This window comes from Arvicanthis niloticus, chromosome 14, assembly GCF_011762505.2.
Source record: "Arvicanthis niloticus isolate mArvNil1 chromosome 14, mArvNil1.pat.X, whole genome shotgun sequence".
Taxonomy (NCBI): domain Eukaryota; kingdom Metazoa; phylum Chordata; class Mammalia; order Rodentia; family Muridae; genus Arvicanthis; species Arvicanthis niloticus.
In genome coordinates this window covers 54203788-54492145 of record NC_047671.1, presented here as the reverse complement: position 1 = coordinate 54492145, position 288358 = coordinate 54203788, and the positions used below count along the sequence as shown (strand labels likewise).

General features: G+C 40.1%; 1 protein-coding gene across 2 annotated transcripts; it reads left to right on the top strand.

Moving 5' to 3' along the window:
• The first annotated feature begins 52779 nt into the window (after nt 1–52779).
• On the top strand, nt 52780–276804 carry Camk4 (calcium/calmodulin dependent protein kinase IV). Of its 2 annotated transcripts, none has more exons than XM_034518596.2 (12): nt 52780–52978; nt 53658–53866; nt 168866–168944; nt 205064–205126; nt 207074–207156; nt 222544–222616; nt 248659–248749; nt 250634–250708; nt 268764–268839; nt 273216–273342; nt 275609–275761; nt 276230–276804. In XM_034518596.2, the coding sequence occupies exons 2-12, from the start codon at nt 53718–53720 to the stop codon at nt 276656–276658; spliced, it is 1398 nt and encodes a 465-aa protein (XP_034374487.1). In that variant the 5' UTR covers nt 52780–52978; nt 53658–53717; the 3' UTR covers nt 276659–276804. The 2 variants fall into 2 exon arrangements, with proteins under 2 accessions (XP_034374487.1, XP_076768975.1); XM_076912860.1 differs by lacking the exon at nt 52780–52978 and adding an exon at nt 53138–53212.
• Nucleotides 276805–288358: the final 11554 nt, after the last annotated feature.

The following is a 288358-nucleotide window of genomic DNA, read 5'->3' as shown; positions in this document are numbered from 1 at the left end:
CAAAGCACCCATATGCCATTTCTGTTATTTTAACAAGGAGTTTGATGATGTGGAAATACACAGTGCATGTGAGGATGGGGAGGAAGGAAAGGATCCCGACTTTCTTTGGAAAAGACCACTTCTCTGTTCTCTGGGTAGTAATAGATGGCCAGATTTGGACAAGAGGTCAGACATCAGCCTTGCTGATTGTCAAACATGGCTTCTGGAGTGGAGGGCCACTCCCTGACAGTCTCAGTACAGTATTAGTTCCCAGCTGTTTGGGTAGAAAGGTGGAGATGGTACAGAGATGGGTAGCTCCTGGCTGTTGCTGTGATACCATGTGAGGTGGAGACACTTCATAGCAGGCACTCAGACATGAGGAAATAGCCATGGATGGAACTCTGTTCTTTCCCTCTCTTCCCCACCTTGGCATTTACTCAGCTGGGATGAAAGGACAGTGTGGCAAGATCCTCAGAATCCCAAAGCAAAAGAGACAAGCCCTTTGATGTGTCCGGCTTCAGAAGGTGAGCAGGATAGGAAGGGTAGCATGTATTCATCTCCACAGAGACATGGGAGGACCAGAAGTCATATGCTCTGGGCCCTGAGTGAAGGGAGTGACAAGAGAGGAGTGCAGACAGGACTTAATAGGAGGGGAATAAGGATGCAAGGTGACCAAATTCAAGATCACTGTCATCTCCAGGGCACGGAGAGGCAGATGGTCCTCAACCGGGCACAAAGGAGACTTGAACTGCATACAGTATACCATGTACTTTTTTCAGGATACAGTATTTATCCAGGTATTATTGCATATAGTTTTACTATTTTTTAGATTATTCTAACTCTGTGTTTAGTTTTTCAAATAGATTTTTTACATTTGTTATCATTTCTATTTATATAATTTAGTTCATCCATCCTGTTACAAAGATAAATCCTACGCGATTGGCTCTATTTCATTTTCTCCAAGAAAAGTACATTAAGAAGCTGCAGCCATGTTTGTTGCTTGAGTCATTGGAGCTTCCCCAAAACTCCAGGCTCCTTCTTCACCTGACGGCAGTCATTTGGATGTGAGTTTCTGGCTCTGACTCTTTGGGAGCGGTGGGTGGTCTCCAGGTCGCCTCTGGCAGGAACAGAAAGGAGACACAGGCAAGTAGCCATGAGTCACAGTGTGACTGCTGAGCCAGGCAGCTCTCCAGGAAGTGGTGGGAAGTACAGCCCTTGTCAGAGTTGCTCCTCACCCAACTGCGTTCAGGCCCCTTGTTTCCCAGGAAGTGGGCGTAATCTGCTGTAGAGTTTCACTTTCCTTCAGCAATAAACAAAAATAGCCTGCCTGACTCCAAGCAAACAAAATGAAGAGGCATTATCTCATATTAGCTTATCTCTGTGACCTTTGTGAGCACTCAGATGAGGAAATAACCATGCTCCTTCCTGCTAAGAAGTCACAGTCACTGTGTACGTATGCCACACCTTATATTACCTGAAACAAATTTTATTTTTAAAATCACTGATCTTGGGCCAAAGGCATAATTCAATGATAGAGTATGAAACCTGGGTTCAATCCCTAAACCCACAGAGACACAGACAGACAGACAGACAGACAGACAGACAGACAGACATGAGTCTCATCTTAGCTGCCAATGTGATCTTGTATTCTGGCCTGCTGTCTTCTCATCTGGGTATCAGCTCGCTCCATCTTCTCATCTTGTGTCCACATGGTAATCTATTCCTAGTGTTCTGCCTTTGCTTCTGTCTTAGCTGAATTTCTATATTTCCTACAGAATTTATTTCAGTGCTTTGTACACAACAGGTATTCAACAAGGACTTCATTTCGTGTCTTGTCAACATGTAGTCCACAGTTCCCTGGGGCTCCCCGAGCCTCTTTCAGGAGGTCAGCAAAATATCATGAGAAACTGTTCTTGTAGTCACAGTATTACCTGATTTTCTCACTTTCAGTAGATCAAAGACAGCAAAAACCAACAGAATCTCATGGAGCTAAACCAGAGCTTACAAGGGCCCTCAATTTTCAAGACTGAGAGAGCCCTAAGGTAACAACACCACAAAGCTGAGGGCCACTGCCCTACTTGATTGATTGAAGGATTGTGGCCTCACCAGGAAATGTTAACATGCATTGTATAAAAACCAAGACTCATCCCCAAAATGCTTTGCATCTGATACCTACGATGTAGAGTGTACCTTGCTGCTACTGTTACGTCCTTTGAGAGGGCCAGAGGGGCCAGGAAGCTCTCATTAAAACCCCGCTGAACCTTAGATTTAGATGGTGTCAATGAGTTGTTAGTTGTTCCTAGGTGGAAATTCTTAATGAAATAAACAATAAATCCAGTTGTATAACTGCTGATACAGCGAAATACGCCAGTGTTGGTGATCAGGTTCAGTGTCAGACATTTCAGCATAGTATTTTTAAAGACTATTAGGTGCCTCTCTAAATCTTTGTTACCTTCTGTGGCTGAGAACAACAATCAGATCATCTCAAAGGTATTCTGTCACAGCGGATACTGATTTAAGTGTTGGGACCTCGGTTTCTGATGCCTCTGTACACTGGAAGCCATGGCTGCCACCCACCCTGGGTAGGTTCCACAAAGCCCTTGCTTCACACCACTCAGCTCGTGTTGTTGCCAGCTGAGAAACAGGTTCGGGATTCTACAGTTCCTGAGGCACAGAAAAGGTATTCACAAGGTCTCCATCCCCAAAAGCAGAACAGTTCTCTCTTGAGCTGCCCAACCCCCAGCCCTTTTCATTCAATAGAAACTTCTCTTAGCAACAACAGGCAGTCCTACCCTTCATGCTGATAATGGAGAACAAGTCCCAGTGCAAGTGAGTAGGAATCTTTCTCATGTACCAGGGACTAGGAGGCAGGTTACTCACCACCAGCTCTGTCATTCGGTGACATGATGAAAAACACAGGTACAGATGACAAAGTCCTTTTGTTTTTCAAAGCTGACATTTTGTGGTCTCAAAATGGCAGTCTTGGCTCTAATCGTCAGTCTTCCCAAGCAAAAACCCCAAGGGAAATGGGGAAGGGCTTTCTGTCCACAGGGAAGAGACTTCAGGAGTCCATTGGAAGAAAGGAAGCCACCGAGCTTGCTACATTGGCTGGCAGTGGCCTCTGCCCATGGCTCACTGTGTATTATGGATGCTTAAATGTAAGTTATGGATAAATCCTGATTTCAAGTAGTGAAATCTGGTCTATACATTACCAAAGGTAAACCTACTTAATAGGAAATGAAATTATATGGCTATTACAAGGTGAAAAACTGGCCCAAATCTTTAGTCTTTAGTGGTCAATGGATGCAGTTCATTCTCTGAGTATCCACAAGTGATGAGCAATGCTTCCAGAATTGAAAGGAATGTGGCTCGTACTGGAGGACTCAGCAGATGGTGCTTGTGGCAAAGCCTAAGTAGTCTCGCGTTGAGTTCATTTGCTCTTAAACAGCTGCCCGAGTTCCAGGCTTCCTTCTGCTTAACAGTTGGCAGCAAGAGGTCTCCTGCTCTTAACCTGACACCTCCCCAAGGCCCTCCAGGCTGCTGCTGCAGGTTTAAGTCAGCTTTGAGCACAGCAGACGCTGGAATACTAAAGGAAGGAAAGGAAGGACCACATGCTGACTGCTTTCATGCCATTTGACTTGGGGGGAGGTCACAATACTCTCTGTATCCCACACCCATTCAACCTAAAGAATCTAAGTCAACTTCAGACGCACCCCAAGATGTCTGCAGAAAGTTCTGGAGAGTCTAGTCTGTTTTCTTACCACCTCATCTGTATAAACCTGTATAAATCAAGGACAACCTGTATAAATGGTGACAACCTGTATAAATCAAGGTTGAAAGACATTTCAACCTAGGAATGCCAAATGAGGTGCTTGCTCTCTCTCTCTCTCTCTCTCTCTCTTTCTCTCTCTCTCACACACACACACACACACACACACATTTATGTATGTTAAATGAACTCACATTAGGAGGACGTTTGGGAAATTTTTAGAACATATTTCAGACTGTATAACTTTAGCTGTCACACCAATAATACCTTCAAGAAAACATGCTGCATTGGTTGCTTTTAACAATAGACATATCTGTAAGTGCCAGTTTTATTAAGCAATAACAAAAAAGACCATGACATTTTAATGAGGAAGAAAAAATGTCATGCCACTTTCCGGGACAAATAATGCTGTGTTTTCAATGTTGCATGTGTTTCTTGTTAAACTTACCACAGCAACTTAAAATATATCCCCCCTCTCCCTTCCTCAATGTGGTAACCAGTAAACTGTCTCAGAGAAAACCCGTATCCTTTGGCACCTCATTTACTTGTCATAGTTCAGGAACCTTACGTTTTTAGTTATCATACCTAATATAATGCAAATGTAATGTGAATGTTGTTATACTAGATTGTTCAGGGAAGAATGGCAAGCAAGAGTCTGTACTTAGTCATTATATATTTAGACTTAGTTATTATATTTAGACTTCTTATTTTTCAAGACAAGGTCTCATGTTGCTCATGCTGGCCTCAAACTTACTATATAAGTAAAGGTGACTTTGAGCTCTTGATTTTCTTGCCTCTACCTCCTGGGTGGTGCGGATTGCAAGCCTAAACCTTCTGCTTATGTAGTTCTGAGGATCAAAACCAGGGCATTAATGCATGCCAGGCAAGCACTCTACCAACTGGTACATTTCCAGCCCTCTAGGAACACTTTTTTCAAATATTTGTTATGTGGTTGGTTGAATCCATGAATTCAGAACTATAGATTCTCCAAGCCTGACACAGAATGTACACACAGACACTACACACCGGGGCAAGGTGAGCTATGTATCTGCATTTGTATTGAGCTTGATTCTTTAGGGCAGGTGTATTCATAGAAAAATGTAGAGTTGGGAGTTTACAAACACTCTCCTGCTGTAAATGCACACAACCTCTCCTGTCATTCATAATCACCATCCTGAGTGCATATTTCTTACAACTGATGAATCTGTGCATCATTACCCAAAGATTCACACACTGAAGATTCTGACCTTTATCCTTAATCCTTGAAACACTAGGGAACAATGCACAAGAAAGGGTTGTCTTTTTAAAATTTTGAGGGGTTCAGCAGCTACAAAATAGAGACCATATTAGCAGGTATCCTGTATCACCTGGCAGAATAGAGGTCAAGAAAGCTGGAAACATTCATAATAGATTTAAGAATTAAACTACAAAGGTTTTCAATAGACCTCTGCTCCAGCCACAACAGGGACACCTGGGAGTTTTATTGTAAATAACTAAATATAAATTTAACGCGGTATACTTTTAAACCTTCAAACGTGGCAGAAGCGTAGAGGATGACAAGAGCCTCCATGATCAATGAAGACCAATGGTCATTACTTCAGAACGGATGCTAAGAGAGGTTTGAGCCAGCAGAGGCTGGCAGCTAATCTTGGGTAAAATGAAATGAGAGAAGTTTCCAACTATGGTGTGTGGGGTGGTGAGATCTCTTAGAATCCAGAGGCATTTTTGTAGGCATAAGTTTTTTTCAATCTACTTTATTAGGGTTCAACCTCTCCTCTATGTAACCCATCACCCACCAGAGATAGTGGAAAAGGAGAAGTAGACCTGTTTATAAATAGTTCTTTTTTTAAAGATTTATTTTTATATATTTGAATACACTGTAGCTATCTTCACACACACTAGAAGAAGATACCAGATCCCATTACAGATGGTTGTGAGCCACTATGTGGTTGCTTGGGAATTGAACTCCGGACCTCTGGAAGAGCAGACATTGTTCTTAACTGCTGAGCCATCTCTCCAGCCCTAGGAATAGTTCTTTGGTGGTGAGTTCAGTCTTCATTGTCAAAATCCCAACTCTAAATTTTTCTATGAATATACCTGCTCCAAAGAATCAAGCTCAATATAAATGCAGATACATAACTCACGTTGCACCCTGTGTGTAGTGTCTGTGTGTACACTCATTGTCAACAGTTCAGTCTAGTAGCAAACACCACACAGGAATCAGCAGCTGCAGTCCAGTCCACTTGGCAGTCACCACGCACAAACTAACAAGGGCAGTTCAATCCAGAAGAAACAGCAAGGTTCGCCAACCAGTCTGAGGCTTCACAAGCAGCAAGAAGCTACAGGAACCTCAAGAGAAGCTTTTGGTGAGTTTCTTTCTACGGTGTCACCACACAGAGCTCAGCTATGCAACGTAAAGCAAACCAATATATGCCTGTGGTTATTGAAGAATAGTGAAGTAAAGCAAAGCAAACCAATGCTCGCACTTCCACTGTATGTGGGGTCATATTTACAGTCCTTCTGAACATCATGTGTCCTTTCACATGTTTGCTATAGTAAAAATCTGCGTCTGCGTTAGCAAGACAACCTTTCACCTGTGTGCCCCAGCAAAACATCATTTGACATAACTGACTTTCCAAAGAAATCAGACGTTTCACTTCACATTTTGATGTTAAATTTGTTTCTCCAGCCCACAATCTCCTTCTTGGTGTGTGTGTGTGTGTGTGTGTGTGTGTGTGTCTCCAAGCAGGAGCAGTGGGAGACTTGCTAAGCTCATGGCCTGTCAGAGGGACAGACCTGCACTATACACTACTCTAATCTAGCCCTGAACATATTTGAAATCTGTAAGTAAGAATGTGTTGACAGAAGTATGAGAAGAAAATGGATGAGAAGTTTGAGAATATTTATAGAAAAAAAATGAAATTCTGAAAATTGACCAAAATAATTCCTTTAAAAATTGTAGGTAACAATTCATTTGTGTGTGTGTGTGTGTGTGTGTGTGTGTGTGTGTGTGTGTGTGTGTGAAAGTCCCTAATCTCCAGGTGTACATTTACTGACCTCAACTGGTAACTTAGATAATCATCTCATCTGACCTTTCTGTTGCTTCCCTCCTGACTCAGAAGTAGTTTCCAAGCTGAAATTATGTATGTGCCTTTCTGGCTCCAAGTGTTCTATTAAGGAAATCAGTGCAGTACCAGTAACAAGAGCAGAGATTCATGAAGTGCCTATGAAGACTGGCGTGTCCTGGCTGGAATTGATTAGCACAGCAAGCTCTTGTTCTGCACCCTGGGGGAAGATCTGGATGTGAGTAGAAAAACAAGGTGATGGGGTAATTTGCTCATCCATTGGAGAAGCTTCTTCTCACCTGGTGCCTGGAAGGGGAGTTGTGAAGAGTTCCCACCTAGTTGTTCCTGGTCCTGTTTGTTTGTCTAGGAACTGCATTGAAAAATGACCTGGCTATCTATCGCCCAGCAGGATGCATCAGTCCTGGCTTTGTTTGCCTTCTCTGCCCATCTCTGCATGGTCACTGTTCCAGTGGCCTTCACTATGCCTGGTGGAGAGAGAATCCACTATTCACAATCCTTGATTTAGGGAACTTCTTTTGAGGCTGTGGGTGGTGACTGTGATAGTCCTTTATTTTCTTCTTTTGAAGGTTGCATTTGCATATTTAGCCACACAGATAGTAAGTATTCAGGTTAACAAGTTTTGGCAACTGTCAACATCCATTAAACTATCCAACAAGATATAAACCATTCCCTTCACTCTCGACATCCATTCTTGATCCTTTCCAGTCAGATAACCTCTCTTCCACTCCATCTAACTGGTGTCACCCTAGATTAGCGTTGCCATTCTTGGATTTTATGCACATGAGGTTAGACAGCTTGTGGGGTTTGTGTGTATAGCTTCATTCATTCATTTATTGCATGCTAGAGTTTGCTCAGTCACACTCCCGTCTACTACATGCCAGAGTTACACTCTGAGCTATGCCATAGGTTGAAATTGAATGAAATTGAATGAGAGTGTGTGAACAGCTGAAGGGGCCCCATTCGAAAGTGTCCTGTCATATCAGTTGGCATACACTTGAGATGCTGAGCATCTAGGTGTATACATTTAAGACAAATCTGCCCTGTGTGTTCTCAGGCTTGAGACCCTCCGCCCCACATGGGATAGCGTGGTCATATCTGCTTGGAAGAAGGGATTGGGTAAGGTCAGCTCAACTCCTTTTTCTGCTCCTCACTTGGGATCTGTTTTAGTTACTTTTCTGTTGCCAATAAAACACTGACTAAAAACAGCATGGGACGAAAGGGCTTGTTTTAGTTATGCTTTCTGGTCTTTCACTGAGAGAAGCAGAGAGTCAAGAACTTGGGAGCAGAGACCACGAAGGAACATTGCTTAAATGGTTTGCTCTTCGTGACTTGCACAGCTTCCTTTTATATTTGAAATTAAAATAGAAATTAAACCATTTCCCTCTTTCCTCCTTCCAACCCCTCCAGGGGCTCCTTGCTTTTCCTCATTGCTTCTAGGTCTTTAATTGTTAATACAATCCAGGACTACCTGCATAACGGTGGCACCACACATAGTGGGATGAGCCCACCTACATTAGCCATCAATCAAAAAATGCACCACAGACATGCCCAAAGGCCAATCTGATGGAGGCAATTCCTCAGTTCCTTCTTCTCAGGTGATCCTAGTTTTCATCAAATTGACCCAAGCTAACCAGCCCATCTGCCTGCCTCTAGAGAGCACCGCCATCCACAGCCACAGAAAGTGAGAAGGGGCTCAGCCGTGGATGGTAGAGACAGTTGTGGGCTGAACTGTTCTAATTATGCCAGAAACTGGATGAGCAAGTAAATTCCAAGACCGAGGTGCTGGGGAAACCACTTGGCTCCGTCTCGATTTCTGTGCACGCCACACAAAATTTCCAATAAAGACAGAGGTTAAGTAGATTGTCTCCAAGGCTCATCCATGTTTAACTTTGTTTGTACTAAGAAAATCAAGTGTGACAAAATAGTTTCAAAAGACAGAAAACAGTCACAGATAAACATATGATGAATACCTGTGCACGGAGTATCTGACTTATTATTGATGGAGCTATCAGGAATGGTCTTTAGTATAATGCTAAAAAATACAAAACAATAACACTCCCATAAAGAAGAAAGTGGAACCCTCCACCCCCACCCCCACCCCGCCACAGTAATCCAGAACATGAGCAAGAGAGAGCAGCTGGCACCACGGAGACCACCTTCTCAAGAGGAATCCACTCCGAAGCATTTTTGCGCCAGTTGCTTTTGGATGCAGGTCTTTATACGTACAGTAATTGATCTGTTTGTTCAGTGATATTTACTGTCTGGCCCACAGCTTGTGTTTGGGTAGGTGTTTGCCTATACAGAGATTTCCCACATAAACACTGAGGCAGAGACTGGAAACAAACCTTGGTGTTATCGAGAATCATCGATGTTTGGCTCTTCTATCAACAATGCATTTTAAAAGAGTTCTATTGCTCCTTGCACAACACTTGGGGTGTGGTGCTGGTCTACTGTTAGCACTGTATTGTCTATCTCATGGCCGAATTTGCTTTAAAAAATTAACTATAGCTGATTGAATTGAGTAGATTTGTAAGGAAATCTATTTAAAAAAATCATTTTTGACCTTTTGGAAAGAAGAGAATTGTTGCATAATAAAATATATGCTTGAGAAACATAGTTAAGGCATGATCATACCGCAGCCCAGCATATCCCTCTATGGTAGGGTTTTGGTTCAGTCGCTTTATACATGTATTTTAGTGAGATGAATTGGACTAAATTGCAAGCTTGGTTTTTTTTTTTTCTTCTTTTGTAGAAAAATATAGCAGTGTTTAAAATCAGCTTCGTTAAGTTGAAAGATGACAGAAGCTGAGTCTATGACTGGACACGCCCATCTTTATTAAGCAGAACTTCATAAATGTATCCACATATAGTGGGAAGGCTGCAGAAGGTGCAATTTGGAGTAGTTTGCAATGAGAAAAAAATGTATTGACTTTATTATTTATTCTGGAGTCTGGGACATCCTTGACTGAGCAGCTGGTACTTGAGGGACTTGCCCTTCTTGCTGTATTATCCTGTAGCTGAAGGGCAAAGAGACAAGAGAAAGCCAAAAGAAGGGTAAACTCATCCTTTCCTAAGGAACACATGCCAGCGGCTGAAAACTGGCTCTTAGGACAGCAGGTTTAGCCTGATCTGAGTGCAGCACCCGCATACCCACATGACCTAATAGCCTTCTAAAGATCCCCACTTTAGAGCAAAGCACAGTAGTGCATTCCTGTAATCCTAGCATCCAGGAGGAAAAGACATAAGGATTGATGCACATTCAAAGACAGCCTAGAGCTAGTTCCAGGACAGCAGAGCTATATAGCAAGATACTGTCTCTGAAGATCCAGCCAAAGGGCTGGGCAGTGGTGGCGCACGCCTTTAATCCCAGCACTTGGAAGACAGAGGTAGGTGGATCCCTGAGTTCAAGGCCAGCCTGGTCTACACAGTGAGTTCCAGGACTGCCAGGGCTACATAGAGAAAAATCTGTCCTGAAAAATGAAAACAAAAGTAAAAACAAACACAAACAAGCAAAAGCAACCAAACAACAGCAAAATTCCACATCTTAATACCATCACAATAAAATTTTAGTTCAGGAAGAATCAGACATTGAAACCACAACAGTTGGAAACCTGTTAGACAAAACACAGATGAGGTGAAAACAGAAAATGTCAAAGGGACCAAGTAGACACTGAACATTTATTCTTTACTTAACTATTCAATGTCTCTGAGTCTTTCAACCAGATACACATTCTGACACCTACAAGATTAAAAGATACACCTTTCCCCTGGTTAATTAGTGAGCTTCCCCATGGCCAAGGGACTTGCCCCTGAGATAGCTTGCCAATAGTGTACTGGTAGGTGGCCACACACTAGGGTATTTCCTATTTGAAACCAGACATTGGGAGAAATTGTATTTCAAGTGTTTGGAGCTATAACCACACATCATAGGCAATTAGTGCCATCTTTGTTTCTGTGTGGTTTCTTCAACCATCCTTCAGGCTTTCTCCAAAAATCAAATGGGTTAGGACTGCAAGGGTCTCCATGGCTTAACTGTATGTCTTATGACTTTTGTCTCCATCCTCCCTGTCCCTTTATTCTTCCTTCTCTGTACTGTTTCTCTTTCTTTCTTTGATCATTCCCCTCTTCCTTCCCCATCCCTTCTCTTCTTCCTTCTTTCCTTTCTTCCTCTCTCCTCCCTCATTTTCCTTCCCCTTGTTTTGTTTTTTTGGTTGGAAGACAAGATTGTAACATGTTTTAATGGGACGACTGCAGCAAAAATGGTATTTGTAGAAATGACACACTAGTTTACAATGAATCCTCTTTCCTTTTAGCTTAGAACAACATTCTCTACGTGTTCCTTTGTCTAGCAGAGAAGATGAAGGAAGGACTAGAAGCTCCAAGATGGCACCTACTGAGGCTGCTGCCTTTGGCTCTGGTTGGAAAGACTTCAGTGTGGGTCGGGCAAGCTGTAGGCTTTTTTTTCTTAGAGCTAGAGCTCTTTCTGACACCTTGGGTTGTTGGCCACAGATAGAGAGCTGATCTCTTAGGTATCAGAATGACATCCTTGAGTGTAAGTTCATCTCTCTCAAGGATGGCTTTATAAAACCCAGCATTAAGGAACACACACAGTATGAATTTTCCTGTCCTTCTCCGAGGCTGAAGATGAAGTAGGCACATTTCCTACATGACGTAAAGGTTTCAGGTTGAAACAGATGGGACTAAACTGTCTATTTCTCAATCTTCTTTATAAACTCATGCTGTGTGGATTTGTATAGAACTGACCCTGTGACACATGAAGCATTCTATTTATAGGTTCTGCGTTAGGCATTATTGAGCTTGCCACACTGCATTAAATCATTTTTCTTAGACACCTACAGTTAACTACTATAGACTTTAAACAAACAAGTCAAAACCAAAACCAAAGCAACAACAACAACAACAACACCCCAGAATTTATTTCTCACAGCTCCAACGCTGAGAAATCCAATATCAGAGATTCTAAGGAAAAGAAAAAAAAAACTTTTGAGATCTCATTTTATAATTAATCCTACCAGGCCATTAATCCTACCAGGTTATGGCCCTATTCAAATGACTTATTTATCTTTAATTACTTCCTAAAGGCCCCGTGCTAAAAGCTGTATGCGGTCATTAGAGCTTTGAACTGCAATTCTGGTAAAAAGATAACTCAGAAATGGCAGGGTTACATATGAATATCTAGAAGTTTGCTCAAGGTTGATCCTGCAGCTCCATGAAGGTTCCCCTGTCCCAGGCTCTGCCAGCCTGCTTGCCTCGGCTTTAGCATATGGCTTTTCTGTTCCCAAGGATACAGGATGCCTAGTTCACATCTGCTCACCTTACTTGCAGAAAGCATGAAAAATAAGTGTGTCCTGTTTTTTAAGAAGCAAACATTCTGCCAGAAATCCTTGAATATCAGTAGTAATTAATGATGATAATTTTACCATACAGAGAACATTATCATCCTTAATGGAAGGGACGGGATGCCAGACATTGAGTTTTGTAGACCAAGATAATTTTGCTTTAATCAGACTGGTATCCTGCTAGTTAGAGAGATAGAGATAACATGTTTGAGAAGTGCTTGTTACTATTCCCTCTGAGAGCTAATAACAAAGAGATATGTAATTTGATAAAAAAACAATAAATTAAGATTTCTAATATTCGAGACCTATAACTTTGACGTGTTCCTTTAACCTACACACATCTTAGTTTTCTCTGTGCATATGTTTTCTGTATTTATCCTCATTTCCTGTGTTCTTTTTGTGTTAAAACACAGTTTGATCCAACACTGGCATCATATTGAGGCCCAGAGCCAGGTGTAGTCTCCACTACTGGGCTCTAATTTAAATCTCTTGGAAGCGAAAAGAACCCATGTACCAGAATAGGAAAGGCATGCTTTTCTCAGGCACATCACAGCCCCTGCTGGTCACAGCTTTCCTATTAACCCCCTTCCCAGAAGGTGGAGACAAAGCTTCATTGTCAGAGGATGGAGATCTCACAAGGCCCCACCCCTACCAGTAGAGGTGCAAGCAATTAATGGACTGGAGAATCATCAGTCTTCTTCAGGGACAAGGCCCCGCCCTCTATTACCTCCATTGGGTTATCCAATCCTGAGTGGTCTGTTCTAAATACATATTCATATAAGCAACACAAAATGGAGTCAGCTGTGTATATGTGTGCATTTATCTGCGTGTGTGTGTGTGTGTGTGTGTGTGTGTGTGTGTGTGTGTGTGTGTTTGTAATCATAATAAAGACAAAAACGAGGCAAAGAAGCCATGAATTTCAGATGGAGTAGGGGGAACATGGGAGGAGCTGAAGCAGGGAGAGAGTGGGATGGAAATAAATACAGCACCCCTGCATGAAATTCTCAAAAATAAAATAAATGTTCAAAATAAATAAACAAGGAAATCAACTAATATTTTTAAAGAAAAAGGAGAGAAAAGGTCTGTGCTGCAGTGATCTCATTTGACCACTAGAGGACACCACCACCTAACACTTGAGAACTTGTTTGGCCTCACCCTTTAATGAGCTCCATCGGCAGTTATGGTACTTTGGCTTTCTACCAGTTGATTCTATTTAGCATGAGAAACGCGTGTTTAAAAAGTTACACAAGTGTTCAGTTACTTATTCACCTTTTAATTAGTGCTAATTACTGCCCTAAGAAAACCCCATTCAAGACAATGTCAATGACACAACACAGTATGGTAACTTTCCAGGTGTACACACTGTGATATAAATGAGCCAGAAGAAAACTATTCAGATGAGTTTACCTGTGAAGCTGCAAAGCTTTAGGATGCTGTTTCAATCTTGGCTGCATATTGGAATCATCTGGAGAGTTGACAAAAATGCTAATACCTCCTCATGTAAAAATTCTGATTTAATTGATCTGGGGTGTGGCATTTAGAGAATCAACTATTGAGAGTTGGCTCAATAGTTCAGGGCACTTGCTGCTCTTCTAGGTGATCCAATGCCTCCGGCCTCCGACGGCACACCTGAAGACATCCATGTGCAAACACACACCCACAACTTAAAACAATAAGAATAAACAAATAATGATTCAATTTTTAAAAACCAATTTGGATGATTAGGTTGTGAAGCGGGGATTAAGGACAGTGGGCCACAGTTACACTCCTATTTTTTCATGTCTCAGTACTTTACAGGGGCCAAGCCCACCCCAAAATAGGCTGTGGCTGACTACCTAGCGGACATGATCTGTGGGGACTAGAAAGGGCACCCTTCTTCCTGAGTGAGAGTACAGGTTCTGTATATCCACTCTCATGGTGCACATCGTCACTGAAAAAATAAAGTAAAAGAGATTGCGTACAGTCATACTGTGTGTTATCAACAGAGCAAATGCACTTTGCGCTTTCAGTGCGCACTATTCCTGTTACAGGGACATCCAGACTATTTTGGAGCTTGACCTCATTGAGGGAGCACAAGCACACAACCTTTCGTAAGGATCAGAGAAGGGGGTTATGGGATATGTCCAGTAGAGACAGAGCTATGGATGTCGGGGGGGGGGGGGGTTAGACTAAAACTATCTCCTCACTTCTTACTCAAAACACCCTTCTTGAAGATACTCTAGTTATTTCTACATCACATGTCATGGCCAAGGTCAAGCAGTGAGAGACAAAATCTTTTGGGTTCAGACTCCATCTTAGAGAACCTGACCTAAGGTTGAACTCAAGTTAACTAGCAGGCCTGTACCTAGCACCAGTTTCCAGGTTATTCCCCAACAAATCTGCACCTCCAGGTTACAAGCTTCTGACACTTCACTTCCTAACAACCACTAATCAGGAGAAAAGCAGAAGTTTATGGTTTGACTCCCAGTGCCAACCAGTTATGTTAAAGGCCATAATGATTCCCTAATCTGATGTGTACCAGGCTAGATACCCACTTCTTGCCTCTATAAATGCTCGCCTAAAACTAGGCTCAGGGCTCCACCTTCCTGCTGTGTCAGGGTTGGTGGGGAGCCCAAGCTTGAGCTTGAACAAAGAGACCCTAATGTGATTACACTGGATTCGGCTCCTTGGTGGTCTTTTTGGGTTCATGAACATTTCCTGACACAACATCAGCGAGTGTGTGAACACTTTGGGGGACCCCATCAATGTATAACCACACTCATCCATGTCCAAGTGCCTTAGGAGTGGAGCGCTATAATGCGCGCCTCCCGTGTTGCCCCACGCCCGTGGAAGAGAAACACGAGAGGCAGAATTTGGGTAGTTACTGCAAAACGAGGCTTTACTCTGTAACACAGACGAGGAAAACGCGGAAGGGCTGAGATCCGGAAGGGGCCTAGCTTAAATACACCCTAGAGTGACGTATTCACTTCTGATTGGCTGTTCGCTCACCACCCAATATTACGCCTCAGGATTGGCCAGTGACTTGGCGGTCTTTCTGCCTTAGCAGCTGCGCAGTTAATTGTTTACTTCTGGAGAAGACACGAGGCCAGCGCCATCTTGGGATGGCAGATTATACTACCGTTAACAGCGGCTTCCTACAGAGCACCTGCCTACGAATCAACAGCTTCGACTTTCATAATCTTGTTTACTACCTGGAGATGTGAGCACCCCTGTCTCTTAGCCACAGTACAGAGGAAAACAACACATAGCATGGACATCGGAGAGGACAGATGAAGTCTTCACAGTTTAGATCCCAGTGCAACCCATCATGGATGACATTTCTGGCATGTCTGCCTGTCTAGCCCTATGGCTGGGCCCCTGGGCCCCATTAGTATGTTGATATTTTAATTTCCAATATGATACCATTTGGAGGTAAGTCCTTTGGATGGCAGTAGGTTATGAGAGCTCCTCCTCCATGTACTGTGTTGTGCCTCTATAAAAGAGGCCCTCAAGAGCTTCACTGACCTGTCATTGTATGACGACAGCTGGAAGTTGACATCCATGAACCCAGAAAGTCTGTGCCAAACATCAGATCTTCTGGTGCCTTGATCTCATGTTTTCCAGTCTCCAGAATTGTAAGAAATTAGTTTCGGTTGTTGAAAAGTCACTTTTGAATGCTATTTCATTATAGCTGTCAAGTGGATTATGACACCCAAACACTGAAAATTTAGCGCATGCCTGAATAATTAAAGTCCTTAAACAGACCGAGTACGGCATTGAACCTGAACAGTCACCTGCATTCATTCATAAGGCAGACATGAGAAACACAGGCCATGTGCCGCGTCACCAAGGAAACAGTCGATGAGTCATAGACCCCTCCCCGAAGAAACTCTTAGTCTGTCACCTAGACAAGGTGAACTGTCATTGCACAATGGCACAATGTAAAACAAATAGTTCACAACTATTAGCCGGAGCTAATCAAGTACTGATTGCTCGTTAGGCGGTGAGCTCAGTGAATAGAGAGTTTAAAAGAGTGCTTACAGCTGGGTGGTGGTGGCAGCTGATTTAATCCCAAACCTCAGGGGCAGAGGCAGGAGGATCTCTTTGAGTTCCAAGACAGCCAGAACTATAGAGAGACTTTTAAAAACCAGAAACCAAGTCAAGCAGAGTGGTGTATGCCATTAATCCCAGCACTCTGGAGGCAGAGGCAGGCAGATCTCTGCCAGTTTGAGAACAGCCTAATCTACAAAGCGAGTCCAGGACATCCAGGGCTACACGGAGATACCTTGTCTTGAAAAAAAAAAAAAAAAAAAACCACAAAACAAAAAGCAAACAAACAAGAAACTGAACCAAATAAACAAACAAAACGAATCATAAATTTCGTATGGTGTGGAAAGTAGTAATCTACATACACAGAGATGGGGAAACAAAGGGAGACAGTTAACTTGATTACAGTTCTACAACAAGAGTAGACTTTAATCTACACCTAAACCCTTGCACTCTACAGCCTGAAGCAAAGCAGCTAAGCAATCCTTGGGAAGGTCCATGAGCGCCCCCTAGTGAGCCCTGAACACTTGTACACTCTCACTTTCAGAATCTCCCAAGGAATGTATTGAAGTCACATGACAAGTATTTGCCATCTTTATTTTACTAGCTTTGATTCCCACTGATTGAGATCTAGGTTTGAGAAACGACAAAGTCAGACTGGCACCCGATCAGGCAGATTATTTATACCACAAACAGGATGGATTGCTTATGTGTAACACAGACCTCAGTGCAAAGTAGGAGGGTCACACTTAGGGAGGTCTTAGGCACTGAATGGAGATTCAGCACGTGGGACAGTGGTGAGTTCCCACATGCACTTTACACACACACTCACTCATGCACGCATGCACACACACACACACACACACACAACCAACCTCACATTTGACTCCAAATGTGTGCATGGCACTTAATGGTGATTGGTGGATCTGAGAGGTTTTTAAAGTCCCCAAATGCAAGATATTTTGATAAGTCTCACTCAGCTTGGAACGTCGATGTTAATGCCTTTGTTGGTCCAAAGGACCATGCCTATCAAGAAACGCTAACAAAAGAATGTGACTAGGCCAGCTCCTTCAGCTCTCTAATCTGCCCCTTCCGACTTAGCTAAGTGGAAGGCATACAGGAGAGAAAGGACTGTGACGTGCAGGTGCTGGTGGGGATTGAGGAGATGACACAATGAAGCCATGAAAGATGCTGAGGCCAGAAGGAAGCTGCAGGATGCTGCCCTGACCACCAGCAGTCTTTGGTCCTCAGGACCAGCTTCATTAAGGAATTTTCTTTCATTAACGAAGTGACTAAACAGGAAGACGTAGGTGTCTTTCTACAATTCCTTCCCCATGTGTATTTGCTATCCAGCAAGCAGAATTTAAAGAAGTGTAAATAGATTGTGTCTATAGACAGTGAATGCTTCCATTTTCTCTGGACATCATAATTAATCATAAGTAGGCTTCTTTTCTGTTACCTACAAGGCCTCACTTGATTTTCTTCTGTTTTTTAAATCCTCTCTCTGTTCCGGTAGTCTCTTAGAGTAAGTTCCCAATAGGCAGCTTTTAGAGTCTCATTTATTCCTCTTTGTGTAGTTTTCTCCCTCTGCTCCTGGTTTGCAGGATGCATCACTCTGCCTGGCCTCCCTCCCGCTGGTGTATCTAAACTCACCTGCTTTTCCTGGGCATTTACAGTCTGACCTTGCTTGTCTTTCATGCTGGAAAGCACAAGCAGAGTCAACAGACCCAACTCCCAGCCCCAGCTTCTGCAAATGGGGTCTGGGAGTTTTAAATTAAGAAATGGGGAAGGGACCTGGTTTACAAGGAGTTGTGAGAATGATGTCGCGTGTGAAAGAGCAGGAAACTTAGCATGGAGAAAGGTTCTATGTAGGTTGAACTGTTCCGCACTCTGTACTAGAGCACCCAACGCTTCAACATTAGTTTGGGGGACCCAGAGACAAGGGTCAACAGTTAAGAGCATTTGTTCTTTTACTGTTCTAGGATTCCCTTCCCAGCAATTGCTTTGGGCATCTCACAACCACCTAGACCCTAGTCTCAGGGGATTTGATGACTCTTTTGGCCTCTTAAGGCACCCTTACACACACACACACACACACACACACACACACACACACACACACATACACACACACACACGAAAAATACAATATATATGTTTAAAAAGCCATTCTTGAGGGACTCCCTGTTTCTCCCCAGGTATCTGTCTTCTGCAGGCTTGGTAAGTGTTGTGTAACAGTTTCCTTAGAGTTTGAAACATTCTATCGGAAAGCTCCTTAAACAGAGGGTAAACTCAAAATAGCTTCAGGAAGTCCCTGAAATTGATCATATTCACTAGGCCTCTCCCTGTCAGAGTAAACAATAAAAGCCAAGAGTCACTCTTAGATGAAGCCACTCTGCTCAGAAGACTCTCAGGTATAAAGAAAATCCTGAAAGGGCACCACATGCCCAAGGCAAGCAAAATCCAGCTGAGCTTCTTGGAGGAGGTCTAGACCAACTGAGGTATGTAGAAAGGATACCTTTTAGCCTGTTGAGCTGCTGAGATTGTGCAGTGTGCTCAGGGTGTGATGGCCAACTTTATGTTTAAAAGTTCAAATTTCCTGTGCTTAAGAGAACTATAAAGCAAAATTGGGCTTTCAAATGTTAAGGCTGTCAAGGGTTGATTTTTTAAATTGCCTGGTTGTATTAGTCAGGGTTCTCTTCTCTCGAGTCACAGAACTTATGGATAGTCTCTACTCCCAAACAATGGTCAGCTATGAATGGGAAGTCCAAGGATCTAGTAGTTGCTCAGTCCCACAAGGCTGGTAGATTCCAACAGATGTGCTGGCAAGTAAATGCAAGCAGGCAAAGAAGAGTGAATCTTCCTTCTTCCAATGTCCTTATGTAGGTCTCCAGAAGAAGGTGTGGCCCAGACTAAAGGTGTGGGCCACCATACCTGGATCTGGAACTTGTTTTGTAGAAGGCTGATCTTGAACTCAGAGATCTCCTTGCCTTAGTCTCCTGGGATTCATAGGCACTATGCCTCAAGATCTCCAGGCCAAGATCCAGGTCAGAAACTTGTATGTCCCAGCCTCAAGATCTGGATCACAGGTGAGCCTTCCAATTCTGGATTGTAGTTCATCCCAGATACAGTCAAGTTGACAACCAGAAATTACACTGGTCTTGTACATCTTTAGCAAATGTATTGTTTATGTAAGATAATAGGTCACAAGGTTAACTGTTCTTTCTGCTTCTGTAAACAAGAAGAGAGAAGCAAGATACCCGAAAGACATTTGTTTACAAAATAGAATGCAATCTTCTGATTGCAAGATATGTGTTTGCTTGTAAACACAATGTTGTAGGCTTAGATTTTTTTTTTAAACCTACTTTAATTAGGGTTCTTAAACACTTTAATCTACGTTCTAACCCACCAACCAGAGGTAGTGGAGAAAGAAGGTTAAAAGGAGAAGGAGGGTTGTAGACCTGTTTAGAAGTAGTTCTTTGGGGAGATTCCCCTCTTTGTTATCAGGATATCAGCAGTATAGCCCAATAGCAAACACCAAATATGAATCAATAGCAGCCAGAAGAAATGGAAAGACTGGGGCAAATTGGCACAAGTCGGTGGAAGCTGCAAGAATCAGTTGGAATACCACAAGTTCTTTGGTGTGTTACTTTCTACGAAGACCACTGAAGTGTTGCTTGGCTGGCTCAGCTGGTAGAACATGATACTCTTAATTTCAGGATTGTAGGTTCAAGCCCTATGTTAGGCGCCACCTATAGGTTTTCGTATTTGTGAGCTGTCACTTGTCCTGGAGTGGGCTTTGGTGGTGCAGCTGTCTTTGAGTCATTTCGGTTCCTGAAAGTAACCCCTCACTCAAATGACTGTAACTAACTTCAGTAAAATTATGGTTCACCAAGTGGTATCTGTATTTTTGTCTGTGGGTAGATCCCTATCTGGGATGAGTAGCTGTGTGTGTTGCATCTCCCCAGGAAAAATTTTGTCTCACCCAACATAATTGGTATCTGAACAGAGACATAACAGAACCAAGACAAGCTGGAGAGGGGTGAATGCATGGCCCCGGCTGTGCACACAGCTGAGGCTGAACATCCTGGGTGGGGGGGAGCATCAGTGGAGAAAGTTCTGAAATAGTTACCCTTTTCTGTATAGTGTATGTTAGTGTGTCTTTGTGCCACGCCAGCAGATGTATGGTTTATGCTGTGGGTAGAGAGACAAGCAACCAAGTCTGAGTCCTCAGAATAGGAGTGTCCTGTGGTTGGAGGGAGTCTGGGGTGATTGTCTTCATTTGTGTGGTATGGGATGCCTGCTGGGTGAGCCGTATCCACCATGTGAATACAGAGCTGACCGGAAAACAGCTAAAGTTTTAGAGGAAAGTTTGCAGTCTTTGAGATTAGTGCACAAGAGTTGGGACTATCAGCAGCAGTGGCAGAGGCTGCCTGGCCTCTGTTGTGTGTAGTTAGAAACACATCTGGAGCAGAGATGGCGACCCGACAGAAAGCTGTTTGTGTAAAGGAGCAATTGTAATAAAACAATTTTTACTAAAGGAGTTAACACCGAGGGAGATAACATCTTTGGTGTTAGCCTCTGGGTTAGCAACTAAATTAGATAAAAAGAGGGAGAGAGGGGCATGGAGAGGAGAAAAGTAATAAAAATATACTCACGCCCAACTTGTAGAAACAAAAGAGAGAAAAGCTATAATCCAGCACACAGGTGGGGACAATAACTACAAACAAACAAAACAAACAAACAGCAGTAATCAGAAGTATCAGTGCTTTAATTACCTTGACATATGGCTGCCAATCACATAACTTCCATGAGTTAGAGTCCAAGTTTTCTGGCTTTTTGATATGAAATTAATAGCATTAATAAATCTAAGGAAGAATTTACCTCTCCTTCATTGCTTGCTATTCTGGTGTACCAAGAGAGTGGGTAATAGAAAATAGAAAGAGGTTACACCTAACTTATAATATACTAGGGAAATTAGAACTACATTTGGTGGAAACTTTCTTGATAAATAGTTTACCCCTGAGTGCCTGGGAAAGCAAGGCAATTAGAGACTAGTTGAGACTTTGAAGTGTGGAATTTAGGTAACTACTGACTCTCTCTCTGTCTCTCTCTCGCTCTCTCTCTCTCTCTCTCTCTCTCTCTGTCTCTCTCTCTCTCTTCCCCCCTGCCCCCCTGCACGTGTGTGTGTGTGTGTGTGTGTGTGTGTGTGTGTGTGTGTCCTGAAGCAGAGCTGTGATTGGTTGGTGGGAGCAGGTTTAATCAGGGATGTGCTTACTTGTTTGTAACTCCCAAGTAGAAATAAGAGCCATTACCTTTGGAATGTCAAGACTCCCTTGTTTGTGTTCTGATCTCTTACCTGTCAGGCTTCAACCCAATCAGACACAAATTTTTTTTTTTTTTTTTTTTTTTTTATAGTAGCCCAAAGTCTCAGAGCTCTCTATCTATTAACATTTCGTTAGTTGACTTTTTTTAAAAAACAGTAATGAAGCAAGATAAATATGATGGTTAATCTTTATTGACTTGATGAGTTTAATATGTCCATTGAAACAAATCCCTGGGTATGCTGTGTGGTAGTTTCTAGATTACACTAATAGAGGTGTGAAGACTCCTCCTGAACATGGTGGTGCCATACCATGGGCTGAGGTCCTGAACTGGAGAAAAAGGAGAAGGCAAGATCAGCATGGTCATGAGCCTGCTTGTTAACTGAGGACCCCAGGTGGCCAGCTGCCTCAAGCTGCCATTACCATAAATGGAGTTTACCTTCCAAGTGTGAGCCCTAACAGACCCTCTGAGCCATAATAGGTCCCTCCTTCCTGAAATTGTTTTTGTTAGGTATTTTGTTAGGTATTTTGTCAGACAAGTGAGAAAAGTCTCTAATAGGAATAATGTAACTTAAATTCATTCTTTACTATCAACTTAGCGATCACTACTCTGCCATATTGGTTCTAGGGAGAGTGGGTGGAGAGACTCTGGCCAGCTTGAGTGTGGTGAGCATGGCTCTGTTGGGCCTTGCCCACCCTTCTTCCCCTTTCCCTCTGCCATACATACATACATACATACATACATACATACATACATACATACGTCAGATTACATTCCTGAGGCTAGCCCCCAAGGTCTATTCCCTTATTTGGCCAATTCCTCCTCCCAAGGCTGACTACCAAGGTCCAGCTATCAAAGTATTGAAGTCCAGCTATCAAAAACTCCTTTGGCTCACCTAATTAGCATGCCCAATTAAAATTAAACACTTCATCCTAACACTGGGTTTCCCCTTGTACCTTTATAAACTGCCATCTGCCTATGGACCACATTGGTCTCCTCTCTCTCCAGAGGCAGTCCCTTGTCCCACTCCCATCCTGGACAAATGCCCCGACCCCTTCTTCCTGCACCCTTTCCCTTCCCTCTCATCCTCTATCTCCTGTATTTGTCTCTTATTCCCTGTCCTCTGTCACTCTGGGGCAAGTAAATCTCCTTTGTACTTTGAACTTGGTCTTGGGGGTCCTGAGCAGAAGCCAGTTTCTCACAATGGGCCGAATTAAGCATTATTAAATCCTTTAGGCTCCACAAAGCCCCTATTTTGTAACCCCTGTATACCAATTCTATTAATAGACAAGTGTTTACAAAAGGAAGAGTGAAGTTACCCGGGTACCTCTGCCTCCAGGTGTTACACTAGTGTTTTTGTTTGTTTTCTGAAGCAGGGTTTCTCTGTGTAGCTTTGTCTGTCCTAGAACTCACTCTGTAGACCAGGCTGGCCTTGAACCTGGGAGATCCACCTGCCTCTGCCTCCCCAGTACTGGGATCAAAGGATCGCACCACCCCAGACTGTGTTTTTACATAAATAAGCAGCTTGCTGTCCTGCAGACCATATGCAACCACTGCAGTATTTTAATAGAGTTAATTCTTTTTACTTGAAGAAACCAAGTTAAACCTAAAACAAGTATCTGTAAAGGAGGGAGGGCGAACTTGAGCTCTGTCTCCCGTACTGCAGCACTGCAGTTCTGACGGATCCGAGCCTTCTCATACCTGCTGAGCAGCACGGGGCTGGAGCCGCTGCTTGCTACTTAACTCCACAATTCACAGTTGGTCCACCCGAGGCACATCTTAAAGTTCTCTGGCTATGACTTTTTCCATTTGCTCTATCTTTTTGTGTCCACTTATCACTTTAAACTTTCTATATAGTTTTAGTTTATCCACTACTGTCATTTGGGAATGAACAAAATACATGTGTCCACACCTCCTTTTCAACCAGAAAATTTCTTATCCTATTGCAATTGCAATTTTACCCATCTGTCTCCTTGACTAATTCAATATCCTTTGAGAAAATACCCAGGGAATTCTATTTTTAAAAGGATAGAATAAGAGTTTGTTGTAAGCACATCAGTTCTCAAGAGGTAATTATTTTAATTAATTTGAAAACAACACCCAGGTAAAACTGAGTTGGGGATAGGTGGAGAATCTTCATCAGAGTATACCACATTCTAACCGGCACTCTTTGCATCTGCCAACGGGTGCGAGATTTTCTATTCAGTTCTCATTATCTATTTTAATCCATTTATCCTAATATAAGCTACTTTCTTAGATTTGAAATAAGATTAAACCCAACCCAGAGAAAAACAGAACAGGGCAGCAGAGCAAATAGTTGTCATTTTATGTCAAGAGCAATAAATCTTATCTGATGATGAGCGGTACACTGTGATGAATTCTCAGCTGCTGTTTCCCAGAAAACATGTAAACATTGCACTTCAGGAATTGCTTTTGATGTGCATAAACTTGCCCAGAAAATGATTCGTTCCCTTTCCTCAGAATCACTGGATTGATGCCCTTTCTGTGTGAAATCCCCGTATTCATTTATTGCAGTGTATTGTACATTGGTTTAGATTTAATATAGAATGTGGGAGAATCGAAGTCAGTTCTAACCGGAACAGACCGCTTACATGCGTACCGATGCACATTGACTTTGAGAGACCAAGTCCGAGTATATTTTAAGAGTGAAAGACTGGGTTGGACTTTAATTTTGTCACTTGGTTTAAAAGCTGTATTGAGTGACACTGACAAAACTGTACAGCTGTCGAAGATGCAAATGTTGTGTTGACTCTTAAATAAAACATTAAAATCACCACTTCTTCATCTACCTGCCCTTTCTATTTTCCGTCCCCACTCCTTTGACCGGGTTATAGTTAATAAGTGGAAGAACAAGAACAGAGTACACAGATAGAAAATAAAAGCAAACCCATGATCTATCATGCACTTCCTGTTGCGCTCTGTGTCAGGACCAATGGGCACACGGGGATTTATTGCGTTGTTATAGACACACCATATCCTCTCTGTATATGTACATGTGCAGTTATTAATGTTTAAATTTTTCTCAGATATTTCTATATCATATATAGCCTTAATTCCTTTTCACTTGATATTACACATGGAATTCCATGTTTAGAAATAGTCACACAGCTGTGACTGCTGGTATATGGCTGCATTTAATATACACCCTAGGGAAAGCTTAATACCCTGTGTTATCACAAGCAATGCAGTAAACATCACAGTACACAGCTCCTCAGACATGAATAGTAAATATCTAATCAAGTTCTCAAATATATTATTTCTGGAACACATCCATGGATATTCAATATTTTGGTAGACATTTCTAACACTAGTTTATACTCACACAGTGGGATGGTTTGTGTATGCTCGGCCCAGGGAATGGCATTGTTTTGGAGTAGGTGTGGCCTTGTTAGAGTAGGTGTGGCCTTGTTGGAGAAGGTGTGTCACTGTGGGAGTGGGCTTTAAAACCCTAGTCCTAGCTGCCTGGCAGTCAGTCTTCTAACTCTCCATGCCTACACCATGCCTGCCTGGATGCTGCCATGCTCCCACCTCGATAATGGACTGAATCTCTGAACCTGTAAGCCAGCCCCAATTAAATGTTGTCTTTATAAGAGTTGCCTTGGTCATGGTGTCTCTTCGAGCAGTAAAACCCTAACTAAGACACACTGGCAATGCATAAATTCTCACAGGTTTCTACTTTGTAAGGATTATAAAATTTTTAAAATCTTACTTCTGCGATTGTAAGATAAAACTTTTCTCATTTTGTTCCGTTCTCTTATAAATTACAGCATCTCTCACGTGTTTAAGATCCATTTATATTTACCTTTCTATAATTTGCCTTCTCATATTCTGTACCAACTTTCTGTTGTAAAAGCTAGTGTTAAGGGCATTAATTCTTGTCATGTAAATGTTTCCTGGAATTTTTGTTTTTTTTTGAAGTAGTTTATTATAGAATGTACATTTGAAGCAAAATATATTTTGTCTATTTTCTTAGACATTGTTTTTTTTATTTATGCACATGCTTGTGAGCCAGAATGAGTATGTGAGCCCTGTATGAAGTGTTCACAGGAGCCCACTGAGGCCTGAAAGAGGGGTCGGATTCCTGAACCTGGAGTTAATGGCTACTATGAGCTGCTACAGTGGGTGCTGGGAGCCTAGCCTGGGGCCTCTGAGAGAGCTGCAAAGGATCTTAACTGCTGCATCATCTCTCCAGCTTGCTTCACTCTTGATTCCTGAGGGTGTGTGACGGGGAGAGAAAGAGAGAGAGGAGGAAAACTGTACAAAATGTATCCCACGATTTTTGTTTTGTTTTGTTTTTTTAGTTCTCTTACCTGCCTTGTAGTCTATGTAAAAATGCTAGCGGGGAGATACTGTGCTTTAAATGTGACATGTGACTCCACCTGCCACAACATTGCTATTTTACTTTGGAAACGCCTTGCATTTATAATGTGGCAAACTTGTGACTTGGGTTACTATGCAGGTCAGTTAGCTTCATACCAGAAAGCTAATTCTCCAGGAGACCAGCTCCACGTACTTCTGTAATTCTGACTTTTATCTTGTCCTAGTCTCTGAGTTCTAAAAACAATATTCTTTGAGAATTTTTACCTATTAGTTTGCTGAATATTAGAAAGGAAACCCACTGATGAAAGATAGGTATTTAAGATATTTATTATAATATGTATAAATGTAATATACATACACATATATGGGGATACACATGTATGTAATATATACACACATACATGGAAATAAATGTATATATGTACTATATATGAATTAAATTTTATACAGACACTTTACACACATGCACAAATAGTGTTTGATTAAATTGAGATAACAGCATGCATACTTAGGGAAGATCCTGAGTCTTGAATCCTTACATAGTTCTGGATCAAGACACTGCTTTTTACAAGATCGAATGATGCTGAAGTGGGTACTAAAAACAGGGAAAAAAGACTCTTTTCAGGGATGTTATCAAGGCTGCACCACAGGAAGCTCTTCTATACTTTAAAGTTTTGTCAAGGTACTGTTCTGCAGCCTTAAGTTTATACAACAGGGTAGGAGTAGATTTCTCTGTGCTTCTTGGCATTGATTTGAAACATATATGCTTTGTATGTGTGTTGGTGTATATGAGTTTCTTTGGAAGTTTTCTTGATATATGTGAATATCTGACTTTGTTCACCTCCTCACGGGTTTTCACTGGTGACTGTTTTATACTTAAACTGTGTTAGATATACACCAGTAGGTGTTGGCTAGCTTGCAACTATTTTCGCTGAGGTTCACTTTTGTAATCACATATGTTAAGTAAGTCAGTATTTACCCGTGGTACTTGTAGTAAATTTGAAATGGTACTTGTAGTAAATTCTCATATATATATATCTGGGTGCATTTCTGAATTGGTTTATTTATTCTATATTAGCCTCAAACTTTTAATTAATGTGGGTTATTTTAAACAGGTTTTCTGGATTACGTCATATAAATTTATTTTTATCAGGTAATAATTGTTTCTCCTTATCTCCAACATATGAATCAACAGGTGTCCTGTCTATCATATCTATCTATCTATCTATCTATCTATCTATCTATGTATCTATCTATGTATCTATCTATGTATGTATCTATCTATGTATCTATCTATGTATCTATCTATGTATCTATGTATCTATGTATGTATGTATCTATCTATCTATCTATCTATCTATCTATCTATCTATCTATCTATCATCTACTTACCTACCTATTATCTATGCATCTCTGTACCTATGTATCTATTCATCTGTTGTCTATTATCGACTTATCTTTGCACAGTGCTTAGTAGACGCTTTCCTCAAATACGTTACTTTTTCACACTGACTAAGCATACGTTCCCTTTCTGCTCCTGTGGTGGTACCATACCAGTTGTTCTTCATCCAGGCACCAATGATTTACTTCCCACTCTCTCACATCCAGCCTCCTGTGCCCCCTTAGACACACCAGGAGCCTCTCTCAGGGGTTCTCAATGAATCCTTAGATTCTGAGCTCAGATACACAGGGCCTGTCCCCTAAGTCCCTGAGAAACCAGCACTAGCTGGTTGGATTTCTAACCACAGGCTTTGTCTCTGCTGATGCAGCCCTAGAATGACGCTGTGACTATATAACGTCAGTATTTCCCTGTAGTCTCTTCATTGTCTGATAACTCTTAAACTTACATTCTTTCTGTTAAAAATAACAATGGATTCTGTTTACATAAATAAAGCATGATTACTAGATTCATTATGGGCTTGTTTGCCTGTGTGTGCATGCAGGCATGTGCTGCATACATGCACATGTATACAGTCAGATGTCAACCTCAGGCATCATGCCTGGGCACTGTCCACTTGGTTTATTGAGACAGGATCTCTCATTGGCCTAGACCTCAGCAAGTAGGGTAGACCAGCTGGTTAGTAGGGTCCAGGGGTTTGCGTGTCTCTGCCTGTCAGTGTAAGAATACAGGTGGGAGGTGTTACTTTCAGCTTATATTTAAAACGAGTGTTCTGGGGTCACAATCTGGTCCTTAGGCTTCTAAGGTGAGCCTGTCACTGGTTGAGCCATGAGCACAGCCCAGATTAAGAACTTTTCTAAGACAAGGTCCACACACCTCATAAGTTATCCAAGTGAAAACAGCAAACTATCCGAAATGGGAAAAAAAAAAAAAAAAACAAAAAAAAACAAATTGTAGTTCTGATTTTGGAGAATAGAAAGAGAAACTTACATATGAAGGAGTATTAGCACAAACACTGAAATGTGAAATGACAAAAGTCTTGTTGTCGTGTGAACTTTCATTAAGGTGTAAGAGCTGGGAAGTTGGTACTTGTTCATTTTTTTAGGCCAGCTACAGGCGTCCTTCATTGAGAATTTTCTCAGTTGCTCTCAGGGGATGCTCTTAGTTGCCAGCGCTCAGGCTGAACTGTGCCTCTCTCTGGAGTGCTTCTGTGGCCACTCCCATTCTCCAGGTCTTTCTGGCTGTGCTCCTGCTCCTCTTGCTGCTGCTGCTGCTGCTGCTGCTGCATGAACCTGGGATATGCAATCTAAGGGTTTCAGTTAACTCCACTTTTCTCTAATGAGTTTTCTCTTATTTAACAAAACTCCCAAATTCAAGAAATAAAGGAATCAGAAGACAACAAAATCACTGAAATCTGCAGTGAGAGGTTTGCTCTCATAGATTCGTCTGCATTGAAGTACAGTTGTTACAGCATACTGCCAAAGAAAGAACTGAACGGGATGCTTCCACCTACCCATTAATCCAAATAGCATCTTCTTTTGTGAAGCACCCGTGTTCTCTGCTCTCCATGTGCTTTCTCAGATAGTAATAGGACCTCCTTTTTCCTACTGGACACATTCTGCAGAAACTTGAACTATACTTAAATTTCAGTAAAAAATTTTATTAGGAGACCCATATATTTCTATATAAAACGTTGTTTTCTCTTTGAAATTTTTAAAAGATTTTCTGTAATATGTGTATCTCTGTGGGTGCCTGGGTACCAGTGTGCATGTGCAGTCAGAGGAAGGCCCCTGGTATTAGTACTCACCACTTCCGTTGTTGGATATAGGGTTGCTTAATGTTCTTTTTCCACTGTCTATGCCAGGCTAGCTGGCCAGAAAGCTTCTGAAGACTTTCCTCCACATTCCCCTCTCATCTCCAGCTAGGAATTCTGGAATCATAGGAATGTACATTACCATGTCTGGCTTCCCTTGTGTTCAGGGAATTTAAACCCATGTTTTCATCGTGTTACAGTTCTGAAAGGAAAGGTATCCTGGCAGTCGGGAGCTGGGAAATACCACAAATTCATATTGCACAACAAACTTTACATAAAAGATTATTTGGGAAAGACAGAGGAGGGTGGCTGCCCCTGCCCCCATAAGAAGCAGCAAAGAACTGAGTCCAAGGCAAGTTTATTTATGTGGGGTTTCTTGGGGACAGAGTTTTCCAGAATAGTTGAATTTCAAAGATTTCCAGGATGAAGATTGGTGGGATTTTCAAGACTTGAGCTTCGGATGAGTGAGATTTCAAACCCCAAAACTGAACTTGGATTTTTTAACCCTCCATTTGAATTTGTCAGGCAAGTGCTTTATCTACTGAGCCACTTCCCTATTCCCAAATAACAGTTATTTAATATCCAAAGTAGTCAGAAATATAGGCTGAAAGGACCTGCGTCAGCACAGAACACAGTGACACCAAGTTCTCAGCACAAAGTAGATTTATTTGCCCCAGATGGACAAAGAGCAGGGATAAAAGAGGCAAAAACAGAAGGGGAGGGTTAGAGAGATGGCTCAGAGGTTAAGAGCACTGACTGCTCTTCCAGAGGTCCTGAGTTCAATTCCCAGCAACCACATGGTGGCTCACAACCATATGTAATGAGATCTGATGCCCTCTTCTGGTGTGTCTGAAGACAGTTGACAGTGTATTCATATACAATAAATAAACAAACAAACAGAAAAACACCCCTCTCTTGGTAAAACTGACTCCTCCTCCTTCTCTGTTAAAAAAAAAAAACAAAAACAAAAAACAAACAGAAGGGGAAGGGAACAATGGAGAGGGAGGAGGGGTATTTGTCCCTAGGGAACAAAAGACTATCTCTGGATAGAGAGGAAACAGGCATGGCCTGAAGGTAAAGGGTGGATTATAGAAAGAAAGAAAAAATAGAAATTGTGTATTAGGATGAAATATTTATTTTTGATTAGGCAGATTTATTAGGTGAGCTCAATAGCTTTTGATTGCTAGGCTTCAATACTTGGAGAGCTGTATCTTAGCAGTCAGCTCAGGAAGAGGAAATGAACAAATAAGGGAATAGACCTCGGGGCTATGTAATAGGAATGAAATCTGAGAGGGAATGGGGGAGAGGGGCAACGCTTGCTGTCGGTGCCCTGTTAGCTGAGGTTAGGCCTATTAGAGCCCTTTATGGGCTTCTTGACTTCTCATTGGATTAAGCAAGCATATGATGGGGTAGTATAAATTAAAGGATGAATAACTTTTATTTTTATTAATTGAATTGCTTATCTTTAATCGATAAGTAAGAACATTAATATTGTACATGTTAATGAGGTACCATTTCCATGCATGTATATAATACATTACTATGATGTTTGCTGGGTTATATGTATTCATTTCCTAAACTGTTTTCCATTCAAAAAACATTAAAATGTTCTATTGTAACTTTTAAAATGTACATAGCATGTAATTATTACCTATAGTCCTCTTACCATGCACTAGACAGTGTGAACTTCTTGTTCCTATGTAACTATAATTTAGCATCAGTTAGCCAACCTTTCCCCATCCTTCTGTCCCATATGTCCCTCTTACCACTGATAATCACCATCCCATGCTCACTCTGAGGAGATCTTCTTTAGGGTTGAGTAATACAGTATGGTACTTGTCTTTCTGTCTTTCTGTGCCTAGCCTAGTCCACTAATGCCATTTAACATAACGAGTCCTAGTTCCAACCATGTTATTACAAATAAAATTATTCCATTCTCTTTATGGCAGAAGAGTTAGCATTTGCCTTAGCATTCATGTGGACCAACCTGGTCTCAGATGACCTAGTAATCCTGACAGGCTCCTGGGTCCACACCTCCTCACCCAGTGACAACATGGGTTTGTCAGCTGAAAGTAGCCACCAACATTGTTACTGAGTGTTTTGCTTTTACAGGTATGTCAAATACTGTCATTATACTTTCATAAACTTTCTAAATAATAATGATGTGTAGATGATACAGCAGGAGTGGTCAAGGCAGGGAGGGTGATGCAAGTGTTACAAAGTTTCCGTTTCCTCCCAGATTGACACATTCCACCTCCCAGGGAAGCTCCTTTACACAGAAAGTAAATAACTCAAAAGAGCTTCAGGAAATCCCTGAAACTAAGCAGACTCACAAAACTCCTCCCTCTCAAGAGTAGACATTAAAGACTGCCTAGAGTCACTCTCAGAAAAGACAACCTGAAAAAGAAGACTGAAATTGGACCAGCTGCCTGGGAGAAGCAGAAGCCTGCTGAGCTGTCTGGAAGAGGTTTGCACATGTGTGATGTGCATCTCCTCAGGAAAAGTCTTGTCACACAACAAATAGGAGATTATTAAGTGGGCTTTAAGCTTAGGGTATATCATGAATTTTTCAACATCTATTGTTTGATAATAGTATTTAGTGTAGGCAATGTAGTCTTGTGCAGTTCAAAATTTTTTAAAAGGTAGATCTCACATTATATATTCGTACTGTGTACAACAAACTTGAAAAACTAAAATATATGAAACTAGATATTGGTTCTGTTATATTGATTGTTCTGATTGGATCTTGTATTTGCATGCTACCAAATTTATCCAGATGAGTACATTTGATATGTGGAATTGTTTACCTGTCAATGCAACTGCCCTAACAACAAACAAACCAACAAATGTAATTAGCACTCCCTGGTCACTGAGATAACCCAAAATGTTCCTTTTAAGTGATAGGATCCTTCTAGGAATGTGGTGAATTGATTCTTTAAAGGATGCATTAGTGATTTTAAATTCCCAGGTTCATCAGCAATTTCACACGTAATATTTAAAATGATTTTGTATATAGTTGCAGTATATATTTCATTAGAAACATTGTGTTGGCATTTTGCTACCACACTGTTTCAAATCATAACTAGACTGTACAATTCACAGCTCCATTTTCTGTAAGAGTCAGGGTCTTTAAATGTGACCACTATATATTCAACTTACATGTGAGAACTGGTTCAATAAACAGACAGGGATGAGTTCAGGAGGAAATGGATACAAAACTTCATCAATTCAGGGGAGACTGCATAGGCTGGCCAAGAGGTTAATGGTTTTTGTTTTCAGAAATTCAGGGATCAGAGAGTGACCAAAGTCACTTCTGTGGCCAAGCACCTGTCAGCCAAGCAGACTGCTCACAGCAAGGGCACTATGTCCTCATCCTGGAACAACGATTTAAAGGACCTGTGAACACTTGTATACAGTCTTATAATGAGGAAAAAATTAATTAGTTCAGTTTTCTTGGGACATTTACTTCATTAAATGTATTTGATGAATGATATCAATGAGCCAAAAAAATCATGATATTTTTTGTAATGAAAACATGTCTATTTAATAAAGCAATTTCCTTATGTGTTAGTAAAGATACTTTAGCACTTGGTAGAAGCTGGGGTATTTCCTGAAATGAGAAGAATTTTCAGGAATAGAGAGTTTTGACCTTCCAATATGTCCCGGAATTGAACCGTCTGCCCTAATCATGAACTACTGAAGGCGGAATCCAGTGTTGTTAACCTACTTTGTAACTGAAGTTCTGGTGGGAAAGAAAGTGGGTCAGGAATGCCCTGCACTCATTTCAGGCTTGGCAGCTACTTCTGGGAATGTAACTGCCTGCCTGCCTGCCTGGTGCTCCACTCCTTCACACCTTGCAACTCTACTAGAAAATAAGTGGTTTGTTTGCAGGCTGATATAACTCTTCAATGACAGAGAAGGCTCCTCTGCTGTTTCCAACTGTCTCTTGAGTTACAACTGTTATCACCTAGCTTTAGTCTCCTGTAGCTTCAAAACCTGTGTCTGTCATCAGTATGTGCTGGATATTCTCTTGTGGGAAGTGATTGGGTTTGTACAGTGTATAAAAATGCACCTTGTCCAATAGGAACATTTTAGCTTATCACTTTAAGAATATTTTTTATTAACAGAACTGAGTCACTTTGTCTTCCTCCTGCTGTCCCTTCTTCCCTCCCTCCCTCTTTCCTTCCTTCCCTTCTCTCTCCCTTCCTTTCTTTCTTCCTTTCTTCCTTTCTTTCTTTCTTTCTTTCTTTCTTTCTTTCTTTCTTTCTTTCTTTCTTTCTTTTCTTCTTTTTTTCTTTCCTCCTCCTCCTCTTCCTCCTCCTCCTCTTCCTTCTCCTCCTCTTCCTCCTCCTCCCCTCTCTCTCTGTCTCTTATAAAATTGGAGTGCATTGGTCTACTCCTATTTAAAGCAAGAACTTACAAATATCCTTCAATATTACTTAATATTTGCCATAAATTTTACTTTATCCCTCCTTTCCTGTTGTTTTTCTTGATGTGATCAAGTTCCCTTTCTCTTTTTTCCGTGTGCGTGTGTGCGTGTGTGTGTGTGTGTGTGTGTGTGTGTGTGTGTGTGAGTGTGCGTGTATGTGTGTGTGTATGTGTGTGTGCGTGTGTGTGTGCGTGTGCGTGTGCGTGCGTGTGTTACTGTGTGGAAGGGTTGTAGCCTCAGCATACTCGTGTGCTCACAGGATGCTCTCCAGAGCTGTCCTTCACTTTCTGTTTGAGTCAGGTGGAACAACTGTCATTTTCCATTGCAGACGCCAGGCTCGCTCGCTGGCTGATGATCTCCCAGGATTTCGCCTGTCTGCATCTTACTGTACAAGAGCTGGGATTATGAGTATACTACAGCATGTAGCCTTATGTGCGTTCTGAACATCTGAACCCAGGTCTTCATGCTTGTACTGTGGTTTGTGCTTTCCCCATGCACTCTCTCCCCACAGCACCTCCATTTATTATTTATTTATTTATTTATTTATTTATTTATTTTTAATTCTTCAGTTAGATTCTCTATTTTCCAAGCTTGGGCTGAACTGGTGCTCTCACCTCTGGCTGCACAGTAGCAGGGACTGTACATAGGTTTACATGCCCTTGTCTGGCTTCAATTACTTTTAATTTTTTTCCCATTTGATTGTTTGAAAATTCAACTTAGTTGAAATTTATTCATTCTGCTATAAGTTAGCCTGCTATTTGAAACTCAAGTTCCCACACAGAACACAAAAATAAAACATAAACCGCTTTTTTTAACCACTTCTAGTGTCTGTCTGGTTCTTCTCCCCTCTGCATGAAACAGAATGCGGATCTCGGAGGAAGAGAAGGTGTGTGTAAGTATGACTGCTTATGTTTTCTTTGATGAGTCACTTTCTAATGACAACCAGGAAAACACTTATTGACTGAACCTCTAGGAAAATGGCACTGTACTCAGTCAACCTGTGTTGTCTGACCTTCCTCTTCATCCTGCCAAAGATGCCTGGAGGTTGAACGGCCATGTTGAGATTGTGATATCAAAATCCACAAGAAAGGGGACAGAGCAGAATAGAGCGGTGTAGGTCCCAGTTGGCACTCTGGAGCTGGGTTGGATTCCTGGCTTTCAGAGTCTCATAACAAAACCCCACAAGCCCCTGTGTGGTTAGAATTCTCCTTTGTGTAGGTAGATACAATCATGAAGGAAGTACCAGACTCAGTAGCCCAGGACACACCCAGCTACTCCCCATCATTAGACAGTGTTACGGATTGTGCCCGTCCATCATTAGACAATGTTGCGGAGTGTGTCAGTTCCTTTCTCTTGCTAAATGCTAATGAGACTCTGTTTGGCTCCTCTTCCTCTTATTGACTGCTCGGAACTTTGGTGAAGATTATTCTTTTATCTTATTTCAAAGAATAATTTTATCTCAGAGCCCTTTATTGCTTCAGATCGCGCTAGCTTCCTGCATTCAGATATAGACGGCAAAGCTCGTCTCTCTCCATCTTCCCTGTTCTCTGCCCTCCTTTATGTTAAGATTTCAATTCGGACACTTTTATTTGGATAACGTTCCGTTTTGAATATTCTGCTCAGGTAAGATCTGAGCTGATAGCGCCTGTGGATTCCCGCTGTTCGGGTCGTAGCTCTTTTCTGTGAGTAGCCTGCAGATGGTGTTTAGATGTCATCTCATTCCCAGCATTGCAGAAAAGTAATCTGATGTCAGTTCCTTTTTTTTTTCCTGCACAGCTAATTCTGTTTTGAGACGTTTGTTGATGAGGATGCAGGTGTTGTCTTTTACACGTCCTGTGCACTCTGTGTCAGCTTGCAGTTTTTCATTTGCAGCACCACATTTTTTTTGAATCTAGAGAATTTCCCTCTAGTGTACAATTATTGCCTGTCATTTCTCTCCTCTGTTCTCCTATCATTTGATTATTCAGACTTTGTGTTTTCTAAATTGCTTTTGTCTTCCCTTAAGATTTCTATCTTTTTATTTTCGGGCCCCATGATTTGAAACATTTCTATGGAGATCCCATGACAATATTGCAATTATCAATGGTGCTTGTTATTCATCTAGTTCTCTCTCTCTCTCTCTCTCTCTCTCTCTCTCTCTCTCTCTCTCTCTCTCTCTCTCTCTCATTAAAAAAGCCTGTCTTTCATTCCCAGAAAGTGCCTTCTATTACTAGATACTGTTCAGCACCCTTAGTGTTTTCTTATTTTTTGTTTTCCTCCATGACCTGACATCGCCAACATCAGCCTGTACCTTATATTAGACGCCACTTACTGCTCTTTCTTCATCTGCCAGTGGGCTACTGGGAATGATGGATTTTCTTGGGCACTATGACTGTCATACAACCAAAACATGGTAGACACATGACATCTTGTGTTGTTGGGAGTTAGGGAAAGACAAATATAGTTCCATTTAAAGGAAGTCTTTCTCTTTCCCGTTTTGAACTACTAAGGCAGTTTTGAATCAATAGAACAGAAAATGAAACTTTTGTGAGCATCCATTTCAGTACCTAGTCTATGTAACTTATACAAATTTTAGTTGATATAAATACCATTATCTCTATTTTATGAAAGTGGAATTAATAAAATTGCCTAAGCTTCCATTAGGAAGTAACAGAAATAACATGTAAAATCAGGCAGGATTTTCCCATGGTGGAAGTGCTCAGACAATATGCTATTTATCACACATAGGATGAGTAACCTATACATACAAAGAGATGAAGAGTAAGCTTCTCATCCTGAATTTCAGGGCTGGGGTCATCCTCTGAGGCCTGTCCTTTCCAATCATCAGGATCTGTAAACAAGAGGAGAAAAACATCTTACATCCATCATTTCATACAGGCAGAGTGGAGGGTTTTGTTCATATTTGCACACATGAAGTTGCCTCAATATCCAGCCATCAGCTGGACCAGGATAAAATATTTTGAATAGTCAAGACAAGGACATGAATTCCAGAGAGCCCTTTGAATATCATCTTCTTGATGGTGAAGACCATTGTATTCACAATATTCAAAATGTGGCAGAGAATATCTTAGCATCTCAGTTGATAGTGAATAAAGCATCTCAGTTGATAGTGAATAAATTAAAGTAGACATTGGGTACCTAAAAGTCATCAACAGAAAGCACTAAGACTCAAGATGCCATCTTCGAACTCCAATCCTAAGAGCTAGCCATCCCTAGGTTGCTGCCCACTTAGAAGAGGACCAATGCAATAATTAAAACACAACACTTTAATTTCTTACAGAATTATTGAGGGGAACACTGCATCCATAGAAGAATTAGAAATCTGTATGAGCATGTAAGAGTAATTGTGATCAGGAGAAAACGAAGAGAGACAAAGACCGTGAGGAGTGAGTGTGGAGTGGCAGCCATGCTCCACAGAGAAGGAAGTGTTGCTTAGCAACTAGAAGTTTCAGGAAGGAAAATTCTCAATTCCATTGGGGAAAAGTGCAAAGGTAGGTAACTGTGCATCTACTGTGGTGGATTTTGAGACGGTTGCTGTGATGAATGATCTGCTTTGCAAATATGTCCCTGCTTTTCTTCTACATTCACTGATAACGTGGTCATATCTCAAGCCACAGGTAATGAGACAGAAACCAATGGGTTGGTCAATCTGAGGACCAACTTGTCCATCACAAAATGGGTCTAAGGATCCAAAAGGGAAAATTCTTCCACCACTGTTGCACCTTTCTGTTCTGACGAGCCTTACTGATAGACGGATGTGTTCTCCGTTAAGGACTTTGAACATATATAACTACTAAGCTAAATACTGAAAGTACACCTTTCTACCTCCCCTTACCAATGGTACCATTTCCACCTGGACTGATGTTCCTCATGCATTTGCACTTAGCTCTGTAATGTCGAGATTTTAGTTTTTAATATGAGCGGTATCCTATTGTGCTATTTGATGTAGCAAAACATGTACTGGAACTTTCCAATGTGCTATGTGTAGGTAGATCTCAGTCATTTAAATACCCCGTGGATTATATTCTACCCACACTGTGCACCAATGAACATGTCTATGTCGTAAGTTGCACTATTATGGGTGATAGCTGTAAATGACCTCGAACATTTGTGAATGTATTTTTGAAAATATGCTGCTAGAAGCAAAATTGCTAGGCCAAGGAAATTTGAGATTTAAAATGTCTACTTCCTCAGTGCCTTTCCCAAATACTTCATCAAAAAGACTCTCGTCTGCTGGCTGTGAATGCGGTGGTTTCCCTATTATCATTCTTAATTAAGACAGTTTACATCGCGGGCGGTGGTGGCTCACGCCTTTAATCCCAGCACTTGGGAGGCAGAGGCAGGCGGATTTCTGAGTTCGAGGCCAGCCTGGTCTACAGAGTGAGTTCCAGGACAGCCAGGGCTACACAGAGAAACCCTGTCTCGAAAAAAACCAAAAAAAAAAAAAAAAAAAAAAAAAAAAAAAAAAAAAAAAGACAGTTTACATCATCTAGAAGTGGAAATACATACAAAGACAGACAGATACAGATGCAGACAGACCAACACAGACACACACACAAACACATACAGAGGCAGACAGACGCACACACATACAGACTGACAGATAACACAGAGGCAGGAGGGCAGACAGACACATACACACGAGTGTGCACGTGCTTACATACACATGCAATTACTGCTATGAATGAATGTCCTTCCCGTGTTTTATTGACCAATTTGATTCTCTTTTGAGAATTGCCATCTGACATTTTTTACTCATTTTTACATCAAGTTCTTTGTCTTTGCCAAATCATAGTGGGCTTTATACATTTTAGTTATTAATACCGTGCCTGCTGGATGTGTTGCAGCAATTTATCTCTGCCACAATTTATGTTTTATCCTTTCTGTTCTCCCAAATATACAGAAGCTTTAAAGTTACTTAGGTGAAATCTATTATTTGCAATGAACAATTTATTACAAATCGTCTAGCATTCAGTGGTCTAGCCTTGAATTGTTTACTTAAGGTCCTTAGCCCATGGCTTTGGAAGGCAGCCTAATGCTTCATGCTTCAAAATCACCAAACTTGTCCTAGTAAATGATATGAGATATAGATACTTTATTGCTCTTTAAATATTGATAACTGTTTTTCTTATAGTTTAATGATTATCCCTTTTTTCCTACTTGTTAGACCAAATCAATATAAAGTCTTACATACACATGAGTCCCTTACGTATTCTATTCAGTTTTACAGATTTGTTTCCCTATTAAAACTCAATAGGGTTAATTGCATAGATCTCATAGCATGTATACACATATAATTGAAAATTCCTTTTTCATTGATTTTTTAAGATTATTTTTTACTGTTGTGGTGCCTTCTTATTTACAAATAAGAAGCTATTAAACATAAGCATGTAAGTAGGTAGGTATAGAATTTCATTCTCTGGGTATCTTATATTTTTACAATCTCCATTTTCTCACTGGATGTTGTTTAGAGAAAGAACATTACCATTGTCGCTTTGTTTTTCGTGTGCTTTCTCTGTGGCTTCATACAACATCTTAACCGCGTGGCAGGCATATTTTGTGTGCTTTTGTCTTAATTAGAATGCTTGCCAGACTTTGCCATTAATTATGATGTTTTCTGTAGATTTTATGCAAACACCTTTTATTGGATTAAAACTGTTTCTTTTTGGTCTTTGCTGGCTAATTACTTTTGACTCATTACAAAACCACTAACTATAATCGAATGGGTTTTCTCCTCATTTTACTGACAATGATATTTTGTTTATTTTCTTAAGTATAATCAAGTGTTCTTTGAAAGCTTCAGTTAGATGATTTTTTTTTAACTCTGTATTTCAAGACTTTCCCCCCTTTTATGCAAACATCAGGGAGGAACTTATTATATAACTGGAGTGAAAAAATAAAGGTGCCATAAGAATCATTGAGGACACAGTGGTGAATTGACTGCCCATTAATGAAGGATGGAGACCAATATTAATTTAGATATACGGTGGGTGAACAAAATATCATAAAGCAAGGATTAAACCAGTGTGGTGATGTATGACTATGACTTGTCTAGTGTTGGAACTTCTTAGTGCAACAACACTCTGTTTTTAAAAGTTTTTGTGTAATTAGCATATGAATATTTTCTTGCATATATACATATATAAAATGTCCCACATTTTTGCCAGGTGTTAACAAAGGCCAGAAGAAGGTTGTAGTTTTAGATTTCTGTTAACCTTCATTGTGGGGGCTGGGAACTGAACCCTGGTACTCTGCAAGAGCAATGAGTGCTTTTAACTACTGATCGATCCATCTCTTCAGACATAAAGATATCCTATATTTAGTCTCTTAATATCCTGACACGTTTGCCTCTTGATCAAACATAAGGAAATCACATCTGATTTTTTTGCAAATGTTGTTGATGAAAATAGCTCCTATTTGATTATTGTAGTAGCCTCATTAATTTTCTGTTGGCTTTGGTGTGTTTATATTTACTTTAGGATTTTAACGTTAATGTTCAAGTAATTATGTATCAGTTCAATTATGCCTTTCTTGTACAGCTTGTGTTCTGTTAACAGAGTTATTTTATTCTCATCAAGTGATTTAAAAAGCTTCTCATATTTTTCTCTGTTCTGGAATAGCTTACATATGTCTAGCATTGGAAATATCCACTGCTTGAAGTTTGATTGAAATTACTAGGACTTAGGGTATTTTGAAAGAACATGTTTTAATTGATTGTCATCATTTCAACATTAGTTGTCATAATCGATGCTTCTCTGTGAAGTACACTTCATCTATTATTTTAAATTTTCAACATAAAGGCAACCACAAAATTTTAAAATAATCTCTCCATATAGCTTCATACAGTATTTTCATTCAGTATTTTTTTTCCTCGTGAGTATGGCCCATGCTTTAGGTTGCTTGGAACAGCAGAACAGGATGTGAGCAAGGCTGTACTCGGGGAGGTGCCGGTTTTTAAAGAGCTCTTGCTCTGGAATGTCCCTCTTGGAATCCAGCCACCATGCTGTGAACAGCCCACTCACTGACAACCTAGTGATCTTGAAACTGAACTCAGCCTCAGCTTCTATCCACATGAATGAGCCCAATTAAGGTCCCAGATGATTGTAACTGCAGCCAAGTTCATTGATGCTCGGAGAAGTGCCCCACTGAGCCCAATCATGAGAGACAACAGTTATTTTAGGCCCTGAGGCAGTGGAGTAACTTGTTATGCAATGAAAGTGTAACCATAACATGTTGTCACAATATTCCAGGAGCCACCAAACTCCACTTATTCAATTGGATAGTTATGGTTAACCAAGTGGTGGGTGATACAGTTCTAAAGTTACAGCTTCAGAGCCTGTTTCCCCCCGGGGTCACTTTCTGTTAACTGTTCATAATGAAGTCCCCTGAAAAGCATTTGTCTTGTCGAGATAGAGAAGACAGAATACACATGAGAAAAGATTCTCGAGTCTCAATAAGGACCAGTGACTGTGATCTGTGTAGAGAGTGAACAAGGCAGGGAGAATCCATCCCAAGGTCTCACTGAACCTTCCTGAGAGCTGTGGGAATGGAGTCTTCCTATAGAGTTGTGTGGAATTGAGGCGGAGTCTCTAAGTCCAGTCATTGGATGCAAGAAGTTCCCAGTGAGAGGGTTAACTCTGACAGTCATCCAGTCAGTCAATCTGGGCATCCCATGAGCTGCATTGTCAATGATTGTTAAGAATTTTTGACACTCTTGGTTATCAAGTTTTCTTTGTGCTGTTTCTGAGAAAATACAGGAATGTTAAACTTTTGAATACTGTATTTTACATCCCTGTAAATGTTAGCTTGAATATAATATAAAATATACGTTTCCTTTAAGTCTTGAAAGTGATCAAATACTTTGTTGAGGATAAGAAATGTTACTGAGTTCTGCTTATTTATTTTTTTATACGTATCCTAGCTCTCTCCTGAAAATATTCAGTATCTTAAAAAAATACTATTTTTTTTGAAATTGTAATGCAATTACAATATTTCCCTTTCCTCCCTCCAAACCCTCCCATATATACCTCCTCACTCTCCTTTAGTATCCTTTTTTTGTTTTGTTTTGTTTTTTGTTTTTTTTTTGTTTTGTTTTGTTTTTTTGTTTTTTTGTGACAGGGTTTCTCTGTGTAGCCCTGGCTGTCCTGGAACTCACTCTGTAGACCAGGCTGGCCTTGAACTCAGAAATCCACCTGCCTTTGCCTCCCTCCTTTAGTATTCTTAAATGGCCTCAAGACACATCTCAGTACTGTGCAGGTTTCTCTAGTTTACTTTGCTCTTGTAGAATGCAATGCAAATAGAATCACGTAGCCTGGACACTTTGTGGCAGAGGCTGTGTAGGAAGCACTGCAGTAGGTAAGTGAGCTTCCTGGAAATGCCTCACCATCTTTCTCAGCCGCAGTGGGTGTAGCCCAGAGAGGCTTGGCTCCAGGGTCTTCATCCCAGATTTCCTTCTTGCTATTACCGTGCCTTCTCATCTTTGCCATTGCTATATCCCTCATATACATGACATGGTGTGACATGGGAAGACCCTCACTGCCTGTAGCCTGGTGTGATTACTTCCTGGGTGATAGCCCACTCTGTTGGGCAAGTCTCCTGTAGATCAACATGAAGATGGACAGTCTTGAGATAATGCTGTTTAGATAAAATAATGATTTCATGGAATTCCTGACTTAAGTAGTTTTTAGGAAGTTAGTTTGATTTAAATAATTTTGATAACTTAGGGTAGTTGATAAAGTTTAAAGTTTGAATCAAGAATAGAATGTGCTCCTTCCTCATTGAATAGCAAGGGCTGCATAGGTTAGAGAGAGGAGTTCAGTGAACACTCATGCCTTGCAGGAACATAATTATAGTAGTAATAAGAAAAATAGGCTTGGAAAAAGTTAATAATCGAAGAAAACTTTCATTCTAGGTTGGTCCTGAGTTCCTGGATGTTGTGATCTAGGGATATTGCCACAGGTTTTGGTGTGAGACAAGGTTATAAATAAAGAATAAATAATGTTATTATGAGTATAAGAATAGAAAATAGATGATTCACCAATTTATCTGAACAAGACTTCAAAAATAAGACATAAGTAGATGATGGTCTGTTTCTTAGTAACTACAAATTGTCAGCTATGTATAGGGAAAAGCTTGTTACTATAGACTTGGCTTGTTTAAATTTTGTTAATCTATGATATAAAATTTATTGCTTTTGGGTTACAACGAACTTGTGAAGAGAAAGATGAGGAATGTAGAGTTCAGTATAAGTTTCAAAAGAATATTTAATCAATAGTTCTGATGTAATTTCCTTTTGTGTAATGTTTTTAATCTATTTTTGAAGAATATGGTTTTGAGGTGATTGTTTTTAGAGACTATGTAACTTGTGGCTATGAGCTAACCTATTCTTACATACAAAACTCTGTCTTAAGTAGTATAAAAAGGCTAAGAGACAAAATAAAGTTGTTAGAGGCAGGTCGTTGGAGTTTGCTCCATCCAAATGTGTGTATATGTATATGTATATGTATATGTATATGTATATGTATATGTATATGTATATGTGTAAAAAGTTTGGAGCCTGCTTGTTGTCGTTTTGCTCCATCCACTGAATATATCTGTCTGTCTGTCTGTCTGTCTGTCTGTCTGTCTGTCTGTGTATGTGTAAAGTTGTTGGAGTTTGCCTTGCTTCATCCACTCAGTGTGTGTGTGTGTGTGTGTGTGTGTGTGTGTGTGTGTGTGTGCACACGCGATTTATGCCTCTTTCTTTTCTTTAGTTGCTAGCTGCCAATAGCAACAGCCCATCAGTTGTCATCTGAAATGATCTCTGCCAGCTCTATCAGTGCTGGTCCTCCATGACTATTAGCACAGACCCCAATGGCTAAAGCCACACTCAGCCCTCCTGGGTTAACCCTTTGTTGTTGGAGCTGGCCTTCAACAGTTTCGGGTCTGTGTAATGTATTTCAGATTCAGCATGTTTTGGTTGACAACAGTAGTTTACTGTGCTTGTCTTTTCTGCTGAGTGGTGTGGTACACAGGTGTGTGAGTGTGTGTGTGTGTGTGTGTGTGTGTGTGTGTGTGTAGGTTTACAATTAGAGCTTCAGTTTCTTTAGGAGGGATAGAGCTCTCTAGACTTTCTGTAGCTTTTCTTTTTATATCTGATTTGATAGGCAATATTTCTCTAGAAACATACCCATTTTATTCAAATTGTTATAATGTCCTCTTGCAATTTAAACAATTTTAGGATTTATTTTTATATTTTATGCATATAAATATAGATATGTATGTAAATATAAATATATATGTGCACCACTTGTGTGAGGGTGCCTGCCAATGACAAAGGGGGGTGGCCTCAGCCATCTTAGAGCTGGAGTTACAGATGGATAAACTGTACTTGGGCCCTTTAGAAGAGCTTCAAGTGCTCCTAACTGTTGAGTCATGTCTCTAGTCCCAAGATTTTTTGCTTACTGTTGGTTTGGTTTTTTAAGACAGTATCACCTGTAGGCTAGGCTAGCATTAGACTCTTCATGTAGCTGAAGCCAGCTTTGAATCCTGACCCCCACCCTGGAAAATGTTTGAAATTTTGAGAGATTTAGAAAATGTGGGATTCACTCTTTTCTCTGAGAAATGAAAACTGAAAATAGAAATAAACAAGGCACAGTGTTAAGCCTGGAAATTCTGCAGAATAGTCAGGATACATATGAGACATTTCTATATTGATTTTTTTAAAAAATAATATTAATGCAGTATAGAACTGTAATCCTATTTACATAAACCCTAGAAAATTATCTATGGACAGCAGGTTAGTAGCTGCTTGAAGTGAGGGGTGGTAAGGAGAACTTATATACATACAGTGTGAAAAGGTCATACCCCCAAGGGCTGAGGACCACTGCCTTTGAGTGATTCTCTTACTGTTCAGAAGGTTCACAGCAGCTTTCTGAAGCTGTGCCATATTTACTCACGGGTGGGTTGACAACATTCTTCTTTTACCTCTGCTGGGGTTTTGCTTCTTGAAATTATATTGGTTTTCCTCATTCTCCTTTCTTTGCTGAAATCTCCCACTAATCTCAGGTTTTCATTTCTTCATTAGAATTTTTAGCACCATAGTTATTTTTATATTACAGTCAGCAGAGTCTAAAGTCTCTGTCATATCAGAGTCTGGTTCAGTTTGTAGCTTTCTTACCATTTTTTTTTAATTGGAGGAAGTGTTTATTTTGGCTTACAGTTGTAGAGAGACACAGTCTATCAAGACAAAGATGATGTTACTTACAGTGGGAAGGGAAGACAAAGATGGTGACTGGTCATAGTAAGTGCATCTGTACTCAGGTTGCAGAGAAGCTTCTTAGCACCTTGTGTGTGTTGATTCTGTATATCTTGTGTTGGTCAGCAGAGACGATATATGAGTTGCACGTCATGTTCCAATAGGTACCTGTCTTGGATTTTAGACTAGTTTATTGTCCTTATTTTTCTGAAGAGTTCAAGAAAACCTTAACCCGGAATTTTGTTACTCTTTTTATTTTTATTTTTTTTTAGGTTTATTTGTATTTTATGTGTATGGGTGTTAGGTGCATGCATGTCGGTGTACCACATGCCGGCTGGTACACACAGAAGGCAGACAATGCAGGCTCCCTTGTGGCTGGCATCACACCTGTTTTCTCACCAGTATGTGAGCACTGTGAGGTGTAACCCAGGTGCTCTGGAGGACATCTAGTGCTCTAAACCACAGAGTCATCGCTCTAGCCCCTGTTACTTTTTGAACAGCACTGTAATTTTTCTAGTATCCTTTGTTGTTAAGTATTTTTGTTTTCTTCTTAATGATTTACCAAAGTGCTTTACATATTCTGGATGCATAGTCTTCATCAAGTATTTTTCTTGAAAATATTATCTCCCGGTTTGTGGCTTTGTTTCACTTTCTTCATATCTCTTTCTGTAAAGAAATTTTAAAATTGGTTGTACTCTAACTTTTAAGTATTTCTCTTTTAGAGAAGAGGGACCTCATTAAGTCGTGTCTGAGATATCTCAGTCTTCAGGTAGTTCTGGGAGGACACATCTGTATGTTTTAGAACTATTTTCTTTTGCTAAGCTGTTTTCTGCCTTTAGATCTTTTCATTTCTGTAGCTTCACAGTAAGTTTTAAGTTAAATTGAAATTTACAACTTTGTTCTTTTACAATATTGTTTTATAGGATTTTAAAAACATATTTTAGAAAAGGCTTGATTTTATGCAGAAAAAGCTTGTTAAAATCAGCCCCTAACAGTAAGGTGGGGGGGGGGGGCAATTTGCTACCAATATCAAATCTTCTCATCAATGATACTACATCAGCTTTTATTTGTATCTTGTGTTATTTCTGTCAGAAGCACCTTCATGAACAGAGGATTTGAAAACTTGAAGTTTTTGATAAGCATGTTCTGATGCTATTTTATTCTACTGTATATGGAACATTTATATCATGTTGTCATTGCTTTAGTATGCAGAAATACAATCGATTTTTGAATTTTTATTTTTACTTATTTGTATATGTGTATGTGTGTGGTGTGTATGTGTGCATGCTCTCTGTGTTTGTATCTTTGTGTGCCATTTGTGTGTAGATGCCTAAGAATTTCAGATTAGGACATCAGGTCTCCTGGAACTGTATGGTTACAGGTGGCGGTGAGCATCTTGGTGTGGATGCTGGGAACAGAAGCGTGGTGTTTTAGAAGAGCACTTAACCACTGAGTCATCTCTTCAGTTCCTAATGAACTTTTTTATACAGGTTTGTGTGCTGTGACTTTGCCACAGTCAGTGATAAATATTAGGATTTTGAATTAATTCAACATCTGGAAGAATTAAAGTTTTTCTTTCTGATATTTGTTGTTCTTTGAATTTTCCTAAGTTAGAGCTTTGGCTGTTTTCCAACTGCTACTGTTGGTGTTTGACAGATTAAATGGTATTATTTATATACGATTTGCATATAACAAAGTTAATAGATTTTTAAAGGTGTATTTCAGTTTCAAAAAATCTGCAAAGTCCTCCTGTAATCATCACAGTAATCTCACCTTCCACAAGTCCCCTTCAGCCCCCTTTCCGCTTGATCCCTCCCCCACCATGGCCCCCAGGCACAGATCTGCATTCTGTGGTATTAGCTTAGATCTTACTCAAATATTATGCATGGGGGATTGTATCTAGTATTTTATGCCATATCATACTCCTATGTATACTATAAATCATAAAATTCAATGTTATAATTCTTTTTAACTACATGTCATCTCTAAATCAACTGTATCGCCTTTCATACTTACATTACTGCTCAATTCTGCTCTCCCTTCTTTTTTTTAAAAATATCCTGGCTTTAATATAGTTTATTTACTTTTATTAAGACCATATTTCTTTATCATGATAATCATAAGCTCTTTCATACATAGTTGACCCATATTTGAAATTCAATCTTGAAAGACATTTTGTGGGGTATGTCTAATGTAGTTAAACATTTTCTAAGTTAAATTACATTGGAAAATTCATTAGTTTTTTGGTCATATTTTTATTAGTTCTTTGAGGCTTTTGCATAATGTGTGTTGAATATTCACCAATTCCCCACCTTCCTATTCAGCTTTCCTTCCCTATTCACCGGATTTTGGCTGCAATAGTGGCACAAACTACATGTGAGCAACCATCCGCTTTCTGCTTTGTCTCACTCCACAGATGAACCCACACCTGGCACCATTATCAGGCTAAGAACCTGCTCCTAGATACATGATAAGGGAGACTTGCTGCTATTTTTTGGCTAAATGGATACAGTATTAAATCAACTCCCCATGACCTACTCATATCCTTACATCTCAAACTTCATTAGAGAAGTTTCTGTTCTGTGATTAACACAGACACTCACAACTGGCCAAGATTCAGAGAATAAGGGACTGTGGCAAGCTTAACCCTAAAGGGGCATCTGTGTCACATGTCACTCTCTGAAGGCTCTGTTAGGGTTGGGTCTGTTGCTGTGTGTTGTAATGTTAAGTTCTCTACCTGAAGGTCTAGTTGTCTATGAAAGATTTCTTACGTTTACCAGCTTTTACTGTGCAAACCTTGTTCCTTAATTTAAAACTATCTGATAATTAAAATTGGCTATAGCCAATTCCTGGAGGGATTAGGGGTAGGTGGGCTTTGAGTTACCTGTTTGGGGGGGGTTGAAGGGGGAGGAGAGAATAAAGGACTAGGAGAGGAGGAAGCCACCATGAGTCTGTGGCCAAGAAAGGCAGCAAGTATTTGAGGTACTCTGTTGGGGAGGCAACCAGGCCAGCAATTAGAAAAGTAGATCAGGGGTTATCCCCCAGTAATTGTCAAAACTAAATAAAATAACCATAGTCTGAGTCTCATTCATTCATAAGGTAGGTAGGGATAAGTTTGAATTGGATAAACTACAAGGATCAAGAATCATTGCAGAAGTAGTAGGAAGGTAAAGACACTATCGCCAGAGGCAGTGGAGGTCTACAAGGAAGTGTGTTTTGGCAGCAGAACTGAATATACAAACATTCAGTAGTGTGACATATGCAAGACCTGTATAAACTCAAGAAAGATCCGATTCTACCATGAAGCACTATTGGTCATTGATAGCTGCTCTGAGAAGGAGAGTCTGTTTTAATAGTAGCTCTTCACAACCGAGAGATGACTGGGTGGTCAACCGAACTTGCTGTTCTTCCAGAGGACCAGATTTCAGGTCCTGGTACTCCATGTCAGCTCACAACTATCTAAAGCTCTAGTCCCAGGGGATCCAATGTCCTTTAATGGCCTCCGTAGACACTGTACTAATGCAGTGCTTAGATATAACATGCAGACAAAACATCCATACACATAAAATAAAAAGACTTTTTTTGTTGTTCAAAAAAACATGTAGCCCCTGGTAAACTGACCACACTCCAGTGGAAGCCGACACATCTGACCGTATGCAGGCAGAACAACTGGGTTTTTAAAGGTTCTGTTATTTTTGATGAGCATCAACATGTTTTCCTATCATTACTTCCCTAAAAGTCTAGTATGGATACATTCAAAACTTAACAGAAACATCTCCTGGTTTCAAAAGCTTGACGCAGATGCCGTTATTTCTGCTGTTTAGTTTGTTGAGCTTCTTGGATTTATAGCTAATGTCATTTCAATAAATCTGATGGAAATTTCAGGCTCTAGTTTTTCCAGATGAGTGTCTCACCCTGGTCTCTCGTCTTCACGGGTCTCATTTGTAAGTAAGAAATCACAGTGTTGTCCCACCAACCAGGTTCTTGCATATTCTTTCAGCATCTTCTCTTTCCTTTTCCTGGGTTAGGTAATGACCATTTTTTATTAGTTCTTTATTGTTGAATAAAAGTTACTCCAAATCTACTGACTTGAAGCTGCCATATTCATTTGTCTCTCATGATTTCTGTGTACAGAGAATTATCTCGAGTGATCAACTATCGCATTGAATTATTTGGCTCAGTTCTCCCATGAATTTGTAGCCAGATGTCTGCCATGGCTGCCGTCACCTACGGTTTGCCGTGAGTTTGGAATCTAATCCAGGTGTAGCTCACTTGCTCAGCTAAACAGGCAGCTCCTCTTTCTAGGAGTTTGCATGTGTCTGCTTGTAAGTGTCCTTTCTTCAGAATGAGCAAACAAAGGGGGGAAGACATCATCTGCTGGGCCTTTGTGACCTGTGCTTCCACCACGTTCTGTTTCTTAAGTAGGCCAGCCACAGCTCAGTGTGGGAGGGGAACTCAGACATGCATATGAGGAGGTGAAGTTTTCTGAGCTCCATCTTAGTCCCTGGGCACTAGACTCTGGTTATGTCCGCCCAGCCTTTTTTTCTGTAAACTGCAAGTCTTCCTTAGGCCCCTTTCATGAAACTTCTAAAATTCAGATGATTTATTATCAGTTCTAAAATTTCCAATAATTCTTTTGAATATTTTCCATTTCTCTGGTGGGAATCTCCAGCTTTATTCTCATTGCAACTATTTTCATTTTAATTATTTAAACATTTATGTTTTCTGTTTTAAATCTTTCTTAAGATCAGGCTATGAATCATCTTAGAATTAATTTGTGTAATTTTACCATCACCTCCAATTCACATTTTTCTATGGTTTTTGTGTCTAGCAATTTTGAAAAATTATATGCTAGATGTTATCGATGGTCATCTGCAGATTCAAATTCTGTTATATTTATATAAAATTATTTCTTAATTCCTTTTACTCACACATTTAATTTGTTGTATTTACGTGCATTGATGTTTTGCCTGGAGGTATGTCTGTGTGAGGGTGTCGGATCCTCTGGAACTGGAGTAAGACAGTTGTGAGCTCCCATGTGGGTGCTGGGAATTGAGCCCAGGTTCTCTGGAAGAGCAGCCAGGGCTCTTAACCTCTGAACTATCTCTCTAGCCCATATTAGTGTAACTTAACTCCAAACCATGCACTGTTTTTCTTAGCTTTTTTTTTTTTTTTTTTTTTTTGCTTGTCTAGTTATTGCTTTATCCTGGTTTTATTGAAATTTAGCACCCATTCCCACACTGTAAGAGTTTAGCTTATTCTTTTAGTACAGATTATGTGTAGATTGTGAATTTCTCCACGGTGGTCCGTCCTCTCTGCAATTTTCTTTTCTTTCTACTACCTGGCTAGTGCAGAATTGTCTTTTGTCTGATATTTTAAGATATGAAGACTGAAATTCACTCAGAAGATGTCTTCTGTGGATGACATTGTTTCCATTTCATCCCGATTTGCTCTTACTCTGAACATTTTAATAACGGTTATACATAGTCCAGGAAAGGAGAGTTATACAACCTACTCTGTCATTATCAGAATGAGAAATTGTCCATTTGTGTGTTAGAGACAGTAAATAGCCCCCTTGTGTGGCTGATGAATCTATTTAATAGTAGACAATTCACGGAAATCGCAGGAATCAGCCATGTAGCTCAGTGGTAGACATGCACTACTCACGGTGTGCAAGGCCCTTAGTCTGATTTCTCGTGTTGTAAGAAGACAGAAAATCAGAGCGCTCTCTCTCTCTCTCTCTCTCTCTCTCTCTCTCTCTCTCTCTCTCTCTCTCCAGCACACCAGCTATTGGTTTATTCCCCCAGTGATGCCAGCTTGTTCTATTTTTCCATTGAAGAACTGTCCAGTGTCTATATGGATGGGACTGTGATGGATATAAGACAATAAATTGTCAGCATATGTTGAGAGTACAGATATCATACTGCTGATTTTCCAGAATTTCACTTAATTTCTGTTTTGAATATGGCATCAGCTGTAGCATCTGACCTAAAACAAAATTTCAACAAACAAATGTTCAACATTTGACCTAAAACAAAATGTTCAACATTTACAGAGTTTACGACATTTACCATTGCATTCTTTTAGGCTTTGGGGATGGTGTGTTTGGAATGGCTAAGAATGTCAGGGCCATAGAATGCCTTTAGACACTTCCATCCAATGTCTTGTTTTCTGTTTCTTTCTCTAAAACATTTCTTGATCTCCTGGGTAAGAATTAGATGTTTCTTATGAGTTTTTCCTACTCCAAGTCTGGATTTCAGGTCTTCCAAATCTTCCGAGTCTGTTACTGTTTGTTCATATGCTCAAGATTGAGTTAACATTGGTTTTGTTTCCAATGCATTTGTATTTCTGTTTATTTTTTGTTTTAGTCAAGACTTAGTCAAAATGATAAATTTCAGGCATTTAATCCTTGTTTTACTTGCTTTAAAATAACATCTAGTATTTTATATTCATCTGTTTAATATGAGAAAGAAGGCTTCATGGATTAAGCAAAATACATCACCTCCCCCTTACTTTCCACAAGACATACATCCCAAGACTTGCAGTGGATGCGTGAAACTACAGGTAGCTCTACACTCTGCATAAACTCTCCCTTTCCCATACAACATACTATAATGTTCTGTGATGGCTTGTAACAGACTCAGGAGAGTAGTATATACAGGCGGGATGCATCAGTCAGAAGAGTGACTTGTATCTTGTTTAGGCCAGAATAGGCTATCAAAGTTCACTGTGCCATCTAACAGAGCAGGGAGCTGCTCATTTCTGGAATTTTCCAACTAATACTTCCACTCAAGTTTACTGCAGCTAATTGAAAACATTGGTATCGAAACTACAAACATGAGGATGATGATGATGTATCTTGTTAAACCTTCATTTGTTGCATTTCCTAGAAGTCCTTTGTGAAGTGAATACTTATCAAATGACCAATCTTGTACCAAAAGTCAGCATAATTTCTATGGTCACCTCTGTACTACACCTGGGCTCTTTCCCCAACCATTGTCTTTGAAAATGGCAAGAAAACGATGGGGTTACCATCTCTCCAATTGTGTGTGCTTGCTGTAGACCCAGGCTGTTAAATAATATACAGCAGACACGTTGACAGCCATCGCTGCTTCTGAGGAGCTTGCTTCAAAGAGCTGTGATTTCGAATAGCCTGACAGCTACTTTATGACTCTCTTCCCAACCAGCGCTGCCAGCTAAGGGAAACTTACTTTGTGAGAGCAGGATTTAGACAACATTAGAGTTTTGCTTTGTTTATGAGCTTGATATTTTAACGCGAAGATTAGCGAATGTATCCACTGCAAAGCCATGTATTTTTCGTCTCTCATCAAATATCCATCATACATAGGACTTGAGAGAATCTTACATACCTTTGGCACTTGTAGAGCACTGTATTTTGAGCACTTGCTCACCATCGTCACCTTCAAGGAATAGCTTTATTATTATTATTAAAATGTATATTCTCACTTCCGATGGCAAGCAGATTGTTTCATCTTGGTGGCGGAGAGTTCACCAGTATTATAATAAGTACTATCGCAACAAATGAGAGGGAAATATTGGAACTGATGCTTTCAGGAATGGAGATTTGCTGGGAATAGTTCAGTGCATATTGGAGAAAAGGTAGAAAAAACACCCTAAAATCTCTGTAATGTTAAATGAATACATGGTCTAGTCATTTAGCTGAATGTAATACAGCAACTATCTTTATGCTTTATACTATGATGTAGTAACTGTCGCACGAGCACACACACACACACACACACACACACAACACACACACAGAGAGAGAGAGAGAGAGAGAGAGAGAGAGAGAGAGAGAGAGAGAGAGAGGCTTTACAATGTAATGACTAATTGTTTATCTTTGCTGAAATCCTAGAAGAAATAATGCCCAAAGGTATCTTATTCAGCCAGTACTTAGAATCGCCTTGGCAGTTGATGAGTGGACATTAGAACGCTTATGATGGGGTACAGCTCATGGGAAGAAAAGGCTTAACTGTAGCAACCTTCTCTGTCAAGAATAGTGACAGGTCCTGCTTGAGGCAGGTTTGCCTAGTTGGCTTCTTTGGAGTCTTTCTCTGAGCCCTCTCAGCTGCTGGCCTTCAGATACTGAAATTGAACCAGACACAGCCAAGTGTGTGCCCTTTTAGGAGCTCCAGCAGAGCCAGAGGCGACAGGGCCACCAGCAGCGGTGACAAATTGAAGACTTCAATCAAAGGTGAGTCAGGTCAGCATGGACCTAGGCCCTTTCCTCTCCTCCCGTGTGCACTGAGTTCCAGCAGAAGGCAGACTGCCAGGAGCTGGCAGCCACAGGACACCCTCCTCTATCATCCATATAAGCTTTGACATAGGAACCAACAAGGGGTGACTGGTTAGCTGGTGCAAGGTGGAAGGGACTCGCCTGCTTCGAGCTTCGCTCCGGGGAAACATGAGTTGCGCCAACAATGACCAGGTCTCTTTCTCACCACGCACTTGGTGCCTTCCACTCCCGGAGCTCCGACTGAGAGGTCTCCTTTTAGGCTGCAGGCTCCTGCCGAGGGCGAGGAGGAAGATGCACGCCCGGATCCTAGTGGCTTCCCCAGGCTCCTGTATTGGCAAACGCTTTAGGTGGCCCTGCAGCAGCCTCAGCCTGGAAGGGAGAGGAGCACAGGGAGAGGGCTGGCAGGGCAGGCGGGAGGGAGGCGCGGAGGTGGGGCGGCGGGAGAGAGGGGGAGGGCGCCTGAGCTCTGCGGCTCCCAGCTTGGTCTCTGCCGGCTGGCGGTGGCTCCGGGTTCTCCTGCTCACGGTCTCAGCATCTCCGCCCGCCCTCGCTCCCGAGCGCGGAGGCGAGCCACAGCCCGGCGCGGCGGTGGGCGTGTGCGCGCTGAAGGACGCCTCCTCTCGCTCCCGTGTTGCAGGCGGCGGCCGGCGGCTCCAGTTTGGGCAGCGGCGGCGGCTTCTGGAGTCCCGCGGCGAAGATGCTCAAAGTCACAGTGCCCTCCTGTCCCTCCTCGTCCCGCTCCTCGGTCACCTCCAGTACTGAGAACCTCGTCCCGGATTACTGGATCGACGGCTCTAACCGGGATCCCCTGAGCGATTTCTTCGAGGTGGAGTCAGAGCTGGGACGGTAAGGCGAGGGGTGCTGGACCAGGCGGAGCGTGGAGACGCGGGCTGGGGCTGGGAACGCCTGCAACGTGCACGCTAGTTGCCCCTCTCTGAGACACCTCCCGAGGGTGAGGATGTCGGACTAGCCCTTCTGCCTTTAATCTTTCCCCAGCCTAGTCAATGTCTGGGCAAGAGCTAAGCTCCAGACGGAGGCAACCAGGCTCTCCCCGGAGCGCCTAGGCCGGTGCAGCTGCAAGCATCCACCAGACTATCCCGCCCTCCCTGCGTGGAACCGGCTGCCACTTGGGTGATACCTCTTACCACACGTGGACTCTGCTTTCCTAATTAATGGCTTTGCTCAGATTATAGTTTGTCAGAGGGACTTGTGTGTCTAGTTAGTTTTGGATTGGGGGCTGCAGTGTGCCTTTCTATATCGCGGTGGATTTATTAAATTAGATCCCTCCTGCCTCCCCTCATCAAGCTCTCCAAAGCAAGTGGCACTAGAAATTTAACCTAAATACTAGCTTCCCTGCAGCGTGTGCTCAGGAGAAGGCGAGAATGAATCATTTAGAGAGTTAAAGGCAGAGTAATGAAGTAGTGAGGTTTTAAAGAGAAAGCAGCTCCTGGGGGCCAGGCAGGGCTCATTATTGAGAAGAGGTCTGCTGCTCTTCGTTCCGGTGCTGAAGTGGTTTATTTAAATCGCGTATGCAAAAAGCCATCTCCTTGGGAAGCAGACAGCCCCTCATTCCCGGCTCTGAAGATCTAAACGGGTAGCAGCAGTATTACCTTGGGATTGATTCTATATGTTCCCAGATCTTTAGCCACTGCACATTATTTTAATTTGCTTAGGTTTTTCTTCTTTTCTGTTGTCTGCACACACATAAGAAAACATGTTTTCAGTATTGTTTAAATGCAAAGCTTTCATCACAGGAAATCTGAACACGATTTCAACTTGTCAAGTTGTAACTTTTTTTCAATTTAATTTGCATCCTGTTTTTGCTGATAGTATATCTAACAGCTTTTAATTTAATGTTGCTAAAGACGATGGTCCTGGATTCTGGGTGCTTGTACTTAATGGGAAGGATTTGCTCACTCTGATTTGCCTTTACTTGAGGACTAGTGGTGTGTAAGAAGGTAAAACTTTTGAAAGAAATTTATTTTTGTTACTGTTTTTAAGATTCTCATAAAAATAAATTTTAAATTTTAAACTCATAAAGCACTCTATTTGAGCGTAGGGTACTGTGTATGTCCACACTCAATTTTAGTTGTGCTTCTGGGTGTTCATCTGAGGCTGTCGCCGCATATTGAAATGAGAGAGTAATTCATATCTTTGAAAAGGTTCAAGAATCTCTCATCCTGTGTTTTATGCTGCAGCCTTGTGGTACAAACTTCTGATGAAAGATATCGCGTACTTAAAACTGGTTACTCGGTGCTTTAGAAGTTGCAAGACATGCAGGAAGTACAGCCTGATGCTGCTGTGGCAGCGGTGGTCCCACAGCATATCCGAGCCCCAGAAGCCCCAACAGGTTTTGACTTATTAATTCACAAATAAGCCTCTCCATCATGCCAAATACTTGCGATATGGGAAAATTTACAGGAAAAAAAAATGGATTTCAGAGTGTACACATGCATGGGCAAGGAGATCTCACAGGGAAGAAGTTTGAAGTTTGCTTGTTTTTAATTTGGCCCCACAGTTTGCCATTCATGACTCACCCTGATTATATATATATATATATATATATATATATATATATATGTGTGTGTGTGTGTGTGTGTGTGTGTGTGTGTGTGTGTGTTACCCTACAATCACGAAATTAAAATATTTTAAGAAGAAAAACAGAACCGCTGAAAGCTGTACTTCTGCTCCATTCTCCAGCAGGGCCTTGTGTTACTGGGTGAACTCTTTGTAGATGATGGCATTGGTGAGCAACGAAGTTGTGCTATTTGGTTAAGATGGAGAAATATTTTCACCTCATAATCTAAGTTAGCTTTTCAATGAAATAAACCTAAAACATGAACCAATTGGTATTCCAGCTGTCATTGCTTTAAAAAAAAAATCCATAGAACCAGAAAGCACCAAAACTTATGTACACGCTGACTGAGTCACGAAGGTCCATTTGCTTTGTGCACTAGTGATCAATTTGAACTCATTTTGATTGATCTCAAGATTTTTCTTTCTGTTTTGGGCCAGACCCAGGTGAGGGAAGGGGCAATGGTGACTTAAAGCTAAAGCACATGTTCCCTCAGGCACAGTTGTCAGTAATGCTCAGACAGTAGCAGTCTCCTGCTGTGAGGGGCAAGGTGGTGTCACAGTGCAGACAATCCCCCTCAGATGAGCTGATCCACAGTGCAGACAGTCCCCTTCAGATGAGCTGTGTCACAGTGCAGACAGTCCCCTTTAGATGAGCTGTGTCACAGTGCAGACAGTCCCCTTTAGATGAGCTGTGTCACAGTGCAGACAGTCCCCTTTAGATGAGCTGTGTCACAGTGCAGACAGTCCCCTTCAGATGAGCTGTGTCACAGTGCAGACAGTCCCCTTTAGATGAATTAGAGACTTGTTTCATCTACTAAAATTGTTATAAATGGGTGACTCCTGAATTCAAGAAAATTAGTTTCCAGGCCACACAGATAGTAGACCCTAAGATTGTTTCTGGAAAGTGAAGTTTCTGAAGCTCTCATGACCTGAAGCCCCTGGTCCAGGCGTCTCAACCTCCCTAATGCTGTGTCTCTTTATTACAGTTCCTCATGAGGTGGTAACCCCCAACTGTAAAATTATTTTCATCGCTACTTCATAACTATACCTTTGCTACTGTTATGAATGCTAATGTAAATATTTTTGGAGACAGAGGTTTGCCAAAGGGGTCGTGACTCACAGGTAGAGCGCTGGCCCGGACAGGGCTTATAGAAGGCTGGCTTTGATAGAACTAACCTACTTGCAGCCATCCATCACAAGGCAGAGACAACTTTGTTTTGGAGGACATGTACACATACAAATGGGATACTCAAAAGTGTCAAGCAAGTAATTTTTTTCTAAAAGCATAATTAAAAATATTTTTCATATTTATAGAGCTTGTTAAGTTTACAAAAGTTGCAATATACCAACAACACTACTTAAAATATCAACTAGCTACCATGTATGCAGGGATCTATGCCTAGAGAGCGTTTGGTCTTCTGCCCGGTGACTGGAGAGAATGGTGTGCTGAAAGCCTTTCTAACGGAGCAGAGAACTTACCTTTGGCTCAGGTTCCTCCCAGTGGTTTGGTGAATGGAAAGACGAGCCTTGGCTTGCCCTGCTCTGTGGTGACGGCTTGGCCTTATGTATCCAAACCCACATCCTGATTTCAGTTCAGACCTATCTTTTCGTTAGATTTGTACCATATTGAAAGGGTGTTTCTAATGGACTTAGCTGTGTTCCCAAACACCCAAATCCAGACAACCAAATGTTAGACCACTTGCTTCAAATAAAATATGTTAAATTATTCTGGAATTTTACTATAGTTGCTTTGGGTTGGTGACCTTTAGGACCCCACCAGACTAAATTCATTATAAAAAAATGCATTTATGTGGTAACTCAGTTACTTATTATCTATCTGTCTGTCTGTCTGTCTATCTATCTATCTATCTATCATCTATCTATCTATCTATCTATCTATCTATCTTTATCTATTGTTGTTTGGGATCCAAATTGGCTTTTAATAATGAGATGTATGGTCATATGTATAGAATAGAAACAATTTCACCAAAGTAAAAGCTTACTTTTATGTCAACAACATATTGTGGTATTTTATGTTTTATGATGTTTCATTGTATTCTGTTTCATTCCAAATACTTGCTGAACTCGTGTAACCTAACATCCTACTAATAAGTTGCAGCTCAGATAGAAAATGTTGGTTTTGGACATAAATGTGGGTATACCAGACTCAAGTATGAGACATAGTCCTTTAACTCGGTGTCTTGCAGACCATTTGGCAACACTGGTGTGAGTAGTGTATATCTGGCACAGGTCTGTGGAGAAACCTTCTTCTCCTCCTCCTCCTCCCATCTTCCTCCCCTCCTCCTCCTCCTCCTCCTCCTCCTCCTCCTCCTCCTCCTCCTCCTCCTCCTCCTCCTCCTTCTTTTTCCTCCTCCTCTTCTTCTTCTTCCTCCTCTTCCTCCTTCTCCCCCTTTCCTCTTCCTCTTCTTTTGCCTCCAAGTCCTTATTGGATTTTCCCTTCTAGATAGAAGATCCACTGGGTACCCAGAAATCTGAACTAATGGATGGGGATGTGTGTGGCTCTGCCAGGGGAAGCTTAAGTGTGGAGAGAGAAGACTTGGAGAGTGAAGGAGCTATGTCCTAACAGTGAGTTTACCTCCGGCCCAGATGTGCTTCCTGTATGGAACCATGAGTGTGTCTCTTCTGGCAGGGCTTCAGCCAGTGCTCTTGGTCTATCTTAGCCTCGTTTGCTTGGATTCCAGCAACAGGATCCCTGCGTGGCCTATACCACAAGCACTTGTTTCCCTAGGTCTGGAGGATAGGCGATCAAAACCAAGAGGCTGGCTGGCTCAGTGACTTCCCCAGTGAGAGCTTTTCTTCCTGGCTTTAGACGTGGCCACCTTCTGCTATCTTCTCAGAAGATAGGAAGGAAGAGGGCTAGAGAGAGGGAGCTATATAGAACAGAAACAATTTCTCTAAGCTCTTTGATGTCTCTTCTCCTATGATCATTCATCTTGTCTTGAGAGCCCCATCTTCAGGATTTTATCCTGAACATAACAACTTCCCAAAGATCATGTTACTGCTGCCACCCCAGAGGATGGGTTTCAGCATTTGTGCATGTCACCGTGTGATGTATGAAGCATGAAAATATATGCATATGTATTTTACATCGAACGTGTCCTCTATATCCTTCTCCCTCTCCTTTCTCAACCCACACTCCCTTTAGTTTTCTTTGTCCCCTAGAAAGTTTCATTGTCACTTGCCCGATGTATACACTTATGATTTTATCACCATGTAAATTTTAAGAGGATAATTCCATTTATGCCATGGCTAGTGAGGACTCAGATTCTGTCTTTTTTTTTTCCTTCTTCCTTCTTTCTCTGCTGATAACTACCTTTGTGTGTTGTTCCACACTGCCTTTTAGGTTCCACAGCTTATCTGTTGCATACTGCTGGCAACTGCTCTGCCTCACACTTTACCCTGATGCCTTTTCGATTCTTTGCTGATCACATGTTTTCTGTTCAATTTGGGTTTTGAGTGTGATCATGAATTTCTCCATGAAGTTGACCCTTTTTGTGGAGAGTGGACTCACGAGTGAGGTGGGACTCCTAATGAGAGAGAGTAGAGCTTGAGCTTCATAGGTTTCATACAAGAATACAGTCTTGTTTTTACAGGACAGAATCCACAAGTTTGGCCTTAGCACTATTACGTGTTCATGGTCCAGCACAGTGTGTAGCACTTAGTAGGTGCTCAGCAAATGGTTTTTTTTTTTTTTTTAAAGAGAATGACTCAGGGGACCCAGGAGGTGCTCAGTAAGTAAAGGTCCTTGCTGCAAAACCTGGTAGTCTGAGTCTTAAACCTGGAAAGTTCATGATGGAAGAAGAGAGCTGACTTCCAAAAGTTGCCTTTTAGTCTCCCCGAGCTTGCTGTGACAGACATGCCTGCCTCTGTTATATAAACAAATCGAATTAACAAACTTAAAGAAGAGACTGACTTGATGTACTGAAGCAGATCAGACACCACATATCTTTTCTTTTATTCGTTATTTCTTTTTAAACCTTGGTTCTTCTTGGTATATGTTTGTAAAACAAGTCAAAGCTGGTGTTCAAGACCCTCCTGCATGGTCTCTTGAGTATAGGGGTTATAGATACGTGCCATAGCCTTTTGGTTATGATCTGGCTTTAATTTAGTGCCTTGAGGAAAAGAAAAAGGAAAATATTGTAACTGGTCTTTCCTCTAAAATGTACGTGATGGGGACCCCAATCCCACCCAGGGTTAGCTTCCCTTCTCCACAGTAGAAGTGCTGGTGAGTACTACCCTGTAGCCAGCAGCAAGGCTATGCTTCTGTGAGCAATGCTCTGTGGTTCTGAAGTGAAGAGGATTCAGTTTCATCTTCAAGATCGCTTACCACAGGAAGATAGGTGTTAAGTCAAGATGACTTTCAGGGCATTGAACTACTTTCTGGGCTATTCCAGCCTCTGAAGTATTTGGAAATAAACTCCGTGTACAGAGCCGTAAGTCAGTTGAAGGCCGTGATAGGATCTCTGCCCTTAAGTACACTATGAACATATGAACACTGTTATTGTAGGAGGTTGGAAAACGGACACAGGTGTTCTATGTGTTCTCTGCCTTTAACCCTTTCTGCAGATGAGAAGCAGCGAGGGGAGAGGAGAGGAGGGGAACCACAAAACGGCTTCAAAGGATTTTCTTATAAACGGTTTACCCTCAGACATACTTGTGGGTTTAGTGTTTGCAGTAATGCATTTGAAAACCAAGTATTATGTGTTAGCCACATAAATTGTTTCAACCCCTATTTGTTAATTTTTTATGCTTTTTTTCTCTTTTTCCTTGTTATTTATTAACTTTATTTTCACTGACTGAGAAACATGTTTTGATTAAAAAAAAAAAAAACTCCCAAAGAAGCTTTGTATTAAAAAGAAATTTGTTTATTTTTTAAATTCTAAGGTTAGATTTATTATGAAAAATATGGCATTTTTACTAAGTCATGTAACCATATCTAGATCAGCTTTGCTGGAAACCTGAAGAGTGAAATTTCTGCTGTTGTTTCTATTAATGTTTACCTTAGCTGTCTTGGAATATTTATGTTATTAGGGCATCTGCAGATTTATGGCTCCAATGGTTCAATTAGGAGGTGGAATCAAGGTATTAATGGCATCGAACTGATGCACAGAGAATGCAGATCCTTTGGCACTGCCCACTGTCTTCATTCTGACTGCAAATGGACCCGTAGTTGGAGGTGGTGTAGAACAGAGACAGGCAGAGATCAGCATTGCCTTCTGTCATCAGGGCCAGAGATCAAATGAGCAAGGGATTTATAATGATTTATAATGATGGCTAAGGAAGAATGCACAGCAAGGGGCTCTCACCGTGGGCTCGATGCTATTTCTGGGTCAGATAGATCATTCTGTGCTGTAAGGCCACACTGTACCTTGGAGGATGTTTCGCTGTGTTTCCAGCCTCTACCCACCGGCAGAAATCTTCCTCCCTTGTGATAACCAAAAACGTATCTTCATGTTGTTTGTGGCCTCCTTCCTATGCAGACAGTACTGTCTAAGAAGCTGGAAGCTAGTCTTTTGCACAACTTTTGTTTAGTTGTCTAGACAATTAAAAGCGACAAGGAGCGTGTGTTGCAGCCAACCGTCCCTCCCTTTGCTGTGTGATACCATTAAGGCTCCTGTTGTCAGCGCCCACTGTCTGGACCTTACTTAATGTTTTGTTTAAATAATCTTTGTTTTTTGCTTGCAATATTTCCTTGCAAGAATGCTTATTTTCACCACATTAAAATAATAAATCAAATCATTTATGAGACATAATTATAAAAACAAATTGAAAGAAAAGCAGAGCATTAATAAGTAGTTGCAGTTAGCAGTGTTTGTAGCCCACTAGCTGAAGACCACAGGCTCACAGATTGTTTCCTTCATTAGAAGAGAGATTAGCAGAAATTATTAAGGGGGGAGCACAGGGGTAGGGGGTAAAATCATAGAACACCGATAGAGGTTTTTCTTCCTGAGGTAATCAGAATGACTGAACACTTAAAAGAAGTGTACTGTGATTTATTTTGTGCGCCTGGCTCTTTAAAGGATCCTTTAGAAATTCTTAAGTGGCCTGGTGTGGTGGTGCATGCCTTTAATCCCTGCACTCAAGGGAGGCAGAGGGGCAGAGGGGCAGAGGGGCAGAGGGGCAGAGGGGCAGAGGGGCAGAGGGGCAGAGGGGCAGAGGGGCAGAGGGGCAGAGGGGCAGAGGGGCAGAGGGGCAGAGGGGCAGAGGGGCAGAGGGGCAGAGGGGCAGAGGGGCAGAGGGGCAGAGGGGCAGAGGGGCAGAGGGGCAGAGAGGGGCAGAGAGAGAGAGGCAGAGGGGCAGAGAGAGAGAGGCAGAGGGGCAGAGAGGCAGAGAGGCAGAGAGACAGAGAGATAGAGGGGCAGAGGGGCAGAGAGAGGGGCAGAGAGGGGCAGAGAGGGGCAGAAAGGGGCAGAAAGGGGCAGAGAGAGAGGCAGAGGCCGAGGCAGAAGCAGGTGGATCTCTGTGAGTTGGAGGCCAGCCTGGTCTACAAAGCTAGTCCAAGACAGCCAGGGCTCTGTTACACAGAGCAACCTTGTTTTTACCCTGTCCCCACCTCCAATCCCCAACCCTGCTGGCGGGGGTGGGGGGATTCTTAGCTGTTAGAACTGTTTGACCCTATGACCTTCAGTTTGGTTGCCTCTTGGATTTCTGGGAATAGGATAGGAGATAAAAAAGTCAGCTGAGGTGGGGTGGGTAGGGGCTGGTGGGAGATAGAGTGGGGGTGGAGGACAGGGGCTAGCATGGTGAGAAGAGAAGGCAGTTGGTGGAGAAGATATGGTTAAAAGACAGTTGAGCCAGGAGAAGCTGAGTTGAGCAGAAGAGCAGAGGAGCTGCTAGTACTGGGGAATAGGGAGAGGGGACTGTTGAGGACAGGCTGGAGAACCATTTGAAGAGGCTGGGCTGGAAATTGGGAGGAGGGCCGGCGAGAACTGGCTACTGTTCTGAACTAGCAAGCCATTTTACAGAGAAGGGTACTCGTGTGTTTTCATTGTTCACGGTTTAATTCCACCTCTTTATGCCTCCTACCATGACTTTGGTTAGAAATCTGACCTTTGAACAATGACTTCCCAGGTAATGTTTGCTGGCCATGTGTGCGGTCATAGTCAAAGGCTTTCATGTATAGACTTTACGATGATAAGACAGCAGCAATGAATCTAATTCAATATAAACAGATAAACCAAAGAAATGAATAAATAAATACATTTGTTTTTACATAACCTGCTACATATGCTAGTAAGTATACTAGAATTGTGCTGGAGAGAGATGTTGAAATTTACATTAGATGTATCATTCATTTGGTTCTTGTCTTGTACAAAGTCCAAGCTTCCTTTTTGCTACTGGTTTCATAGGCTCCCTGCCTAAGAAGAAGGAACATGGTCCAACTAATTGTTTTCATATGTATAGGCGCATGGTATTAGTATGTTGGCCTTTGTTGCTTCTGCTACATAATTTTAGCTTGAGACCTGTTTTGGTTTTTTTTTTTTTTTTTTGAAATAGAAAGAAACAATTCATCTTTATTTTATATACTCCACTCCTAAGGTAAAATTGGCTTTTACTTTTTGGAAACATTCAATAGTTAGAGTCAATGAAGTTACAACTTTGAGCTTAGTATCGATTTTGCGAAAATGAATTTGGTGTTGACTTTATATTTCCTAATGTTCTTATTTAACAAATGAATAATTAAGGAGTTATGTGCCATAAGCAAAGGCTCTTAATTAAACACCACTTATAGGTTTACTGTTTCTCCTTGAACATTGGACGTATTGCGACTACAGGGCTTATTAAACATTCTGCTGACAATTCTTTTTGTGGTTCCACAGTGCAGACCCTGTTTTTATAGAAGGATCCATAGATCTGAGGCACACCTTACCTTGTACTGTTTACTGCTCCTACCCATAAGAATTATCAATATGAGAATATTGCAGCCATCTTAGGGAAGAAATTGAAAGAGAAAGACGAATACAAGATGGATATAAGATGGATATATAACAACCATATGCCCTGGGACTCACTCTGTAGACTAGGATGGCCTTGAACTCAGAGATCCATCTGCCCCTGCCTACTGAGTGCTGGGATCAAAGGTGTGTATAGTACCACAACGATCTTTCCAACAGTGATCTGTCTTACTGAACGCCTGGGATGTCTTCATGAGAGTGTAGTGAACCTTGAATTTTTCTAGGAATTTACCAAGTGTATCTGTAGCAAAGAGCATGCCAGGCACAAAGTGTGCACCCCACAAAAGGTAGAAAAATCTCAACAGGTATATCCTGTTTAGTCTTTTTCTCCTCAACATGACACAAGCTAGAGTAATTTGAGAAGGAACCTTAATTGAGAAAATTCCTTCATAGATTGGCCTGTAAGCAATTGATGAGAGTGGGGCCATCCCATGAGGTAGTAGAGCCCCTCCTGCTAAGTGGTCTTGAATGCTATAAGAAAGCAGGCTGAGCCTTTAATCCCAGCACTTGGGAGGCAGAGGCAGGTTGATTTCTGAGTTCGAGGCCAGCCTGGTCTACAGAGTGAGTTCCAGGACAGCCAGGGCTACACAGAGAAACCCTGTCTCAAACCTCCCACTGCCCCCTAAAAAGAAAGCCAGGCTGAGCAAGCCATGAGGAGCAAGCCAATAAGCAGTACCCTTCCATGGCCTCTTCGTCAGTTCCTGCTTCAGGGTTCCTACCTTGAGTTCTTGCCCTGACTTCCCTCAGTGATGGAGTATGTAGGATAAGTTGTAAGATAAAGTAAACTCTTTCCTTCCTAGCCTATGTTTGGTCATGGTGTTTTATTACAGCGTTAACTAAGACAATGCATATTTTATTTGCAAAATTACAAAGCCTGCATATCACAATGCCAGATGAAGCATGGGGAGAGAAAGTTGTGTTAGACCAAACAGGGTGTTTGGCAATTGAAAGGAAAAATTGTAGAGAAAGAGGAAAAAGGTGTCCATCGAAACAGTTGGGTCTTGGCAAAGTTTATGGATCTCAGAATCTGTCACTAACCCATGATAAGGCTAAAATATGGGAGTGTGTAAGACAGATAATACCAGGACAGTTTAATATTAAAAGCAAAGCAAGAAACAAACATGATAAAAGATCGTCCACAGTCTATAACTAGGTACGAAAGGGGTCAGTATTGGATTGAGATCTACTAGCTGGACCACGAGGAGCCAGGACAGAGAAACACAGTGTGCAGGTTGGCTGTTGGAAGTCTGAACTCTGCATTGCTGAGCAGGTGCACACAACAGGGGTGTGCATGTCTCTGATTCCAAGGAAGCTTTATACTGCAATGAATCACATGCAATGCCCACAGCACAAACTAGTCTTTATTATTAAAAACAAAACAAAACAAAACAAAAACTATTTCAAAATGTAAAGGCCATGCTCCAAGAAGTCAACAAGTTGCTAGCCCCCAGCTGTAGTCTGTTGGCAGGCTCTAGCCAAGTCCCACCGTTTTCCTTCCATGAGAATTTGGTATTAAAATGGCACCAATCTCTCATCTGTTCAAGGGACCACGGTGAATCTCTCTTCCACCTCAACAACCACCAACATAATGTTGGTTTTCCATGTGTAAACAGACGTTTGAAGGCACACATGCTCTGTTTCTGATCTGACGGAGCTGTACAGAGGTATAGCTCTTACCTATGTAGCTGGTACCACCCAACCATTTTTTTTCAAAACGCTTTATTTATCATATTTGTATAAACATATATACATATACATGTATACATATATAAACAATAATTAAGCAATAAGATGTATTCAAAAGTATGGGGTGTTGGGAAAAGTGGGAGGAAGGAGAGAAAGGGGAAAATTATGTAAATACAGTGTTCATATATGAAATTCTCAAAAAGGAATCCAGTTTTTGAAAATGTTCAACAGATTAACATTTTACAATATGAAAATAAATATGACCTATAATTATGTTAAAGGACATTTTAACTCACTACAAACTTTGGTGTTTAAAATGAGATCAATAAAGATTATTTTACTCAGCATACTATCAAAAACCACAATAACGTTCTATAATTCAAAGTATTTCTGAGAACAAGAAAATAGATTGTCAGGAGCTAAGTCAGCTGAAACAGGGAACAATGTGTGTGTGTGTGTTTTATCAAATCATAATTTTTACTTTTTAACCTGGGGGTTATAAACACAAAAATACAAGATGTGGGAAAGGGGATGACACAGGAGCATAGGTGTTCAAGGGGAGTACAGATATATTTTAGAACAGAGTATCAGCTGGGTGAAGGTTCAGGGGTCAGGTCACTATGACTCTGCCTATGATTCACTTGTCCTTATCTAATTTGGTACTATCTGCCAAAGGCTGCCTATTTACCATGTCTATGACTACTCAGGCTGGTAGATTTCAACAAAAGCTGCCTGTTTACAATAATTTATAGCCCTCTGTTTCAGTGTTTTTTCCATAGAGACCCAAGACTTTGTGTTAGCAGGCATGTAAGTCAGGCCTATTGCTGATTTTAGGCTTATGGCTGATTTTAGGCCTTCAGTATATAAGCAGGGCTGCCCTTGACATCTCCTCCCTTCTCCAAGTATAGAAGGGCTATGGCGATTCTAATCTTGCCAAGGCGGGGATAGAGGCACCCAACCATTTTTGTCTGTCCCAGTTCTTCTATTTGATTTCGACACCAAAGCTACCTTACTGCCTGGTCTACAGAGCAAGTTCCACTACAGCCAGAGCTATCTATGTAGGGAAACCCTGACCTAAAGAGCTAGCTAACTAACTAACTAACTAACTAACTAACTAAGAAAAGAAGAGTTTGTTTTGTAGGAAATAAGCAAGTAAGTATGAAGCTCATTCTCTTCTGTCATGTTTGATGTGATAATTAATAAAATGCTAAACAAACAATTGATAAAATACTCTAACATTTTTTAATTAAAAAATTATCTTATGTATGTAAGTTTTTGTCAGCATGTATGTATATGTATCAACTATGTATCTGATGCCTGTGGAGGCCAGAAGAGAGCATGGGATGCTATGGAACTGGAGTTATAGATGGGCGTGAGCCACGTGGGTGCTGGGGAATTGAATACAGGTCCTCCAGTTAGGAGCAGCCATTGCTCTTACCTACTGAGCCCTCTCCCCAACCACCACCTTAACTGTTTCTTAATATATATCTTAACTGTTTCTGTTTACAAAGTCTACTAATTAGGGATTAAACAATTCTCTATACAATGGGTACATCTCAGGAGGGCTTATTTAAGATCTTTCAATTGGGACCCTATTTAAATAACTAATCTTTTAAAAAAAGTGTATGTGCGTGCATGCATGTGTGAACCTTCACATGTGTGCATGTGTACATACTAGGTATCTTCCTTCATTATTCTGTACCCTGTCTTTTAAAGGTCTATCACTGACCTTAGAACTCACCAGTTAGCTAGATTTGGTGGCCAGCAAGCTCAAGGAATCAGACTGTCCTCACTTCCCCAGAGGTGGAATTACAAACTTGGTTGACTACACCTGGCTTTTCCATTTAAATGCAGGAGATTCAAACTGGGGTTCTCATGCTTGTCAGACAGATACTTCACCAACTGAGGTATCTCCACAGGCCCTGAATAAGTAATCTTTTGTAAAAAATAGAATCAATTAACTTATTTTCAATAGACTTGGTCTTATTTAGTTGTATCAAATACGATAACATTAAGTAAAGCAGAGGTCTCTAAATTGGAATATGCATGTGTTAGGATGTGTGATAAAAATAAGCTATTGTAATAAAATATTAGTGGGTGTATTTGCTTCTTTTTTCTAAGTTTTGCTTTTGTTTTTAACATTTAGATATTTTGAAAAGCAAATTAAATTTGAGTTGTGCATATATGACAATTGTAGGTAGAAAATATATTGTAATTTGGGAACCTATGTCCCAAAATATTTTATTGGAAAAATGAATTACAGATAAATTACTGTTGTAAGTGGATAGTGAATATTTTTTAATTTGCATTTAAAAAAAAAACACTGCACTTTAGGAGAGTGGGTTTAAAGTAGATCAACAGACCAAAACATGAACAAAAGTAAATAATATTTTGCAAGGTGTGTTTTTGTACAGAAAGAGGAAGTGGGTGCCTGTGAGTGCTTGTTCTGCATTTTTTATCTGATGAAGGGATTTGATAAGAACTTACTGCCATTGTAATTAAAAGTTCCAGAGAAGAAAACAAAAAAGGGAGTGTAGGAATACAGTTTATGCATCAGATGGTGAGTTAACATAATTCAATAAGGATGGCAGTCAGACTTGGAGGGGGAAATCCTAGGAGAAAGAAGTTCTTTTGTTTGTTTGCAAGAGCCTCAATGTTGATTAGGCAACTTGATTCATGAAAAGTTTTGCTCTCACAAGGCTTCAGCAGTATGTTCCCAAGAGCAGAGCTTAGAGAATTACAGGCATTAGCCTCAGGGTGTAGAGCTTAATGCTGTGAATGGGAAGCGCTGTCATCCCCGCAGTCTGTTACGCTCACCTCAAGGCTTTCTGGCTGAAAACTTCAGCAGATATAGAAGTGGTTCTCTGAGAAATAAAAAGGAATAGAGCAGACCGGCTTCTGTCATGACCACAGACATGTTTGACTGTTGAAAACCAGAGCACAGAGGGAAGGAGACAGCAAACTTAGAGTCATGTTGACACATGTGTTGTCGCCTCTCAGGCAGATGGCATTGTAGTGATTTCTCCTTATGTTAAGTCCTCTGTATTGTTCAACAGAGACATTTGATCAGAATCTTGACATTGTTAGCTTGGTCCACCTTACCTGTTGTATGGTATCAAAAGGACAGTTGTCACTGAGTCAATCTGTGGTATTTGGGACTTTAACAGATATACACAGCCATTCTTTATAATTATGACATTTTGTTCAAGTTAACTGTTTAAATATCTTCTTTTTATTTATTCTTGGCTGATTTCATAAACAACGTGTTTTGATTATTTCTACCTTATTTCTCTCTCAACTCCTCCCAGACTGCTCCCTGAGTTCCTACTTCAAGTTTATTCTTGATGAGGATATAAGTATATTTCTACTCACTCGTTCTAGTGACTAATGTATTCTTTCCAAAGCGCTGTCAGGAAAATGGCCAAGAAAATAGGCTATTACAAAATTCAAATCATACAATACAATAAATCAGTCTGGTCTGGAGTGTTTGGTCATACATAGCATATCTCTAGAGATTTCTTTTATAGAGGAAACAGTTTTAGTGGCTCTCGGGGAGTTCTGGACCCTCTTGTCTTTTCTCTTTAATGTGATATTTAATGAGATAAAATCATGAGCTTACCTGAGTGCAACTTGGAGCCATAGGTGGACTGAAAACACCAAAGAGAGCTTTACCTTTGAATGTATGCCATGTGAGGGAGGTGGACTCTGAGGAGCCCATCAGGCCATTTCCAGAAAACCAATACTATTCTGTAAAACACAGATGCAGGGAGTGGTGGAGTGGCGGGCGGGTTTGGCTGGAGGGAGTGTGGTTCTCATCTCAGGCTGGCGGAAGTGAAGGAAGTGATCCTCAAAGCAGATGTTTGCACAAGCAGCTACTCAGGATGGCTCCTACAGTGCAGTGAAGAGAGGATCTGACTGTTGAGTAGGTGAGGTGGAGACAGACTGCTTATAGGAACAAAGATGGCGACAGGAAGGATAAAATCACTACCTGACCTGATGGTTATGCTTCTGTGGACATAAAACTGTTCCTTAGTGTCACCTTGTGAAAGGAGGGTGGTAGGGCCTTCAGAGATGCTCCAATGGTTAACTCAGGTTGTATGTGCAAAACACAGAACTCTGAGGACTAAGTATCATTCCCTAGATGGGTGGTAGATAAGAAATATGGAATAATGTTTCCAAAGTGAGTGTGGGCAGGATCTGTATTTTACTGGGTCCAGTCTTTAGTTTTTTCAGTGATTGGATTTCAGCTTGCCTGCCAGCTGCCTTTACCACCACTTCCCTTCCTCATCTCCGCCATGAAAACCTTTACATAATCCTCCTGTCTTTCATACACTCCTGATATAACTACAGAATGTTTGCCACAGGCGCCATCTTACAAATGAGGAGCTTGAGGTTCAGAACTGTGAAGCAGTTCATTTAAACTTCCACTGAATGGCTCTGTCATGAGTTTTGTATGTGTGGTATGTGCATAAAACTGGGCCTGACATGTACTTCTCCTGACTGGTCCTCCACAGCGGTTGCCAAAGCTTCTCCCACTTCTGCGCTGTCACGATTTTCTATGCTCTTGCATGTAATGCTTGGGGGGGGGATGGTTTACAGTAAATGCCCTGTTGTCTTGTCACCAAAGTGTCTGCTCCCTGGGCAGAGAACCTCCACAGTTTACATATCTGTCATTCACACTACCAAGTCTGTCCTTCAGATCAATTCCTGCTCCATTTAAGCACTTAGGGGATGTTTCTGGAGTATCATATTATCATATGAAATACACATGTTAGAAGAATGAGAGAATTTCAAGAAAAAGACCAGGATTTGAATCTCTTTTCTTTTAGAAGAATGTCCTTGTAGCAGCCTCTTGCTAGTCCAGCACATAGCAAAATTCACACACACACACACACACACACACACACACACACACACACACATGAATTTTATATATAAACATATATACATATGTTTATATATAAAACATTTTTCATACAATATATTCTGATTGTAGTTTCCTTTCTCCAAGCTTCTCCCAGATGCCCTTTCAACACTCATTTGCCCATCTCCCTCTCAGAAATGTAGGCTGCTAAGCGTCTAGCCTGAAGGGTCTAGCCTGTACCCTATTTCTTCAACTCCTTGCTCTGTGTCTAGCACCTGGTACAGTACACATCACATAGAAAATACTTGTTAAAGATTTAGAGACTCGTGAACCACATTCACCTATAGGATTTCCACAGGTAAATCCCCTTGAACCAAAGGGACTCTGATCATATGAGCCAACCCTATTGTACAGGACCCCCTCTTTGAAATGTCAAGCTAACCATGGCCTTCTATGGGTGATCTTTGCTATATAGAATACTTGTGTTGGGAGGCAGAGCAGCTTGGCCTACTGTGTCCTGCAGGGCCCCATCTTTGAAATGTCAGGTAACTGTGGTGTTCTATATGGTGACCTTGCTTGTTTTCTTGGGTTGGGAAACAGTGACTCTGTTTACAGTAAGTGAATCTGGAAGCTCCAAAGTCTTACAAATAGGTTGGGGCATCTCAAGTAGTTTTATTCTAATTTTGTGCATTTTGACTGTCTCATCCTTTGAAAACAACAGGTACTTATTGTTACGTTTGCCCATTTTTGTGCTTTTTAGTGAACTATACAAACACCTGCAATGGTGGATTTCCAGGGTGAGTTTAGCAAGAAGGTACATTTCCCTGCATTCTCTGTCCCTCTTAGGTTTGTATTTAAAGTGGATTCTTAAAAAAGGTTGGCTTACACTGGTTTATGACTATTACCAGCTAGCAATCCCCTACAACACATGTTCTTGTGACACATCTTCCAGTCACACAGTAGGAGGAAGCCCAGCCTGTGAGAGGGCCATGAACAAGAAAAGAACATAGACAGTCTATTCTGTGTCTACAGTGATTTGGGGATATTGTTTAAAAGCCGTTGAGTTGGTGCTTTTTTTTTTTTAATTCAAAGAATTAAGTCATTCCTTGACTTTATGTTCAAATAGAATTATTAGCTCTATCTTCATGATTTTTATACAGTTTAAAATTATTTTGGAAAACTCAGGTGTTCCCACTTTTATTTTGACAGCTAGAAGCTGGTGAAGGAAATTGTGGGCAGGATGGATAGGATCCCAAGGCACGGAAGTAGGCCACACTTGCCTAGGCATGCTTCTTGTTTATTCAATCCAGCTACACCTAATCCCATTGGTACCTCACTGCCCCCCTCTGATTCCTTTCCATCTTCTTCACTCCACCAGAGTCCAAGTTCCTTTCATTATGTGTCTTCCCATGTTGCAGAATGGATTTTTTATTTCCCCACACATGTTAAGTCCTAGCCCTCAGGGTTTGTACACCCAGATCTGTGCCTGTGACAGATAATTCATGTTGTGTAGTATTGAGAATAGGCCCTCATAAGAAGTGGAACAAGAGAACTCGCTTGCCCTTTCCTCTCTGTCATACGAGGACACAGTGACAAGACTGACATCTGCAAGCCAAGCCTCTCCAGAGCCAGGATGGCACTCGGTATCAGACTCCTCTTTCCAGAACCAAGAGAAGAAAATGCCTGTTGTTTATGTCACCCCATCTGTGATACTTGTAATGGCAGCTTGAGGCAGACTGAGACTCTCTGCATCCCTCCTCCCTCCCAAACCTGCTTGCCTTCAGAGTCTGAGGAAAGTGTTCTCCCTTTGCAGATACTCATTATTGTCCTGTCCTTAGATGTCAGGGAATGTGTGCCTGAAACCCACTTCCTCCAGGGCTACAGTCTCCTTTTATGTTGTATCTAGGGTAATTGAGTTAATTTCTTTATTATGTTTATTTTATTTTTACAAGAGGAGACCTTTCTAGCACACTGCCACCTCTGAGGACCCTAGATGAGAAGAATTTTGTGGTCACATTCTTCCCCCCTCATCCTCTCTTTTCTCTTAGTGCCATCACTTCGGTACCACACTGTGCATCCATACCTGTTGGCTTTGCCAGTGCGGTTGCCTGCCAGCTCCTGGTACTTTACTTCCTCGGCAGCTGGCACGGGATTTTTCTGGTGCCAACTGAAAGCTCAGCTATTAAAAAAAATAAAACTTGGCCCATCTTGACTCTCATATGTTCCCATCAGGACTTGGATCCAACATTCTGGTGCCGATCACGTGATCATTTTGGATGCCTCTCTCAGAGCTGAGAACCCTGTGTTCCCTGGTCTTCAACCACATTTTCAGCCATCTATTCCACAGGCAGTTTCCAGCCATCCAAAACCTGGGCTGCTTTTGGTCGGCTGAGGGCTTGCTACCAATGATCTTTGGAAATTTTTAACCTGTTGGGGTTTTTTTGTTTGTTTGTTTTTGTTTTGTTTTGTTTTTCTGTAGGTTGCTTTCTCTGCCTGTTGCTGTTGGTTTTATATCTTATATTGAAAATTGCCACGAATAAGATTCACATCTCTTATGTTAATGAATAGCTAACACACAGCACTGCAGCGTATATTTCTGCTTCTGATAAGGCTTTGCAAGAGCATGAGTTGAGTCAAGGAAACAGATGTATGTCAGTTGTGAGGCTGATGGGATTCTGAAGTAAATAAAAACAACAGTCTTCAGCATTAGAAAGACCTGCAGCAGGCTTCTAGTCCCTCCACTCAGGGACAGTGCCATTTCAGGCAAGTCTACATGGAGCCTCAACATCTGTTAACGGGAGATGATAACTGAATGAAGTTGACGTTCTAACTATGCACCACCCAGCATGCATTGCTGTTATTGGTATTAATTTGGGGCTGTGTCTTTGTTTACAGACATTTTTAGACGTTTTTAGACATGTTTAGAGACATTGAGGGATGATTGGCTGCACGATTTCTCAACTATGTCTAAAGATTCCAAAGGTCTTAAACATGATGGAGATTTTCTGCCCTTGCAGCTTCCAAATGAGCTGTTTGAGAGTGCTAGCTCTCTGAGGTTCTCAGCTCCTGGTCTCCCAGTGGAGGGTGTTCATTATTCAGTATTTCCGAGTGGGTGACCCCTGCTCTTTGTATTTCACAAATGGAAAAGAATATGCAGTATAACCTTAAGGCTTTCCATTTCTGCAGGAAAAAAAAAAGAATTGTTGGAACAGTTTAAAATAACTGTTGTAGGTGGTTCTTTATATATGATTTTTATAGCTTTCTTGACTTCTCAGAAGGTTGTTAAAATTAGAAAATATTAATCTCTTTTTTGAGATCTTATTTGCACTAATACTTTATTAAAGATTCATTAATTTTTCTTATTCAGAACAATGAATTCTTCACTGGAAATTTAAGTAGATAGACCCAGAATAGACACAACTTGCCTTTAATTAAAAAATGAGAATGAGAGCCTTGGAAAACACCGTGGAAAGGATACGTTAGGCAGTTTTGCGGCTCTTTGCATGTTGACAAAGATAAGTAACATAAAGGCGAGGTCTTATACTTAAGTAATCCTGTAGATTAGTAGCTGGACTCAGGAATTGTTTTTCTCTAACTTAATACTTAAGGAGGGAGGGGATCCAGCTTGATTTCCAATCTCATCAGATATTTCTTCAGATGCTGCGTTTAATTGTCTTTGTTTTCTGATGGAGGGCTTTCCTTGTAGCACAGAAGAAAACAAATGAACAAATTTCAAAACTATCTTAACAAGATAACCTGACTAGGAAAAGTGTAGGCAAAACAAGGCCTGGAGAGCAAGGAGCTGCTGTCCTTCCTGATGTACTTCTGAATCACTGCTGGTAGAGCAGAGACTGCAGGGATCACAATGCATTGGAGATAGAAACTCCTGTGAGTTTATGACTGTTGGCTACCGAGCAGTCGCAAGACTAAAGAGTGAGACTTCAGGCCTCACAAAATAAACAAAGAACTCTAATAGATGTTAACAGACTTCCTGGGGGAATTTTAACAGTGTAAAAATACATCTAGCTCTGATACCTACTAACTGTCTGTTGTTAGTGAATCTCAAATTGTATATTTATATATATATGTATATATACACATATATACACATATATACACATACATGTATATATATATGTACATATATATACATATATATACATATATACATGTATGTGTATATATACACATGTATACACATATAGAAGACATATATACATGTATGTATATATACACATATATAGTGTATGTGTATTGAAAAAATGTAAATATTCATGCTTTTTTTTTTACAACATTGTGAATTTTGAAAGATAAATTATGAGCTGTATTTGCTAAGGAAAAATTTTTGTGAATCCTGTACATCTTTTTGAATAATAATAATAATAATAATAATAATAATAATAATAATAATATCTTTCTTTACAACTAAGTAAACTACAGAGGTTTGTATTTCCACCCCCCTCCCATTTTCCCACTAATACCTCCTTTATCTCCAAAAGTTCGGTCTAGTCAACCTCATTAAGGTTTGTTGCCATGGCTTCCTTGTTCAATGAAGTATTATTTTCTTATAAAATCGTAAGTCTCAAGCAATGCTGGAGAAACTCCTCTACAGCAGCTCCAAATCTGGACGTGTCTGTTGCTTTTCCCAATCAACTGGGGTTCTTTGGAAAGAACACCACAGAACTGAAGTACTCTTCTTGTGGGCTTTCTCTCAGGAGACATGGTATCTCCAGTCATAGTAACAACCTGCCCAGCCTGCTGGATTTGCCTAATGTGTGGCCACTATTTATCCCTGTCTTTATTTGTATAACATTTAGAGTGGAAGGGGAGTTCAGTAACTTTTAAACCACTCGCCTCTGCCGTCTGCTCACGAGCTGTTTTGGTTCAGTTATTTGGAGCTCCTTCCTAGACAGTGAGACTCCCCACTCAGCTTGCAGGATGATGGTCCTGAGGTCACGTTTGATCACGTCACCCCCTCAGCTTCAGATTCCTTAAGATTCTTGATCCCGTTTGGTCTGTGGATCTCCTTTGCACACACTAGCCTCTCTGCTCTTCCAGGCTCTCTCACTGCCTTTGCATTCTCAGCCTGGGGTTCAGCTCTACCAGCTATTTTTGTATTCAGGATAGGTCATGCTACCTCATGATAAAGTACAGTGTTTTTTTTTTTTAAATTTTTTTTTATTTTTATTTTTTTATTATACCATCCCTCCAAGCTACACACACACACACACACACACACACACACATACACACACACACGGGATCATGCGTGTGAGAGAGAGAGAGACATAGAAAGACAGACAGACAGACAGACAAACTGACTCAAAACCTTACTTTATAAATGCCTTTTCTGGGTTTGGAGAGATGGCTCAGCTGTTAAAGGGTAGGCTGGCAACCAAAAATATAAATACCTTTCCCTTTCCCAGGCTAAGATGTATGGTATCTAATCATCTTGGGGAAGCTCTGTTTGACTTTGAGGCAGGCAACCTTACATAGATATTTCCGCTACCATCTGCTGCCAGAGTCAGCTTCCACATTTGGACCCCTCTGAGAGTTTTAGTTCCTGTATGCTTCCACAGTCCCTAGTATATGTTAAATAAAAATAAATATTTAATAATGCTTGTTAAACTGTGGTAAGACAGACTTTTCTAGACCCACTGGGTTGGATACAGATATCACTATGGATTCTGGTAGCCGAGTAGAGAGGAAATAGACTCAACACTGAATGTAGCATGAGCAAGTGGAAATTTATTCCCACTGAGCATGGACAGTGACTGGCAAGTGCCCAAGCTATCAGAAGTAAGCTGCATCCCGGCTACTGCACTTGGACTTGGCACTCTAGTTTCTTCACAGATGCCATTTTCAGAAACTGGGATTTAAACCATTCCTGCCTTTTTCCTCCTACAGCTTTCCTAAATTATTTCAGAATACAAAATTGCTTATCTACCAGAAGCTGCCACAGATACGGAAGTTAAAAGTGCACTGTTTGCTCCTTATGTATTGCATTCATTTTGGGGAAAGCAAAAGATGACATCTTAATGACTACACTGCAGTAAATATCACTGAATGCAGGGCAACAGTTTGAGCTTGACCTCACTCCATTCTGGTGGTGTTCCCACTGGAGAAAACCCTGTTACCCAGCTGTTCTGACCTTGCAGCTCAGAGTCCTGGTGTGCCTGATATCTTTCTCTGGTCTGGAGTTATTTGCACAGAGATACTAAATTTATACAATCCAACTGAAGAAACTAGTCAAATACATGAGTGGTCCACCAATTTTAAAAAGGATATCTACATTAAAATATAGGATAAAGTAAATCCATTCTTGAATTTTTCTTGACTTTAGCAAATCGAACATTTAAGCAGATGTAGTAATAAAATTAGTCAACATTTCCAGGTTATGGCAGCTAATACTTTTATGGGGCTTGTATGTGTCATGAAGCTTCTTTTCTTTTAGTTGAGGACAGTATTGATTCTCCAACTATAATTATATTTATAATATGTTATATACACATACTTATATAACATAATTATAATTTGATTGCAAATATAATCAAATATATTATTTGAATTTATTCTCTAGGTCTGTTAGGGCTATTGTCCCTTGGTTTGCTTTAAATATATTGCAAATATAGTTTCCCTTCTGTTGCCATGATGAAACACATTGAAAAAGAGCAACTTATGGGAAGTGTATTAATTTCTTTTTTGTTTCTGAGATAAAATACCATGATCAAAGCAACTCATGAAAGAAAGCCATTGATGGACATATGGCTTCAGAATGTTGGCGCCCAGGATGACAAGCAAAGGCGTGATGGCAGGGACAGCTGAGAGCTCACATCTGGATTCACAAGCCGGAAGCAGAGATGACCTTACAGTCTACCGCCAAGGCCACACCTCCACCAACAAGGAACCACCTCCTTTTAATCCTTTCCAAATGCTTCACCAACTGCATAAAAAATGGCCAAATATACAAGCCTATGCAGTGTGTTCTCATTCAAACCACACAGGAGGCAAGGGGTTCAGTTTAGAGACCGTGCTCATCAATGAAGGAAGTCGGGGCAGGCACTTGAAGTAGACATCTTCGAGTGGAGTCCTTAATGCTCTTCAATACAGTTCCTCATGTTATGATGACCCCCAACCATAAAACCATTTTCATTGTTTTAACTAATTTTGCTCTTGCTATGAGCCGTAATGTGAATGTCTGATATGCAGCATATCTGTTATGCTACCCCTGTGAAAGGGTTGCTCAGCCCCCAAAGGGGTCTCGACCCTTAGGTTGAGAACCACTGCCTTAGAGAGTGTTGTTCGACGGTTGGATGCACTTGGATGCATGGCTAGCCTTTTTATGTAACCCAGGGCAACCTGTCAAGAGAATGGTGCTGCCCACAGTGGGCTAGACCTTACAGTGCCAATTAACAAACAAGATAGTACCTCACAGGCCAGCCTGATCCAGGGGTTCCTCAGTAGAGATTCTCTTCTCAGGTAACTAGGGTATGAAATGTTGACTGTTGAAGCTAATAGGATGTGCATATTCTGGTCCTTCTTAACTCCAGTGTTCTCACCGTTTATGGGGGATATGTTGGCAAGTTTAAACTACTTTAGTTGATAAGACAGTTTGCTTGTTTGTTTGTTTGCTTGTTTTGTTTTGTTTTTTAGGTTTTTGAGATAGGATTTCTCTGTGTAGCTATGACTGTCCTGGAACTCACTATGTCCGTCAGGTTGCCCTCAAGCTCAGAGATCTGCCTACTCCTGCCTCCTGAGTGCTGGGATTAAAGGCGTGTGCCATTGTGTCTGGTTCAAGACAGATATTTTTATTTAATGTTGTCAGTAACAGAAAAGAGGCAGCAGCGTGCTTTTCATTTTGTGACCATGCCTGTGAGGAATGGGTGCATCTCTGTGCGGCTTGCTTTTGCTCCCCTGGCGCCTGGCCATGCTCTTGCTGCCTCTCATTTCTGACTTTACCCACTTCTAGATCATTCATTCCACCACAAAGTGAAAGACTTGTCCCACCTTATTCCCGAATACCAACTTCTCTGACTTGGTTGTTTTTTTTTAACCTTTCAATTGTCTGTCTCTTCCTGCCTTAGCTTACTTCTTAGATAATATACTTGAATACCTATAATTTACTCAGGTAGGTGGAACTTACATAAACCCCTGATGGTTGTGCTTATCCAAATCATGTGAAAGAAGTTTCCCTTCTTACAAATGGCTGAAATTCATTGAAACCTGCCACGATGTAGACCAGGGGGTTTCTTGCTGTGATCTATATATTCTATAGATCTTTATACCTATATGTGCAGTTAGAATTTCTTGTAATTAGAAGATAAACTGGCTGTCTGGAAGTGTCTTCAGACCAGCAAACATAGCACTCATCAGATCCTCTAGGGTGTTTAAAGAGCATTGGTACCAGGGTTAGTCTGCATAGACATCACCTGTGTACTCACAAGAGCTGGGGGAGGCAAGACTGTCTCTGACTCCTCACTCAGCAAACTGCTGCCATGGTGCCCGGTCCATCTCCCTGAGAAGGACTTTCTACATTAGTACACACCCAGATTCTGCTCTTCTGTGTTACCTCTTACCAGCTAGGATGTGAATAGTTTAACAGCCATATGCTGAACCCTCAAGAGAAGCCCATCTTAGATCATCTCACACAATGCTGTTGGTTTATTGACTGAGCACAGAGATGGTTCGAGTTTGGCATGGTGTTTGAAAGGATGCAGGTTTACTTTTCTACATTGTTTCACTTTCAGAAAGTAATGGGCTAGGTGTATGGGCTATTTCCTTATTCTAGCGTCTCCCAGAGCAAAATAAAGCAGATTAAACCCTAATACTGGCATCTATCCATCATTATCCAGGGCAATAGGGATTTATTTTACCCACCATCTTAGCCTGGGCAGGGGAGCTGGACTCTGCGCTGATTGACATACCCAACAAATCCAATAGAGAACCAGGGCTGGATATCATTTTGGACTCGTAACCAGTCAGTGTCTACTTTTAGGATATTAGCAGTTTTTGAATGTGTAAGATGGTAACAAAGAGTCTGAACATAACTACAAGTAACACTGCATATCATAGCCCTTAAATAGTCAAGTGTGGGCACATAGCTCCATATATTATTATATAGAGGACTATAGAAGATAATATTCCCTTGTTGTAGAAGATAGGAATTCATGGCACTTCCCATAGAAGGTTATATAAATACTAGTGCATTTGTAAGTATTAGAGTTTTATCAGAGAAAAACTCTGGTAATACATATATGGATCACATTCTGCACCTTCATTCAGTAGAAATGTAATAAATGTTGGCTGAGAAACATTTTTAGTAGATACACACATATATAATGTATGTATCTAAGATACATATATGTAAATGTATATACACCTCCATACTTATCCATTTATTAATTTAAAATATAATTATGTTGAATATGAATTTTGTTTTTATAGTTATACTTGATTTCTAAAAGCATTGATGAAACTTAACTTTATACATTTATTATGCATATGTTATAGATATCATTTTATATTTATAGGCAAATGGATATATCATGTATGTCCAAGTATTGTCTATGTACTCATAGTCTGAAAGCCTACATTCTGTGGGACAGGCAGCATTCTTAGTGAGCAGGAACTCAGGCTTAGATCCTGAGGTGAAACTGCTTCCTCCTTAGGCAGACCCAAGGTTTGCTAGTCAGGATTTTCAAGTGATTGCACAAGACCTGCTCAGGTAATGGAGGACATTAGTGCCGCCTTCTCTATCTCTTACTGTATTTACAAATACCTTTGCAGCAACATGAGGACTAATGTTTAATCAGATGACATGACATTTAGTACAGCTAAGTAGATGTCACAGATATTAATAACTACAAGAGCAAAGAAGAATATGAAGCTAGATAAATTTGAAAAAATACTACATAAATACAGCTCCAGCATTTTTTTCTATCTTTTAGGTGCTCAACTGTCTATTTATTTATTTATTTATTTATTTATTTATTGGCTCTTAGCTATCTCTCAGAGAGATTTGGTTGGGGATATTTTATTGCCTTTCTTAGGATATCTCATTAGTTTTTTTCCTGAGCACACCTGGGATGCCCTGGATTAAACTGCATTTGAGCAGAATGGATTGATTATAATCATGTACCAGTCTGTTTGCCTCTATGCGTCTGTGTTTGTGTCTTGTATGTAGCCCGTTTTCTTTTCCTCAAAATCGTAAGCCTTTAGGGATCACATTCTACATATTTATTCAGTAGATATTTAATAAATGTTTATTGAGAAACACTGTTTAGAAAAATAAATGGTTATTAAGTCTTAGTCTCATTATCTTCATATTTGCTTGGAGCCATCACATTTGGGGGAGGGGAAAAAATGGAATGCTTGGAGATTTGAACCCTGGGCTTCTCTTTGGAGATGTTCTTGGGGAGGAAGAAGCTGGTAAAATGGAACAGGAGCAGCATTTTACAATCTTGTGTTACTTTTGCTTTTTATTATGACAGGCTATAACTTTGTCGTGTTTAAGAGATTATTGAGTTTCTGGGAGAAGAAATGAAAAAGAACAGGATAGAGTAAGTTCCTGGAAGTGCATGTGCCTTTGTTTTAGTCTGGCTTTCTCTCGCACTGTCCAACACTCAGCCTTGGTCTCAGTGGGGCTTGGTGATAGGTTGTGCCTTCCTCAGGAGTGAGAGCTACTTATAAACCTTTTTATTGTCATGCACATTATTAGATCAAGCAAGGCTGATCTCTCTCTCTCTTGATCCGGCAGTGGTATCTTGTGTTCTAGAATACAGATGTGGTCAGGGACTATGCCCTGGATCAAGTCACACTGTGCACAGATACATTTTCCTGAAAGGGAGCGGAACATTAGAGACTTGGGTGCCCATCACCTGCAGGTCTGTCAGCTGTATCTTTGTATCTCTGTACAATCCCTAAAGCTGCCTCTCTTTTCCAGGGCCACCCTAATCACTAGGTATGGGTGATATGACTATATAAAACAGGTATGGGAAACAGAATCAGTTTCAAACCTTGACCCTGTTACTGGTTGCATTTGAAGGTATTACTTTAAAATAACTCTTTCAATTGAATTTAGCTAGATCACCTAAACTCCATTTGTGTATATAGTCATGAAAAAGTAGATCAATTAGTTAGGTTCTTATTGTTTTTCTCATTGAACATAACATTAAAGCCTAGAAGGTGACCTTGGCCAGTGACTTGGAATAAAGGCCAATCTTGTACAGCTTAAAGGTTTTTAAAACCAGAGATGACCACAAAATTATTAGTTTGACTTAAGATGATGTATTAAAAAAGCAAACCAACTCAGTGGTTATGAACACTTGTTGCTCTTGCAGAGGATCTGACTTCAGGTCCCAGCACCCACATGGTGGCTCATAACATCTGTAACTCCAATTCAGGGGATCTGGTGTTCCGGTCTCGCCTCCTTGGGCACCAAGCATACATGCTGTGAACATGTGTACATAGAGGCAAACACAAACTAAAACACATGAAGAACACATAAATAAAAATAAGATAAAACATTTCCCTTAGCATATGTAAGATTAATAATCTAAATATTTTAAATTATGTCCTATATTTTACATATAGTGTGATATATTAATATCTGAATTTACTTTAAATAGATGTGATTGTATAAATATATTAAGTATATCTAAATAGCCTGTATAATTATAAAACAATAAGTTCTTTTTGAGGGAAGAAAATTTGGAACAATAGGCAAGTGAAAACGAACAACAGAAATTAATTTTAGTTCTGTTACCCAAAAATTACTCTCATTATTTTGCTTTGATTTATTTATGGTTGCTTATCCATGTATTAAATTTCATTTACTCACTTCTGTCAACATTTTTTCCTATTTGTAATGTTTACTTCTTACAACTTTAATATAGTAATAGTTGTTTATAAAATAAGCTTTTAGTAACTCATGTGAAACAAAAACATTACACATACTCTTTCACTGAGAATTCAAAATCACACACAATTGCAGCGGACACTTAACAGAGAGATAGGTAGCCAGGGATAGAACACATTTTAGAAGTTGTCTTTGACTTTCATAATACCTTTCAAGGTGGATGCTATGAACAGGAGAAAGCTGACGGCTGGGCAGAACAGTGGTCTGACTGTGTTACACTTACAGAAAGTACCTGAGTCTGGACTGCAGGTTCTCAGACTCAGAACTGTCAACTGTCATATTGCCTTGTCTGATGTGACTTTGTCAAATTTACTAGATCCCTCATAAAAGGCATAAAATATAATGACATTAGATACTAGCAAACCGAGTATGCACATAAATCTGATGCCCTTGGTTTGACAGGGTTGTTTTGAAATGTTTTCACTTGTTGAAGAGAGGCATCTGGCAAGAGTCCGGGACAGAGTATTTGCTATTGATGGGCTTTAGGCACCTAAGCCATGGTGCATTAATTTAAAGAAGAAAGATTTTAGTCACAGTGGTTTTTTTTTTTTTTTTTTTTAGATGTCCAGTTGTTTTTAATGGGATCAGAATAGTACTAGAATACACAGACTGGGCACTTGGAATCCAGCCGGTACACATGTTTCAACTCATTATGTGAAGTCTGCATCTCCTGAAGAACACTTATGCATTGAGGGCTCTGCTCTGCTCTGCTCTGCTCTGCTGCTCACTGAATGGATTCTGTCTCATATTCTGTTGCCATTCTTTAGATACTCATGTTCTTTACTCATAATTAATTTACATCTTTTCTTCCTGGTGGAGGCCTTTCTTATTTTTCAGATTGTTCGTTATATGGGCAACCAGGATAGTTCTAAAATCATAGAAATCTGTGGTATTTGTTGGAAAAGTTCAGAACTGACCCTCAAGAGGGACTGTTGCTATACAAGGTATAGGCAGTGTGTTTGCGGTGACCACTGTCTTAGAATCCTGGAAGGGAAGAGGGGTTGGACCCAGTTACAACCTTCATACTGTGAAGAATCAATCTGAGGGTGATTTAGTACTTTTTTTGTGAGTCTTCTGATGTCTCTATTTTTCCTTAATCCTTTCCCTTTGCTCTTAATTTTCTTTATTTCATCTTCCCGTCTCTTTAAATGTTTCTAAAATATCAAATCTAACTATGTAAAGATGTGATAATGAGCCATGATAGAAAGGACATGGAAATAGGAATCCAGTAATGAAGGTTTACTGTTACATAAGCACATCGAGGGAGGAAGGAAGTCTGTGCTTGGTCTTGCTGGGTGAGCATGTGGGGTATGTGACTCTGGTATTGACCTTAGAGTTCCCTGAGCAACACTTAACCGATCTCCAGCATTCCTGTCTTTTTTCCTCTTCTTTTAATTAACACAGCAGATCTGATGCAAAGGCACCGAGTCCAAACGAAGGCATCTGTGTACATTTTTTTTTTCAGATTTATGCTTGCAATATATCTTGAGTGACGAGAGCACAACAGAAGGCGTCTGAGTTGGGGCAGAGGCATGGGATGCCAAGATGCATTCAAAGTTATAGTCTGCCAAGACACTGCCATATCCACAGCCACTCTGGGGATCACCCTCAAGTCTGAAGTCACATACTTTCTAAGGAAGGAGCTATTTGGAGAGGTGTGGGAAACCTTGCCAGACCTCATTGGTCTTGGCTGCTTTAGCTGATTTATGTTAGAGACTCTATGGTTGGCTGCTTTGGTGTAACTCGTGTATGGAGGTGTGGGACTCATGCTGAAGTAATCCCGAGTGCTGTGAACCATGATGGGTGGGTTCTTTCTTAGGCATTTTGCCTATTATGAAAACATGTGGAATAACAGAAATGAATCTGCCTTCTATTGTTAGTCTTCACGATGCATTTAAGATCACCGTTTTCTTATTTATTATGTGTGGATCTCTCCATTCAACCAGTTGAATTGAAACTGCCTTTAGGCCCATTTTCCAGAGTTTATTTATTCATTTGTTTGCCTGTTTATGTGTGTGTGTGTGTGCATGCACATGGATGTATACACATGTGCATTCTGTAGCTGGGGTATGGAGGTCAGAGCACAAGTTGAAGGAGTTGGTTCTCTCTTTCAACATTGTGGGTTCCAGGAATTGAATTTGGATTGTCAGACTTGTGAACAAGTGCCTTTGCCCATTGAGCATCCGACCGGCCCGTCTTCTTTGTTGCTTTGGTAGTTTTTGTTTTGTTTGGATCACTGATCCTTCTCATCATTCAGCTTAAGAATGGAATCAGAAACATGTCACAATGTAATAATAGTTATTATTATAACACTGTAGGAAAGTGAATTCAATAGCGTGCACAATTTCACCAAGATGGCAGTTACAGCAATAATAAGTGATATTACTTCTGTTGATGACAGCTCTGAATGGACCAGGCTTACAGGAATATAGATGCAGGCTGCATTTGTCCAAGATATTTTGCTTTTGTCCAGTATGATTTTCTGTCTCTAAAGATGTTTTAGGTCATTTGACCTTTGATGGTTTTTGACACAATGCACCTGAGCATCTGCATATCCACGTGCTCCCCCAACCCCTGCTTTCATTTTCCTTGGTAGTATCCCAGTTTTTGTCATTCTAGAGGATAGTTAGTTCCTGCGTGGGTGACAATTCAGTATTCCTCTCCTGGCCCCTGTTTCTGAGTTTCCTCTTGTGGGGAAGCACCGTTGTGTGCTGGCAGTTACACACGGAAGCCTTGGAGCTGTGCTGACTCTCCTTTCCTCGGCAGACGTCCCAAACCAACAGCAGGTGCTGCCCGTTCTTGTCCCTGGAGCATGAGGGAGGAGTCAGTTCCAGTTCTGGGCAGAGCTGGGCTGTGCTACTGTGGCAGATGGCCCCCCATCCTGTCACCTTGGAAACTCCAATGTTGTCTTATGATTGGTGATTTACTTGTCATTAAAAAAAAAAAGTGGAATGGACAATGGCGCACGACATCAACGGCCAGCTCCTGTGTTGATAGAGGGAGAGAATGATAATATTTCTAGGGAGAAAATTAACAAAGAGAGGAGTGTGGTACACTTGCTAAGATGCTTGAGTATAATTCTGTGGTCCTGATTTTGTTCTACTTTGCAAGCAATCAAGATTTAGCTATTGGTGGCCTTTTATTGGCTGTTTGTTCACACAAATCTTCATTAATTGACAGTGTGACCGATTCTTATATCATCCTGTCTTCTTTCTTCTTATTCTTTTTAGACGGGACCTTAAGAGCTTTGGCTGACCTCATGCTTGTCAGTCACAGCTGGCTCTGAGCTGCTCCTTCTTCCACCCCCTCCCCCACCACGTGCCGAAAAGACAGGCATGTGCCAGCATGCCCGGCATCAATATTTGAAATCTGTATCTTGCATTCCATATTTCTTTTTCTGAGATATGACTTTGTCACGATCAGATCTATGTAGTGATGACAAACCAACTTACACACAACCTTTCCAATAAATTTCTGTCATCTAAATTATAAATTGGTTTTTATGTCATAAGCAAGCATTTCTTTTGTCATCTAGACTGTATTTCAGGAGTCTAATCTTGTTCAGATTTAGAACTACAGTGAAACTATCACATCTAAGGTCTTGAAAATTGAGCTCATGGGGCAAAAGAAAAAAATATACAGCCTAACAAATGGTTTTCCCTCTAGATTAAGGATAGCCAAGGTCTGCCTGGAAGTTGAAGCCAAGGGCCCGAGATGAGTACCCAGGAAACTAGCTGGGCTGCCTGTTGCTTCTTCACTGTCTGAGAACATGGCAGGAAATGTGAGTGTTTGAGAAAGAGAACATGACAGGAAATATGGTTAGGGTTAGAGCAAAGAGGCTCCAAGAAAGGTCACGGTGGCAGCCCTCATAGAAGAGAGGAGGTTTTTCCAGCATTGCAGTGTGGACTGTGATGTCAAGACTCAGTATAGGACCCGGATAAGGACAGAGCTGACACCCAATAAAACAAAGGGAAGAGGCCAGTTAGCCCCACTTAGCTACTTTATACTGTGTTATGACAAGAACTGACATTAATTTCAAGGGACAGATTTTAAAGAAGGGCATAGTGTCTCATGTAAAATGGAAATAGATGAACAGAACAGGAAAGTAACCAAAGAACTAGATTCTTCATAAATCTGTCTGTTCGTCCCATCTACTACTGAATGCGGAGATCTTTTAACTATGGTTTCCAGCCCCTCACAGCTGAGAAGTTGCCTATGTTAAACTCTTGTCTGCATCTTCACAGAGTCATGTGTCACTGACCATCTGTGTCATTTCAGGGACGAGGCAAGTAAAAATGAAACTAACCAAGTGTGTTGATCATTGAATAATGATGACTTTGCTGTTGAGCGTCAGGGTTTCCCCGTGGTTGCTGTGGCTTGGCAAGGGACTGTTCTGTGCTCTCTGTGACAACTGTGTTGGCCTTGATGATAATGGTCTCAGGAGTGCCGGGAAAGCACCAAGCACTGCGTGCAACAGTGTTGCAGGGAGCTCACTGACTGCAAAAGGATGACACAAAGTTTCAGCAGCCTTTGGGCTGAAGTTCACATAGCCATTGCTTCCAATTTAAAAACAAAAGAGGTGGTTTATGTAGCTTTTAGAATGTTTAAAACAATCTAACCTCTGATATTCCTTGCTTTGACTCAAATACATGTTCGAAGAATGTCCTTTGCAGGTCTGAAGCCACATCTGCATGTGATCTGCATGCAGCCACTGCTGCACACTTCTGACAGCCATGCAGCCCTCCCTCCAGTCTTACCTGTGACTGGTTTGTCTCCTCTCCGCCATCATTCCCCATTGAATCTGCCCACTTTGCTGAGCTGAATGGGAAAGGTCTTCCCACACAGCGAGCAATTACATTTCTGTTCACAAGTAGAAAATGTTTGCAACTATCTTTATTGTATGCGGAGTGGGTTTTCTTGGATTCATGCCCAGAAAGTTTATTTTTGTGTGGAGTAGGCTGGTTTTCTAATTTTCTGCACATTTCTTCATAGCATTTCCCAAACTATTTATTGTTTCTGGCAACTCAGGCTAGGTCAGTGGCCGTGAAAATGCAGAGGAGCCTGAAAACAACCATTATCTGAAATTCTCTAGTATCTTTATTACTTACTTTTAGAGCAATGATTCCCATACCACCTTCACTGAGATTGTCTTGAGAGTAGTGGTTTGAATTCCCAAACCCACAAATGGTTCTGGAAAATTCTATTATTTGTTCTTGTAGTTTAGGAGCTTTACATTTCTGACTTTGTTATGTCATCATCTTAGGATAATTTGGAGCCTTGGTGGCACTCCAATTAAATGCCAGTTTCCTTCTTACTAAATAGTGTTCCATACTGCTTCACATGTTCACCTCCCCTTGTGCATTGTGGGTAATGGACTGGAATCGGCCTTATGGGAGGAGATAAGCTATTTTAGGGCTAATAGTATAAATATTAAGATACTTTCCCAAGGCAAGTTGGTAAATTTCTTCATTTTAAGAACACACACATACACACATGCAGGCACACACACACATATGCACACACGCATGCGCACACACAACATAAACTATACATTATTTTTTATAGCCAGTTGATTACAGAATCCAGCTGTATGTCTCATAAAAATAGCAATAAACACTAACGGGCTAGGGCTACTGATGCCTAAACTAAATTAGGCATATCTCAAAGGCCACAAGAAAACAAAAGCCATCTCAAAAGCTCTGATGTCATACACCCAGGTGTTTAATGACACATTCTAGATGTAGAGATAAGATTAATAGCTATCAGAGGTTAGAGGTAATCATGGTAGCATGGTGTGGGTTTGTGTGTGGTCATAGAGGGGGTATGGATAATATCTTCATGGTGAAATAATACATTTGGATCTTGATTGTGGTGGTACACATGATAAAGTGATATAGAACTGAAATACATACTATAATGATGCCAATTGTATGGCTTTTGTATTGTAATAAAGGTATGCAAAAATATAACCACTGAAGGAAATGGATGAAGAGTGTGTGAATATACTATTTTTTCCCTTCATATGGATCTATAATTATTTCAATACTTTTCCTCAAATGAACCAGTGCTTAGAAAGAACCCTAAAAAAAGTAAATCGAGCCTTACAAATGTTGGTAATAAATTCAGGAATTGATTTTCAGGCATGGAAAAGAGGTAATAATGTTCATACATAAATGCCAGAATAATATTGCTGCCCAATCCTTCTAAAAAGGCTGTTTCTAGCTTTTATCCTTGGTAGCAGTCTCACTATTTTCAAACATTCATTAGTTACCAGTGGCACACTTGAAGCAGTATGTATGGTCTTCCAAATTCCAGAAGTCTTTTTTTTCTTTCCGCATGTTTTTTTTTTTTAAATTGGATATTTTATTTACATTTCAGATGCCATCCCCTTTCCCCTCCCTAAAAAACCCCTATCCCATACCCTCTTCTCCTTTTTGCTTTTATACAACTTTTTATAATGTTAACCAATGGTTTTATAAATTTGGTAATGCTCAATATCAATCAGAAGTGTAACCTAATACCCAACCTAGATATATCAACTATCTTTGACTGGCGGAGACATGTGAACATCTGCCTCCATGTCTGGCCCCCCTCTCTCTTCCTCTCTCATCACCTAGCTCCTCCTCTCATCCTCATCCTCTCCTTACTCCTCCTCTCCTTACTCGTCCCACCTTAGCTCCTCCTACATATCACCCTTCTTGTTAAAATAAAACTTTTCTCTCAAAATACAGTTAGAGCATAACTATACCAATTTATGTTAGTAAGGTGCAAGATAGACCTAATACCCAGTCTATCATTTTGTTGACCAAGCAGAACCACTGCCATCTCTCCTAAATAAAAGACTTAGTTCTGAACCTGGCTTTTCTTTCTTTCTTTCTTTCTTTCTTTCTTTCTTTCTTTCTTTCTTTCTTTCTTTCTTTTTTTTTCTTGGCTTTAGAATGAATGTCAGCTGAAAACCATCCTCTCAAATCTTTTCTCTCAAAGTATATAGCAAGGATTGGCTATGAGACTATAAGTTTTCAACCCCATCAGAAATCCAGAATGACTGAGTTAACTGAAATTATGGGAAGCACAAAGCATAGCTTCTAAAACTTAGCCAATTTATAGAGACCTCTGAACACCTGGACAGTCCCTATACTACAGAACATTGGAGCATCTGATCTTCAGCCTTCTGGCCCAGGATCATCTGACAGACCTAGTGATGCAGAATTATTAAGGGCTGATTACTCTGTCTTGGTAGATATAATCAGTTGACTATCCCGCAAGTGTGTCCTTTTCTGGACAGTGATTTGTCTGTAGATGAAAAGAGGCAATTCTTGTCTAGTGGCTGACTCACCACAACTGGAGTAACTCCAAAGATGCTCAGTTTCTTTTTAGATTCCAAGACCGGAAGCTGTCAGAAGCAGACAGGTCTCTAATCAAAATGAACATTAATACAGAAATGTTTGTAACGTCAATTCTGTGGATTTCTGATGTTTTGAAAACCAACTATTTATGTAAGGCAATCTGGACTGTTGTCTGTTAACTCCACTCAGCTATTTCTAAAGAAAATATAGAAAACACCCGAACAATAAACTCAAAGCCATGAATTTGCTATAGGTCCATAACTCACAGGCTAACCATCTCAAATAAGTTAAAAAAGTTAAAGAAGGACTGGGTCTAAGCCTTGTATTCCTAAATGTGTTATACAGGCGCAATGCCTATGATAGTAACAATATTAGTCTCACCTTTATATTAATAAGAGGCTCATACCAATGAAAACCTTAAGTTTGAAATCAAAGTAAATTTTGTAGCATTTAAGAAATTATAACTTCATCTTAATAACAATTATACATGTTTCTACCAGTAGGTTATGGCTATGCAATAAATCCTAGCTAATCCTCCCTGTTCCACCAAAACTACTACTTTTCCCTAGAAAGACCTCAGTCCCCAAGCCCAGGGAGTAGGGGTGCCAACTCTCCATTAACTTCTTCAAGCTGATTATGGGTGTTGAGATATTAGAAGAGGGGTTGGGGGAAGAGTAAATTGATAAGCCTCTGACACTGCATCCAGCTGAAATTCTAGGACATCAGAGGTTCGAGCAGGTCTGCTCAGTTTGCCTGATGAGTAGATACACCAAGGCTATGTATTCTGCAATATACAATTCTTAAAACAAATTTTAGTATCAAGATAATTGTTTGTTTGAATTCTGGAATCTAGTCTTTTGGCGGCCTGCCTCTGTCATGTCTAATCCATATAATTCTGGGAGTTTCTATGAGGGTGTGCTCCCACCATCCTCCCATTTTTGCCTTCCTGCTCTCAAATTTCCCAACATCAGGGAATCCAAACTTTCAGGTACCAAGGTTGTCCACTTCCACTGATGCCTGGCAAGGCCACCCTCAACTACCTATATGGGTGGAGCCATGAGTCCCCCACTTTGTGTTCTCGGGCTGGAGATTTTAGAATGGCTACTTCAGCTTGTTTCTTAGGACCATTTGCTTGAAAAATTGTTCTCCAGCCTTTTACTCTAAGGTAGAGACTGTCTTTGCACTGAGGTGGGTTTCCTGTATGCAGCAAAATGTTGGGTCCCGTTTATGTATCCAGTACATTAGTCTATGTCTTTTAATTGGGGAACTGAGTCCATTGATGTTAAGAGATATTAAGGAACAGTGATTGTTGTCTCCTGTTATTTTTGTTATTAGAGGTGAAGTTATCTTTGTGTGACTATCTTCTTTTGGATTTGTTGAAAGAGGGCGACTTTCTTGCTCTTTCTAGGGTATAATTTCCCTCCTTGTATTGGAGCTTTCCTGCTATTATCCTTTGTAATGCTGGCTTTGTGGAAAGATATTGTGTAAATTTGATTTTGTCATGGAATATCTTGATTTCTCTATCTATGGTAATTGAGAGTTTTGCTGGGTATAGTAGCCTGGGCTGGCATTTGTGTTCTCTTAGGGTCTGTATGACATCTGTCCAGCATCTTCTAGCTTTTATATTATCTGGTGAGAAGTCTGGTGTAATTCTGATAGGTCTGCCTTTATATGTTACTTGGCCTTTCTCCCTTACTACTGCATTTAATATTCTTTCTTTGTTTTGTGCACTTGGTGTTTTGATTATTATGTGATGGGAGGTATTTCTTTTCTGGTCTAGTTTATTTGGCATTCTATAGGCTTCTTGTATGTTTATGGGCATCTCTTTCTTTAGATTAGGGAAGTTTTCTTCTATAATTTTGTTGAAGATATTTATTGGCCCTTTAAGTTGGGAATCTTCACTCTCATCTATACCTATTATCTTTAGGTTTGGTCTCCTCATTGTGTCCTGGATTTCCTGGATATTTTGTGTTAAGAACTTTTTGCATTTTTCATTTTCTTTGACAGTTGTGTCAATATTTTCTATGGTATCTTGTGCACCTGAGATTCTCTCTTCTATCTCTTGTATTCCGTTGGTGATTCTTGTGTCTATGACTCCTGATTTCTTTCCTGGGTTTTCTATCTCCAGGGGTAGTCTCCCTTTGTAATTCCTTGATTGTTTCTACTTCCATTTTTATGTCCTGATTGGTTTTGTTCAATTCCTGCACCTGTTTGGTTGTGTTCTCTTGTAATTCTTTAAAGGGATTTTTGTGTTTCCTCTTTAAGGGCTTCTACCTGTTTACCTGTGTTCTCCTCAAATTCTTTGAGAGTGTTATTTATGTCCTTTTTAAAGTCCTCTATCATCATCATTAGAAGTGATTTTAAATCTGAATTTTGCTTTCCTGGTGATATGGGGATTTCAGGACTTTCTTGTGTGGGAGAACTAGGTTTTAATGATGCCAAGTACCCTGGGTTACTGATGCTTATGTTCTTGTGCTTGCCTTTTGCCATCTGTATCTCCTTAGTGCTACCTGCCCTGTTTCTGACTGGAGCCTGTCTTTCCTATTATCTTGGTTTTATCAGAATTTTGTGAGGTGGGTGTAACTACTGGTTAAGTGCTGGGGCCTAAAATCTGCTCAGGGCTCAAGCCCAGACAGGATGCTGCCCAGGTTAGAGCTCTGGGAGCCCAGTTTCTTCTGGGTTCTTAGAGATTGGGGGCCGAGCTGCCACCCAAGATCTGCTCAGTGCTCTGGCCCAGACTGGAAGGAACCAGTGCTCCGGGCAGGGAGAGACTTCCTGGGTCCTTGTGGGTCCCAGTTACTCCCTGTTTGGGGCGGGCCTTGCTGTCTGCTTACCTAAGATACTGCCCAGGTTAGAGTTCCTGGGAGCCCTGCTTCCTCTGGGTTCTGTGTGATTGGGGGCAGAGCTGCTGTCTTGGATCTGCTCAGTTCCTGGGCCCAGACCGGAAGGAACCAGTGCTCTGGGCTGCCAGAAGTCTTTACCATGTAAAGAGATCTGTGCCTGATCTGTGCCAGCAGTACCTCAGTAGCCCATAAAACAAGTACATTTCACTTGAACCAATGTCCTTTTTACTGGAAATATCAGTAGTGTTGACTTAGAATGGGCTTAAAACTGCTTTAAACAGCTTTCTTAACATACCATTGATCTAAAATAAATGTATCTTTGACATGTAAAAGCTGATGTTTATATTGGTGTGCACCAGAAGCAATCACTGAATTAAGCTAATTAACATAACCATTATCCATCCACAGTTGACGTTTTGTGTACATGCGTGCATGGTTTTAACCTTTTTGCTCTAAGATGCTATTATCATAATAAAACTTGTTTATTTACTACTTAATACTTTATTAAAAATCCAAAAGTGGAAGCAGGCCTGGAGACTAGCTAAGAGATGTTATTCACGCCAATCTATGGATGTCAAAGGACCTTAGAAAACCTTAGAGAAATATACCTAAACTTATTTTGTGAGACGTAAAGTGCTCACCCACAAATTCAGAGTGAAAGAAGAGATTTATGCTTTATCGACCATCCCAACTTGTCAAATGACAGCTCATTTAGGGAACATAGTATTTACACACATTCTAGCTATTGTCATCTCATCCCCCTAGCTCTGTTAAAGAGGACAGAATCAGAACAAGAGGTTAAAGAAGGAAGAATAAATGGTGTTTTCTTTATCCTCCTTAGATGGAGCCTGTAAGATCCTTAAAGGGATGCCACATCTGTGTATTAATTTCTGTGGCTCTCACTCCCTTAGAGTGCAGTATTTACTTCTAACAACTCAATGGGTTTTCAAACAACTGGAAACTGAAAATTCCAGACTTAGTAGAAACAGGGACAAACAGCACCAATAAAAAGGGTAGATTCTCTGAATGTAATTTGATTTCAAGAACAGCAAGGAAGGAGAAAACATGACTTTAGCCCAAATGATCTAGAAAAATTTCTCACCAAACTCATGATATTCAATAGTAAGATCATTGGGAAGTTGGGCATGCTCTCATAGTCTCTTGGAAATGAGAAGGGTCACTTGTCTCTAGTGGGGGTAGAGCTGGGGGATGGAGCTGGGTGAGGGTGGAGTTGGGAGGTGAAGCTGGGGTAGTAGGAAGTGAGACATTATGTGCTGCTCTGAATTCTCCTTTCCAGGAAATGTTAGTGGCAACATTTAAGAAAATTTTGTACCTATGTGTGTGATCTCCTGGGTGCTGCAGTTTGAATTAAAAAGTGGTTAGGTAAGAAATTCACTGTATAAAATCAAATATATTACAAGGTAACTTTTCATATTAATAAAGTGTTTCACATAGAGTTCATCTAAAAGTGAACTCATTTTGGGCATGAAAGTAGATTTTCATACATCATTAGCAACTGACAGATTCTAGAAATAGAAAAATATAAAACTGACGTGTCAGGAAGCAATACAGTTGAAGATCCATCAAAAGTCACATGAGTTTTCCAGGAAGCTTTAGATGAATTGAGCAGAAAATAACTCAATTTATAAGCCATTTAGCCACAACATGTCATTTATATATACTTGCACAATATCTGTAAATTCTTTTTCTGTCATTGAACAAAATGGCTGGAAAGAACTTTGCAAGAGAAAACAAATGTCTCTCTTTCCTATTCTAGCTAAAATTCCTGAAACATTAGTCAGCCCACTTTCTTTCCTGTATCTTTGGGTTTTGAGACTGGCTCTTTTAAAAAATACTTTTCAGTGTGCCTTTCATTTATTCTTTGATGATTTCATACTCGTATACAAAGCATCTTGATTATATCTACCTGCAATTTCCTACTCCCATTCTCTCTGGAGACCATCTCCCCAATGCATCCTCCTCCCACATTTCTTGTCATCTTGTTTCCCTGTAAATCCCTGAGTCTAATTTTAGCTGTCTGCTAGAATGTTGACTGATACTGTTGCTTGACTTTGTGCAGGTAACCATATGAACGGTTGAATTCGTTAGTACATGGCCATGTTATATCTAAGGGAAACTATTTCACAGCACTCTCTCCCTTCTTCAGCTCTTAGATTCTTTCTACCATCTCCTCTGCAGTGTTTCCTGGGCTTTGGGGTAGGGGGCTTGGTGTAAGGATCTGCACTCAGCAAGTCACTTGTTTTGACTAGCTGTAAGTTGATGGAAAGTCTCACTATGTGGCCCAGGATTGCTGCAGACTCCAGATATTCCTCCTTTAGCCTCCAGAGTGCTAGAATAACTGGTGTGTGCCACCATGCCTGGCTTTTCCCACATGTTGATCTGTTTTGGTCTTCTCTGTCTAGATTAGTTAAAGCTACAAAGGAGAATTTCCTTTCATAAGCAAATTCAGTAGGAATGTTTTTCAACCCTTGCGTTACCTGACTTTTGTCTAAAAGCTCATAGTCTTATCCGTACAGATAAAGTCTAGACACTTGAGACTTTGTCTAAAGTCTTAGCCATAAAGCCATTTTTAACCTTTCCCCTCTTGACTCCACTGACACCATGTCTCCTCGGGAGCTTTGCTCCAAACCTAGCATCATTTATTTTATTTTATTTTATTTTTTTGCCAATGGCTCCTCTTTTTGGTCTTTCACAAAAGTTCCACCCCATTCTCTATCTTTTCCTATATCTTTAAATTATAATCTAATATCCTCATCTCAATATGTCTCTGCGGCACTCATGCTTCTTCAAGTGTAGGCTTGATTTTCTAATCTGGATATTTGATCTTCCCCAACAGTCTGTTTTTCTCTCTATTTACCTTTTTTTATACCACAGTTCTTTCAAGGAGATGGCCATAATCAGTCTTTATCTCCCATTCCCAACATGACAAATAAAAACATTATTTCTGTCCCTCTTGATATTGTCTTTGTCAAAGCACTCAAACTTTCCCCTTTGCTCACCTGTAACTTAATATATATATTAGTTCCTCATTTCTTTTCCTTAATCTTTAAAAATAGACAATCTATCATATTGGCATTTCTTTAAAGGATAGTGAGAAGGTTCCAATAACGCAAAGAGACCTCTACTTTGACAAAAATGAATGTATTTGTGTGCCCTCCTTAGAAAAGTTCCCATGTAAGATCATGGAGATGTAGTGATGGACAGGTTTAGAATTCATCTCCTTGCCCTTGCTTCTCTAGGGGACTTTAGTCCACATCTCCTTCATGTTTTCTGATATCATATTGCATTGCCTGTTGAAGGCCTTCATACAGCCCAGGATGCTCTTCTTGAGACAGGTGATGGATACTTGGGTGTTGTCCTTGACCATGTATGTTAGCACTGAAAGTGAACCTCTGTTAAATGCATCCTCCTGCTCAGGGTGGTCTCACTCTCAGGTTTGTCAAATCCCCTGGTAGAAGCTTCTTTGCACATCACTGTGTCCCCACTGGGTTTCTTTGATCTTAGAGTCTCTTCTCCTTAGTTTTATCTTCCTTCTCAATGTTAGAATTTATTTTTTTAAATCTCTCCTCTAATTTATATTTTGTAAAATGCTTTATGTTGTGATACCACCATATGTCTGAACACATAAATATTCAATTTCAACATTCACTTGCATTTTTGAGACTTTCGTCCTAAAAGGTACTGTCACACACCCAGATTTCCCTCTTCCTGATCTCATCCATCTAACTGTATCTTGGAGATACAATAAAATGTTCCATGATTATTCCCCAACCCAATTACTGCTTTTTATCAGAAGTAGTTTTATACTCTTGTTATTATTGATCACCTTGTTTGTTTGCAGAATTATGGATCCTGCGAAGATGCTGAAACTGTTCCCATTTTAGCCCCTTTGATGACATAGTATTTATGTGTAATAGGCACTTGGTTGTTTTTAAGTATAGTTCACATTATCAGCTATACCTGTCTTACTGTGGTTTCTGTTGATATCAATATAAAATAGACTGGGTAAGTTATAGGGTTTATTTGTCTTGAGTTTTACTCCTAGGTCAAGTTACTGAATCTATTGATGGCCTCCTTGCTGGCAAAGTCCTGAGGTGGCATGGGTGGGGGGTGTTGGTAATCACATAGTGAAAGATAAGGGAAGAGACTCATACTCTAGATAATTCATTAAACTGACACCTGAATGGACTAATCAGTTCGCAAAATTGGGACTTTAGTCACCTCTTAAAGAGGCTACTTGGTCCCACACTTTAAAATGGACAGGGAATTTCAACAGGAGATTTGAATGGAGCAAAATGTGCTCAAATAATAGTAGCAGCATCATTGTCTCTGGAATCATCTTCTTCTCCAGGGTGTTTCCTTTCTGGTCCATTGGGGTTTTAAGGACAGAATCATGTAATCACAGTCAAATAACTGTCTCAGTTGTCCTGACCTTGTCATCCCTATGATGTCCTCTTTTCTTTCTAATAATCGCCTTTATATCACCACAACATAGTTGCTTGAGTATGTGCAATATTAAAAGGTAGGCACTCTCCACTGAATACCACAGTTATGGGATGCTGTTTCTATCGTGTCACACAAGGTAGGTAGGTTCTTTTTGTGTAACTCTGATATGTTTTAAGGAAAATTCCATCAACCAAGTTAAGCAGGTAGGTCTGAATTTAAGGGTATTGTACTGGGAGATAGAGTTGGAAGTTAACCCTACTGAAAAGAAGACCAGAGAGTTTTAAGCACTGAGAACTGGTATACTAGCATTGGAAGACCTAAGTGGAAGGTGTCATTAGCTCATCTGTTTTTGCCAGTTGGTATGTATTAAAGTTAAGTTTGCATCCTCCTTCTGAGTCTGGGAGGTAGACACTCTTATTTTTTATGATTATATTTCAGGAAAGATGAGTGCCTGGTCCTTGAGAAAGATATTTTTGAGTTATAGAAGATTTACATCTCGAAGAGGCAGAGAATGAATTTTTATAAAGGCAACATTTCTAAAGTAAACCACTGGGAAAGGAACGGAGGTCAGAGGCTTTGGGAAAAAACCATCTGTTCCGTCATGCTGAGGGAATTTGTGGCTAAGTTACTTAGCTTACTTTCACATGTCTTTTAATTCTATCAAAGCAACGAAATGGGTCATGTAATAGGACTGCCATCATTTTTCATGAAATTTACTCATATGGAGATTTTATGGAGATTTTAATAACATGTTGTAGTTGTAAACAATTTTCCTCTAAGGTTACGTCAGTTTGAAGAAAAATTAAGAAGTCTTTGTACCCCCCCCACCCCCCCACTTCTGAGGCACTATTAAAGGTTAAGGTACATACCACAGAGAGAGAGATACTTTGGTTTGACTGATTCATCCTATTGCTTTCTCTTTACTGTAGAAGTATCCACTAGGTTGAGTGTTTCCAGAACAGGAAACAATCATCAAATACCTTAGCTGAGCTGTTTTTAATATAAGTGACTCATAAGAAGCTAGAATGTAGAGGGATTAGAGAGAAAACTAAACAGTTTGTGTAACAGCACGAAGAGATGTTCATCCCACCATCTTGCTGAGACCTCTGCAGTGGGTGTGATCTTAACTCCATCAAGTGATTTGCTCCCCTTCGTTACACCATGAAAGATGGTTGATTAATTTTCAATACCCATTATAAAGGTAGATTTTATCTATAGACCCCAAACACTACTGATCCTTTTATTATGCACTGTACATCCTGACTGATGTTGTGATCTACACTTTTAGATAGAGCTGCATAGAATAAAAAAAAAAAAAAAAAAAAAAACAAACAAAAAAAAAAAACAAAGAAAAGAGAGTGTTTGAACCTGAATACTAACAGGGTAGCCAGTGTATGGTGCAACAGACACCAATAACTTCAGTATGTGGAAGTCCTGGTGTCTCTACTTTCATGTTTATTGCATCCCTCCATGTCCTTTGGGGACTATGTTACTTTCCTGTTTTCCTAACCTTCAGTATTCTGCTTTGGAAATTAACAATCATGGCCATATTTATCCCTGTCTATCCTAATTCTAGTCAGCATCTCTATTTCAAACAGACTACTGAAACCATCCATTGATTACTGTACTACAAGCCTTTCTTTATTTAAACATGCAAGACAGACCAGACTGCTCTGCTCAGTAGCCATAGAGCCCGCCCACAGCTTCCCAGGGTACGCAGGACATATTCCAAGCTTCTGAGGTCTCAACTACTTCTTCTTAACAATTTTACATCTTACCATGTCCCCACCCTCATATTAGCTATTTTTTTTTCTGTTGTTGTGATAAAATACCATGACCAAAACCAACTTCTGGAAGAACATTTATTTTGGTTTCATGTTTTGGAGGGCCAGTGTCATTAATGATGCTGGTAGCAGGCAGCCATGATGGCAGGAGCAGGAAGCTGAGAGCCCAGGCAGGAAGTAGTGGCAAGGCTATAAACCCTCAAAGCCTACCTCCAGTGGCTTATTTCGCCAACAAGGATGTACCTCCTAAATGTTCCATAACCTTCCCAGACAGTACCACTAACTAAAGATCAAGTGCTTAAATACATGAGCCTCAGAGGGGACATTTCTCATTTTCACCTCAACAGTCCCCTCCCCCAACACCCCCTCCCCCAGTTCTTGAAACTGTTCTGCTTTGACTTCTTTGTTTTTGCTGTTCATTTCCTGTCATTTTATGACCTCTGATCTGAGCACAAATGTCGCTTTTTAAAGGAACATTTCCATGATTATGCAGTATCTTACTGTCTAGCTTCTTGTTTTCTTTGTGATATTTATAATTCCATACAAGTATCCTGTTTGTTCATTTGTATTTGTGTTATATGAACGCTGTTGGGAGTGTGAACCCCGGAGACCACAGAGCTTTCTTTTTATTCCCCTGGAACCTATGCACAAGAACACTCTGTGGAAGACTGATAAGCCTAGCAAATATTTCACTGAAATAATTAACGGATTCAACTGAGATTGTTTTTTCTCTGTTATTTGGTGTATATTTCCTAGGAACACCCTACGATTAGCACCTAGTGTTTTATACCTGTTATTACTTTAATAAGACCTTATTCAGCAAGTGCCAGGCTCAAGCTTTTTGCTGCTCATTAAGAGGCAAACACAGAGGATGTGGGGTTAAGGTAGTGGGGGTCCTGTGTCTGACTTGCCACGGGGCTAGGGCCGCTCGGGAAGGCAAAGGACAGGGAAGTTTGACTGTGCTCACCCCACGCCAGTGCTGGGTGGGAGTCAGGCTATGTGAAGTGGCGGGACCCCACTCTGGGTGTCAGGGAACACAGTCTGAGGTCCCAAGGGGAGTGGGAACTAGCTGGGGGTGTGGGTGTCCCTGGATCTGCAGGATGGCCAGGGACCGACTGGTTCTCAGGCTCTAGAGCACCCAGGCGCCACTGGAAGCCGTGGAAGAGCCAAGAACGTAGTGGGGGCCCACGGGCTGAATTGGCCTGCTGCCAAAGGGGAGAGGGCGAGAGAAACTCTGGCTGCGCTCCGCGGGGATAGTGCTTGGTTCGTCGCGGTGATCGGTTTGCTTGGATTGGTGTTCATTGTGGCTGAGAATGCAGAGAGGTCTTCTGTGGGAGATTAGAGAGCAGCTCTGTAGGTGAAGGCCTCGCTCCCCACAGCCGAACCGGATGAAAGAGAAACAGTCCATGGTTTTAAGATGTTTCTTGTCATGGCGGAAATTAGATGAAAAACTGTACCTCGGTTTCTCAGGGCTAGCCTGAGGTTAAATACTTTTTGTAAGGAGGAGGTCAGGAAGGAAAGTTTAATTGGCTATGCCCTCTGGCCTTTAGGTATCTCATTAATACGGAGATCTGTCTTGAGGCTACCTGACTGAAAGACACAGATCTATGGAGGGCATTGGCCTCCTGTGAGGAGCCTGGAGTCTGGGGGTGTGGCAAAACGTCCCCTGCAGGGGTCACCTGCAGGGTCACCGGAGTTTAAAACCTAGCTCAACCGGAAATCAGGCTACCTTTCAATGTCCTACAAGAGGACATGGTATTCACCATCTCTTCAAGGATTGAATGCAGTAGAGAGGAAATTTCTATATTCTGTTAAACAGGCTGTGTCTTGTGAATTCCATGAAGGGAACAGGGTGCATAGTAGGATTCACGGAAGGGAGTTATCACCAAGAGGTGGCTGAACAGGAGATAGTTTGATCTGAGCTGTATCTTGGACTTCAAAATCGCCAAGATTTTGACAGGAGATGCCATATACAGAGGAAATTACAAGGAAAGGAAATGAGTTTTTTGGTTAAGCAACAGCATCTGCATAGTTTGAGAAAAAGGCATCTATAATGGATGATTTCAACCTTCTTTAGTAGGTGGAAGGACCTTAGGAGTTTTTTCAGTAGGATTCATGTTAGCACAGTAATGCTTTAGAAGGAGAAATTTAGACATTTTTGGCAGACTTTGAGTGAGAGCTAACTGGGGTAAACAGGGAAACTAATTCCTTAGCAATGTCTGCAATGCCACTGTTGGGACAGAGTAAGAGTTTGAAGAGTAGGGTGGGAATGTCCCCAGTAAAACTTATTCAAAGCTCTTGCATATAAACAAACTGGATCTCCAGCTGTTCCCTCACAATAAGCATCTGTATTGCTACATTTGTCCCGAATCTATTACTTCTCAGGTTCTTACATTTATAACCATGAACTATCTCTATCTACTCTGCTATGTACTCAGGATTTTGTGTGTTCTTTTTTTCTTTCTTCTTTTTTGGCACATGTGGGTGTAGGGGTGAGAGGGTGTTTCAGACAAAGTGTCTCTGTGTTGCCTGTCCTGGAACTCATTTTGCAGAACACACCAGGCTGGCCTTGAGTTTACAGAGGTCTATTTGCTCTGCCTCCCAGGTGCTGCTATTAGAGGCATGCTCCACCCATGAACAGCTGGATGCTCTTTTCGACTCTCAGGCATTTTAAAACACATTTTTAAAATCTATGAGCTATGAGTGCTTACAATGTCAACATTTCTACCACAGGTAAAACATTCAAATCTGAGGGTGAGCATCAGTCATCTCTCCACTCTGGTGGAGCCCACCTTGTTAGTGCTGTTAGGCTTGCTCAACGGGAGAGTGTAGCTGACCACATCTTAGTAAGTGCTTTGATTCCTGGTCTGTCTCTGTCTATCTCTGTCTCTGTCACACACACACACACACACACACACACACACACACACACACACACACCAGGTTAAATTAGACATTTCAGCTATGTACTTGCAGATTTTATGTCTAACACATATTGGGTTTGTGTATCTTGATCAGGCTCTTTCGTGGACATATGCTGTGTCTCTGGCTGGAGGACATCTAGAGCCATTGCATTAGTCCTTACATTATTTGAATTCTCTGCAGTAATTACTTTTAGTGTCCATTCCTTTTTTGAAACACTCTTTCCTATGATTCCCTCCTCTCTGCTGATCTTTCTTTACTGTTATGTTCTCAGACTAGTAATTAGGTATGGCCGTTCCCAAGTCCAAGGTCCTCTTTCTTTCTACTTCTCTATGCATTCCCAGCTGTTGACCTCACTTCGTATAGCCAGCCAGTATGGTGCTCTTTGCTTCCTGAATCCTTGCTGTGACCCCGTGGTCTTTGATAGCTTTCTTGCTACTTGACTTATGTGTCTGAAGTTTATCTGTATATTTTCTGCCTCAGACCTGGGGTTAGTCCTTTTGCTAAGATGTTTTGGGTTATTTATTAGGAAGTGGTATTCCATTGCTATAATTTGGGCCTTAGATATGTTTAGTATTGCAAGGTTTATATTGTACTCAGGTGTTTATATTACGTATACATAAATTAGAATTAACATGTGCAATTATAATTCAAGATGATTTAGTTCGTGTATCAACTCTGTGTGTTCCCTCTACATTAAAATTCTTGATTCTGAAAGACATGGGGTGATATCAAAATTAAAATATTAAAACACAAACAGAACAAAATAAAAACTATCAATGATATTGCTGCTGAACACATACATGCATTCTAATTGATTAGAGACTATGACCTTTATACTATTTATTTGTCTGTGTGGTAAATGCTTCTGACAAGCAGGGATGGCTTTCCTAGTCATGCTGTTCTCTGGAAATGAGGTTATCAGGTTATCTATAGTTTCTAAGAGAAGCCTTCAGAGAATTCCACTCTATAGGACGCTTGTCATAATTAAACCCAGGGCAATTCACTGCAAGAGGTGCTTGGTGGGGGTGGAGGAGTGGAGGGGTGGAGGGGTGGAAGGGTGGAGGGGTGGAGGGGTGGAGGGGTAGAGGTGCATACTCATGCTCAGTATTTTATTTATTTATTTATTTATTTATTTATTTATTTGCATTGTTTTTGCAGTAAAAAAAAAGAGTTTCTAGGTTTAGGAAACAATAAAGCCACTAGGACCCAGTAATTATTCCCCATGTCTGTTTCTAATGAACGCAGATGATTTTCTGTTTTCTGTCAATGTAATGGTCACTTTCTCAAAAACCATTTTAAAACCTCCTGCATAAGAGAGAGGTGCTTTATGACAGAACTGGAGCAGAAAGAGGGGTAGTAGGCTTTCTATTCCCACAACAGAGTACCCCAGAAATTCAGTATCCTAAAAGATTGCATGTGGGCTAGCTTTATAATCCTCTGTCCATGGACTCTGTTTCTGTGTTGGGTCAGAACATCATAGGAAAGAACATTGGTGAAAAAACGTGCTCACCTCACAGCATCTAGGAAACAAAAAGAGACAGAGAAAGGGGCTGGGGTTAAAGGATACCCTTCAAGGCCTGTCCCCAGGGATGTACTTTCTCCAAAAGGCCACACCTCTTCCTGTTTCCATGATCTTTCAATAGCCCATTATGTTGTATCCACAGCTTGCATCAGGGACCAAGCCTCCAACACATGAGCTTTTGGAGGGCATTGTAAGACTGTTTGGGGGATAAAGTCAGGCTGAAATACATTCCAGTGGAGGTGATGGGACCCCAAGAACTTGGACTTGAATGGGAAGCACCTTGACATCCTAGCCCTAGAATGTTCTCCATTGTGTTAGCATGTACTGTTAAACTGTACAAAGAAATCTTAATATTTTCAAGAAGATAATGGGAATATTTAAATTAAATGAATGGTCTTCTGAAATTCTGCATTGGGTTTAAAAACAATTAAACTCAAATCTGACCATGAAAGAATTATTGAATAAGAGATTAATGAAAATGGAAATAAATGTTATATGCATTTATGATATGATTAATAGCTGAGAAAACCTATTTATGGTAAAAAAAAAAAAAGCAGGTCAAAGATCAGTCATTTCTGCTTAATTTTAAGAAAATAGAGCTAAGCCATGATTGTTTCTAGCCTCTTCTATTCTGGAAAAGTGTTAATATAATTCAAGTAGTTCTGCAAAAAAAAAAAAAAAAAAATGGATTAAGTGAATATGGAGATTTAGTGAAAAGATTTTGGAAGCCAAGTTCATACAGCTTGAATTTCATGACTGTAAGGGAGAGTGTGATCTGCAAAGACTGAGAAATGGGAGGGACCACTGACTGACGCAGGGAGACTGTTCAATGAAGTAGGGGCATGTATCTAGAAGGAATAAACAAAACAAGGGTGTGGAAATTTGGTTGTAAAGTACTTCAGTATTTCAGTGTATGCATTGGAATTGTAAATTTGAACATTTGTCAAGAAAAATAAGAAAATGAAGGTAGTTGGTAGTTCTCGTACCTTCTGCAGTGAGGGATAGGATTCGGGATGGGTTTGAGTCCGAGAAATTGAGAAGGCAAACCTTAAATGTGACAGTTTGCAGTACCATAATGTTCCAACTTTAGTGCCTTATTTACATGGCAGGCCCCTTTAAATTAAGTATTTAATCTAGTGTTTTTTCTACCTTCTTTCATCTCTGAGCAACATCTGCTTCTCTGACAGGACACATAAATCCTTATAAGGAAAAAGAAGAATCATGTGGCCAGTCCACATCTTCCAGGCTCCTTGACACCACATCTGTAAGGCTTTTAGTGTCTTTCACCTTCTCCTTGGGCCATAAAGGCATCTCTAGACTGTAGCCATAATTTGGGCTACAGTGCTTTGTGCTCTGGGCAGGTTGCACGCTTCCAGCTACCTACCCAGAAACTATTTGTATCTACAAATTAGACACACACACACACACACACACACACACACACACACACACACACTCACCAGTTAATTTTAAAATGCCTTGGCCAGGTCAAAGGCTAGGCACTCCTAAACCTTCCCATGCTACCCCAGTCCCAATTGGGGAAGTAGCCAGTGGCCACCCACCGGAATTCTCACATGGCCGGATGGCCTTCTCCCTTGCAGCTTCTACATCCCATCCTTCTCCCCACCCCACCCCCAACTGAGTCATAACAATTCCCTGTCTCCTTTTTCCTAGTTCCTAGCCTGTGCAAATAAGGTCCCACCTCATCTCCCTTTGCCCAGCCATTAGCTAGCCATTAGCCATTACCTTCAGTGTTTGGACACACAGATTCCCAATTAAATTAAAGCATTAGAACCAAGAACCAATCCCCAACACTGGACCCCAACCCATCCCCCCAAGGCCGGATAGAGAGTATGAGGAGCCTGGAATTCTTCCTCAGCTTACCCATTGAGCTGCTATCTCCTTCTGTGCCTCTGACATGGATGGGCATGTGGAGTAGTGCCTTAGACAACACAAGGATTAGTCTGTCACTAATCAGATTCTAGAGCAGTGGTTCTCGGCCTGTGGATTGCAATCCTTTTGGGAGGCCCTTCCACAGGGGTCACCTAAGATCATCAGAAAACACAGATTTTATATGATGATTCATAGCAGTAGCAAAATTATAGTTATAAAGTTACATCAAAAATAGTCTTATGGTTTGGGGTGACCACACATGAGGGACTGTAAAAAAGGCGGTGGCATTAGGAAGGGTGAGAACCACTGCTCTAGAAGTTTTCGAGTTTCTTCTATCTGTATGGATATGTTCCTAATGGTCCTACTCCCTCCCTAAGTGGGAGGATAAGGACCTGTGCATTTGGTATTTCCAAGTTGCTAGCGTCTTTTATCTATTCCTCCAGTCCTGCAAGGGTATCCGTACATTGTGGATTTTTCATCTTCTCTTCTGTAATGCTGTATAGTCAGAATGTCTGCTGGAAATTTTAGCTTTCCATGAGAGGAAGTAAAAATACATCTTGACATTATTTAAAATGACAGATTTTGCTCCTGTCTTTTTTTTTGCCCATCTCTTTCTTCACTGTTACTTATTCTCACACACTGAGCAGCTGAACACCAGGCCATTCTTTCTCCCTATGGTTTGGCCTCTGGGTTCTTCATCTTCCTAGTGATAGTCTAGTTCCATAGCCAAAGCTATGACCTCCTGATGGTACATCACAGACTTTCCTTTCAGCTTCTGGACACCATCACTGTCAACATCCCCTCCTTTCTTTTGTATTTAAGCCCTCTGCTCCTTCAGGCTCTGTGCCTGCTTGCTGCCTCCTCTTTGCTTCCTTTCTCACTCCTTACATTCTGTGAACCATACCTTCTTCCCCCTCACCAATCTCCATGTCACCCACTTGACAGCATCTTGTTTGGACCATTCGTGTCTCCATGGAGCAACCTAAATCCCCCCTTTATTAAAAATAGATTTTTTTTTTTTATAAAATACATCCTAATAATGATTCCCCCTCATTCTGTTCCTCCCAGTTTCTATCCACCTCTCCTCCAATCTGGATTCATCTGCTTTCTGTCTTTCATTAGATAGCAAACATGCTTCTAAGGGATGATATTAAAATAAAATAATGTATCAGTTGACACCAAGAACCTGAGACTAGAGACCCAGAGACCTAGGGTAAAACTGAATACTATTGTTTTACAAAAAGAGCATAGCAGTAAAATGACTCCTAATGACATTTTTGCTATACTCGTAGATTGATGATTTGCTCAGAGTTTATCAGAGAAGCTTACTCCTGCAGCAAACAGAAAGAAATACAGAGAGATTTACAGCTAGACTAGACAATATGAAGAGAGGGAGATCTTGGGACACTCATACCTAAATGGGATGCCTACATCAAATCCCTACGCCCCAGGGCTCAGGTAACCCCGAGGAAGGGGAGGTGGAAAGAGTATAAGAGCAGAAAGGATGGACAGCAAGGAAACAAAACCCTCTAACTCAACAGGATCAGTGTGTACATGAACCCACAGAGGCTGAGGCAGCATGCACAGGGCCTCCGTGAGTCAGCACCAGCTGGAGCCCTACAGCTGAAAGGAGAAGGGGGCACATGCCCCTGTTCCTAACAATCTATCTCCAATTGATAACCATTTGCAAATGAAAATTTATTTTTTTTCTGCAAGGAAATTTCACTGGGGAAACAAACTTCTCCTAAGGGTAGAGTACATGCCCAGAAATAGATGGCCAACAAAAAAATGACCTCAATGGCATCTCTGGAGGTTTCTTGTCTCATAATATCATGTCATGACTTTTAATTTTTTTCTTTTATTTGTATACTTTATCTTATTTATTATTATTTATTATTTTCTTTTATTTTTTTTACCTTTTTACCATATATGTGTTTTGTGCATATATTATGGGTATGTGTTTCGTATCATAGAATGAGCCTTAAGTCAAATAAGACATTGGTTGATCACTTCCACAAGTTTTATGCCAGCACTGGACTTGTATATCTTGCAGGCAGGACACCACTGTAGATCGAAGGGCTTGTGGTTGGGTTGTTTACATTTCTCCTTTGGTAGTGTGAAGAGTATTTCCTGTACCAAAGGCGCTAGCGTGTCATGTGTCCCTAGGAAGGCTCTATGTAGACACCACCTTGACTTCTGTGTGTTCAGCGAGTTGCTTGGATGCTGTCTACAGCAATAAGACCCTGTCTTCAGTTTGTGAAGAGCAGCTTATAGTCTTGGTATAAGTCTGGGTTGTTTGGGGATTCCTATGGTACCTCTTTGGTCCCAGGGTTTTTAAGTTTTATTTGGTGACAAGAGATGTCCAGCTGGGGCTCAGTCTCCCCTATTATTTTGCAGTTTCATTTAAATTGCCTTCATTTTACAATCTATTTTAGGAATATATCTACTGTATTAAATTTTCATACTCCTCCTCAAATGGCCCTGAATTGAAGGATTCTCTCACTGTATTCCCTCCCTTGTCTTCCTCTCGTTGCCCCAGTCCCTACTTGATCCTCCTGTTCTAGTCAACCCTCATCCACACTTGGCTAGCTATTCTATTTCCCTTTCCTAGGGAGATCTATTTGTTAACCCTCACCCCCAGTCTCAATCTATAGCTGGCATCTGTGGTTCTACAGATTGTAGCTTGGTTATCATTGATTTAATAGGTAACATCCACATATAAGTGAATACACACCACATTTGTCTTTCTGTGTCTTGGTTACTTCACTCAGGACTATTTTTTTCTAGCTCTATTCATTTACCTGTGAATTTCATGATTTCATGCTTTTAATGGCTGAGCAATACTCCATTGTGTAAGTACACCACATTTTCTTTATCCATTCTTCTGTTTAGGGACCTCAGGGTTGTTTTCAACTTCTGGATATTATAAATAAAGAAGCAACGAACATGGGAACCCAGATTTCTGAGAGTCTGGCATCTATCCTAGAATGCAGTGACTAAATATTTTTTAAATGAATATTTCAATGGAATACAGGTTTTAATGTCTGCTATCACTGAGTTTGGATCATGCACACACATCTTATAAACTATGGGTCCTTAGGGACATTAATAGGACATATGGTTTGGGTTTCTTCTTAATTCAGTTTGAGAGCATGTGAGAAAAAGTCCTCCTGGCAAGAAGGTGGAATGTGGTCTCCTTCAAGGCCTCTTACAACATGTGTCCAGCAAAGGAGAATACCAGGCACCTACATGCCCACAGCCATTTGTCTGAGTTCCTGACGCATTGTTTCATAGTTCAGGTAGCTGACCTTGAGCTGGGTGGCTGAAGCATGAATCTGGGATTCGTTATGACTGTGTTTCTCGTTCATTGTCTAGCTTTGTATATAGATTTTGATTTCCTTGTTGTATATGTGAATCAGCAGACAAGTATAGAGTTACCACAGTCTTTGAGAAGAATACATTTAAAAATTTACAGGTGCTTATACTTTGTCTTTGCTTCAATTTTCCCCTTTCTCTTAGTCATCATTTTCTTCTTGGTTTTGTGCTCATTTTTTCTTTCTAGGAAACAGGTATTCTAAAAGTAACATAAAAGTTATTATATACCCCATATTCAAGGTCCAATAAAGACACAGAACAAAGTGCACACTGTCATCTTTTGTTTTCTTGAATAGGATATCATTACTATCTTTCCTTCTAGGTTTGCTTTTGTTTGATTCATTTTTTTGTTTTTTTATTTTAGTTTATTATTTTTGTTCATTTTAAGATAGGCTTTTACTATGCAGTCCTGAATGGCCTGGAATGTTCTGTGTAGACCACTGGTCTTGAATTAATTTTGAACCACCAGCCCCTTCTTCCTATGTCCTGGAACTCTGCGTGTACACTACCATGCCCAGCCCCTCTCCCAGACTTCAGTAGTCTTCTCAGATGTAGGGAGCCTTCTCTGCTTATTAACCAGACAAAACACCCTCGATGAACCTGCGGTGAATCTTCTCCTCTCTTTGATACAGTTTCTAGTCATGATGCTTAGCTCATAGGGAGCCCTTGGAAATGCATTTGTGTGGTGTTTTATGTGTGTGTGTACACAATTTTGAATAAACTTGGAACTGAGATAATTAGACATGAAGGTCATATATTCTGGGAATTCCGATGAAAATCTCGATTTCTGGATTTTCATAACACTGAAGAGCTCACTAGCCAATCCTTACATTGAGTTTTTAGAGGTGATAGTTTATGGACCAGTGTAGCTTAATCAATTCTATTCTACCTGCTTTCCATCTGTATTTTCCTCTAGAGATGATAAACAACTGGTAAATGCCAATAGTGATGCTAAATATTTCCCAAATATGAAATTATTTGAATACTATTGAAATTACTAAGAGTAGATTTTACCATCCCAATTTTTAGTGAGGAAACTGCTTACAAAATACTTAACAAAATTTTCCAGTGATGTATACCTAATCTGTGCTAGGAATCTAGGTGTAAATTTAGACTGGAGCATTATATTTTAGAAGTATAATCTAGACACCATAATTTACATTAAAACTCACAAAAAACTTAAAGTTGCCTTAATATATTCATGACATGTACTATGGTTGTAACTGCAAATCAGCAATTAGGCAATGTTACATATTTCACTTTTGTAACTAAGATAATTACTTGGAAGTGTTATAAGTAAAATTATTCAAGTATCTCAACAAATTTTTTAAAATGTCTTAGGTTCCAGTTGGAGGGAAGTAAAATCAATTACTCTAGTAGGAGTCTGTTAGAAAGAGGACATCATAAATATGTTCAGTCTGTAGGAAACTTTAAAGAGAGGATTTATTTTTATTAGTTTTAATTATGTGTAGGTGTGTGTGTCCATGCGCTTAGGTATGTACACATGAGTGCAGGTACCTGTGGAAGCCAAAGACATTAGAGCCCCAAGAGTTGGCATCATAGGCAGTTGTGAGCCACCCAAAGTGGGTGCTGGAAGCCAAAATTAGGTCTTTAGCAAGAGTAGTACATGTTCTTAACCACTGAGCCATCTCTTCATCCCAAGAGTCTGTAGGAGACTTTAAAAGAAAGGATCCATGTTTTTTTTTTTTTTTTTAATATTTAGCATTACTTCTTCATATATACTTGTATCTAAATGTAGTATATTAATACTTGGAATTAAGAAAATTCACTTACCAGGTCTATCAGCTACTTTTCTATTGGTGTGATAAAGCACAATGGTCAAGCCTACTTATATAAGAGAGAGTTTAATCTGACTTATGGTCCAGAGGGTCAGGGTCTGTGATTGTGGAGTAAAGGCATGGTACCAAGACAAGTAATTGGAGCTACCGCTCAAAGCTCACATTCTTGAGAGCTTACGTCTCAATCTGGAAGCAGAGAAGGCACACTGGAAATAGCATGGATTTTCTGAAACCTCAAAGCCTAACCCAATGACACAACCTCTGCAACAAGGCACACCTAATCCTTCTCTATTAATTTCACTGACTGGAGACCAAGTATTCAGACATAAGAGCCTATGGGACCACTCTCATTCAAAGCACCACACAGAGCTATGAATATTCAGTCATTATTTGCCATGACCTACATGGCTTTGTACTTGACCTGACTGGAATGACAAGGGAATGACAGAAGGAGAGATATAGTGAAGAAAAGCTGGGATCTGGTGGGTGTGTTCTGTGATGGAGAAGCACATCTACCTGGAAACTCAGCACATCTATTATATATGACTGGGTGGGGAGTTAGGTTTGCTGTCAGCTGGATGAGGAGGAAGCAGGCTGGTTAATTTCAGTAGGGGAGCTATGTAGAGGAGCAGTTTCAGGCTGCAGTCAGTCATCTGGAAGGAAGAACCTGTGGTTGGTTGTTTCTGCATTTACTGGTGTTGACTAAATGTCAGTTGTTCATAACATCTGTACTTGAAACAGAGGGAGACTTTTCTGTTCTCCTGAGTCTGATGCAGGGGAGGCTTTGCCATTCCCATGGGTCTGTGACATTGGGGACCTTGACAAGGTTATGTTCATGTCAACTTTACTCAATCACTCAGAACTTCATCCACACCCCACAATAGCTGATGCCAATCTGGTAGACAGCCTAGCTCTGGACACCATGATTTTAACTTAGTCATCTGTGTGTATCTCCTGGATTGACTTTCTAGGAAGGCAAGTGTGAGCACCACATCTAAATGTGCACGTCCCTGAGTCAGAGATCCTAGAAATGGCTGCCTGACTGTGACTCACTCTTCTGACGGTCTAGACAACTCCTATGGTGTTGTGTCTAACAATATACTATTGTGTATATAAATCATGAAGATGCTGTCTTGTAAACAGTCTCAGTTCTAACTATGACACCTCATTAGAGAGTTACCATCTTGTACTAATGGCCTATTCACAAGCACATTTTATATTTACATGGAAGTGGTTCAGAACTGGCTGCTTTTATAGCATTCGTATATGGCATTTACAGAGACTTATGCTCCTAAGATTTCAAAGATCTCTGACCCTTGTCCCAGGAAGAGGAACTCTTCAGGTTCACGAAAGTTTCTTGATAGCAAAATATAATTTTTATTTCATATATCTCATTTTAAATTTAAAAACACATAGCCATTCTCATCATAAATACTTTTAAAAGCACATAGAGTTGCCAAAATCCTTTTGGACACTTTTCTCCACTCTAGAAAAATTAGCATTTCTTCTTTAGAATTTATCTTCTGATTTTCACAAATGTGTTTTTATGAAGAGATGAGCACATAGAACATCTAAACTTTGTCTTTTGTGTGTTTAACACAACGAAAGTGTTAACAGACACAGCATATTTATTAACCTCTGTGTCCTATAAATGCTGTGTGCCAGGGCATGCATTCTCAGTTTTAACAGTGTTGTGGTATCAAACATTTAGAAGGAAACCCCTCCCCTGATGGGAGCCACGAGGGGTGGGCTCATGAGCCCTCACTCTTTCCTTTCCTGACGTGGACATTCTGAGAACACATTGACTACAGCCTCACCTCCCCCGTCTGTGCTCTCTGCTCCTAGATGTTTTCTTGCTTTATCCCCCAGGGTCATTCAAGTCTCCATCTAAAAAAAACCCAAAAAAACAAAAAACCGACCCCATCCAAAGCCCCTGATGTTTCTCTCCATCCCCCCATCCTTCCAGTCAGTGCCCAGTTCTGGTTGCATCTGTTTACCTTAACTGATTTAATTTACTTCTCTTCTTAATGTTTGCACCAGCTAGGCAGCAGGAAATGTGTTGCTTTTCTCTCTGCTTTCTTGCCCTGGAACTTGGTTTTATAACTTTTATATTTTAGTATTACTATAGTAGTTTATCTATTTTATTTTTATTCACAACAATTTATTTATATTTACAACTTATATTTTGTTTTATTTATATCTATGCCATTTTATTTATATTTACAATATATTTTTATAAATTTCATAGAATTTGTTTTCAGAATTTGTTTGCTAACACGTCCTTAGAGTGTAAGAGAGTGGCTTGTACAGAGCAAACCTCTGTGAAAACCTGTGTGACTCATATAAAACTTAATTTAGGGACCAACAAGAAGGCATAGCAAGAATAGGTGCTTGTTGGCAAGCCTGAAAGTTTGAGTTTGAGTCCCACATGATAGGAGAGAATGAGCTCTCTCAAGCTGTCTTCTGCTGCTTATATTCTTGCCGTGGCAAGTGTACCCTGCTGTCCGCCCCAATTAAATGAATAAGTGCTTTTTTAAAAAAGAAAAGAAAATCATATTTAGCCAATTTAAATTCTCTTTCTGGTGAACATTTATGCCATTCCAATGCCACACTATGACAGGGAATATTCTGACACTTGTGTTCATTTGAACACCTCCCCCCTCCCACCAACACACACTGATCTGTACAGAGTAAATACTTTGATAATAGAAATCCTTGCAGTATTGCCTTACATGAATAGTTGGTTTTCAAAACGTCAGAAGTCCACAGAATTGACGTTACAAACATTTCTATATTAATGTTCATTTTGATTAGAGACCTGTCTGCTCCTGACAGCTTCCTGTCTTGGATTCTAAGAAGAAATTGAGCATCTTTGGAGTTAACTCCAGTTGTGGTGAGACAGCCACTAGGCAAGAATTGCCTCTTTTCATTTACAGACAAATCACTGTCCAGAAAAGGACACACTTGCGGAATAGTCAACTGATTATATCTGCCAAGACAGAGTAATCAGCCCTTAATAATTCTGCAGCACTAGGTCTGTCAGATGATCCTGGGCCAGAAGGCTGAAGATCAGATGCTCCAATGTTTTGTAGTATAGGGACTGTCCAGGTGTTCAGCGGTCTCTATAAATTGGCTAAGTTTTAGAAGCTATGCTTTGTGCTTCCCATAATTTCAGTTAACTCAGTCATTCTGGATTTCTGACCGGGTTGAAAATTTATAGTCTTATAGCCAATCCTGGCTATTTACTTTGAGAGAAAAGATCTGAGTGGATGGTTTTCAGCTGACATTCATTCTAAAGCCAAGAAAAAAAAAGGAAGGTTCAGAACTAAGTCTTTTAGTTAGGAGGAATGACAGAAGTTCTGGTTAGTCAACAAAATGATGGACTGGGTTTTAGGTCTATCTTGTACCTTACTGACACAAATTGGTACAGTTATGCTCTAATTGTATTTTAAGAGAAAAGTTTTATTTTAACAGGAAGGGTGATATGTAGGAGAAGCTAAGGTGGGAGGAGTAAGGAGAGGAGGAGGAGAAGGAGAGGAGAAGCTAGGTGACAAAAGGGGCGGGGGAAACATGGAGGCAGATGTTCGAGTGTCTCCACCAGTCAAAGGTAGTTGGTATATCTAGGTTGGGTATTGGGTTACACTTCTGATTGTATGGGCATCTTGTTATTGAGCATTACCAAACTTATAAAGCCTTTGGTTAACATTAAAAAAAATAGTATAAAAGCAAAAAGGAAAAGCAGGAATGGGATAGGGATTTTCTAGGGAGGGGAAATGGGGGAAGGGGATGGCATCTGAAATGTAAATAAAATATGCAATAAAGATTTTTACATCTCCTTACCCCCCCCAAAAAAAAGAAAGAAAGAAAAGAAAAAAGAAAAAAGGAAAAAATAGAATAAAAGAAAAAGAAAGAAAGAAAAAAGAAATCCTTGCAGTAATATGTACCCTCATTTACAATTCCAATATAAAGGGAAAAATAAATAGCCTTTTGTGATGGTTTGAATATGCTTGACCCATAGGAAGTAGCACTTGTTGGAGGATGTCACTCTGGGGGTAAGCTTTGAGAGACCATTCTCCTAGCTGTCTGGAAGCCAGTTTTTTTGTTTGTTTGTTTGTTTTCTTTTGTTTTAGTGTATTTAGAAATTTTTTTAAATTTATTTTTTATTGGATATTATAATACACAAATGTTTGTAACGTCAATTCTGTGGACTTCTGAAGTTTTGAAAACCAACATTCCATGTAAGGCAATCTGGACTGTTGTCTGTTAACTCCTCTCAGCTATTTCTAAAGAAAATATAGAAAACACCCTAACAATAAACTCAAAGCTAAGAATTTGCTATAGGCCCTTAACTCACAAGCTAACCATCTCAAATCAGTTAAAAAAGTTAAAGGACTGGGTCTAAGCCTTGTATTCTTAAATGTGTTATACAGGCACAATGCCTATGAGAGTAATGATATTCATCTCACTTTTATATCAATAAGAAGCTCATGCCAATGAAAACCTTAAATTTGAAATCAAAGTAAATTTTGTACCATTGAAGAAATTATAACTTCATCTTAATAACAACTATACATATTTCTACCAATAGGTTATGGCTATGCAATAAATCCTAGCTAATCCTCTCTGTTCCACCAAAACCACTACTTTTCCCTAGAAAGACAGCCCAATATTAACCACCTCAGTCCCCAAGCCCAGGGAATAGGGGCGCTGACTCTTCGTTAACTTCTAGAAGCCATTTTTTTTTCCTATCAGCCTTCAGATCAAGATGTTGAACTCTCAGCTCCTCCTGGACCACGCTTGTCTGAATGCTGCCATGCATCTGCCTTGATAATGAACTGAACTTCTGAACCTGTAAGCCAGCCTCAATTAAATGTTGTCCTTATAAGAGTTGCCATGGTTACAGTGTCTCTTCACAGTAGTGAAAACCTTAACTAAGCCACCATCCAAATGGTGTGTGTCAGTTTGTACTGCCCACCATGGGAGTGCATCTTCTCCTGAATTCTCAGAAGCGTTATGTGAGTGAAGGAACTTGTTCATATTTTTCTGTATTTTTGAGAAACTGATGTGTGTGGTTCCAGGAAAGAAAAGAAGATATGATAAAGTAGTAGTAAGTCATTAATTTCTTCCTTAAGTTTATTTATTCTCTTTATAAAGGTCACTCACCTTTCTCTTAAGTTACAGGCCAGCTTGGGAAAGCCCAACACAGTGCTGAATGAACAGAAGATAGTGTGTGTCTGTCTATATGTGGCTTCAGCTTTCACCAGTAAGAACAATTGTAGCTCTTCACTGTTTCCTTTATTGTTGACAAGCAATCATTGTCTATATTTATAGGACAGGATACGATGTTACGACACTCATACACATCGTGGAATGATTTTATGGGTAATTAGCATATCTGTCATTCACATTCTGTTCGGCTACTTTGAAATACATGATGCATCTTTATGAATCACCGTCTCAGTTGTATATCTTCCGCTACCGAGTCTACAACATCTCCAGCTTTGCTGTCAGTACACTGCCTGCTTTGTTTAAATGGGAAATGACTGTTAAGCCTTTATTACCTGATGACATTCTATCAATATATCATCTCCTTTTATCAATTATGGTGGTAAATGAGGTTGAGGTAAGTTTTAATATTTCAGAAATCATTGCATTTCTGAATTGATTTTTGTCTTCTTATGACTCCTGTCCCTGATAGTTGAATTATTTATGTATTTATAAGGGGATTTAGTAACCTTTCATTGTTTCTGGAGTGTTGATTTGTCCTTGAAGAGGTGTAACTATTAACTGTTAAAGTATATTTTCTATCGTGTGTGTGTGTGTGTGCATTTCTGTGTGTGCATGTATGCATGTGTGTGCATTCCTGTGTGTGCATTTCTGTGTGTGCATGTATGCATGTGTGTGCATTCCTGTGTGTGCATTCCTGTGTGTGCATGTATAGAGACAGGAGAACAACCTTAGGTGTTGGTCATCATCTTCCAACTTGTTTGGGAATGTTTTAATGTATCTAATGTATCTAACATATTTTGTGTCAATTTTAATAATATCTTTTCCTAAACAGATTGAACATTTTATTTAATTTTTATACAATATATTTTGATCATATTCTTCCCCCACCTCAAGTCCTCCCAGATACTCCTCACTTTCCTAATCAGTCAACATTATGTTCTCTTCTTCTCTATAAAAAATTAGCGAAACAAAATAAAAACAAAAAGAAATAAAATCAATAAGGCAATAAAATAAAACAAAAATGCACACAAACACACACACACACACACACACACACACACACGCATGCATGCATGTGCATGCATACACAATGGAATCTACTTGTGTTGACCAATTAAGTCTGGGCATGGGGGCTGGCCTACAGGATTGTTGGCATACTCAGTGACATCCCTTTTGAGAAAACTGATTTTTCCTTGCCCATCAATTGATTGCAAATAGTTTCCTGGTTATGGGTGGGACCTTGTGTATATTTCCATTTTACATCGCTGAGAGTTTTGTCTTGTTTGAACATGGGTAGGTCTTATGAGCGCTGTCACAGCCTCTGTAAGCTCGTATGTGCATCAGTCTCATTGTGTCTCTACCACATCATATGCTTACAGACATTTACAGTTTTACAATTTTTCCATCTCCTCCTCTTTCTTCTCTTCTTCTTCTTCTTCCTTCTCCTCCTCCTCCTCTTTTTCTCCCACCAACCCCCTCTCAATAGGGATTTTCTTTTAACCCTGGCTATCCTGGAACTTGCTCTGTAGACCAGGCTGGTCTTAAACTCAGAGATATGCCTGACTCTGCTTCTCAAGTACTGGCATTAAAGATATGCACTGCCATGTCCAGTCTTTGTACTGACCCTTGCAGGGGACGGGTTTGATGAAGACATCCATTTTGGGTTGAGTGCTTCAACCTTCATTACTTTCTTTACACTGTCTTTGTTAATTACCACTTACAACAAGAAGCTTCTCTGATAAGGGCTGAGTGATGCTCTGATCCATAGATACAGCTGTATGTCAGTAGGAGTTGTTTTATTCCTATGTTCCTTTGGCAGAATAGTAGGTTTCCCCTCAATCTACTTATGACCTGACGAGTTTAGTTTGCTGGCCACTTTAACAGTGTCAGCAATGGATTCCATGTCATGGAGTAGGCTTTCAATTCAATAAAGTGTGACTGGTTACTCTTGTAATATCTGTGCCACTATTGTACCAGTCTGTCTTATAGACAGGTCTCTGTTGTAGGTGGCAGGGTTTGTAGCTGAGATATTGATGATTACTGCCCCCAACTCCTGCTGTAGCAGCCAAAGTACCTTTTAGCACCATGAACACAGGTCAGTAGGGGTAAAGCTTCTTGTGGGCACCTGCTTAGTGTCTCCATTATTGGTAGCATAAGTTAATGGTGTCTTTAGCAATAGGGCCTTGCCATCAGGTAATGAACCAGTAGCACGTGATGTTTGGAAGGGTCTTTTATGGGACTCCCTTTGTTGAAGTTTCAACAAGATGTAACCTATTCCTGGCTCTGAAGGTTTAATTTGGTGGCATAAGATATCTAGTTGAGGCATTCTCTCCTCCATTATATGATGATGTGGTTTAAAGTCCTTTCATATATGTGTATATTTTAGGAAACGTCTATAGTAGTGGACTTCCATACAGCGTTTCCAAAGGCTTAAGTGTTAGCTGTCCTGCTCCATATTCTCTAGATGCTAAAATGTATCATGTAAAGCTTTTTAGGGTTATCCTAATTTTTTACAAAACAGTTTTCCTGATTTTTTTTTTTTTTTTACCAACATAGCTTTTATTCCTTATTTGCATCCCTTTCCTTTTTAAAATGTAGACTTTCCAAACCATCTGGATTTTATGTAAATACTCCTATTTTTGTGTTGGCAAATAACCTAATTTTTTAAAAAAATACCAATCTGGCTGGAAAAACACTGACATTGACCAAATGTGAATTTATTTTGGTTGCAAACACTTATTGTTTCTATTCTTCTAGTGGAAGGCTTCCAACTTTAACACACATTTAAACCTATATTTTACTTTCTTTGATAACAGGTATCCATTCAGTAACTATAGTCTCCCTCTTGCAGACCATAATTTTGACACCATTTTTATTTTCTTTTCTCTGTATTTCCTCGATATTTCTTCTGTTCTTCTCACTTCTGATTTAACTGCTGAATTGTTGCTACATTTTTTTAAAGCTGCAACTAATGCTTATTTAAGGTAACCTTGTATTTGGCCGATTTTTTTTTTTTTTTTGGTCCATCACTATACACATTCTGTTTCCCCCTTGCATTCTGGTTTTATTTTATTTTTAATTACTCCTGTAGTGATTCCCCCCCCCCCCGGATGATAACTTAGAATCTTTTATACCTGTCAATGCAATTTTGCTTAAATCTACACTGTACATTGAAGTTGAATTTTGGTTTCAGAGTAGTATATTTCACTCCTTTAAATACATGTTTTCACTGCCTACTTCTCTCAGATGTTATTAATGATGCCATTTAGTTCTAGTGTTAGCTGATCTGTGCTGCTCCTTTCTCTATGGCCTCTCTCACCTCTTGGATGGTGATGGTCAGCGCTCACATTTGTGTTTAAGACATGTTCTGTCATAGATTATTCAAAGATGTCCTCCACTCTGCTCAAACGATTCCTTGTTGCAGACACTGTTCGGACAAAAATGTTTAAATAGGTCTTTATTTTCTTTTAAGACATTTTGGAATTTAGTTTTTCATTTTTGTTTGCTTGTTTGCATTTTAATGCATTCTGGAATACAACCACCTGTGACCCTTGGCCCATTTGCCCTCCGCTGGTTGGTAGTGTGCCCTCTAAAAGCTCTTCTGTTCCTGTGTAGCTGCCTTTCCCTTTATATTTTGCATTCTGTTATTTAAATGTTCCCTTGGGATGGTTTTGGGAGGAATGGAAACATCAGTGAGTTTTCTTTGTCATTTTGATTCCATGCCTTCTTCAGTACCTTAAGACATATTGCTTTCTTTTTTTTTTTTTTTTTTCTTTCATAAGTATAGGTCAGTATCAGTGATGTTAAAGCCTGAAGCTTATTTTCTGGGAGAAAAACAGCTTTATAAGATTGGTCCTTAGCTATCTTAAGGGTTTAGTTTCTTTTAATCTTCAGAGTCTATAAGCAACTCCATCTTAAAACTAAGCATATGATTTGTTATTACTTTTCCATGGACAGCAATTTGAGGACTGATCATTTTAAATGAAAACCTTCACTGACTGAATTCTCTTCTCCCTCACACCCACACAGTCATGTTGTGCTTTTTAGAAAAGTTACATTTATTTAATTTTCAGTAAGATATCGGCACAGGGCAGATAAATCCTGAGAAACTAGATTATATACACAAAAAGGATTGAAGTTCTTGAATGGTAAAGGTATATGAATTCTAGTGATGTTGATTGTGAATATGGTTTCTGAGGCCACAGGCACATAACCCCTCAAGATGGAGTCCAGTAGAAAGTAGAATATGTCCTTGGCTTGATCTTGTAGCAGTTGGCTGAAAAACTATCCACTGAATCAAACACTGCTGTGCAGTTATCCTGTGTCATAAAGCACCAGGGTCGTCATCCATCACTGAGAACCCCACAGCAGATTTTCTGGGATTACAAGTGACGTTAAACCCAGCCAATTGCTTGTTGCAGTTTCAACAGACTCGTAGACATTTTATTCTTACTTCCTTTGGGAACTTCTGTGAAAGTTTCTCTTAATAAAGGATAACGTTTACACAGCTCTGAGAGTGAAGAGAGCCGGTATCACCTAGGCAGCTGATCTAGATGTAATGACAGAGTACACGTTCTGATAGCTGGTCATGAATCAGTCACTCTTCCCCTCTGCTTATAAATGATAACTTTCTGTGTGCTGGAACTCTGGCTCCTACACTGCATGGACCATTCCAAACATCTCATATCATTGATGCTTAACGGATCACGTGACTGTAGATCATTTCTTAGCAGTGAGGGCATCAAATCTGCTGAAAGCATAATTGGCATACAAATATAAAAGTTGTGACCTTGGAAAATTTTAAATAAAGTATTAGCAGGTGCAATGCTTGGTTATTTCTCAGGCATGGTGAATGATTATTTGATCATCTTAGTACGTGGTGTAACTTGGAAAAAGAAAAGCTAGTACATGGTAAATTTCTCTTTTTAGAACTTAAAGAATTAAGTTATTCTATTAGTTCTATTGCAGTAACTGTAACAGTATTTTAATGTATTCTTCAATATGCTTTATTGCTACCAAGATTTTAATATTCTGAAAGGGAGGATTTTTCCTTCTGCCTACAGTCTAAAGTAATGAATCTAGTCCTTTGTGATTGTTCAGAGGAAACTTATGAGGTCACAGTGAAGTCACTACAGACCACGGGACAGCTTCACATACCTGCCTTTTCTTTCAAATGAACACTGGAATCCATTTCATGGTGGTATTTTATAGATTTACACAATAAAGTGTTTCACTATAAAATAAAGAAAAACTATTTTAACTGTTTTTATGGTGAGGTTTAAATAATTCTGAATAATTTTGGGGGAAGCTATTCATAAATATAAAAGATTAAAATATGCACAAAATGATACCTTTTATAACATTGAGTTATACATACACATATATAAAGCACATATCTACTATATGTATATGAATTCATATATGTGTTCATGTACATCATAGATACACACAAACATGTGCACACATAGAATTGTTATGTCTATGTAAATAAGCAAGTAGCTGAAAGAGCTAAGTGTGTAGCACCTGTGCAGTGCACCAGACAATTCATGTTGCTCATGAGTATTGAAGTGAAAACTCTGTGCACAGCTGAGTGTACACATTTTTATTTAGCAATTCAGTTTGTTACCGGGAGTCTCGAGGAGAAGGAATTTTATAAATGTTTCTTTCTTAGCAAGGCTTACTGGGTATCTCTAGTGAATCCTGGTCTCATTCGAGGCCAAACAGAAAATTCCTTCTCGGTTCTTTTCTTTCATAGAAACAGGTGAAGAAAAAATAAGTGGCTTAAATGATCGTTGAAAAGTTCCAAGATAATCATATAAAATGATTGCTTCCTTCTGTATGCAAGGGGTTTCTGAGATACCTGACTGTGCTGTAAGTTTGGCTGACACCAATGGTAGTATGGGATTGTTCTTGTATTTTCACCCCCAAATCATTGCCTTAGTATAAACGGCACCCCTCAGAGTCTACAATACAAAGACCCATTCAGACAGGAGCATTTGTGCTATTTATCTGAATGAGATCTGGTTTATACCATACATTTTCTTTGAATTAGATTCAGTCATGGTTTGAAGTGATTGAATCTTGACCTAAGAACTTCAGGTTAAATCAGAAGCTGCTGAGATAAAAGACTGAAGCCAGGTAGGGTTAAGGGCTGTCTGGGTTCCAGACCCAGGAGCTATAGTTCATTATGAGAAACCATGACTGAGCCACTTAGAAAGATGAGCTCTGTCACCATAGCAACACTAGGACCACTTCTGCAGATCTTAGTGGTTCCTGCCAATCAGCTTCAGCCCTGAACCATCAAATCCACTTACAATGATGCCAGATGCTCCATACTCAAGGATATATTTTTTTAAAAAATGTCCAGATGTGCCACAGGCAGAGGAAGTGTAATTTTTTTCTTTGAAAATTCTCTTTTCCTTCCTTTATATGATAGAAAATAATTGCAAAATCTAACTACTCTACTTGATGTTAAAACAAACAAACAAACAACAAACCCCAATTCCTGTTACTAATCAACTGCTTATCTGTCAGAACTCACGAATAACATATTTTATACCTAAAGTTTAGATATTATAATTTTTGCAGTGAATCTACACACAAATGCATGAATGTTCATGTGTGGGGCGTGTATGGGTACTTTGAATACATTCTCTAATGGGGTATTAGTGTCTGATTAGCAGGAGTTGTATACTATTTAGCCTTGTATCCTTTATGCTTGCTTACAGACTCAGAGTTCACTGAGGCAGTCTATGTTTCTTAGTAGAACTTGGACTGGCAAAGATGAGTGGATTAGACAGAACTACTCCTGACTTTCATGAGGTGGAAAATAGGTCGGTAAGTCCAATGGTTATAGGAAAATGGACACCTTAAGAGAAAAAAAAATCCACACAGAACTGAGTTCCGGAAATCTGGAACAATTTTGTTGTCAATTTTATTTGTGTAGTTTATAAACAGAAGTGGCATTCATGAAGAGCACCGGAATGTGTCCTCCCCGTGTGTATTTTTGTGTATGTTGCAGTGGCTTACTAATGGAATGTGGCACTCCTAGACATCACTGTTAGGGTTGGGGGCAGGCGATTAAAGCAGATCAAGCTTTTAACTGATCCTTCTGATAGAAAAGCAGCAGGTGGTCGTTTATAGGATGATGGGGATAACATCTGATTTAGAAACTGTCTTTAACAAGTCATTATACAGATACAAAGTCTTCCAAAGGCAGTGGACAGACAGGAGCAAACAAATGAAATCACTGAAAGTCCTTTCTGTTTGAGACTCAAAATAATCCTCCGGGTTATGTGACCTATTTCCTCACCAGGTTATAAATGACCTCCATATCTTTGCCCTTTAATACCCACGCATCTTCCCTCTATAGTGTTGCCTTCTTGTAATTAAAGTATTTGCAGATGCTCAAGCACTTGGTAAAGAAAACGTGAACACTCCCAAAGTCTAAATACAGTTGTTTCTAAAGGAAAGCCAACTGTTCTGTTAAAATTCTAGGTGGATTGACCTAGATCTAGAAACGGCAAGGTTTTCTGAGATGTGGGCAGCCGTGCAAATCTCTGAGATGTGGGTTATTTAAACAGATGGTAACTGTGTCACAGCGAGCACCGTATGCAAGTTGACAGCGAGCAGAACTCCAGGGGAGGCTCGGTAGAGGGAAAGCATAATCTCACTGTGGACCTCTGAGAATTTTAATTAAAACACAGAGTGGAAATTTAGAGTGCTTGGATATACTTCTTCTGAATATTAATTGAATATTAGTATTGGTTGGACTGTTGCTAAGATACCAGCCCCGGGGAGGCCTGGGAAATTCATGGAGGCTGCTTTTGCTAAGTTTTGGGTGTGACTTGGCTATGCTATTTCTGTACTCTCCTATGTGATCTGGAGGGAAGAGTAAGGCAAGGCTGCACTTCACTGTGTCCTTGATGCTGGCCAGGGAGTTTAAGGAGTTTCCTTCCTTTGTTTTCTGTGTCACTGTTCTGTAGCTGAGACATTGTTTGGCAGGTGTCAAGGCACAAAAGATGTTCCTCGATCCATGTGCCTGGAAGGCCATTGATTACTAAGAGAAACATGTTGGGCTGTCCTACGGTCTTATTCTAGGATCTTTTCCCAGAGTTCAGTGGTCATTCAATTTTTTTTGCCAGTAATAATGTGAAAGCTTACCTTGCTGTCTTTATAACTTAAAAGAGAATAAGGTCCCATCACTATATCCCAATTTGTTTTAAATTATATGTATTGATTTTCTGAGCATGTAGGGAAGGGAGTGAGCATGCACATGCCATTACATGGAGAGGTCAAAGGATGACTTGCTGGAATCTTCCCTGTCTCTCCTTCCACAGTGAATTCTGGGGATTGAGCTCAGGTGATCAGTCTTAGCTGCAAGCTTCTTTATTCATTGAGCCACTGTGCCAGCCTCTATATTCCAACCTTAAGCAACACAGTTACATAGAATAAACTAGAACAACTTCATGCTTCTTTCTCCATTTTGTTTAACCTACATAACCATTCTTTCTGAATTGTGAAGAACATACGCCATTTATCTTTCCATAGGAGGAAGAGCAAAGTAATGTTTCAGTTAAGTCTTCCATCATATAACCCAGAACCCTGTTGGAAAATGGGAAGATTGAGATACCTAAGTTTTTCATCTAAGGAGAAAAATCGGTAAGGAAGGGTTCGCAGAATGTTTATGACTTACACAGGAGCTCATGGCACTTAAAAGTTTCGGCACACACAAAAGGCAATTTGTAAAATCAAATTTTAACACAGAAGGGGTAGAGCTCCTGATACTCCACCGCTAGCTGAGGAGTTAGTGACAGTTGATGATTGCTTCAGGAGGAAAAGTCACTTTTCTTTGGGGGCATGGCCACTAGCTTTTGTCAGTGTCCCAGTAGGTGACCATAACCGTGTGTATATGGTCAGCCCTAACTAGATTCAGTGCGTTATGAATAAATAAACAACAAACGATTTCTAACGGAGCACGTGATGAGCTAGAGGGAGGACTCAGTGGCCAAGAGTGCTAGAGGGAGGACTCAGTGGCTAAGAACGCTAGAGGGAGGACTCAGTGGCTAAAAACACATTCTTTTTCCAGAGATACTGGTATTGGTTCCTAGCACCCACATTGGGTGACTTATAACCACTTGTAACTCAAGTTCTAGGGGATCTAACATTTTTCTGGCCTGTACTGCACATGCTGGGCATAAACTCATGTAGGCATAACATATGTGTAAATAAAAATGAATAAACGAAACTTTAAAAACCAAAACCATGAAGTTGGGAGGGAAATTTTTATGAGGGGGGGTGAAGGAGAATTGGAGAGGAAGAGTAGGGGTTATATGATTAAGATAGATTGTATACATGTATACAATTTTCAAAAATAATAAGTAAAGAGTGTTATTAGAAAAAGATTAGGTGAAAGAAAGAATGGATATTTCTTACAAAATGCTGATCATAAGAAATTTTCTGTTGTTAGGGCAACAAATTTATTACATTATCTTCTTCATTTCATTTTTTTCTTCAAAGGGGACAAAGCTAATAGGACTACTGGCTAGCACCACTGGGTCACAGATAGAAAGATGGGTAATCAAGTTGATGTGTGAATATATGTGGCATTTAAATACAATTATTATATACTTTTCTAATTATTTCACTTGGAAGTTTAAGTTTGAAGTTTGAAGCCCAGTGTGGAAAATGAAAACATTTTAACTACAATACTTAAAAGAGTAGTTTCATCAACCATTTGGTGGTATTTGTATATGTGTACAGTTTGCTTTTGATCAGTGTATCTAGGTACATGTTGCCTGAACATCAGAAAATGTTCTCCCAACATGCAGGGATCATTGCAGAAGAGAGGGCAGAAAGATTTTTACAAGCCATAGAGGGTGGGTGACTACAGCGAAATGGGGTTCAGGATGCATACATGACGGTTACTGGTATGAACTCACATCAGTTGTGATAGCAAGCAAGAGACCTGCACAGGGTCAAGTCAGAAAAGCACTCACAAAGTCTAGCTTGAGGAGCTACTGGCAGGTGATGACTGGGAGAGAGAGGGTCATTTTTTTTTTCAAGAATGTGGCCACTGAAAGACTATCTATGCTCTACTAGATGACCCCACAACAATATGTATGATGGCAATTTCAAAATATGTATGATGGACAAACAGACAACCATGATGTTGGGAGAAAGTAGTGGTGTAGGATACAGGGAAGAAATTAAAGTAGAGAGAACCATGGGTGAGCATGATCAATATACATAATATACAGGTACAAAATTCTCAAATTCTCAAAAAATAAAGAGAAACACTAACTATTCTTCATATTTGTTAACCTCTTCTTCCTATACAATGCCTTAAGTAATGATTGCCCCAAATCAGCATAAAATGTTTTTATTTTCTTGAGACAAAGGAAGATATTTCCCAAGTGGCTAAACATAAAAATATTGTCACCGAGAGTCATATGCACATAGATGGAGTTAAAATAGTGGCGTCAGTAAACATCTCACACAAAAGAAACTGTCCTGACATATATTTACTTGATTACTTCTTTGTCAGTTATAAAAATATATTTGCAAATTATGGAAAATAAGAAAAAAATAAAATTATCTTACCTAACAGCTTAAAAAATATAAATCTAAGTGATTCAATTAAGATGGCTTTCTGTATTTCTAGATCCTTATTCTCTTATCTATCGTAGCCCAATTAACTTCTGTAATTAAGTTAAATATTTCAGTTCATTTAAAAACTGTCTACAGGTTCGTATATACAAAACTGCGTGCCAAGAACCCGAGTCGCCCTTAATGAGTAAACATGAATATTTTTGTAATGACCTTTTCCTTCAACAGCGTGCTTCTGGTCTCTGTCGTTGCATTTCCCTGGGTTTCAAACATATTTACTTCATCAGCCTTATCATATTCAGTTAGAAAAAAAAACTACTGCTAATTTAATTGACAATTTTATTAACAGAGAGGTCTTTCTAACTTGTTTTAGATGCAGATTTTTTTCATCATTGTTCTGTGTATATAGGAACGAAACATAAGAGCCCTAGGTGTAATGTGTCTGAAAGCCTCTTCACACGCATGGTTAAGTCGTGCCTCGATCACTGCTTGATTGAGCTGATTGAATTGCTAATGTTCATTTTTCATCTTGAGTCATCATCCTGGGAGCTGTCAAGGTACTGATGAATGAGCATCCTGCAAAGGATGCTCCAGCAGTGCCTTCCAAGCTTCTCCTGTGCGTGGTACCCGTTCTTGCTCTCACCTGCTCGATGGTCCAGAGATGTGGATACCAGTTTCCAGTTTGCCTTTAGAGTTTGTTCCTGCTCCTCCAATGCTCCTCTTAAACTGTGCTGGATACAGCAGTGCATGGCTGGAGCTGGCTGAGTGTGCCATCAGGAGCGACAACCAGTTTGTTGTTGTTGTCTTTTTTGATGCAGGAAATTTCTCTGACCTGGAATTTTCTATCTAGCAATGGCATCCATTGAACTCATGGCAATCCTCCTGCCTCAGCATCTTGAGTACTGGGATTACTGATGTGAGCAATAATATCTGACAAGTCTGTAGCATTTAAAATAATGGAATGCTTCACAATTTTGCGTGTCATCTTTAGTTACAGGCTATGGCCATCTCTCCATCATTCCCATTTTAGTCTATGTGCCACAGAAACAAGTACATCTGTGACATTCTTTTTATAATTATTTTTTAATTAATATTTTTATTCACTTTACAACCCAGTAGCAGCCCCTCCCCTCCTCTCAGTACCTCCTCACACAAGTTCTCCCCCCGCCATTCCACCTTCCTCTTCTCTTTTGAGAAGGGAAACCCCACCATGGATGTCGCACACACCCTCCCCACACATCAAGTTGCTGTGGGACTAAGCATGTCCTCTCCTACTGAGGCCAAACAAGGCAGTCTATTTAGGGATCTGGATCTATAGGAAGGCAGGCAACAGGCTCAGGGACAGTCCCTGCTCCAGTTTTTTGGGGACCAGCATGAAGAACAAGCTTCTTATCTGCTACATATATGCTGGGAACCTAGGTCCAGCTTGTGCTTGCTCTTTGGTTGTTGATTCAGTCTCTGAGAACCCCCAAAGGTCCAAGTTAGTTTTCTCTATTGGTTTTTCTGTGGGGGTCTCTGTTCTCTTCAAGTTCCTAAATCCTTCTCCCAACTTTCCGGTGGCCTCCCAGATCTCCGTCTAATGTTTGAATCTGAGTCTCTGCATCTCTTTCCATTGGCTGCTGGGTGGAGCTTCTTATAGGACACTTTCGCTATATTCCTGTCAGCAAGCACAACAGAGAATCAGTAATAGTGTCAGTGATTGGTCCTTGCCAATGGTATGGGTCTCAAGTTGGGTCAGTCATTGGCTGGCCATCTCCTCAGTCTCTTCTCCATCTTTGTCCCTGCATATTATCTAGGCAGGACACATTTTGGGTTGAAGGTTTTGTGGGTGGGTTTCTGTCCTTATTTCTCTATTGAAAGTCTTGCCAAAGTGACCTCTTCAGGATCCACGTCTCCCACCCCTAGGAGTCTCAGCTAGAGTCACCTGCATAGAACCAACCTCTGAAGCCTTCCCCCAACCCAGGTCTCTGGTACATTCTAGAGATTGCTCCCTCTCACCCCCTCACCCCTGCTGATCTCCCTTCTCTCTTCCCTGCTCTCCCTACATATAATTTCCACCACCACCCCCTGCTCTGCTCCCCCACCCTCCCCTGTTCTACCCAGTTCCCTCCTTCTATTGATCTATGATATCTATTTTGTTTTTCTTTCTGAGGAAGATTCAAACATTCTCCATTAAGACCTCCTTGTTGAGCCAGGCAGTGGTGGCGCACACCTTTAATCCCAGCACTTGGGAGGCAGAGGCAGGCGGATTTCTGAGTTCGAGGCCAGCCTTGTTTACAGAATGAGTTCCAGGACAGCCAAGGCTACACAGAGAAACCCTGTCTCAACCCCCACCCCCACCCCCCAAAAAAAAGTAAAAAAAAAAAAAAAAACCTCCTTGTTATTTGGCTTCTTTGAGTCTGTTGGTTATAGCATGGTTATTCTGTACTTTATGGCTAATACTCACTTATCAGTGAGTACATACCATGCATGTCCTTTTGGACCTGGGTTATCTTACTCAGGACGATGTTTTCTGGTTCTATCTATTTGCCTGAAAAATTCACGATGTCCTGTTTTTAATGGCTGAGTAGTATTCCATTCTGCAAATGAATCAGATTTTCTTTATCTATTCTTCAGTTGAGAGACATTTGGGTTATTTTCAGTTTCTGGCTTTTACAAATAAAGCTGCTATGAACATAGTTGAACAAGTCAAAACTTAAAGGACAGCACACGCTGGCAAGGATGTGGAGCAAAAGGAACACTCCTCCACTGCTGGTGGGAGTGCAGACTTGTACAGTTACTGTGGAAATCAATTTTGTGGTTCTACCTCAAGACCCAGCTCTACCATTCCTGGGCAGATACCTAAAAGATGCCCCACCATCCCACAAAGGCATCTGTGACATTCTTAATGGTGATGAAATCATGTCTGTTTCGTAGGCAACTGTAACCCTATGATGGTATTCACTGTGAAAAGCCAGCCCACTTTACATAGTTCATGTAGATCAAAATGGGAAAAAAATCTTGACGTTGGTAAAATATAGTTCTTTAATTTGTTTCAATTGATAAATGGTTTTCTACTTACAAAAAAATTTATAGCAACTAATTCTATTTTTGTATTTAAATGGTTTCTTTTTTGGCATCTCATTTCACAAGAAGGGTTTTTGTATGTAAATTGTATCAAAATATTTGCAGTATGTATTTGTAAGTAGATGTAACATTGTATACACAAGTAAACTTTAATGTGTAATTGAAACAAATCCATAAACTAATAACAAGGCAGCTATTGAGTGAAAGTTACAGACTCTCCTGCTTTATACATGATATTTTCATGGTTAACCATTTAAATAGCATCTAACCTTACCTGAGCATCTTTACACTGGATTTTAAGAGCTGATAGCAACAGGTATTTCATATTTGACTTTTTTATGCTTTTCACATATACAAAAGTAGACTTACTCAAATATACATCAGTCAATATGTTAAATCAAAATACTTTTGTAGGGGCAGTCTGATATTAGAAGTCCAGTGATATGATAATTATAATAATGAACCAGTGTCCAGCAGGAATTACACAGTTTCTCCCTCATCATCCCCTGCCCATTGTTTTCCCTGTGCCTGACTTGTCATCTCAGCTTTGGCTTCTTAACTGGACTGCCCAGTGTGCACTTCTAACAAGGGGCATCCACTAGCCTCGTCTAGATGTGAGCTAAGTGTAACTCACAGTCCTTTGCTGACTGAACTCCCCACTTGCACCCAGTGAGGAGAGCTGTGGAGGTTTAAGGGCTAGCAGTGAGTCAGACAGCAACCGAGGAAGCGGGCATTGTCTCTTTTTTTTTTTTTTTTTTTTTTTTTTTTTGTTGTTGTTGTTGTTGTTTTTTTGTTGTTGTTTTTTTGCCTGATTTTATTGTCCTTAATTTGCAAGTTGAACCTACTTGTGCTTTTGTAGCAGTTTTTTGATCACTAACGAGTAAACGAGTATACTCTCAGATTTTCGTGTCACTGCCCACCTACAACACGACTACTTTTCTCACAAAATTATACATAGAACCTGATTATACTTCGATAGGTACTATTATTGTGTCTTATGTGGCACAGCCTGTGGACTTCCGATTTTTTTGTAACATTCTCCACATCATAGACATGGAATTTTGGCCACTGAAATAAAAAAAAATTTTTTAATGGAACATAAAAATGTAAGCCTACTGTCTTTCTAGGGAAAAGTAGTGGTTTTGTTGGAACAGGGAGGATTAGTTAGGACTTATTGCACAGCCATAACCTATTGGTAGAAATCTGTATAATTATTATCAAGATGAAGTTATAATTTCTTAAATGGTACAAAATTTACTTTGATTTCAAATTAAAAAAAAATAAAAATAAAAAAATAAAAGGCTATGTAATGGTGGAAAACTGCAGAAGTTGGCATTCAGATACTGAGTTCATGTAAGTCCCTTACTAGCTGAGTGCTCTATCTTCATTTCTACATCTATTACAGTGAGCATAGTATAAGTTCTCAGTGCATTCTAATTACCTTTTAATACCACCATCATAGTTCTTCCCTCCATCTTTTATTGATATTTTGTTGTTGTTATTGATGATGATGATGATGATGATGATGATGATGATGATGATGATGATGATGAGGAGGAGGAGGAGGAGGAGGAGACTGTCCTGTAATCAGCTGCAAAACCCACTAGTGGCCCAATAGTTACAGAACTAGTTCTATAAGGGCCTTGTACAGCAAACTTCTAAATTACTTCAATTATTTATACCCTAAAATGTAAGCTTTGGCCTACATTTTATATCTCATGTCAGATTTATTCATTTATAAACTCCATGCAAGTATATTGTAGAGGGCATTAGTTTTTAATGCATTGTTCAAAGACTAATTTTAAGATGTATGTAAGGGGCAACTCTCCCTAAAAAACTTTCTTTACCAAACCTCCAATAAAATAACTTATTATAATATACAACACCATAAAAAAAATGTAAGCCTAGTCCATGGAATTGAAATAAACACCAAAAATTAAAAAACCAACCAACCAACCAACCAACCAACCAAAGAAACAAAACCATTTTTAACTAATGATAGTACAACAAAAGGAAAAAGAAAAAAAGACTATTGTAGAAGGCATAGGAAGATCTGTGCCACCTAATAGTTTATTGCTTTGGGAGATGAAACACGCACGCACACACACATAAACACACACACATACACACACGCACGCACGCACGCACGCACCCCTGTGTGAGCACGCACACATTGTCTCTCCTAGGCTCTCCAGGTCTCTTTGAGCATTAGTCACACTGTTCAGTTTATACTTTTCAGTCTCTGGGATGCTGATGGGATTCGGAAGTTGCCAGTCTTAGGTAATGGAAATCAGAATTTTGTAGCATTTTAGCAACTTAATTGCACTCAGCAACATAATGTATCACATGCTATTAGCAAGATGATACCTATTAGCTTTTCTAATTTTTTTCTATAAACACACTTAAAAGTGTTGCCAAAATTGAGGTTTCTGTGATTACTGACACCACCCACTGTGCTGATAGCCTAGGTGTGTGTGTGTGTGTGTGTGTGTGTGTGTGTGTGTGTGTGTGTGTGTAATTCTTCTTTCCCTCACTTTGGACCTTCGTTTCTGCAACCTTTCACCTTTCTTCTTCAAGCTCCCCCTTTCCTTCTTATCTTTTTTACCACTGCACACTTTGCAACATCTGTTTCTCCAGAGCTGTTTGGAGAATCACAGGTAATTCAGTCTTATTTCTGTGTTGAAACAATGGCTAATTGATGTGGACCTATGAATAATTTTGGAGGAGTAGATTTACAGATCCTTTGATATATTTAGATTTTGTAAAACGTTAGTTACCTCAGGTCCATAGAGAGTGAGTGAATGAATGTACTGCTTCTGTACTTTACCTCCCAGTTCTGAGAAGTGTAAATTGGCTAGTGGGGAAAGGTTTAAGTACTTCTCTGAGTGGACCATGGGATGAACCAGCTAGACAACTTAAGATAGAAAGGAAGCAATAGCTTTTGGGATAATCCCTACTCCAGTTAGCCTTGCCTGGCCTCAGTGGGAGAGGAAGGCTTAGCCTTGGAGAGACTTGATGTACCAGGTGGGGCATACCTGGGGGGCACCTGCTCAGAGGAGAAGGGGAGGGAGGATAGGGGAAGGGTTGTGTGAGGGGTGACCAGGAAGGGGGGGGCATTGAGCTAGATGTAAAGTGAATAAGTAAAAAATAAAATTAATTTTAAAAGAAGATTGAAAGGAGGTATTACGAAACTGGGCAATTGCAACTGTGTCCAGAAGACACGAACAAGAACAGCCACAACTGAGCTGGTCAATGTTTCAATAGAAAATAACTTCTGTGTTGTATTTTGTATGAGGAACTGAATCCTTTATATGGTCTGAACTTGGTTTTGAGTGTAAATATGTCATTGGTGATAGGAATTGTTAGAGATGAGAAAAATTTACATTTTATACATACTTAGGAAAGTGAGAGTCATTGTTTTGACTTTGTCCAAATGTAAACACATCTGTGCTTGGTTGCGTATTCTACTGTCTGTTAAAGTTATAGAAGGAATATTTAGATTCACCGTCATTAAGCTCAAAATATGGCCATTTCTTATGGAGAAAGCAATAAAATTTTTTTATGATTCTTTTATTGTAAGAGACATAGATATAGAAAATGATACAAAATATAGTCTGACTTTCCAGTGAAGTCTTGTAAGTAAAACCACCACCCAGGAGGAGAACTGGGGCCTGGGGAGTGCCCAGAGGCTCTGGCAGGCCCTTTCCTAATCAAATGCCTTCCGTTGTCTGATAATCAACTTCCTTGCTATGCATTGCTTCGTGTTTTTGCTGACCGTACAGTCTTAAATAATGTCATTTAGTTCTGCCTGTTTTGAATTTCATATGAATTGAATTATACAGTGTATACTATTTGGGTCTGTTTCTTTTCCTCGAATTAAGTTTTTAAGATTTATTTGCTTTGGGCCTCTTTGGCAGCCGTTTGATTTTATTATCATGTGGTATTATCTTATGAAGTATACCATGATTGATCTTCCACTTGGATGATGGACATCTGGGTTGTTTCCAGATTTTGCTTTGCTTATACTAAGGTTTCCTTTGGTTGTTGCTAAGTTTTAGGTTTTGGGTTTTTTTCAGACTCTTACTGCTTAGCCCAGGATGGTCTCAAACCCAAGGTCCTCTGCCTGAACCTCTTGAGTGCCAGGAGTACAGGTGTGTTCCACCTGCCCTGGCTTGTTCCCACATTTGGGTGTATACAAATAATGCTGTGCTAAACAGCTTGTTTTGTATCTAGGAGAATGGGTGCAAAGGTTTCCAGTAAGATTGATCTTCAAAACGGATATACATTTTAACTTTATTGGTTGTGTTTATTTTCTATTTATACCCCTCATTACAAAGTATGAAAGTCCTCATAGTTCTGCATAATTGTTTACTAAATAATTTTATTCTTGTGTTTGCGGGAGGGAGTGGTGTTAAAATCAGAAGTTTAAACTAGGGTGCCTTTCTTATTCTGTGCCCCATGTTACCCTTTTAAACAGGGTGTCTCACTGAGTCTGGAACTTGGTGTTTCAGCCAGATTATTTGGCCAGCCATATCCCTGGATCCATCTAGCTCTGAGTCCCAAATGTTGGGGTTACAGAGACATCCAGCTGTTTATGTAGGTGCCAGGGGCCCGAACTTTTGCAACAAGGAATTTACCTACTGAGTTGTCTCCAACAGCCTAAATTAAGAGTCATCTTCACTAGTTTGGTTTTGTGGTACTGGAGTCTGAACTTAGAACATTGTGTGGCTAGGCAAGTGGTTCGCTACTGAGCTGTTCTCCACAGCCCTAAATGAAAGCATTTGAAGTTTCCCCTTGAAATTTTCATTTCAACACAGAACTTTAAGTTTTTCTGGTTATTACCGTTTGAATACCATTCCATGAGTGTTTTTTACCTGTTTAGAGTCTTCTTTTAATGAAGTTTATTCAGGACTCTTTGCCTATTTTCCTGTTGTAGTGTGTGTGTTGTGTTGGCTTGTGAAAGTAGCCTGTACATTCTGGTTATGACCTTTCTTTGCCTTCTTTAACCTCAGCAAAGCATAGGCGAGATGACTCCTATGCTGCTGCTTTGCTAGGGATCAGTATCCCTGTGGACAGAGAGCAGAGGGGATAGACCCTGGCTACATGATATATCACTGAGAAGGTAGCCATTAGGTTTAACATAGTGTTCAGTTTCAGAGAACTGTTGTACAAGAACAGTCATCCGCCTTTCCAGACCTCACCAAAAGAGAACGGGGACACACCCATCAGTGCCTCCTGCTGTTGGTCTAACAGTAGACTGTTAACTACCCCACACCTCTAGGCTGGGTGAATGTGAATACTGGATGGGCTGTGTGGTCTGATGTCAAGAGAAGCTCGTGGTCAGAAGGAAGACAGTGAGGGTTACCCCCCCCCCCCCCGCACTCCGGCTCCTCCCATCCTTACTATATAGCTTCAGAAGAAAAGAGGAGTTCCTTGGAATGGCTCCCTCCCCGGCACAGAAATCCTTGTCTGGCACCCCTGGGAGCTAAAATAATGTTTCTCTGAGATTTATATAAAAGCAAACACATAAAAATATGAGGAATGCATATGAAGATTTAAATTTCATCATGAAATTTGGAGGTATATAGCACAAATGTCATTTAAATTAAGAAAATGTCACTTGGCTCCTTATGCTTCCCCAGGAAATTCTAAGTAATGAATTTCAAAAATCATGTTCTTGTTGTTTATGTACAAGTAACATTAAAGAATTTTTGTGAAATAAGCTTTAAAAAAGTCCCTAAATAATCACTCGTGTTTGTGTCAGAGATAGATTGGATTTCATTACTGAATGGATGGTGTGTTCATTATTTGTTCAACAATTAAGGGGAGTTGCAAATTCTCACTGAACAGTGTCGCCTCTCTTTTGATTTGCCCCACCATGTTTCTATGAATCCCCCAAGTATTTAACGGGAACTCATAACATGTGTTATGGGAAGAAAGAGGGTGGATGTTATATCAGAATGGAAAAATAGCAACAGGAAGAGAAATAACCACTGATTCATCCCCACCCCTTATAATCTTGGGGGGTTATTTTTGGTATTCACAGACATACTGCATTGATTTTATTTAATATTAACAAAAAAGTAGGGCAGTTTTTACTTGTCTTAGTGTCTCTATAACACTCCTAAGTACTCTGCATTTTCTGAAGTTTCTCTTAAGACAATGATTAGCCAGTAGTTTTAAGCCATATGTAAAACTGCCTTCTTAGAATGTCCTTTCAATCTGCTATTGGATTATAGTTTTCATTTGTCTCTCCTGAAAACATAGTATTTTATATGATTAGTGTATAAATGTTGCAAAAATGTGCTAGTATTTGTGCTTAAGAGAGGAAATGTGAAAGCTATAGTGGACATGCCCTCCAACACCCCCCCCCCAACACCCCCCACACACACACACATACACAATTCACTAAAATCTGTAGTCTTCGGGAAAGTTCAGAGCCGTGTATTTGCAGTGGGGTTTGTTCTTCTCAAACTGTAATTGCACAGCCTCAGTCATGCTGTCACTGGGTCAGCACACTGAGTCAGTGTGACAGTGGCACCAAGGACACTGTTTCCTTGCAGTTCTGTCCATGATGTCACCCTCCAGTGTTACAGTGTACCTGAAGCATGTTGGCCTTCAGTCACATCCATATCAATGTCATGACTGAATTCCAAATTTCCACTAAAGTTTATGTTTCCAGACCAAACAGGAGCCACAGATTAGTAACAAATAAAATACTGTTACATAAACGTGCACAAGTATGTCTATGATAGAGAGAAGGGAGAAAGGGAGGGGAAAGTGGAGGAAGAGAGGAAAAGAGAGGGTGACGGAGAGAGAGAGAAAGAGAGAGAGAGAGAGAGAGAGAGAGAGAGAGAGAGAGAGAGAGAGAGAGAGAGAGAGAGAAAGAGAACACTAGGGAGTGTAGTAAAAGCACACCTGTTCAAATGTTGCAGATAAGAGGGTGACTTTAAGTCTGTGGACCTGAGGGTGCAGCCTCAGTGGTTGAGCACTAGCCCGGCATATGTGAAGCTCTGGGTTCAATCTGCAGCACTGTGAGAAAAGGAAACAAAACTGAACACACACACACACACACACACACACTTTGCCTTTAGTATTGTATGGAAATGCTAAATTCACACTTAGCTTTAGATTATTATAAATTTAATTCATAAGATATTTTGAAATAGTTTTTAACCTTCTGCCAAGACATATTTTACCTCCCATATTTTTCCTTTTTATTGAAAATACTCTTTTCTCATCCAGTTTCCCCTCCCTCTACTCCTCCCAGTCTCTCCCAGTTCCTCCCCACCTTCTCTCCCATCCAGATCCACTTCCTTTCTGGCTTTAGTTAGAAAAGAGAAGGCTTCTAAAAGATAACAATAAAACGTTACACATTAAAGTATAATAAGATAAAACAAAAACCATCACTTTGAAATATCTTTATAAAAATATTTTTTATGGCACTTAAAGCTTGGCTGTAGCAACCCACCTGCCTTTACCGTGATGCTAAGGCCGGGTGCCACAGCCCACTGGTGCCCTGGTCTGTCCTCTAACTAGGGTTTAGCTCTAATCTCAGGGGCAAACGCTTAAGATTATAGAACATCAAGGTCTGTACCTTAAATAACCATGAAGATGATGCTCTGACTACTAAACTATGAACAATGTATTGAACTTAGACAATGTATTTTAAATATAAATGTTAAAAAAAAAAATGTCTGCTTGCCAGGCAGTGGTGGCGCACGCCTTTAATCCCAGCACTTGGGAGGCAGAGGCAGGCAGATTTCTGAGTTCGAGGCCAGCCTGGTCTACAGAGTGAGTTCCAGGACAGCCAGGGCTACACAGAGAAACCCTGTCTCGAAAAACAAAACAAAATAATAATAATAAAAAATGTCTGCTTAAGTTTTGGTCTCTGGATAAGTTTGTAAATTTTTAAACAAAATGGTGACAGAGATATTTATAAATATACCACTTTAAATGTCTTAAATATTTAAATTTCAGATTAAAAATATTTTGTGAGCTACTGTGGCATCTAGTAGGGTCACAGTTGGTTCGGCTCCCCACTGTAATTCCTCATAATAATTCTCCCAGATTTTACTGCCTGCTTTTCTCTCCTGTGTAAGTTTGAAATAGAGCTGGAAGTCAGAATATGTACACGTTAACCTAACCATGGGGCAGTGAAACAGTATCAGAAACAACAAACGTCCTTTAAACTGTGACAGTGGTCTATGTGGGTCCTTCCATGTGGAAAATATCTCATGTATATACATAATTGTGCTCACTTCCTGATCTAAAAATGGTAACATCGGTAGTCTGTTACTGTTACTGAAAATGTGTGGGAAATTTGCTTCAAATTATAAATTTAAGAATTCTAGACCTGAAATAGTCCTGAAGAACTTTGTCTTTTAGCTCCTAAGTTGGTATCAGTGAAAATCATAATTAAGACAGTGTGCAAACTGAGACCATCTCAGGTCTGTCCATATGTTTTCTGTAAGAAGCATATATGGATTAAGGTGGCACTGTGGTGAAATTATGGCTTCTGGAGCATTATGGGAAAGTTTGCTGTAAAGTATGTCACGAGAGCTTTCTGCTGGAGGACATCTGCAGTGTTCTGTAACATTCCCACACCAGGCTTCTACTTCTTCTACCCTTATTCTGGTTGACCACGAGGGAGAACATGTGCCTTTGAGCCAACACTTTTTTAGGATGCCTTTTTGCTATAGTATGTTTGAAAATAAAGGTGAGACACATGGTTGAAATTTGAAATTCTGGATCTGTCATGAGTCTTTGATTACCATGTGGTCAGTTACAGTGATTTTCTTCAGAGAAAGATTTCTTTTGTTTTTCGTTAATAACAGATACATGGTGGTAGGTCTGCATAGCTCCTTTTATTTGCGAAGATGTGACTGATATGTTCTTTAAGAAAATTCACTTGCTCAAAAGAAAATTACATAATTCACAGAACAATCTTTTTCTAGCAACTGACAGCAGTCTGGCTGCATCTCAGCAGCCCACCTCCAGCCCTGGGGTTTGGCAAATATCCGTGTGTTTATTGGCTATGCAGGGAAAAGGAGCATCTGGCAGCTAGACACAAGCTTCCTCTCTGAGAAACCAGACTTCCCTTCAGGAAGTATTTGGAAGTCTAGAAGCCCCAGGAAGACAATTCCCTCACAATCGCTGTGACATTCCAGCCCTCAGAAGAGCTGACAAGAAAGTTTCCATTGATACTAGCTTTCTTTAGAATGTCCTAGCCAGAATTTGTGTGTCATAAAATCATTTCAAAGTAATTTTTTCTTAACTCACACAATCAACTAACCTGGGCTCAGAGAGGCTCACAGAGACTGAACTAACAGTCAGTAAGCCTGTATGGTCAGACCTAGGCCCTCTGCATCTGTGTTATAGTTGTGTACCTTGGTCTTCTTGGGGGATTTCTAACAATGGGAACAGGGGCTGTCTCTGTCTTTCTTGCCTGCTTTCGGGACTCATTTTCTCATATTGGGTTGCCTCCTCCAGCCTTAATAGAGGATCTGTGCCTAGTCTTATTGAAAATTATTTGGTTGATATCCCTTGTAAGCCTGGCCTTCTGAAGGGAAAGGAGGAGGAATAAATGAGAAGGGGGAGGGGGAACTAAGAGAAGAGGAGGGAGGGAAACCTTGGTCAGGATCTAACATGTGAGAGAAAAATAATTTTTTTTAGCTTAAAAGGTCTTTTTTCTTTCGTGTGTGTGTGTGTGTGTGTGTGTGTGTGTGTGTACATGCTTGCACGTCATGGTGATCATGTGGAGGTCAGAGGATAACTTGCAGGAGTTGATTCTCTCCTTTGACCATGCAGGTCTTTCATGGATCAAACTCAGGTCATCATGCTTGGAACCATATGCCTTTAGCTTCTAAACCACATTTGCTGGCCTCTTTCAAATCTTTTTGTAGGGGGCAGATAATGAGCTTTAACCTTTGCACTTAGTTGCTTTTAATCTCCATTTGTTTAAATCTCTATTTGTTTTCTGTGGTTCCCTTATCAAATGAGTATATTTTACAAAAGATAATTTGTCGAATATACACATACAGTGACTGTAAATTAGTATAGTTAAATAAGTAATCTATGGATGGAGAGAAGTTGGGCTAGTGCAAACATTTATGTGCCCCTATCGAGTGGGAGTTTCAAATAAATAGAACACTCCTTCAGGATATTGGCCCTGTGAGGAGACAAATATAAGGTCTTGGAAAATTCCATTAGGTGATGAGTCTAATGGCTGCAGGGTGGTGCATTCCCAATTGATTCAGTAGCAGCAATTCTAGATCGACACAAAATGCCCATCGGATAAGGGCTTGTTCAGTTCTGAATCTCGGTAGTAGTTGTAGATGGTAGATAAGCCATGAACCGAGAAAAGGATTGCATTTAGTGAAACTGGTTTTGATGAAAAGCTTTATAAGCTTATAAAACAGAGACCTCCAATTCTTACAGTTATTGAGGTTGGATGTAAAATCCCACATTTGGTTGCTTCTACTGGTAGCATCTCCAATGGTCTCTTAATGCATGAAAGTCCCATGCACGTTAAAACCCAAAGTGGAATCTAGTTGTTAAAAACTTGTTCAGTTAAAAGGCCAGTGTAAAATTCTAGCAGTGCTGAAGATTGAATCTAGAAACTTTAAAGCCCAAGTGGAAGCAGGAAGACATTTTCCTTTCTCTTCTCCAGAAATAGTTAGTGCCTGTTTGAACACCATGCAATTAGTCTTCAGCGCTTGATCGCTGTGTAGGCAACTTAAACTTACTGATGCTTCCTCCCATTTCCTGGAGCAGTGTTGCTTCTGAAGACAACTGAAAACGTAAGAAAATGGCTCAATGTACTTTATCAAGCCCACATGAAATATGTTGTAATTCACTTGAAAGTATGTGTGTGGTTCTCTGTAACTCTCTAAGCCGTCCATGTTGGAGCTTCGAGGGAAAGGCACAGTTCAGCTACATCAAATCCATTTCAGTTAAAACTGTATGTTGTTTAGCATGGGAGATATTCATTAAATGGCACCTGTGTAAATATTAATAATCTTGTCTACTGAATGTTTGTTGTCCTTTTAAATTGTGTACCAACATCAACGACCTTATATACCACATCCAGGGATTGTTTGGTAAACAGACCTTTGAAGTATAACACACTTTTTATGTTGTCAGCACAAACATCTAGAGGTCATACAACATCCTATAGGAATCAACCCTTATAAATTCAGAGTACTCCTTCCCAGTGTCATGAACCTATTGAATCGAGTCAGAAGCTCCTTCATCTGTAGTTGTTAGCTCCTTTAAGAAGTAATGTTACTCATTGCAATTTGACACACAAGCTTTACATAGTTTAGCATCCCTGTACTTAAGGTATGCCTCGCACAGCATGTAGCATCCTGTGATTACAATTGGAAGTTTTATCTTTCTAGTGTGCTTTAGAGTTGGTGCTACAGAATTTCAGTGGCACAGAGCTCACCTTAGCACCTCACTGTTGAATTTTGTTTTAGGTTTCTCTACGCTAAAAACGTTTTATTACTTGGCAATGTGCAGATCTCAGAGATTATTTACTTTTTAACTTTATGGTTCTCTATTTTTTTAAAAAATAATTTCTTCTAAATAACTCAGCACTACAAGCATGCATGATCAAATCTGGGCACAAGAAATCATGAAATAAAACCAGTTTTGTTAAAGTAAAAGAGCACTGTTACTAGATTACTCTGAATGATCCCCAGAGTATACTAGCTGGAAAACTCAGTTTTGATCACACTTTATCCAAAAAGAACTAAATGGCCTCACTTTCTGGGTCTGTGCTGACTTTTCCCACTCTCAGGTTCTGGTTGAGAAGGTAGAATATCTTTAACAGAAGGAAAACAGGGGACAGGCGTCTAAATGTCACACTACACAGGAGTAGGCTTCACTTGTGTTTTTCTCAACAGCTTAAAAGTCACCTAAATTGTCAAGATAAATCCAAGGCTATAGTCAGGAAAATGCTACCAAAGAACAATCCAAAGGATGAAATGGGAGTCTGAATTCCCCAGTGAGTAGAAAAGGTGCCTGCAGCCAAGTAGGAGCGATGGGAAATATAGAAATAGCATTGAGTAGAAAGAGCTGTGATACAGACTGTGTCCATCTTCTACACTTGGGAGGGTATTGCAGGAAGAAACCAACCTCCTTATAAAAGTATACTAAACAAACTGGCTGGGTGTCTGTCTGTCTGGGTCAGGGCAGTGTGGTGGCAGTAGTTATCGGTTGTTTCAAGAGAGAACAGTAGTGTGATTGATTGTGATAAACAAGAACAAGCCATATTTTGTCCCCTCCACAATAGTTCATAGAAAATGTAGATCCATGATTTGTGACCACAGTACAGTTTGTATAGGTCCTGTGCTTCTGTCTACTACTGAAATGGATATAGAGAAAGGAAGCCACAGGCTTGAATAGCAGTTATAGAGAGAAAGATAATAAGGAGGAGCGTAGTATGACGCTAGAAGGAGCGAGCACACGGCCTGACTTGGACGAAGGATGTATTTTGAGAAAATAAGCTACCGTTAGGCCTGCTTAGGGTGGACTCCCCAAATAATCCCCAGTTTACCAGGAATCAATTTAGCATGGCTTGGCTTACCTTCAAATGTATGACAGTGCAGAGAGAGTCACTCAGTAGAATCCATATTTTGAATTTTGGCCTGTATGTGGGCTAGTTAAATGATGTACTATATTCTCTCAAAACACTGGCCATCAGCTGCAGTCAGACATGGCTCCCAGCCAGCCACACCATCCCAAGGGGAACCTGATCCTCCACTGCACATTGTGTTACAGAATTGTAATGTTTTTCATATTAGATGTAGTAAATGTAGTTTTAATTTCCAAAAATTTCAGTTTATCATTGCTTTATTGCAGTCTTTCTTAACCTGTGGGTTATGATGCCTTGGGGGGGGGGAGGGTCAAATAACCCTTTTGTAGAGGTCACCTAAGACCATTGGAAAACACGATATTTATATTATCATCATAACAGTAGCAAAAATAGAGTTATGGAGTAGCAACAAAAGTAATTTTATGGTTGGAGGTCAATACAACATGAGGAACTGTATTAAAGGGTCACAGCATTAGGAAGGTCGAGAACCACTGCTTTATTGGCCTGTAAGCCCATCAGACAATAAGAAGGAGCTTCCTGTCTCTCGGGGATTATATGCTTCGTACATTTCATGGAAGAAGACAGGTTATAGAAGTGAAAGAACTTGAGGTGCAAACTTTAAGATAATTTTTTCAATTTTTAGGCAGGATCTCACTGTGTATCTCATCCTGGTTGGCATGCAATTGACTATGCAGACCACATTAACCTAGAACTCACAGAGCTAGACCCGCCTCTGTGCCTTTGCGTGTTTGGTTTGAAGGTATGCACCGCCATACCTTGCTAGAAACAGCATGTTTTGAAGTATGGACAATTAAATACTTTTCAAAAATATGCTGTGGAAATAACTGCCCATTTGACTTGATAGGCATTACCTGAGGGCCAAGCAACTGTTAGGGAAAGGCGTGCTGAGGCTGTGACCCCAGGAAGAAGTGCTGCTAGGGAGGGGGAAACCTGGAATTGAGCACTTGTTGGAAGGAAACTCTGAGGCAGGGGATATTGAATGCTGTGGTGGTTTGAATGTGCTTGGCCCAGGGAAGTGACAGGGTCAAGAGGTGTGGGGGAAGCCTGTCACTGTGCTAGAAGGCTTTGAGGATTCCTAGGCTCAAGCTCCACCCAGTGTGAATAAATGCTTCCTCCTGACTGCCTTCGGATCAAGATGTAGACCTCTTGACTCCTCCAAGTCTATCTGCATGCTGCCATGCTTTTCACCATGACGATAATGTACTAGATCTCTAAAACTGTAAGCCAGGCCAAACAAATGTTTTTCTTTATGCTGTGGTCATGGTATTTCTTCACAGCAATAAAACTAACTAAGACAGATGGTGTCATGGGTTTGTTTTGTTTTGTTGTTGTTGTTTTTGTTTGGGTTTGTTTTTGTTTGCTGTCATATTTTGACAAAAGAAGCTAAAGGGAGAAAAATGTTTATTTCAATCACAGTTCCAGGTGTCTGTTCATCGTGGCAGGAAAGTCACATGGCAGAAGTTTGAGTGAGCTGGTCACGTAGCATCCACAGTTAGAACACAAGGACAATGAACACTTGCTCAGTGTTTCTTCTGTCTTGAGTAGTTCGGGATCGATTGCCAAGGGAATGGCTCTGCCCATAGGAGTGCCCAGAGGCCCGTCTCCCAGTTTAGTCTAGATTTGTTCAAGCTAGAAACACTAATAAACTCAGGGTGACTTCAATGATGGGTGCAGGGTGGAGAAGGAGAGTCTCTGAGGCCTAAGCATAAGTAAAGACATAACCTAAGTGACGAGCCACACTCTTCTAGGCACACTGGTTAACATCTCATTTTCTGATTTCCTGGGAAATGAAAGAAATTATGTGTAAAGTTCAAGTTACTTGTGGCTACGCTAGAGTCTGAGTTTCCCCTTATGTTTTAGACCCCATGCTGTCTGATACAGCAGCTACCAGAGCTACTGAAATGTATTTGGCCAGACATAAGAAGTACTATTAAAATGTGAAACACATGATAGATTTCAAAGACCATACAATGGCACGAGAAAATGTGAATTATTAGTAACTTTATATTGGTTACATATTAAAATGAGAATCTTTTGGGCTTCTACAGTTTACACTGGATATATTTGAATATATTTAGATACTCTAATGTTATTAAATGTATTATTTAAATTAATTTCATTTGTTTACTTTTACACTTTAAAATGTGGCTAGTAGCCACTCTTATCTCTGTGATCAGCATTCACAAATAGTCTTTATTTCTCCTATTTCATAGGACCAGATTTGACTTAGTACAGGTTTTTTTGTTGTTGTTGCTTTATTTGGTTATTGCATAACATTTTTCTAATTACAGCTATGCCAAACCTCTCTTGTGGCCTGGCACCAAGTAAACCTGTGCACAGTCTCTCCAGTTCAGCACAAGGGAGTGAGGGGCACTCGCCCAGGGTTCTTCCCTGTGCACTCACTGGTTTACACATTTCCATGTGTTATGGCATATAGCAACCAGGGAGGAAGTTAAGGAAGAGTATGAAATGAGACAATGCATGAGGCTGTGAAGTTAAGCAGCATTAGAGAAACCGTAGGCCAATGAACTGTATGCTAAGGTCTGAACAATGAGACTGCTTTGATCATAAGAGAGCATTGTACCCACTTACTAACAGAAATATGTGAGCAAGGAAAAGCACATCTGCAGTGTTGGCAGCTGAGCATGCTTGCAAGCTCCTGACTAAGCTGCCTCTTGTGTCTTGATGTAGGACCTCCCTTCCCTGTTAGTTGGAAATTCTAGGGCTACAATTTGGAAACAACACCCAGTGGTGTGTGTGTATGTGTGCATGTGTGTGTGTGTGTGTGTGTGTGTGTACATACACTGTTTTAGTACAAGCAAAGTTATAATGAGAAGTGTATGTAATTATGTATGCATTGCTAGTCTTTTGGAGACAAATTCTCTTTTAAAGGAAAACATCTCTTTTTTTTCCCCTGTTGTTTCTTGTAGTGGTAAGGCTCAAACCTAGGGTTCCTGCATGTCACTCAAGCATGTGACCACTGAGCTGTGCCTCTATAATCTTATTTATGCTTAAAAATACTTCTATTCCTTGACTATTGATAGTACAGGGAAAGATAGATGTAGTAGATAAATAGCTAAAGAAAATAACATAATTGACTTTTTAATTTAAATGTATTTTTGACTGATGCACACAACCAAAAACTGCACACATTATGATGGATAGTTTTATGTCAACTTGACACAAACTAAAATCATCTGAGAGGAAGGAATCTCAATTAAGAAAATGCTTTCATAAGATCAGGTTGTAGATGGGCCTGCAAGCCATTTTCCTAATTAGTGAATGGTTGGGAAGAGCCAATCCCACTGTGTGTATGAGGCCACACCTGGGCTCATAGTCCTGGGTTCTATAAGAAAGCAGGCTGAGCAAGCCATGGGAAGCAAGCCAGTAAGTAGCACCCTCCATGGCTTCTGCATCAGCTCCTGCCTCCAGGTTCCTGCCCTGTGTGAGTTCCTGTCCTGACTTCTTTTAATGATGAACAGTGATATAGAAGCTAAATAAATCCCTCTCTCTCCAACTTGCTTTTTTGGTCATGGTGTTTCAACATAGCAATAAAAAACCTAACTAAGACACACATTAAAGGAAAGACATGCAATGTTTTAATACATATATACCTTACATAAGATTAAACGTATCGATAACTCATATAGGACAAAAACTTTCACAGTCATATTGTCCAGTTTTAAAAATGTTTACTGTTGTTATCTGAAGTCATAATGGCACAGTCCGATCTGTGACTCTATCCCAGTTAACCAGCCTGTCCTCATCCCATCCTACTTTCCCATTCTACATCCAGCTTGTATGAAGTCAACTCTTTCAGGTTACATGAGTGAGGATGTTCTGAACCACCAGAAACAGTGTCTGGCTTGTTTCATTTGACATGATCTACTCTGGTTTCTTCGATGTGTTGGCAAATGACAGAATTAATTTATATTTGTGGTTGAAGGGTATTAGAGAGAGAGAGAGAGAGAGAGAGAGAGAGAGAGAGAGAGAGAACTTGCCATGGTTTCTTTATTTATGCATGTATTCTTAGACACTTAGGTTGTGTCTGTTTATTGCCTATGGTGAACAGTCATGCAGCGAGTATGTGAGAAACATTTACTTCATACAGTGTGCTCTTTTCCGTTGATATATAGTCAGTAACTGGACTGCTGAACCATAGAACAATTCTTTTTTTGAGAAACCATCTAAGCTGATTTCCATAATGCCTTCTACTAATTTATACTTGTACGGATAGTATGATAATTTTCTCTGTTTCATACAGCCCCCCAGTATTGTTATCTTTAATCATTTCAACAATAGCAGTTTCTTATTGCTTATAAGGTGTTAGCTTATTTTGGTTTGGTTCCCGTTTTCCTTATCCTTGCTAATACTTAGAATAAATTTATGCTCCTATTGGTCACTGTATGCCATTTGTTAAATGAACTTTCTCTTTATTTCTATTGCTTATATTTTTAAATTAGGTTATTTTGGGTTTCATATGAGCTTTTGGAGTTCTTTGTGCTCTAGATATAAATTCCTGCTCAGATGCACAGTGTGTATGTGTGGCTCCTCATTCTGTAGGTCTCTCTCTCTCTCTCTCTCTCTCTCTCTCTCTCTCTCTCTCTCTTGTAGGTTTCTCTTTATCCTATTGATAGCTGGTGTTTTTTTTTTTTGTTTGTTTGTGTGCAATTTTATATTAGGCTGAGAAAGATGCCATGAAAAATATAAAACCATAAATGCTGAGATTAAAAGCAAAAGAGATTATTTTAGCATAATTTTTAACATATTCTAAGAGTGCTCCTGATGTGAATTTAACCTGCCTATTTAAATGCGATTTATGTCAATGGATATGTATAAGGTTTACAAATAATTCTGAGGGAAACAAACTCCTGAGAAACAACATGGATTGAAAGCAGCTCTATGTGTTCATAAACTTACTGACCAATTTTTGATATGTGGGCTTTTGCTTATCATTAATAAATCTGTGATTTGCAAATTGCAATTTAAGTTGACCTGTAATCGATGTCTAAGCACTGCAAAAAGGTTTAAATGGGGTAGTGGTTTCACCCTGAAAAGCAGCTCTGTTCATGTACTATTTGTAAAAAGACAGCTTGTTTGTAGGCACACTAACTATAAATTTCGCTTTATGGATATCGGCAACATCATTTCCTGTCATAATTGAAAGTATTATACTCTAGAAAATGGCAACAAAAAGCTTTTTAATGATCACTGAACATACTTTATGGAATGTTAGACCTACAGGAAATTGAACAATCCTAACGAATTTATATATGTACATTTATTTAATTTGAAATGATAGAAATCAACATGTATCATTCTGGTGACCTATATTTATAAGTTGGTGCAACTCTTACCTAGGCTGAAGGACTAGAGTCCTATTCATATCAGAAACTACATCTAGAACTGAAGTCTCTATGAGATTCCTTGGGTCCTCTAAATGTCACTTTTTTTTTTGAAGGGTATAAAAGAGGACTGGAGAGATGGCTCAGTGGCTAAAAGCACTGACTCTTCCAGAGGACCCAAGTTCAATTCCTAGCACCCACCTATTGACTCACAGCTGTCTGTAATGAGATCCAATGCCCTTTTCTGGTGTGTCTGAAGACAGCTATAGTGTACTTATTTACATAAAATCAATAAATAAATCTTAAACAAACAAACAAACAAAAGGCCTGGGTAAAACATTACAGTCTCCCTGATGCACAGTTGTTAGGGCTGTGACAGTGCAAGGAATAAAGTGGTTGTCACAGAAGGAAGAGGACCGAAGCCAATCTTTAGAACCCGTGTTAAAAGGTTAGGTGGTGGCCCATGCACTTGCAGCCTCAGTTTTGAGGAGGCAGAGAGAGGCTGGTCCTTGCTGCCCACTTGTCGTCTGGCTTGGGAAAGCTTCAGACCAATGAAAGAACTTGTCTTAAAAAATAAAGGATTAGTCCTGAGGAATAACCCCTGAGGTTGTCCATTGGCCTCGACACACATGTGCACTTGCACACACATAGTCTTCATAAGACACGAGTCTAGAGATTAAACAAAAATCAAATAAAATTTCACAATCTACAGGAGAATTTTTTATTTGGCAAAGTAACTTCTATGTTTCCCCCTCCCTACCACTGTATTGAGATCTCTGTTTAGTCCAAACTCTGAAGTTTACATAGGCATAGATTTTGTTCCAGATTAATCGTTTAGACCTGGACTGCAGTATGATCCATTCTGCCTTTTGCCTATTCCGGCCTTAATTGGTTCTTGCTGCAAGTCCCTTGTGAAAAGCTTGGGTTCAGCTGGGTTCATATGAGTGACGTCTCCTTGTTGGGCTAAGAAGCATTTATTCTGAAGAGAATATAATATGATTATTCAATTGATATTTAAAGTGAGCATACTCACTGAAGGGCAAATGTTCTTAAATTGTGAAGACCTAGAACCCTTAAACTCTATGTTTTACACTAAAGGAAACCTACGGGATGCAATAACTGTAGGTCATCTTTTCTCAGTGTCCAACTTAATGTTTGGCTGATAATTAAACATCTTTAGAGACTGCCTAGAATTCCTGGGGTCTCTAAATTACCTTCTAAACATGCCAACACTGCTCACACTCTTGAACTTACTAATTAATAAGGATATAGATGTGCCAAGGTTTTAAACATCTAAATATGTGGTATTTATAAGATATAAAATGATAATAAGAATTTCAGAAGAATGTGTGTCTTTAAAAAAGGACTTATTAGCCCTCTGAAAACACAGGTTTTTTTTTTTTTTTTTTTTTTTAACATTGCTTACCATCATTAATTTACAGATTTTTTTTTCCTACAGAGCACTAACTTGTTGATAAAATTTAAGACGTAATGTTGGGAGTAATTTTGTTTGAAAATCAGTTCACAGTGAAAGCTGCGTCTCTAGATTTAGTGTAAATCCAGTGTAACAGGAGAACGGGAAGCAGTTAGGAGGCACTCAGTTGGCTTACATTTTAGAAAAGTCAATTGTGTAAAGTGTTCCCTAGAATTATTTATGCAATTGGAAATAATGGCATTTTCTCTGGCTTTTAGCTGTAGATACTGAACTTAGGCATGCTCTCTGTTTTTAACATGAAATCCCATTATTTGTTAGACAGGAAAAGGGAGAGCAAATACCTAATAATTTTAAAGCTGCATTTGCTTAATGATGGGTGAAAAAATATAATTGAGATATAATCTGCCTTCCAGTTGCATATAAGGTTGGTCTGGATGTGATTCTGTTTGATTTCACTGATTGGGTAGTTGCCTTTTATTAAATCTTTGTATGCACTCATGTCATTACGTTCTTGTGGAGATCAGAGGTCAACCTCAAGTGTTGGTTTTTGCTTTATACCCTGTCTGACTCATGGTCTATTCTTCAGTCCTGGCTTGTGAGGTTCCTGGGATTCTCCCCACTCTACATTACATGCTGTAAGAGTGGGGAACACATAAATACACTATGTCCACATTTATGTAGGTTCTGGAGATCCTAACTCAGTTTCTCTCAATTGTACAAATGTTCTACTCACTGAGCCATCCTCTCAACTCCTGACTGGCTCATTCTTTTATAGCATTAACACTACGTAGTAAGTTTTTCCTACACATCAGGGACTATGATCTATGCAAGAGAGTTGAGTAAGGCACAGTCACTCAAGGTAAAGATCTTAGAGTCTTGTGAGTGACACGTTACCACAGGCTCTGTTAGGTGCTGGACTGGAGAATCCTGAGGATACAGAAGTTGACAATATCAGGATTCTGTGAAAGTGAATGTTCTGTTGCCAACAGTCACCCATACCAAATCAAATGCCACCAGAATGTCATTGCCTTTCTCCCTGGACTGAGGATTTAAGGTGAGAAAAATCTCTTCTGAGTCTTAGGGTTAGAACATTAGTTTGAGTAAGTTATAATTATGTCCAAGACCAAAAGAAAAGAAGAATCTAGTTTCTTTTCTTGAGATTTTTTTAAAATTGGCTGGTAGCGGGGGCTGCTTGTTGCCATGTGGCCATGACCACCTGCAGAGCGGCTGTCTGAGTAAGACTTGCTAAGAAGGTGCTACTTAGCACAGGATCCAGCTGGCCTTGCTCCCCTGTGGATTCTGTTTGAAGAGTAATAGATCTCTGTACAGAAAAAAAAAATTAAACAGGTGTGTATTAATGAAGCTAGATCCTCCCTTGGAAGGAAAAAGTGACTCAGGAAAAGATGCAAAATCTATATGCAGGGCCTGAGGCCAGAGTGTCTGACATGCTGTGTTACCCAGGGAATAAATACCAGGGCAGCACAGAGCTGGCACATACTCTATCCATGGGATAGAGCTGTCATTTAAAGCATACTTGAAAAGTTTTCTGCCTTCCTTGGGAAGTTTCTCAATCATGACAGTTTATAAATATATAAAGTTACTTCATTTCTTTAATAGTTAACTGTCAATTCTCTTGATGTATGTAGAAAGCCAGAGGTGGTGCATGGGATCCAGCTATTGGAGCCTCTGGTGAATCCTCTGATGGCTAGTTTCAAAACAGGGACACAGAGATGGCCCCAGTTAAATTCTATGGGAGACTGAACTGAACAAAAAACCAATGGAGGTAGGAAAGAGCTTTGTAATGAAGAAGGGGAACTGGCAGCTGTAGGAGGAAAGAGGATGGGGGAGTAACCACACGCACTGTATAAATGTGTGAAATTATGAAAGCTCTGGATTTATTAATAAAAACTAGCATTTGAAAAGGCAAGAGGAAGAAGTAAGACACGTAGCAGGTTCGCCTCCTTAAAGTCCTAATAATTTTCTCAGTGAAGCAAAACAACTTTCTTAACTTTCAAATAATGAGTTTTCTGTACAAAGAACTTGTTCTCCAAGTGCAACATAGCATCAGTAATAGTGTCAGGGATTGGTGCCCGTCCATGGGATAAATCTCCAGTTGGGTTTGTCATTGATCATCCATTCCTTCAGTCTCTGCTCCAATTTTGTTCCTGCATTTCTTTTAGACAGGAGCAAGTTGGGGTCTAAAGTTTTGTAGGTGGGGGTCCTGTCTACTGGAGGTGATCTCTTCAGGTTCTATATCCCCACTGTTGAGCCTAGCATGGCTGTCCTCTGAGAGGCTCTACAAGCAGCTGACTGAGACACATGTAGATATCGAGGACCCCTATGGAAGAGTTAGGGGAAGGATTGAAGGAACTGAAGGCAATGGCAACCCCATGGGAAGACCAATGGTGTCAACTAACTTGGTCCCCAGGGAGCTCCCAGACACTAAGCCACCAACCAAAGAGCATACACTGCCCAGCATACATGTAGCAGAGGACTGCCTTGTCTGGCCTCAGTGGGAGAAGATGTGCCTAATCCTGTAGAGACCATGGAAACCTCTGAGAGATGAAGGGAGAAGGGATGGGGAGAAGAACTCTGTAAGGGGGGAGGGGAGGGGCAATATTTGGGGTGTAAATAAATAAATAAATAATGAAAAAGGAGTCCCAAAATAAGAGAGAAAAATACTTGTTCATTATAGGAAATGTATCTATTTCTAAGTGGCATGTCCTACAACACAAGACAAGGACTTGAACGGCAGTAGGTGGCAGGACTTTCAGGACAGAGGTGATACCCTGAGATAGGACTTTCAGGATCACCAGATGAGCCAGATGTCCTGTGGTTATAGCATGGGGTCTGAGTCAAAATATACCTGTACAGTTACCTACTGTATAACCTTGAGCAAGTTCAGGGACCTCTGAGCTTAGTCCTTGTAATTTCCAAAATGGGTATTAAGTAGCCAGATAATTAGGTGCTCACAACAGTACATGTGTCAAGCACAGTGCCATGTCTGCTCTATAGTTCTTGCTAGCTAAATTTTCTTCTGTGTTACTAGAGACCTGGCTTGGTTCATATTATATATTACTTTGTTCATATTATTATAATTCTGACTACCTTTATCACACAGAATATAGAGGCTGCCTATGATTCTTCTGAGATATTTTGGAATTTCTAATGGCAACTAGAATTCTCAGGAAACAAATGGAGGTCAGCATGAGAGTGTTATTTTAAAAAATGAGAATTCAGTCTCAAAATGATATGACAAGTAGATTACGTGTTATGACTTGACATGGGTCTGTCTGTTCACAAGACCACATTTCTCGGTAAATGTCTTGGCTCTGTGGGTGAAGGATACTGCTTCAGAGCCTGAAGATCTGAGCTTGAGCCCTGGAATCCATACCAGGATGGAGAGAACCTAGTCCCACTGCCTTCACATGTGTGCTGTGGTGTGATCACATGCACACACTTGTGCACACACCCACACACTCATACAACAATAATAATATACAATCAAAACAGTGAAAAACATGCATGTATATTTGGGTGGTCTTTTAGCTCCAGTTCGTCAAGACATAGATTGGGAATTGAGCATAAAATTGCTCAGCAGAGGGAAGACCACTGTGTGCATGGATAGGCAAGAATTTTGTCTGGCATTAGTCCTTCTATTAATAATGGAGAAAATATCCAGCTTTTTAAATTTGTGTAGTAGTTACCCAGTGAAGATTAACGAGCATTGCTTCATTCAGATTAAGTTGAAATAGGGACCTTGTAGGGTGATAATAGCACTGTGGGCGACTGCATTTATTAGTAGGCCGTTGTCTGTGTGTGCAGGCAGCCGTCACTGGGCTTTCTGGCGGTAGATACTGTAAGGAAGAATGAAGAACATCGGAGTTCATTCAGCCCCGTGGAGGTGCTCAGCACCCCCTTGGAGCCCTTCACATCAAGAACTTGATCCTTAGGGTAGTCTAAGCCTTCCTTATGTTCTGTTTCCTCTCAGGTTTCAGCTCTCTGATCCTTTTCTCCCCAAGGCCTCTGTGGGAGGAGCTAGATGAATACCAGCTCTGGAAGAAAGGAATTTCATCTTAATGTTCAGACAAATGTTGCTGAGTTGGGTTGAAAAGACTCATGTGCATGTCTCAAGATGAGCAGCTGCAGTCGGCTTCTGCTTGAGCGTTTGATCACTTCAGAGGGGCTGCGGTGCCCACCAGAGTTCGTTCTCCCCTGCATGAGCTACCTATGCCTCTGCTTTTTGTAGAAGGCCAGCCAGTGATCTAGGATTAGAGCGAAAGAGGACATACATGAGTTTTTCGCTTTTTTTTTTTCTTTTTGGCTCATTAGACAGTAATTTAATAGACAATAATTTAATACATTTCAAATTAATGCCAGAAACAATATTCCATCATATATTATCCATTAAAGATTACATTTTAGAGCAACTCATTTTATGGACCTAAGAAAACATAATTAATAAAGAGGAAACTGAAAGTCTCTACCCAATCATTTCTAATCAGAGCGAAGCCCTGGCTAACACTAATCTCTTCCTCCTGCCTTCCCTTAGTCATGGCCACTCCACAGTAGCAGGGTAGGAGATGCTACTGCTCCTCTCAGGACACTGAGGTATCAGGCCCATTCCTTTTCTGTGGTCTGCTTTTTGTGGCTTCAGTTTAGAGTGCTTGGGATTGCCACTGACCACTGTTCTCTGTCCTCTAGTCCCACCTCACAAAGATTTGCCCAGGAGGCTCAACCTGCCATTTGCAGCACAGTTTTGAGGCTTCTTTTTCTTTGAAGATTACAGTGCCTAAGCGACTTTTCCTTTTAACTCTGAGCCTCTGAGAAGTGTTGACTGATCTTCCTCTAACTCAGAAGATTAACTCCTGAACTGTAAATGGCTACTGAAGAAAGAACATGAGGACAGTCACAGAAGTCTCCCCTGCAGCTGTAGAGATGGTGTCATGAGCACACGTACACACCTACACCCAGATAGTCACATATGTATGTAGTAAAAAAGAAAAAAAAAATATCCAGGAAGATTTTCCTTACTCACTTTGGCTTGTGAGCAGGTCATCATTCAGGTGTTTTTAGTTATCTTGTTGAGATTTTATGAGTGTAGCTTCTGTGTCAGTTATAGAAGACACAGTCTTGAAGCAGACAGATGTCCAGGCTCTTTGACCTTTACAGTCTTTCTGCTCCCTCTCCTGTGATGCTCACTGAGCCTGAGGTGGAGGGGTGGCTCCAATTGTGGCCAAACATCCTTCACTCAGAGGTTGTCTGTGTTTTAACCAGTTATGGCTTTCTAGAACATTCTACATTCCTTCCAAAGAGAAACATCTCTGATGTGGGTTGAAGATAAGTATTTAGGATAAAGTTGGGAATTGGTTGTTCTGGTTTAGAGAGGCAGCAATACTTGCTTCTTCTTTTGGATCCATGGCTTTACTAGCCACGAGGAGTGGTTTGCAGTACCAGGACAACCTTCCTCCTGTGGACCAACCTCTAATTCTAATAGATAGCTGTTGGTTGCTACTAAGCTGTAAGTTGCACCATCCCACCTCTAGGGACACTTTGCCATTCGTGTCAGTTTTGTGGTTTGTAGGCATCCCCACTGGGCAGGACTATTGATTGGTCTTCTTCCCTGGAAGCTTGCATACCACCTTCCAGCACTATTCGAGCTAGTCCTCAGAAGGAGGCTTTTGGGTCAGATCCAGCTTAGTTCCAAAGTGTATGGTATCTTCAGCAAGAGGGACTTATCTTTAACCTCTACAAGGCAACCAAGGACAACAGCAACATTCTGTATTGTTTTGGAGAGTCTTTGGACTCCCCTGATCAACATCTCAAAGTTTCTCTTGCCTGGTATTGAGGTTTTTATTGATCTATGACTTTTGGGGTGATAAATATCCCCAAGTGGCACAACTTCATTTAAAATATGTGTGTGTGAAACAAAAGATAGATAATCTGATAGCAAAATACATTAAGTTAGCTATGGGGGACCATGAGACTTAAGATGAGGTTGTTATTCTATCCAGGGTGTTCCCAAATCCCATCTCCACCCAACCTAAAAGAGGGGACTTCCACCCTTAGATCAAGCAGAGAGGGGCCACCCAGAACCCCCTCTGTCTGGCGATCTGAATTCTTGCTTAGGCTGCAAGGCTAAGCACTGCAAGGGAATATAAAAAAAAAAAAAAGTTAAAAATATGTTTCTGGGTTCTCTGAGGGACAAGCCTGACTGCATAGGGGTTGATGTCAAAAGTATCCCCTCTCCAGGAAAAAGACATCAGGACGGGTATGGCCCTCATGCTTCACTGGACAACGACAGGAGGACTGGAGCCATTACAAGGTCCCCTTTAATTACTGGAGGTCAGGCCTCTATCCCCGCCTTGGCAAGATTAGAATCGTCATAGCCCTTCTATACTGGAGCCTCACCCCATGTCAACTAAGTACTGCCTGGAATCAGAAAATCAGTCTTTACCCAGGATGAACTCCTTCATTGATTATCCAGTGTCAAGTGTCCAGCCCTAAAATCATATGAGCGACACTACATGGACTCAGCAGCTTGTATTTATATTTTTACACACACACGCATGCATACACATGCATACACTCATACACATATACACACATACACACACATGTACACATTCACACACACACACACATACACACACAGAAACCATAATTTTAAGAGGGAGTAGGCTGGATTGGGAGGACATGGAAGGGGTTGGGGAGAGGGAAAGGACAGAAGAAGATGATGTAAATACTGTAAGTAATATAAAAAATCTAAAACAATTTAATAAAGAAACAAATTCCCTGGAAAACTGTAGATACAAGCAGAACAAAAAGTGAAAGTATTTTACTTTAAATTGAGGGGTTTATTGTTTTTTGGGTTTTTTTTTGTTTGTTTGTTTCGTGGGTTTTTTTGTTTTTTAAATTGAATTCTCCATATTTGAGAGGATAAAGAACAGACAAAGATTTACTATGAAATTTCTAGCTGGTTTAAGCTTTTCTTGCCTGTTTTTGACTGAGAAATCAAATGCAGGAAAACTACTGAAGAGGCACTAAAATAAACCTCTCACCACAAGTTAGGAAATCCTGCCAAAGACACAAGAATTCACACTCAAAAGGGACTCCGGCTTCCCTCTTTATAAACTCTGATGTCAGCAAGATGGAATAAATCTGCCTGTATATTTGATTAGAAAAAAGTACTAAAAAATGTTCTACTGGAAACTGAGGGAGGAGGGAGACTTGTGACTCTGGGGGAGGCCCAGGCAGGGACTAGATAAACCAGAAAAAGAAAGTGAAATCCCAGAGTTCTAGTAGGCAGTGATTTGGAACAGGTTATTAAGGTTTATTAACCCATCTGTCCTAGCTAGCTCTTTTAAATAGATTCTTGATTCAAGGAACATGTCATTGTCAATTATGCTAAGAGAACACATGATAAAGCAACAATTGTGACTTTTATAGGAGGATAAGCAACATACTTCAACCTTAAAGTCTAGGAAGCATGTCATAATATTTGTTAGATAAATGGAAGAGATAAAGTGATCATCTAAGAACTAGAATACATTTATTCATGTAGAAGATCTTAGAAGCGGCAAGGAGTTGCTAGTGGTCTTTTGTGACTGTGATGTGCCCGCCACTCTTGAGGGTGAACGGCCAGGTGGTCAGGAGGGCCCCATGAGTTTGTTTCTGGTCAGTGCGGGTGTCACGGTCATGTGATTGGGTTCATTCCCTAGGTTCCTGTGGACAGAAGGACTGTGCGTGTGGCTTACTCCTCTGTTGTGAGTGCATCCAAGTTCTCAATACAATTTGAGCAAGAGGTTTTGATTGTACGAAGGCAAATTTTCTATTTTTTTCCAAATGAATTTAGAATCCAGCATCTTAAGAACCAGTAGAGTAATACATTATGAGGCATAAAACCCTTTGAAACAATTTCAGACAGAGCATGAACATAGTCTGAGTCATATAACTTCAGGTCTGTATAGGGTCTTAGTATCCAATCTGATATGTCAGAGATAAGTCCAAGTTACAGCTAGGAAAGGAAATCTTTCCCTGTCTAGCTGAGCTGTCTGGTAGAGCTCTCAGCCACATTAACCCTTTAGAAGCAGCAGTGAGACTTATGCCAAGGCCCATGATCTAAAACGAATTCATTATTTAGACCTGAAATGTGTCTCCTTGATCACTATTGAACGAGAAAAATGGGGGCGCAGTGTTTTGATATAATGTAATTATAACTCATGCCTCAAAAATCTCTCTCCTCCAGAAACAATAACAGATGCTGTCGGTGTTTCAAAGGCTGCCTGGATGCCGGGGAAATTTGCTATTTCTACTCTCGTGATATTTTATTTCCTGATCTCCTTCAATCACAAGGTTTATCAGCATCTGTAACTTGCTCTTAATAAATCCAGACAAAATATACATAATTTTCCTTTCTGCAAAAGTAATGTCCGGTTTAAATATTTAGTTATCTCAATAATGTGATTAAGAATAAGACTATAGACAAAGGCTTTAGCTCTTGGTATTGATGGAGCAACAGAAACTGTACTGACCCTTTTTGTGTAAGCAACCCAACTATAACGCACAAGTCATTGATTTTAGTCACTGAACATGAGATAGGGGAGGTCTCTGGTTCTTTAAGAATGGACACACAAGTGAGCCCCACATTCACATTGACTATTCAACAGGTAACAATGGATAGGGAGGTTTTATTAGGCTAGGTAGCTGTAACCATGGGGAGGCAGAAAGATAACGGAGGCCGAGTAGGTAAAGACCATTGAAATACATCAGATTTCTGTCCAAACGAAAGCAGACAACATTGAGTATCCCAGATACTTGATCAGAACTTCAAAAGGATCACATTTGAGGAGTAGCGGACACATCCTAGAGTGAGGACTTCAGCATGGGATCAAATCAAGACCAACTGTAATGGTTACTGTTTTGAAGTTGTGTGTGCAAGTATATTGGAAACCTCTTCTAGAATACTAGTGATCCTCTAGAATGGAAATCAAAGATGCCTGGTACGGCTGATGAGCCACTGCCAGCAGTCATGCGCAGTGGGCTTGCTGATGAGCCACTGCCAGCAGTCATGCGCAGTGGGCTTGCTGCAGCGCTGTTGCCAGTGGTCATGCGCAGTTGACTGAGAGCTGAAGCGATGAGTAGATGAGTAGAGTTGTGAGCCAAGAGAACAGAACAACACTCTTAGTGTTCAGGCATGAGAAAGAAAAACCTGTCATCCTAGAGTTCTCTATTCCCTGAAAATAGGAGTTTTAAGATGTGAGTAGAAACTTGGGAGATAGCTTAGCTGGCGAAGTGCTTGCCACATAAGCAGGAATTCGATCCTCAGAATTCACTTTAAAAAGCCAAGTATGGTGGCATGTACTTGGACTCCTAGCACTGGGCCTAATCTGCAAGCCCAGATCCTAGGGAGACATCCTGTCTCAAAACCAAGGCGACTGACAGCAAAGGCTGTCCTGAAGCCTTTACACTTGTGCACATACTTGTGCATGTGTACCAACACACACACACACACACACACACACACACACACACACACACACACACACACACTCACGCAGGAGAAAAGATAATTAAGATAAATGAATGCTAAGGGAATCTGTCATTCACATATTCTAAAGAGGTTTTTCAGTTTAAAATAAAATAACATTGGATAGGACGTCAGAATTACAGGAATAAATGAAGACTTAAGAAGAAAAAAAAAACCCAACAACGTTAAATCACAGAAAGGACTCGTTTTATTTTTTCTTGCTGTCTTTTTACCAACTGACTCTTTCAAGTGAAATCAAATACTTGGAGTGCATTATACATTATTGTAACATGTAACGTATAAAATATATTATTATACCCGCCTTAAGGATAAAAGAGGAAGGTGATAGAACTATGGCTTTAAGACTCTACATTTATAATTTTAAATGTGAGCAAACTATAACTAATGAATATACCATTGTTCTGAGAACAACAACTGAATAAAGCAGTGATATACTTTAAAGCCAAGACAAGAGATAAAATAGAATACCAGAGAACATTAAAATATTTCCTCAGTCTAAATGATGGTGAGAAGTGAGGAAAAGAGAACTTTCAAAAGTCAAACCAAAACAAAACCTCCACAAATAGTCCACTTTCCCAAACCTAACAGTATCCCAGATCTGATTACAGATGACTGAATATCACATTCCAAAAGCACATCTTGATAGATTAGACTCAAATCCCAGAAGCAGCTGTGCGCTATCTATACAGGATGCACTTTAAATACTGAGGCATAGATTAAACGCATGCCATTCAAATTGCCAGTATAGAAAAGCTGTTGTTTCCTGCCTAGCTGATAGAAAATATGCTTCAAGAAAGGGAAGATGCCAACGATTGGTAAATAGTCGTGACAATAAAAGGGTCGGTGCATCAAACGTACATGCCAGAAACAGCAGAAGGCAAGAAGTGCCAGTAAAGAATGATAGACGCCAAATTGGGAGATTTAACATCATTCTCAGTAATGACTGTATAAGCAAGCACAGAGAAAGTAAGGGCACTTGGTAAACAGTGCCAATCCTTGATGTAGTTTCCATTTATGAAGCATATATTCAATGGCAGTATGTCATTTTTGAGAACATACAAGCTATTCTTCAAAGCAGTTCATATACTGAAACATAATTTAATTCTCTGTATGATTTAAACATTATGTATAGTGTATGCTTTTTTACATAGTATAGTTAAATTTGCTGTTTGAATTTAAAAATTAAAAAGATAGCCAGAATCTCTCTTAAATACTTGGAAACCATACAGCACACTTTTAGATAGCTCATAGGACAGGTAAAGCAGTTAAAGTGTTATCAAATATTTTCAAATGAGATTTGTGAGAGCTCAAATGATGTCTAAAGGGAAATTTGGATGTTGCATTCTCAAAGTGAAATAGCTTAAAATCAGTTACTTAAGCTTTTTCCCAAGAGGCTGAAGAAAAGCAAAAAGAAGGAAGCAGCTTATTATTAAAGGAAGAAGAAAGCAAATTTAAAGAGAAACACACACACACAACTGAAAGGAAGCAATGAAAGAAAGAAAGAAAGAAAGAAAGAAAGAAAGAAAGAAAGAAAGAAAGAAAGAAAGAAATCCAAAAGTTTGTTCTTTGCTATGGTAAATGGAAGTTGCAGACCACCAGTAAAACTGAACAAGATTGAAAAGCCTTAGCCAGGTGGTGGTGGCACAGGTGTTTAATCACAGCACATGGGAGACAGAGGCAGGGGGATCAGGCCAGCCTGGTCTACAGAGTGAGTTCCAGGACAGCCAGGGCTCCACAGAGAAACCCAGTCTTGAAAAAACATAAAAACCAAACCAAAACAAGAGAATGCAAACAACAGCAACACCAACACCACCACAACAGGCAGCAACAGTAGAAATAGCAGAGGTGTCACCATTGTAAGCCTTACATACGTTCAAGCATCTAAGGTATGCTAACCCAACATTTTGTACTTTTGATATTTCTTAGCATTTAGCCTCATTTGTAAAGTATGTATTTTCATATTCTCTTTCTGTTTCCATCTTATACTTAAACTCATTAAGGGTCAGAACCATTCTTTTAATCTTTCAAAGTCCCTGAACTGTGGTTAATTCATTATTTCATTGTCTATAATTTCTCTCTCTCTCTCTCTCTCTCTCTCTCTCTCTCTCTCTCTCTCTCTCTCTGTGTGTGTGTGTGTGTGTGTGTGTGAATGTTTTGTGTGTATCAGCATGTATGCCACAGCACACATGTGGCGATTAGAGGACAACCTTGGGAATTGGTTCTTGTCTTCCATTATGTTGGTTCTGGGACTGAAACAGGCTGTCCAGCTTGGCTGCAAGCATCTGTAGCTACTGAGCCATCTCACCGGTCTCATTCAGTTTCACATTTTTATTTGGATAAGGTTGATACATTTCAACTGAATTTAATCAGCTCCCTTTGAGAATGTGCAGTGATTTAAGATGCTTTTGAAACTATGAAAAATATTCTATTTTCACACAAATCTAAGTATCATGTTTGCACGCTAACAAGTTCAGCCTTGTAATGGAATAAACTACAATGAAGTAGCTGTTACAGTCTTTGAAAATAATTATATTTCAGACTTGGCCATATTTGGAAATTCAAGCATGAAATCTTGGAGAGTGATTTCTTTGAATGATTGTATGTTACTGGGCTGGTCTTGTGCATTTTATTGTCTACCTGATGCTGGGGAGTTTACTTTCTAAATCAGAATCTTCCTCTAATCCAGAGGAAAATAAATAATCTCATTAGAAAGCTGGAACTCATTTATGGAGAAAATGTTACAAGTATATCCACTAAATGTTTATTAGAAGTAGGTGAGTACTTCATTGTTTATTCAAGACATACTATTTAAGTAAACTGTAGTGTCTTCTTTCAGTACCAGCAATGAAATGTACTATAGCAACATTGTACATCAATACTAAAATATATGGGAATGTGATTTTCATTGAAAAAATGCCAAATGTGAACTGGGAGATTACATGACTGTCATGTTTAAAACTGGATAAATGATATTCAAAACTGGTGGATATTATTTGTTGAAGTAATTATTTGAAAAACAGCCGCTGGTCAAGCCAACTAAGCTACAGTGGCTCTGCCTAGCTCAGCTGCCATGTTCTGTGACCAGAGGCCATGTGCACACCACAGCTAGAAACAGCCAGCGAGAAACACCAGCCCTGCCACTCACAAGACACCAGCGTGGGAGATGGCTCTGCCAATCTTCCATGCTGTCTCCACATTGCCCAGACCATCCCACCAACCATGCAGGCTCGGTACAAATGAGACTCTAACTCTTAGATTATCCAAAGGCTTTATATATTCGGTAATGATCAATAACAATATGCCCACTCAATCAGAGGTGTAACCCAACACCCAACCTAGTTATACCAACTACCTTTGACTTCTAGAGACATAAACATTTGCTTCCATGTTCCCCTCTCCTCTCTTTCCCTCTCCTAGCTCCTCCTCATCCTTCTCTTCCTCTCCTTACTTCTCCCACCTTAGCTCCTCCTACAATTATTTATTAGTAAAATAAGCTTAAGCAAATATGTGAAGGTTGGATTGCATGTAAATTACATATATTAAGTAGATGGTATTGAATGGTAGGAAAATCCTGAGAATGGACAATAAAGATAAATGAGTGATCTCATACCATATTCTGACATTAAACATTTGGGCAAGCATTTACCTTTGGGTGTTTTCATGAATATGCATATACTACACACTAGGTATATAGCTCAGGGTAAAACAAAGCCCAGTGTAGAGTTGGCAATTGACTGGGGCTGGCAAAGCTGCTCTCCGAGGGGCTGATGAAGAATTGCTCTGGAGGCCACAAAAGGCTGGTGAAATAAAAACTCCATGGGGGCAACAAAAGGTTGGTTAAAAAAATGAAAGAGGAAAGGAGGAAAGAATCAGATATACACACACACACTCACACACTCAGTGGATAGAACAAATCTACAACCTATTTACATGAGTACACATACACACATTTTTGATGGATGAAGCAAACTCCTGCTATCTGGCTGCATTGACTTTATTTTTTCCTTCATGGCTTACATACCCCAGCAAAGTATTTCAAGCAGTATAGAAACTACAATGTGACTACATTCCCTTTTTCTTTTAGTGAATGATTGTAAAAAATAAAGTAGTATGTTTCCCAGAACTTTCACATGAAAAAAAAAAAAAAAAAAACATTGCATAGTACAGGTTAAACAACAACAACAAACTATTCCCAAGAACCCACATACATTTGTAACTAAGCAACTTGTTATAGATTAACAAAGTGTGAGCAAGCAAGGCATTGCTCTCAGCCAGCTTCTCTTACTGGCAGGCAACAATTTGTCATTGCAAAGAAAGGATCAATTATCTTATTATTTATCTTAAAAAGTAATCTTATAATAATTTTAAAAGAATCACAAATCTTAACTTTCATATAAAAAACAATCGGTCATTTATACCTTTAACCCTCAGAATGCACATCTACTCATCAGCAATTCTTATTAAATCATATCAGGAATTTGGGGGCAAAAATGAAGACAAGAAATTAATCATCACCTAAATCGCCGGTCCAGCCTCTCAGTGAGAGTCACATCAGTCGATGCGAGTTAGACTGACACTGTTCCTGTTCCCTGACCTCAAAAAGTCCCAAGCTCAACTAATAAGAGTGTATTTTTCTGAACTTCAAGTTGTTCTCTAACATTTTCTGCGTCAAAGCCACTAACAAAAACATCTTAACCTATTTTCACTAACAATTTATTTTTCCATATGCTTTCTGAGGGCAGTGGTCTTAGCTGATAATTTACATCTCTAAATTCTTTCCTAGGGTGATGATTGAATCATCAATCTGCCCCAGCAGCAATGCCTGAAAGAGATCTAGCACTATTATTGTGAGTTCCAGAGCCCAGTAGGGGCTGGAAGCCCCTTTAGAGTTTTCATAAAATTCATAGATTAAGAGGGATGTGAGGACAGCAAGCAGAGCAGAACTGCACAACAACAGGAGGTCCTCAGGGCATGTAGCCCCTTAGACTCTGCCTCTTTGTGACAAACCCTCTGTGCCTATGCTAGCTCAAGGGCCACACTCCAGGGGTTCTAAAGCTTTTTATTGTTCCTTCTGCATGGCCCTGGACAGGGGAAAAAGCTAAACTCCTAAGGCATAGGCAACATGGGCAACAGTGTGAGGCACTGACTAGTTTGAAACAAAATGAAGGACCTGTAAGAAGGTCATAGTCTTTTATTCCAAGAGTTCACTTCTGCCACGTGCTTCTTTGTGCCGGAGAACAGATTTAAGGCTGTTTCTCTCCAGTGCCTGAAATTTAGCCCTTTCATTTCAAATTCTCGGGCTTTTGCTTCCCCTAAGGGCAAGGTCTTCAGTAATATTTTTCCCTCCAAACAAGAAAAGTCATTTCTAGAAGAGTCTTTTGAACGGGTCCAGGCACCAAAATGAACATTAAAAGCTAGATGCAGACAGATAGCTTCTTAAGGATGTGGTAAGCATTCAAGCATGGTTTTTGGAATATGAAGCCACTGGCTCATGTTGATGACCAGACTGAGAGTGGGAAGTCTTGAAGGAGAGTAGGGGCCGGGGCTTATACCCGTGAGATGGCTGAGATGGTGTAAGCTGGCATCAGGATGAAGCAACAACTAAGACAGCTTCAGGTAGACAGCCGGAAGAGTGAGGATGGAACACCGAGTGGAAGACAGATCCCAGGAGGACTCAGCATTAGTACAAACGTGCGAAGGGAAGAGTATTTAGGAAACACTCTGATGTCAAGCTCATCTCAGACCTTGAGCTTGGGAGCATCCCAAGGTCTGAGTGTCAGTGTTGTTTTCTGATGTGGAATTTTTGAGATTTATTGAGAGGCTGATATTTGACTCACCTGGAATGCTTCCAGAAAACAACAGCTCCTTAATTCCAGCCATCCAATTCCTCAGTGGTAGGTTGAAAGTGTTGGTCAGCAGTTGAGTTGTTTGAACATTGTTTTCATTCATTGTTGAGCTAAGGGATAGTGTTTTGTTTTACATTTTTTTGCTTTTACCATTAATGCTGGAGGAATACCTTGTAGCACTGAACGGTACTGCTGGGCTCAGCTTGTCACGTGGGTTATGGTGACAGTTCAGTGATTCTAGCACATGGGAGGCAGAAGTGGGAAGGTTCCTGGGCTTTCCTGGTGGACCAGTCCAGCTAAATCAATGAGCTCCAAGTTCAAAAAGATCTCCAGTCTCATAAAGTAAGATGGTGAAAGAAGAAAACAGCTGTCCTCATGCTCTGGTCTCCACATGCACACACATACACACAAATGTACATGTGTGCATATAGACACACACAGGTACATGCACATAAATATGTACAAATGTATACATAAACATACAGATACATTTAAAAAGACAGTGATTTAAGTTTACTAATTACTTTTAGCATAGAAACATATTCAGTAGTATTGCACATTCATTCCACAATAGCTTCCATACTGTAATTCTGAGATCCAAAAGAAATGAGGAGATTATAGATTTGTATACAGACACGTGTGACTCAACCAGAAAAAGCTTCTCTGTTCCTGTCTCTTCCCTTACAGCTCTTTAACAAAATGACTAAGGAGGCCAAACAACCATTCCAGGGAGAGTCTCTTTTAACTGTTGTGCTATTCATGAAAATCAGTACTTTCTCAGAGACTAGCTTTTCATACTTGTTTTTTTTTTTTTTTTGACCATAAGTGTTAGAAAAGTTACTTTGAGCTGAAGTTTCATCTAATACAAGGGTTCTCTCTCTCTCTGTCTCTCTCTCTCTCTGTCTCTGTCTCTCTCTCTCTCACACACACACACACACACACACAAGGTTTGAAAAGTTAAAAACACAAGCAACACTATACTTTTTATTAAATACAAAGAGAAGGTAATCCACCCTGCAATAGGTTTTTGAAAAATCAAAATATAATATGATGATAGTATAATGTATATTCATCTAATTATGCAGTGTGGTATGTATTATGCACACATACATGCCCCTTATTGCTCTGCTGAAGCTACTGAGGAACATCTGGGCTAATTTCAGGATATAAGGAAAACGCTTGAGATAGGATATTTTAAGATGTTTCAAGTGTGAAGTCCTTTGCTACTGCAGACAGGACAATTTCTCCTGTCCTCCATTTTCCCACGCTCCTCAGGCAGATTCACAGGGTACAGCATTCTCTTTCCATCTCCTTTGACACACGCCCTGTCCTGTTTCCCACTCCTCAGTCTCACTCCTGTGTTCTCTTCACTGCTTTCTTATTTTAACTTAAAATTTTTGCTTTTCATTTTTCCTGCAAATGAAATTCTGTCCATTTGCTTTCTGAGAGTGGGGGGAACCAGTTGCATTGAAAAGATTGCTTACAGATGCAATCTTATTCAAATGGAAGTAGTGAATCAGAAGCTTGGATGCATACAGCGCTTTTAAAAAGGACATGAGATAGCACATGGTTAAAACAGGTCAGCAGCAAAGTAAATTCCCTCAGTGCAGGGTTCATAGGTCAGGCATTAGCTTTGTCCTGGACAGTATTGTAGAGCTTCAGTTGACACCTCTAGATCCTGACTTTGCCTGTGTCTGGGACAATATGTTTTCTGGCTGTGGAACGTTGTCTTTGCTAAGGTCATGAGGCTTCACAAATTATTAGAGTGTTATTCTTTTCTGAAAGCCAGAAGTATTGTCATGGGACCAAAGACGCATTTTTTCCTAATGTGGTACTTAATGGATGTTGTTGTGAAAATATTAATCATGGTAAAACATTTCAAAGCATTTTAATTTTATTTGTTTATTGCATTCAACTTTTATTTTATTTTATTTTATTTTCATCATGTATGTGTTGCTATAGGAAATAGCTTCCTAATTGCTGAGGTCTGGCTAACACTCTTTCCTGATAAAACATCTAGAAACAGAGCTGCGGATTATAGGAACTGTCAAAGTTGAGAGTACAGAGTGTCACCCTGCATTCCATCTCATTACTCCTTCGTGACTGACAGTCCTATCTTTTCCATTAATTTTAGATTAGATGAATTATGAAAGAAGACTACTTATAACCCTAAATTGACACGTGTGTCTGTGCATGCGTGGGTGTGTGCATGTGTATTGGGGATCACATGTTCCTCTATGTGCACGTGGAGGTTGGAAGACAGTTGGTGGTAGTCAGTTTTCACCTTCTACTACATGGGTCTCTGGCATTGAACCCAGATGGCCATGCTTTGTGGCAAGTGTCTTTACGATGTCTTACAGGCCCCAAGCAGACTCTTCCTAAGTCACATAAAAGGAAGGAAAACTGATGGAAGTCCCCAAATGTCTGCTGCGTTGCCTCATCCTACAAGGCCAGAGCTAATCTTTTACAAAAGTTCCACCAAATAGGAACTGAGTATTGAGATAGTCTTGGGATCCATTCTTTCAAACCGCCACAGTAACCAAGGGAAAGGGAGACAGGGTGTGTTGTTTTGAAGATCCCTGTGGTGTATTAGAACACTAATGAGTAATTTGTAGGGAAATATCTAGTACATCATTCTGTGATTTTCATTTAATAACCCATCTCTTCTGGGGCCAACCTTGTGCACCTATTGCATTTCCTGGTTTCTATTCATGCTCCAAGTTAAAGTTAAAAAAAAAAGATTGGAAACCAGAATCTGCCTATGAGAAAGAGTATGTGGTATTTGTCTCTTTAGGCTTCAGCTATGGGTGGATTTCATGTCTTGATCGTTATTAATGATACTGCAATGAATATGGGAGAGAAGACAGCTCTCTGGCACACTTATGTCATTACTTTTGATAACATACTAAGTGTTGGATTGTTGAGTCATAGGAAAGTAATAAGCTGAAATGTTTAAAGGGTAGTTTATAGTTATGATTTTTTTTTACAATGGCTGTGTTAATTTAATTCTAACTAATAATGTACATCAGTAATCTTCTACTTCTTGAGAAATACTTCATTTGATTCATCATTTTTATAAAAGCCATCTTAACAGGTGGAACATGACATCTCGTCTTCTTTGGATTTGCTCTCCCTGATGACTAGTTATGTGTGGTATCTACAACAGCTGAGCAGTGGCGTGTCTGCCTTTTAAGAAGTGTCTAGTCCTTTTCCACTGTTTGAATCTCTGTGTTTGTTTTCTTAACATTGAGTTTTTGATATTTACCTTTTGTCTGATATGTTTTATAAATATTTTCTCCCATTCCATTGTTTTGTTCCCCAAGTGTATCTTGTTTTAGCTGTCTTCGACAGAGGATGGTTCTTTCTCGACTGAACTTTTTCTATTAAAGGATGTAGTCTTCACACATACATAGAACTATATCTGTATAGGTTTTGCATTCTGCTGCTTGTTTAGTTTTCCCTGAATACAAACTCGCTTAATTTAGTTGAAAATGTCACTCATGTGTTCTGTATCCTTGGTGAAATTTTGTCTACATTTTCTAGCAATTGCTGAGAACATGTTTAGTCCCTAAGTATATTTATGGATATTCTTACTCCTTTTGGCTCTATGCATGAGCATCACGTATTTTGGAGACCTGTTGTTAGATGCATGTACATTTATGCATATTGTGTTAGTTTAGGGAATTTGGCCTTTCAAAGTTAAATAGTGTTCTCCTATCAATTTTCTGAGATTTACTTTGATATTAATGAAGCTGTTTTCTTTTGTTGAGGTTCTGCATGTATCTTTTATTGGTAATTTTATCATTTATCCTATGTATGCCTTTAAACATCAGTGGATTTTTGTTTATAGTATGTAGTTTTTCCTGGTGTTATAATCCAATATAATGATGTTTAAGTTTTAATTGATATACAAAGCTTAAATTTATTATACTTATTACTATTGAATTTCAACCTGCTACATTATAGCTGTTTTGTTGACCCCTTGATTTTTTCTCCTTTGCATATAATTTTGAGGTTTGCATTTAACTTTTTATTGATTTTTATTTTTAAACAATTATTTTAGTCATTGACCTTGGTTATGTATAATATATATCTTTAGGGTCTACCTTTAAATAATACCATAACACCTAACAAATAGTATGACCAACTCTATTTTTACCTTCACTAACTTTACCTTGAGAACTCCCTGTGCCTTGGTGTACATATGTATGGTCTCTTAAGACTTTTCTTAACTCTCAATGACAGTGATGCACCAGACATGACTCTGTCTGTCAAAGGCTTGCTGTACTCATGTACCCGGGACATATTTGTTGTAATTTCCTTTGCTCATGGAGAGTTATAGGAACACGAGCTGAATGCATCATCAGAAGTCCTTATGCTTGGTCTTCAGAGTCTAAAAGACCTAAATCAAACCCATCTTCCTTTCAGGCCTTTCAGAAAGTTCTTTCTCAAACTTGAACTTAAACCAGCTTGGCCTGAAGTTCCCTTCCTGTGTGTCTTTCTACTCTCTGGCTTTACGTGTGGCACAGGAGCGCTCAGACTCTGCATTTCTACTTTGTGGAGAACTCTCCTCTAGCACAGTACACACATGGAAAGACCTTCTCACTCTCCTCAACAGATTACTGAAGGGTGGGGGTGGGGGCAAATCCCTAGCTTCCTTACCAACTTGAAGTAGAGACTGTACTTCACAAAGGCAAACATTGAACTCAAAACCCTGTCCTTGAAACTCTCTGCTTTCTTTCACTCCAAACACATACTTAAAAAAAAAAAAAAAAAAAAAAAAAAAAAAAAAAAAAAACAAAAACAAAAAAAAAAAAACAACTGGGTTTCCAGTATGGCTAGCTATTCTTGAAAAATGCTATTTTCCTGAGAACTTGATTTTCTTAACAGCCCGTCAAATGCAGTGACTTTGGGTTTGCTACTTGCAACATGAAGACAAGCCAGTAAAAAGTCTGGAATTTTCTGAGAAATTTAATTTGTTAAAAAAAAAAAAAAAAAAAAAAAGTTTTCCCATCTTGGGCCTGCATCTAGGACTTATGAACCCTTGATAGCCGTGAGCATATCTGCAAGATTTTGTTTGAAGTCTTCAATTGAAGAGTTCACTGAAAGATGTCCTCCTTAAGTCATGTCCACAGCATAACACTTTCTTTTTGTCTTTTTCCCCCTCAAGGGGTGCTACATCCATTGTGTACAGATGCAAACAGAAGGGGACCCAGAAGCCCTATGCTCTCAAAGTGTTAAAGAAAACAGTAAGTTTATTTCATTATATTTTAGTATCTCTGAGAGACCTGAGAAGTAAGAAACCAGACTCAAAAAATCCAAAGTGGTCATGGAGAAGCAAAGCTGGTTTGTTGTCTGATGGAAACCACAGAAACCATGGGATGCTCTGACAGTCACTGCTCTTAAGTGGGATGCGGTTTGTGGAGAAGGATGAGAGGGAAACGCAGTAGAGTAGGGTGAACCTTGCTTGTTTGTGAGCTGTGTCGTAGATATATGTGTGTGTTTATGGAGTGAGGGTACAACCTGCCCTGTAATGTGCTTGAGAAGATGAAAGTAAGTTTTCTAAGGTTGGTTGTGGTTTGGAGAAGTAGGACAACGAAAAAGACATGATACACTTTCAATCACAGTGTTCCTTTGTCAAATTCTATGTCAACTACTATCGGAAGTGTGTGTGTTTCTGAAAACCCAGTTGTAAAGTGTGCCAAAGAGATTTGTGTCAGATATGTGTTAGATATTTCAAGGTCAGGTGACAACCTTTGGCAGGTCAAATGAGGCTTCTATCCCCTGAGGGCAGTTTGTTGTTACCAGCTCTTTAGGTATTGTCTAGCAAAGTGAAATCTTGCAGTTTCCTGGGATGAAGAATTTAACAGCACACAATTTTAGCCAAGTAGAAACAAAATGACATTTTTAAACAATCTGTTAGGATTTTAAGCTGTAGCAAAAAAAAAGGGGGGGGGGAGCCCTACAGTTTAATCAGAATAGATAGCAATTTAAATGGCAATTAGTACCCATAAACTTCACACATGAGTTTTCTAATTTCTCTTTTTTAACAGAGTAACAATAAATTATTTTATTGATAGTGTATTATACAGAAAGGGTGTATAACGAATAGGTGGAAGATTTTTTTCTTTCTTTTTTTACAACTGAAGACTTAAATATAATTCTTTTATAAAGTAAATGCTTTATATAGTTCTGTGACCTGCTTATTGTTGGGTACCTTTATATAGACTATGGGTACTTCATAGAGTCTGGGAGTCTATAGAAATAAGGCTCTAGAGACATGTGGCTTAAAGGCTGGATATACAGGTTTCTGGTAGTCATCTCATTGAAGCAGGACAAAAAGATCAAGAGTTCAAAGCCAGACTGGAAAGCCTGCTTACTTTGCCCTATGTTGTCCACTTCCCATTAGGTATCTCTGGTGGTCCAAGGTGCCTTGTGGTCTGAATGTACTGGATGTTAATTGTCTGTGATCCATTTAATTCTCCTTCATAGGAAGTGTGTCTATGTTGCTCACTTTAGTTTAAATGTTTTGTGCACATAACTGATCAGCCACACAAGAGGGTTGTAAATGTAGCCCAGGCAAAGGACAAGAGAAAGAAGTGTCAAGAAAACTTTCATTTCATACATGCCAATTTACCCCTGGCCTTTGCTTCACTCACGACATAACAGTGTCTTTCTATTTCTGGACCCATTGAACCTTCCTGACCCTGAACCTGGTGGTGAAGTTGGTAACAGTCAAAGACCCCAGAGAGAGAACATCCAGGTTTATAAGTTCACAACAAAGCATCTAGTTAGTCTGTCCGGGCAGAAGCCGTGTATCAATGTGAAACTGTGCTTCTGACTGCACAAAGCCCCTGTTCCCACAGTCCATCCCCATGTCAAGCTCAGCCTCCAGGGTCCCAGTCTCTGTACATTATTTTGTTTCCAACGATCTGATGTGTGTCAGAAGCCACAGGCTCTGAGGACCCCTGATGAGACATGTGTCCCAAGCCTGTTGGTTATTCAAATCCAGAAGTCATATTTTCTAATTACTGCCAGCAACGGCAAAGTCTGGAGACCTGGTCATAGACCCAGCACTCACCACATGTAAGGCAGATATCTTTAGCAAAGGAGATGGTCTTGGACTGCCATATTGCCCTGAGTGTATCCATGAACTCTGGACAAATCTTTCTACAGAGGCATGAGCCAACTCATCATAGCACTCCAGAGGAACAGGGTATTGTTCCACATTCATCTTGCTCCAGTTGACTGTGTCTTGCAAAAAGTCCTTCAGGATGGGCATGGAGAAGTCATTGTTGTAGAATTTGATATGGGTGAGCTGAGAGCATTGTTTGAGTGTTGATAGCAGGGCATTGAGCTAGGGAGTCCTTCATTCTACACACCTGCAAATCCAGAGTCTCAAGAGTCTTTGCCACTTTCTCTAGGAGACCGCTCAGAAGCATAAGTTCCAAAGCTAGTAAGACCACACCTCTCATCTTTAGATGTTTTAGCTGAAGGAGGCTCTGAGAGCAGGAGAAAGAATCCAAGTCCGGCTGTGAAATTTGGTAGTGAGTGATGGAGAAGGTCTCCAAGGGCGTCATCAGGGACTAGTTCTAAGCACTACAGATAGGTCTCTGAGTCCCAGACAAACCAGGCAGCTATCCAGGCTTCTGGTCTCTGAGTATTGAGTTTTCTAATTTCTTAAGTCAATCCCCAAAATATAAAATGCTTAAACTCATGTTTGTAAGTTTTGCTATATCAATTTCTTAATCAAAAAGTTTTATGAACTAAGTATTATTTGAATTTTTTGAAATAATTTTCTATTAAAGATCTAAATTTTTAAGAAAATAAATTAGGTTGTTTTAGTACTAGTCTTGCATGTTATATTTGGACTTGACAGCTATGTGTTTTCTTATTGGTTAAAGTGTTAGTAAATTGGCAAGTTGTTCCCTTTTTCTTTATTTCATAGTCGAGGACAACATTTTAAGAAACAACCATTCAGAAATGGTTTGTGTGAAGCTGGATATGGTGGTGCACTCTGACAGTTGATGTACAGAGGAAGGGTGGTTGTAAGTTCTAGGCCAGACTGCACTCCACACTGACTGAGATCTTGTCAGAGGGAAGAGGTGGGCAGATCTTCCTAAAAGCCCAGGAAGACCATGTGGATAGGAACCACGTGTCTGGTGGAGCTGTGAGGCTGATGTTGTCAAACACAGTTATTGCTGTGCCAAATGGAATGAGAGAAAAACCCTGGAGGGACCTTGGCTCTGAATGTGAATTAGATAGGACCCCCCAGCTTTGTCTTTTAAGATGAATTATGCCTGGAGATGTGTAAATGAGAGAAACAGCAAGCAAAGCCACAAAGAGCAAATCGCCTCCAGTGTTTAATTCCATATAGGTCAGGGAGATGGAAAGTCTCCTTTCTAAGGGAAATGAATGGAAGCTGTACATCTATTTACAGAGGCAAACTAATGCAGAGGAATATCTTCTTAGAGCATTCAGCACAGGATTTGCACCTGAGGCCAAAAAGATTTCTATGGTCAGAAAGGTTGACTTATTTATGTGATCTTTTATGTCAGACCACATAAAATTGCCTCATTTAAAACCATATCTGACCTATGGTTTAGTGTGACTTGGTTGACAACTATGGAAACAATATAACCTCACTGAATATTTCCTAATACTCTCATCTTATGATTGGGTATACTCTTATTTTATGATTAGGTATAAACTTCGGAGGCCTTAAGATTAATCTGCCTAAAACTATGTATCATATATCTATCTTCCTGTCTACCTATTCTCCTCTCTCCATGTATGATTCATCTCTGATCCATTATCCATCCATCCATCCATCCATCCATCCATCCATCCATCCATCCATCCATCTGTAAGGCTCCCACGAAGGGAGAACCTCACCCAAGCCTCAGGAATTCACAACACTCATTAACTCACAAGACACCGAACTTGATGCAATCAGCAAGAGGTATATTTCCATCAACATGTTGAGGTAAAGACCTGTAGCCCACACAGGGGCAATGGGGTCTGACCCCGGGGGCTTTGGAGACAGAGAGGATTTAAAGCCAAAAACCACACCTGGGGGTGGGGGGAACCATAACCCAGGGGGAGTGAAGGAGGGTTATTGGAGAGTACCTGTGGAAAGTTCCAGCCCATTATTCAGTTTGTGACAAGGTCCAAGGAACAGTCATGGAGAACATTTTGTATATACTATTTTCTAAGAGCCTATTCGTAACCAACCATCTATCTTGTGGTCAGCCAAGGTCCTGAAACACAGAGCTCATGACCAAGCTGACCTGCACTCTTGGTTTTGCCCAGCCTGCTAGGAGATTTTGAAAAAAATTTAACCCTTTCACATCCATCTGTCAATATTAAGTTAGTAGAGATAGTGAGACAACTACCATAATTTGGTGGCTTTAAAAATGTAAATTTATGTTCTTCAAAGCTGTTATTGTCAGAGACCACAAGGCCCTGAGAGGGAATGTATGCCATGCCTCATGCCTCTTGCCTGGCTTCTGGTGACAGTAACCAATCCTTGGTGTGCCTTGATTTGTAAAGATCATCTTTCCAATTTCTACCTCTGTTGCCAAATGGCCAACTTGTCCTCATATTCTCTCATACCATTTTCCCCAGGGAATGGGTGTGGCACATTGTCACTCATCTTGTAGGAATACCAGTACTGCTGTGTGGGAAGCCCACCCTTCCCAGTATGACCTCATCATAACTAATTACATCTGCAGTAACAGCGTTCTATCAATCATATTATCAGATAGTATATCTAAGGCTAATTTAAAAATAGCCTATCTATTATTTTATCTGGTGATGAATACATTTCATATTAAAATGTTAATAAATACAAAGAAATTTCCTCGGCTTATAAGTCAGTGTGGTTCTGAACCTGTGGGTTATGATCCTTTTGAGAGTTGGATGACCCTTTTGCAGGTCAATTGGAAAACACAGACAGCTACAAAATGATTTATAACAGTATCAAATTTACAATTATGGAGTAGCAATAAAATAATTTTATGATTGGGGATCACCACAATATGAGGGATTGTATTAAAGGATTTCGGCATTATGAAGCACTGTTATAAGTGACTAATTTATTATATAAACATGCTAAGTAAAAAGTTTTTTATCTCTGTTTTTTCAACATGTTTTAAAAATATTAATGCTAAAATGCTTAAAACAAGGGAATATGATAAACAATGAATACCTCATGTGTGTATTCAAAACGTCATTTTCAACTGTCTTGCACAGATGTGGCAATCAAAGAAAGGTTTGTTGTCTCCTTTGAGAGTTAATTATTTAATAATAGTTATGTTTCTCAAAATATACTTAAACATTTTTATCAGAATTTATCCTAAATCATTTTATGGCAATATTAAGTTCTTTTCTCATAACTTAATATTTTTGAAGTAATTTATTTATACTATCCATAAGAAAATTATATCCGATTCAAAAGCTCTACTCATCACTGAGAAGCTGTCATACATTTTAGGCAAATGCTTGACTCTTTCAGAGGAATATTCACTCTCATGATGAAACTTTGAAAAAGAAAAGCAACATTGAATATTTTTTTATACTAAAAAGCACCTGGGCACCTTCTGTAGTAATGGCCAGTTGTCTCATTGTGTCAGTGATGGTGTTAAACTTGGGTAACAGTCAGAGTGAGCAAGAGAAGAAATGGGTTGAAGCTCTTTTCCTGTTCTTTGTTTATTTCCTCCCCCATCTTATCACTAAACATTCCTGCTGGGAAAAGGCCTGCTCAGTAGGCGTGGCTCTCATCCCCTTGCTCTGCCAGGGCGTGACCCAGGTTTTAACATTTTTATTTTGAATTAGTATTAGACTCCCTAAAAAGACCACTTTGTTCCTCATTATCTCAAGCATTAGAACTAATTGGGTAACAGTTGCCACTGAGGTTATCACTTTGGACTTTATAAGTCTTAAATCAAACATGAAGAAAGAATTGCTGGTAGCGAATGCCTTTACATTTCCCAACATTTCCTTGCTTTGCTGGCCATGCAGACATGATTATATCTTGCTTTTCTCTTTGTGTCTGTACAATAAATATACTTTGCTACATGATAACAGCGAAGTCAGACTCAAGACTGTATAAAAGAGATAACTTCGAGCATCAAACTTGAACATATTAAGCACAACATAGCCATCTTGGTTTGGGTTTTGCTGGGTTAAATAGAATCTCCACTTTTTTTTTTTTTTTTTTTTTTTTTTTTGTTTTTTTTTTTTTTGTTTTTCAAGACAGGGTTTCTCTGTGTAGCCCTGGCTATCCTGGAACTCACTCTGTAGACCAGGCTGGCCTCGAACTCAGAAATCTGCCTGCCTTTGCCTCCCAAGTGCTGGGATTAAAGGCATGTACCACCACCACCCAGCGAATCTCCACTTTTGAATAATGGCAGGAGGACAATGGAGTTTTATTTCAGGGGTGACCCATGTGGACTAAAGTCACATTTATTAGTTAAAAACATATCTCGGAATCTATATGATTTCTGAAGTTTAGCCTGCATGGCTTGTTTTCAAAATAAGTAGTTTGATATTTAATAAATGTATGTTTACTGATGATTCATACTGTCTCTGGAAATTTAGAGACTGATAGAAAAATTATAGAAATCAGATGAAATTTCCAGGTGTATGACTCAGCAGCATTAGTTATATTGTTCTAACTGTAAAATTCATTCTTTCATGAAATAAGCCAGGATCAAGTCCGAGGGCTCATCTTGGTATGGGTACTCAGAATGCATGCGTATTTTGACTCTCCCCCTAAAACAGTTGTACAAACATGAGGTCTGATCATAGACTCCAGAGATAGAGACACTGTGTTTGATCATTTCCACTACGCACTATCTGTGTAAGGATACAAATTATAGACCATTGCTCAAAGTCTGTTTCAGCTATAAAGCGAGTTTAAGAACATGTAGCTCACAGTATCCCAGTGAAGATCAAAATGAGATTGCTAATATAAAATATTTTCCAAGACACAGCAAGCATGTTGCAAGTGATGCACATAATAATAGAGTTTAATGAAGGGAATCCACAAAGATGTTTTTATCATGATATAAGTTAGTACTATGCAGTTCTGACATCTCATTAGCTTTGAAATTGAGTGATGTGTGACACATGGTTGCTTATGTGTTCATTTGTCTGTTTTGGGACAGGGTCTCACTGTGTAGTCCTGGCTGTCCTGGAACTCCCTATGTAGTCCAGACTGGCCTCCAGCAACCATAAGTCTGCCTCCAGAGTGCTGAAGTTAAAGGCATGTGCCACCATGCTTGGCTATACTGTGTACTTTTGTGTGAACAAAATTGATGATACCATCTTTGGAGTACTTTTAGCATTAGTGCAAAAATGGGTATTGATTTTTCTATTCTGATTAATAATAGTAAATGCGGCATGCAGAAAAGATTTCTGATAGTATGCCTTACTATATACATTTTCCTAGATTAGAACATTTCTGCCAGACAGCTCTTTTCTGATTCGTATTTGGGTACCATGTGCCAGGACCCATGGTGCTACAGTATTTTCAGGCACAGGTTTTGTCATCTTAGTGATTATGGTAGAAAATTACCTATACTGTTTTTTGGAAGTATTTTCCTCAAGTAATTTTAGTAAATATTTACCAAGTAATTGCTGTCAAGTTTTATCTATTTTCATAATAACAATTTATGCTCTTCAGGGGGAGAACTATTAACTGTGATCTACTGATCACTCTGTAAGTTACTTAAAAACTTCAATTAACTTTTCTTCTTATCCTTATAGAATTTGAGTAGATGGCTGTGACGGCGTAGCAGGGGGATGTGGAGGAATGTTCTAGATAATGTTACAGACTGGAACCAGGTTTCCTTCCAAATACTGTTTAGACGGATATCCATGATGGCGCCACGAGGAAAGATTTTCAAGTCACTTAGTTCTTGGAGACAATACCCTTTTTTCCAGTTTCCGAGCAGGACTGTTTGAAATAGCATCTGTGGAAGTACACAGGTTATCACTGTGTTTCCTGAATGCTCTAGGTATTCACAGCATGTCTCCCTGTTCTCCAGTCTAGCCCTATTTATATTTGTAACTGTTAAACCTTGTATCAGTATTCACTAAGATTCCTTTAGAAATAATGTGTGACATTTATGTACAGAACTGATTTTGAATCCAGATGTGCTGTATTTCTTTACTAAGTGCTGAACCTTGGTTGGCCAAGTGACAGACTCTAGCTGTCATAAACACTCATTTTACACAAAGATACATATGCTCAAGTGAAGTATCTCTTTATAAGAAAACCAGCAACCGGAAATTCAAAATTATTCAAAATGGCACCCACAATCGTTTCTCACTCTGAGAGATTAATATGTATTCATTTATTCATCCAGTCATTCATTATTCTTTCTTTTTTATCAATGAGTTACATCTCAAGCCTGTGTTATTACCGGTCTATAGCTAAGTCTCAGAGACTAAATAGAATTGTTGGTTATGATCTGAGTTGTGTGTCGCTAAAGCGTGCTTTGAACTACTAGTATCAACTACTGTAACACTGTGTCACTACCTATAAAATTACAGAACTGAAACCAGCATTAGTGACTTTGAATATTTTATTTTAAGAAACAAAATGATCTCCTAGATTTTATATTTAGGACCTTTGAAAATAAAGCTTTCGTTTGTTTACTTCAGTAACTTTTATCAGTGTCTGTTCACGGCAGTGTTCAAGCCCACACTCCAGCAGAATTGTGTTTGTTTCTTGAAAATTAAGCTAATTTTCTCCTTTTCAGTTTTCTGGTATTCATGGGTCAGTAATGTGTATATTATCCATGTCTTGTAACAAACCATTCACTATTTAGTGGTTTTAAACAACAAGGCTTACTGTTCTTCACAGTCTGGCCAGATGATTGGGTGATGGATTTTTGTGACAGTTGTTTGTTGCTCTCAGTGGGGTCCACATGAGTGCAGGTAGCTGGGTCCCTCTGCTGTGAGTGGGCAGCTGAGAAGACTGTCTCTTCTCTCCATTTTTCCTTTATTCTATCATATAAGAAGCTGTGTCTCTGTTATTGTTCTCTCCCTCTTCTGGAATTAGGGAATATTCTATCTTAAAGGCCAGCTCTGATCTCTAGGAAAGGCTTTCTTAGTTTCTCTGTGGCTCTTGCATTAGTTCTTTATAATTTTAACTTGACCTATGAGTCATCTTCCTTAGGCACAGGAAATGAGTCTTGTTGATGACTGAGGACCTTCATCTGCCTCTTCACCATAGAAAGAAGCCTGCCTTCTTTTGCAGATGATCCAGTTCCTCTTAATTCCATTTCTCATGAGTGTGACTGTCTTTAAAACATTCAGTTTCTTTTTAATCAAATTAGTATGCACTCATTTTTTCTCCAAAGTATGAAATTCTTATCCATCCAAATCTTTCTTGTTTTGGACATGTCAGACTGCCATGTAATAATGTCTGGGTGGTTGAAGGCAATGCGAGTCCACTACAGAACCTGGAAGATATGCCTTCAATATATTTATCTTCTTATAGTTTGTGTCTATTCAGGACAAATGGCCTAGTGTAGTTTACCAAGTTTCTCTGAATAGAAGTCAGCGTTGTTCAGAGGCACTCTTGGTGACCTTTGTGGCTGAGTATACTCAGGAGACTTGGTATAAGCTGTTCACCACACGCAGACAGACATTTCTGTCATCCTAGGCCAAAGCACAGGAACCACTCCCAAAGGCAACATTTCTTGAATCCAAGGAAAGTTCAAAAATTCACTAAATTTCTTGCATTTCTCCAAGTAAATATTTTCCTTAGAGTGGAGACTTTGGGGGCGACAGAGCACTCTTTTATAAGTTAACTTTTTGATAAACAGAATTAAAACACACTGTATTATGAATTCCTCAACCTTAAGAGTCTTCTAAAACTACCTTGGTTTAAATGCAGCCCTGTATTCTGTGCTGATTATTAATGAAATCGCAGTGTTTCAGCCTATTTCATAATTTCTCTGAACTACAGAAAAACCTCAGGAATGAGACCAAATGCTGTTAGAATTATAAACAAATTTAATGATGTTCTTCAATGTTAAGTCAAGAAACAAGACTTATGTTTTTATACACTGAACAGCAAGCCATCCTAAAAAGCAAAACAAAACCAGTCTCATTTTTAAAAGGCATAAAAATACTTAAAAGATGAAGTTAACAAAGGAGATAAAAGACTTGCACACTAAAATTTATAAAACAACAATGAATGAAACTGCAGAGGATGCACACAAGGGGAAAGATGCCTTATGTTTGTGGGTTGAAAAAATTAGTGTGTCCATATTATCCAAAGAGATCTACGGGGTCTACATGTAATTTGTGCCAGAATTCCAATGTCAATCTTTCATAGAAATAACAAAACAATAGCGAAATTCCTGTGGAAGCACACACACACAAACACACTGACACAGACACACAAATACACACACACACAACTCAAATGGGCAAAGCAATGAATGTAATGAACCGAGCCGATCATCACCAGACCTTACTTTCTTTAAACATTTGCTAGAAAATTGTAATCAAAACCACTTGCTATGGTGATACAAAAACCAAGAGGCCCCTAGAACAGATAGATGCCCTAGAAATCCACACATTTGAGGTAAGATGATATTTGATATTAAATGCCAAGAATGGACAACATGGACAACATGGTGTCTACAACAAACAATGTCCTTAAAAGCTTTATCTCTTCATGCAGAAATGAAATTAGCACTGGAAAGATGGCTCCGCAGATAAAGGAACTTAACCTCTGAGTCTGACAATTTAAATTCAATTCCTGGACCCAACATGAAAGGAAAGAGAACTGGCTCCTGTAAGTTGTCCTCTGACCGCCACATGTGTGTATATACATGCACACGCACGCACACATTCAAAGAGACGGAAATGAGATCCTTATCTCACATACTACAAATCTTAACTATAATTGACTAATGATTTAATGTAACATATCAGCTGTAAGATTTGTAGAAGAAAACAACCAGGACATAACTTGGAAAATGATTTTTTTTTCTTTTGACTGTGGTAATAAAAACAGCAAAAGCAAGTTTAAACTAGTAGAACTGTATCGAACTAAAACGTTTCTGTACAAAACAGTTGACAAGCTGTTGAATGCAGCTACTTGGAGAAGAAGCAGTGACGTAGGAATATCCCTTGAGCCAAGAGTTCAGTGTCAACCTGGACGACAGAGTGAAAAAACAAAACAAAACAAAACAAAACAAAACAAAACAAAACAAAAACAAAAAAAACCAAACTCTGCTAAGCATGTTGGCCCATACCTGCAATTCCAGCACTCAGAGGCTAAGGCAGGGAGAGCATAAGTTTGAAGCTACTATGAGCTACATAGGGATACCAGACTACCCAAAACATTATACAGGACCTGTCTCACAAACAAATAAACAAACAATAAATAAAATTTATGCACTACAAAAAAAACCAACTTAAAGTGAAAGCATTTGCACCCCATACATCCAGTAACGTGCTAATGACCACACTATTTGAGAAATTCAAAGAAACTCATTACCAAGAAAACAAATAACTGGATCTGGATATAGGCAAAGAACCTGAACTTGGGGATATCAGATATCCTCCCCGAGGTGCCACACAGTGTGCAGCAGACACATGAAAAGATGCTCAACCTCACTAGTTATATCAAATGAACAGCAGTATGTCAATATCTTTATTAAGATAGTTGTGATTGAGAAAAGAATGCTACTAAGCATTTGAAGAACAGGAAGCCTTGATCAATTTTGGCAGGAATGTAAACTGACAGTCATTATGGAAATCAACATGGAGATTCTCCAGAACTGAAAATAACAGGAGCTTTGACTCAGCAATCCCTTCTCTAGATATAAAATAAGATCACTACCTGCAATAGGCTGTCCTTCCTTCTGTGCTCCTTACGGCATCGTTCACAGTAACAATCCTAGAAAAAAACCTGCATTCCTCGAACAACAAAGAAAGTGAACTGTGAATGACGAAAGGATATTAAAAGTGTCAAACAATATCCAGCCTTCAAAAGGAAGAAAATCATGTCTTTACTACAAAATGCATGAATCCCAGAGGACATTACACCAAGTGCAATCAGCCAGACACAGACATGTAAATATGATCTCACATGTAGAATCTAAACATGTTGAAATCATAAGGATGGAGAGTGAAAGTGAGTTTGGAAGATCCCTGTCACAAGATGTGAGCTCTGGCAACAACAAATGACAGCGTCTCCTGCCTCTCCTTCTACCTGACCTTTAGGAATGTTGAAATCTGACTGCGGGCCTCACATATACTCACTGCTGTGATGCACAGAATTGACAGAGCCTTCGCTCTGGTTTAAAGATGTGCCTCCATTAAAGACTGCTATGAGCCACTTGTTTGTGTTCTCTGAAAGTGCAGGCAGGGTCACCTTGGCCAGTGATGGAAAGGGGAATAAATCAGAAGCACAAATAGACTTTTGGGGGCCAGTCGAGGTCTTAGCACACGTTAAGGAAAGTAGCTTGTAGATAACAAGCCATGTCAAGTGAGGTGTAACTTTTTCAAGCGCCTGTCAGTTGGAACATATTGATTTTTGTAGGGACTATTAAGCCAGGTTTCCTGAAATAGGAGCAGAGATATTTCTATTCGGTCTGTGACAGGTTGGTGTGTGCCTAATGAAGAGAGAAGATGGCTGAGTGGAACGTTAAAATCTTGGCCTGTTATGCCCCATAGCATCCAAGAGACCACTTGCAAGTCTCAGCATTCTTGCTGAGACTTCCTTGCTGTAATTTGTGGGGGATTTTTTTTGCATATTTATCTGCTCAGATATAAATATTGAAATTTGTTATAATTCTGCTTGCTCATCTCTGCTCTTACCTAAGCTGTCATAGTCATTTTATTTCCTGTGCTTTGCTCTGTGAGCACTGTAATCCAGAAGGAAATCAATAAGGAGGTTGGGTGAGAGGATAAAAAACCGGGGGGGGGGGGGAGGCAGAGAGGGGGGGGGAGGTATTGATTGTTTAAACAGGTGGTATTGCTCAAAAACAAGCACAGTCAAAAGATAAGTACATTTAGCTCTCTATGATCTGCTTAAATGACCACATTCAACCTCCTGGTACTTTCACAGTGAGAAACTGGAACTAAGAAGATCTTGACCTTTTAAATTGAATCTATGGGACAGAGAAATGAAATGTGTAAAAAGCCAAAATCAGAGGACATATGAGAGAGACGGAAGTCTCCAAGAGCTGAGTGGGAAGTACCTTGTAACAAGCAAGCCTTAGACAGGGGCAGTAGGGTTCAGAAGAGAGTTATGTCTGAGAGAGACAGAGAAGCCACATAGTCAGTTTGCCTAAATGCACTTAGTATTCATATCTTAAGGAGAAATAGAGAAGTCACAACTTCAATATTAATAGAGAAAAATAAAAGTTGTGAGATCTTAAACTGTTTAAGGTACAGAGTTGGTTAAAGTTTCATCCATTCAGACAATATCAGACAAAGGAGAGATGGTCAGAGATGTTCCAATTGTGGAGTTTGAAAGCCACTAATTACCTTCATCAGAATGGAAGGAAATGGATGTTCATGTGCCAGGGGATTTTAACTAGAAGAGATTCAAATAGCTTTCAGCATTGAATTTTTTTTTAAGTTTTTCTCACATTGAATACTCTAGAATGTTCCTTCAGTAGTTCTAATAGTAACATATATGATATCAGTCAGAACGGGGCCAGTGATTAATTACCAAGTATGACACACTCACCTCCTTCCCATACTAGTGAAAGCTCTGCATGGTGAGAGTGTTTGTTCTACTTAGCGTTTTAGATATTTATCCAAAGTACACAGAGACATGCATGACAAGACTTCTGAGAATCTAAACTTGGCCTTTTGAAATTTGTTTCATCAAGGCAGTGAAAGGAAAAGTGGACGAACAAAGTCAGGGATGATCTTGGTCCAGATGAGCTGTTCTTCCTTCCCAAGCTGGTAAAACAATTAAACAAAACAAAACAAAACCACCTATACCCTTATTGACACAGCCATAGAGGATCCCACCATAGCTTCTAAATCATGCTCTAGATCAAGGGCCAGTGATGTTATCTATGTAGAGAACGCAAGCAATGTATTTCCTCTCTGAATTGGGTTAAAGCCGTGGTTTAATGTGTCTCAGCATGCATTATCCACTACTGTGGTTTGGTTGTGAATTCCCCAGAGGTTCATGCGCTGGAAGCCCAACCCCTAAGGGCATGGTAGTGAAGTGATGCGGTTTCCTGAGATGATTACATCATGTTGCTGCGCCACACTTGAAGGAGATTAGTGACAGCATTGAGTTAGTTCTCTGAGAAGTGCCTGCTTTACAGCAAGGCCATCTCTTCTGCAGCCAGTTCTTTTCCTCATTTCCCACTAATGTGTCATACAGCCCCGAGGTTCTTGTCACAATGCTGTCACCTCGCTATTGAGTCCCCCAGTCCTTAAGAATCATGAGCCAAATGAACCTTTTTATTAAGGAATATCTTACCTTAGGTGTTCCTCTGTGGTAAACATAAAGTGAACTGAGATATCCACTAACAAATGAACAAGAACAACTGGGGACATGTGACCTGTGGCCTACGTTTTTGTTTTGGTGCTGGCCCTTCAGCTGTCTTGGTGCCAGAATTTTTATTTAAGATTTTAAAATCAGAATAGTCTAGAACAATTTTTTTATAATGGCATCCAGCCATGCTGAGTGTTCTGATCCATTTGAAGACATAAAGCAATGGCACACAAGAGCCCGTGACTGAGATCTTTTATTTATAAACTGAAGCTCATGTAAAGTGACAACTCTTGTCTTTTAAATTTTGACATATTTTACAAAGGGACTATTGATAAAAGTCAAGTCAAAATTTAAGTACCACACTAATATCTGCGCATACACACAAATAAAAGTGTTCTTTATTTCCTATAAAGAATTATCCTTAAACCTAATACTACAGAGTATCTGGAAGGGAAAATACTTTTTAAAAAAAAGTCAAAGATCTCTCTTTTTTCCTTCTTTAAAATTATTTCCTGGGCTGGAGAAATGGCTCACTGGTTAAGCGTGCCTGGCTGCTCTGGCAGAATACTGGTGTTTGGTTCTGAGTACTCACAGTGGGTGGCTCACAATTGCTTCTAACTCCAGCTCACTGGCATCTGCACACATGCACATGTTCATACACACAAAAGTAAACATCTTAAATATATGTAAGTGAAAGTATTTCTTGTTTTTAGGGTGGGTTTAGCTGTGACTCAAGGTTATGCCTACTTTGCCCTGTTCTTTCCAAGTGGCTCTGCAAGAGCTTTTTCATCTGTTCCGAGCCCCTCCGTGTCCCCTTTGCCCGCGAAAAAGGACACGTGAGGCAATGTTCGGGTGGTTACCACAGCGAGGCTTTACTTCTTGTATAAGCAGAAGCGGAAAGACGGAAAGACCGGAAAAGGCACTGCTTATATACACCCTAGAGTGACGTGTTCACTTCTGATTGGCTGTTCACTCATTACCCATAATACACCCCGGGATGGGCAGTGACTTTGGCGCGCTTTTTGCCTTTTGCACCTGTGCAGTCAGTTGTTTACTTGTGGAGACACGGGATGTCAGCGCCATCTTGCAATGGCGGAATGTATCACCACTAACCGCGGCTTCCTACATTCATTTATGGCATGTTCTCCAAGGAAGGCATAAAGAGTCCTTATGCCAGGACCTTTGCCAGTTGCTATCTGCAGAAGAACCTAGCAAGGTAGGAATATTTGCAGCTGTGCATGGCTGAGGACAGGTGATGATTTTCACTAGTGTGATGGGAAAGCCAATAAACACCTTGCAAACATTCAGAGAGGAAGCAAGCCCCACAGTACACAATCCACCAGCCCCTTGAATGCTGCCCCTTTCCATCTCATTGGCTTGAGAAATATAAAGAGAAGAAGATGGCAGGACATCAACATAGAATGGGCACTCATGAACACAGTCCCTCTGAGGACAGCTTTTCGATTATGAATCTTTTAACACAGAAGATGTGAGGATGAGCTATGGGGTGCTTTGAGGACATGCAAAATATGTATGGAAAACCACTCTGCACACGCGGTCATTCTTTCAGTCCTGATTTCTGAAGTGTCTGGCGCCTTCTGGGAAAGTGGGACTCTGGCATTTGTTGATGTTAAGGTAAGTATTCTCAGCACAGAAGGCAGATCCCGACTTTCACATCTAGAAAAGGGAGTTGAGGACCAACATCTATAAGACCCATTTAAAGCCCTTCCTCTTTGTAGCCCTTCTGGTTTTTTATCTCCTCCTTTTATAATATAATTTTCTCTTCCCTTTCTTCTACCCCTAATCTCCCATGTACTCCTCCTTGCTCTCTTTCAAATTCATGTCCAACAATTTCATAAATTGTTATTGGATGAATATATGTGTATACATATATATTTCTAAATATAACATACTCATTCTATATCATGTTACACACATACATGCGTATGTGTATGTATATGTATATATGTGTGTATATATATGTTTTCAGGGCTAACCATTTGGTGTGCTCTTTCCTAGGGAGGACTATTTCTCCCACTCAGTATTCTCAGTTGCCTACACTTTCTATGTGGGGCTGAGGCCCAGGCTTTCCACCGTCCGCTTTGGCTTGTCTGTTAGTATCATCCTGGTTCAGCATTTGGGCAATCACATTGGTGATACCTTATGAATATAGCTTCTGACATTACTAGGAGACACACCTTCTCAGCAAACTTCTCGTTCTTTTGGCTTACGGTCTTCCTGTCCCCGCTTCCCCGTGTTCTCTGAGCCTCAGGTGTGGTAGTGTTTGTAGATGTATCTGTTGGCTTCACAACTCTGTGTTTAGGTTGTAGGTTTCTATATTGGTCTTCATCTGTTACATTGAGAAGTTACACTGATAAGGAGTGAAGATTATCTGTAGACATAAAGACAAATGTTTAGATTGTAGTTAAGGATTATGCGGTTTAATTTTTCAACTGATTGTTTATAGCATGTTTGAAGAACAGTCATCAGGATGTTGGAAGAAGCACTTTTGGGGAGGAAGAGGTGGTTGGGCAAGGAACTAAGGTAGTCGTTAAGAGCATTGAGGTGTTTTATGTTTAAATATATTCTTGGTAGAGGATTCACTGCCAAGACCTAATTGAAGAGTCTTAAAATGCTAATGACTTCAGAATTTTTATTTCAATTATTTAATAGATGATGAAGGTATGAGCTTTTTAAATATAATTAATGGCTTGGTTTTCTAATGGATAGCCAATGACTTGGTTTTAAGAATCATACAGATCAAAGGACTGTCTTGGGAGCTCTAAGCTTCTCTGGTATTTTGCCCTCACTGTAGGTGATTTCAGATTCATGTAACTGAGCCATTGCTGTTTGACTGAAAGAAACATAAACTAGAAGCTAAATCACACTGTTTCTATGTACTCTTGAGAATTTTAAAGGCATTTTGCAAAGAATGATCTTGGCCATGTGAAATTACAAAAGATACTGAGAAGAAATTATTAGAACCCAAATATATATAGGGCATGGCTGATTTAAAGACAACTGAAGTATGACTCTAATGATTAATAGTACTGATTAAACATAAGAAATGACCTTAAATATTCCTTAAAATTAAAGTGAGGAGTGCTATTTTGGTCCCAGTTTCTGAAAAGGTCAAGAAAAATATGTATTTAAATGAAAACACACACGAGTTGCTCCCTCTTGTCACTGCTTGACAGGGACATTATCTTGAACTTAAGGATTTGATGAAACTATCTTTTACTCTATTGTAGCTTCTCCTGCCAGAGTTTGAAATTGTTAAACAAAACAGGAGAAAATGTTAATTTTGTAAATGTCATCTTAGGGAAGGCACCAGCATTCACTGGGCTTCCATGGACTGAGAAGTTTCTGCACAGACTGTTAATCCATATAACACCGATAATGCTGGTTGTGATCAATGTGTCCAATTTGTACATAAAGAAACTTAAGTAATCCTTGTATAGATTAAGTGATCAGAAAGAGGACTCAGAGTAACCAAGCCATCTAATTGTCAGATATAATGAAATAAAAATTTAAGTACAGCCAAAGGTGGTCCCTACCACAAGGCTTATGTTAGTTCAATTGATAAAGAACAGACATAATATCTGGATTAGGCATTGATAATATTGGGCCATTATGTTTTTAGTGACAAAGTAACAAATCATTTTTTTCTGGTTTGAAATACAGAAAAGACATTTTTTAAAAAGCTAAAATTACATAAAACAACATACTGACAACTACTTATGTTACAACTGTAGCTATTTTTCATATTTACTATATCTTACACTTAAAAATACATGGTATATGTTTGATTTCTTCCTCCTGTGATAATCTAAGCCCTGAAAGAGGACTTGGGTGCTTCGGCATTAACTTTCTTTTTATCGTGGGATATCACTCTCTGTGGAGAGGACTTGAACATGCTGGTGTTGGTGTCTCCTCTGGGAAGATGGAGAGCTGGTACACGTCAAGGCTCTGAGTCACAGGAGATCCCATCATTTCATCTTCTTTTATTTACCTCTGCTATTGTACTTGATGCAAATCATGAACTATTGCAAGTAATAGCAAGGAGTGGTGTTTGAAGGAAGTACTGTAGGGGTATCCTTTCTGACCTTGGGAAAAAACCTCTGTGTATAATGATAGGGGAGAAAAACAGGTAGGATTTAAGTACCAGATGCGGTGCACTTAAAGTGAATCCACCTGATATCTCTAAATTGTATTTCATAGACTGTTACTCACTTACTTCGGGAGAACTTAGAGAAGTTGTATTATGTTGGCATGTGTTATATAGTTAGAAACTATGGGTTTCTATGTGGGTGTTTAGGGAATTTTGATGCTTTTCCTTGGCTGAGGCAGTCATTCGCCACTCCATTGTTGGAAAAAAACCACACACATGCAAGCACACATACACATACATATGCACAGATGCATGTGTGCACATACGTCTTAAGACCTAAAATGGTAGGATGAGGATTAATTAATTCTAATATCATTTTACCAAGACTTGATATTAAACCAGGACTAAGCTACCCTTCCATATTTATCAACCAGCTTCCATTCCTTAATCATCTTTTCAATAAGTTATTATATATTGGGCATTAGTAAATAAAACTAAGTTTACCAATATACTGGAAAAAAAAAAGATTCCCTGATGTTGCCATAGAGTTAATGCTCCATTGAAAGAAGAAATAGTCTGGAGTAATAATTAGATGATAATGTGAATTTTTGCAAGTGTTCTAAAATAAATTGGATGGTCTAATTCACGGCATATGTCTGAGGTTATATATCTTGTTGTGTTATATTTTATTCTGCAATACATCCCATGATGACCTTGAGCTCATGACTCTCCTGCATCAGCTGCCCAAGTGATAGTATTCTAAGTGTCCACAGCCATGCCTGTGGAATGGTGAGAAAAGATGCTCTTAAGTGGAGTGAATGAAGAAAGAGACTGATGGAGGGCAGAGCACAAAGCCGACAAACGCGGTCCAGGAGCTAAATATCCTCTGGAGGGAAGAAAACTACATTGACCCAAAGAGTGAGCTCTATTATATGTGGCAGAGTTTCATTTCGTCTAAGCACAGTGGGACATCAACAAAGGCATTTAAACCAGGGAGTGGCATGCATGACCTGATTTACATTTTAAGAAATCATTCTGTCTGCTTTGTGCAGAAGGAGGCCCTGCAGAGGCTAAGAGTCAAAGCAGGATGTTATTGTAGACATTAAATGCTGTAGCCTGTAAAGGAAAAGTTAGACATGAATGGAGACACAGTAAGAAGACTCAGGGGCACATACAGGAGAGTGCTTCTATGGAGGGGAGCAAACACATGCTTCACAAACAGGACTGGGTAGTGTGTGCTGTGAGGGGAGATCTTTGTAAAGATGAGAGAAACTAGATCAGGATTACCCCTGAGCAGTCTTAATTCTGGGGAGAGAACAGATATAAAGAGAGGAGACAGAAGCACACAAATCCTTGAATGACCAGGCCAGCCCAGTTAGTCAACAGTTTCTCCAAGCTTAGGAGTGAGGATTAAAAAGAAAAAGACAATTAGACAACATTGCAGCAGGACCCCAGCCAGCTCTGAGGCTGAGGCAGGTTTATTTTTTCCCCAATCTGCTTTTATACCATTTTAATTACATGCAAGTATTAAGGTCAGTTCTAGGTTGAGGAACTAGTAATACAATAGATGCAAATAGTCAAGGAACAAGCAAGGTAATAAACAAAGTCCTGTGATCACTTCCCTTGATCACTGTTTCTAAGGGCTTATCAGAATGACCAAAATATCTGGGCCTACTTCCCTGTCCTAGCCCAAAGTCATATTCACGCCTGAAATCTGCTTCTTTGTTCTAGTCTAAGATTTAGATTCCTGCCTGAAATTACTTCCCTGTTTTAGCCTAAAATTAGAATTCTGCCTGTGCTTACTTCCTTGTCATGGCCCAATGTCAGATTCCTGACTCAAGCCCATTTCCTCATCCTTGGTCAATGTCAGATTCCTGCAAAGCTGCCCCCAAAGTCCTCCACACTTGAAGGACTCTCTCGTTCACATGCCTTCCATCTCCTCCTCTGCTGTACCAACTCTGTTTTCTGTGGGACTCTGGCATTCTCCCAAATCATTTGTATAAACTTTGTTCAGCTTACTGTCTCCCCTGGAATGTTAGGCCTGTGTCCTTGGCTGTCAGTAAAAGGACTCTCCCCTTTGAAGCACATTCCCAGTGTCTCTTCACAGGAATGTCTGTACTCAAGACCTAAGAAGGGAAGCCTATGGGAGACTCACTCTGGAGGAACTGCCTCCTTCCTAGGCCACTGCTTCCATAGGCTTTGTTTTCCAAATTGTGGATGCTTTTTTCTAGGTTAAGCTTCCAGAGCCATTACTGTGTTGTCCAAAGTCAATTCCAGTTCTCTATACAAAGGCTCTGCTTTTCTCCTTTACTTCTCTCTCCTAAAGTTTTAGAGTCTGAAAGGAAGAGGAGATGACTGGAAATAGAAAAATTAGAAGACCCTGACTCTCAGAATTCCCAACCCAAAGTAAGAAGACAATGAAGTGAAATGCTTGTTTAGAGTCTGTCTTCTTCCACTCACAGCAAAGTTGGCTGTACACCAGAAATGTCAATCAGATATTGAATTTCCCAATGGGTTATACCTGTCACCTGTCCTTCTCCACCATGTCCATAGCATGTCACCACCCCATCTCTAAGCAACTACCTCCTTCCTGTTGACTCCAAACTCACAGTGAATGATTTGGGAGACAAATGGTTAAGGGAAAATAGTATGAAGTTTAATGTGGAAGGACCCAGGAGGAAATCTTGGTTTCTTTAAAGCATATCAGTAAACTGGAATAGAAGAAAGGGAATGGAGAGTGAATTCAGTACGGAGGGCCATAGCTTCGTTAGTATATATCTGAAGCTGCTTCTTTCCTGTCTTTTGCATCTGTGTAAGCGGTAGTTTTATTCTATTTCTCTGGGCATGCTGCTCCACTGTTGCTCCCACATGTCCAGGTCAATGCTACCTGATCAGCAACTCTTTTACCATCTTCTTCACTTTGACTCCTTGCAATGTAGAACACAGCAGCACAAGGCCTATCATTTATTTATTCAAGTTCTGCCTCTACTAGAACAGAGGGTTTTTTCCCTCCAGAGTGTGTTTTATTCACTGATACACTGTCATGCCCAGAATATTTTCTGTATGTAACAGGTGCTAAAAGAGTATTTGCTGAAGAAAGCGACAAACACATTTTGTTGATGATGATGATGATGATAATGGTAAAATAATTCTCCTTGGACTTTTATGCATTTGCAATGATTGGAGAGGAGAATGAAGGCAGGTAGATATATCAGAAGTTGGAGGAGAGAGGGCATAAACTTTTCTACGTAGAATGAGAGCACCAAGGGCCTTTAAACTTGGTGTCATAAATTTATCCCCAATGGATTTAGTTCAGATACAGACGCAGAATAAGAGTGAAACTTAACTAATGTAGGAATTTTGTCTGGAAATTACAAATGTATGAGAGAAGGCAGAAGGGTTGAGAGTATGTGTAGAACTGAAGAGGTCAGCTCAGGAACTTTGGAAAGATCATGGAGCACTTGCCTCTCAGGAAGGGAGAGGCTAATTAATATTCCTCAGACCACATGGGGGGAGGAGGAACCGACCTGTGGGTGGGAACGCTTACAGACAAGGGAAATCCTTGCCACCTCATTCTCTAAAGACCAATCAGTTTAAAAAGTCACACTGTTCTGCCAATCACATGTTGTCTAATGGCTGCTGCCCTGAAAACTGTATAAAAAGCTCACTGAACGAGCTGTGTGGAGTCACAGCTCGCAGCTTCACCTTTGGTATAGGACGACACCAAGGCATTGGAACAATAATTTCCTCTTGCTTTATGCATTGATTCCTGGCTCCATGTGGTTCAATCAGGGGGTCCCTGGTAAGCTAAGGCTTGCCTGAGTCTTACAGAACAATGCACAAACTAACAGACTGTGGACTCCAAGTTAAAGTTAGAGAGAAGGCAGAGGCGGAAATCAGTGTGCACTGCTGGATTTCAGGGTGTTTGTAGTGTCCAGTGGATGGTAATAGCTTGAGATGTAACCATGAGAGTGCGTTGCTAAGCAGGATCAGCAGAAGAAATGGGAAACTATTGAGTATGTGGTAAGCAGTCCTGACTGTTGATGCATCATTAAATTGTTGCCTAAGTTATTAAGTACAACCATGGCAATAGCTGAATCAGGGATGCATGCGCTAATAGTCTTCCAAACAGGAATGAGAGGCAGGTAGCCAGGAAGTGACTACAAGGGAAAGTTAAAGGTTACATGCTGGTGATGGTGGGGCCACAGCCTTAAGCAGCAAGAACCAGGACCTGTGATGTATTTCCTCCTGAAACCAATACAGATCACTTCTAAGGTCTATGCCAAAAGCAAAACAGGCACAGCATGTCCAGATTTACCTTTTAGACAAGAAGATTGAGGAATAAAAACAATCATCCTTAGTTGGAATTCTGCAAGTATCGGGGATGGTAGCCTTAAGTAAGAAATCCTCTATTTGATTGCACGTGCACCACGTTTGATATTTGCATGTTTAAACAGCAGTCCTTACCTTTCAAATCCTTGTAGACTAGGACTGCTCTTGAATTTAACAAAGTCCCACTCGTCAAGTCTCTTTTCAAGTGTGCAGGGGTCAGGAGAGGCCTGTCAAGTCTCAGGAAATTAAGCAGAACCTACGTAGAAGGGAGTCATTATGAAAGCTTAAAGACATTTGTTATGTTTTAATTAGAAAGTTATATTTTCCACGTTTTGACAATGCCTCTGAGAAGCACAATTCGGTGCTTTGCATCACTCTCTGAAAATTATTCAAACCAAAAATGAACCAAAGATGGCAGAGAATACAGAGAAACAAGATACATAGTCTCATTTTCTGTAAAGATAATTTAACCTAATGTTGTGGGTCTGTCAGTGCAGGTGGATGTGTGTACATAGGTAGGTGTGTGTGTGTGTGTGTGTGTGTGTGTGTGTGTGCATTCACATGTGTAAGAGGTCAGCATTGAGTATTACTTTTCAGTTACTCCCTATACTTAATTTTTGAGACTGGGTCTCTCACTGAAGCTCATTGGGTAATGGATTTGGCTGGAATGTTTGGTCAGGGAGCTCCAGGGATTCACCTGTGTCCACCTCCTCAGTAGTAAGGGCCAGGTGAGTGCCACCATTTTCGATGTTTTATAAGGCTCCTAGAGATCCACCTTAGATCTCCATGATTGTGCAGCACTGAGCTGTCTCACCAGGCCTAGTCGTAGTTTTGAGTGGAAAGGCTGCTACACTTGATGGAGATATTGCAGATAAAGAACACCTGTCTCTTTTGATGAAGGTTACCCAGAGGTCACTCAAAGAGAGGCTCCATGTAACATGGTCGGGTGAATCAAGTCTAGCAGAGATTTTGCATCCACAGGTCTTTTCTCTCCCATGGCTCCACCTTGTCACTTCCACAACACAGAAGCAGCTTTTATCTTTTCCTTCAAGTTCTTCCTTCGTCTCAAGTCCTTCAACTTTTCATCTTGTCAGCATCTTGACAAAAACTCTGGAGTCTATTTCCCGCTTACCTTAATGAAGGGTCCATTCTTAGTGAGCCTCATTCAACTGTGAGGACTTTGATGTTCCTGAAGAATTGTGCTTTCTCTACACTTACTTTACTCAGCCTTCCACCATGAGAGCAGACACAAACTTAGGATTTCTTGTGATGTTGAGAAATATTGAGTTCCATGAAGTTTTGGTACTATCCACATTTCATTTATTTACATGTGTTATTAATTTTGTTTTTCTTATGCATAAACTTCAAATGGCATAATTTATATTGAAAGTATAACAAAATCTAGTTGTATTGGTTATTTTAACAGTTTCAAGAATGAATGAAGATATTTCTTTGAGTACTTTGGGTGATTTAAGGAGAAGAGCTGAGACAGAGCTCTACAGAAAATCCTCAGATGCCCAAGCCATTTAGGAATTATCTGTTTTATGTTGGCAGTCACAGCAAACACGGATAATGTAAGTAGTAGGCAAAGTTCTTTTTGATCAGCAATAAAACACCATATTTTGAAAATCATGAATGTAACTCCATCACTGTTTGTCTTTCTAATATTAAAATTCATGGAGTTGGAAATTGCTCAGCAGTGAAGAATGCTTGCTGCTCTTCTAGAGGGCCACAGTTGAATTTCTAGCACCCATTGTTGGACAGCAACAACTATTTGCTGTATGTTCAGCTCCAGGGGTCTGATACCCTCTCCTGGTTACCATGGTCTCCTGCACACACATGGTATTGAAGACCCCCAAACTCGGGAGACCCTTCCTCAAGTCTCAGGAAATCACGACCACCCAAAGATCACAAGAAACCATACCTGGATCCAATCAGCAGAGGTTTATTAGGGAAGAAACCTGGCAGCCAGTGGTCTCACTACACACTCACACAGGAGTGGAGTTCGACCCCAACATCCAGTCCGTGGAGGGTTTTAAAGGGAAAAACCACAAACCAGGGGAGTGGGAAGGAGGGTTAGGGGTTGCCAAGGATACATAACATAAGAATAGTGAAACATTCCAGAGAAACCCACCCTGAATGGTTTACCATGTCACTGTGTCCCACCCTGTCATTTACCAACTATTTCAGATTAACTATCTTCACTTCTTCCGGCTATAGCCCCACCTAGGTGGCAGCATCTTTATCTGTAGTCAGGAATGTGTCTTCCTGCCTTGGGCCTCTCCCACCCATAGGTGGGCCTACTGCCTGAGGCTTGAGGAATGTAATTCATCCAGCAAGTGTCCTGGGGGACCTGAAATCTTATTTTCAGTTCCCTGTTCTGGGACCTGCATTTTTCTGCCCAGGTCTAAGGGCAAAGAAATCTATACATATTTCATAAAATGGCCTTTATAATTTTTCACTCTACAGTATATACTCACACAGGCACATATAGAAACAAATAAACAAACATAAAAATAAAATTTAACTTCAGTATGCATTGTTTGACCAAATAGGTACCTCTTCAGATTCTATATCCCGGTCCCAGCCAGGGACAGGACAGTGCTGTGATGCTCTTTGGCAATTTCATGTACTCTACACACACACTTTACAATTTACTCTGATTTCATTCTGTTTACTCAACATAAGAATTAAATTTGACATTATTTAGACTGTGAAAGTAGGAAAGGGAAAACTCCAGCTACCTACCAGACAGCTCTTCTGTGATTCTGACACAACACTTTTGAATTGGCACTGTGACACAGAAAGTATTGTAGAAGTACATACAGTACAAAACAGATTTCACAGAGAAACTAATTTTGAACTCAAAAAAAAATTACCAACCTAGAAGTCTTTTTAGTGATGTTACCTGTTTTTGAATATTCCTGAATAAATATAACCTAACACATAATTTTTAAAAAGGTATCATAATATGGAATCTGTGCTAGATAACATGGTTAAATATTTATTTAGAATATGTGTTTGCATTAGAAACTTTCTTGGTAAATATGAAAATATAAAAATTTAAGGAATTATGTTATTTGCTCTTATTTTACATTGACTAAAAACACAGGAAAATATTAGGGAGGATCATGTATTTCATAAGTCCTAAATATATAATGAATGAAAATGAGTCTTAACTTAGTAGACTTAGGTCTTATAATTTTTTTTAAAGAATCATATAAATAATGATAAATATATTTATTTCATATTAGTAATGAAATTATTGCTGACCTTGGGTGATAAAAGCATAAACTCTATTATAAAATTAACATATAAACTATAATGTATAAGTCTACATATCTAAGTTACAACTAGGCTAATAAAATTGTACTGTACATGGGATGCACCATAAATACCTAGATTCAGGTAATCATGTTACAAAGATTGACTCACTGTGAAAAGATGGTGTGAATTTGCCTCACTGTGGTGACTCTTTTATTATCTGTAAGACCCTATTTAAAACTAATAATAATCCATCAGGGTTTTCTTTAGCATTATCTGCAGACCCAATTGGGAAGATTTACTCCCATTTTAAAATTCAAGTAAATCCTTCACCAAGGTGGACCTTTCACCTGTGGCTCTCTGAGAACTGTTTCACACCTGGAGTGCCATCTGAGTGAGAGTGATGGTGCCGACTATCACCGCCACTGTATGTGGTGTATGCTTTTATGTGCATGGTTTCAGTCAGTCAGCTCCAGCAAGTTCTCCATTGCCTATGGAAGAAATCTGCTCCTGTCTGGTGTTCCTATAGAGGTTTTGTACACAAGTGGAGTAGCTCTTGCACACTGGAAATTTTTCATGAAATTTATAATTTTCCCCTAAATTAAAGAAATTTCCTTTTCCTCCTGGAGCCTCTTGTCTATATTCCAGTGACCTCACTGGTTGACATCACTCACTGGCCATCATTCACATCCCACACCACACTATCTCCATGTACCGTGTATACAATTAACAACATGTTCTGCATTTATTGTTAATGATGGGATGTTTTTTGTAAATGTCAAATAAGGGAAAAAACTTTTTACAATAAACCCATATTTAATAATAACAATATTTCAGCCCAGAGAGTTTTCTTCCACTGAAGAATGGAGGTTTGAGTTTTAACTTGTTTTTAGGTGTCTTAATGGGTACCTACCTTATTGCGTGTGCACTTACATATATGCTTGAAGCCCATGGTGGTCACAGGTGGCATTAGATTCCCTGCTTCTGAAGTTACACACAATTATGAACCATCATGTAGGTGCTGGGAACTGAACCTCGGTTCTCTGCAAAAGCTCTTAACAGAAAGCCAGCCATCTTATGTGCCTCCAATGGCTCTTTTAAAACAAAACACATCCTCTACTATCTTCTGATGGCATTATATAGATACCTCTTCTCCCCAAATTAAATTGGAAGCTTTCTCTGAAAAGGACTTATTTTGCTTGCTCTTTTGTAGGTTTCACATTGTATAATATGAAGCTGAGCATACAAAGCCTAGATGATAAATATTCATTACACATATAATGAAGAGTAAACTTAGAAACCCTTGACTCTCAGTTGTATGGATAGATACAACATTTTGAGAATATAATGGGAGCTATCAATTTTCTTCCTTCCTAACACAGTATTTTGGGGACTGGTTACCCAAACTTCAGCTCCTACCTTTAGTGTTTGCTAATTCTTATTTCCCTACCTTGCATTCTTTCCTTCAACATATGTCACTAGAAACATCAAAATACTGGACAAAATGACATAATACAGTTGAAGAGTAAGAAAGCAGAGTTCCAGGTACAAGTGAGTTTGTCAGACTTATTCATCAGGAACATAGTTGTCACACATCATTTTTCAGTATGGATTCATGCCCAGTCCTGCTTGGCCTTGCAAGGGACAGTGTGACAAGGTTTCCAACCCTGGGACAGAGACAGCAAGGCATGGGTCTTTGTGTGTGTTGATGGTTGCTGTGGCATGGCATAAGGCTTGCTTGTATAAAATTATATATATCTTTTACTTCATGTTCCTCCTTTGGGAAATGTTCTCCCTGCCAAGGTTATGGGGGAATGCTAATGCCAAGGTTGATGACTCCATGGTAATTAGAAACAGCAGGAGTCCAGAGGCAAGGATGTCTCTATCTCACCAAAATAGTAAACACCAAGACCTCCAGGATAGCCCCTATGGATGTGGGAAAAAACTCTGAAAACATGAGTTCAAAATATATAATTTTTCAACTATGCCAAATATAAGAATGTAATATGAATTATATGAAGGGCTTCACAAACCTAAAAGAATAGAGGTAGTTGCACTATGACACAGCTTATCAGGAAGATACAAACATAGGCAGATCCCTGAGTTCAAGGTCAGCCTGGATCAAAGCTAGTTTGGGCTCTGGCCCTTAAATAGTAATCTCAGGATGAGATCCCACCCAGCTATCTCACTGTGTGCGTTTACAAAGGCAGGCAGATCTCTGAATTCATTTGCAATGTTAAAACAAAATGTGCTTGCTATCTCTTTCTAAGAATCAAGGGGCTGGGTGTTGCTTCTCTATCTGACCTGAAGAAAGGAGCGACATAACACGGGATTCTTCTCAACGCAGTTTATTCAGGAACCTTTTACAACACACCTCTCAGGAAGCCCCCCGATTCCAGTTGCCTTTCCTCTTTTATCCCCAAGCCATCCCCATACAGCGCCTGCCACGTGGGATTAGTTTTATTGGTACATGTCATGTGGCCTGATAATGCGTAGCATCGAGACTGCGCAGTAGTTCTGCGGTCGTGGCTCTTTGTGGGGTGTATAAGGAAGTCAGGTGCTAGTCCTGAGACTTGGCAGCCATCTCGGGCGCCATCTTGGGTTGGCTGCCACACCCACTCCTCACAGCTGGGGTCATGGGATGCTGATGGGGTCATGGGATAATCAAAAGGGCACTTGGGATAATGATTGAATTGATATGTAAAATAAAAGAGTGGGCTTTGGATCTTCAAGAGATGAGCTATCCAGAGAGATTTTAGAATGGCAGGAGAGAGCTGTGTCAAGAGAATGCTGTTTGGACAGCCGTCTTGAGGAGAACTTAGGCCATCGGTTGTAACCCAAGATTTGACTTTGAGTTGTTTTGCTCACTGCTCTCAGACACCCCTTCCTCAGAGCCTGTCTCTATACTGAGGCTAGTCCTTGACAGATTTACAAGAGTTTCATGGAAAAGAAGTTTAAATTACTACCTTGTAGAGTCTGTGTATTACTCTTAAAAGAAAATTTTATGGGTCCCATGAAAAACATATATAAAAGAAAAGGGCCTTATAGATTCTTTCTCCCTAACCTGAGTAGTTAAAGCTGCCACTTTCTGGGTTTGCCAACCAGAGGCAGGTTAATCCATTAACAAAGAATGCAGAGTTACAGGACAATGGGCTACTGAGTCATCCCAGGAATGAAGATAAGAGATAAACATCCACCTGCAGGAACTGCTCCCCACCCCCATGGACCAGTTTGGCCAGTTGTTCAAAAATTGGAAAACAACCAATTGTGTGCACCTGCACAAAAGTTTCTCCTTTTCCCCACCCCGAGCTTATATTAACCCTAAACCCCGGAGCCACGGGGTCGATGCCCCTGTCTCCTACATTGAGACACGTGTCGGCCCAGAACATTCTGCCATTAAACTACCTCATGTTCTTGCAGCAAGTTGGTCTCTCGTGTGTCCTTTGGGTGCGCGCCATCCTGTGACTCCAGTGGGGTTCCCTTTGGGGGCTTCCCGAGCTTTACACTCTTAAACAGCCATAATTTGAGTATTAAATCTACTGATTACTATTATTGCTATAAATTAATAAGAGTTGGTTGATTTATTATTTAATCTGGGACATGAAAAAAAGCAGAGAAAGTAACATTTCATGATTTTAGGCAAGCAAATAAGAAAGAGAACAAATAAAACAACCAGCAAAGTAACCTTTGGTGTCCACCAACATCTTGTTTTCAGGAGATTCAGGTTCTGCCCCAACCTGACATTATAGTTCTTTCAAAGCTGATCAAAGGAGAGGGCTCCTTACTCATGAGTGTCCCTGTCATAGTCACATGTCTCTTACATATACATTTATGCATTGACAACAAACAAAAAAACGTGAGCATATTCATTGAGATTGTAAGAATTTGGTTAAACTTAATTTTTAGTTAAAGTTAATTTTTAACTGCCTCAGGACACATCCTGGGAGGAGCATATTCTTAGTCCAAGGACACCAACTGGGTTACCCTGCTGGATTAACATTCAGAGAAAGAAGGGATTAACATTCCTCAGACCACAGGGAAGGGAACCCACCTGTGTGTGTGGATTGCCCAGAGCATGCAGACACATTCTGTTTACAGACACAGACTTGTTACCTCATTCCCCAAAGACCAATCAGTTTAAAAGTCACACTGTTCTGCCAATCATATTGTGCCTAGTCATTGTTTCTGTAGTGCACCCCTTAAACTGTATAAAAACTGCTCTTAACCTCAACTTGGGGTTCTCTTGCCTACAATGCAAGGGAGCCCTGGTGCACCAGTATCATTAAACCTCATGTTGTTACAAGGAATCCCGTCCATGTGAGTTTGGGGGGGGGGATGTCCCCTGGTTTTGGATTATGCAGTCCAAAAAGATTATCACACAGATGGAAGGAAGGGCTCTTCCTTGAAATATGACACTGAAAAGCAAAGATTTGGTGCTTCTACTGCCATATTTTCTACAAGTTGAAAAGAAGAGAAAAATGGAGCCACAAAAACAGAGAGGGCAATGTTTGTGTCTGAGCCTCTGTATTTGGCTATCTGTGGACAGATCTTCTGACTTTATATGTGCCAAATTTTCAACTATGGCATAGATAAGCTTGAGCTGGGTGTTAGTTACTTACAAATGGAAAAGCTTTGCTTTATATTTCCTCTGTCGAAATTGGGAAAGTCAGCTATACTTTAGTCTCTGAGGGAGACTACTGAAGCAGTTTCCAAGTGTTTTGAGTCACAGAACACTAGATAGATGTGGCTTTTCTTATTCTTTCACAGTGAAAGTCCTAGAGCGTATCAGTGTGATATATAGTCACTTGAGTGGGTTTCTTAACCAGCTTGTTTTTCCCTGCTCATAGTAAATCTGTCCTTCCATGCTATCGCCTGTATTAGCTATCAGTTATGAAGATAGACAGATCATATCTTCCCTACCTCTCTCTAGACAGAATTTATAGCTGATAATTCATTTTGTGTGGGATATTCATACATACATTAATAAGTATTCTGCGTCAAAAGATTCTAGCCATCAAACACAAGAAGAATACATTTTTTGTTGTTTTTTAGTGTTAATAGTTGTTCTGCTTAGTTTTTGTTGTCAAGTTGACATGTATTCAAGTCACAAAGTTTATTGTGTATTCAAGTTTAGAAAGAGTAAACCTCAGTTGAAGAACTGCCTCCATAAGTTTGGCCTGTAGCTATGTCTGTAAGAGATTATCTTGACTGAGATAAGGAGACTCCACCCACTGTGCACAACACCATTCCTAGACAGATGAATCCGGATGGTAGAAGTGATCTTGCTAAGTGAGTGAGCCAGTAGACAGTGATCCTCCATGGTTTCTTCCTCAGTTTTTCCTTTAGTTCCTTTCCTGACTTCCTTTAGTGACCGACTATCACCTGGAAGCATAACACAAGTAAACCCTCTTCTCCCCATTTTTGCTTTTAGTCAGAGTATTTTATCACAGAAACACAAAAGTAACTAGAATAATAGTTTAATATTCTTGCATATGGATTTGTAAAAACACTCTAAGTGTACGAAATGGCCACAAGTTTCATGGCTATGAAGCTTTACCTTAAGTATATAATTATTGATATTTTATTATCTATGATGTTGAAATTTTTATTGGAATGGAAATGTTTTTAGTTTTTTCTTAGTATGAAAACAATGAATTTTATTATATATATTCATTGAGTTTTACTTATTTTCGTCTTCTCTTTCATTGCCTCCCTCCACCTTGATCTCTTTCTTTGTCTCAAATATATTTCCCCTTATGCTTTTTGATATTATGTGCACATGCATACACACATACACACACATGTGTGTATTCTGTAGCTGAGAGATAGTATAATGTTTTTCTTGTGAAGTTGGCTTATTTCACTTAGCATGATGGTCTCCAGTTATGGATGAGGGTTCTTTAACATTTCCTTATAAATATTTGATTTCATCATAGAAATTAAATGTTTATACATAGTGACTGATCTCTTTAATCAAGAACTATACAGAGAATGACTAAATTACTTTTAGGAAAAACTATAGATATGTTTAGGAACTAAACTACAGATAGTTTCCTAAAACTAGATATATTTGCAGGAAAAGTTATAGATATATTATATGCATATTATATGTTGTAACCAAGGAAATTAACATATAAAATTTGTAAAATTTTTTTGAATATCTCTATCTTCAAAGAACTTATCATTCTCAATATTTTCATTGAAGAAAAAAGTATCAAAAAGACATTGGTATTTGTCGTGAGTTATGTGTTCAACACATTGACATGGAATTGTGTTTCTCTTCAAGCCCACTTTTTCTTCCTTTGATAAGAACTTAGAATGTAGAGGCCATTCTTTATTGAAAGTAGTCTCTTGAGGGTGCACATGCAGATTCAACCATCATCCATCATGTCAATAAAACCATTTTGTAAATCCAAGGACTTTCTCGTGTCATTGGAGCTGCACCAGGAGGAACTGTGAAGAAGGCCTTTAATGAGCCCCTGTAGTCACAGCCACTGTGCCTAACTTTCCACCTGGAGGAATTTTCAGCTTCCCAGCCACCCTAACCACAGCTGGCACAGCCAACATGGAGCACAGTGACACAACTACAGAAACTGATACTGTGGTTAAGTGTCGAAAAGGTATCAACTATCCTGCTGCTGTTGAGGAAGACCTCTCTGTGTTCCAGCCACAGGGACAGCCCTCTTCAAGCAAGCTAGCTGGGCCACTGAGTCTGCTAAGTGAGTACAGTAACCAGGTCTCTCCCTCGGGGTGCTGCTGGGGCCTCTTTCTTCTCTCCTCCCCAACATTTTTCTCGACTGTGGGCTGGCCAGTCAAGTGCCCACATGCCCCAAGTCTTGGTCCTTCTGTGGCCTATCAGAGGTGTCTGAGAGCCCAAGAGCTTGAGACCAGTTGGTCCCTTGTCGCCTCCAGGCCCAGGGATCCCCAATCCAAGAGCTCTGCACCCCCTTGGAACCAGACTGAGTGAAAACTCCCCATGCCGGGTGGGGCTCCACCACACTTGCCTGTTGCTGCACAGAATAAACTCAGCCAAGATCCCACATGCTCCTGCCATGCTGAGCTGCAATCCCAACTGACCACGTTATGGTAGATGCACAGACCCACAACACAACAGAGACTCACAGTCTACATTGGGCCTACATTGTTCCCTACAGATGGTAGAGAACACGCATAAAGCCAGCTCCAAGAGCACCCCTCGCTGGCGCCCATGAAAAAGCCTCTCCATGGGACAGATCTCAACGGCAGATCATGATGTGCTTGCTCCAGAGTAGCTTAATACTGGCTTCCTTTACAGATATCCCCCTGCTGGGGTGCTGCTTCCCTGTTGTGATTATCCTATAGGTGCTCCCACAAGTCCAGCAGAGACACCAAGCTGCCTTCTTCCAGCCACCTTGTCTGACTGAAGACCCCAGACACTGAGACCCAGACACACACACTGAGATCCAGACACACACACTGAAGACTCCAGAGACTCGCTGAGATCCAGCAGAGACAATACCACCTCCTAGAACCTGCCTGGGACGCCAAGCTACGCTCTTCCAGCCACTGCATTTGACTGAAGATTCCAGAGACACACGATGAAACCCAGGGACACACGCTGAGCCCTACAGAAGACAGATCCAGACCTTCCAGCTACAGATGAACTCTTTTGCCAAAGTCAAATAGCTGAAAGTTACGTGTTAGTAAGGAAAACATAATGTCTATCTAGATTAATCAGATGTTATTAGCCTCAAACTGTACCTCCTGTATTTAATTGTTTCAATGATCCCTTGCCTTCTTAAACCTCACCCTCAGCTCCCCTTACCCTATGGCTTAATTGTGCCACACTCTATGGCCTTCATAGTGTTTTGACTTCATCATCCAAAATTTTCATTACAGATGACAGTGACCCCCCCTTCTTTTTTAAAAAAGAAGATAGGGGGAGATGTATGGCCCTGAAAGGGGTCTTGGTTTTAGTTGAAGCGCTGGCTGTGAAGCCAGGAGACCCAACAGGTGTCCATTGCTTGTAAGGGACAGGCACCTATTCCACCATGCTCCCAAATCCAGACTCCTAACACGTGTTGTGGAACTCCATTGACCTACACTGTTCAGTCACGTTCAGGGCAATGCAGCCCCACCCAAAGAGCATGGGTAGAGGGCATGACTACAGACCTCAGGCCCTAGAGAGATTTACATACTAATGAGATGCCTGAAGGCCAGAGGGCAGAGCCAATTAAGCATTCTTCCCCAGCTCCTCCCCCCTCCCTACTTAACTCAGGTCTGCACTGAGTTAAACAGGGGTGCACATTCAGATTCAACCATCATTCATCATGCCAATAAAGCCATTTTGGAAGCCCCCTCCCCCAAAGTAGTCCTCTTGAGTTTGTTCATAGTTTGACTGTTAATGGAGCATAAGTCTCATCACACGCACATGTAAAGATCTGTTCTCTCCTGGGTCTTGAGACAACTCAGGTGACATAAATGGTGGCATGAGAACAAGATCAGTGATACACTGATGATTTGTATGTGTGTTGGGGGCGGGGTGTACATGTGTGTGCCTGTGCATGTTCACATGTGTATAAGAATATATAGAGGCAAGCAGCAATTTAGGGTGTCCTGCCTCAGGTGCCACCCACCTCTTTAAAAGAATTCTTCACTGGCCTGAAAGCTACCAAAGAGGCCAGGCTGGCAGGCTGAGGAGTGCAACAATCCATTTTCTCTGCCTCTCCTGAGCTGACTTTCAAACATGCACCACAGACTACACTTTAAGTTTTGTTTATATGTGACATTTAGAGAGTCCCATCTCTCATTGTTGTGACTAGGAGTCACTCCCGAGCATACAGATGGGAAGAATCTCTTATTTTGCAGATGAGAAATTCAATGGACTTTGTCTCCAAAATGTCAAGTGATGAACCTGCTAGGGTCTCTTAATTGCCACTAATAGAATCTAGTTTTAGATTATAATAAGAAAGAAAATATGGTAGCTCATATAATTATAAGGGTCAAAGAATGAATGAATTTCTATGTAACAATACAGTTCTTTGTCTATCTCAGTAATTCCTTCCAGGTTGACATGCAGTATAAAAACTGGGCATTGGTGACAATGGGGTCTGCTCGTTTTTGCTCTCATAATTGTAAATATAAGGGGAATATATTCTCTTGATTATTTAAGCACAGTCTCTGGGGAGGACACTGTAGTAGGATGGCTTGGCTCTGGCAGAAAGCCTTGATGCTATCACTCTTCCACTGGACAGTACATGTGGGTTAGGCTGAATTGCATGGCACATCTATGTGAAGAAGGTGGGTGAAGTGATTGACAGTTCTGTGAGGTTGGGCGAGACCTCTACAAGTGAGTGACAGGTTGGGCTGAACTTGTGTGCTAGTGGTAATGGTAGTTATGATGATTTTTGATAGTAAAGGGGACAGACACCATGTAAAATATCTTATAAATTGTGGGCTCCACTAGTTACTGGATCTACTTTGTCCTTGAAGAAGAGAGGTAGGACATCCATCTCAGAAGAGAGGGAGGAAGAAGACCAGAAAAGAGCCCACCATCAGGTGTGAAGTGGCTTAGCTATTGCTCTTATAACATTGCCTGTACGTATCCATGATATCTTGTCCACAAATAAGAAAAGTCAGTTTACACACATAGCTTGTAAAATATTGCAGAGTAGGTAACTGCTTCATAAATGAGGTGTTCCGTAAGGTACCTGTGTTGAATTACTTAAGCTGTCAGTGAATAGCCTTGTAAGTGCAAAGGAAGAGTATTAAAGATAGCAGGATAGCTCAGTGGGTATGGGTGTTTTCTGACAAATACCTTTAGTCCCAGCCCCGGTAAGGCTGGTGCTGGAGGATCAAGAGTTCCAGACACCCTGAGCTATATAATAAGACTGTGTATGTTTGTGTTTGAATTTGTGTTTCTCTCTCTCTCTCTCTCTCTCTCTCTCTCTCTCTCTCTCTCTCTCTCTCTCTCCCTCTCTCTCTCCCTCTCTCTCTCTCTCTCTCTCTCTGTGTGTGTGTGTGTGTGTGTGTGTGTGTATGTATCTGTGTCTGTTTGTCTCTGTCTGTGACAGAGACAGAGACAGGGAGAGAGCACACCTTTCCAGTTGCTTCATTTATCCACCTGGTTAACGCTGTTTCTCATGTCTGGCACAATCACATTTTTGTCTCATTTTACCTTCTAGGTGGACAAGAAGATCGTGAGAACCGAAATAGGAGTTCTCCTGCGTCTCTCACACCCAAACATCGTAAGTGGCTGTTAGCTTACCATTTCAAAGCATTTCCAAAGCTGCGGGATAGGTGCATTGTCCTCCACTGTCAGTGTTGATGAGGAAGAAGGGTCCTTCCTCTCTATGAGGCAGCATGGCCTAACTCAAGGCCTCACCTCAGCACATTCAATCAGCTTAAGAATAGATGGACTAGCAACACACTTACTCTACCATGCCTCTGCTCATGCATACAAGAAGGGAAAACATGGAGAGATTTGTTTGTTTTTTTTTCTAATGAAACACTGGCTTTCTCCCTCTTTTGTTTGCCTAGCTTTTTAATATGCCATTGCTGAAAAGGCCATTGAAGCAAAAGGCATTGCCTTCACAGTCGTTTCAGCCTTTGGGAGAGGGGCCGCTTCAGAAATAATGCAAAGATGCAAATAAGTGATGTGCGTGAATGGGAGAACTAACCAGTTTCCAGAAGCTCTGCTTCAGGACGCCTCTGAGAACAATGAGTGAAAAGCTTTACGGAATCAATGAAGTGAAAAAGAACAAAATCATTTTCGCAGCACCATCTTGATTTTATAAATTAAACCATCTATTTTTTTTTTTTTTTTTTTTTTTTTTTTTTACAAAAAAAAACCTATTTGTGTGCAGGGCATGTGCAATGTTCAAAGCAAAGTGCACACGACTTGACATATGCATTAATGGTGCACTTAGCTACATAGCAGCAAATATTTTTCTTATAATAGATAGAAAGATGGATTGTAGCACTGACGCATCAATCTTGGATTGCCACCCAGGACCCAGGCTCCACACATCCTTGTACTGCTGATTTCTACATCCTTGGTGCCTTGACTTCTCACCCTGCGCATTGTCTTCTTCACAGACCCATAGTGCTAGCTGCACATTTCCCTAAATCCCCAGGTTGATATTCAAGGAAGAAATTGGAAGGGCTTCGTCAGCGGAGTCAGCTGAAAAAAGATTCTCAGAAATGACTGCAGCAGAGTTCTCTTGAAACTTCGCTGGCCAGAGCTAACTAAAAATGTTTCCCAGCTACATCAAGGCTTGTTCATCAGAGAGCAGGGTTGTCACAAGTGGCTTAGACTGTTGTCATCCACAGTGTGGGGCCAGGTGCCCTGCTTCTCAGAGCTAAAGCAGAGCTCTGTATGCAGTGAAGTGTGAGGACACTTTGAGTAAGCAGTTCTCAAGAAAGTCATGCTCAGTTCCCACCGTCATGTTCTCCATGTTCTCCTTCTGAGGAAGCCACTGTGGAACACCCCTCACCTGTAGATTGGTGCTGGCTTCTGAATTCTCCGATTTCTGGAGAGATGTCTACATTTGGTTGGATTATCTGAATGTGATGAAACCCTGCTGTGGTCAGTCAGTTCTCTCCCACCACTCTATCCAAGAACCCTTTATAAACAAGGGACTCTGTAACTTCTGAAGTGAGCTTTTACATACAGACTTTACCCCCACTCCCCACCCCCCACCCCCATCATAGGGCTTCCTCACAAACTAATTCCAAACCCAATGTTTCCAAGATAAAGCATTTTTCATCTCTAGCAGCCATGGTGCTTCCAAACAATTTTGTTAGGTCTTGTATTTGATTCTAGGGAAAAGAAAGGAAGAAGGAAGGGAAAGAGGAAAGGAGAGAAGAAAGAAAGGAGAGAGGGAGGGAGGGAGAAAAATTGTAACATTTGAGTAGAATTTAGGAAGTGTTTTTTAAGAGAGTCATTTCAAAATTAAAAATGTCAAAATTTAGTGGGACTTTCGAAAAAACTGAGCTGTCTGACAAAATCAGCAACTGAGAAATAGAGTGGCAGCAGTCTGCCTAGTGCTGGAACGAGGGACTTTCACTGAGCTAACCCAGTTATTGGCAATACAGACTATTGTTTATCTGTAATTTTAGACATTTCCAAGGAAGCAAGGAAGATGGAGATGAGCCATTGTTGATGTTTTTTCTTAATGTACATTTTTCCCCAGATAAAACTCAAGGAAATATTCGAAACCCCCACAGAAATCAGCCTGGTCCTTGAGCTGGTCACGGGAGGGGAGCTGTTTGACAGGTAAGTTGACCCGGAGGGCAAAGCAATAGAAATCTTTACTCTGTGTCACCAGAAGAATCATGGAAAGGAAAATTTCCTAAGATTTTCCATAATAGAAGGATTATGTGAAGTGATATGTTTTTCTTAAAATAAATCTTCAGAGGAATATTGAGGAGAGGTGGATGGTAATTGGTAAGATAAATAAGTAATTAAAAAAGAAAAGCACGATGTCAGTTTACCTTCACAAACATTTATGTTCAAAAAGTGGGATTTTATAAAATCACATGTTTTAATTAAATAGCAGCATTTTATGAGATTATTTTTGTGAGAAAACAGTTAAAGTTGTGTTCTCTGTCGTGATTCAAAAACTCATAAAAGTCAATATTCTTCAAATGATTATCTATAACCTATTCTCTTCAAGGATAGGCATCTAGGTAAAAAGTTTCACATTGCAGAGTCAAGTGTGTCTTGCTGTGGCCTGCTGTTGCCTTTTGAGGTGTTTGCTCCTAGCTTATCCCTCAAAGATGTTTGAGAATGAGAGAGGAGAGGATGCCCCCAAATCTGGAAGAACTGTGAGTCAAGCCAGCTTTAGGCTTCCATAGTTGTCTCTCCTTCCTGCCTACTCAGGAGAATTATAGATGGGCAGGCTGTGGGGGTCCTTAGCTATGTTCATCAGGGAAACAAAGAATGAAAGTGAGGCTAGCAATACAAGGTAGTTGTATAGTAGAGATGGTGAGAAGCCCGTGGAAGGGTCTTGGTAAAAGAACGAAGTAGAGGTAACTAACTGGATTCAGGGAAATCACAAGATTGAGTGCCCGGGATCTTGTCAAAAGCTCCGTGAGTCTTTCCTGAATGAACGAACAACTGTAACAGCAAATGGATTCTTGAGAAGAAAGGTGTCCCAAGGGGATTGCCTTTGATTGTTGAGAGAGGACATTACTTTCAGACTCCGGCAGTGGTATTGAATGTATATGTTGCTCTCAGGTTCGAATATTGAAACCTTAACTCCCAAGATAACGGTATAGAGGTGGTTCCTCTGTGAGGTAGACAGGTTGTCAGGAAGCCTGTATAGATAGAATTATTGGCCTTGTGAAAGAAGCCCAAAGTGGGTGCTCACTCCTTCCTCTTGGTGAAGGCACCTATGAAAGAAAGGCCTCTGTCTCTGATAAAGTCATCCCTCAGAAACAATCTGCTGGTGTCCTGGTCTCGCACTTCCTAATTATCTAGAATTATGAAAAATAAATGTCTGTTGTGTATTGTGTATGCTATAAGGTTTCCATCAATCCCTTTGCAGCAGCCCAGATAAACCAAGACAACCACGTAGACTTTAAAGCTGTAACATTCTGACTGCTTTAAGAATAATGCATAAGGAGATGGGCATGCATGAGTAACCTTCTGGTGGCAACTGTTTGTTGTTAAGTCTCAGAGTTCACAGTTCTGAATCCTGACTCTACCACTCAAGGGTAAGCTAATCTAGAGAAATGTACTCAACTCCCCTGAGTTTTGGAACAAGCTTGAAGCTGTTTGGTGCTACTGAGAAGTCTTAGGTACACCAAGCCCACTGTAAGGATGACTACTTTAACGTAGTATACGTACTCTAGAGTAGGTGTGTGTACTCTAACGTCATCCTGTTCCCATGTGCTTAGACAAGATTTCTCTGGAGTATCACCAGTATTTATTTACAATGGCTTCTTGAATAACACCACTGTAAATGAATATTTTATGATTATAGTCTTTGTCTAAGTACAGTAATATATTTATGGTAAGATCCTACTGGCTGTGGAGGCATGAATGCTGTCTAAGGAGACCTTGCATATTTCTCTGCTAATTATGCTTTATTAGATAGAAATCTCACGTTCTTTAATTATAAATGGTTGCAGATACGAATCCCACGTGGAAGCTACCACTTACCAGCGGTACTTAATGGTTTACCTACCACCTCTCTTCACTTGAATTAATTGCAATCAAGAGTCTCTTCTTCCCTTCTTACAAGGCATCTATGAGAGAATTTGGGATAAAATTTATTTTAGCTCTAGAGAAAAAAACGTAAGAACAGAAATGCAATTAATAAACTTAATTTGTAGAAATGAATGAAGTATTTCTGTTTCATAAAAGACTGACAGAGAACAAATAAAGAACTCACCATGGTGCAAACCCTCAGTGACGTTAAAATATTGATCCCCCTCCCCTCCGAATATTGTTCACATTCTCAGCATGGTTGACATGACTAGGCTTCTTCACTATACTGTTTAACTCACAGTTATTCTTAAATTTTATCAAGGTGAAATGAATTTTCCTTTTTTAGTCAGTCTATTGCTTTTCTTTTCCTTGAGAGATTAAAAAAAATCCTAATATTGTTTTTTTTTTTTTTTTTTGTGCATTTAAGTCAAGTTCTAATTTGTTAAATTGCAACGATGAGAATTTATTCCTGGTCTAATGGTAGCTTGAACAGTAACTAATGAACAAGCTGAGAGCAGTTGATGGAGGGATAATCACGTTAGTGCCTTAGAGTCAAGGTGCTTGTGTTTTATTAGATAAAGATCTGTTCTGTGATGCTTATGAAAAAACTGAAGCGGTCAAAGCCAAGTAGAATCTGTATTTCTTGTTGAATTTAAATAAAAAACACACAGGATAAATGATTTGAGATTTTGAAATAAAATCAGTGCCTTTTCTGACTTAGAAAAGTCATGTTTATACATTTTATATAAAAGTCTGCTTAATTCTGGTATTATGGGTAAAACGAAAGAAGAGTTCACTTCTTCTCAATCGTATTACAACTCTTAAAGCCTTAACATCCTTCTCAGTAAACTTGCTAACTGAGCAAACTTGGAGCTTTCAGAAAAGTTTTCTTTTCTTTTTTCTTTTTTTCTCCAGAAATAATTGTATCTCACCTCCAGCCAATCCAGCCGTATCCTTGGGCTTCTAACTAGCCTTAAAGGTGCCTCCTGCCTCTCTCCACCCAATTTTGTCTTAAAACTCCAATATCTGAATTCTGTATTTTGTTGTCCTGGCTTTTATTTTTTATAAGGTTTTGCTCACCAGTGCCAAACACTATACATAGAGAGTGTAGAGCATGAAGCTTTGAATGTTGACTCCTCGAAGACAGCAGAGTTTTTTTCTTTAACTTTTAACATAAAAACAAAACAGTTTAATGGGAAGAGGCACCAGGCTGGTTAAAAGGTAGGCCCTCGAAGGCCCTTCTGGTTTTACCAAAGGTCCATAGATCCTTTAAAAGTCTACATGTTCAGCCAGGTGATTTTAGCAAAAACCGTCTCCTCCTTGACACCCCTTACATGCTGAATTCTGTCTCTCATCTCTGGGCAGCTTCTCAGTCTGTCAGCTGTTTCTTCAGCACGAGAGGAAGAACAAATGTACCTGAGGGCAGGCTGGTTCTGATGGCATTTTTTTTCTTCTGAGATTTTGGCTTTTGAATAAAATCTTTCTTTCTTTCTTTCTTTCTTTCTTTCTTTCTTTCTTTCTTTCTTTCTTCTTTCTTTCTTCTCTCTCTCTCTCTCTTTTGTTATTTTATTTATTTACATTTCAAATGTTGTCCCCCTTCCTGGTTTTCTCTCTGTAAGCCCCCGACCCATACCCTCTCCCCTTTGCCTCTATAAGGGTACTCTTCCTACCCATCCACTCCCACCTCACCCATCTACCATCCCCCTACACTAGGGCATCAAGCCTCCACAGGACCAAGGGCCTCCCCTCCCAGTGATGCCAGATAAGGCGATCCTCTGCTACAAATGTAGTTGGAGCCATGGATTCCTCCATTGAATGAAGTCTTCCTTTTTGATCTCTGGTGTCTTCAAACAGAATTTTTAATGCTTTTAATTTATTTTTAACTTTTTAGCATTTTATATCTGACTACCCCATTTATAGTCACATATACGGATCCTAACAACACACAGGTAAGTAGAGTTCTTACCCCTCATCAAACGGGATTCTTTTTCGAGCAGATGGAGGCAATTAGAGAGATCCACAGCTAGTCAAAACAGACAGAATAAATGAACCCAGGAGACACATATACAGAAGAGAGGTGGCAGCCCTCTTTGTTACTACTCTCCCTGCCTCACTGGCTCCCTCTTAAATCCGTGGATGGCGTCTTTTTCTTTTTTGTTTTTGCGCGCGCGCACACACACACACACACACACACACACACTACTAAGTTGATTGAGTGTTCCCGCGTGTACTTTGCTCATGTTATTGGCTCACATATGGCAGATTTCCTTCACTATGTGGATTTGTTTAAAGCCTGACTGCTTGAGATTGGATAACCTATCAGAGGGCTCATCTCTGGGTAAAACTCTTTCTCCATCTCTCAGCCTGTAGTTTTTCATCTATGGGTGAGATCTTGTGAGATTTTCCCCAACCTTATTGGCATGTCGACTGGTGTTATCTTTATGCTAACCTGTTTTAGGCAGCCATATTGTTGACACTCCATAGTGACAGCCTTCCTATCATGTCTAGAAGACTACCTTATAGCAAGCATCCTGTTCCTCTGGTTCTTATAATCCTGCCACCTCTCTTCTGTATATGTATCTCCTAGGTTCATTATATCAAAGAAGTTGATATATATATATCAACTTCCAAGAGAAGGCAGGATGAAAAGCAGTTTCTTTGCTATGTAGATATGGAAATTTTGAGTTAAGAAACATTTTTTTTTTTTGGTTGTGAGCCTAACCTTTAATGGCTAAGCCATCTCTCCTTAATTGGTAACATAAATGGTGTAGAATTCAGCAGAGGTATTTTTTTTCCATGTGATATCTTACACTCTTCTTTAAGATATTCAGTCTCACATCCTATCCAAGAGAATGAACTGCTGTTGATTTTACCTGTGGAGAATCCAAGTTGTATGGGCGAGTGTTGTATAAAGCTGTGTCTCGCCCATTCACTCTTCTGGCTTTGTGGGGCCTTTTCTTCTCTTTTCTTTTCTTTTTGCTTTTGTTTTTTGTTTGTTTGTTTTTCTTCTTTTTTTTCCAGGACTGTGAGCTAAAGAAAATATTAGTGTGTTGGAAACTCATGCTTGAATTTTATGTCTCTGACGCTATAAATTTGTTTTTCTGTACTTTCTGCAACTTAAAATGTTTTTTTTAGCAAGTCACAAAGAGTCTATAAACAAGGAAACAGGTAACTGTATTTTAGAACCATGCACTCAGCCTGTGAGTTGTTATCAATTACATGATTAAGACTAGATAACCAACTGCCTTAACACTCCTAGCATTTTAACTGATATTGTTAAAGCTAAATGAATTTTCAGGAAACTCTCATTACCAAAGCCTCCAGAAATACTTGTTGCCCTGTTTCCTTGGGTTGGTGTCATGGATGATAACAGAAGTAACCAAATTCAGGAAAAGTCTGGACTAATAAAGAATGTTGTTCTAAAATTAGTCATTAAATTACTCCTTTAAACTGAAGCTCTATGATATTTTAATTTTTGTAAAGGATAGTCAGTCACCATGAGAACCATGTCTTCTACATCCTGGGATCCCGGCATCTACAAGGCACTTTACTGGAATGATCGCACTCCAAGCAACACAGACACTACATAGGTCTTGTTATACACATTTTAGAGACCAAATAACTGGGGATCAGAGAAGCTCATCAGCTTCCATTCAATCACCTAGCTTAGAAGTCTAGTAACAAGACTCAATTCAAGCCTGGGGTTTTACAAAGCCTATGATTATTCTATTATGTCATGCTCCTTTTACGTAAGCTATTGTTCATAGTCTTACTTCAAAATAAAACCCCTAATTAATTGTATAACATCATTTCTGTCTCCATCTCTTTTTCTGTCACTATGACAAGAGTATCAAATCAACTTAAGGGATGAGGGGGCTTATTCTGCTTCTCAGTTCAAAGCTAGCATGTCTTGTGGCAGGAGGTCAAGGCAGCAAGAGCCTGAAGGAGCTGGTCACATTGTGTGAGCAGTCAAGAGGCAAAGAGTACTTCATGGGTGCTGCTGCTCAGTCCTCTCTGTTCCACATTCCAGGAGCTCAGTCAGAAAATGGTACGAGCAAAGGTATATAGTTGATGTGATCAAGATAACCCCACACAAATATGGCCAGAGGTCTGTCTCCCAGGAGATTCTGGATTCCATCAAGTTGACAGTTATAACTAAGTATCAAATTGTCCTACTAAAACATTAGGTTAATCTGAGAATTAATATGTGTATAATTGTTTTAGATATGAATATTTCAAATACATCTCATTATGAGGTTTTTATGGCTATATGTGAAGCAAATGTGTGTTCTGATTCTCAGCAGATGCACAGTGTGCTTTTTGTAGGAACTTGGATAGAAAGGAAATGGTGGAGGTGAGATAGTTGGAAGGTTCATGGGAGACTTGTTTATTATCTTAAGATGAAGCCTTGGGAACATACTAATTTTCTAATGGAATGAAACCTACACAGAGCCGGTAAGATTCTTGGGAAAGGGGACATGAGTTCAGAAGAACATTCCAGAGAAAGCCATGGTGATATTATCAGGTGTCTAAGAAACTTGTTAGGGTAAGACAAGCACCTTTCCTCAGAAGTAGAAAGAATGGCAAACGATGCAGAAGTCAAAGGCCTGCGAGATTAGACATCTTTGGGAAAGAATAAGTTAAAGGAATACCTGCTCCAGCAGATTCAGTTCTACCTTACTTAGAAAGTGTGTTTTTTGCTCTTTCATGGATGCTGGTAAACAGTCTGAGCCTCCTGGGTTATCGAGAGAAAGGAATTTTTGTTCTCACGGCCTAGAAAAGGTCATGGGTATCAACAAGTATAGCAGGTTTCTCTTTGCTCTTCCTTGGGAGCAGTACAACAGATCCCAGTGGATGCCTGCACACAAAACACAGCATGTTAAAAGAGGAGAAATAAAACAGATGTCACCGGCTGTTGATTGAACAAGCAAAATGCACAACTAAATATCGTCCAGTCAATAGAAACTGTCCAAAACACAGATGAACCTCAGATACTCTGCTGAGTGAGCAAAGCAAACGCTTTGTATATATAATTTCCATTATGTGGGATTTCCAGGAGGGCTGGATGTCTCCTGACACAGCAGAAGCAGGGGCTTGTTTGGGCAGGGAGAGGGTGCAAGGAAAGGTGGCAGGTTGGATTATAAGCAATTTAGACATTTCTAACTTCACAGACTGCTTTTCCAGTGTTGTTGGAGCTGTGGTATTTTTCTAACAATGTCTGACGGAGAAGAGCGCTTGGAGAGAGAAATGGTGATGTACAAAGTAATGGACGGAGGCCAGAAGTGTCTGTGGAGGGCTGAGTGCCCACTAAGGCAGAATGCTTAGTTGTAGACCTGGGTCAGTGGCTTTCTTTCCTGTATTCCAAAAAGTCTTGACATCACCTATTTCTTTGGACGACTCATCTCTGCCTTTTCAATTATGTCTCTCTCCTTCCTTCCTTCCCTCTTCTCTTCTCTTCTCTTCTCTTCTCTTCTCTTCTCTTCTCTTCTCTCTCTCTTTCTCTCTTCCTTCCTCCCTCCACCCCTCTCTCTCAAGATTTATTTATTTATTTTATGTATATGAGTACTCTATCTACATGTACACCTGCATGACAGAAGAGGGCATCAAAACTCCTTGTAGATGCGTATGAGCCACCATGTGGGAACTGAACATGGGACCTTAAGAAACCCAGCTAGTGCTCTTAACCCCTGAGCTATCTTTCCAGCCCCAGGTGTTTCCTTCTTAATCTCTTTCCAGAGTCCTTTTTTCTCTCAGGCTCCACCTTTCCCTTAAACATCTTACATTCCCTTTAGGTTAGCTACCCTTGCGACCAGGTTATCAGTGGAGAGGAAAAACAAATTAATGGTAGGCTGGGCGTGTTGACTGGGAGTCCCATTGACACTGCTTAGCCACCGGGGCTCAGATGAACTCATCAGTCTTCCATCCGTTCTAAGTCTTGTCTCCCTCAGCACCCATCCTCTGTGAACTGGCTAATTATGAAGTCAGTCAGCATTGATTTCTCCTCCTTCCACCTCCTTCTTTCTTTTAGCAGTTCTCAAACACATCTCTCTGCCCATTTTTATTCATTACTTCTGCCCTCTGCAGCCTTAATATTTCCTTTTCCATAGCAAAAAACCTCCTCCCTGCCATTAATCTGTCCCCTTCTTCATTTTGAAGTGAAACTTTAACCAGGGAAGCCCAAAAGCCACTCAACATTTTTAGTTCAAGTAAATATGTTTTCAAATATGTTCAACAGATCCACTTACAACCCTGCATCTCCCCACCATGCTGGCTTCATTACCTGCTTTATTCCCCTCATGGTGACCCTCATCGCCCCATGCCCAAGGAACCCAAGTCTGGGAAAAAGGAAAACTGATTTGGACTCAGATATGTTTAATGTTGTCAGCATCTTCCAAACAAAATTATACTGACACCAGTAAAGAAAGCCACAGTATAAAAATGTTCAAAGTGAAACTAGGAACCTTATATGTGGAACTAGAAATGATCAGGAGAATGGGGACAAGGACCTTCCCAGGTGGAATGACACCCCAAAGCACAGAGTACTGGCAGGAGGTGGGGCGGGTAGTATGTTTCTTAGTTTCCATTTCAAATGTTGAGCGAGGCAGAAAGCAAACAGTGGTGAGATATTTGTCAAATGAATGGTTGAATGAACAATGTACTCTCCAGCAGTTTATAGAGAGTCTCTGTGTCAGACTATTCATCTCTAGTATGAAAGAATTGGACCAGAAATCCCTTGGGCCCATCCCCAAGCCTGGGCTTTGGTTTGCCCCTCTCTTTCTTCTGCAGTGCAACTCCTTAGCCAGTGCCCACATGGATCCACACCCCGCTCCCCTCCAGAGGCCTCCCCTGTGACAGGTGCTAGTGGTAGCTTTGCAATTGCTTTTTTAATATATGAATTTAACACACTCTGGTTCTTGAATGAAGCATATAAATGAAGATGCCATCAATGGAATGTGCAGGCGCAGCAAATGGAGCCTATAAAGGAAAAACACATTTATGCTGAGACGCAGGAATATTCACTTTAATAGAATTTCATGTGTCACAGCACAGCGGCATGCTGTTATCCACTGAGATTTGATTCCTGAAGCTCATGTTATTTGGGGCTTTTATCTTACGACATTCAATCCACTGGCACACATTGTCACCAGCCCAGTGTCTTTCCCCCATGAACCTACAGCTACCTGATAGCCCAGTCATTTGAGAAAGAGCCATGACTGGTGCTCAGGGCTGTAGGGCTGCTAATCTGTGTGCCAGGAAGTCTGAGGCCTCAGGACATGATTTGAGCTCTTCATCTTGCCGAGCCTCTGCTAACTGCCTGGCTGGAGATGTGCTCAATTCAATTTGTGGCAATTATTCTGAGAGGATCAAATGCACCGGAGTCATGCATTATGCCATATCCTCGGAGAGAAATCCTTGGTGCTCGTATTTTCTTATCCTGCAATTAAAAGAAAAAGATAAGAAAGAAAATAGATCAGGTAGGTAGAAGAGGCCAGGATGGACCAGAGCAGCAATACAGTGGAAATAAAATGCTCAGGACTTAAGGAAGAAAGGCTGTTGGGGGCGGAGGCTATTGTAGCACAGAGGCTAGGGAAGGTGCCCTGTGCTATTTTTCCACTCTCTCATTCTGTAGGAAATGTAGCTTAGGGATAGATTGTTGTAAAGATACTGGGAGACATTTTGTTTTAGCTCTGAAACTTCTAGTCTAGCTAAGAATGGAGTGGTATGGAGTTGTGTCATGTAGACCAGGTCGTATGGCTTGGGCCTTTGAAAATGATCTTAAAAATTCTGGTAGCATCTTAACTGCTTTCCAAATGTTTTATAGACATGAGAGACAAAAAGCAGGGGCAAAATTATTTCCTTTTTTTCCCTCTAAAACTCTACTTTCCCCACAGTGATTGAATACTTAAATTATTTCTGAAAAAATCAAAATCACTAGTATATTTTGTCTGGAGCTATAAACCCTTGACTTCCCAGTCACGTTCAATTTCAGGACCATTTTGAATAAGATGTCAGCTAACTTGTATAATGGAATGTATGTCACTTCATGAAGCAAGCTTTCTGTTTTGCTGAATTTGAATCACTTTGATATTGCTTAAAATAAGTCATATCTAAAATGGTCTACACCACTTGAAGATAGAACCCTCCTGTTTACCTCCTTCCTTTCAGGAAGCACAGATAAGATGTGCAGGGCTAGGGCTGAGTGGCTGGGTGGGCATCACTTCCAGTCCAGTGCATTTGCTTGTGGTGATAAGAACACCTGCCAAGGGACTGTCCAGATGGCCTCAGCCTGAAATTTTTCTGACATCCATTCATTTGGCAATTAGTCATGATGCTATGAATAATTATTGATAGACTCCTATGAGCAGTGCTTGCTGCCAAGCTCTGTGAATGATTCAAGTCCCACAGTGGCTCTGTCCACACGTCACCTTCATCTTCCTCTGCTTGGTCATTAATATCTTCACTTGCCAGCAGAGTTCCGTTATTAACACATATTTGTCATAAAGACTTTGGTGCTATTGACCTTAACTAGTCAGTCTCAAGTTTTCTGGGCAGTCAGCTCAACTTATAAAATATTTATCATGAAAAGTCTGAAGCCCAGAAACATAACCCTGTGACAAAGATTAAACATTGTCTGAGAACAAAATTACCTTTAGCAGGAGGATTCTAGATGAGAATCAGGCAAAGGGTCATCAGGACCAAGATCAACTGTGTGGTTTAAGGTTAAGGTGAGGTAGAAGACACAGCGAAACTTTGTGTCTTTGCTGTGTATACCTGCTCAAGAGATGCTTCTGCTCCTCATTAGAGAACTGATAAATCACTCCATCATATAAGCTCTGGCATAATGTATCATATTTATTATGTATGAGTATATAGATCTGTGATAATCCTTTACCATCTGTAATCCCACATGGACCAAATCAAACCTAATTCTCTTTACTTCCAAAAAGCACCTAACTCATGTTAGACAGGAAGGTGTATTGTTGACTACTGCTACCCATCATCATTTTCTATTTCTTCTGTAGCCTTGTTTCCATTTTTTCTTTACAATGAAAAAAAAAAACTTTCAATAGCAATTTATAAATCCATGAGCATGACATCAAAATCTACTCAGAAGTGAGGATGTCCTCTAGTAGATGACATAGTCATGTGGAAATATACACAGGAGAATCAACAATAGTGTGTGGAAGAATGATGGCTGAGGAAGGGGAAAGGCTCGCTCATGCCTGTACATGCTTACAGGAGACCAGCAGTAACATGTAAATGTGGAACTTCTGTGACATAATTATCTTACATTACTATCCAACTTATAAAAACTTCACTTACTCATCAGAGCTATTACTGGGCAAACAAGTTTTCTATTTTTATTGATCCCATGCTCCTTATCCACTCTCAGCCCTATTCCCTCCACCAAAGTGCAATAAGGAAATTCTAACTGGTAGAGTATTGTGTTTCCAAATGTAACCTGAGACCTATAAGGACTGAGTATTTGATAGACAATTGGAAATAACAGTGCATAGTTGTACAAGCTAAATCTCTTAACCCTGGAGGAGTGCCACAAGATGGTTATGATAAAGTTCTCTGAGTAAATGGGCATGAGGAAAATCAAAAAAATTGGAGGTCATGAAGTAGATTACCTTACCATCTTGGGGTAAGATTGAAAGGTTTCAAAGAAAGCTAATCAGTTGTCATTCTTCATCATGTTTGTAACAATTCTATTCTTCTAACATAACTATAGAAAACCTGAGATTGCAGGTAGAGTGTATAGGGAAGTCACCTGTCACCTCTGTGATGGTTAGATCACAAACTCTACAGAAAGCACAGACTGGAGAGGTGGTAATATGGTAGTGAAAGTTCTCAGCCTTCTCTGTCACGGAAAACCCTTCTCTTCTCTCAGACGTCTGTAAATTGTATTCATTCACTCATTCATTCATTCATTCATTCCCTTTATATCCTGATTGTAGCTCCCCTCCTTCCCATCCCCTCTTAAACATCTTTCCCTCACACTCTGTATCACTCCGCTCTAGTACATCAAGTCACTAAAGAACTAGGCACATTCTCTCCTACTGAAGCCAGACAAGGTAGCTTTGTCAGAGTAACTGGATCCACAGGCAGTCAACAGAGTCAAGGGCAGCCCCTTCACTCCAGTTGTTGAGGGACCCACATGAAGACCAAGCTGCACATCTGCTCCATATGTGGGGAGCCTAGGTCCATCCCGTGTATGTTCTTTGGTTGGTGGTTCAGACTCTGAGAGCCCCAAGGGCCCAGGTTAGCTGACTCTGTTTGTCTTCCTGTGGAGTCCCTGTTCTATTTGAGTCTCTCAGTCCTTCCCCCAACTCTTCCACAAGACTTCCCCAGCTCTATCTAGTGTTTGGCTGTGGCTCTGTGCATCTCTTTCCATTGGCTGCTGGGTGCTTCTCAGAGGACAGTTTACACTAGGTTTCTGTCTACTAGCATAACAGTATCTTTAGGAGTGTCAGGGATTGGTTCTTGCCCATGGGATGGGCCTCAAATTGGGCCAGTCATTGGTTGGCCATTCCCTCCTTCTTTGCTCCATCTTTGTCCCTGCACATTTTATAGGCAGGACACATTTTGGGTTGAAGGTTTCGTGAGTGGGTTGCTGTCATTACTCCTCCACTGGTAGTCCTGCCTGGCTGCAGGAGATGGCCACTTCAGGGTCCATATCCTCCACTGATAGGAGTCTCAGCTAGAGTCACTCCATAAACTCTTCCTAGTGTCCCATGTCTTGGGCACATGCTAGAGATCTCCTCCCCCAACCCCATCCCATCCCCACCTCTGATTTCTGTTCTCTTTCCCTGGCTCCCCTATACTTGATCACCCTGCCCCATCCCTTCTCTCACCCAGTTCCCTCCCTCCATCTACCTCTGATGTCTATTTTATTTCCCCTTCTGAGTAAGATTCAAACATCCTTCCTTGGACCCTTCTTGTTATTTGGCTTCTTTGGGTCTATGGATGTAGGATGGTTATCTCGTACTTTATGGCTACTATCCACTCATAAGTGAGTACATACCTTGCATGTGCTTTCGAATCTGGGTTACCTCACTCAGGATATTTTCTAGTTTCATCTGTGTGCCTGCAAAATTCATGATGTCCCTGTCTTTAATGGCTGAGTAGTATTCCATTGTGTAAACAAACCACATTTTTTTATTCATTGTTCAGTTGAGTATATCTGGATTGTTTCAAGTTTCTGGCTATTACAAATAAAGCTGCTATGAGCATAGTTGAGCAAGTGTCCTCGTGGTGTGGTAGAGCATCTTTTGGATATATGCCCAGGAGTGGTATATCTGGGTCTTGAGGTAGAACTAGTCCCAATTTTCTGAGAAACAGCCAGATTGATTTCCAGAGTGTTTGTCCAAGTTTGCCTTTCCACCAGCAATGAAGGAATGTTCCCTTAACTCCACATTCTTGCCAGCATGTGCTGTCTCTTGAGTTTTTGATCTTAGCCATTCTGATAGATGCAAGATAGAACTCAAAGTCATTTTGATTTCCATTTCCCTGACAACTGAGGATGTTGAATATTTCCTTAAGTGCTTCTCAGCCATTTGAGATTCCTCTGCTGAGAATCCTCTATTTAGCCCTGTATCCCCTTTTTAAAAAATTGGGTTTTTTTGAGTTGTTTGGTATCTAATTTCTGGAATTTTTAAAATATATTTTGGGTATTAGCCCTCTGTTAGATGTGTGTAGAGTTGGTGAAGATGTTTTTCCTTCTGTGGGCTGCCATTTTTCCTATCGACAGGTTCTTTGCCTTACAGAAACTTTATAGTTTCATGAGGTCCTATTTATTAATTGTTGATCTTAGTGTCTGAGCTATGGGAGTTTCGTTCAGGAAGTTGTCTCCTGTACCAATGCGTTCAAGGTTATTCCTCAATTTCTCCTCTATTGGATTTAGTGTATGCAGTTTTATGTTGCGGTCTAAGACTTACTTTATAATGGTGTTCTTATTTATGGTATTCTGGCTGCATGTATGCCTGCATGCAAGAAGATGGCACCAGATCTTATAGATGGTTGTGAGCCACCATGTAGTTGTTGGGAATTGAACTCAGGATGTCTGTTAGAGCAGTCAGTGTTCTTAACCTCTGAGCCATCTCTCTAGCTCCATCCTTAAATTTTAAATCTTCAAAAAGGGTAGTCGAAGAAATTATTTTAGGACCATCGAGATACCTCAGCAGATACAGTGTCTTGCTGCCAAGTCTGACCAGCTGAGTTCAGTCCCTGTAAGTTGTTCTCTGATTTCCACAGGGGTGTCATGTCACTGCCCCCCACACACCCCAACACACTAAATAAATAAATAAATGTTCAAAATAAATTATTTCAATAGAAGTTTTTGTAAGTCGACCTAATCACCTAACTTTGTCGTGAATTGGAGAGCATATATCGTGTTGTAAGGTAATCTTCATAAGAATGATTTTTAAGAAACAAATAGTAAACACCTCACAGGTACAATCTAGGACTTGAGGGGTGCTTATGAACAACATACTTAATTAGGAAAAACAAAATAAAATTTAAGTGTCTAAAACAATAAAGCAGTGGTGCATATTAGGCGATTCTCTCCTTATCCCTTTAAAAGATTATGAGTTTGTGTTTTACCATTTTTAATAGGTGGAAAGTAAAATCATTAAAAATTGTTATGTATCTTTTGGATGGTTGAATAACTATAATCTTTAAGAACTTTTCTTATGTTCTTTTATTTTTATCACAACAATTCTCTTCTACATTTCCTCCTCCTCTGTCTCCCAATTTTAAAACATTTTATAGGTTTTAAATTCAGTTATTAATATCAGCTACTTTGAGAATGTATAGTTTTTGCTGTGACATTTAAAAGAAACAAAAAGAAAATGAAAGAGCTTTCTGCAAAATAACTACCCAAGTTTTATACATTTCATTTAAAATGGATTCTAATAAACAGAAACTTAACCTGTTAATGAACTTGGAGAATTGCAATGGGGTGTGTTTGATAATATTAAAGTTTTGATGTACTTTACAGTATGATGCTGTGATTATGCTATGATTTTGTTAAAGATTTATTATCATTTGAGTATATGCTATTTGTTTTAAAATAATAAAACATAAAAGAAAGTCTTTTATCTTTTTATATCATAAAAGATAAAGATTACGGTTACTCATGAATTAGTAATTGGGGCATATATAGTATAAAATCTACTTTTTCATATGCTTTAAATAATTTACAATTTAAAGTTAAAATGTGAAATGTGAATGGCTAGGTTAAGCCCAGGGAAAATGAATGCTTTTCATTTTCTTAGCAAAGCTGAGATTCTCGAATGGCTGTTTCTGGAATCCTTCCCTGGTGTTGGAAAAGCTGTTGCAATTGTTCAGATGTATCTTCTTTGACGTTGATTTAATTAACTTCTTTTAGTACCCATTCAACTACAAGTATGTGTCTGAGAAGCATTGTGTTTATGGTTTTTTTAGGATTGTGGAGAAGGGGTACTACAGTGAGCGCGACGCGGCGGATGCAGTGAAGCAGATCCTGGAGGCTGTTGCTGTGAGTAAGGACAGCGATGAGGGTTTATCTATCGGTCATGTCTGCCTGTTACAGGCATTGTTCATGCCGTGCAGCTGTGTGATGTCAATGTAAGCCAAGCACAGGTGTGTGGATGAGGCGCCACAAGAAACTATGCTTTTTTTTTTTTTTATTAATGCACATAACAGACTAGCCACTCACATCTGAAGGATGTGCCACCCTGTAGGTCTGTCGAGCTATTCACATTCTGTCACGAGTTTATACTAGGATCTACTGTTCTTATTTGTTCTCTAACATTTCCTTTCCTTATTTTTTTCAGTGTATTTCTCTATTGGTTTTATTGTTTTATGTAGTTTGATTGGAAATGGAAGAAGGTCTAATAAGATAAATATGGGCCCTAGAACATAGAGATTGCTGCTTTTCCTTTTAAAATAAAGCAATGGACTTGTAGAAGAATGAACCTGATAGTTTTGCTTTTGAGGGAAAATATAAGATAAAATTTTATATTAGTGTACAACTTTATAAATTAATTGCGGAAGCAAATACACGTTTATGAATATGTAGATTTCACTATTTGGTTTGAAATTCAGTTAATTGTTGCCTAGTTGAAAAAAATTTCAACTATGCTGGCTAAAATTTTACAATATAATCTCTGGTTTCTATTTTTCCCCATGCATGCATGTGTGTGTGTGTGTGTGTGTGTGTGCACGCGCGCGTGCACATGTATGTATACATATATGCACATATATATGTACACATGTATGTGTGTATGAATGTATGTATGTATGCATAAATGCATGCATGTATGTATGTATATACACATACATGTGTCTGTGTGTGTCATGAGGACAGAAGAGGGTGTCAGAGTCCCTGGAGCTAAAGATATAGATGGTGAGCTACCCTACCTGAGTGCTGGGAGCTGAACTCAGATCTTCTGGAAGAGCAGTAGGCCCTCCTAGCTGCTGGACCATCTCTCCAGCCCTGGTCACTGGCTAGAATCACCTTAATGATTCATTGCTGAGTATAAAGCTAAAACAAATATATTTTCTGATCATGTTTACCAGAATTAGTTAAAAAAAAAAAAATCACACACCTTTGATTCCAGCACTCGGGAGGCAGATACAGGCAGATCTCTTGAGTTTAAGGCTAGCCTGGTCTATAGAGAGAGTGCCAGGACATCCAGGAATACAGAGAGAAACTGTGTCTCAAACAAAAACAAAAAAAAAAATTTATACAGTCTTCTCATGGCCAAATATACTGTTCTTCAGTTTGTTATCTTAAGAAATCACCCAAAGAAACAAACACATATTCCACTCATTTCACCCACAGGAAACACAAGTGTGGGCCGGGGAGCGGCTCAGTGGGTAAGATTGTCCGCTGTGTAACCCAGAGCAGAGTTTAAGTACCCAGGACAAAAGTTAAAAACCAAGGCGGTGCCTCCAGCCCAACACTGGGGAGAAACATGCTGGCCCTGGTAAGTCTGGGCCAGCCACTGTAGAAGCAACAGTGAGTTCAGGTTCACTGAGAGGCTCTGTCTCAAAAAATAAGATCAAAGATGCCGATGTGGCTCAGTGGTTAGAAGCATTTGTTACAAAGTTTTTAAAACATGCTTCTATTCGCCTCCAATTTTATTCCTGTTCTTAAGTGTATGACTAGAATTGTCTTTTGTAATTACTACTTCTGTTTGAGGAGGTCAGAGTTCAACAGCAATAATAAGTGTATATTAAAGACTTATTTTTAATCTCTCAGACTTTTGCTGATATCTATCACTTTGCTCAGATCAGCCATCAGTTAAAGGCACTTTGGGAGTCAGAGCTGAGTTTGGCTTCTTTGTACGTGAGCTTGGGCATATACTTAATTCCCTTAAGCCTTAATTTCCTCTTCTAAATCAGGCGTAACATTTCACCCTGACATGGTAGTGGAGAAGGCTGAAAAAAAAAATGTACAAATCAGAGCAGCGTTCAAAAGAGCAGCAGAGCAGAGCATTAAATTGATTCTTCACTAAATGTTGTATATCTGGACAAACAAAAGCTGATCGTTATGTTCGGCTTACGGACATCCAGTACATTTTTGTATGTTCTACATGTTACATCAACCAAAAGCTTAAAATCAAGGTATGCTGGAGGCTGGGATGTGTGCATAATTGTTGTAGGAGAGAAAGCTTCTGTCAGCCTCCCAAGCAGGGTATTTGTAGATCAGCCAGCTGTGTATGCTTTCCTGTTTCTGCCTCTTCCACCTGCTGTTGGTACCACACACTTTCTGGTGCAGAGTCACATGTTCTGTGTTACATGGGATGGGAACAGGAGAGATACCCGTGTCCCCAATGGAACTCCTTTTCTTATGCTTCTCTAGTGACAGAACACCTTTCTTATTTTCCAATACAGAATAATCCTTAAAGGAGTTGTTCCATATGACCTAACCCTTCATCTTAGCAAAAGTAAAAGAATATACAGGTGGCAGGGAGCTGGGTTTCCTGAAGTTTACTTAGGGGTGTGAAGGAACTCAGGCAAGCAGCTGGAGCTCTCAGGACCCCTTGCACACCGAACTTGGTTCTCACATGCTTCCTCTTTTACGGTGTTCACCATTTTTCGTGCTCAGAAAGTGATGTGGTCACCATCTTCTTCCTATGTTAATATGCCACCATAAAAAGCTGCCTGAGCCTTCCTCTACATAAATACAAATACCACTTGATCTCCAGTGCAGGCTTTAAGACAGAAGCTGCATTTGCTTCAGGTTGACTCAACCTTTCCTAGTCCATTGGGCTCTGGATGAGGCAAAAAATGTGGGGTGTGAATGTAGTTACAGCAGGGCCTGGAGAGGCCTCTGGAGGGTGCTTAGTGGTGTGGGTGTGTGTAGTCATGGGTGTGTGTGGAGTATTGCAGGTGTGGAGTGTTCACCGGTGTGGAGTGCTCTGGGGAGTGGGGCAGCTGTTTTTGTGAGGAAGGCTTAAGAGCCATACCTCTGTTACCATCCATTTCTCTGCTTTTCTTCACTGCTAGTCCTTAATATTTGTCTTCATCCCTCATGGAATGTTACATTGCAGGTGCAGTTTTGAATAATAGTCTGTTGTATGCTGTGATTTCAGTACTGGATAGATGACTCAGTAATGGGTACTTGCTGCTCTCACAGAGAGCCTGGGTTCAGTTTCTAGCATCCACAGAGTCCTTTAGCCAACTGGGTTACTGTCTGTAACCCCAGTTCTAGGGGATCAGATGCCCTCTTCTGGCCTCTGTGGAACAGTGCAAACACATGGTGCACTTGCCTGTGTGAAGACAAAATACTCATACACATAAAAATAAATAAGGACAGATGTGTGCCAACATCCCAGTTTTTTTTAGTAAGTGTGATCTCACTTTAAATATAATCTTATTTTGATGGGAGCCCTTCTTGTGTGTCTTGCAAGAACCAACTTCCAGTGACCAAGTTCGCTCGCACATTTCTTCCCTTGGTATTCTGGCTGTCTTGAGCAGGCACGTGCAGAAATCCTTCTTCTCTAACTAACCCAGGACTCTGGCCATGCCCATCAGGCTTGTGTCACCATGGTGACACTGCCATTCAACAGCTGTCTCCTAAAATCCTAGTCTTCGTCCTGGACTTGTTACTGCCTGGTCATTCAACTGAATCTTGCCAGTCTGAATGTTGCCAGGCAACAACATGAATTTGACCATTTGTTCTCATCATTACTACTCCCTGATTCAGGTCACCGTTTACCTCTAACACCACTGCTGGACCCAACTGGGTAACACACTTCCATTACCTAGCATCCTCTCTCCTCTCCCTGGAGTTAGGATGTCAGTAATAAACCAGTCTAGTCATTCCTATGATTAGGCCACATTGGCACCTGAGAACCTTCTGGGTGTGGTGAGGGAAGCCTGCAGTCCTAACACCTCGCAGGCAGAAACAAGAACATAAAGAGTTTAAGATGAGTGTGTGCTACACAGTGAGCTCTAGGCTGGCCTGGGCTACACAGTGACTCTGGGTGGCAAGGGGTGGAGGGGAGACAGAAAAAGACAGTCAAACGTTCCTAGAGTATCCCAGAGTATTTTCCATATTGAGGGTCCTCCACACCCCACTTTCAGGGCACTTGACTGGCACTCTCCTTTTCTGTGTTTGTACCCATTGGCCTACTTTTCTGGTCCTAGGAAGAACTAAACTAATTTTCATCTTGAACTTGTTTCTTCTGTTCTGTCACATTTTGTCATAGTTTACATTCTGCTTCTTGGCTCCCACTAAAAAGTTCTGTCTCTAGAGTGACCTTCCATTGTGCTAAAACTGTGCCTTCTACATCCTTCCCAAGCCACCTCAGTTCAATACCATGTGTTATTGTCTTCATGAACCTACAGGTACCTGAAAATTTGCATTTGTTTAATACTTTGTATTATTCTTTTTGTGTACCCACCTGAAATTGTACATTACTTTGTCTGTGCTTAATATCTATCACCTAATTCCACAAAAGTGGGAGCCTGGTTTCCACTGATCTTCTCTCAGTATGTCATGAGATACCTGGCCTATTCATTTTGTAGGAAACAAAGCAATATCCCATTGTCTCCATGAATGAAATCCCTCTTCTGTTCCCTAGTGTCATTTCATTGATTTTCTGTGTAGTGTGGACCCCACAGTTTTTTTTTTTCTTTCAAGTTGCCTTCGCCTGTTTACATGGCTACTGTTATTTGGGTTTATCCCAGTAAGTGTGCTTTGATTTAGTAATGCCAACAGGTAGCTGGCATAAGAAACCCTGGTGTCCCTCAATGAATGAGAATGATGTACTTAGCATCGAAGTTTCCTACATACTGGAATTACACCAATTAAGGAAACAATGGGTCTAGTCAGGGATACTCCAGATAAGCCTCACTTGGAACAGTGAAACAAAAACCCAAGATCTCCATTCTAGGCTGAAAAGTTAAGCTGATTGCTGTTAATCCTGTGTTTCAAAAATATTATTTTACCCATTCACAGAATGGTTTAGATTCTAGACTACTACATTCAAGCCAAACATCCTTGAAACAAACTATCAAAAGATCTCTGAAACTAAGGGTTAATCTAAAGAAAATTAAAACCTTTTTCCCCAAATGTTTCACAGGTAGAAGGCAAAGCAAATTTAGACTTGAGAGAAATGATTGGCATCTTTGAAATAGCTTATTGTCAACTATAGAGCTATAGATAGCTATGAAAATGGGACATTTGAGATTCTAGGTAATCTGAAGTCATGTCTTTAAAATTGAAAAATGCCAGAGAACTGGCTCAAAAGAGAGAAGGGATGTGGCACTCATGGATGGAAGGAAGCAGAGCATGGTGACATTTTGGAAACAGGCTCAGCAGGCACATGGTGGCTCTAGGAAAGGAGCTGCAGTGGTGGCAGTAGTGAGGGGCATGTGGCAGAGAGGACACCCTCTATCATCTCACCTTCCTGCAGACTACACAGGCTGGCTGCTGTGAGCACAGAAGCATAAAACAGCCTGTGAAGCTTGGGGGAAATGTTACAGGTATAATTATTCCACTTACGTAACATATGTCACAGCCTCCATCTTCTTTCTCTGTATATGTTACTGTTTCTATGACTATACCATTACCACTTCTGCTTTCTCCCTGTTTGACAGCAGTTATAAGAGTCTGTAAGCAAATGTGGAATTTACTTTAGCTTTGAATGTTGAAGGCAGATTTTTAAGACTTTTGATGTTATTTCTCTTTGAAATAAATCACCACAGTTACTGGCAAAATTCTGAACATTCTGGAGTGGTCGCCTTGTCCTAGCCAAACTTAAATGACAAGAAACACAAGGGAGTGTTCTTTCTCTTACTACTGCCGGAATTGCTGGTCCATTTTCTAGAGCCACAATTTGCCTGCTGAGCCTCTGTTTCCAAAATGTCACCACGTCCTGCTTACCTCCACAAGTGCCACATCCTTTCTCTTCTTTCTAGCTACAGCTCTCTGAGGCACATCCCAATTTTAAAAGCAAGACTTTTGAGCCTGGAGACAGAACACTAAATTATTTTTTAAAACTCTGAGGAAATGGTTGAGAAACTTTAGTATCTGTTATCACAGAGCTCTTTGGTAAGAATTGTGGGATTATGGTGACCAATAACTGTAAAGAAAAGTATTAAAACCTTCAAGTTGGTGCAAAAACAGAGTATTTAAGTATCAAGTAATAGGCAGTTGAGGCTGGAAAGAAGGCTCAGTGGGCAAAGTGCTTGCTGCATTATGTGTGAGGACCTGAGTTGGGGTCCTTAGCTGGGGCAGGAAATTTCTGACGAGTCAGTGAACTGAAGTTCCAGTGAGGGACCCTATGCCAGTTAGGGTCCATTGTAATCCTCACACATCTGGGAAGAAGGGATCTCATTTGAGGCATTGTGTCCATTGGATGGACCCTCAACCATGTCTGTGAGGCATTTTCTTAATCACTCATTGATGTGGGTAGACCCAGCACACTGTGGGCATTACTAGCCTTAGGCAAATTAATCTGGACTATGTAAGAAATGTAACTGAGCAAGCCAGAGAAAGCAAACAAATAAGCAGCATCCCTCTGTGGTATCTGCTTCAATCCCTGCCTCCAGGGTCCTGCCCTGACTTTCCTCAAGTGATAAACTGTTGCCTGGAAGTGTATGATGAAATAAATTCTTTCCTCCACTAGTTGCTTTTGGCAACTAGGGCACCCTGCCTCAAATACTAAGAGGGGAGCAATAGAGGAACACACCTGATATTGACCTTGGGCCTACATGTGCCCATATAAAGGTGTGTCAGATAATTCTAACACCTCTCTGGATGTTTTAACTTTGCATAGTGAGCTTATGAATTTAAAGAATGCTGCTCTGCTGAGAGTTGATGCAGCAGATACTGCTGATAAAATTACCCATGGCCTGAGGTCAATATTTCTATTTTGGTCAAGGTTCAAGATTGGTGTATATAGCTTGATCATGATAGCTCTTTTTGTCCTGGGAACACTTTTATTCCTGCCCATCGTGTTAAAGCTTGTTTTTAACAACATCAGCATGTTGGCAGCCAAAGTACATGGTTTGAATCTGAAAATGGAACCCCAGATAGAGTTATTAAGTTAACAGGCTGGCAAGCTAAGAACGGGTAAGATTCTGCACAGAGCCTTACCAGCCTAAGACAGAAGTACATTGCTTTTGATGATGCATATTCTGCAACGGGTAAGGAAAGCATTCTTGGCAGAATGACCTAAGACAGACTCAGTCTTGTTTATCAAATAAAAAAGAGAAAGAGGCAGAGAGCTTTTGGAGCTTCTTGGCAAGAATCTGACATGGGCCAAGGACAAGGAAATGGGCTGCTTGGCAGGAATATGACTTTGGCCAAGGACAAGGAAGTGGGCTTCAGGCAGGAATCTAACATTAGGCTAGAACAAAGAAGTAATTTCAGGCAGGAATCTAAATCTTAGGCTAGAGCAAACAAGTTATTTCAGGCAGGAATCTAAATCTTAGGCTAGAACAAGGAGGTAGGCTTCAGACATGAAAATGACTTTGGGCCAGGACAGGGAAGTAGGCTCAGATATTTTGGTCATCCTGATAAGCCCTTAGAAACAGTGATCACGGGAGGTTTCACGGAACTTTGTTTATTACCTTGCTTGTTCTTTGACTATTTGTGTTTATTGTATTGCTTGTTCCTTAAATATTTGCATCTATTTTATTCCTAGTTCCTCAACCTAGAACTGACCTTAATACTTGCATGTAATTAAAATGATATAAAAGCAAAAAGGAAGAGGGGGGGATGAAATAGGAGGTTTCTAGGGAGGGGAATGGGGACAGGAGATGACATCTGAAATGTAAATAAATAAAATATCTAATAAAAATAAATAAATAAATAAAAATAATGCAACAACAACAAAGGTGTGCCAGAATACACACATGTTCACACCATTCAAGCAACATGCACATGAACACAATGAACATTATAAGGAGTAAATAAAAGTTTCTGGGGTAAACGTGTCTTCCTAGGAAGAAATGGATTTAGTTTATTTAGAGAATAAATTGATGAAGAGTTGATGACTGGAAACTGAAAAATTGAAAAGGCAAACTGCAACTCTAGATGACAGTATAGTGGAGACAGTAATATCAGGAAACCGATGCCCTTATCACTGAGCTAACATGAGATAGTTCCAAAGATTAAAATCTAGAGAATAAAATGAACTGTGTCCCTATGGCAGAAGCTCACTATTTGGCTGGTGTTGGTGTCTGTGAGCCCAGAGAAATTGCCCATGATGCTGAAACTCAGATCTCTGAAAATGACTGACCAGCCAGCATGAGCTGGGGAAACTGAGGTGTCCTCAAAGGACTGGGAAAATGACAAAGGAGATCAAGTGGTGCCACCAGAGTGACATACCATTGCAAGGTGAATGAGAGCTTGATTTTAGAGCCATGCAGTTAGGAATGCTACTTAGGAAAACTGACTCAGAAAGCAAACGGGGAGCAGTTCCCTCACCTTTTCCCACTTCCAGCCTCACATCCCACTCATTGTGAAGCCAAGAGGGAGCAGCAGGAGATGGAAAGCAGTGGCTTCAATGTCAGATTCCAGCATCATAAAGTGGACTGTGGAAAGATACATTCAAAGTTGGGAGATTATCGTAGAATTAATTTTACAGGAAATTATTGAAAAAATTCTCAAAATTCATGCTGTTATTTATAGTTTTCTCATGTTCATAGTCTTCAAAGTATGGGGAATGATTCTAGAGGTTAATGAAATAAAAACAAAAGAATCACTAAAGTAAATCACTATTTGTCTTCAGTTCTGAGTACCGGGCTGAGTAACACTTATACATTTTGCAAGGGTTATATAATTTACCTTATGTCATTACATCATGTGTAGAATTCATCTCTCACCCTGACATTGTATTCATTGTTGAGAGAGAAACATAGGCTTCTTTAGAAAGAAGGAAATAGCTCAAGCTTCTTTCCCCAACTTCTCTTTTAGCGTGAGTCATGGCATCTGACCTGATCTTGCCCAATCGGTTGTGGGGGGAGCCTGCTTTTACGTTTTGGGGAAATTCCCCATTCATACAAGGAGGCCCAAATGATGAGAAGCTATTTATCTGTTTCCCTGCCTTAGTTGAATCTGTAGATGATGTTGGAAATTGCTTTTGCTGTCTTTGTAATTATAATGAGAAATATAATTTTATAGAAGGCAGAGAGTAAAATCCACCAGTGGATCTTCCTCCTCTGTATCTCACAGAGGACAGTAGTCCCTAGTGTTTCTGCCACTTTGAGTTGTATGTCTCGTTACTTGAACAGTCTGAACTCCTTGAATAAACTTCTGAGTGGATCTTAATAATGATTGCATGGTATAATTTTCCATCCATCAGTTATAGCACAAAGGGCATACTCCAGATAAAAAGATTCTGGTCCCACTAATTTCCCAAAATTGAGTTCCACTGAATATCAAATGCACACCCACACACTGCGAAATCAGGGTGAAGTGAGGCTTGAAGGGATAATGAGGTTGAAGGCGATTAAGAATCAGCTTGCTCTGACACTTGTCCTTTGTTTCTGTGAATACCATGCCTACTTGGGTCTACTTAGTGTCAATGAAACAATTCTGAGAGATTAATTAAGCCATGTGAGGATAGCACAGGGAATGTAGATTGTTTGATGTAAATCAGTCTGTTCCTGTGGGAGGTAATCCTCTCTCTCTGTCTCTCTGTCTCTCTCTTTCTCTCTGTGTGTGTCTTTCTCTGTCTCTCTTTCTCTCTGTCTCTATCTCTGCTCAGACTAAATGATGGATTTTAATTAATGCAAGGTATATAATATTAAAATATTATGATACTATTCTACCCATAAGTAAGAACTACTGAGAATTGAGAAATCACAACTAGCAAAATAAAAAAGGAAACATTTCTGTTAATATTCAACTATTTTGATTTATAAATGTATAATAAAATCATTTTATTATACATTTTAACAGATTTGAGAACAGGGAGATAATCTATATCCCTTTTGAATCTCAGTATTAGAAAACAGGTGATCTAAGATCAAGACCTTCTGGTGTAGGAAATGCCCTCCTCTCTGAACATTACCACTCATAATTGTCAGAAATAATAAGAATGATGTGAAAAGCTTATCAAGTTCTACCCCTGTGGTTTTCGGTTTTTAGAATCCCAGAAGAATCAAGATGAATTCTTGAACATGTATTTAGTAATTTACCAAACAATTTAGTAGAATATTAGATTGATGATCACATCCTACATAACATCTGTTATTTGGGGGTTGGGTAAATTTTGGTTGCTGCTGTCCTAGTTTCTTATTGCTGTGATAAAACACCAACAGAAACCAGCTAGAGGAGGAAAGGGTTCATTTCAGCTTACAGATTGTATCAGTCCATCATTGAGGAAAGCCAGGGTAGGATCTCTAGAGAGGAATTGACACAAATTCTGTGACGAACACCGTTTACTGGCTCAATCCCAGGCTCATATTCGGAATACTTCTTTATATATCTCAGACCCACCTGCTTAAGGCTGGTACTACTGACAGTAGGTTGGACCCTACTACCTTAATTAACAATCAAGAAAATGGCCCCATAGACATCCCAATAGGCCATAGGTTTGAGGAGATTCCTCAGTGGAGACTCCTTCCTCCTATATGTGTTAAGTTGTCAACCAAGATAAATCATTATAATTTTAACACTTGGCAACATGATACTGCAGTGTAAAACATAGTCCAACAAAATTTCTCCAGTCCTTAAAATTTTCAACATTTAATTTTTTATTTTATTTTATGCCTTCTTTTGAAAGGAGATTTTTTTTTCTTGCATGATATATTCCAGTTATGGTTTCCTTTCCCTCTTTTCCTCCTAGTTCCTTACACCTCCTCTCCAATCTGGGTTCACACCCCTTCTGTCTCTCATTAGAAAAGAACAGGATTCTAAGAGATAGGAATTCAATATAACAAAATAAAATATAATATGATAAAACAAAAACGATCACATAGAAGTTAGATAAGAGAAACCAATGTAAGGAGAAGAGCCCAAGAGAAGACACAAGAATCCAAGACCCACTCATCTGCACACTCAGGAGTCTCATAAAAACCTAAACCGGAAGCCACAATATATACACCAAAGACTAGGGGCAGACCCACACAGGCTTGTGCATGCTGCTTCAGTCTCTATGAGTTTATATGAGTGTTGATTTAGAGGGTCTTGTTTTCTTGGTGTCCAACATCCTCTCTGGGTCTTACACTCTATCTTTCTTCCTATTCTATAGGGTTCCCTGAGCTCTGAGGGGAGGGGTTTGGTGGAATAATTCTATTTAGGACTGTGTGTTCCAAGGTTCTCGCTCTGCGTAATGCCTGGCTGTGGCTCTCTGTGACATCTGCTGCAGGATGAAGCTTCTCTGATGATGGCTGAACAAGACACTGATCTGAGTATAGCAGAGACATGTTATCACTACTTTTAAAAAGTAGTATTTAGTTTTACCCTAGGTCCCTGAGCTATCTAGTCTCTAGTTCTTGGTCACCCTATCAGTGTCTGGTATGAGCTCCATCTCATAGAGTGGACCTTAAATCAAAACGGTTACTGGTTGCTACCACAAGCTTTATGCCATCATCACTGCACGTATCTTGCAGGCAGGGCACCGTCGTAGCCCGATGGCTTGTGGCTGCTTGGTGTTTGTGTTTCTCGTTTGTAGCCAGCAGAGTTCCTTCCTGTACCAATGACCCTAGTAGGGCTGAGGGCTCTGTGAAGGCACCAGCTTGAGTTCTTCATGTTCAGTGAGTTGAATGGGTGTCTTGCTGTCAGTTTGTGGAGAGCAACCTGTAATCTTGGGAATGCCCGTGGGATTCCATTGTCCAATAGGTCAGTTAAAGGTAACCCAGTCCCAGTACTGGGATGATAGCTTGTCACCAGGCTTTATTTGGTGACAAGAAATGGCCAGTTGGGAATCTATCTCCTCCATCATGTGGTGATTTCATTTAAATCACCTTCATATATGTGTATATTTATGAAACTTCTACTGTATCATGTTTCTATACTGTCCCTCAAATGGCCCTTAATTTTAGCTCTCTCTACCCATATTTCCTCCCTCAGTCCCCTCTCCCTCTCCCTCTCCCTTCTCCACTTGCTTTTCCTGTTCCAGCTCCCTCATTCATCCATAGCTATCCGTTCCATTTCCCTTTCCTAACAAGACCTATCTGTACCCTCAGTCCCCTACTCTCATCTACTCTGTGAGGTTGTAAGGATTGTAGCTTAGTTGTCACTGAGCAACAGCTAATATCCATATACAAACAAACACATGCCATATTTGTCTTCCCGGGTCTGAGATATCTTACTCAAAATGACCTTTTCATTTACCTATATAACTGGATTTCATACTATTTTTTTAACAGCTGAGTAATACTCCATTGTGCAAATGTACTACATTTCTTTATTCATTCTTCTGTTGAGGGATATTTAAGTTGCTTCCAATTTCTGGCAGTTATAAATAGAGAAGCAGTTTAACATGCTTGAGTAAGTGTCTTCGTTGGAAGATGAAGTGTCCTTTGGGTATATGCCCAAGAGTAGTGTAACTGGATCTTGAGGTAGATTGATTCTCGCCTTCCTGAGACGTTTCCATACTGATTTCCACAGTGGCTGTACAAGTTTGCATTCACATAGCAATGGATGAGTGGACCCCTTACTCCACATTCTCACCGGCATGAGCTGTCTCGTGTAGCGTGTAGTCATTCTGACAGATTTAAGACCTCAAGGTGATTTTGATTTGTATTTTCCTGATGATTAAGGATGTTGAACACATCTTTAAATGTTTTGTTTTTATCATGTGTTGAACTATCTCTACATCTCTAGATGACTCCTACTTGATCATCATGGGTGTTCTTTCTGATGTGTTCTTAGATTCAGTTTGCAACTATTTTACTAACCATTTTACACCTATGTTCATAAGAGAAATTGGTCTGTGTTTCTCTCTGTGTGTCTCGGTCTGTCTCTCTCTCTCTCTCTCTCTCTCTCTCTCTGGTCTTTGCATGCTTTGGATATCAGGGTACTATGGCCTTGCAAAATGAATTTTTCAATGTTCCTTTTGTTTCTATTATGTGGAATATTTTGAGTACTAGTATCTCTTCTTTGAAAAATCTTCCCTAAAACCATCTGGTCCTGGGCTTTTTTTGGTTGGGAGACTTTTAATGACTGCTTCTATTTCACTAGAGATTATATGTCTGTTTAAATTGCCTATCTCATCTTAACTTTGGAATTTGGTACCCTTTGCCTGCTCTGTACCATAGCTTCATGTGTTGAACATGAAGAAATACTCCCCAGATTTTGTTTCAATAATGTTAATATCTTATCAATCACAGCTTTGTTTTTAGCCTCAGCTAATTGACATCCATTGTCCCAGTAAAGCCAAGATTTAATTTCCATTTCTTTCTTTTTGCAAAATATATTGTATTGTTCTTTAAGAGCATTTAAGGTTTGGCATTAAACCTGTCTGCATGCCTTTCGGCAAACTTACATCTCTGTCATCATGTCCAAGTGCCTTCAGCTAGTAATATTTCATTAAATCCAAAAGAAAAAATAGTTTTAATTTTGATTAAAATTTTTGTTTCTGAGAACAATTGACATTAGTTTCATTTAACACAAAAACAATGGCTGTTTTCTGTTGCTTTATACAGTCTTCTTCTCACACAAAACCAGAAATGTGAGCCTTCTAACTCAGGCAGATGTAGGATACTGATGGATACTTCCATGCACATACCATTCATCTGATTACCAATTTCTATCATAAATTGTTGCTCATTTTTTCCAGCTCTTCAAGCTCATAAAATGTAATGCAGCTGATGCTGACTGGGCCCTCAGGCTGCTTTTGCCTGGTACAGGCAGCTTCAGAGGATGATGGCCTGACTTCCACTAGGCAATTTCCTGTGCTTTCAGACTGCAAGAGTGTACCAGCTCCTCCTTCTCCAACACTGCCTAACTACAACAGAGACAAAATGTACAATGGTTGTCAGAGTTCAAGCAATTCTTCATTCACTTACTTAGATTCATTTACATACTAGATGATGGAGAAATTAATGTGGATTATTTATGGCAAGTGCAACCAATACGATATAATCATTTGTTATTGAAGAATATGTCAACTAACTCAGCAGCTCTACATAAAATAAAATTTTAATTCCCATATACATTTCACACGATGAGCAATGCATTGAGATACATCCTTACTGTATTATCCTTACTGTATTATCCCTTTATGAACTTTTACTGTAATATCTTCATAAGTTCTAAAGGTTGCCTTTTAATCTGAAATTACTCATATATTTTACATTCATACATGAAGTATACATGAAACCCTGATGAATGATTTTCTATGATACTCCCCTTTTTCTTTTAAAAGATCCAGTTGGCCTTTCTTCTTTCTGACTTTATGTCGATCTCAATGGATGACACAAAGTCATCCATTTAGAGGACTTTTGAGATTTCACAGAAGCAGTGTCATTAAGTGATACTGCAACACTTATGTGTTTGCCCATAAGAGAATTAAAATTATATGGTGTAAATATTCATGTGTTAATTTTTGTTTACTAAAAGTCAAAAAAAAGACTTTAAGAATTGATGATAACAATATAGTTATCCTTTACAAATGAGTTTCTAGCAACTTTACTGTGAAAATAATTTCAATTATGTCACCTTGTAAAGAATACAAGATTTGCCATATTAGATATTCAGTTCCTGATGCATAAAATATATTGAAGCCAAATATCTATTTGCAGTATTCCGGTTCCCAGATTCCTATTCAACAAAAATCCCAAGACTGTTTAATTTGTCTTAAATTTGTAACTTTAGGATGATAGTCCTGGTCCTTTTTGCTCTTGATCAAGTTCTGACCATCAGCCAGGCAGTACATTGCCATTGTATAGCTACTGGGTTTTGTGTCTAATTAACAGAAAGGAAAGAGACCATTTGTTGATGATTACCAAATGGTACATTGTGAATTTACTTCTTAAAATAAGACATCTAATACACAGAACCCAACAAAGGGAACACATAAGGGTAATAACTATAGAGACCACAGTTCTAGTAAAGAAAAAAAGCAAAATCCAGCCTGAAATTAACAACAGTAAGGACAAGAAAGCAATCCCTCCCACACAGCAGAGAGCAGAGGGGACTGGGAGAGTGGCTCTGTGCATTTCCCTAACAGGGAAGAGGCAGGGTTGGTGAGGAACTGCCAGATCCTCCCTGAGACGCATTGTTTTACATCATATTTCCTTCTTAGATGATGCATATCCAATGTCTGCTTTCTTCTCTGTCTGGTACTCTGCAGTTCCATCCAAAAATATATTATTGCTATTAACTTGTGATATCAAACCTTTGAAAGCAATTTATTGAGGTACAATATTAATAACCCTGTGAAAAGCTTGAGAGTAACATGTGATATACCCATCAATGTAACCTTCTCTACCCATCTCCTTCCTTAGTTCTCACTAATAAGTGCACGAATAAGACGGCTAACACAATTTTAAGCCAAATTTGATGCAAGTTTTAAATACTGGCCAGGGCAATGAGCACTGTCCTGGTCCATACCCCAGATTCCTAGAGTATGACCGTGAGTTAGTTAGTGAAAGGCTTATAAACACAACATCAACAACAGCCTCCAGAGCACCACAAAGTTATTTGTTCCTGGGCAAGTGAGACTTACAGGTTTGAGACATTTTTTTTATAGATCTCTGAAACTCAGTATTTTAAACTTAGAACATTACTCTCACCATCACAGTTCCCTAATTAAGACTAGGGTCACCAGGGCTAGTTAGATCCCTGCAGATCCCAAGAAGGGTGTAATAAAACATCACAATGTTGTGAATTTTTATACACTAAATAGTGGAAATAAACTTACAAGGAATTAATATGCTTGATAAATCTCTTAGAACAAGGCCTATTACATGCTGCAAGATTAAAGTTATTAAAAAACACAGTCATGGGTTTTCCTCGCTTCATTTATGTTAACCCATTTTAGAAGCAATTGGTTTTGGGATTACATCTCCAAATAATCTCCCAATGTCTAAACCGACTCTGTCATTCTCAGAGTAATCCTTCAGAGAAGATTTTTAAAGTCCTAGCCCTAAGGCACTTTGATTATTTGAAATTACTCTAAGCTAAATCTTTGCTTAATGAAAATTAATGCCCTAGTTAATAGAGACATTTAATGTTTTTAAATTTCATTTGGGACAAGGATTCTTGAAACCTACAAAAAATTCAAATTTATTGTTTTGAAGCCTTCAGAATTTTGACAGAATTGCCTTATGTCCTTTGAGTGTATGGCCACAGAACCTGACAGATCTTCGGATCACTGGTCTCTACAGGAAACTAGAGGCTTTGGTCTATCACAGAACATGAGCCATTTCTGAACAACCATATGAGTCAAAGTTTATTTTGTAAATCTCAGAAGCATCACGCTAAAGTGTAATCTTCAACTGAGATATAAAAAACATATGAATTATTCATATTAATAATATATCAGGTAGTGTTTTTACCTGCACACATCACAAAACTCAGGTAAGATATTTATTTTGTAAACATTTGTTTATGGCCAAATCTCCTTTTCTGTTTTCTGTCTTCTTGAACACATAGTGTATTATTATCTACACTCACCGAACCATAGGATACTGTTTTCATTGCTGTGTGAAATATTAGATTGCTACTAGAATCTGGAAGCCAGGAACCTTCACTCTTAATTCTTCACATCAACCCCTTTAAAAGGTTGTTTTAGTGATGCTTATGTTTATTTCATTGCTGCATGCTTATCTATTCAAGATGCTTTGAAGTGTTCACTTTGCTTCATTTGATAATTAGTATAATTATATAAGCAGTATATATGTAGTAGAACAGAAAAATGGCTAAATATTTTCTACTTAGGATAAAATCCAACCTGTAGTCATTCGTAAAATACTAATACAGCTGTTTTAATAGGTTTGAGATCAGTCAAGGTGATTTTCTCAAAGCCAAAAAATCATTATTGTCCTTTATTAAGATGATTCTTACCTTCTATATCACTACAACTTTGGACTCCTTTCCTATTTAGCTCTGTTCTCAGAGCTACCAGAGGCCCACAAACATAAGGGATTCTTACTGGCTAAAGATCAAGTTAAAGTGGCTTCTTACTTTGCTGTTAGAAACCTTAGAAATTTATGAGCCAATGTGGTGAAATTGTTCATTAATATTAGATGAAGTGCTGGGATTAGTTAGTATTGCACTTATTAGTGTCCACGAATCACTACAGGAAGACCCCAGACTTAAATAGTATGCAAAAGCAAAGAGCGCTTGATTTCACAGAATTTCAACACGCAGAGGTCTACCGTTTACCAGGATGGAGACGCTGAGTGAGCTTAGAGGCTCACTTTTAAAGCCTGTTAGGGGAATTTCAGAGAAGAGTAAGTAGGTAACTTTTATCCTCATTGGTTGGTTCTATTTCCAGGGGTGTGGGTGTCTTTGGTATTGGTCAAGGTTCTGGGGAATTTGGGGGAGTTTTTAAAACTGTTGTTGATTAACTATTTTCCAACTCAGGCCAGGTGGCAGGGCAGCTCTTGGCAGCTCCTGATTGGCTGCCCCTGAGAGGTGGCTTTCCTTGGAATTGACTTGTTTTGAACTTTTCCAGTTCTAGGAAACAGACACTCAGGCCTAGTCTCCTAAATTGCCAATTTGTAACCAGACATGGAATCATCTTGGCTCTGGCCAACTCAGTCCTTTCAAACTAAATGTCTGAGTATCCCAGTTGTTCTCTTTAAAATAGGAACAACTGCATCTATTGGTGTATCAGTGATAATGTTTTAAAAAATCTCAACTATGCAAGATAATTCTAGTTGTAGGGCAATACTACTTAATACTATTGACAGCATCTGAGAAAGATGAAATAAAGAAGAATTTTTCTTTTTCTGTGAAACAAACAAAAATTCAGACAACAAATATATGAAGCATTGTTCTTGGCTATTAGATACCAATCAGACCAAGACAGCAACTCCTGTATATGGAGGACAAACAACACTGGGACTGACTGGAACGTCTCAAGGCTGCAACAGTGGAGAAGCCAGGAGGATCCCAGCAGCCTTTCTCCCATGAGAAAACAAAAGCGATGTCAGGGTGCCCACAGAGACTGGCGTACAGACACAAACACAGAGAAGAAAGCTAGGTCTCTGTGAAGCTCAGCGCTCCCCACCCTCAGTATTTCAGCTGAGTACTGATCAGCCTGTGACCTTGAGGAAAGTGTTCAAGGCCAGAGAAAGAGCCACAGAATAGGAGCATGCACCTAGCTCATATTTGGAATGGAAGACTGTATGTTCCCAGTGCACAGATATAACAAATCTTAAAACAGACTTCAGATCGCAGAACGTTCAAGCTGTATCCAGAACAGAGTTTTAAAATATCACAATATATTTACATCTGTGCTTGTACTCAATCAGATAAACTTCATAATATCTAATAATAATATATTTAATAAATAATGATGATGATGATGAATAATTTCAGAGTGTATAAGGAAGCAGGAAGTAAAAATCAATCAACAGACTCCAGACACAGATGCAGAAACACTTCGTAGGAACATTAAAATGGTTATTACAACTAGGAAAAGCTGATAATATTTAATAGGTTTGTAAATTATGTACTGAGAACTCTGAAATAAAACATCAGAAGGTAAAAGATTTAATCTAATTCTTAAATCCAAGATAGAAAAATATACTTGACAGAATTATCAACTGATTAGATATCTCACAAACAAAGCATAGTACATTTATAGATATAACATGAAAACTATTCCAGTCACCAATTTAATAAGCCAGAATAATCCCTAGCTACATTCTAAATATTTGTCCTTATACTCACAGATAAGTGCAGTCCTCACCCCTCATCAGAGGAGCTGCTGTTTACAATAGATGGAGACAGTTATTGAAAACCACAACTGACCAAAATGGAGCCCAGTCCTGATGGGGCCATCTCCAGTACAGTCCATCTACCTAAGGCTTAGAGAACATTTCAAAAAACGGGGTGGGAAAATTCTAAGAGCCAGAAGATCAGGGAGTTTGCTGTGAGATTGTGTCTCCTATTAATATCAGAAGCTACGCCTAGTAAGTCTTACTAACTTGATTGCTTAACCATGAGCTGAACAAGGAAAAGAGACAGGTAATGTGGATGTGGGCAAGACCACAAAGCCTCAACCCTTCACAGACAACTACAGGATACTGAGGGATGCTGGGAGCTGGAGAAAGAGCATACCAATTAGTTATCCAATACCAAGTGGTCAGACCTAAAAAAACATACATGCAAATAACATTATACAGACTGAACAGGTTAGATTTAGAAATATAGAAATGTATATATGTATATGTATGTATATGTATGTATATACACATACATATATATTCATATGTACTCATATAGATATGTAAAGTGATATATATGTGATATTAATTCCTACCAAAATAGATATTATATATGTATATGCATATAATGAAAAATAGAGGGCATAAATTTGAAAGAGTATATGGGAGGGTTTGGAGGGATAATAGGGAAGGGGAAATGATGTAATAATTTACACCATAATCTTAAAAGCAAGAAATAACTTTAAAAACACTATTCCGGATGAAACACAAAAAAAGGTAAAAATGAACTTAATGTTGATATTTGAACAAAGTCTGTGGAACAATGTCAAATACAAGTTAGAGTCCATGTAGAATGATGGGGGCTAGTATTTAAAGAAATGTTATACACAAGTTTCTGAATGTTAGAAGTTTAAGAACTTTAACAAGTTTCAACATGGGCAGGCAAATGAGGTGTGTTCGCTGCCGAGCCTGACCTCTTGGGTTTGATCCCTGGAACCACATGGTAGAACTAACTTCTCTGTGAGTTGTCTTCTAGCGACAACATGCATGCTGTAACGTGTTCATGCCCCCCACCCACGTAAATACAATAAAATAATTTTAATGTCAACATGAGGGAAATGAAGAAAAAGACACTACAGTCCTCATAGTCTTCTTAACATCAGAAATAAAGAAAACACAACAGGTATTGAGGGAACATAATAGAGAAAGATAAGGGATTATGGCAAATTATTAATCAGAAGTGGTTCAGCAGAAGATGGGAGAGTGACATCATCCGTGGACTGAGGGGAAAGAAAAGAGCAAGCTGACATCCTGTTGCTTGGGAAAGACCAGGGAGATAATGACTGTCTAATGTGTACAAAGCCCGGTGCAGTTCGTCACTTGGCCTGAAAGTACTAAACATTTGATTGTGCACTTAAAACATAGAATTGATCAGTCTGTGCTATGTTTTACCTCCCAGTCTGTGGACCAAAAGTTGATGTTGCTAGCTCCCAAGAGAGCAGGGTGAGTTGAGCTCCTGCGTCCTTGAACATAGGGCCACACAAGGTAATGAAATACTACCAGCGTATGCTACCTATTCCCACCAAAATAAATACATGTTCTGTGCCAGCTCAGGTCACCATCACACTGTGTATTTAATAAACATTTATGAAACCTGAACATGCTAGTCCCTAACTGTGATAAACCAGCCCTTCCGTGGTATTTGTGTCTGTTCATTGGTGTCTGCTAATGAGCTCCACTCAGCCCATAATTCTATCATTCAGGCCATTCACACATTCGTTTTGCAAATGATTTATCAAAAACCTGTTCTATCCCCATGTTTTTATCTACAGTCTGTGGGTACAAAAGTCAATAAGAAATTTTGTTCTCGGGGAATCTTTTGTATTGGCAGATACACGCTTGACTATTATTACGATTAAAATGTTGAACTAGGAACGTGAGGGAAAAGCTATGGACAGCAGAAGGAATTGTTCATTCTGTGGAGTGCAGAAAGTTCTCGGTGAAGGTGCTGACTGTTTGGGTTGCCCAGTGTTAGTTACTGTTGCTATACTGACGGACATTCCTGTGTGAATGTTGTATGATGCATGTGTGTCTATATATGTGTGTATTATTTGTACATGTATATATCTGCATATATATGTATGTATGAGATGTGCACATACACATTCCTGTGCATAAAGTTTAAAAGTTGTTGTTGTTATTGTTGTTGTTTAGGCTGGAGAGATGGCTCTATCATTAAGGGCTCAGAAACTCTCTGTCTTCAATTCCAAGCACCCACATGACAATTAACAGTTTCAGGGCCTCAGATGCCATCTTCTGGACTCCATAGGCACCAGACACTCATGTGGTACACATTCATGTGTGCACACAAAGCACCCATACACATAAAAATAATAAAGTAGACTTTTATTACCATTTATTTATGTCTGTGAAAAAGCACACACCCATGAATGTGCATGCAAGTGCCCACAGAGGCCAGAAGGTATCAAATCCCCTGGATCTGGCGTTACAGATAGTCATGACCTGCTTGTGGGTGCTGGGAACTGAACTCCAGACCTTTGGTAGAATAGCAAGTGCTCTTAAATGCTTAGCCTTCTCTCCAGCCCTCAGACTATCATTTTGAAACAATCATTTTGTAATGCACGCATATTTTCTAATTCAGACCTTGAAACATGACAGAGTGGGCATGGTAGTAATCCCTGTTCTGCAATATCCATGGTTTTGGCTGAGACTACGTGTTTGGAAGCCTGATGTCTGGAAGGATGAATCAATCACCTAGTTTGACTCCACTCGCATTTCTGGCATGATCATGTCTGTTTTGTGAGACCTGGGTGGTGGGTTTGTCAAATAGAAATCCTAAACTTGACTGGCCCATGTTACCTGCTGTGCAGCATACCATCATATGTCCTGGAGGGTTTAGAAAAGTCCAACTTGTAACACTGCAGCTCAGGGATTCAACGAAGGTCCCACAGAACATGGAGATCACATTGGCTTTTTATGATCTAACCTTGGAAGTCACTAAAACTCCCATTAGTCACTCTGTACTCCCATTAGTTCCAAGCATCTTAAAATTCTACCAAATTCAAAGAAGAAAAAAGTAGACTTAACGTCTCAATGGAGGAGTGGCAAATTCAGGGCAGGGGGTGAGATGAGAGGCAATAGATGTGTAAGATGTGAATGTATAAGTGTGTATGACTGTCTTTGTCTATGTGTGTATGTGATGTGTGTGTATGTGTGTGCGTGTGTGTACGTGATGTGTGCATATGTTGTAGTTGATTAATCCACTCTAATCTCCCCAGCATGGCTATGCAAGTTCCTCACTACAGTGCCCTAATCAATGCTCTGGGTTCTGGAATGAAAGACACACACACACACACACACACACACACACACACACACACACACACACACTTCTATTCTAATATGCCTTAAACAATGCAATGGCTGGGCCACTCCCAAACTTCCACATGGCTAATGCTTCCCCTCTGATACTCCTGAATTATTACTTACTACAATCTATATTCCATCTTTGCTTTCCGAAACCCAATGGGGGCCCCCTGGGTCCCTCTTCCCAGGCTCTTACGTGATTGTTACTCTGTCTTCTGCAGCTCTCCAGCCTGTACCTTATTCCTTTCCTGGCATGGTGATTCTGCTTCTTCCTTGGTCCCCTTGCCTGGGAATCCTAAAGTCCTGCCTCTGTCTCCCTGCCTAGCCATTGGTCGATGGCAACTTTATTTACCAATTAGAACCAGCTGGGGGCAGGGACCCCCCAGAGTCTCACATGCGAGATTCTTGTGCAGTTTGGGAACTCATAATGCAAGCATTGAACCAAATCCACATCATGCATGTATGATGCATGTGGACATCTCTCTGTGTGTGCATTTTATTCACACATGTATATGTCTGTGCATGTCTTAGTTCAGGAGCAGAGGGGTGACAGATGCCTCGTCTAAGGGCACACATGAGGTCCCCACACGTGCACAGCATGGGCTTTACCCACCTGCCCCTCTTAGCCCAGCTTCCAGAGTCTTCATTTTCTGGGAACTACATATGTATCATGACATGGGAATAATCATACTGTGGCTTCTGCGTATTAACAGTCGTCTCAGAAAGACATCAAAACACAAATTAGGGGTTTGCTTTAAAGAACTTTGAACTTTTATTCTGGGGAAACTAGACTTCAATTTGTAGATGTGAGATTTCAGCTTGAAGTTCATTATTCGTGCTTTCAGCTCAGGCCTTGCTTGAGTTACCCTGTGGTTTAGAAGTATAGGCATAAGGCCTTAATGGGGTGGGGTGTGTTAAATGGCACAGGAGGACCAATCGAGACCATGATGGTAATTATGTAAATGACAATGTAAATGAAATAACAAACAGGTGAAATTAATATCTGCGTGTGAAATTGCTCAAGGCTAGCTAGCAAGGAAGTCATGAGTATGTATGGTGACTCTGAAATAGGTAAGATGACAGTGATCCCAGAATTGGGATGAGGAGGGACCAAGGCACACAACATGTCCTGGCCAGGTGATGCTGGTCAGGCCATGGGAGACACTTTCCCTTTGCGGACAGTTTTGAAATCATCTCTCTCTCTCTCTCTCTCTCTCTCTCTCTCTCTCTCTCTCTCTCTCTCTCTCTCTCTGGTAAATACAATGTGAGTGGCAGGCATCCAAAGCAGATGTGGCACAAACATGGAATGCTCACATTGACATTCTTACTGAAATTCATGTATATCAATTCTAAATTTTCTGAAGAACAGAAAAGAGCGAATCCATGCGGTTTAATTTTCATCCCCAATAGGAAAGCTGTAGCCAGAACACTGTTTTCTTTCCTTAATCACTGGTTCTTCTGTGTCCTGTTAGATTTTTAAAGAGATTCAAACTTCCTCCTACCAACTCCTGAGACATTATCAATTAACCACACACAGCCCATCGAACACAGCAGAGCTGTAATTAAACCAAATTGCCATGTAGTAGCTCTCACTACACAACGACACAGTGTTTTGTTAGGACCATGGAGAAAGTTTAATTACACGTCTAGACACCCCCCGAAGGCAGAGTGTCCGTATTATCTTTGAGTGTTCTTGAGAGTTTGATGGCTACATTTTTAAGAGATACGTGATAAGGTATATTTAGGGGATCTATCTGTTCCCTTTTAAATTCCACATCCCACTTTAATGCATACTTAGACTAGGAATTGTTTGTGCATCTGTGAATTAAAAGGTTTTTGAAGGGAAATGCCTAAATTTCTTCTTTTCGTATTTGATTTACCTTTCATTTGCAGCCAAATACTGTTATTTTTCCTTTAATGCATCCCAATGTCAACTCCTTCTTTTTCTCCCCAGCTCCTTCCCTTCCTCCCTCCCTCTGTCTCTCTGTCTCTTTCTGTGTGTGTGGTAGTTTGGGTGTTGGTGGGTGGGTGGGCTTGCACATGCGCGCACACACACTTGTGTCATGGAACGTATTTAGAAGTCAAAAGACAATCTCAGCAGCATCGATGACTTTGTTTGAGAGGTCTCTTGTTCATTTTGCCTACTCCAGACTAGTTTCCCAGAATTCTCCCGTCTCTATCTCCCATCTTGCCAGAGGAGCAATGGCTCAGTCGCACTACTGTGCCAAGCTTTATGTGACATCTGAGGACCCTAAGTCAGTTCCTTCTACTTGTGAAGCACACTCTTTCTTACTTACTGTGCTACTGCCCAGCCTCACTCTTACTTTTCAGTGTATAAAGCATGTGCTAGGCCGGGCAGTGGTGCCGCACACCTTTAATCCCAGCACATGGGAGGTAGAGGCAGGTGGATTTCTGAATTCGAGGACAGCCTGGGCTACACAGAGAAACCCTGTCTCAAAAAACCAATAAATAAGTAAGTAAATAAATAAATATTGAAAAGCATGTGCTATTGTGTAAGACACCATCACCTTCAATACCATTCCTTCTCCATCTTTGAGCAAAAGCCACCTGTCCCCTGAGACTGGAATGCTTTCTCCTTTCATCCCAGCCCTGCCTGGTCAGTCTCACAGATGCCCAGACTGGACAGACATATCCCTGATGCCCATCCTAGATATATATTTAAATTTACTTATCACTTATTTCTTTGTAACTACAGAGCATTTTTGTGCATTGTCCCACACTATGCATTACTTTTTAATATAATGTCTAATTGCCCAAACATTTCTGTAGCCTCTAGCCTGAAATCTCCTCTTCTCTGAAACCTGGCATCATACAGTGAGAATAAGAACATGAATCAATTACACACACCTCCTTTTTAAACGTTCTCAGCATCCCGAGAGAAGTTGCTTCTCACCAGGCACTTGCTCTAATCCTATATGCGAACAAGTTTTATGTGCTGTTCATTTGTAGGCTGTATGTATGCTACTTCAGTTCCTTTATACGCTTGCATTCTCTCAGCATAAGATTTGTGTATTTAAAACCAGGCCGACCTGCTGGCCATTACCTTCTGTGTGATAGTTATCTAACATGACAGTGCTCCGTTTAATGACTGTTGTCAAAAGAAATACATGTTTCATTAAAAGTTTAACTGAGTGAACGGTTTTAGTTTTTTAGTTGAATTTAGGAGGAAATAGTGTAGATAAAAACCATTGTCGTAGAACTGATAGTTATACATTTACCAAAATGTTATGGCATGTGTGTTTGGACATATCTGAAGAAGAATATCTACTCATGATCCTCCACTCTGGTAACCTGGGAGACGCATGCCACAGCCAGAGTAGGAGCTAGAGTCTGAGCATCCTTCATTGCCTCTTCTCTTGTTGACCACTCCAACCTGACACCCAGACTTCCCTACCCAGCGGCATCCAAAACCCACCTCTCTGCCAGCATCCTGTTTCCAAGGAGAACAAATGACAGCTTCTTTCTGCTTTGCTGGAGACTAGTTTGAACAGAACAAATCAGGGTAATGACATGAAGAAATAGGACAATTTGGGGAAAATTTTGGAATTAAAAATGAACAGAACTTAGTTATGAATTTAGGAGAGGCAGATGAGAGATGAGAAAGACAGTCTCTGAATTTGCTGAGAGCCTCTCGCAGACTGGGAAAGCCCTCTACACTGATACACACCCCCTGCTCTCGTAAACTATCCCCTGCCCTGTGTGTTTTTAAGCACAGTTTTCTTTTTGAGATGCACTTCTAAAAATCCTAATGCTTGTTGTTGAGCCATAAGATTATGGTAGAACTTAAAACATCAAACATAGACATCGGAACCATGAATAAAATTACACAACTGTTACTTCACTGTCTTCCCTGTGTAGTACCTGCATGAAAATGGGATTGTCCACCGTGATCTCAAACCAGAGAATCTTCTCTACGAAACTCCAGCCCCTGATGCACCACTCAAAATTGGTAAGAAAGTTTTCTAATATTCCATGACCCATTTTTCCCAAGCAGAAGTAATTTGCTGGATGAAGTTATCCATTTTGTTCTATCCAGGATTGCCTCTGTCCGGTTTCCTTCAAACCTTTTCATCTGTGAGTAACAGTGAATCATTTGATGGTTGATACCCTTGGGCGGTTAACAAGCGCCATTGCTGGAAATTTCAATGAGTCCCAGACTCGGTGTTTAGTAATGATAAGGACCCTGAGAGATAACCTGGTGTTTTTAAAATAAGTTTATAGTGAACATTCTTCTTGTGATTTGGTTCCTAACTTTGAATTGCCCAATTATTTGGAGCTCAACCTTATATAATGAAGAACTTTAATACAAAATACTTGCTACAAATTAGTGAATGTAGACTCCAAATCCCTTGTTTCTATTAACAGAGAAAACGCAAAGACCATATTTCCAGATTGTTTTCTACAAGATGCTGTTGCCTCATCTGGGTAAAAACTCCCTTTTATGTGTATTTGTGAGGACATAATTTTACAAAGCATTTATTGTTGGCCAAATCAAATAATATTTTAAATTCTGCATTGCTTTAGAGAACCCTAAAATGCTCATGTATAGACCAACATACCAAAATGTATACAAGACTTTCTCAAACTTCATTGACTGTAGAAACCCACCCTATATAAGCATTCAGAAAAACTATAATGGTGAACTTTGGGCAAGTCTTATCTACCCATTGAAAGCAGCCCTTCAGGAGGAAAACACATTACATTTTATATCCCATATACATGATGAAGCAAATTTTTGTTTCCAAAGACAATTATAAGTTGTTAAGAGGTGACTTCTCTTCAGCAGAATCTCTATAAAAGCCACTGAGGGGTGTTCTCTCCTCTTGGCTGTCTTTTAGAGGTAAGCTGATATGTTCAGTGCATTTACAAGTGTTAACACCTCTGAAAATTAAGTTGTTCTACTAAGGAAGAGTTCAGGCTGTGTCCTGAGAGCAAGAATCTAAGAAAGCATTCGGAAAAGCCTGCTGGGCAGCCAGCTTGTTCTGGTAATCACTCCTCAAAGACAGTGGGCAGCAGGGGGTCTCCATTTCCTTTGACATCACTTTCAGAGAGGTCATCCTTAAAGAAGTCTCTTTAGATGGATGGATAGACACTAATTCGTGCAGGAAAGCCTTTCTTTCTGAAAGGCTGCCTGTTGTGTTCCAAGATGTGGTCAGGGGCCTTGTGGAAATGTGGGTGTTATTTTTGAAGTCTAAAATGGCATCCATTCTGCAACTGCCTCTCTTGAAGAATGGCCTCGAGTAGCTTTCTGAGAGTTCTGAAGAAAGGTCATTCAGCAATAGGTCAGCACTGTAGCAACTTGGATAATATTTTACCAAAGTAATACACAGAGAAATAAATAAAATAACTTGATTACAGGAGCATAGATTATTATCTGTCAACCATTAGGAAGTGATGTTGTTTCTTTTCAATCAGAATAAGCTTTTGATATTTTTTGTTTATTTCCATGGCATTTATGAAAATTTTTTTTATTTCACTTGTGAATTAGACTCTGACTTATATCACTAAGTCTATATTGTCTTCTGGAGTTACTAAGAAAGCGCGTAATGAAGAAAACTAAAAACATGTTAATGTATTTGAGATTTAGAGAAAATTCAAGCATTATAAATTACTCATAAATGTATTTTTGGGTAATGATTTGTTTTCCAAGTTAAAGAAAGGCGTCAATTACTATTTTCTTTAGCTTCTTCTGAAGCAACTGCTTTCCATCCACATCCACCCCAGCACTGGATCAGAGGTCAACAGATACATTGGTTTTGTTTTTGAAAAGCAAGGGTACTTATAAAAGCTGAGAAAAGTCTCGGTGCACTAACTTCTTCTCTTGTACTTCTAGCTGATTTTGGACTTTCTAAAATTGTGGAACATCAAGTGCTCATGAAGACAGTGTGTGGAACCCCAGGGTACTGCGGTATGCTCTGATGCTGACATTTTACCTTTATTGAAATCTATTTTTACCTAATGACCTGATTTTACTTCAACTCCCAATGTCTCTATTTATACATGTTTTAATGTGGCCATTAAATGGCTTGGCTTTGGTTGCAGAATGACTGGGGCATATATAAATGATATTTGGATCACCTTTTGTCTCTCCTTGGGTGGGGGGTGCTCAGTGATATGGAATGTAGGACACCTGTGTCACAATACTTGTTGAGTTAATGCTGCTCTGGGAGACATGGAGGAGTGGACGGTCAGCCTGTAGGGAACAGGCAGGGGAGCACACAGCAGGGTGTGTGGTTACAGTTAAAGCCACTGGCCTTCCTAACTTTCTTTGCTTTTCCTTTGGAATGTGCATGAGGAGAAAAGATGATTCATTTAGATAGAATACAGGATAATGAGAACGGGGTAACCTCGCCTGTTACTAGAGCTCACCACCAAAATAGCTTGGCTCTGGGTCTGGCCATTCAGCCATATCAAGAGAAAAATGACATAAAATATATAAAGTAGAAAAACAGATTTACTTCCAGTCTTCTTTAAAACGTGGGCTAGCACTGCTTCTCAGTCTGTGTCTGCGTTCCCCTTGGTAGCTTTACAGTTTATAGAAGGGACACAGTAAAGCTACTTGTGTAGATTCAGCTATGGATCCCAACAGTCAGGGTGAATGCTGTCTTCCTCATGACCGTGGCTAGGGCTGGAACAGAGAAGCCCACCTTCACCTTAGCATGGTACAGTGTTTCTTGTAGAGAACCAGACCTGAAAAAGTCAATGATAAGAAAACATCTGTCTGAAGGCATATGGCTTACATTAATTAGGTTATCCTGGGCATTGCCTATCTGGGCTTCCCAAGAAGAGTGTACCAGCCACCCTTAAGGTAGACAGTGCTAATGGCCCTCTCTCCTCTTGCCTGACCTCCCAGGATGAGCTGAAGGCACCCTGGGTAGAGCCCTCAATTTACAGACAGAACAAAAGCTTTTGATCCATGCTAGCATGCACCATCTCATCCTTTTTTATAACTAAATTAAGATAGCAATAACCTAGCCAGAAATAAAACAACTTCCAAACATTAATCCAGTGTTCCTAAAGCTTGTGATCAACACATATGCAACAGCTCAGCCAAAACTTTTGACTCTAGAAAAAAACAAAACAAAACAAAAGGAAACTTAGTGTCACCACATGAAAGATGAGTCTCTTAGCATCAGTCTCTACACAGCCTGATCCCAAGTGGTCAGTTCTGGGCCTGCATAAATATAAGAAGTGCTAAATGAACTCTGTAGGTTTTTTATTTATTTATTTATTTATTTATTTATTTATTTTTAAGATTTATTTATTTTATGTATATGAGTACACCATTGCTTTCTTCAGACACATCAGAAGAGGGTATCAGATTCCATTACAGATGGCTGTGAGCCACCATGTGGTTCCTGGGAATTGAACTCAGGACCTCTAGAAGAGCAGTCGGTGCTCTTAACCACTGAGCCATCTCTCCAGCCCCGATTTTATATTTATGTTATCAATAATAGTTATGGATTTGTGAGGGGGAGTGAGACACAGAAGGAAGTGGAGAAGAATGTGGGAGGGAGTGACGTAGATACAGGGTGCATGTATAAAGTGTGCACAAAACCCTTTTAAAAGTAGATATGTTTTATACAAGCAGAGGATGATATTCTTGTGTCCTGAGTCGAAATCTAAGCAATATTAAGGGCTTCTACAGCTATGGCCATGTGGGTGCCACAGACCTCATTGTCAGGGACTCAGTCCTTGTCTCACAGTTCAAGTTGGCTCCTGAAAATCAGTCATCAGTTCTGTGTTCCATACAACAAGAAGGAAAGAAGACCAAAACAGACAAACAAAATAGAAAAAAAAGTACTCCTTCTTAAAGGCAAGTAGACATGAAACATACACATCACTTCTGCTTTCATAACATTGACCATGTGTAGTCACAACCTCTATACTCTCGGTGACTCCAGCAATGTCCCTGATAACTAGACATATTGCTGTCCCATGTTAATTGAGGGTCCTGTTGCTAAGAGATGTCATTCATTTTGGATTCTGTAACAAAATATTTTAGACAGAGTTACTTACAAGCAACAGATCTCACCGTTCTGAAAGCTCGGTCATCTGAGATCAGAAAATTGGCTGATTAGTTTCCTGGCAAGGGTCCTGCTTTCTGTTAGATAGTGCCAGATGGTTTGTCTTCCCAGGGCAACAGACTTGATGTTTCTCTTGAGCCTCTTCTATAGGTGCTAAGTCTACTCAGGTAGGCTTCGCCATGAGGACTGATCCCACAGCAAAGACCCCACCTCCTAAATCTGTCACCTTAGGGGAAGTAAAGATATCATTATATGAATATTTGAGTCAACACAGATTTAGGCCTTAGCATTAAGAATGAGTTTGGAGGCTGGACGGATGACTCAGTGGTTAAGGGCACTGGCTGCTCTTCCAGAGGTTCAGAGTTCAATTCCCAGCAACTACATAATGACTCACAACCATCTGTAATGTGATTTGATGCCCTCTTCTGACATGCAGGTATATATGCAGATACAGTACTCTTAAATATAAAAATAAATAAATCTTTATTTCTAAAAAGGAATGAGTTTGAGTTAAGCAACTCATTCCCTCTGCTGTAGGCTAATAAAGCAAGGTATATATCTTAGAATAAGAGCATGAGACGGTTGCACTGTGCAGTTTGATGAAGGCAGCTTGTGGGTTTGTTTTCATGGGGTTTGTTTCCCTTAGAACTATTTTCTGACCATGTCTCTTGGGTCCTTTTCTCCTACTTGTGTCATATACTCTATTTCTGCCTACAATAATTCATATGTTTCTGTTTGTCCTCCTGTATTCCCTTCATGCCTACATGTGTCCAAGACTGTGGGGGGAGAGATTGAATTTAGTTGGACCAAATACGATCATCTGTTTATCATCAATAATTACTGGATAATTGACTAGACAATTAAGAGAAAAATGAGAACAGATAATAAAGATTGCCCATAAGAAAAAAATAATGAACAACGTGATGGTCATTGTTTAATATAAAACACTAAACATGGCCAGGAGATGAGTTGGTCAAAACAATTCCCCAAGAGCTGAACAACCATAGAATAGTACAATCAAAAATAGAGAAAATAATGTTCTCTTAGAATCCTTTCTATGACTGTACACAAGCTATGTCCTCTCAGGGACATAGGAAGAGCCAAGAGAATGATTTGTTCTTTCGGCACACAGAACAGTCATTGTAAGAAGAACTGATTCATTCATTGATAAAAGGAACACTGGATATTAACTGTCTAGTAGACTCTGTGTTAACCTCTGAAGTCACAGGCATAAACACAGTATTCAAAGATTTCATAGGCTACAAAAGAAGAAAATCAAGGTTTCCTGTGGCAATTTCTATATTTATCTGAGCCAAGGGATCAGGGATTCAGAGGCAGAGTACTAACTTTGGTTCGAGGGATATTAGAAAGAGAGACATTTTCAGCTCTATTATGAAGGGAAATGGAAGTTCTGTAGAGAGGTGCCCATGTGCACTCTCAGTGGGCACAGAAAGAACAGATTCCTAGAGGGGTGGCAGTGCCTGGCCAGTCCAGAAGCTGTCTGTTACTTTGATACTCTGGACAGCTGGGATGTGGAGTCCTTGGGACATAGATACAGGTGGATTTAGACAGATAGGGTGCATATATTATGAATGACTCTATATGTTCTCACATAAACACCCCCCTACACACACACACTATATACACAAGTAAACAGATAACTTAAAAAATAAAAAGTGATTTAAATGAATCTGTATTGCCACGGAATTTAAAAGTATTAGGAATGGTGACTCTTAGCTTTGAATTGGAATATTTTGAAACGAAGTCTGTGTTTTATAAATATCTTGACACATAACAAGTGAATTTGAAAGGAAAAGATTTAGGAAGCAGTGAAGTCAGAAATCCAAGTTATTGTCAATACTGTTTCCTGCCTTTAATCACAAAACTATAAATAGGTTCTCCTTGGAGAAAATAGTTGACCGGCTCTGAAATCAGTTCAGATATCATTGAGAAAATACTATTTAGTGTATTGTCCTTGACATAAATGGGCTCACTAGTATATACTGTCAACTTACAATGGTAACCTGATTTCTATCATTGTTGTTGTTGTTGTTGTTGTTGTTGTTGTTGTTGTTGTTATTATTATTATTATCATTATTATTATTACAGATATGCATATTGCCCTAGAGTATGTGTGATGGGGAAGCAGGGAGCTGAGAGGCCAAGACTGATTGATCCTCCCAGTCTGCCCCAAGAGTAGCTCACCAGGGAAGGAGTCATTTGCTGCTGTAGTGGAAAGAGACTAAAGTAGGGAAAGAGATGAAAGTAGCAAAGATGGTTGATTACCTCAGGAGACTATTTTAGGAGCTCAGAGGGGGAAATGGTGCTTTGTAGACTCTGGAGTGCTAGAAAGTATACATGAAGCTACTATCATAAAGTCTGGGCAGCTTTGCAATATTTTTGAACAAGAGTAAGGTCAATATGTTTATATTCAAAAAGCAAGGTTCAAATTGTGTATAAGCATATATTTACTTATACAATTTCTTGACCTGAAGGAAGTGCACTGGAATATTGCTTTAGAGTGGAGAAGGAAATATCCAACTTTATATGGTAGCACAGGAGACTAAGAAAAAAAAAAAACAGAGATCATTGTGACCAGGGCACAGGAAACAGATCAAAAGCAGCCAACAGGATTTCAAACTGAGAAAAAATTAATTACAAAGATGAATATTTATAATCATCTGCTTTTTAAAGTGAGACCAATCAGAAATCATCTAAAACATACTCTCAGGATTTCCCTCAATTCTAGCCATTCTCCTTGACCACAGATAAAAACTGTGGTCAATTTGGGCTGTGTTCCTCCATAAATAAGTAGATAGAGAGGAGATTTCCAATCTATAGAATGCTTCAAGGATGAAACCAAAGTGAAAGACTGGAGAGAATCTTATTGTGCAGTAGAGAGCATGACTTCGCATGGAAGTGACATTTTGTGGCATAATAACCCAGTGCATCTGCGAGACAGCACTGAGGAGGAGCTTGGGAAAGGAGGGTACCTGAGGTTCTAAAGAGCATGAACATGACACATCATTATAAGATGTGCAATAAGATGACATAGGAAAGAAAACAGACACTCAGAATGTGAAAAGGCTAGATCAGGCATCGACCTTTGCCAATATTTCCAAGGGAAAATCAAGGCATGGGTGTGTGAAGAGTTTAGGATTGGCTTTTAGTGGTACATGTGTGTCTCTCTGTCTGTCTCTGTGTCTCTCTGTCTTCCCCCCCGTGGTGTGTGTGTGTGTGTGTGTGTGTGTGTGTGTGTGTGTATGGTCTAGAAGCTATGGTGATTCCCAATTACCCACTATCTTTCTCTGAGATGATTAGCGGAGAGAGTTATTGCTTCCTGAGGCTTAAGGGCTAGATAGTAGAAGCTCTGTGTTAGTTTGAATAAGAAATCATGCATACCCCCAACGGGACCCATTAATGATGTCAAAAATATAAAAATTGTACAAAAAAAAATCTAATATTGCTAATCCAGAGACTTTGTTAGCTGAGGGAGGTGCCTAGCAACCATGCAGTTGGGAGGAGAGGAGCAGAGTGGGCTGTTCTGGTTGCATGTTGTAAGGGTGGTTACATCCAAGGTCAGTTATTTTCTGGTGCATGGTTCAGATTTTAATGGAAGGTTTTTCAAATTACATCCTTTGAGAGAGCAAGTGTTTATGTTGCACCATCTGTCATATCTCAGGAAATAAAAATAGGAAAAGCTACCCACTTGGTCTTGTTCTGGAACCGTTGCCCAATACTGTTAATAAGACAGGATTTGTTTTGTAAGAGAATTACCAAAGAAAAATTATAGATCCATCCTGCTTAAGTAAATAGTCATTATTTTCTAAGAAATGTACATGTTCAAAACAAAATTCCAGGCTGGAAAATATTGATTTATGCCCCAGACAAAGAAAACCAATGGCATCCTGAAGTTGCCTAAAAAGTTTTTAGCACCTTCTCAATTTCTCTTCAGTGGAGAAAAAAATAACAGATCTCAATATATGTTATATGAAGTCTTAGTGCTTGACAAACATGCTAGAATGTAATTTATGTGATATTAACTACCATGCCAATCACAAAAAGGTGGTTAAAGGTATAGATGAGACCAACGGCAATGGGCTAAGTAAAAGGATATTTCTGTCTGATACCAGTCATGTAATTTATTCATAAGCTACTTAATTAAACTATGTATATTCATATTTTATATTTGCACTTCTGTCCTTATTCAAATTCTATTTTCAGAGCCCAGAAGCTGTTAAGAATTTATTTTCTTTCAACATTTGCCAAGCTCTCATTATTTTCTGAGACAGCACTATTGGCATAATTCAGATGAAATATTAATACATAAAAGCGTCCCACATGCTTATCCCATGAGCATAAGAATGTTTTCCCATTTGCAGGCTTTGGTACTGGCAAATATGTGTTGTGCTTCTATTTAAACCAAAATGGAAGCTAATTATGAACAACTAATGAATGAGCTACTACTATATGTGAAGTTGCTGTTGGCAACTCCTCAGGCACTTATTCCTGTAAATAATATTCTGAGAGCTTCCATATATAGAGGAATATTAATTATACCATGCGTTCAGACTATGGCTGCCTTGACATTAGAAATGCACACTACATCATGGCAGACTAATTCAGCCATTCTTATGCATTACCACAACTGAATGTGTTATCAGAAAAAGATCAGTACTTCTGAATATAGGTGGCTAAATGCAAGCCTTCAACTAATGGCATGTGAGGGGTGTAATGAGTGTGTGGATGTCACATAAACGAGAGTTTCTTACCTTCTGCTTCTTGCTCTGAAAAATAAATCCCCAAATGAGGAAGGCTGAGCACTAATCTGACGCTTGGGGTTAGACTCACAGGCTTGCTTCCCGTCTACTTTAATGTATGTCTAGCACGTTTGAGACCATGGTTTCAATCTCCAGCACTGCAAAACAGAATTCACCATTTTATCATCACTCAATGGTTAATACGAAAATATTAACCTCTTTAATCAGATCTTAAAATTTCTCTATCTGACTTAAGTAAGTGCTATTATTTGAGGAATTTTGTTTGAGGCCTTTGAAAGAACATCATTTCTGGTAGAGTTTTTTAGTTTGATTTTTTTTTCTCTCCTAAGATTTAACAAGCATTGATTTTGGACTTTTTGCTTTGTGATACTGATCTAGAGTTTCAAGTTTTCTGAGTATAAATAGTTGGTTCTGGGAATGCAGGATAGACTTTTACAAGGTAAACTGCGTAAGTAAATGGTAAAGGAATCACATAAAACCTTTTGAAGACCCAGTTAGATTTCCAAATAGTGGTTGTACTGCCATAGTTTTAAACTAGGTAAACATGGCGTTATCTAGAAAGCTTTTCTATAAAGTTGACGGTGACTACGCATAAAACAGGATGCCAGTAGACTAGGAAGCAGGCTGGCTCAAAGAAGCAGACTTAATATCTGTCCCATCAATGCCCTTGTGTTCTAGCATACATCTGTCTTTGCTCACAGAGTGCAGCCAGCTTTTCAGAGAGAATGCTGGGCCCTGACAGGCTGTTCCAAGAAATTCATACTTGTTTGAGTAGCTTTTAGGAGTTTAGGTTTCTGGTATTTTTACAGCCTAAAGAAAAAAATAGTTAAATTGTAGTTTAATATTTTAACAAGTTCAAAAACAAAGTGATCTACTTTCCTTTGTACATTTGTGTGAGCATAACATTGTGTACACACACACACACACAAACACACACTCTATCACTTTTGAAGATCTAAAACTAATAGCTTCTAAAAGAAGAGGCATCTCTTAGAGAGCTGTTTTGAATAATCAGGTGAGCCTGACACTTCTGTATGGCTTGTAGGTACCATTACTTGGAGCTGAGGTTGTAGCTTGGCATATATAACTTCCCTAGCATAGGTAAAGCACTGGGTTTGATTCCCAGCACTGAAAAAATTACAATTTAAAATATGTCATTTAATTCTTGTAACAGCACATTCTCTGTCTTTAGTTCTAGTCTATGCATCCCATGATAGTTCCAGGGAGGAGCCATACAGTCTGCCAAAGCTCAACACAAATTGTAAATAGTCTACAGTGCAGCAGGGGAGAGTCTTATAGCTATCACCAAAGGAAACTAACCAATGAGAGAGTCCTGTAGCTCTCACCACCAAAGGAAGCTAACCAGTGAGAGTCCTGCAGCTATCACCAAAGAAAGTTAACCAATTGTCTACCTTTCTTTAAAATAAATACTCACGAATATGGAAGATACAGGAATGTTGCACTTAAGAAGACAACTTTGATAACCTAAAATAGAAACTTCTAGTGTAGTTTCTTTAAAGGCAGTATATTCATTCATGAAAAAATAACTACCTACACTGAAATTGAAGGATCTGAGTAACACCGGCCATGGCACCAAGTAAGGAACAATCTCAACCAAGTATCAAACATACACAGAGATACCTTCTATTTTACAATGGAACTTTTACAAAACGAGCTAAGTACACTGTAAACTCTCATTTGTGCCGGCTATTGCTTTCTATTGCCCTGGCTGATGGGTCATGCTAGAGTGCTCATGATCAGTGGGAAGGAGATAGAAAGGAAGACCAAGGATGCTCTAAGCAGCTTGGAGAGGGTGCACCCCTCTCCTCTGACCATAGCTCTCCCTCTCCCCGAGGTGGGAAGTGTCCCAGGCTATCTTTATCAGATGAACTGGTAATGAAAACTGGTATTGGGAACATGTAAGGCTGGGCACACATAAGAGTGGAAGGAAAGATAATTGTCTGGTTCATCCTTCTTCTGACCTTAGAGAAGACAGGACTCTACAGATTAGGTAACAGCTTAAGCCTACTTGGAAGCTTGAACTTTGGAGTAAAATGAGTCTTTTTGGGTCTTGTATTGTCTTGCTATAGCACTAATTACAAGGTATATCTCGGGGAATACAAGCTATATAGATACTTCCTCCTTTCCTAAATATTTCTTGAATTTACATGATGCACCAGATGCTATGAGCACTAGATAACATAGCAGTCAATTGCAAAACAAGACAGAACAAAGATTCTTCCTTAGGACAGTGTATTTTAGCGGAAGACAGCCAGTAAAATAAATGTGTAAATTACAAAGAAAATAGTGACCATTTCTATGGATACCAAAAGGGCATGCGTTGTGATTTTAAGTGAACAATCAGGAAAGGATTCTTGTAAGAATTAAATATATGAGTAAATACTTGAAAGGTGTAACAGAGAGCTAACAATGGAGATCCTGGGGAAAGAACATCCCGGTGGAAAAGCTAACCAGTGAGAGTTCTGTACCTCTCATCAGCAAAGGAAGCTAACCAATGAGAGTCCTGTAGCTCTCACCATCAAAGGAAGCTAACCAATGAGAGTCCTGTAGCTCTCATCACCAAAGGAAGCTAACCAATGAGAGTCCTGTAGCTCTCACCATCAAAGGAAGCTAACCAATAAGAGTCATGTAGCTATCACCAAAGAAAGTTAATCAATCATCTACATTTCTTTAATGTAAATACTCATAATATGGAAGACATAGGGACATTGTAGTAAGAAAATAAGTTTGATAATCTAAAATAGAAATGACTCATATAGTTTCTTTAAAGACAGTATATTCATTCATGAGAAATATCTACTCACACTGAAATTGGAAGGAACTGAGCAACACTCAACCAGAGCTTTAAAGCATAGACATCTTCTTTCAAGTCAGCAAGGAGGTTGGTTGGTTAGAGAGTGGTGAGGAGAAAAGACTAGAAGAATGCCATTAACGGTTGTACTGAATGAGACTGCCATTTGGAGCAGCAGGCTTAGGAATGTGGAGATGGCTGTTTGGTATCTAAGAGAGGAGGACGTGTGACGTTCAGGAATAACACATGGCTGTTGACGGAGTCACATGTGTTGTCAGGATATAGACAGCACTTAGAGTCATAAGACCCCAGACTGTTTGGTATTGTGGGGAGCCTTTGGGCTTTTTTGGACAGCAGAGAAATGTTCCACAAAGAGACCGGAAAGAAACTCAGTTCAGCCCAATGTAGGTACCAGCTCTGGACTGAAAACTTCAAGAGTCTGACATCCGTTCGTTTATTTTAAAAATATTGTAGCACAGCATAATTTTGGAAAAAAGTTTTATAATTACAATTGACTCAGTCACATTAGTGCAACAAAGCTTAAGGCGTGTTTACTTTGAAGTGCTTTACAAAGTACATATGGCTTTATCTAGAAAGACAGGTTCTGTTGATTTAGAAACAGTGCTCAAGAAAACAGTCAAGGAAGAATGACTGAGATAAATATAGTTCCTGTGGGAGTCAGGATTTGGTCTGTCCTTAAGATAACATAGAAGTCACTAGACTGATGTAAAGTACAAGCGTGTTGTTCACGCAGATGAGTTTTGTGGCCTAGAAGCAAGGCTCAAGGTGTTGGGGGGAGGGAGATTCTGGGACAAACATTCTGGAGGATATTGCTGGAGCCTGGCTCAAGCTGGTAGAAAATGATTACCAGGTTGGTTGGAAACTACATTCTCCCCAACCCCCGGCATTCAGAGAGAACAGCCATCCAAATATCTTCTAACTTTGGAGGGATGAACTTTGTATTTAGTTTTTCCTGGTGTTTCCAGTGCTTATGTGTGTGTGTGTGTAAATACCTTTTGCCCTCTGTAGTTGAGTATCCCCAAGACTTAAAAGGAGAAAGCCCAAACTGACCCCCTGCCTATGACACCTTTTGCACTAGATAGAAGGAATGTGAATATTTTTATGTACAGAACTCTGAACAGAAAAATAGACCCCAGAGAAGAGGATTGGGGGTTGAAAATGGGTCTTTCAAGGCTCAGATTTTTGCCTCAATATACAAGATAATATTCTTAACAACTATACCCTGTCAGCAACCAAAGAGTCTGCCTCTCTGGCCTTGAAGGTGTCACCAAAATCTGACAGATTCATCTCTTGTGATCCAAGACTGTATAAGCAGAGAAAAGGAAGAACGGGCCCTGTTAATTTAGGTGTCACCTGAGAAATGTGTTTTATACCACATTGCAGAAGCCATCTATATATTCTGTCTGTGCACACCAAATTGAGGGTCTGACAACTAAGTACTTGGACAAATGTTTACCAAGTACGTTTGGGCTCTAGGTGGCCGAGAACGTTGTGTCTGTGGAGAATCCCAGCAGCAGCATCCTTGTACATGTCATGCTCTGTGAGTTCAGAGAGTCTTTTAATGTGAAGGCAATCTCCACAGCAGTGATTTTTTTTTTATTTCCACTTCTATGTAACTTGAAGATATTACTTGAATAACAGAACCCACTGTACCAGAGAACTCACAGTTCTTCACGAATTCAGCTCTATTATTACATATGTGAGGGAGGAATGGTGGAGGAAAAAGAGGTCAAAAGGAAGAGGTGATTGAAGGCAAGTGGGTAGAAGACTCGTTTAAATTGCACCATTTGGGCCCCAAACACCCACAAAAATGTTCCATTTGGGGATGTTAATACAGAAAGTATATGCATAAAGAAGTAAAAGTTTCAAAAGAATTATTGAAAATCACTAGTGAGAAATTTTATGTATCCCTTAGAGATAAACAGTGTGGACCATACTTGATGTACTTGAAAGCCTGAGTTCTAAGCCTATTATTTTTTTTTTGTATTTCTATATACAAAAGAGATTCTTATATAATAGTCTTATTGACGTCCGTTGGGTTTGTTGTTTGTACTTCATCTTATCCCATGAAAACTGAAAAACAGCTTTTCAGGCAGGTCGTTTACTCAGCCTTGCCAGTTCTGAAGCCATCAGGAGACCCAGTATGATTCAGATTTGTGGAAAGCTGTGATTTCCTCAAGACAGAAGAGCTCAATAGAATCTTAGAAAAGTCACTAAGCTGTGTGAGGAGGTTGTTGTTGTTGCTGCTGCTGCTGCTGCTGTTGAAAGCACTAGCTGTTCTCAGATCACTGATTTTCTCTTTAGAATATTATTAAAAACTAAAAATATGTTTCTTCAGTCAGCTACACAATTTATGCAGAATAAAAACCATGCAGCCCATGTGCCAAGGAAGACTTTGTGAATGGCTTAAATGAGAAATTCGAGGCGGCGTGCTAGAGTTCCGTTTTCAAAAGGGTCAGGTAATGAATTGCTCTGGAGAACAGGAAGCGTGTTCCAATACGTGACATGACCCTTGTGTTCAAAATGCCCCTTTGTGTTCTTTATGCACCAAAAAGTAAAGGAGGGACAGAGGCCTGAGATACCTTCTCGGCGTTTCACCCCTTCACAGTGTGCCACATGTAGAACCATTAGCAGACACCACCCCTGCTAACCAGAGGCACTTTCTTGACCCCACCCTAGTGTCAAATGCATTCTAGTCCAGTCTGCACCTCCATCAGGCCAGCCTTCAGTACACTGTTCTAGTCTTAAAAAAACAGGTGTGGTGATTTTCTTATCATATGTAGACAGCTCAACAAAGGACTACACAAGACGCAGGTGCACACAGCTATGTGTGCACCTGCCCCACACATTCAAGGCAAAGGTTTCCATTGAAAATCTGACAATGTTTCCCCTCTACTTTGTAATGGGAAACCATGGAAAGTCATATATATATATATATATATACATATATATATATATATATATATATATATATATATGTATATATATATATTAAAACAAAACAAAAGTACCCAACTTGGAGTCTGTCCAGCTATAGGCATTGAGCAGCTGCCTTGAGTCTGTCCCTCTCTGGCTTCCCAGAGTGAGGAAAATGGAAGGAGTTTTTGAGATTTCTGCATATGTATCCCCTTCTCTTTCCTCAGCTCTTGACAAGTTCTGTCCCCTAGACGTAAGTCTAGAGATTCAGAGGCTGCCCTAAAGACAAGAACATGGGAAAGAGCTCAGTCTTGGCCATCCAGACAGAAGCATCTGGGTTTGATCCTCAGAATTCATGCACCAAGCCAGGTGTGATTGCATGTGCTTCAGATTGGTCCCCAGCCAGGCATGTTGTTGTGCGCTTAAGAACTCAGCAGAGGGGATGCAGAGACAGAATAGAAAACTTTGCAAACCTTGGGCCAGTGAGACACCTAGTATTGGGAAACGGTAGAGAGCTCCTTCGGGATGATACTCAAGATGCTTCTCTCAGTTCCATGTGTTCACACAGCTATGTGTGCACCTGCCCCACACATTCAAGGCAAAGGTTTTCATTGAAAATCTGACAATGTTTCCCCTCTGCTTTGGAATGGAAAACTATGGAAAGTGAGATTCAGGCTTTAAGATGTACAGAGTCATTGCCCTAAACCACCTTGTGTTTTGATTTTCTAGTAAGAATGCAGATTAGAGATTTAAAAACAAAGAAAATCACTAGATCTGACTGCCTTCCAGGAGCTTGGCCCACCTCACCACCAGGCCTTGCTCCTTCCTGCCACAGGACTGTGACTGACCAGTAGTTGTCTCTCCACTTGAAGCTCCCTTTGCCCTTTCTCCTGGACAACCCTCTCTCCATTTGCCTAGTTAACTTCTCTAGGTAGAGCATATCTCACTTTGACCTTGGCCCCTTCTATGACTCATGTGACCTTGCTATCTCCTATCAAAGTCATTCTCCTCCAAGGACCACAGCAACCATTTTTCATCTCTTCTTATGGTTTGTTTTTAATCAACGTTTATGTCTCTGACCAGCCATGATTTATAATATGGTCGGGACTTGCTTCCTTTAGCTCCTTACGATTGCTCCACTACCCCCAACAGTGTCTACCATGTAGCAAGTACTTATTTGATGACTTATGTAATGAATGGATGAATAAATGCATTATTTTCATCCTCGTTAAGTTTACTTCAGATCTGTTGCAGTCAACACAGTTGATAGTAGCTTGACGAGTCTTATACCCAATGCCACTCTGTGGCTTTAACTCAGGAAGTAGGAAAGGGTCATGGAACACCCGAATCAGTAATAGAATATGGTCAAGGACTGAAATGTGCCAGTAGCTTTCTCCTAGGGCGTCTGGGAAGGAGGAACAATCAATCTGGCACCTGCGGTCTCAGGAAGAAGCCACCTGCCATTTCCAGAACTCATTATAGTGCTTTTGTCTGAATTCATCACCATTCCTAGGTAGCTCTTCAATCTCTAGATGTTTCAATGATGCTATCATCTAACTGAAAAAAAAAAAAGAACACTGTGGATCTAGCAGGTAGTGAATAAATATCCTTCAGTTTGAACTTTCATGTAGTTTTTATATTCAGTCCAAATTGATTTTTTTAAAGGGCATGTCTGACATTCAGGAAATTTATGGAACATTTACCAAAACTCAGCTGTTCTGACAGTGGGCTGATAGGTGTATAGGGAGCTCTTTGACGGGCTTCAGGGTTTCACGGGTGCTAACTTAAATGATAATCTGAGGTTTGAAAGCAGCAGGCAGCTTCTGGTTAATTAGAAGGCAGCCAGGAGAAGTCAGTAAATGCTTATGGGCCATTAAGAACAGAAGGTTGTTTGTCTGTCAGGTAAAATACTTTATCTATTTTGGTGATAAGCATAGAGCTCTTGGCCTTCAGGACACCAGCTGTGCATTCTACCACTGCCCTGACAGTGGAGTGCACCTGAAAAACATGCTTATGCCCTGAAAGGATTTTGTCTCCTTAGAGTCTGTTTTGGAAATTGGGTAAGAAATCTGAAGGCTTGCTCAGGACTCACTGCATTAGAAGGCAGGCTGAGAGCCTTCCCATTTATTGGGGGAGTTGTTTCCGATATAGTCTTGTGTGTGTGGTCCATGCTGGCCTCAGTGTATTGAAGGGGACCTTGAGTTTCTAGTCTACTTCCTAATGCTGGGGTTACAGGTATGTGTCACCACATCTGGATTGATATCTTTACCAAATAGAAACTAGCTGTCTGCATCTCCATTATTTCTTGCTGTAAGGAAACGACAGATTTCTAGAGTCAATTGTTAGGAGGGCTAATGCCTGGGAGCCTTGAAGGAATGCTGTATTGTAAGGCCCCCACAAAGGGAGGACCTCACCCAAGCCTCAGGAATTCATTCGTGGCCACCCAATAACTCACAAGACACCGAACTTGATGCAATCAGCAAGAGGTATATTTCGATCAACATGTTGAGGTCAAGACCCATAGCTCACACAGGGGTAATGGGGTCTGACCCAGGGGCTTTGGAGACAGAGAGAATTTAAAGCCAAAAACCACAACTCAGGGGGGGAAACCACAACCCAGGAGGAGTAAAGGAGGGTTATTGGAGAGTACCTGTGAAAAATCCCAGCCCATTATTCAGTTTGTGACAGGGTCCAAGGAACAGTCATGGGGAACATTTTGTATAGTCTATTCTCTAAGAGCCTATTCGTAATCAACCATCTATCTTGTGGTCAGCCAAGTTCCTGAAACACAGAGCTCACAACCAAGCTGACCTGCACTGTTGGTTCTCTTCAGCCTTCTAGGAGTTTTTGAAAAATTTTAACCCTTTCAGTATCAGAACCTGAAGTTAGTCTGCAAAAGCCTTTGAACAAGGCTTTCAGCTCTTTAAAGTGTTCAGATGGGTTGGTTATAAGTGATATCAGCTGATTCCAAAGAAAGCCAACGTCATACTAACTAGTAATTAAAAATATTTAATACTATTTGAGATGGTAAATTGATTTAGATTTTATATTATTTAAAGTTAGTTAGTTGATTTAAAATGAAAATTGGTATAAACTGTTTTTTAACCTCAATTTTATATTGGACTTAAGATAGAATAAGTTTCTTCACAAAAAATATTTTAAGGGAAAATTTTATAGAAGACAAGAATGTTTTATTTTTCCCTTTGTCTCAGTTAACCTCTGACCTCTAAACTTGACTCCATGAAGGATAATGCATTACAGAGAAGTGTTTTGCTGCTAGAGAGGTCGTGTCTGTAAGTGATGTGAAGGAGAGCAGATGTTCCTGTGCTGGGCAAAACTTTAGCTGCTCTGGAGAGACATACAGAGGGGACTTCCTTCCTAGCTGATAAGTGCTGCAGGGTTCTTGGCTGGGTACCTGAGATGGAGAGAGGAAGAGAGAGGGGAAGAGAGAGAGAGAGGGAGGGAGGGAGGGAGGGAGGGAGGGAGGGAGGGAGGGAGGGAGGGAGGGAGGGAGCATACACAGGAGAGAACTGAACAACTTCAGCAATGCTCCAGGAGCAGGGCTAGCAGATCAAATGGAAATGAGATAGAACAGGCTCTGCAGGGAGCATCCTTCCTGCTGAGCTGCTTTTCTTACTGAGGATCAGTAGCTAATCGCTCACCAAATCACAGGTTAAAACTCCAAGGAACTTGGCAGCTGAAAGCTTAGATCTGAAAGCTTAAACAAACAAACAAAACCACCAAGTCTCATGCTTCTGCACTGACGCACTGACTGACGGGTTCTCCTCAGGTTCTCTGAGGTCTGGGCCTGAGTGAGCAAGGCCTGATGCCACTCACTAGTGCCAACCGAACACCCCCTGTGCTCCCTGCTTTGTGCTGGACCAACCCTAGGAGAGACAGGTGACAGCAGGAGATGGTAGTCAAATCTGAGTTCTTTTGGCAAAAGCACTCACAACGGGAGTTCTAAAGGCTCATTCTGTGAAGTGCAAATTATCCCAGGAAATAAAAGCATACCCTACCAGGAAAGACATTGATACCGGGTAGGCATTCTTCCCAACTTATCAGATCTTAAAAGGACATTTTCCCCTGGAATAATTCAAGTGTAGACAAGAAAACTTTTGGGGATCAGATACAGTAACTTAAAGAATACATCTTGTGTGGCTGCTTCATCATGCTACATGCTGCCTTTCACGGTTCTGACTTGGCTATTCTTCAACTGTATAACGTAAGTCTTCAGACAGGGAGGGTGGAGTGTGGGGTGACACTGAAAGCCACCAATGGAAAAGCCACAGTAAGGTTTCACTAGACCCAGAGCCCATTGCAAATAGGCTCCTCCCAAAGCCCATGTTGATGGTCTATACTGGTGTCCTCACCAGAAAGACAGTAAGTCCGATTCACTGGTTCTAGAGGCCACATCCAGAGGAGTGTGGTGTTCTGGTCCCCCAGACGTACCTCAAGGCCCCTCAGCATACATCAGGCAACTCATTCCTTAAGGGACCCAGCAGCGTGTACAGCACTAAAGACTTTGTTTTAGGCTAGTAGACCCCAAAGCCCATCTCTCTGGCGCATTGCTTCTCAGTACTTCTTTGTGAGTTAGGTAAACGATGCTTCCCCAGTACTCACTGAAACCACCCACCCAACCAGCTTCTGATTTCCACTGCTCTCAGGTAATAGGAATGTAAGGGATCAGTCACTCCAGGACCATGCCAAGGCTGAGAAGGCCCGCCTACTCCAACAACAGGGGAAACTAATAGGATAAGCCTTGCTATGCATAGGGAAGGCTTTCTTTCTCTGATCATGACCTCAGGAACACTGGGGACAGCCTCTCCTTAGGGACTCATATGTGGCTGTCAAGACTAAGATGGGTGTCCGAGCCCTTTCCTTCTCCTATGCAGCCTTCTTGTGCTGGAGATTGGCATATCCTTGCTATCCTCTGCACGGGTCCTTGCCCCACCTCCACACATGTGCAGACTGCTTCAAGTAGTTCTCCATTTCTAGGAAGCATAATTTTGTCTGTTTTCCCCCTGACTGTGCTTAGTTTTCACTTCTTCCTTGTCTGTGTATATATAAAGTGTCCTTTGAAGTAAGGTTTTTGTTATTGTTGTTTTGGTTTTTTTTCTAGCAAGGATACACTTCTACACATTTTGTCCAAGCCATAACATGGTATTCCAATACAGAATTTGATTATTCTGTATTTGACTTGATATTAATGAATAGCCTTACTCTCATGAACCATGACACAGAGACTGCGGTCTCTCCTACAGAAAAAGATGTGAGGATTCGTTCATCCTAGTGTGGCTGGCTACGGGAGAGATGGGGATGGGAGTTCTCAAGTTTTGTTGGTTGCAATTAACATGTGGGTGACATGGGCACGCTTCGAGTTAACCTCGTTTTCCTTCCTTGCAGCACCTGAAATTCTCCGAGGCTGTGCCTATGGACCTGAGGTGGACATGTGGTCTGTAGGAATAATCACCTACATCCTGTAAGTGACGGAAAGCAGCCTTTCTCCAAACAGCTCTGGATAGCATTTTCTAGATGTTAATAATATTCTTGTTGCCCTTTGACTTTTTTTTTGTGATGTCTCTTTTGACATTAACCATGGTGAGAGCATACTCTCAAAATGAGGATTCTTTCTTATGTTGTTTTCTGTTTTTTGGTTTTTTTTTTTTCTTCCAGAGCAGAATGTATCCAGGGCTTTTCCTTATCTATATAATGTGCCCACATTTGGGGGCATATTCAATGATCGTAATAAGTGTGAAATCTAAGTCCACCCATCACACTATTTACTTGCATCTTGTTAAACAGGTTGTTAGCCTATTTAGGACACCTGTCATTTGTGTCATAAGAAATCCTACACTAGCATGTTTCTTATCAGAATATTCCAAGAACATTTACTGATTGATTTATTTTTCCTGTAAAGATTTCAAGCGCCTTAGGCTGAGTGAATACAATGAGCTAGTTAGTTCACTTGCTGTTATTCCAACTCCATTACTGAGCTGCTGTCTAGTATAAAAAATTAAGGAATTTCAGGAGATGTGTGCCAATGTGGTGACAGAATTGGAGGTAACAGTGAGTGAGGGCATGAATGAAGACTGCTGTAGAAAACCCAACTTAGTATTGATGCACCCAAGAGCCAATGCACAGTAGGCACACCTGTCGGCCATTTTGAAGGGAATACAGTTAGTTTAGAGAGCCCATACACAATATGCAGCCATGCAGAGAGATTTTCCTGTTACATAGGTGACCTGCCATCACTGACTGTATAGCAGAGTTACTTAAACAAGAGATATTACCTCCTCATGTTCTCAGAGGCTAGAAGCCTGAGGTCAGGTGGCTGCAGGGTTGGGCTTCTTCTGGTGTTTAAGAAAAGTTCCTTTGCATTGTGTTCCCACATGGCAGAGAGAGAGAAAGAGGGAGAGAGACAGACAGAGAGAGACAGAGAGAGACAGAGAGACAGAGAGGGACCTAGCTCCTGAACTATGTGCAAGAACACATCATGATAGGAAGTGAAAAACCCAAGCTACACTGTCCTGGTTCATTTTATGTCAGCTTGACACAAGCTAGAGTCATCTAGACATTTTCTTAATTAGTGATTGATGGGGAAGAGCCCAGTCCATTGTGGGCAGTGTCATCTCTGGCTGGAGGGCCTAGGTTCTATAGAAGACAAGCTGAGCAAGCCATGAGGAGCAAGCCAGTAAGCATCACCTTTCCATGGCCTTTGCATCAGCTCCTGCCTCCAGGGTCCTGCCCTGTTTGAGTTTCTGTCCAGACTTCCCTCGGTGACAGACCATTACTTGGAAGTATAAGCTGAAATAAACCCTTTCTCCCCCAAGTTGCTATGGTCATCACAACAATAGAAACTGTAAGATACACACAAATAAGGACCCCCATTTTTGGCTCTAAAACATGCGTGTCCCTGGGTAATAATTTTTGGTTGAAATGTGCCATGAAATGTTGAAGCCTCGATGCCTGTTATAAGAAAACTTGAGATGAAAATAGAAAATTAAGTGGCATTCATTCTGGAAAACAAGAATACACAATAAGTAAAACTCCACAGAAAGGCCACTGTCACAAGAAAGCGGGAAGTGAGGTCATATCTATGAGAATAACTTCCCTCAAGTCCATCTAAATCAGACAAACTCGTTTTTGTTTTTCTTCTATTTTCATTCACCTAGGGTTCTAGTAGGCTGTAGATGAAACAACAGTGTCACCCACGAATATTATTTTTCAGTTCCCCTCTATCAGCCCTAAGCCTGAGGAAAGTCAATTTATCTGTCGTTCATTACGATAGTAAAGTCCACCTGGCAAGGATCCTTGGCCCATCTGTTCCTCTGTTTACCCTTCATGTGCACTTAGTCAGTGAGGCTGTGACATTTAGACATCTGAATAATAGCACTAGGTGGCTCAGAACCAAAGGAGAAAAGAGCACAGAAGTAATGATGGAAAGGATATCATTAGGATCTAGTCCACTGATGCTTCCTGGGAAAGCTATGTTATGAACGTCAGTTAAATCTCAGCATGATTGCCCAAATAAGGTTATTCTTTTTCCACTTCTCTACACATACATAAACACTGGGATTTATCTTTATAAATTCACCAGTAGAATTATATTATTTTTTGTGTGCACCTGTGTTTGTGTGGGTGCACATAAGTGTGCATATATGTGTACTTGTGTGTGCACACATGTGGAGGCCAGAAGACAACCTGAGGCATCATTTTTTAGGTGCTGTCCATCATTTTGGAGGTGGGGTTTCTGTCACTGAAACCATGTAGGTTAAACTGGTCTGTAAGCAAACCCCAAGGTTCCACTGTCTCAAGCTTCCCAACACTGAGATCACAAGTGCATGCCACCCTACCTGGCTTTTTAAAATGCGGGCTTTGGCCGTCAATCTCAGGTCCTTGTGCTTGTACAAGCCAATGGAGCCATCTTCCCCTCCCTTAATTCTTACTGACATGGAAACCTGCTTCCTTTTGCCCCTCATCTTATGACAACTGCTGCCTTAACATTTCACTCCTTAAAACTTCTGCTTACCACCACCTGTTTTGTGCCATGACCACACTCTTTCTGAAGACGACTTTAGTTTGGAAACAAAGGCCTTTTCTCCCAGGAGTTTTGGACCTTTTACCTTGGAAAGCTGTAGCGCCTGGATCCCATGACCATAGTGGTCAGATTGACATCCTAAGTCATCAAACTGTCTCCTTCAGCTTTCAACACTGCAGTGAATTGCAAAGGCTTGGTGCTAACCTGTACCTTTACACCACAGGCACTGGGTAATCTCATCGATTTCCTAAACCACCACTGCAGTACCACCAAGGGAGCCTCACACCAAGGGAGCCTCACACCAAGGGAGCTTCACACCAAGGGAGCCTCACACCAAGGGAGCTTCACACCAAGGGAGCCTCACACCAAGGGAGCTTCACACCAAGGGAGCTTCACACCAAGGGAACTTCACACCATGAGCTTGTTTATGATTCACACTCTGTGTTGCAATTTTTCCATTTTAACATTTCGGGATGACATGTTATCAACTGTTGGCCCCATCATCAAAGATAAAAAATGATTGGCATGACTGTGGTGAGAGACCATTGGAGGACTGTGACTTTTAAGTTGTCATTGTCTTTGGGTAGCATAATGGGGAATGTAAGGACCTTCCTGAACCAAGTCTGAAAAGCCAGCTACTTCCTCCATGACTAACCAATAGCAGGCTACTCTTCCCTAGGGTTAGAGAGGATAGGAGGGTCAAGGGGAGGGCCCTGCTCACCCTTCTGTGCTTACACCCCACCCCTTCCTGTGCAGGTGGGTCAGACTTATGTAGACTTATGCAAGGAGAGTGTACTGATTCCAGGTTTTTCCATTTCAAAGTTTCACCCTCTCCCAGAAGACTCCAGAATGTTTGGAAGAGGCAAAGATTCTCCCATGGAGACATTTCATGAGCACAAAGGACATAAGACGCTTCTTCCTAGAAGCTGCTATTTCAGGAAGGATTTTATAGTGCTCTGTAGCAACCTGGCTGGCTTGAAGGAAGAATGGAAGAAGCTATCTTTTAACTTTTCGTTATTTTCCCACTTGATTTCAAAGGGAACGTGTAAATAAATGCCTGGAGAGACTGCTAATTGTTAGGGCTGTCCCCCTACCCCCCACTCCTGTCGCGACCCAGAATGGTCACTTGTCTCTAACCAGTGGAGGCTGGGTAACCCCAGAGTCGTTCTCCACTTCTCCTGAGCTCCTTCTCTCCCGCTCTGCTTCTTTTCCTGCTGACCCTGTAGGAGACAGTTAAGTCAATGTAGTCAGCCATCTTTAAAATAAGGGACATCTGTTGGCTGCCTGTGGTAACTGAATTAATAGTGTTATCTCTATTTTGTTTCAGTCTGAAATCCAAACTCAAATGATATATCAAATGATACCTACTAATTCTTGTGGAGTTCTATTTCTTTCTACTTTTAAAGCAGTATTTTTAACTCTTCCATTTTATATTAACTTGTAACCCTAATCAGTCTGTTTAATAACTTTTTAATTATCAAGAAAAATCTGCTAGAAAAATCATGACCACAATGTCTGTAATATTAGCCATCTTAATTGGTTGTGTGTGTGTGTGTGTGTGTGTGTGTGTGTGTGTGCCTGTTTTAAGTGTTATTGTAGTTGTTGTTACAGCTTTTATAAGAAATTTGGTTCTACTATTCTTACTCTCTAGAGATGTTTTTATGCTGTCTGTCCTAAATTATAACCAAACAATCACACACCTGTACAAGTAGATTTACCTATAGGGAATATAGAGAGACTTGACGTTTTTGCAGAAATGTGACTTACCATGCTTAATCATTTAAAGGTATTTGATCCTGTTTTTTTTTCCCCTCCAGACTTTGTGGATTTGAACCATTCTATGATGAGAGAGGTGACCAGTTCATGTTCAGGAGAATTCTGAATTGTGAATATTACTTTATCTCCCCCTGGTGGGATGAAGTGTCTTTAAATGCCAAGGACTTGGTGAGTGTGACCAAAACAAAGTGAGAGAAACAATATCTAGCTAAGAGATAGTGAAGGATATTTTTAAAGTAGGCCATACTTGACATTATAATTTCTTTGTAACTTTAAGATATTTTCATTTAAAAGGCACATTAATGTATATTCCTTGTGCAGAACAACAACAACAACAACAGACCTCCTTTCAGTTCTAGCTAGCCGAATCATCGTAGTAGCACTAGTTAATGAATTTCTCCTACCTGGTAAATATAGAGCCTTTCAAATAACACCAATCACACAGAATTCTGGTTTAATGTGGCATATTCACCTAAAGGTCGATGTAGTTCAAATAAATCTGAATGAATCCATGAAGTTTTAAAAACTTATTAATATCCTCCGACAGCAGCATGAGCCCGATTGTGCACCACTGGAATTATAAACAGGAACCTCTCTATTAATAGAATGTTTGATGGTTCGCTTGGCACCGCCTCACATTCAGACCCACAGTGAAGCTCATTAATATTCTAGCTCTCCCTTCTGGAGAGCTCTTCTTCCTCTTCCAGTAGAAGGATGCTTGCATATAGTTGAAGCAGGAGCCATCGTTCCTCTGGAGGGAGAAAAAAAAAATGTACCAAAATAATGGAGTTGATTTTGAATCATAAAAAGGCTTTACGAGTCTTCTAGTCATAAGTTTGCTAAGTGTGCTAAAGTTCACGAAGGCTCCCAGCAGAAAGTCGCTGTCAGAACTGATTGAGTTTCTAGAGCCCCTTTCTCAGGACTTGTCTCTCCAGATATTTCTCCCTTCTCTCTCAACATGGTTTCACAGCACAGATTCTTTAGCATCTGTGGCTTTCCTAATATGGGTAGGAAGGGAGGCAGCCCGTATCTGTGTGTGACATGTGGACACGACACCCCACTTGTGACCTCCTCCTCCTCCTCTACCCCTGTCTCTACCCCTGTGAGAAGCCCTCACCCTCTCCTACCTGGGCCCCCGCCCCAGCCTCTCTGCTTCTTCTTCTCTTCTAAAATATGTGCCATAAAGAATCCAGGGATCCCCACCCTCTACTAACCAGTGCTTGCACTTCAGACATGCACTCTTTAGCAAACATTATGTAGAAAAAGCTTCATGAAATCGAGACTACGACACGACACGACACGTTTGCTCCTTATTTAACTTGCTGTTTGCTTTTTTTGTCCACCTGTTTTCCATTTTCCCTTCTTTCCCGGGTTTTTAGAGCAAGAAAAGACCTTGGGTTTTAAATGATTGGGGGCATCTTATTTTACAAGACTGAAGTCTAGAGAGACTCTGGAGTCCCCATGGTGTAGGACATAGGATGAGCTTCTGCATAATGTGGACCTGAGTTTGAATTTCCAAGCTCTACTGACTACGAAGTGTTTGGCTAAGTCTTTGAACAAACTTTTGTTCTTCATTTGTGAATTGGAGCTAATCATTCCCAATCCATCAGTGTCTGTGTGCCGTGAAAGTAGCTACAGACGTAACCAGGACACGAGGCTCCTTGAGTCCAGGGAGTGCCTCCGTCATACTAGGCCACTGCTTTGGAGCCCAAGGCTGGGAATTATTTCATTTGTTGATCTTCCTGGCAATTTGTTATCTGTTCATCTTCACACACAAGAGCAAATCTTTCAGAATGGGTTGCCATTAGATGAATTTAGTCATGCCATGAAGCTCATACCCCTCAAGCCAACGACTTCCTTAATTTTATCTTAAAGTGGCTTCTATTCTGGCTTTGAACGTATTCCTTCAAGCACTTTCCATGAGTTGTGTTTCTTTCTTTCTTTTTTTTTTTTTTAATGAACTGTAGATCTCAACAGTGTCATAAAATAGTGCTCAATAAGGACTTGAACGCCATTTAGTCCCCACTGAGGGAATAATGTCATTGGAGTTCTGAGTTCTAAATGATCTCATAATGTGGCCTAGAATTATTCAGATGCTGGTTCAGGCCAGAAGTCACTTGGTCAGTAGATGAGCCAGCATCTAATTGTTTGAGATCCGTGGAAAGAAATCTGTGAGTTCGGGGCCAGGCAGTGCTGTGTGCCCCTGTCTGGAACTTACTTAGCTGCTGCTTCCCTGAGGTTGGTGTACGGACTTGGTGCTAGTGAGGACAGAACAAAAACAGAACAGAACAGAACAGAACAGAACAGAACAGAACAGAACAGAACAGAACAGAACAGAACAGAACAGAACAGAACAGAACAGAACAGAACAACAGCTAGATTTTCACAACGTGAAATTTTCAGTTTCTATAAGTCTATGTCTTTATGATTGCAGGTCAAAAAGCTCATTGTGTTGGATCCCAAGAAACGGCTGACTACATTTCAAGCCCTCCAACACCCGTGGGTCACAGGTAAAGCAGCCAACTTTGTCCACATGGATACTGCTCAGAAGAAGCTTCAAGAATTCAATGCTCGGCGCAAGCTTAAGGTAAAGCATGTGGTTTTGTTTTGAGGTGTGTATGAGTGAGTGAGTGTGTGTGTGTGTGTGTGTGTGTGTGTGTGTGTGTTTAAGGTGTCTTGTCTTCCTTTAGTATTGTAGTATTCATTTTCTGTGACACCAGGAAAATTCTTGGTTTTAGAGTTTGTAAGGCACTAACACAAAACAACTTAAGTGTTTCTGTTATTTTGTTTTGTTCTCTCTCTCTCTCTCTGTCTGTCTCTCTCTCTCTCTCTGTCTCTCTCTCTCTCTCTCTCTCTCTCTCTCTAATTCTAATATGAAATTAAGGAGGTTTCATTGTTTTGTCTCCAAATACATTTTTATCTGACAACCAGTCTTGGAACAATTTACTTCACTTTGAAAGACTCAACCATAGCCTACAAAACAAAGTAGAAATTACACTACAATCTGGGATTTTTCCTGAAAACACCATTTAAGTACTTTTCTCTCTCTAATCAGGCGGCAGTGAAGGCTGTGGTGGCCTCTTCTCGGCTCGGAAGTGCTAGCAGCAGCCACAGCAGCCTCCAGGAGAGCCACAAGGTCAGCTCGGATCCACCTTCAACCCATGATGCCAAGGACAACACCGATCTTCTGGGAAAGAAAATGCAAGAGGGGGACCAAGTGGCAGCCGAGGCTACCACTGAGGAGCTGAGGAAGCTGCAGTCGGAGGAGGTGGAGGAAGATGCAGGTGTAAAAGAGGAGGAGACCTCCAGTATGGTGCCTCCAGAGCCAGAGGATGGGCTGAACACAGATGACCCGGAAATGAAGAGGGGATCAGGGGAGAAGCTGAAGAGTGTAGAGGAAGAAATGGACCCCAAAGCTGAGGAGGAAGTCCTTGCCTTGGAACTTGGGGTTCCCCAGCAGGATGCGACTCTGCCAGAGTACTAAGCTGGCTTCCTTTAGGTCCAGAAGCCAACCCCAGCATTTTATGTCCTTTGTCCTGCAGCGAGGTGGGGAAGCATGATATGCACTATAGTGATTCTGTTTTGAGGTGCAAAAAAAAAAAAAACCCATATATACCAGTTGGTAACCCTAACGTCAGTGCATGTGTTTGCTTTATGAAATAATGGCGTTTTCTATGGCATGTAATGGATACCTAATACTGATGAGCTAAATTTGAAATTTCCAGCAAACAACACAACACTTAAAAAACATTCTCAGCCTTTGGTGGCCCATATTGAGTGAAATGGCAAAGGGACTTTGAAAGCGTAGGCATCCTTCACCCTCCAGAAGTCTTCAAAGAGGGCACTTCCTTTGAACTCAGCTAAACCCAGCTCCAGTTAGCTGACACACTCCCATGACTTTCCAAATACTTTCAGTGGGAACAGCCGAGCAGGCTGTTATAAAAGTAGGCCATAGATGGTTATAAAAGATACCTGTAGAACGTGCAAAAACATCCATGTACAGTGTTGAGAAGCTGAAGCATTCTTACAAGGCCCCAGTCCATGGTCCCCTTAAGTGTATGCAGGGAATGTCTTATTTTTTAGTACACTATATAAGAATACCCAAAATGCTTATCATAAAATTTCTGCCAGTTTACAGTTCTTGGGAAATTATTTTTAAACTGTGCTGTTACTCTCCTTTACCTGCCTTTCAAATAAAATGCCCCTGCAGAGTATAAAACCTAGGAAAGAAGAAGACATTTGAATAAAAGGAGATAGAATTAGGCTTTAGATATACCAAGATTAACTCCTTCTCATTTCTCACAAAAATTTGCATCTGTAAGCTTATGTGATATTATGTGATATTTTTGCATATCAGAAAAAGTTTTATGAATATACTCTGCAAGTAGCAAGTTTCAAGTTTTGGAAACATCCATTGTACAAATTGATGCCCAAATGTCTGAATCTTATAACAGTGCACTCAGTGGTTAGATCCCTTAGTACTGACGTTGTTAGAGTAAGGAAGTATTAGCAGAAGCACACTCTCCTCCAGCTATGTAGACAGCCTGTTCATAAGCTTAAATTCACTATGAAAGCTAGGGCCTTCTCCCCGCGGAAGGGTCCACACATTTTATAATGTTGAAATATGTTGAATATATGCCAAGAAATTTAGCATAGCGTGAACTTTTATTTGCCTTAAAAATAAGCAAAACCAAAAATAAAATTAAAACGCATCTTGAATCAGACCTCGGGGAGGGCACAGCATTAAACCTTAGTTAGCATGATTTTTTTCTCAGAATAATTTGCGGGGTGGGAGGGGGTGTTACCAAAATCATACTAAATCAAATACCTCAAATTTTGTGTTTGAGCACTTTATCAAAAATAACTATTTAATATTTTGTGTGGGTTTTCTTGATTTAAAAAAAAAGTATTACTTTTAAAATCCAAAATGGGGGCAAGAAGAATGAATAGCACAGATTTTTTTTTTATTAAACTAATAAGTTGTTCTGACTCATGCAAACAGTTGTACTGGGAACTGAAGTTAGATCTGGGGTTTCTCTGGGCTGTTAGGGTACCGGCACTCCAGCATGTCAAGCACAGACGCTGACAGCTCTTGGGGAAGGAGACAGTGTGGTCTCTGAGTGTTTTGTGATTTGGGTCTTTGACAGGCAGCTGGCTGGGAGAGCATCATCTGACCAGGGGGATCTTTTTTCAGCTGATGTTAATTGACGTGTTTATGCTCTTATACTCCTTCCATCTGCTTTAATTTTTCCCACTTGAAACTCTCACTCTGAGGGTCATAAAGGGTTCCCTAGATTTAACCTTTAAGAATGCTTTGTTAAGAGTTCCATTTCGGAAGAGCAATTCCCTGGTGTAATTTCCCTCATCAAACTTACCATATGTATGGCGAGTATCCCATATATGGGAAGAGGAAGAAGACTAGGGAGTCTTGTTAGAAGGTGGCAGTTAAATATGAGAGTATACCATCACTCAAACCCAGCCCGGGTCTTTCTTCCTTCCAACATGGGATGAGTGGCTTGCATGACCCTGTAGACTATAGGAAGACCATCATAAATGCCAAGCCCTCATGGATTTCAGAATCAGTTACTTAAATGATTGTATCTCGTCCCTTCTTGGTGGTACTCAAGAGTTTTGGCACAATTCCCTCCCTCTCTTTTATAGCCTATACACTTCACTAGCTAAATATCATGAGCAGTTTTCAATTGTAACTGGTATGCTAAAGATTAAGTCCTGTTAATGCTTACAAAGGACTAAGTCCTTACACTCAAGTCATTAAAGATTCTAAGAATAATTATATTACCATTTAAAGAGAACAATCAACATTTATATTGCTTTTTAAAATTATATTATCTATTTCCAAGATTACTTAAAGGAAGACAGTCTTAATTTGAAAGAACACGTTCTAATATTACTCTTAATGGCTAATTGCCTTTGTTAGGGTTTTATTCCCATGAAGAGACAACATGACATGACCAAAGCAACTCTTATCAAGGAAAACATTTAACTGGGGGCTGGTTTATGGTTTTAGAGGTTCAGTCCATTATCATGGCAGGAAGCATGGCAGCATCCAGGCTGATATGGTGCTGGAGACGGGGCTGAGAGTTCTATATCTCAATCCAAAGGTAGCAACAGGCGACTGACTGAGTCACACTGACCAGATTTAAGCATATATATGAGACATCAAAACCCCACCTCCAGTAAGGCCACACCCCTAATACTTCCACTTCCCATGGAGCAAGTGTATTCAAACCACCACAGTAATGTAGTCACAAAATGAAACATTTTTTTAAATTTTGCACTTAAGAGATGACAGTTACAGGTGGTGGGAGGCAGAGCCAGGTAGATCTCTGAGTCCCAAGGCCAGCCTGGTCTACAGAGTTAGTTCCAAGACATCAGGGCTACAAAGAGAAAACCTGTATCATCAAAAAGAAAAAAAAAAGTGAGGGGAGACAGTTACATTCATTATTGTTTTTTATTTCAAGATCAGGCCAGGCACATAGTGTAACGAATTTCATTTACTACAGAGGAAAGTCTGCAATTATTTCACCTATTTGGAAAGAAAGTCCACCTGTGCTTGCAGCGGGTTTCTCAGACGGTTAGTCCTCTTGCCACAACAGTGCATAAATAGAGAGAGATTAGAACAGAATGATTACAAAGTTATCTTCTAAAATAAGTGTTTATATTAAAAAGTTTTATAAGCTACACATGTAAAAAGTTCTGAGACAAGGTTTTATTATGTACCCCAGGCTGGCCTTGAATGTACTTTGTAACCCAGACTGACCTTTGACTCACATAGTGATCTTCCTGCCTCAGTCTTTCCTGATCTGGGGTTATAAGCATATGCCACCACTCCCATAGCCATGCATGTATCTTTAAATTTTCTATTAGCTACCTTCTAAAAAGAAAATATGAAACTAATGATAATATATTTTAATCCAGCATATACATATTATTACATCAAAATTAAAATTAATGAGATAATTTAAATCTATTTTATACTGTTTCTAAATTAGTAGTCTAAGCATGTTTACATCAGGTAGTCAGCCACATTAAGCCAGTGGTTTTTATTGGGGGCCACACTGGTCTAGCCTAGAGCTCTTTTCTTCTGAGTAAGGTGAGACTTGAGTTTCTAAGGTCAGATCTAAACCGACTTAGTTTTCTACATTGGTAAATTGGTGAGCAGCTAAGATACAAATGTTACAGGTGTGAATGCACAAATCCTGGCTACTCCTGGACATGTGTTGTCTTAGAGAAGTGATCTGTATTATTTATTACATCAAAGTAACACATTGGCATTGTCAATTGTGTATGTACTGGTCAGAGTCCAGCTTATCCCCATTTGGCTCTAGAAACCTGACTGCACCCCACTTTCCTGAGTACTGCCAGAGAGTCAACAGAATTCCCACTTAGCAGAGATTACTGTGGACCCACTGTGTGTCACCACTGGGCAGCCTATACACAGAGTCCATTCTCTAAAGACTGCACTAAGCTGGACATCATCCTCATGTTGCAAGCAATCTTTCTAGAAGCCTCCTGGAAAATACAGTTGCATGACAGATGTGTTATAATGGCAGTGATATGCCAGATACACACAAAATGGGAATATGATCACGTCTGGCATTTGTAAAGCCTCATAGAAGGAACTGGTCAACACTGCCACTGACAGATTTTTTTAAAAACTTTTGAAAATTTTTACATACTGATTTTAGAATAATATCCTAAAGTCATTTTATTGACAGATCTATAGAGAAAGAGCAACTTGCCTTTTAAAGGGACCTCAATTGCATACCATTTGATATTTTGTAATGTAGAATATTCAGCTTTTCTTTTTTTTTTACTGGCTATTTCAGTATCATACACAAGGTTGCTAACTGTGAGCTGCCTACAGGTTGAAGCTTGGAAAGAGCCATTGTATTTCATGGTTCAGCTTTTATTACACAGAAACAGCTGGTTGAATTTCAAATTGGAAAAAAGAAAAAAAAAAACGCCAGAAAAGATGACACATTTCTACTTTAGAATTGTTCTTATTAAGCCAAGTAAAAAAAATTTTTTTTAAAGAGGTCATCAACATGAATTAGCACCAGGCTCATACACAGAACAGCCAATTGCAGGATTCTGGTGCCACTGTGTGATTGTGAAGGACTCTGTCTGGCTGTTGAGGTTTATTTGAGACAGCACAAAGTTTCCAGACATTGCTTATGTAATGAGATTTGTGATATCTCTGTAACTACCGTCCATTAGGTCATCCTCCAATTTCCTTAATGTTTTTCACTGATGCATTACTGATCAGCATCATTGCTGACCTTTGAGCACTTACCAGGTGAACACTGCTGAAGGTCAGATCGTGGGTCTGCAGTGTTTGCTTTCAATATGCAAATAGACTTCAATGTTGGTGTTTATAGCCACACGATGAAAATGCACAAAATTTTCTACCTAAATATTTTAAGACATTTTACTTTCTTATAAAAAGGTGGCTCTCTAGTTTCTTGAAAGTGAAGGTAGGATAGAGGAGGGAGGAGAAAGGGGGAAAAAGGGAGAAGGGGCGGTGGGGATACATGTATTAGTAACACACTGCAATGATTAGTAACACTGCTGCAATGATAAGGCCGTTCACATTTCTTCTTGGCATTCAAGGACAAGCTTCTGTCATTCGTCTTTGGAGCTATCGCCTGGGATCAAAGAGTGTAGACCCAGCCCAATCATTTTTCACTTACCTTGGAAAGCAGTAGCAAACAATTTATGATTGGTTAAAATCAGATTCAGAAAGGCTTGACTCTCTCTGTTCCCAGGCATCTTGCTTAGTAGTCTACTTAGGGTAAGGGCAAAACCTTGCCATGAAACCAGACTGCCTGACAACATTTGCAGGAATCAGCCTCAAATCCCCAGCATCTGACCTGGATAGACTCAAAGCACAGATTTCCCATGCTTTGCAGGACTGAACAGCTATTTGAATAATGTACTGATTTTGGCCCATGATAGAAAAACGGGATTCTGCCAATCGCGTTTCTTTGTGTTGCCTTATCCAACTTGTCCCAAGTCAGGGTTTTGTTTTCTCCATCCAGACATCAGCCTCCCTTTGGAAATGTGAAGTTCTTTAAGTTATGGCAGGAACAAGTGACACTAGCTAGAGGAACAGGGTTTTGTTGCCTCAGACAGAAGCACTGATAAGCAATTCTAAGAATGTAAAATCACACTGTTCATAATTATTTTCATTGTATTTTGAAGAATGACTTGAAAGACCCTTAGATACTGATATTTATATTCAATCTAATAATTGCTTTGATTCATTGTGTTGAAAATGACATATTTAATCTTCAGTCAGATGGAATAATCTTATTTTCCATCTAAAAGGTTACTTCAAGATACTCAAATACAATAGGCTTTACCTCTTTGAAACTCTTTACTGAAGCTGTCTCCAAATCCTGATACTTATGGATGATAAAAATCGTCTTTCTTATTAACCTTATATTGCTCTTTATTTTTTATTTATTTTTTAAATTGGATATTTTATTTACATTTCAGATGTTATCCCCTTACCCCATTCCCCGCCCCCAGGAGTCCCCATCCCATCCCCCTCCTCCTGCTTCTATGAGGATGTATCCCCACCCACCCCACTCCCCACCTCCCCACCCTCGAATTCCCCCCACATTTGGCATCCAGACCTTCTAGTTATGTGTCTTGTATTTGAAACATGGATAACAATGTATTTTATATACAACACAATTATGACCATAATTTGAAAATTATCATTGCACAGTGGCTCCTTACTGACCTGTTTTGTATGCCTGGTTAACTAACTGTATATTAGTGTAACTAATATACAATTGTATTGGTTACTAAATAGCATAGTCATGGTTGATGTCTCTTCTGACCATGACATTCTTAGTTTCAGTAATATTTTATGACCATAAAGATATTTTCTAAATGTTAAGTTCTTTGGTTAAAATGGCAGAGAAACAGTCTGTCATTCTGTGTCCTACAGATATTGCTTTTCCCCTCAAAATCTGTAAACACCTCATGAGTTTGGTGGGTGGGAACAGTGACTTTAGTACAGACAAATCCAATGACTTGAACGTTACAAACAAATGGGCTATCAGGATCATGTTTTAAGTTAATAATCATAACAGTTTGTATTCCAATTTTTTTATATCTGGTCTTTGATGTGATAAACACCGTGACCAAAAACCTGCATGGAAGAGGAAAAGGTCTATTAATCTTAGAGGTTCCAGTCTATCATGAGGGAAAGCTACATCAGGAACTCGGGGTTGGCCACCTGGAGGCAGAATGTGGCACAGAAAGCATGAGGAACACTGTTTCCTGGCTTGCTTCTCCAGTCTGCTCAGCTCTTACAAGGCCCAGGCTCCCTGCTTACGGATGGTACCGCCCACAGTGGGCTGGGCCCTCACATCAATTAGTAATTAAGGAAATGCCAAACAGCAAAGCTCAAAGGTCAGTCTGATCAAGGCAGTTTCTAATCGAGACTCCCTCATACCATTTGGGGACATGTCCAGCTGACATCTGAAGCTAATTAGGGGATATAAAACTACATACATTTAAAAACTTTTCTCATAGGGTTCTCCAAAGAACTAAATTTAAATCCCCCAAAATCAGTTTTCAGGACTAAGGCAAACTATAAAGAGCAAATCTTAATTAAGGACTTAGATTACTATTGTAATCAACTCAAAATTTTTTATTGTAATGGTCAGACTCATTTTATGGGTTTTGTTTGTTTAATTTTTGGTTTTTGTTTTTGGGGTGGTTTTTTTTTTTTTTGTCTTGTCTATTTGCGAGCTACTAGAATAGCACTGAATATTTTCAATAGAAGACCATACAATCTATTTCCCCTAAAATGTCTATCTGGCCCTTTATAGGAAAAACAAAACTCAGATTTTCATTGCACCCGTCATGCTTTGCGATGACCTTTAAGAATCTGTTTTCCACACTGTAGCATCTTCTGCCTTAGTTAGGTTCTTTCACTTGCTTCTTAGAAGTTAGGTGGGCTTTGTTTCATGTTGCAAATGGTCTCACAATTGTGTAGGAGGCAAAAATTAAAATGTCCATATAGAACAGGAAATGCGAAGTTACGTTATTTCTAAAGAAGGAAATTGTGTGACGAGCTAAGGGTGAGCGCTCAGATTCCTCATCGTTTGACCATGTTTTAGGAACTTTTGAAAACATGTGAATTCAACAGAAAACTCTAAGTGACACTGACTCGTGTAAACGTCGTGCTTAACAAGCTTCAGATGAGTACCCGTTGGCTCAAAAACCTTTAAACCCAATGAAGTGATTTCTAGCAATTAGATTTTCACTAACATTTAGGAAGTGGTGTGTTGGTCTATGAAAGTGACTTGCTTGCCAGTATTTCAGGGAATACAGCCACTTTTAATTTTAAAAGGTACTTTTCTTTACCCGTGTTTCTCTGAGTGCTGTATCTCTCCTGTAAAAGGAGCCTTTAGTACACAGTTTTCTAGCAAATTTAGAAGCCCAAGAAGACCCCTCTAGTTTATTTCTCTCTTGACAAATTACCCATTCCAAAATATCTGCCTTAAGGGAACCAAGTAACCCAGTTATCTAGGGAACTTTAGACATTTGTGACTTTCGTTTCAGTTTGACTGTCAACTTTGTAACCGGAAAGGTCACAAATGAGATACTGAGTAGGAGACCTTTACCAGCCTGTCATTGGGAAGAGCTACAGTTCCCAGCATACTCATTCCCTTAAACAGTTGCAGCAATCAGTAAGATGGTAGAGCCAACAAATAACAGGACTCATTCGCTGAGCCCCGGTAGTGACAAGGGTAGGAGACAGACTGCTGGAACGAGGAGGGAAAGGTCACATAATATTAGGACTCTACATTCTTATCTACCTGTTTTCTAGGGTAGCTCAGAGTTTGAGGGCAGTTATTGATATACTTCAAACCTTAAAATGAGTAGGTGAAAGTTAATATCTACTTTTAGAAATTAAATAGCATTGGTTAGAGATAGTTGGCCTACATGGAAAGCCCCCTTTAAGGGCATGGTTCACTAACAGCAAAAGCTTCCCAGAAATAGACCATTCCAGGAACTCTTTTTCCATAGTAAAATTTCACTGATGAGCCCTTACTGTCTTGCCCTGACTGTCCTTGCAGTACAGGAGTCAGAAATGAATTAAACGCAGTGCTGCCCTTTGGGGGGGGGGGACTTTTAGTTGGAAAGAAAAGGCAAATAACCACACACAGCCTGTGCTGAATACCTACAGATGGTAGGCTTTCCAGGGTAGGAAAGGGGAAAACAGTCTCATGCCAAGAATGGGCAAGGGAAGCTTCCTGAGAACACAGCTCATTTTGAAGGATGCGCCACTCTTTAAGGTTGAGATGGAGAAAAAGGACATGTTTGACTAAGGAATGGCCAGGCCAGGGCAGAGACCACCAAGGAGGAGATTAACACTCAACGAGGAAGGCGGAGGTACCCAGTGAAGTGTTATGGCGTGTGGAGCAATCTCAGATCTCATCTGAGTTCCTTGCTTTCTTACTCTGGGCAGATGCAGGGGAAGCTGTTTTGCAGGGCACCTACCCCTGCTACTTGGCTAGCCCCCTGGTCCATAGCTAACAGGATAAAAAAATCATCCAACAGATTGAAGACGTGTTTGCAACTCTACAGCTAATTTTCAAACCTCAAACTGGTCCTGCCAGGTTTTAAATTCTTCACTCTTCTGTCCAGTGTATATAATCTATGCATTTATAACCATAAATTATATAAAATCTAAAGAATTTATTGTATCTCTTATTGGAGGTACTATTTTTCCATTCATCTTCAAGACACCTTTTTAAAATTACCCATTAGAATTAGATTATACTGTGACTACTCTGGCTTGTACATCTCTGTTTATTTCTCATGATGCTTGCGGATAGTGGATGGCTACATTACTCCAGGATAAATGAAATGGGGAGAGGTGGAGACAAAGACTATAAATCAGTTGAGAGGGGAAAAGATGCTAAGAAATAAAGATGCTGTTAGGACACAGAACAAGTTAGTGGACACTAAGAAAGGAGCACTTGCTGTGAGAGGTTTTCTGGCTAAGATGGCATTATCTGATATGCTCTTTTTGACACTGTGTCAGGAAATTTACATCCATGGGTATTGAAAGCGTTTTGCATTAATGGGACATAAGTAGCTTCGATAACAACATGGGGGAGTAGAGAATACCATCATATGAAAGAAACCCCGATTCTCAATAGTCTGCATCACAAGTCATTAACCCCAAGCAAGACCTTGTGTGACATGGAGGAGAAAGTCTAAGTACCTTGATTTCCACAGCTAAGACTGTGGGTGGCTTTTTCACTTTCTAACACAAAGTCCTAAGAGGGAGCTGTGAACATTTCATTTTCTAAATGTGTCAAAATGGTGCTATTGATTCCTTAATACAAAGATAGAATTATAATATTTTTAGGTAAGTGTGTTAAGCCTGGCTTGGCTATAAATGTAAATACATAAAATGTTTGCCAAGCATTCAACAAAACCATGCCCACTTGCTAACAGTTGAGACACTGTGTTCTTCAGTGTGGGTGACTGACCTGAGTTCACATTTTCTATCAAGGGAACAGGACAGCCATTGGCTGTCTCTCAGTGTTTGACAGCTCACTAAGTTCTCCTTGGATGCAGCAGGTTGGACAGTCCAGTCCAAGGATTAAGTATGCTCCTTTGGTGATAGCAGGGTGTTGGGCAAGGACTTGAAGGATGTATACTGTGAGCAAAGCCAATGCCGCCAGACGAACTGTAGAGACTGACTTTAGAGAGGGCCAGTGGAACTGAGTTCCCCCAGGCTGTCAGAACACGCAAAGGAAGCTACCAGTACCTTGCAACTGGTCAATCTGTAAAAGAATCTGCATGTACAATGTGACAATAAATCATCTACGAGCCCACCAGAGCTTTGCATTCTGTGATTTGAACATTTGCCACGAACCACGGGGTACCATGGACATTTTCCTCAGAAGTAAAAGGCACAGCTGAATTCTTCGTCTCCCGTTCTGTCAGATAACACTGAGTGTTTTTATATCTGTGCATGGCCAGGTATTTATCTTCTAAAGATTGTGAATCAACAATGTTAGAAAGGGACATTAATAATTATTTCATGCAATAAACCCATCAAAGGAAGGCCTCACCCCTCCGAAGCTGACTGCTAACATTACGTTCGTGGTGGCTGAGCTGATTGCTGCTCACTGTTCAGCCCAGATGTCAATCTCCTGGACACCGAATCAACTCATCTGAAAACTGACTTTTCCCTATGAAGATGAGAAGATAAACAGAAAACTACCGTAACACTCTCCAAAGCTATTGTCTTTTTTTTTTCTTGTATCGAGTTTTACTTACACATTCGCAAAGCTTTCTGTACAAATCATTATATTAACATGTTTTTTGTGTTCACCACCATTCTGTCCAAGATTCCTCCTTTGCTGAGAAATCCTAAAGTTGAGGCTCAGTTGAGGAAATAGAGGGAAATACTTGAGAGAATTAAGAACTCCCTCAGTAAGCCAATGTGTTCCACAACCTGACAGTCACGTATTTACTTCACTGTGGGCTTTGCGGCCTCTCAGCTTACCTTAATAAAGTCACCTGCCCTATACTGAGATCGCACCAAAGCAAAACATAAATAGGACTTAAGACTGCAGGAAAGAATTCTAATGAACAAACATCATATTTTTGTATGCCTGCTTCTATGGTTTTACTTAAAATCTTCCAGTTCTCCATCCACCTACATCCGCTTCTCCGTGTTTTCTTACCAGTTTTCAGACGAGTTGATGCAGTGTCCAGGAGACTGACATTTAAGGGGTGAGAACTGGGCTGAGCCACGGGCAGCAGTGTGCTTCTTGCTTCTCATCCGCCACACACGAGCATGGATAGGTATGTGCCCGCTCTCCCCGGGTGCATTTGTAGTGCATTCTATTTAACAGTTTTGGACCATGTCTTGGTTACAAAAGCCTATGTATAAACTGTGGACGTTTTGCTCACAGCAATAGGAGCATGGCAATAATGTAATACTTTCAGATGCCATGTAACAATGGCTATTGGTTAACCTGAGGGAGACTCCCTCACCTCATGAACTAGGGGAATGATAGCCATATAGCATCTGTCATTAGAAGGAGTTCCAAAATGTTTCTTAATCCAGCAAGACAATATTTTCATTATGATGTCAGAGGCGGGGCCATTA

What these genes read in the sequence shown, in the direction of transcription:
- Camk4 (XM_076912860.1), top strand. Translation starts at nt 53,189, where the DNA reads ATGAGTTGCGCCAACAATGACCAG. An exon ending in GTGGAGTCAGAGCTGGGACG is followed by an intron (nt 53,867 to 168,865) that starts GTAAGGCGAGGG and finishes TTCCCCCTCAAG; the next exon opens with GGGTGCTACATCCATTGTGT. An exon ending in TGATGCACCACTCAAAATTG is followed by an intron (nt 248,750 to 250,633) that starts GTAAGAAAGTTT and finishes TTGTACTTCTAG; the next exon opens with CTGATTTTGGACTTTCTAAA.